Here is a 288,358-nt window from a genome sequence, read left to right as displayed (position 1 = left end):
TGACATTGTGCAGGAAACAGGCATCAAGACCATACCCAAGAAAAAGAAATGCAAAAAGCAAAATGGCTATCTGAGGAGGCCTTATAAATAGCTGTGAAATGAAGAGAAGCAAAAAACAAAAGAGAAAAGGCAAGATATAAGCATCTGAATGCAGAGTTCCAAAGAATAGAAAGGAGAGATAAGAAAGCCTTCCTCAGTGATCAATGCAAGAAAATTGAGGAAAACAACAGAATGGGAAAGACTAGAGATCTCTTCAAGAAAATTAGAGATACCAAGGGAACATTTCATGCAAAGATGGTCTCAATAAAGGACAAAAATGGTATGGATCTAACAGAAGCACAAGGTATTAAGAAGAGATGGCAAGAATACACAGAAGAACCGTACAAAAAGGATCTTCACAACCCAGATAATCACGATGCTGTGATCACTAACCTAGAGCCAGACATTCTGGAATGTGAAGTCAAGTGGGCCTTAGAAAGCACCACTACAAACAAAGCTAGTGGAGGTGATGGAATCTCAGTGGAGCTATTTCAAATCCTAAAAGATGATGCTGTGAAAGTGCTGCACTCAATATGCCAGCAAATGTGGAAAATTCAGCAGTGGCCTCAGGACTGGAAAAGTCAGTTTTCATTCCAATCCCAAAGAAAGACAATGCCAAAGAATGCTCAAACTACCACACAATTTCACTCATCTCACAAGCTAGTAAAATAATGCTCAAAATTCTCCAAGCCAGGTCTCAGCAATACACGAACCGTGAACTTCCAGATGTTCAAGCTGGTTTTAGAAAAGGCAGAGGAAGCAGAGATCACATTGCCAACATCCGCTGGATCATGGAAAAAGCAAGAGAGTTCCAGAAAAACATCTATTTCTTCTTTATTGACTATGCCAAGCCGTTGACTCTGTGGATCATAATAAACTGTGGAAAATTCTGAAAGAGATGGGAATATCAGACCACCTGACCTGTCCCTTGAGAAACCTATATACAGGTCAGGAAGCAACAGTTAGAACTGGACATGGAACAACAGACAGGTTCCAAATAGCAAAAGGAGTATGTCAAGGCTGTATATTGTCACCCTGCTTATTTAACTTCTGTGCAGAGTACATCATAAGAAATACTGGGCTGGAAGAAACACAAGCTGGAATCAAGATTGCCAGGAGAAATATCAATAACTTCAGATATGCAGAAGACACCACCCTTATGGCAGAAAGTGAAGAGGAGCTAAAAGCCTCTTGATGAAAGTGAAAGAGGAGAGTGAAATAGTTGGCCTAAAGCTCAACATTCAGAAAATGAAGATCATGGCATCTGGTCCCATCACTTCATGTGAAATAGACAGGGAAACAGTGGAAACAGTGTCAGACTTTATTTTGGGGGCCTCCCAAATCACTGCAGATGGTGACTGCAGCCGTGAAATTAAAAGACGCTTGCTCCTTGGAAGAAAACTTATGACCAACATAGATAGCATATTCAAAAGCAGAGACATTACTTTGCCAACTAATGTACGACTAGTAAAGGCTATGGTTTTCCAGTAGTCATGTATGGATGTGAGAGTTGGACTGTGAAGAAAGCTGAGTGCCAAAGAATTGATACATTTGAACTGTGGTGTTAGAGGACTCTTGAGAGTCTCTTGGACTGCAAGGAGATCCATCCAGTCCATCCTAAAGGAGATCAGTCCTGGGTGTACATTGGAAGGAATGATGCTAAAGCTGAAACTCCAATACTTTGGCTATCTCATGAGAAGAGTTGACTCATTGGAAAAGACTCTGAGGCTGGGAGGGATTGAGGGCAGGAGGAGAAGGGAACGACAGAGGATGGGATTGCTGGATGGCATCACCGACTGATGGACATGAGTTTGGGTGAACTCTGGGAGTTGGTGATGGACAGAGAGGCCTGGCGTGCTGCACTTCATGCGGTTGCAAAGAGTCGGACACCACTGAGCGGCTGAACTGAACTGAAGTGAACTAGATGGTAGACATAAAAGCAAAAAGGGATATGATCCTGCAGTCTCCAGAATGAAAGCCACAGTCACAGAAAGCTAATCAAAATGAAAAGGCATAGACTGATGGCCCAGATGAAGGAACAAGATAATTCTCCAGAAAAATAACTAAATGAAGTCAAGATAGGCAACATTTCAGAAGAAGAATCCAGAATAATGAAAATGAAGATGATCCAGGAATTTGGAATAAGAATGGAGAAGAGGTGAAAAAGGTTTACCAAAGACCTAGAAGAACTAAAGGACAAATGAACAGAGATGAACAACACACTAGAGGGAACCTACAACAGAGTTACTGAGGCTAGAAATGGACAAATGACTTGGAATACAGAATGGTGGAAATAACTTCTGCAAAGAAAAAAAAAGAAAGAAAAAAAAGAAAGACAGCATAAGAGACCTCTGGGATAACATTAAATGCACCAACATTCTCATTATAGTAGTCCCAGAAGGAGAAGAGAGAAAGGATGTAAGAAAATATTTGAAGAGATAATAGCTAAAAATTTGTCTAATGTGGAAAAGGAAATAGTCAACATAGTCCAGGAACTTAGAGTCCCAAGTAGGTTAAACCCAAGGAGGAACACCCTCCTCCAAGACACAAACTAATCAAACTGACAAAAATTAAAGGTAAAGATAAAATATTAAAACCAGCAAAGGAAAAATGACAAACAATATACAGGGGAACTCCTATAAGGTTATCATCTAATTTCTCAACATAAACTCTACAAGCCAGAAAAGAATAGCAAGATAAAGTCAAAGTGATTAAATGGAAAAACTTGCAACCAAAAATACCCTACCCAGCAAGACTCTTATTCAGATTTGACAAGGAAATCAAAAGTTTTTCAGAGAAGCATAAGTTAAGAGAATTCAGCACCACCAAACCAGCTTTACAAGTACTAAAGGAACTTCTCTTGGAAGAGACATACAAAAAATAAACCTCAAAAATTTAGGAAAATGGTAGTAGGATTATACATATCAATAATTACCTTAAAGGTAAACGGGTTAAATGCACCAACCAAAAGACATAGACTGGCTGGGTGAATACAAAAACATGACTGTTTTTATGCAGTCTATATGAGACCCACCCCAGACCTAGGAATACTTACAGACTGAAAGAAAGGGGATTGGAGAAGTATTTCACACAAATGGAAACCAAAACAAAGCTGGAGAAGCAATACTTATATCATACAAAATAGATTTTAAAAATAAAGATTGTTAATAAGCTTGTTTTGTCTCTACAAATAAGGACACTACATGATCTAGGATTCAATCCAAGAAGAAGATATAATGATTATAAATATATATCCATCCAACATAGAGTACCTCATACTAACACTCATAAAAAGGGAAGTTTACAGAAACACAATAAAATTAGGAACAAGGCTAGGATGTCCACTGTTACCACTTTTATTCAACATAGTTTTGGAAGTCTTAGCTACAGCAATTAGGGAAGAAAAATAAGTAAAAGGAATCCAAATTAGAAAAGAAAAAATTAATCTACCACTATTTCCAGATGACGTGATACTATACATAGAAGATCCTAAAGATGCTACCAGAAAAATACTGAACCTCATCAATGAATTTGGTAAAGTTGCAGGTTACAGAATTAATACACAGAAATTTGTTGCATATCTACACACTAAAAAAAAAATCAAAAAGAAAAATTCAAGAAAGAATTCCATTATTATTGCATCAAAAAGAATAAGATACCAAGGAATAAACATACTTATGGAGATGAAAGACCTATATTCCAAAAACTATAAGATCCTGATGAAATACATCAAAGAACACATAAACTGATGGAAAGATATACTATGTTCGTAGATTGGAAGAATCAATATTGTTAAAATCACTACATTACCCAAGGCAATCTACAGATTCAGTACAATGGCTATCAAATTACCAATTGTATTTTTCATGGAACTAGAACTAAAAAATCTCAGAATGTATATGGTGACACAAAAGACCCTGAATAGTCAAAGCAACCTTGAAAAAGAAAAGCAGGGCTGGAGGAATAAGGCTTCCTCAAAAATAGTATGGTATTGACAAAAAAAAAAAAAGGAATATAGATCAATGGAACATAATAAGCCTATGGACAATTAATATATAACAAAGGAGGCAAGTCTACATAATGTTGGAAAGATCATCTCCTCAACAAATGGTGCTGGGAAACCTGGCCAGCTACATGTTAAAAAATAAAATTAGATCCTTATTTAACTCCATATAAAAAACTAAGCTCCAAATGGGTTAAAGACCTCAAAGTGAGAACAGACTCTATAAAAACCTTAGAGGAGAACATAGGCAGAATATTCTCTGACATAAATCACAGCAATATCTTTTTCAATCCATCTACAGAATAATGGAAACATAATCAAAAATAAGCAAATGGGACCTATTTAAACTCAAAAGCTTTTGCACAGAAAAGAATACAATAAGCTCAACAAAAAATTCCACAGATTAGGAGAAAATATTTGCAAGTGATGTGACCGACAAAAGGGCAGTCTAAAAATTTACCAACAGCTCATGACACTTAGGGCTTCCCTTGTGGCTCAGCTGATAAAGAATCCATCTGCAATGTGGTAGGCCTGGGTTTGATCCCTGGGTTGGGAAAATCCCCTGGAGAAGAAAGGCTACCCACTCCAGTATTTGGGCCTGGATAATTCCATGGACTGTATATTCCACGGGATTGCAAACAGTCGGACACGACTGAGTGACATTCACTTTCACTTTCTTTCATGACACTTAACAGATCAAAACAAACAGCCCTCTCAAAAAGTGAGCAGAAGACCTAAATAGGCAATTTGCCAAAGGAGACATACAGATGGCCAATAGGCAGGTGAAAAGATGTTCAGTTCAGTTCAGTCGCTCAGTCGTGTCCGACTCTTTGCAACCCCATGAATCGCAGCACGCCAGGCCTCCCTGTCCATCACCAACTCCCAGAGTCCACTCTGACTCCATCAAGTCAGTGATGCCATCCAGCCATCTTATCCTCCGTCTTCCCCTTCTCCTCCTGCCCCCAATCCCTCCCAGCATCAGAGTCTTTTCCAATGAGTCAACTCTTCGCATGAGGTGGCCAAAGTGCTGGAGTTTCAGCTTTAGAATCATTCTTTCCAAAGAAATCCCAGGGCTGATCTCCTTCAGAATGGACTGGATGGATCTCCTTGCAGTCCAAGGGACTCTCAAGAATCTTCTCCAACACCACAGTTCAAAAGCATCAATTCTTCGGCACTCAGCCTTCTTCATAGTCCAACTCTCACATCTATACATGACTACTGGAAAAACCATAGCCTTGACTAGACAGACCTTTGTTAACAAAGTAACATCTCTGCTTTTCAATATGCTATCTAGGTTGGTCAGAAATTCAAATCAAAACTACAATGAAATATTACCTTACCCCAGTCAGAATGGCCTTACACCAGATGGTTATCATCAAAAAATCCACAAATAGTAAATCCTGGAGAGAGTGTGGAGAGAAGGGAACCCTCCTACACTGTTGATGGGAATGTAAACTGGTACAGCCACTATAGAGCATGTTATGGAGATTCCTTAAAAGACTAAAAATAGAGCTACCATGTGTGTGCATGAATGCTCAGTCAATCAGTCATGTCTGACTCTTTGCTATCCACTTTGTAGCCTGCCAGGCTCTTCCATAGGATTGTCCATGGGATTTTCCAGGTAAGAATACTAGAGGGGTTGTCATTTACTTCTCCAAGAGTTACCGTATGACCCTGTAATCCCATTCCTGCACATATATTTGGAGAAAAACATGGTCTGAAAAGATGCATGCATCCCAACATTCATTATAGCACTGTTTATAATGGCCAAGACATGGAAGCAACCTAAATCTGCAGGATTTAGGTTGATGAATGGATAAAGATGTGGTACACATATATAATGGAATATGCATATATACAGCCACTAAAAGGAATTAAATAATGCCATTTGCAGCAACATTTATGGAACTAGAGCGTGTCATACTGAGCAAAGTAAGTCAAACAAAGCAGGAGAAATATCATGACACACATTGTAGGTGGGATATAAAAGAAATGATACAAATGAACTTAGTTACAAAACAGAAACAGACACAGCTTTTGAGAAGGAGCTTAAGGTTACCAGGTGGAAGGATGGGGTAAGGAACAGTTAGGGAGTTTGGGATGGGCATGTACACATTGCTATATTTAAAATGAATAACCAATAAGGATTTGCTGTATAGCACATGGAACTCTGCTCAATGTTATGTTGCAGCCTGGATGTATTATGAGTACAGAATGGATTCATGTATGTGTATGACTTAATCCTTTTGCTATTCACCAGAAATTATCCCAAAATTGTTAACTGGCTATACCCCAATACAAAATTTAAAAGTTTAATATATGTATAATACAATATATATATATATATATATATATATATATATATATATATATATATATTATACAGATATGTTTGATTTTCAAGCCCTAGTATCTCAGAATGTTCTCTTATTTGGAGATAGATTCTTTACAGAGTAATGAAATTAAAATGAGTTCATTAGTGTGGATCCTAATCCTATATTGCTTGTGTCTTCATAAAAAGAAGAAATTTTCACACTGATTTGACTGAGGTGGACAAGGAGAAGAGCATCTGAAGACACCAAGAGATTGCTATCTACAAGCCAAAGGATGCCTGAGGCCACCAGAAACTGGGGAAGATATCTCGAGCAGATTTTATCCCACACCCCTCCCTCAGAAGGAATCGACCCTGCCAACACCCTGATTTCAGTCTTCTAGCTTCTGGGATTTTGAGATAGTACATTTCTGCTGTTTAAGCCACCCAATTTGTAGAACTTTGTTACAGCAGCTTTACCAAACAAATATGTACTATTAATTTACTAGTAGTTAAAAGGAAAGTGAACTCGTCCTCCCTACTCAATCATAAACTAGCCTTGAAAATAGAAAGCATAGAAAACTATGTAAATAAAATTCAATCAATCATGCTAATTGTAACTTCCCTTCCCATCAGTAGTTCTTAATCAGAGGAGATAAGACATCTAGGGGACATTTGGAGACATTGGGGAATATTTTGTCACAGCTGCTGGCATCTAGTGTGTCTGGAAGCAAAGGATGCTGCTAAACACCCTACAGTACACAGGCAGCCCTTCACAGTAAGATCCATCTTGTCCAAAAGGTCAAAACTACTAGTTGACAAATTCTGTTTCTTACGTTTTAGACTGAAGTTTTCTTTATACATAATATATTGTTATTTTCATTCAACAAATAGTTGAATGCTTTCTACATTTCATGTGAACATAAAAGGATATTTATTAAAACATATATTTGCTTAGTATTATAAACATTAAGCGCAATGTAGCACACCATACACAAAAAAAGTGGCTCTTCTTAAGCATCATGCCCATCTGCTTACAGCCACTAACTAACTAACTAACTAACTAACTTAACTAATGTAAGGTTCATTATTCTTTTTCCATTTTTCAATCTGCTTAAACCAATACATCACTCTCTCCGTATAGTGACTAAATCTTCTCTAATAAAATGGCACATGTCTCAAGAATGCACCTGCTCAGAAACGGGTTTAGCCTTCCTGTTTCTGTAAAACGTATGAGAAATAATCCAGACTGAAAGGAAAGTAACAGACAAGCTGCTACTAGTCTCTGATCTGATGGAACTGAGGCTACATACTCTGTGGTTTCTATTATAATGGTCTACACAATCTTTTTGGTATAGTATGTCTCCCTTCCTGGTCCACAAAAGGATTAAAACCCTTTTAACCATTTGAATTTCTGATTTTTTTCTTTAGAGAATGTGTAATGTGTTAATAGATTTTTTTCTTTGATGAGTCTGAACTCAAGTCTCAAATTGAGATAGCTAATGAAAAGATGTCTTGTAGTTTCACATAAATGTCTGGTGGTTTTTTATATACTTTAACCATTGTTTATTCAAATTTGCTTCGAGAATTTTGAGCATTACTTTACTAGCATGTGAGATGAGTGCAATTGTGTGGTAGTTTGAGCACTCTTTGGCATTGCCTTTCTTTGGGATTGGAATGAAAACTGACTTTTTCCAGTCCTGTGGCCACTGCTGAGTTTTCCAAACTTGCTGGCATATTGAGTGCAGCACTTTCACAGCATCATCTTTCAGGATTTGAAACAGCTCAACTGGAATTCCATCACCTCCACTAGCTTTGTTCTTAGTGATGCTTTCTAAGGCCCACTTGACTTCACATTCCAAGATGTCTGGCTCTGGATTAGTGATCACATCATCATGATTATCTGGGTCGTGAAGATCTTTTTTGTACAGTTCTTCCCTGTATTCTTGCCACCTCTTCTTAATATCCTCTGCTTCTGTTAGGTCCACACCATTTCTGTCCTTTATCTAGCCCATCTTTGCATGAAATGTTCCCTTGGTATCTCTAATTTTCTTGAAGAGATCTCTAGTCTTTCCCATTCACTGTTTTCCTCTATTTCTTTGCATTGATCGCTGAAGAAGGCTTTCTTATCTCTTCTTGCTATTCTTTGGAACTCTACATTCAAATGTTTATATCTTTCCTTTCCTCCTTTGCTTTTTGCCTCTCTTCTTTTCACAGCTATTTATAAGGCCTCCCAGACAGCCATTTTGCTTTTTTGCATTTCTTTTCCATGGGGATGGTCTTGATCCCTGTCTCCTGTACAATGTCACGAACCTCATTCCATAGTTTATCAGACACTCTATCTATCAGATCTAGGCCCTTAAATCTATTTCTCACTTTCACTGTATAATCATAAGGGATTTGATTTCGGTCATACCTGAATGGTCTAGCGGTTTTCCCTACTTTCTTCAATTTAAGTCTGAATTTGGCAATAGGAGTTCATGATCTGAGCCACAGTCAGCTTCTGGTCTTGTTTTTGTTGACTCTATAGAGCTTCTCCACCTTTGGCTGCAAAGAATATAATTAATCTGATTTTGGTTTTGACCATCTGGTGATGTCCATGTGTTGAGTCTTCTCTTGTGTTGTTGGAACAGGGTGTTTGCTCTGACCAGTGCATTTTCTTGGCAAAACTCTATTAGTCTTTGCCCTGCTTCATTCCGCATTCCAAGGCAAAATTTGCTTGTTACTCCAGGTGTTTCTTTACTTCCTACTTTTGCATTCCAGTCCCCTATAATGAAAAGGACATCTTTTGGGGGTGTTCATTCTAAAAGGTCTTGTAGGTCTTCATAAAACCGTTCAACTTCAGCTTCTTCAGAGTTACTGGTTGGGGCATAGACTTGGATAACTGTAATACTGAATGCTTTGCCTTGGAGACAAACAGAGATCATTCTGTCGTTTTTGAGATTGTATCCAAGTACTGCATTTTGGACTCTTTTGTTGACCATGATGGCTACTCCATTTCTTCTGAGAGATTCCTGCCCGCAGTAGTAGATATAATGGTCATCTGGGTTAAATTCACCCATTCCAGTCCATTTTAGTTTGCTGATTCCTAGAATGCCAATGTTCACCCTTGCCATCACTTGTTTGATCACTTCCAATTTGCCTTGATTCATGGACCTGACATTCCAGGTTCCTATGCAATATTGCTCTTTACAGCATCGGATCTTGCTTCTATCACCAGTCACATCGACAACTGGGTATTGTTTTTGCTCTGGCTCAATCCCTTCATTCTTTCTGGAGTTATTTCTCCACTGATCTCCAGTAGCATATTGGACTCCTAATGACACTTCATGGGAAATAGATGGGGAAACAGTGGAAACAGTGTCAGACTTTTTTTTTTGGGGGGGGGGGCGGGGGGGAGCTCCAAAATCACTGCAGAAGGTGATTGCAGCCATGAAATTAAAAGATGCTTACTCCTTGGAAGAAAAGTTATGACCAACCTAGACAGCATATTCAAAAGCAGAGACATTACTTTGCCGACTAAGGTCTGTCTAGTCAAGGCTATGGTTTTTCCTGTGGTCATGAATGGATGTGAGAGTTGGACTGTGAAGAAGGCTGAGCACCAAAGAATTGTTGCTTTTGAACTGTGGTGTTGGAGAAGACTCTTAAGAGTCCCTTGGACTGCAAGGAGATCCATCCAGTCCATTCTGAAGGAGATCAACCCTGGGATTTCTTTGGAAGGAATGATGCTAAAGCTGAAACTCCAGTACTTTGGACACCTCATGCGAAGAGTTGACTCATTGGAAAAGACTCTGATGCTTGGACGGATTGGGGGCAGGAGGAGAAGGGGAAGACCAAGGATGAGATGGCTGGATGGCATCACGGACTCAATGGATGTGAGTCTGAGTGAACCTGGGAGATGGTGATGAACAGGGAGGCCTGGAGCGCTGCGACTCATGGGGTTGCAAAGAGTAGGACACAGCTGAGCGACTGAACTGAACTGAACTAGTTGAATTTGAGGTACGTTTTTTATTAAAAGAAAAAAAATAAATTCTAAATTACTCCAAAGGTCAGAATGAAACACACTGACAGCTTTATTCCGTGTGTTTTAACATTTATTCATTTATTCACCATATCAGAGAAAAGTTTCAAATGGCCTTTGACCAGGAAGAATCTGAGTATTTCATGTTCCTGATAAAAAGGTACCATTTTTTTCCTACATAAATGTTGAAAGCCATTACTTGATTCACAATAACTCTAAATTGATAGGTCTAAATACAAAATGGAGAAGGCAATGATGGCCCACTCCAGTACTCTTGCCTGGAAAACCCCATGGATGGAGGAAGCTGGTAGTCTGCAGCCCATGGGGTCACTAAGAGTCGGACTCGGCTAAGCGACTTCACTCTCACGTTTCACTTTCATGCATTGGAGAAAGAAATGGCAACACACTCCAGTGTTCTTGCCTGGAAAATCCCAGGGACAGTGGAGCCTGATGGGCTGCTGTCTATGGGGTCACAGAGAGATGGACACAACTGAAGTGCCTTAGCAGCAGCAACTATAAAACTGCACAGGTGAATGGTTTGCTGAAAACAAAAGTTGTGTGCATTTTAAAACATTATCAAGGAATAAGTATTACCTATATTGTACACAACAAAATTGAGTGTAAATGATCTTACAACCTTATGTCACATTTTTACTTGAGTATTATGCTATTGGGAGAATATTATGATTCTTAAAGGGAACTTAAAGAGAAGAGCTTAAAAGGAAGCTTGCAAACTCCAGAGGCAGGAGCTCCACAGCTTTTTGTTGTATATGCTGATAAAGCTTTTGCTGAAAGCCTGGAGTGCTGCAATTAAAGGAAAAGAAGAAACTTTAAATGTTTGTATGTGCTCGTTGTTTATTTATTCATTTGTCTACCAGGAGCATTAAATCCTTGAGGCTTCTGTCAAATACCACTCTTGCTTCCCAAAAAACAGGGTTTCCTTGGGGAAAAGATGCAAATCTTTTCAACAGCAGAGAGTCAGGAATAAACTGAAGGATAATAGAGCTGTGTGGAGTATAAGCTTCCATGTGAATGCTGTCAGCATAAATTGTGTCGTTAGAAATACCATAATAATAATAATAATAATAATAATAATAATATCAGAAAGACAGAGTTTTGAGAAAATAAAAAGGCAACAGTGTGTAGTGCCAAGCTTAGGAAGGGGAGTCTCTAGGGAAGGAAATGTGCAGAGATTTTATTGTAATGCAGGAAACAGGGCATGACTGTAAAAAAGAGTGAATTCTAAAGAAGAAAAAAAAAAGTCAACCACAAATAAAGAATACAAGACAAAGGGGTCATGAATGTATGAGGAGTTAGTAAAGACAATGAAGACTTATTAAAGGAACTGATGTTGAATAGAAATTGAATAAACCTCCAAAAGAGCCTGAAAGCACTCTCTGACATGGAAGTAACAATAAATAAAGATGCACAGATCACAAAGGCAATTTTGAAATACTGATATAGCCATTGGGGTTTATTATTCCAATAATAGGAGGTAGAGAACTATGATAAATACCCTTATGAGAAGGGATTTGTGAATTAAAACTAAACTAACACTTCTATATTTGCTTCTAATTTATTCTTATACTTTATAAAATTTATTGTCAGTTTGATTATCAAATGATCACTTTTAATCAAAGTATCACAAAAAATCTCTAATCAATCTAGCATCTGAAATAAAAGTCCTTAGGTAGATTGTTGATGAAAATGATGCCAGCAGGTAACAACACCACTTCAATTAATTCAATTATTTCCTTTCCTAATAATTAGAGATAAAAGAACAGATACGATATAACCAGTAACCCAGAATGGATGGTTTCCTGACAGTATTTTTTTTTTCATTTGATAACCTCCCTTCTGTGGAAGGTAATGAATTCTCAAACACTCAGAGAGGTGGAACTCATTTGGTTATTCCTAGTTCACTCTGCACCAGATCTCCCTCATCTACTCTGTTTTAGATGGTCAGGAATTATTCAGCAGTAGCTGACAAATTATTTATTATTTCTGGCATAATGCTCAGAACCCAGTGGGAAAATTCCATACTGGGTTCTACACAGCCAATGGAAGAATTCTTGGGCTAATATTTTATACTCCTGCAGGGCTTCTTTCACAGCAGTTATTTATTCATTCTATCATCTCAAATTTACTAGTTAAAACCTGTAATCTGGCAGATAATAAGCAGTTTTCCCTGCCCATCTGGGATCTGGATTAAATTCTAAATGCAGAAGATTCTGAAGCTTTCTTTGTAGAAAGGAGTGGATATGCTGCAGTGTCTCTGTGGAAGGAGCCTGAGGTCCAGCAGCAGCCTAAGTGATGTTTTATCAATGGTGCTGTATAGAAGGAGAAGGCTTGAGACTACTGTAAAAATAAGACAGAAAACCAGAAGCAGGAGGCTTAAGTCCAAACCCTGAGAACACCAGAGAACTCCTGACTCCAGGGAATATAAATTGACAGGAGCTCATCAAACCCCTCCATACCTACACTGAAACCAAGCACCACCCAAGGGCCAACAAGATCCAGAGCAAGACATACCACGCAATTTCTCCAGTAACACAGGAACACAGCCCTGAGCTCCAATATACAGGCTGCACAAAGTTACTCCAAAACCATTGACATCTCATAACTCATTACTGGACACTTCATTGCCCTCCAAAGAGAAGAAATCCAGCTCCATCCGCCAGAACACTGACACAAGCTTCCCTGACCAAGAAACATTGACAAGCTACCTGTAGAACCCCACCCACAGCAAGGAAACTCCACAATAAAGAGAACTCCACAAACTGCCAGAATACAGAAAGGCCACCCCAAACGCAGCAATATAACCAAGATGAAGAGACAGAGGAATACCCAGCAGGTAAAGGAACAGGAGAAATGCCCGCCAAACCAAACAAAAGAGGAAGAGATAGGGAATCTACCTGAGAAAGAATTCCAAATAATGATGGTGAAAATGATGCAAAATCTTGAAATAAAAATGGAATCACAGATAAATAACCCAGAGACAAGGATTAAGAAGATGCAAGAAAGGTTTAACAAGGACTTAGAAGAAATAAGAAAGAGTCAATATATAATGAATAATGCAATAAGTGAGATCAAAAACACTCTGGAGGCAACAAATAGTAGAATAATGGAAGCAGAAGATAGGATCAGTGGAGTAGAAGATAGAATGGTAGAAATAAATGAATCAGAGAGCAAAAAATAACAATGAATTAAAAGAAATGAGGACAATCTCAGAGACCTTCAGGACAGTGTTAAATGCCCCAACATTCGAATCATAGTCCCAGAAGAAGAAGACAAAAAGAATGACCATGAGAAAATACTTGAGGAGATAATAGTTGAAAACTTCCCTAAAATGGGGAAGGAAATAATCACCCAAGTCCAAGAAACCCAGAGAGTCCCAAACGAGATAAACCCAAGGCAAAACACTCCAAGACACATATTAATCAAATTAACAAAGATTAAACACAAAGAACAAATATTAAAAGCAGCAAAGGAAGAACAACAAATAACACACAAGGGGATTCCCATAAGGATAACAGTGGATCTTTCAATAGAAACTCTCTAAGCCAGGAGGGAATGGCAAGATATACTAAAAGTGATGAAAGAAAATAACCTACAGCCCAGATTGCTGTACCCAGCAAGGATCTCATTCAAATATGAAGGAGAAATTGAAAGCTTTACAGACAAGCAAAAGCTGAGAGAATTTGGCACCACCAAACCAGCTCTCCAACAAATGCTAAAGTATGTTCTCTAGATAGGAAACACAAAAAGGGTGTATAAACTCGAACCCAAAACAATAAAGTAAATGGCAATGGGATCATCCTTATCAATAATTACCTTAAATATAAATGGGTTGAATGCCCCAACCAAAAGACAAAGACTGGATGAATGGATACAAAAACAAGATCCTTATATATGTTGTCTAACAAGAGACCCACCTCAAAACAAGAGACACATACAGACTGAAAGTGAAGGGCTGGAAAAAGATTTTCCATGCAAGTAGAGACCAAAGGAAAAGCAGCAGTAATTTGATACTCATATCAGATAAAATAGACTTTAAAACAAAGGCTGTGAAAAGAGACAAAAGGGACACTACATAATGATCAAAGGATCAATCCAAGAAGAAGATATAACAATTATAAATATAAATGCACCCAACATTGGAGCACGGCAATATGTAAGACAAATGCTAGCAAGTATGAAAGGGGAAATTAACAATAACACAATAATAGTGGGAGACTTTAATACCCCACTCACACCTATGGATAGATCAACTAAACAGAAAATTAACAAGGAAACACAAACTTTAAATGATACAATAGACCAGTTAGACCTAATTGATATCTATAGAACATTTCACTCCAAAACAATGAATTTCAACTTTTTCTCAAGTGCACACGGAACCTTCTGCAGTATAGGTCAAATCCTGGGCCATAAATCTAGCTTTGGTAAATTTAAAAAAAAAAATGAAATCATTCCAATCATCTTTTCTGACCACAATGCAGTAAGATTAGACCTCAATTACAGGAGAAAAACTATTAAAAATTCCAACATACGGAAGCTGAACAACACGCTGCTGAATAACCAACAAATCACAGGCGAAATCAAAAAAGAAATCAAAATATGCATAGAAAGGAATGAAAATGAAAACACAACAACCCAAAACCTGTGAGACACTGTAAAAGCAGTGCTAAGGGGAAAGTTCATAGCAATACAGGCATACTTCAAGAAACAAGAAAAAAGTCAAATAAATAACTCTACACCTAAAGCAACTAGAAAAGGAAGAAACGAAAAACCCCAGGGTTAGTAGAAAGAAAGAAATCTCAAAAATTAGGGCAGAAATAAATGCAAAAGAAACAAAAGAGACCATAGCAAAAATTAACAAAGCCAAAAGCTGGTTCTTTGAAAGGATAAAGAAAATAGACAAACCATTAGCCAGACTCATCAGGAAACAAAGGGAGGAAAATCAAATCAATAAAATTAGAAATGAAAATGGAGAGATCACAAGAAAAAAAAATCAGAAATTCAAAGGATCATAAGAGACTACTATCAGCAATTATATGCCAATAAAATGGACAACGTGGAAGAAATGGACAAATTCTTAGAAAAATACAACTTTCCAAGACTGAACCAGGAAGATATAGAAAATCTTAACAGACCCATCACAAGCACGGAAATTGAAACTGTAATCAGAAATCTTCCAGCAAAAAAAAAGGCCAGGTCCAGACGGCTTCACAGCTGAATTCTACCAAAAATTTAGAGAAGAGCTAACACCTATCCTACTCAAACTCTTCCAGAAAATTGCAGAGGAAGATAAACTTCCAAACTCATTCTATGAGGCCACCATCACCCTAATACCAAAACCCGAGAAAGATGCCACAAAGAAAGAAAACTACAGGCCAATATCACTGATGAACATAGATGGAAAAATCCTTAACAAAATTCTAGCAATCAGAATCTAACAAAACATTAAAAAGATCATACACCATGACGAAGTGGGCTTTATCCCAGGGATGCAAGGATTCTTCAATATCCGCAAATCAATCAATGTAATACACCACATTAACAAATTGAAAAATAAATACCATATGATTATCTCAATAGACGCAGAGAAAGCCTTTGACAAAATTCAACATCCATTTATGATAAAATCTCTCCAGAAAGCAGGAATAGAAGGAACATACCTCAACATAATAAAAGCTGTATATGACAAACCCACAGCAAACACTATCCTCAATGGTGAAAAATTGGAAGCATTTCCCCTAAAGTCAGGAACAAGACAAGGGTGCCCACTTTCACCACTACTATTCAACATAGTTCTAGAAGTTTTGGCCACAGAAATCAGAGCGGTAAAAGAAACAAATGGAATCCAAATTGAGAAAGAAGAAGAAAAACTCTCACTCTGCAGATGACATGATCCTCTACGTAGAAAACCCTAAAGACTCCATCAGAAAATTACTAGAGCTAATCAGTGAATATAGTAAAGTTGCAGGATATAAAATCAACACACAGAAATTCCTTGCATTCCTATACACTAATAATTAGAAAATAGAAAGATAAATTAAGTAAACAATTCCATTCACCATTGCAATGGAAAGAATAAAATACTTAGGAATATATCTACCTAAAGAAACTAAAGACCTATATAGAGAAACTATAAAACACTGGTGAAAGAAATCAAATAGGACACTAATAAATGGAGAAATATACCATGTTCATGGATCAGAAGAATCAATATAGTGAAAATGAGTATACTACCCTAAGTAATCTATAGATTCAATGCAACCCCTATCAAGCTACCAGTGGTATTTTTCACAGAGCTAGAACAAATAATTTCACAATTTGTATGGAAATACAAAAAGCCTCGAATAGCCAAAGCAATCTTGAGAAAGAAGAATGGAACTGGAGGAATCAACCTGCCTGACTTCAGGCTCTACTACAAAGCCGCAGTCATCAAGACAGTATGGTACTGGCACAAAGACAGAAATATAGATCAATGGAACAAAATAGAAAGCCCAGAGATAAATCCACACACCTATGGACACCTTATCTTTGACAAAGGAGGCAAAAATATACAATGGATTAAACACAATCTCTTTAACAAGTGGTGCTGGGAAAACTGGTCAACCACTTGCAAAAGAATGAAACTAGAACACTTTCTGACACCATACACAAAAATAAACTCAAAATGGATTAAAGATCTAAATGTAAGACCAGAAACTATAAAACTCCTAGAGGAGAACAAAAGCAAAACACTCTCTGACATACATCATAGCAGGATCCTCTATGATCCACCTCCCAGAATACTGGAAATAAAAGCAGAAATAAACAAATGGGACTTAATTAAACTTAAAAGCCTCTGCACAACAAAGGAAACTATAAGCAAGGTGAAAAGAGAGCCTTCAGAATGGGAGAAAATAATAGCAAATGAAGCAACTGACAAACAACTAATCTCAAAAATATACAAGCAACTTATGCAGCTCAATTCCAGGAAAATAAATGACCCAATCAAAAAATGAGCCAAAGAACTAAATAGCCATTTCTCCAAAAAGACATACAGATAGCTAACAAACACATGAAAAGATGCTCAACATCACTCATTATCAGAGAAATGCAAATCAAAACCACAATGAGGTACCATTTCACACCAGTCAGAATGGCTGCGATCAAAAACTCTACAAGCAATAAATGCTGGAGATGGTGTGGAGAAAAGGGAACCCTCTTACACTGTTGGTGGGAATCCAAACTAGTACAGCCACTATGGAAAACAATGTGGAGATTCCTTTAAAAACTGGAATTAGAACTGCCTTATGACCCAGCAACCTCACTGCTGGGCATACACACTGAGGAAACCAGAATTGAAAGTGGCACGTGTACCCCAATGTTCATTACAGCACTGTTTATAATAGCCAGGACATGGAAACAACCTAGATGTCCATCAGCAGATGAATGGATAAGAAAGCTGTGGTACATAAACACAATGGAGTATTACTCAGCCATTAAAAAGACTACATTTGAATCAGTTCTAATGAGGTGGATGAAACTGGAACCTATTATACAGAGTGAAGTAAGCCAAAAAAAATCTTCAATACAGTATCAATTCAGTTCACTTCAGTTCAGTAGCTCAGTCGTGTCCGACTCTTTGAGACCCCATGCATGCAGCACTTCAGGCCTCCCTGTCTATCACCAACTTCCGGGGTTCACTCAAATTCACATCCATTGAGTCAGTGATGCCATCTTGCATATATATGGAATTTAGAAAGATGGTAATGATAACCCTGTATGTGAGATAGCAAAAGAGACACAGATGTATAGAACAGTCTTTTGGACTCTGTGGGAGAGGGAGAGGGTGAGATGATTTTGGATAATGCCATGGAAACATGTATAATATCATATATGAAACGATAGCCAGTCCATGTTCGATGCATGATACTGGATGCTTGGGGCTGGTGCCCTGAGATGACCCAGAGGGATGGTACAGGGAGGGAGGATGGTGGGGGGTTCAGGATGGGAAACATGTGTATACCTGTGGTGGATTCATGTTGATTTATGGCAAAACAAATATAATATTGTAAAGTAATTAACCTCCAATTAAAATAAATAAATTTATATTTTTAAAAAAAATCCTAAATGAAACTCCTCTGAAAACTAAAGATTAGCATAACCTAAATCCTACTGACATTTAGAGGCAGGAGTAGCCACTTCTAAATGGGAAGTCCAGGAAGGCATCATGGAAGAACTTAGTTGAAATTGGTTGGAAGTGCCTCAAAAGGCAAAGTTGTGAAGGAAATTAATGAAGGCAAATGCCTTCTGTGAAGGCAGAATGAAGGCAAAAATCTTAAGTGTAATGTTACAGAAATAAGTGAGTAGGTAGGAGCCATTCAAGGTTGCCTAGAAAGCTGTATACTGCAAGGAAAGCAGAAGAGATTCCACTGTGAAAATAGGCAGGGCCTAGGCTGTATATTGTCACCCTGCTTATTTAACTTATATGCAGAGTACATCATGAAAAACGCTGGACTGGAAGAAACACAAGCTGGAATCAAGATTGCCGGGAGAAATATCAATAACTTCAGAAATGCAGATGACACCACCCTTATGGCAGAAAATGAAGAGGAGCTAAAAAGCCTCTTGATGAAAGTGAAAGAGGAGAGTGAAAAAGTTGGCTTAAAGTTCAACATTCAGAAAACTAAGATCATGGCATCTGGTCCCATCACTTCATGGGAAATAGATGGGAAAACAGTGGAAACAGTGTCAGACTTTATTTTTGGGGGCTCCAAAATCACTGCAGATGGTGACTGCAGCCATGAAATTAAAAGACGCTTACTCCTTGGAAGAAAAGTTATGAACAAACTAGATAGCATATTCAAAAGCAGAGACATTACTTTGCCGACTAAGGTCCGTCTAGTCAAAGCTATGGTTTTTCCTGTGGTCATGTATGGATGTGAGAGTTGGACTGTGAAGAAGGCTGAGCACCGAAGAATTGATGCTTTTGAACTGTGGTGTTGGAGAAGACTCTTGAGAGTCCCTTGGACTGCAAGAAGATCCAACCAGTCCGTTCTGAAGGAGATCAGCCCTGGGATTTCTTTGGAAGGAATGATGCTAAAGCTGAAACTCCAGTACTTTGGCCACCTCATGTGAAGAGTTGACTCATTGGAAAACCCTCTGATGCTGGGAGGTATTGGGGGCAGGAGGAGAAGGGGACGACCCAGGATGAGATGGATGGATGGTATCACGGACTCGATGGACGTGAGTCTGAGTGAACTCCGGGAGATGGTGATGGACAGGGAGGCCTGGCGTGCTGTGATTCATGGCGTCGCAAAGAGTTGGACACGACTGAGCGACTGAACTGAACTGAACTGAATAAAGAAGGTCAACTCTCCAAGGCAGTTGAATCATTAATCAAGGCAAGAGAAAGCTCCTAAGCAAAGGAGCAAATTTAGTATGATAAATTTTCAAGTGTTTTGAATTGACTAGTGAAGATAACTGCAGATACAAAATTCAGTTAATAGAATATTCTAACAATATAGGTATAAGTTTTGTTTGAAATGGGAAGTGAGCAACTGGTTTAAAAGCTCTGATGGCATCATCATTACTATTTTTATTCAAGGTACCCAGCACCTTATACTGTATAAAGACTAGAAAATGGTTTGCTAATAAGCAAAGATTTAGAAGTAAGTTAGGAACATATACAGAACAGTGAAAACCAAAGAAAAATCAATTCCAGAGGCTGTGGCATGGTTAAGAAGGACTAAATGACTGATAGCTTTTACATAGGGCAACGTGACAATGAAGAGAAAAATAAGGGCTTAATCAGTGGGTGGCAGAAAACAGAAGGCAGAGAGTCAAGTCCTATTTCAAGAAAATTGAAAGGGAAATTTTAAAAGAGAGACTGTTTGGTGAAAGGTGAATAATGAATTAAAAGCTACCTGAGAAAAATATACTTGATGAGACAAAGCCTAGTGTTCAGGAATCATGAGACCTCCAGCAAGAGATCAATTATATATAAAATTAAACATAAAATCCAGTCATTAATATTTGTTTAGCACTATTATGAACTGAAAACTATGCTAAGCAATGGAGATATGAAGATAAAAATACACTATTTCTGTCCCCACAGAATCTATATTCACAAGGGGAATCATCTAGGACTAACAGAAAATTATTATGCAGTAATGACTTTAATTAAGGCATGTACCAATTGTAATAAAAATAGGAGAGGAAGCAAAGGTTTCCTGGGAGAGTTATAGAAGATGCTGTACATCCATTTTACCTCTTCTCATTAAATGAACTTTTGTCATTCTTTTGCAGAATCTTCTCACTCGACAAAGTCCACATGGTTTAAAAGACTGACCAAGATTTCCAGCTGCAGGATAAGTATACAACCTTGGGCCAGCCAATCAGAATAACCTATCCTTCAGTGACTAGGGGATGGACATGTGACCCAGTCTAAGCCAAAATCCTTCACAGAATGTTATTTAACTGTTAAGTATCAAGACAGAGCCATTTTCTCTTTTTAAAATGCTACATAACAGAAGCAAGCAAGCTTTCAGCATAAGGTTTCTCTCTGCAGAAGAGAAAAGCCAGCCTGATAAGAAGTCAACCATGAGGAATAAAATCCAAGCAAAGAGGAAAATAAAGATAATAAAAAAGAGAAGAGCCAGCCTGATAATGAAGTCAACCATGAGGAATAAAATCCAAGCAAAGAGGAAAATAAAGATAATAAAAAAGAAAAAATTCCTAATATATTTTAAGACCCTTAAGACTTTATCCACATTAGTTCTTTGAAAAGAAAGATAAAATAGGCAAACTGTTAGCCAGACTCATCAAGAAAAAAAGGAGAGAAGAAGCAAATCAATAAAATTACCAACAAAAATGCAAAAATTACAATAAACAGCATAGAAATGCAAAAGATTATAAGAGACTACTAAAGTAATCACATGGCTAATAAAATGGACAACTTGGAAGAAATGGAAAAATTCTTAGAGAAGTATAAAATTCTTAGAAAGTATAACCTTTCAAAGGTTAACCAAGAAGAAATAGAAAGTTCTAACAAGACCCATCACAAGCACGGAAATTGAAACTGTAATTAAAAATTCCAACAAACAAAAGCCCAGGACCAGATGGCTTCACAGGTGAATTCTACCCAAAAGAATTAGCTCTTAGAGAAGAGCTAACGGCTATCCTACTCAAACTCTTCCAGAAAATTGCAGGGGAAGGTCAACTCCCAAATTCACTCTACGAGGCCACCATCACCCTAAAACCAAAACCAGACAAAAATGCAACAAAAAAAGAAAGCTACCAGCAAATATCACTGATAAATGTGGATGCAAAAATCCTCAACAAAATCCTAGCAAACAGAATCCAATAACATATTAAAAAGTTTATACATCATGACCAAGTGGGATATCCCAGGGATGCAAGGATTTTTCAATATTCACAAATCAATCAATGTGATACACCATATTAACAAATTGAAGGATAAAAACCATATGATTATCTCAATAGATGTAGAGAAAGCCTTAGGCAAAATTCAACACCCATTTATTATAAAAACTCTCCAGAAAGCAAGCATAGAAGCAACATACCTTAACTAAATAAAAGCCATATATATCAAACACATAGCAAACATTATCCCCAATGGAGAAAAATTAAAAGCCTTTCCTCTAAAGTCTGGAACAAGGCAAGGGTGCCCACTCTCACCACTATTGTTAACATAGTTATGGAAGGCCTAGCCACTACAATCTTTTTTTTTTTTTTTTTGGTACAGTTCTTCTATGTATTGATTGTGGACAGGGAGGCCTGGTGTGCTGCAATTCATGGGGTCGCAAAGAGTCGGACACAACTGAGCGACTGAACTGAACTGAACTGAGCCACTACAATCAGAGAAGAAAAAGAAATAAATGGAATCCAGATTGGAAAAGAAGAAGTAAAACTCACTGTTTGCAGATGACGTGATCCTCTGCATGGAAAACCCTAAAGACCAAAAAAAAAAAAAAAAAAATTACTAGAACTAATCAATGAATATAGCAAATTTGCAGGATACAAAATTAATACAGGAGTTGCTTATATATTTTTGAGATTAATTGTTTGTCAGTGCCTTCATTTGCTATTACTAATGGCATTGAAACATGTATAATATCATATATGAAACGAATCACCAGTCCAGGTTTGATGCATGATACTGGATGCTCGGGGTTGGTGCACTGAGATGACCCAGAGGGATGGTACAGGGAGGGAGGAGGGAGAGGGGTTCAAGATGGGGAACATGTGTATACCTGTGGCAGATTCATGCTGATGTATGGAAAAATCAATACAATATTGTAAATAATTAACCTCCAGTTAAAATAAATTTATATTAAAAATTAATACAGAAATCCCTTGCATTCCTACACACTAACAATGAAAAACAGAAAGAGACATTAAGGAAAAATCCCATTCAGCGTTTCAATGAAAAGGATAAAGTACTTAGGAATAAATGTACCTAAAGAAACAAAAGACCTATACAAAAAACTATAAAACACTGATGAAAGAAATCAAAGGTGACACAAATAAATCCTGAGAAATATACTATGTGCATGGATTGGAAGAATCAATATAGTGAAAATTAGTATTCTACATAAAGAAATCTATAGATTCAACACAACCCCTATCAAGCTACCAATGGTCTTTTTCACAGATCTAGACCAAATAATTTCACAATTTGTATGGAAACACACAAAAAAACTCAAATAGCCAAACCAATCTTGAGAAAGAAGAATGGACCTGGAGGAATCAAATTTCCTGATATCAGACTATACTATAAAGTTAAAGTCATCAAGACAGTATGGTACTGGCACAAAGATGAAATATAGATCAGTGGAACAAAATAGAAAGCCCAGAGATAAATCTATGGATGCCTTATCTTTGACAAAGGCAGGCAAAAATATACAGTGAAGAATAGACAAACTCTTTTACAAATGGTGCTGGAAAAACTGGTCAACAACATGTAAAAGAATGAAACTAGAACACTTTCTAACACCATACACAAAAATAAACTCAAAATGAATTAAAGATGTAATGTGAGACCAGAAACTATAAAACTCTTAGAGGAAAACAGGCAGAATACTCTCTGACTTAAATCACAGCAAGATCCTCTATGACCCACCTCCCAAAGTAATGGAAATAAAAATAAACAAATGGGACCTAATTAAACTTAAAAGCTTTTGCACAACAAAAGAAACTATAAGCAAGGTATAAAGGCAGCTTTTAGAATGGGGAAAGCTACTAACAAAGAATTAATCTCCAAAATATACAAGCAGTTTATACAGTTCAGTACTAGAAAAATAAACGACCCAATCTAAAAGTGGGACAAAGAGCTAAACAGATATTTCTCCAAAGAAGACATACAGATGGCTAATAAATACATGAAAAGATGTTTAACATCACTCATTATCAAAGAAATGCAAATCAAAACCACAATGAAATACCATCTCACACTGGCCAGAATGGCTGTCATCAAAAAGCCTACAAACAATAAATGCTGGAGAGGGTGTGGAGAAAGACAACCCTCTTACACTGCTGGTGGGATGCAAACTAGTACAGCCACTATGGAGAAGAGTGTGGAGATTCCTTAAAAACTGAAAATAGAACTGCCATACTACCCAGAAATTCCACTGCTGGGCAAACACACCAAGGAAACCAAAAATGAAAGAGATACATGTATCCCAATGTTCATTGCATCACCGTTTGCAATAGCTAGGACATGGAAGCAACTTAGATGTCCATCAGCAGACAAATGGATAAGAAAGTTGTGGTACATATACACAATGGAATATTACTCAGCTATAAAAAGAACACATTTAAGTCAGTTCTAATGAAGTGGATGAAACTAGAGCCTATTATACAGAGTGAAGTAAACCAGAAAAAGAAACACCAATACAGTATGTTAACATATATAAACGGAACTTAGAAAGGCGGTAACAACAACCCTATATGCAAGAAAACAAAAAAGACACAGAGGTAAAGAACAGAATTTTCGACTATGTGGGAGAAGGCAAGGGTGGGATGATATGAGAGAATAGCACTGAAACATGTATATTACCATATGTAAAATAGATGACCAGTGCAAGTTTGATGCATGAAGCAGGGCACTCAAAGCTGGTGCTCTGGGACACCCCAGAGGGATAGGTTGGGGAGGGAGGTGAGAGGGGGATTCAGGATGGGGGGAAACATGTACACCATGGCTTATTTATGTCAATGTATGGCAAAACTACTATAATAGTGTAAATGGTCACCTCCAATTAAAATAAAATAATTAATTATTTTTTAAAGATTTTGCCCAGCATAATTAGAAGTAACCATCCAAACTCATTTTGCACATTGGTTTGACAAAAGTGTTTTAACATACTGTTATGGACTGAAAGTCTGTGTCCTTCCCAACATTTGTTCTGAAACCTTAGCCCTAAGGTAATAGCATTACTAATCCTGCTCACAGTGCCAACTGTCTTGCCATTCACACTGTGCACACTCCATTGAACCCAGTGTAGCCAAAGCGTGAGCTAACAGGCTGGAAGAAGATGTGAGGATCCATAGAAACTGTAGACACATTGATTCTCTCCTGGCTGGTGCAGCAGCCATAGCCGCAAACATAACATCACAACATAACCACACACAACCCTTCAGGACTTTTCCAGGTGAAGCTCATACAGGCGTACCACACAAAGTAACCCATGATCAAATGGATAGCTCATGATGTGCATATGCAGTACTGTATTTGATCTCAGCTGTTACCTAGTCATTATTTAGGAAATGTGGGGGCAAGAGAGCCTGAACATGCCATCTTGGCTAATTTGCTCTCTCTCCATAAACAGTATTTGGAGATGGGGTCTTTGGGAAATAATCAGGGTGATCTGAGATCATGAGGGAGGGACCTGGTCTGATGGAGTTAGTGTTCTAATAGAGAGAGTGCTTTCTCTTTTTATTTTCACTTACATGCACTGAGGAAAGGCTGTGTGAGGATACAGCAACTCAAGGAAAGAGTTCTCACCAGACACAAATCCTGCTGGCAGTTTGAACTTTGACCTCCAATCTTCAGTACTATGAAAAATAAATTCCTGTTCTTTAAACAACCCAGTTTATGGTATTTTGTTATGGCAGCCCTAGCTGATTTGGTTAATAGTATCTAATGGTGATTTTTATCTATCTCCATTACTAGATCATGACCTATATTGGCAGTGCTCCTTTTACTACTAGATATATAGTCATCAATGCCTTTACGTCTAATAAGGTTAGAGAATCAATTCCTGAAGTCTGAGAACCAATTCAGAAAACTCATCCTTAAGATTCCACACCTCTATAACCTCTTTCAGTATCAAGAAAGGGAGAGATTTTAAGGAATTGTTTTATACAATTGTAGGAGCCAGAAAGTTTGAGATCTGTATGGCAGGATATCAGGCTAGAAATTCATGTAACAGTTGATGTTGTAGTCTAGGGTATGAATTTCATGGAGCATAGGCCTGGAAAATCAGGCAAGGTTTCTATGTTGCAAATTTGAGCATTCCTTCTTCTAGAAACCTGTCTTTGCTCTTGAGGCCTTCAACTGAATGGATGAGGCCCAGCACATTGGGGAATGTAATCCAGTTTACTTAAAAGCTATTGATTTAAATGTTAATTACATCTAAAAAATATTTTCACAGCTACATCTAAACTGGTGTTTGACTAAATAACTGGGCACCATAGCCAAGGGCACACAAAAAATTAACCATCGCCTCTACATAAAGATTTGTACACAAATGTTCGTATCAGCTTTATTCATAAGGATTCCAACATAGAAACAATTCAAAATGTCCATCATCAGATTAACAGACAGACAAATTATAATATGTCCATTCAATGAAATATCACTCCCTAATAAAATGTAAGCAACAATAAGGACTCTCAAAATCATTATGCTGAATGAAAAACCAAACCAGAATACACATTGTATGATTCCATTTAATCAAATTCCAGAAAATTCAATCTATAGTTACAGAAAAGGAAAAAAAAAAAAAAAAGAGGTGTATGTGCCAGGAAAAGAAGATGGGAGGATGAATGAATTACAAAGAGAGGTGAGAAAAGTTTTGGGGGTACGAGTGATGGAAATGGCTTTGTTTTGGATGTGTCAATAGTTTCATTGTGTACATATGTCATCATTCATATGGTAGACACTCCTAAGAAGGCCCCAACAATCCCCACTTCCTGGGAGTCATGCCCTTGTGGAATCCCCTTTGATTAAGAGTAAGTTTCATTTAGTAGCTCACTTCTTTGTAATCTAGGCATAGTTGACACATAACATATTATTTAGGTGGTGCCCGTGAAGAAAGCTGAGTGCTGAAGAATTAATGCTTTGAACTATGATGTTGGAGAAGTCCATTCTAAAGGAGATCAGTCCTGGGTGTTCATTGGAAGGACTGATGCTAAAGCTGAAACTTCAATACTTTGGCCACCTCATGCGAAGAGTTGACTCATTTGAAAAGACCCTGATTCTGGGAGGGGTTGGAGGCAGGAGGAGGAGGGGACGACAGAGGATGAGGTGGCTGGATGGTATCACTGACTTAATGGACATGAATATGAGTAAACTCCAGGAGTTGGTGATGGACAGGGAGGCCTGGCGGGCTGCAATTCATGGGGTCGCAAAGAGTCAGACAAGACTGAGAGACTGAACTGACTGAACTGAGTGATAAAGAGTCAGCCTGACAATGTAGGAGATGTAAGAGATGAGGTTTGATCCCTGGGTTGGAAAGACCCCCTGGTGGAGGGCACGGCAACCCACTCCAGTATTCTTGCCTGGAGAATCCCCATGGACAGAGGAGCCTCATCGGCTACAGTCCCTAGGGTATCAAAGAGTCAGACATGACTGAAGTGACTTAGCACAAATGCACAACTCACTTTTAGTGAATAAAATGTGATAGAAGTGATGCATTGTCACTTCAAGATTAGATTACAAAGAAACAACTATGGCTTCAGCCTGGGACACTTTCTCTCTCTCTCTCTCTCTCTCTCTCTCTCTCTCTCTCTCTCTCTCTCTCTCTCTCTCTCTCTCTCTCTCTCTCTCTCGATGTATATATACTTTGCTCTGAGGGGAACAAGCTGCCCTGAAGAGGTTCACAATAGCAAGAGTTGATATATCCAGCCAACAAGCCACATGAGTGAACTTGGAAATGGATCTCTTAGGCCTGCCAATAGTCATGGGAGTGAGTTTCAAAGAAGATTCACACTTTGTTCCACACTGAGATGAGTAACTCTGGCCAACACTTTCATTTCAGCCAGAGTACTCAACTCAGCAGTTTCCAGATTCCCAGTCCACAAAAATGAGGAAATAAGGAATTTTTGTTGTTTTAAATCACTAAGTTTTAAGGTAATTTATCATAAAGTAATAGATAACTCATACGCTTATCAGATTGTACCTTTTAAACATATGTGCAGTTATTAAACTGCCTATCAGTTAAACCTCAATAAAGCTGAAAAGAAAGAAAAAAGATAAAGGAAAGAGGGAAGAGGAAGAAAAAGGGAGCAATAAGGGGAAAGTGAGGGAGAGGGAGAGGAAAGTAGTGAGGGAGAAGGAGAGGATAATAGAGAGGGATAAGTAAAGGAAGAGAGAGAGATATGCAGGGAGGGGGACAGACAGGATGGAATAAAGAAACTATGAGGCCAGAACAATCATACATGGTCAGAATAAGGAATGGAAAGGAAGAACATGATGTGGATGCTTAATGTTCTTGATAAATTATTCAATGACTCATTTATTGGAAGGAAAAATAGAAGTTTATCTATTTGGAATACTCAAATCCTACAAAGGAGTAATTTAGAACAAGAGTTAAGTGTAATGTCTTAGAAACAGCACTAGGCAACTAAGAAAATGGCTGCTCCCACTTCCTGATTCATTACACGTTGAAATTAGGGACAAGAGAAGACTCTATCAAGAAGACTTCTTACGGAAATCAAAGGTAGACATCACTTATGAAATGAACTTAGAGTGTTGTGCAAAGCATCAAAGTGTCAAGGAGCATGGATTTTAATGGACACAGAGGAAATGGTATGGTGGAAGAATATCAATAGAAAGATATAATTAGGGGAAGATTTAGTCAGCAACATTTGAATTTGATTACAAGAAGGTCTTCTCTGGTGGCTCAGATGGTAAAGAATCCACCTACAATATGGGAGACGTGGGTTTGATCTCTGTATTGGGAAGATCCCCTGGAGGAAGGGAATGGCTATGCACTACAGTATTCTTGCCTGGAGAATTCCATGGACAGAAGAGCCTGGCAGGCTACAGTCCCTGGGTTTGCAAGGAGTCAGACACGACTGAGCGGCTTTCACTTTGCTTCCCTGGTAGCTCAGACAGTAAAGAATCCGCCTGCAATGCAGGAGACCTGGGTTTGATTCCTGGGTTGGGAAGATCCCCTAGAGGAGGGGATGGCAACCCACTCCATTATTCTTGCCTGGAGGATCCCCATGGGCAGAGGAGCCTGGTGGATGACAGTCCATGGGGTGACAAAGGGTTGGACATGACTGAGCAAGTAAACACACAGCACACACACAAGAAAGACTGTTGCCTGAAAGTCTAGTGCTTGGATCTGAAACAAAGACAAGTGGGAGGGTGAAATATCCAAACTGAACAACATGCAAAGCTGTTACAATTAGAGTGGAGTAGACTTAACAGTAGGAATTAAGAGAGACACATATTCCTCTAAAATAGAAGTAGATTCCTGATTGTATACACAAAGTGAACTTATATTCAAAGACATTTTTAATCCTTGAAAAGGAACTGAAGACAAATTGGAATTCAGAAACTGGAAACTGATCATTTAATATTCTACATGAGATTACTCATGTCTATTCCATGGTACAGCAGATATTTTGATTGTACACTCAACACCTGTTGTCCCCTCCTTCCTTTAAAACAGAACAGCTATTTTACTCACATTTCCACCCCTGAGAAAGGTATTCTTATCCCCAAACCACAGGTAAATTCTGGTTAGCCCAAACCAACTGTAGTTATCCCATTATTTCACAAATGGCAGGTTTATAGACAGATACGTAATCCAGTTTGGAATAATGAAACAGACTTAAAAGGAATCAGGAGAGAAGTTTTTAAAAGTTTTCAACTAACACACAAGAAAGCAACATTGCCTCCTCTGTTCAACTTGCTCTATCTGTTGCATTGACTAGAAAGGGATATCTTAAGACCCTTGTTGGGAGAAGCCTAAGGTCCCAACTAACTCGAACCTAACACAGTGGAAAGCTAGAAAACAAAGTGAATGCTTGATGACATGTTGGACCAGTGAATTAACCAAACCTAGAAATACCTATCTCCCAACAGTTGGTCATTGAGCTGATTTGCCTACATATAGCCAAATTGATTTACTCAGGATATTAACTGCATGGCATATTAAAGTGTGACATGAAAAAAGAATCCCCCACAGGCTACCATAACAAATACCACATATTGGGTGATTTAAAACAGAAATTTATTTTCTCACAGTTCTGGAGGCTAGAAATCTATGAGTAAGATGTTTTCTTTCAAGGTCTCTCTCCTTGGCCTGTAGATGTCATCTCCTTCTAGTGTGTCCGTCCACATGGTCTTCCTTCTATGTGCATACATGTCTGTGCCCAAGTTTCCTCTTCTTATCAAGACATCTGTCATATTGGATTAGAGCCCACCCATATGATTGCCATTTACCTTAATTGCCTCTTTAAAGGCCCTGTGTCCAAGTAGAGTCACTTTATGAGATACTTGGGATTAGGACTTCAACATATGCATCTTGAAAGGACACAAATTAGCCCATAACACTTAGTAATTGGCACTGTGCTCAATTCTGGGGATGAAAATTTAATAAGAATGGTCCCTTTTCTCATAGCACTTTCATTTTAGTAGGAAAATAGCAATTAAACATGATTCTTTAATTACAGGCACAACTTGGAGAATAAAAAGTATGACAGCATAGAGTTAGGATAATAAATCTAGTGCAAATGGAAGTAATTTTGCCTCCCAGGGGACATGTGACAACATCTGAAGACATGTTTTATTGTTGCAACTTGGGAGAACTACCAGCAGATGCTGCTAAACATCCTACAATGCACAAGGCAGCTCTCCCTCAACAATTATCTTTTCCACAATGTCATAGTGACACTGTTAGGAAACCCTGACCCCATCTACAGGATCATGGAAACGTCCTTTAAACTGACCTCTGAAGAATTTATACTAATTTACTGAAAGAGCAGAGTAGAAATGGAATTATAGGCAGAGATAACAGCAGATATGAATGCCTTGAGTTAGCAAGAAAAATGGCACATGTGAGAACTGAAAAAAGGCCAATTATGAAACACTACAGGGAGGGGAGATGAAATAGGAGGAGGTACAGCAGGAGCAGGAGGCAGCTCATGCAGTCCTGGGCCATATTTGGGACTCTGGTCTTTATTTTTAACTCGATTGAAGAATGATGGTGAAGCAAGGAGTATGAAGGATCAAGAAGATAAACCTACACTCTTTTAGTGATTTAGTGATATTTTGTGTGGTAAATCTTAAGAAGGTGATAAAAAAGGTGGGGATTCATTTGTGATCAATTATATTATTAATAGTTATACAAAGGAGAAAAAGAGCACTCATGAAAAATTGGATGTAGGAAAAGAATTGGAAGGTAAGACATACTACCTAGGTAGAACATTTTGTTTTGTGCTTGGAAAATCTAACAATTCTGTAGATTTTTTAAAAAAAAGTGCAAAGAAGGAATGGTAAGGGTGAAACAGAATCAGGAATGGCTTCGGTGTCTAGAATTTACACTGTAGGACAATGATTTTCAAGCTTTAGTTTGAGTAAAATCAACCCTGAAGAGCTTTTAAAAGGACAAATTCCTAAACTTGTGCTCAACCTCCAGTTTTCTAATCAGGGTCAAGCAATTTTCACTTCTAAAAGAAATCCTGGGTGATTTTAATGAAGGGATGAGGGCTTCTCTATATTTCCCTTCAGAAACTCCTCAGGAAAGTATGAGTTGATTTTCATTGTAGAAGGTATCTAGTGACAATGTGAAGGCTGATATGAAGGGAGGTAGGGTGACTCTGGAGGTAAAAGAACCAGATAGGGGAACATTATGGTAGATCTAATAACTGAGGAGAGAATGTGAGTTATACAACAGAAGGAAAGGTAGATAGAGCTGGGGTATCCTTGAAAGGTAGAATTGGCAGAGCTGAAGTAACTGATTGAATGTAGTCATGGCTGACTTCCAGGCTTTCAAGTTGGGTTACTGGGTAATGGTTGTACCATTAATTAGAATGGAAATCCAAGGCAGGGAGCAGCTTTAGAGGATAGGTGAAAAGTGGTAAGGTGACACTGCTATGCTGCTGCTGCTGCTGCTGCTAAGTCGCTTCAGTCGTGTCCAACTCTGTGCGACCCCATAGATGGCAGCCCACCAGGCTCCCCCGTCCCTGGGATTCTCCAGGCAAGAACACTGGAGTGGGTTGCCATTCCCTTCTCCAGTGATTAAAGTGAAAAGTGAAAGTGAAGATATTCAGTCGTGTCCGACTCTTAGCGACCCCATGGACTGCAGCCTACCAGGCTCCCCTGTCCATGGGATTTTCCAGGCAAGAGTACTGGAGTGGGGTGCCATTGCCTTCGCCAAGAGTGCCATAGTCTACCCAATATTTTCCATAGTTCAGTAGATGGTTGGAGATGGAGGTTAGTGATAAGAACGTAAGCCCAGACATTAGAAATCAAATTGGGATCAGTTGTATATGGCTTATTATACAAGCCTTGAGAATGGTAAGATTGCTCATAAACAATATTTAGAATGAGAAAAAATGACGACAGAAGAATGACAATTAGACACCGAGAACATGTAGAGGCATAGAACAAAGGAAAGGGATAGTCAAGTAGATGACGAAAGAAAAGAAAAAAGTCTAAGAAACTAGGGAAGGAGGAATTTTTATGACTTACTATTTCCAATATGTTGGTAATATAAGGGGAACGGGAAGCAACTTATGAAACACTATAATTTTGCAAATTTTCATATATATTTAATTATAAATAAAAGTTACACTTATAAAATGCTTACTACATGCTGGGTACAGTCCAAGTATATATCTATGACATAAGTACTACTAACATTCCTGTTTTATTAAGTAGGAAAATAAGGCACACAGAGGTTAAGTAACTTGCCCAATATCCTACATTAGTACCATGCAGTCTTGCTCCAAAGTTCACACCCTTAAACTTTGTAATATAAATCCCTTATTCTTCAGTTAAAAAATTTACCATACAAGGTCATATGTTTTCCTCCATAGTAGAACATGCACAATACCTAATTCTAAGTGCACAGTGGATACTTATTGAATTGAATTCTCTGTGTAGCTAAAACCGTGAAACAAAAGGAAGTCTCTCTTCAAAGAAGAGAGGAAATGATCATTACTGATTCCACCCATAGATGTTTCTGATTAGGAAAATTTAAGACAAAAATAAAAGGAAAGGAAAGGATGGAAAAAATAAAAGGACGGTATGGCAAGAGGGATAAGAGGAAGATAGGAAAGGAAGGGAAAATGATCCCTCAAAACGAATACACATTTTTAGCCATGGTTCCTTAGATTCTGAGATTTTTTTTTTTATTTAGCCTTTAATTCATGTTGGAACATTACAAAATTCATCCTATCTCTCAGGACCCCTATTCTTGTTTTGCACCAAATGGGGATCAGATATTTGTATTCCTAAAATAATTAGAGCTCTTTGGGGTAAAATTATTATCAAACCACAAAAGAACATTTGATTGGTGTACTTGTGGGCTGTTACCAAAGGAACAATCAAAAATTTGAAGCTGTGAATTTTCCATGCGGAAAGGAGCAATACATTTATATGAAAAACCTGTCAGTCAGTAAACAATTCTAGACAAGCTAAAGATTTCTCAGTTTCCATGTGAAATAGTATTCATTAATGAAGGTGTTCTTCAATCATAAGTAAAAAGTTAAAATTGCCTTACTATCCTAATATCACTACTTATAAATTATTATTTTAAAGATCTAAGACTTTAGTATTTGTCTTCATGGTTCTACGAGGTCAGCCTGGCACTAAACACATAAATATGAAAATAAGTGTCAGCTGACTCATCAGATATTAGAATATGTTGGGAGCATTCAATGACTGTTCTATTACAAAAACTGTAGAAGGAAAATATGTTCCTTAGTGATTCTGGTGATGGTCTGACCTGGTTAAAGCAAATGTTGTGTAGAGGTGTAGAGGAACCTGTGGAGGAGCAAAGGTAGTTTTTTTACAGCTGCCCAACATCCTGGAAGGTGGTTTTGCTTTCTCTTCCTAGAGGAATTAAAGAAGAGATTTTATGTCTTCCTTGAAAGTCAAATTCATTTCTTATTAACCTTGATTTTATTTGGTTGAACATACTCACGCTTCTTTATGTTTGTCTCTGTGCTCACTGATAAATACATAGTGTGTACTCTCTTCCTAGTGTCACTCCCTGAATCAGCTCCCACACACTCACCAATTTTAACGCCATCCTCTTGCTCACCCTCAGACTGCAATCCTGACCTCTGTCTCTTGCTTTAGAATTACATTCATGCTATTCGATATTTCTTCTTGGGTACTACTATCTCAAACTGAATATCTTCAAAAGAGTGCTCCTGCTTCCCTCCTATAGGATATGCTCCTTTTTAACCTCAGCATTACAGCACCAGTTGTCAGTTCATCTAAAAATTAGGAATAATAGTTAATTCTCTATTTTGCTTATACCCACACCAAATTCATTAGCAAGTTCTGTCAACTTCATTTTAAAATACACTCCAGGGAAGATCAAATCAGCATGGCAGAGTAGAAGGATGTACCCTCATCTCTCCCAGTGCGAGCACCAAAACCAAAACTAGCTGTCGAACAACCAGCTGGAAGACTCTGGAACACACTAAAAAGATACCCCAAGTCTGAAGACAAAGAAGAAGCCACAATGAGATGGTAGAAGAGGCATAATCACTTTGAAATGAAATCCCATACTGGATGAGTGACCTACAAACTGGAGAAGAATAATACCAAAGAAGTTCTCCCACTGTTCTGAAGGTTCTGAGCCCTATCTCAGTCTCCCTAGCCTGGGGATCCACCAAAGGGACCAGGAATTCCTGAGGAATCTGACTTTGAAGGCCAGTGAGATTTGATTATAGGACTTCCATTAGACTGGGGGAAACAGAGATTCCATTCTTGTAGGGCACAAACAAAATATTATTTGCACCAGGACTCAGGGGAAAGGAATCAGACCTAACTGTTAGTTTTGGAGGGTCTCCTGTGGAGGTATGGGTCAGCAGTGGCTCACTGTGTGGACAGGGGCACTGGCAGCAGAAGTTCTGGGAGGTGCTCCTTGGCAAGTGAGCCCTCTTGGAGGACAGCTTTACGCCTACCACAGAACGTCCACACTATGCAGAAAATACAAGAGAAAGAAGAGATCTACAAAAATTAAACCCTAAACAATTAAGAAAAAGGTAATACAATCATACCTATCGATAACTACTTTAAATGTAAATGGATTAAATGCACCAACAAAAAGACATAGACTATCTGGGTGGATGAAGACATGTGCATGTATACATTTCCACTTATCACATCACTCTACTTAAACCCCCAAATTGTATGTCATTATTTAATACTGTTAGGTTAATCATGTTTCCATTATGGCTTACAATTGTAATTATCTTTAATCTTTTTTCTGGCTATTAATTGTGAAAAAGGATAAACATATTTTACTATTGTGATTATGCAACTAGTATTCATTTTAATACCGCTGTACCATGATTGGTCAACAGAAAAATTAGAATCCTATATCACTAAAACTACCACTTAATAGAAAAACCTGTAATCACTTTTTAAAATCCAGATGCACATTGGAATTATCTTGGAATTTTTTGAAAAATACAGATGCCCCAATTTTTTTTTTCTCCAAAGCTGAAGATGTGATTCTAATGAGCAGCCATGTTTTTAAAAAACTTGAATATATGATGATCTTTGACTTTATCTAGTTTGTTCCACATTTCTATTTCATATTCAGGGCTCCCACTTCATTAATTTGTGTTTTTCAATTTCTCCATCTCCTTTTTTATTGTTCTTTATCAAGCCTTTATCAAGTGCAGTAGAAAAGTTTTTGTATACATACATACATATGTATAATGAGTATATTATATATATATTTTTTTAAACTTGTGAATTTTTGCTTAGCTTTTGTTTCTACTTGCTTGACTAAATATAAACAGAATGTTAGTTTCCTAATTTATATTCACTCAAAGCTTTGATATAGTTCTATTTATTCTGGCATCTAGTATTACTGCTAAAAGTCTAGAAAGTTTATTTTAGTGACTTTAAAAAATTTTATAATACCATATAAGAAACGAATCACCAGTCTAGGTTTGATGCAAAATACAGGATGCTTGGGGCTGGTGCACTGGGATGACCCAGAGGGATAGTATGGGGAGGGAGGTGGGAGGAGGGTTCAGGATTGGGAACACTTATACACCCGTGGCAGATTCATGTTGAAGTAGGGCAAAACAAATACAGTATTGTAAAGTAAAGAAAAAAAGTTTTTTGGTTGAGACTTAAATGTTCTAATCCAATTCTGAAAATATAAAGAAATACTTGTTGCAAAAAAAATAATAACAGAAAATTAACATGTGATAAGTATAAAGAATCCGCCTGCAATGCAGAAGACCCAGGTTTTGATCCCTGGGTCAGGAAGATCTCCTGGAGAGGAAAATGGCAACCCACTCCAGTATTCTTGCCTGGAAAACCTCATGGACAGAGGAGCCTGGGGGGCTACAGTCCATGGGGTGCAAAGAGTCAGACACAACTGAATGACTAAGCCACACAGTATTCATAACTAAAATACAGGTTTTTTTGTTTTCATACCTGTCTCAAAATTCCACATTTTATTTAGTTACTTTGAGCAGCTTCAGCTGCATACAACAAATTCTGATAAATTGTTATAAATATTTTTATTCTGTTACAAATATTTCTAATTTTTCTTGTTTATGGCTTCTTAGATGTAATCATCATTTGAAAATGGAAATTTAATTTCCAAATACATATTTTGTTTTTGGTTTTGGTTTTTTTTTAAGTAGGCATGCATGCATATGTGCTCAGTTACTTTAATCAGACCTGGCTCTTCGCAATCCCATGAACTACCAGGATCTTCTGTCCTTGGGATTCTCCAGGAAAGAATACCAGAGTGAGTTGCCTTGCCCTCCACCAGGGGCTCTTTCCAACCCAGGAATCGAACCTGTGACCCCTGAGACTCCTGCAATGAAGGTGTATTCTTTACCCACTGAGCCACCGGGGGAGCCTTTTATAAGTATCATTGATATTAATTTCTCATTTAAATTTAGAGAGAATAGCATTGAAACATGTATATTATCATATATAAAACAGATAGCCAGTCCAGGTTTGATGCATGAGACAGGGTGCTCAGGGCTGGTACACTGGGATGACCCAAAGGGATGGGATGGGGAGGGATGTGAGAGGGGGGTTCAGGATGGGGACACATGTACACCCATGGCTGATTCATATCAATGCATGGCAAAAACCACTACAATATTATAAAGCAATTAGCCTCCAACTAAAATAAATACATTTTTTTAATTTAAATACTTTCTTATCTGAAATCACCCTTTGTGTTTTGTTTTGTTTTGTTTTAGTCTTTTAACCTTCTTGAGGCTTTCAATTGCTAAGTCAATTGTCTCTTTGGGTAAATATTGCATTGCATTTGAAAATATGTGGTTATTTTCAAATATCTTTTGATAATGATTTCTAACACAATTCCACAGCAATGAGAACAAATTTTGTGTGATTTCAATACCTTTAGACTGTAAAGTTATATGTCTTTGTATATGTCCACGGATATGTTCCAGTATCTCCTGGTTTATAGTCTATGAGAACTTGAATAGAATTTGTACCCTGCTACTGTGTGAAAAATGCATAAATCTTAATTACATTGAATTGGTTCATAGTGATTTTCATGTCTACTATATCCTTCTATTTTTCTGTCTAGCCATTCTATTAATTTTTGAGAATTTGATGTTGAAATTCTAACTAGACATTTTAATTTATCTACTTAAGAATATAGCTATAATATATAGTGGAACTATATGTAACTTTGTTCTATATTTTAAAGTCTCCTATAAATTTTTATCATCCTTTCATAATTTAAATTGAAAAAAATACAATTTAAATGTCTCCAGCTTTCAATACTGTTTCTCATATTCTCCAGTCCCAACTATAACCCAGCCATTCTTCACAGAACAGCTAGGAGAAAGAGGAAAGGAAGAGGAGAAGATGGAATCAGATCTTGCCATTCCTCTTCTTTCTAGTTAATAACAAAGTCCAGAATCCTTAACCTGATATCCATATCAAGTATTTAAGTCACTGTTACTCTCTAATTCTTGCTGATGCCGTCTAGTTTCCAACTCTGCAACTTCTTGACCCGCCATAGTCTACAAAGCCAAAGACCCTATCATCTTTCACAGTCCTTCACCTCCATCATCTTCTCATCCACTTCTTTGAAAAATTGCACAATTGACCAATAATTATAACCAGTTTTTTGCATATAATCTTCTGTTGTCCTAGCAAAGCCCAAACACTCCATTTATGCTTAATATATTATTTCTTCTCATCCACGTGAACACATTGCCTCATACCTTTCACATTTCTTTCCAATATCTTAAAATTTTCCTTCTGCACTAAATCTTATCCAAAAGCACATAACAGTATACTTTCTCCCATGTTAAAAGTTTTGCTTTATTTCATATGCTCCTCTATTTCTGCTCTATTTCTACTTTTTCTTTCTACAATAAAACACCTCAGAAGAGTTCATTGTTGTCAGTATTCCTCTCCCCTTTCCTTGAGCCCACTCTAACTGTCCTTTAACTACTGAATTGGAAACATACACTCCTCCTGTGGGTCTCCTTTGCTTTCACACTGTACCACATTCACAACACTTCTGATGCCAGATATGTGGGGGTTTTCCCCAATCAAGCAATACTCTGATACCAGCTGAGTGTCCCAAATTTAACTCACTTCTGACACTATCTATCTGGAGATGGCATCAGATCCCATAGGACTCAGTCCCACAATAATCCCCCTCCTCCTTATAGATGTCAATTAGTCTTCACCCCTAATTCTGCCAACCAGCTATAAGTCAACTTTTCCATAGCCCTCTTTCTGGATTGGACCATTTTGTAGAAGGGCTTACAGAACTCAAGGAAACACCTATTTATGTTTACTAGTTTATTAAAGGATATAATAAAAGACAAAATACAAGTGAACAGTCAGAGAAGGCTTCCCTGGTGGCTCTATCATAAAGAATACACCTGCAAATGAAGGAGATGCAAATTCTATCCCTGGATTAGGAAGATTCCTTGGAGAAGGAAACGGCAGCCCACCCCAGTATTCTTGACTGGGAAATCCCATGAACCGAGGAATCTGTGGGATCACAAAAGAGTCAGACATGACTTAGCAACTAAACAACAACAAACAGCCAGATAAAGCAACACTGAGGGGGGAGGTCTAGAAGGACCTCAAATGCAGAAGCTCTGCCCCATGTAGTTGGAGTGCACCACTTCCCAGCATTTAGATGTTTTCACCAACTCAGAAGCTCTCTGAACCCTGTATTTGGGGGATTTATATGGGCACTTCATCATATAGGCATGATGAGCTATTAACTCCACTTCTAGCTCCTCTCCCCTCTCTAGAGGAGGTAGGCAGTGGCAGTACTGAAACTTTCAAGCTTCACCTCATAGCTTGGTCTTTCAGAGAACAGGGCCCCATCCAGAAGGAGCTCACCCAAAGTCACATCATTAGAACAAAGCCTCTCCTATCACCTAGGAAATTCCAAGAGATTTGGGGGCTCTGTGTCAGGAACCAGAATCAAAGAACAAGTATTAGAACAAAGGATGCTCCTAGTTCTCTTATCATTCATGAAATTACAGAACACTCAGGACCCCTGTACCAGGAACTGTAGCTGCTGCTGCTGCTAAGTCACTTCAGTCGTATCCAACTCTGTGCGACCCCATAGACCACAGCCCACCAGGCTCCACCATCCCTGGGATTCTCCAAGCAAGAACACTGAAGTGGGTTGCCACTTCCTTCTCCAATGAATGAAAGTGAAAAGTGAAAGTGAAGTCTCTCAGTCCTCTGGCTCTTCGTGACCCCATGGACTGCAGCCTACCAGGCTCCTTCATCCATGGGATTTTCCAGGCAAGAGTGCTAGAGTAGGTTGCCATTGCCTTCTCTGAGGAACTGTAGGCAGAGACCAATAGATACAGTTTCTGTTATTTCAAAACTACCACTCCCACAAAACTTCTTTTACCTAGTTCACCTCAAAGTTGTTGAAACCCAATGCACTATGTTTCCAAGCTATCTTTTATGTGACTTGCAACAGTATTTGAAACAGTTCTTTACCATTCTTTACTTTACTCCCCCTGCCTTGTTAGCACTTCATTCAATAATGTCTGGCATCCCATACTCACTTGCTTTACCTTCTATCTCATTAACCGTTCTTTCTCAGTCTACATTGCTGGCTCTTTATCTTTTCCCCAATCTATTACTGTTGATGTACTCGAAGGTTGAGTCCTCATACCATTTCTCCTCTCTTTCCAGTCTTCTTCCTTTGATGATCTCACCCAGATACATGGCTTTATATAGAATGTGGTGGTGGTTTAGTCACTAAGTCATGTCCAGATCACCCTATAGACTATAGCCTGCCATTACCCTATAGACTGTATCCCACCAGGCTCCTCTGTCATGGTATTCTCCAGACAAGAAAACTGGAGTGCGCTTCCATTTCCTTCTTCAGGGGATCTTCCCAACCCAGGGATCGAACCCATGTCTCCTGCATTTAAGGCAATTTCTTTACCACATATATCATGCATATACTAATAATTCCCTAATTTATAACCCTGAACTCCAGATTCACAAACCCAAGCACCTTCTCAATAACCTTAAATAACATCTAAATGTCTAAAAGCTATTTAAAACTGAAAATGTCCAAATTTGAGCTTTGATCTTCCTTCTCAAGCTTTCACCTCTAAAGTCTTCCCCATTTTAACTCCATTTTTCCAGGACCGTAGGCTGAAATCTTTCTTTCTCTCATACTGCACATCCAATTTGTCAGCACACTATGCAGGTACCACCTGAGTACAAACAACTAGGCTTCCTGTTTCTCTACAAATTACCTGTGTAGATTACTGCAGTAGCCACATAACAGGTCTCCTTGCCCTTATCTTTGCCACATTACAGGTTTTTCTCAATGCAGCAGCCAGAGTGACCCTGTTAAAACATAACAGATCCCATCAAAACCCTCCAATAGCATCCCATTTCAGTGTAGGGAAAAACCACAATCCTTAGAATAGCCTACAGGGATTTAAGGGACATGACCCTTTCTACCACTCTGATTTCATATCTTCCTATGTCCTCAGTCTATCTTGTTCACTTCATTCCAACATACTGGTCTCCTCATTGTTGCTGAAACTAGCCAGGCAGAAGCCTTGTATTTGCAATTCCTTTTCCCCAATGATTAACACAGCTTATCTCTTTTATCTTCTTCAGGAATTTTTCAAATGCCACTATTTAAAATGATAACCTCTCTTTTTCTACAATACTTCCTATTCCTCTTTACCACTTATCAATATTATTCATTTATGAATTCACTTCTCTGGAAATACTTTAACTTCTTTAATCCATGAAATATGCATGCCTGTGTGTGTGTGATAAGGGAACAGACCATATTGGACCCAGCCCTCTAATCTGAATGCAAACAGAATAGAGTGGAAGATTTTCTTCTGAATGTCTCATGATTCCCCCGTCAATGGTATAATTAAAATCTGAGTCTAAGCGATACTTCATAATAATCATTTTTTACCCCTATTTTTGCAGATAAGAGTGTCTCAGAAAGAATTTAAATGACTGCCTAAGATCACTCAGCCAGTAACAACTTGAAACATAATCTAAATCCAGGACTTTTTGACCCCAAAGTTCATGCACAAAATCACTTTTCTAGGCCACACTGTCCTAAAGCTGTGCTAATTATGTAATATATAACTTTCATGAAAAGAATGTACTTTCTTTTGCAATATACTATCTGCTTAATAGTTATTTTGCCTATGAATGTTATAATACAAGCTATGACTTCTTTGTCCTTTTTCCGTAATACGTTAATTCTTTGTAATTATAAACTGCAAATTCCATTCATTCTAAATAAAACACCTGCTTACACCTTCAGTACCACAAATATTCATTTTAACAACCTGTTTTATTCTTTCTACTTTGCTCACTATACTCATAATTGCCATAATTGAGGCTGAGATTCATTTTTCACAGTCAACCTAGGCCAAACAACAAACATAGACTTACACTTTGTGAAAATGAAATGTGATTCACACTGCCAGAAATTTCTCCAGGCTTTATTTAGGAAACAGCTAAAGATATCTAATGATATGTCCCCAAAATATCCCAACCCACTCACCTCCCTTCACTCACTGGTAGATTGATGACTTTGATTTCAGCTTCTCTGCAAGGAGGCAGCAATAGACAGCCTTGCCAATACCTTCTATGAAATGCACTGCAGACCTCTGTGATAAAGACCAGAGCTAGTTCTGCCTTCTGAGCAAATCTTTTCATTCCCCTTCTTCACATTTGGCACCTGTTCCTGGTCAGCTGGCAAAAACTGAGCTACTCCTGAGTACAAATGGCCAAATACCTTCCATTTTATGGAAAACTTTTGAATTAATGGGAATTCCTGGGGTTTAGAGTAGATAATAGTCATTTTGTAGGTACTTCATGGTCCATCTCAGTAAGTTCATGTATGCTGAGCCTTGAGAGAAAAATCAGTGTCTAAATTCTTCATTCAATCAACTCAAGAAGCCTGAAAGTTTCCTACTAGCTTCCATTCTTTGATTTTAGCATTAGACCTTTCCTGGATTTATTTTAAATATAAATATTTCTGAAAGAAGTAAAATATTGTTAGTATCACTTTACTGCTGACTAGTTTATCAAATGTTTTCATAGAACAGAAGTCATAGAAGCAGTATTAGATTTATGACTTAAAAAAAGGTGGAAGTGCTGGCCCAGAAAAGGGAAATCAGTAATGCATAGTATAAACCTGGCGCTTTTCCAAGGCCCCATAAGTGGTTGATGGGAGGAAAAAAGGAAGGAACAAGGAGCAAAAGAAAATTATGTAATATTTTCACAGAAATACAATAAACACAAAGATTTTTTTCTTAAGTCTTCTAAGAGTTAAGTTTCAACAAGGTTCAACATTACTTTTATAACTCACATTCAATATTTATATTCTCTAAAAATAATTTTAATCCAAAGTTTCTATTCAAGATTTTCTTCATCATTTCCTTACCAATCATACACACTTAAATATTATTGCTTATGCTCCAGAACTACCCCACCCTCCCATTTCAGATACCTAATATCTGAAAAGTAAAAATCAGTCATTAGTGTTGATCCTTCCTAAGACTAAACTACTCTACAGAATTTCTTAGATCTAGGATTGATCTGTGTGCTTCATACTTCTCCACTCTACAAAGCGTAGAGTAATACCTTCAATTCTAGAGAAATACTCAGATGCCCTGACATAAAGGGAATTAACTCAAACAGCTCTGCTAAAATCACACAAGCCTGATTATCCCCTACAGAACATTGGAAAATACTTCAACCATCTTAACTTCTATTTGCCTAGTCCCTATCAGCAGTTTACTCTACTCTCACTAAAATTATCTAAGGATTTGCAAGCAGTTGGTTGCAAGGATAAAAAAGCCTATAAAAATACCCACATTGTTTTTTCTACTTCCTTCTTCCAAGTACACTGGAAAGGACAGGATTTCACACAGGAAACACTTAATGATAATATTTGGAGGAAACTTGCTGACTTTGTAAGACACAACTGGCCAAAATTCAGGTCAGAAATACCCAGGGAAGTAAAAGTCTCCTAGAATTATGGATATGAGGTTTCTGCAGGCAAAGAAGCCTTCTGTAAAGGACAAAGGATAATATGCTTACAAATGAAAAGAGAGAAATATTAGCAAGGCTGCTAACAGCCCAGAGTGTGGTAAAAAGTAGCTAAAGTGTGACTTTGCAATGAGTGAAAGAAAAAAAAGGCCTTTGACTTAATGAATACAGAAGGAAAATGAGAAAGGGAAGGGAAAGAAGAAGATGAAGGCAAGAAAAGAAAAGAACTACCCAGGAACAGATTCAGCAAAATAAGATCCATGCTGTAGGACTGAGTGGATAATTCTCTGAGATGCCAATGGAGAGAATTATGTAAGAAAATCCTTTACTAAAGAACGTTTGAGAGTGTTCTTGCTATGTGCATGCACCCTAAGTCGCTTCAGTCCTGTCCAACTCTTTGCTACCCTATGGACTGTAGCCCACCAGGCTCCTCTGCCCATGGGGATTCTCCAGGCAGAAATACTGGAGTGGTTTGCCATGCCCTCTTCCAGGGGATCTTCTCAATCCAGGAATTGTACCCACATCTCTTATGTCTCCTGCATTGGCAAGCAGGTTCTTTACCGCTAGCACCACCTGGGAAGACCCTGGTTTTTGCTATAGTCATTAACTTTATTGATAACTATAAACTGCTGAGCCCATGAAGTAAAATTATCACTTCGTTTCCTAAAAACGTAAGTACTACAAAAGATGTTAATTTATTTCCTCCTAAAGCGCTATAAATCAAATCAAAACCACAATGAGATACCATTTCACACCAGTCAGAATGGCTGCAATCCAAAACTCTACAAGCAATAAATGCTGGACAGGGTGTGGAGAAAGGGAACCCTCTTACACTGTTGGTGGGAGTCCAAACTAGTACAGCCACTATGGAGAACAGTGTGGAGATTCCTTAAAAAACTGGAAATAGAACTGCCTTATGACCCAGCAATCCCACTGCTGGGCATACACATGAAAGAGACATGTGTACCCCAGTGTTCATCACAGCACTGTTTATGATAGCCAGGACATGGAAGCAACCTAGATGTCCATCAGCAGATGAATGGATAAGAAAGCTGTGGTACATAAACACAATGGATTATTACTCAGCCACTAAAAAGAATACATTTGAATCAGTTCTAATGAGGTGGATGAAACTGGAGCTGATTATACAGAGTGAAGTAAGCCAGAAAGAAAAACACCAATACAGTATACTAACACACATATATGGAATTTAGAAAGATGGCAATGATAACCCTGTATGCGAGACAGCAAAAGTGACACAGATATATAGAACAGTCTTCTGGACTCTGTGGGAGAGGAAGAGGGTGGGATGATATGGGAAGAATGTCATTGAAACATGTATAATATCATATAAGAAATAAATCTCCAGTCTAGGTTCGATGCAGGATACAGGATGCTTGGGGCTGGTGCACTGGGATGACCCAGAGAGATGGTATGGGGTGGGAGGTGGGAGGGGGGTTCAGGGTTGGGAACACATGTACACCCATGGCAGATTCATGTTGATGTATAGCAAAACAAATACAGTATTGTAAAGTAAAATTAAAAAAATAAATAATAATAAAGCACTATAAAGATAAATGTGTTTTGTCCTACTAAATTCACTGGGGACCAAGTTCCAATGCTAATATTGGAATATATGGAAGGACATGTTAGATGTTTAGAATGTTAAGCAATCAAAGTCAAAAGATATCTTAAATATTCTTATGAGTTAAGAAACTAAAGCTAAATGACACCCAAAGTCATATCCAGCTAGACAGAACTGGATATTAAACTTTCACCCAGTTTAATATCCAGTTCCCGTGAGCTGTGATAAAGAGTCATTTCCAAGAGTGTTAAGAAAAGGAAAAGCCCATTATCTTCTCAGCCACAAATGCATATGATGCCAGGAACTGGACTAGGGACTAGGGATATTAAGGTGACTCCTCCACGGAGTTCATGAGCTGAGGGAGAGAATGAGACAAACACTTATAAACAACTAAAATCTGTGAAGACACATATAGGATAATATCAGAATATACAGCTGGGGCACCATTCTGGAGTTCTGGGGGACAATTATAAGCGAATGGGCAGGCCAAAGACAAATAGGTACATTAGAAATGCAGTCTATAAAGATCAAAGTTTTGCTAACAACTAAACAAAAATGGTTTTGCCTCCCCAGCTTCTCAGAAAAGACTGAACAGAAAATGGATGAATGCCTTTGGGTTTGGAAGGTCCCTGTCTGGGCCCAGTAGATCTGTGATCCAGAATTTTAAACTGGCACAGAGCCTAGGTTTACAGCTGACAGGTGTATGTCCAGAAGGGCAAAAGGAAAGCCTGTTCTGCAGGACATTTCATGTGTTTCATTCCTAAATTCCTTTCCCTGAGGTGGATTTTGGCTGTAAGAACACTTCTGCTAATTCCTTGCCAGAAGAATTCATTATACTCATAAGTGCTGGTCATAGAACCAGGAAGTGATCTCAGAAGCTTCTGAAAATCGGACATTCTATAAAGCCCCTTTGAATTGGAGAATTTCATCTTTAATAATTTCATAAGTAAGCCTTTGGGCTTTGCTAAGTGGCTGGTCTTGGGCGTACTCTCTTCAGTACTATAGGCACTGGTGAAGATGGGCCTAAATAATGAAGAAATGATCCTTTATTCTTCTGAAGATGTGTCAAGAGCCTTGAATACTTGACATGATTGAGACAGAGGAACCAGAACAGAAATTAACACAGAGCATGAAGCTTCTGAGCTTCCTTTAGTTTAGTGTATAAGACAAGGAACACTTTTCTCCCTGGAGCTGCAGAGTTTGAGATCATTTGAGCACACACTGCTTAACAGGGACTAGAGTGATCATTAGAGCTGGGAGGAAGTAACAATGCAGGAATGTGATCTAGGAAATAATAGAACTACTAATTCCTATATAAAGAGTAGGAAGGAGAGAATGTTTTCCATATAGTTTTTCAGGTATACACTAATGATATCATATGTGGTAATTCTTGCTAATAGACAGCCCTCCCCTCAATAGGAATGTGATGTCCATCATCTGAGGAAAGCAGAACTCAGAAACAAAGGAGAAATGTTCATTTTTACACTTACAAAACAAGCTCTAAAAGTCCAGTTTGGAGACAAGGCTTTCACTTGGGAGAACTAAGCTATGCTCCAAAAGAAAAGAATTTGTGTAATACAAGGAGCCAAGGTAAAGGACCAGAATGTATATAAAAGTTAATCAGCACACATGGAAGGGTGCTGGGTAATGTAAAATTGCATTTTACCGCCCCCCCCCCCACTCCACCATGAAGGAGAAGAAGCCCTTCTTGGATCAGGTAAAGATGCTATAGAACAGCTAGAAAGGGTTAAGACATTAGTACAGGGTCTTCTCCCTTCTTCCAATTTTGGATTAAAGTTTCCAAGGGATGATGGAGACACCAAGGTAATGTTTATGATTCTGATGCCTAAAAGTCTGTGAGAAGACTACTCTGATGACTTCACCAAGCAGAGGGTAGGCTCAGAAAGGGGAGAACAGAGGAACTAGGTAAACCCTTGTCTGTTCCTCTGTTTGAATAAGCGCCCTACAGTGTATATGGTCGTAATATCTACTCTACCTGTGCTTCCTCTGCTCTGCTCTTAAGTGTTGGTTGTTGAAAGGGATGCTTGTTCAGGCCTCATGTTTCCTTGTGAGGGAATTTCACCTAGAGGGACACTTCTGGTTTATCTTCAGCCCCTCTCATAACTCCTGAAAGCAAGAAGCACAACTTATTTTATGGGACAAAGCTCTGTGACCTCTGACCTGTCTATCCAGAGCATCTGCCTCTGGGTCAGATTAGACAACTATGTGGGGTGGAAGGTGAAGGATTTATATGTAGATGCAAATGTCCTTCTGGACTTAGGAGCCAGAAGAAGGCCCATCATTATCATATGCCATCACAATGATTTTTTTTCTTACATTGGGTCTATTAAAACTTGAAATTATACTTTCTTAAGGAATCTTCATATTCAGAAACAATGTGTGTTTGTAAATATACATGTGATTGAGTACTATTGCTTGTTCATGAAAGCTATTGCATTTGGATTATATTGACTAATGGATGAACGCTCAATGATATTATATTTTAATGACAAATGAAATAGTATAAAATAAAAGCTAAGTACTCTATTGTGCTTTCTTGGGAACACAGAATGTTAGAAACCACATGAAACAAGTAAGTAAGAAATTTTTAATTCCGATTTTCTTACCACAGCCATCAATACTTTTACTAGCATTATAAAAGTTAAATTGTATACTGCTGCTAGATTTCTATATAGTCAGAGCATCTATTATCTTTGAATTAAAACCTGGCAGATGAAAGAAATTGCCAAAGTTTCAAAATTTACAGACATTTGTATCAAAGATTTTCAAAGACATGGGATGCTGTAAATTGTAAATACCCGCAAAACTGTTTTTGATTAGTCTGACAGATCAGAGCCTACTATATTTCAATTTGTCTGTCAATGGAAAATTAAGGAGATGCATACCATTTTGAAATTTCCAGGTGAGTGTAGCTGAGGAAACTGCAGATAGATGGTCCAGGTACAACACCCTAAAAAGCAGCACACACTGCATCTCTAGGAAGGAAATCATTACTTCACTGAGTATAATTTGAAACTGTGTTTTCAATAAGTCAAAGATTTCATCTTGTTTAGTTGAAACATGTTGTGTTTCAACTGTGTGTGTGGCACACAGTTCAGAGCAAACATATCTTATTCTTCCCTTGAAGCCTGTAATTTAAGCATCAAGGATCTTCAAAACAGATATTTCACATAAGGAATAAAACATCTGATTGATTTCCCAATTTCTGACAGCAGAAATATCCAAGAAACCTAGTTCATGAGATGGTGTTTTCACTGGCATCCCCAGCTGACAATGATAATAAAGAGATTCAGAGATCTTCCAAATGTGGTTCAAAGGTTCTTGATTCACAGCAGTGAATTCATATCACTGCAGGCATCATGTGAAAAGTATATATAATCTGCCCCATTATAGAACTAGGGGTTAGGAATGTTATTTAATTCTTTAAGGCAAAGACAGCACACAAAGCTCAACCTTTTGAAATCTAAGTCTCAATTCACATTATTAAATTGATTATAAAAAGTACAGTGGAAATATGGGTTATACAGCTAATTTGATCTCTGTGGACAACAAATTAGATTTGTTTACTTAAATGTCTTAATATCATCCAGGAAAAATTAAGTGTTAAATGTTAGGTCTGCACAGATGAATACACTATATTTGGACTTTAATAATAAAAACCTAAAACATAAGAAATTGAATGATTTTAGATCTCAAGGTGTTAACTGTAATACTCCAGTTAGCTTGTTCTTCATGTTGAAATCTTAGGATGAACAACTTTTATTAGCTTTGTTTTTTTCTTTATATTTTGAATCTTATAGTGTCAACAATATACAAATCACAGCTTGGAGCTGAATATATATAGTTAGATTCTTGCTGCAGTTTATGCTGACCACAAAACCCCTCCTGTTTCCATCTCACACCACCATGCTCTTCTACTAGTTATTCTCCTCCTGTGCTATCTCTGAATATTATTCAGGAGATTTCTGAACCAAATTGCCTGGATTCAAATCCTAGATTGGAAGCCTACAGGTGTCTCTGTTTCCTTACATGCACCTCATGCTTGTTGCAAGGATTAAATACATCAATGACTATAGCCCATAGAGGCCAAGATAACAGAGTAGAAAGAACTTGAACTCACCTGCATTACAGCCATTTGTACAGCAACTACCAATGAGAAAGTAATAAAGATTATCAGAAGAGATTTTCCACTTCTAAAGATATCAAGAAGGAACCTCAACAAGAAAGGGAAAAGAGGCAGAGACACAGTATATTCAAATCCACAACCCAGGTAGACACCCACAAATGACAAATACGGGGCAGAAATCTCTAATTGATATACATATTTAAAAAAGAAAGTAATACAAACATAACAGTAAAGACAATGATCAAATCACAAGGGAAGAGAACAAAAGAGGAGGAAGAAAAACAGAGCTATAAAACAATCAGAAAACAATCATCAAAATGGCAATAAGTACACACCAATAAATAATTAAGTGGTAATAGACTGAAACACTCAATCAAAAGAGAGTAGCTTAATGAATTTTTAATTTATTTCTTTTTTATTAAAGTATAGTTGATTTATAATGTTAGTTTCTGCTGTACAGCAAAGTGAGTCACTTATACATATGCATATATCCACTCTTTTTTTTTTTTGGATTCTATTTCCATATAGGACATTACAGAGTACTGAATACAATTCCCTGTGCAATAAGTAGGTTATTATTAATTATATAGCTTATATATAGTAGTGTGTATGTGTCAGCTCCAATCCCTAATTTATCCCCCCTGGTATCCATAAGTTTGTTTGCTACATCCATTGCTCAATTTCTGTTCAGTAAACAGGTTCATTTGTATCATTTGTTATATATCACATGATATTTGCATTTATCTGACTTACTTCACTAGGTATGACAATCTCTAGGTCCATCCATGTCACTGCATATACATTATATTGTACTTTTTATTGCCAAATAGTGTTCTATTGTATTTATGTACCATATCTTACTTATCCATTCCTCTGTTAATGAACATTTAACTGCTTCCATGTCTTGGCTATTATAAATTGTGCTGCAATGAACATTGGGGTGCATGTATGTCTTTACATTATGGTTTTCTCCAGATAAATGCCCAAGAGTGGGATTCCAAGGTCATATAGTAGTTCTATCTTTAGTTTTTAAGGAACCTCCATACTGTTCTCCACAGTGATTGTACCAGTCTACATTTCCATCACAAGAGTAAGAGGATCCCTTTTTTCCATACCTTCTCCAGGATGTATTGTTTATAGAATTTTTTGATGATGGCCATGCTCAGCAGTGTTAGGTGATAGCTCATTGTAGTTTTTATTTACATTTCTCTAATAATTATTGATGTTGAGCATCTTTTCATGTTTCTTTTTCTTTTTCCATCTTATTTGGAGTTCAGTTCAGTTCAGTTCAGTTGCTCAGTCGTGTTCGACTCTTTGCGACCCCATGAATCGCAGTATGCCAGGCCTCCCTGTCCATCACCAACTCCCAGAGTTCACTCAAACTCACGTCCATTGAGTCAGTGATGCCATCCAGCCATCTCATCCTCTGTCGTCCCCTTCTTCTCCTGCCCCGAATCCCTCCCAGCATCAAAGTCTTTTCCAATGAGTCAACTCTTCGCATGAGGTGGCCAAAGTACTGGAGTTTCAGCTTCAGCATCATTCCTTCCAAAGACCACCCAGGGCTGTTATCGTTTAGAATGGACTGGTTGGATCTCCTTGCAGTCCAAGGGATTCTCAAGAGTCTTCTCCAACACCACAGTTCAAAAGCATCAATTCTTCGGTGCTCAGCCTTCTTCACAGTCCAACTCTCACATCCATACATGACCACTGGAAAAACCATAGCCTTGACAAAACCGACCTTTGTTGGCAAAGTAATGTCTCTGCTTTTGAATATGCTCTCTAGGTTGGTCATAACTTTCCTTCCAAGGAGTAAGCATCTTTTAATTTCATGGTTGCAATCACCATCTGCAGTGATTTCGGAGCCCAAAAAGATAAACTCTGACACTGTTTCCACTGTTTCGCCATCTATTTCCCATGAAGTAATGGGACCAGATGTCATGATCTTCATTTTCTGAATATTGAGCTTTAAGCCAACTTTTTCACTCTCCTCTTTCACTTCCATCAAGAGGCTTTTTAGTTCCTCTTCACTTTCTGCCATAGGATGGTGTCATCTGCATATCTGAGGTTATTGATATTTCTCTTGGCAAACTTGATTCCAGATTGTGCTTCTTCCAGTCCAGCATTTCTCATGATGTACTCTGCATAGAAGTTAAATAAGCAGGGTGACAATATACAGCCTTGATATACTCCTTTTCTTATTTGGAACCAGTCTGTTGTTCCATGTCCAGTTCTAACTGTTTCTTTCTGACCTGCATATAGGTTTCTCAAGAGGCAGGTCAGGTGATCTGGTATTCCCATAACGCTTATTTATATCCTTCCCTCCGTTTTGTATTGGTTCTATTTTTGTTTTGTTGTTGTTGTTTTTTATTGAGCTGCATAAGCTATTTGTATATATTGGAGATTAATCCCCTGTTGGTCACTTCCTTGCAAATATTTTCTCTCAATATCAGGGTTGAGATTTTTTGTTTTGTTTTTTTTTTTTAAATGTTTAAAAGAAATATATTTTTTGAACAGATATACACCATGATAGCAAAAGTACAAGAAGGTATTAAATACAAATGCAAATATCCCTTCGACCTTGTTTATGATTTCTTTTGCTGTGCAAAATTTTTATGCTTACCTAGGTTCCATTTACTTTTGTTTTTATTTTCACTACTCTAGGAGGTGGATAAAAAAGATCTTGCTGTGATTTATATCAAAGAGTGTTCTACTTATGTTTTCTTCTAAGAGTTTTATAGTATCAGGCTTTACCCTTACATCTTTAATCCATTCTGAGTTTATATTTGTGTATGCTGTTATGAAGTGGTCTAATTTTATTCTTTTACATGGAGCTGCCCAGTTTTTCCAGCTCCACTTATGGAAAAGGTTGTCTTTTCTCTATTGTGCATCCTTTCCTCCTTTGCCATAGATTAGATGACCTTTACTTCTGGGGTGTCTATCCTGCTCCACTGATCTATATTTCTACTATTGCGCCAATGCCATACTATCTTGATTACTTGATTACTGTATCTTTGTAGTATAGTCTGAATTCAGGGAACCTGATCCCTCTAGCTCTCCTCTTCTTTCTCAAGATTGCCTTTTTTTTTTTTTTTGCTTCCATAAAAATTGCAAAATATTTGTTCTAATAGTGTGGGAAAATACAATTGGTAATTTGATAAGGAATGCTTTCAATCTGTAAATTACTTTGAATAATATAATTATTTTCACAATACTGATTCTTTCACAATACTGATAACATGGTATATCTCTACACCTATTTCTGTCAACTTTGATTTCCTTCATCAGTATCTTATATTTTTCTGAGTACATGTTTTTACCTTCCTAGGGAGTTGTATACCTAGGATTTTATTATTTTTGTTGTGATACTAAATGGGACTGTTTCTTTCTGATCTTTCATTGTTAGTGTACAGGAAATTTATGTGTGTTAATTTTGTATCCTGCAGCTATAACAAATTTACTGTTTAACTCCAGTGGTTTTCTCATAGCATGTTAAGGACTTTTAATGTATAGTATCATGTCATCTGCAAACAGTGGAAGTTTCGCTTCTGCTTTTCCAATTTGAGCTCATTTTATTTCGTTTCTTTTTCTAATTGTTGTGTTTAGGACTTTCAGAACTATGTTGAATGATAGCGGTGAGAGTGGACATCCTTTTTTTTATTCCTGGCCTTAAAGGAAATGCTTTCAGCTTTCTCCATCGAGAATGATCTTAGCTACGGATGTGTCATATATGGCCTTAATTATCTTGAGATATGTTTCCTCAGTGCTGACTTTTTGGACAGTTTCTATAATAAATAGGTGTTGAACTTTGTCAAAAGGTTTTTCTCCATCTAATAAGATGGTCATTTTTTTTTTCTGTTTGGTTTGTTACTGTGGTATATTATATTGAGTGATTTGCATATGTTGATGAATATTTGCATCCCTTGGATAAATCTCTCTTGTTCGTGGTGTTTGACCCTTTTAATGTGTTGGTAGATTCTGTTTGCTAGTATTTTGTTGAGGATTTTTGGATCTATGTTCATCAGTGATGTTGACCTGAAATTTTCTTTTCTGTGTGATATTTTTGTCTGATTTTGGTATCAGGGTGATTGTGGCCACATAGAATTACCTTGGGGGTGTTCCTTCCTATGCAATTTTTTTAAAATGGTTTGAGAAGAATAGATGTTAGTTCTTTTCTAAAAGTTAGGTGGAATTCACCTGTGAAGCTTTTGTCAGCAAAGTGATGTCTCCTTTTTAATATAGTGTCTAGGTTTGTCATAGCTTTTCCTCCAAGAGTAAGCATCTTTTAATTTATGGCTTCAGTCACTGTCCTCAGTGATTTTGGAGCCCCCAAAAATAAAGTCTGTCACTGTTTCCATGCCCTGTTTTCAAAGCAGAGACAAAGATCATATAGTCAGACAAAAATCATATAGTCAGACAAAGATCATATAGTCAGACAATGATCATATTTTCAGAGCTATGGTTTTTCCAGTAGCCACATACGGATGTGAGAGTTGGACCATAAAGATGGTTGTGGTGCTGGAGAAAACTCGAGTCCCTTGGATAGCAAATAGGTCAAACAATCAATCTTAAAGGAAATCAACCCTGAATATTCATTGGAAGGACTGATGCTGAAGCTAAAGCTTCAATACTGGGAGCTCCAATACTGGCCCCCTGTTGGGAACAACTGACTCATTGGAAAAGACCCTGATGTTGGGAAAGATTGACGGCAGAAGGATAAAAGAGTGACAGAGGATGAAATATTTGGATGGCATCACTAAGAACTTGGGCAAACTTGGAGATAATGAAAGACAGGGAGGCTTGGTGTGCTGCAGTCTGTGGGGTCACAGAGAGTTGGACACAACTGAGCGATTTAACAACAACAACCTGTGAAGCCATGTAGTTCTGCACTTTTGTGGAAGATTTTTAAACACTGCTTCAATTTCATTACTTGTGATTGGTCATTTCATATTTTCCATTTCTCCCTGGTTCAGTCTTGGAAGATTGTATATTTATTAGAATTAGTCCATTTCTTCCAGGTTGTCCTTTATTGACATGTAGTTGATCTTAGTAGTTTCTTATGATCCTGCTGTCAGTTCTAACTTCTTTTTCACCTCTAATTTTACTAATTTGAAACTTCTCCCTTTCTTTCTTGATTAATCTGGCAAAAGGTTTATCAATTTTGTTTAACTTCTCAAAGAACCAGCTTTTAGTTTCACTGATCTTTGCTGTTTTTCTTCATGTCAGTTTCATTTCTCCTCTGATCCTTACAATGTCTTCCATTCTGCAAATTTGGGTTTTGTTTCCCCTTCTTCCTCTAGTAACTTTAGGTGTAAAGTTAGGTTATTTCTTTATGATTTGACTTGTTTATTTTCTAATCTATTGTTATTTTTTAATGCCAAAAACATTTTTGTATTGCAGTACAGCTGATTAACAATGTTGTGATAGTTTCAGGTGAAGAGCAAAGAGACTCGCCTTACATATACATGTATCCATTCTCCTCCAAATATGATGTCATACATAGAAAACTTAAAAGATTCTATCAGAAAATTACTAGAGCTAATCAGTGAATTCAGTAATGTCACAGGACATAAAATCAATACACAGAAATCACTTGCATTCTTATTCACTAACAATGAAAAATCAGAAATAGACATTAAGGACTCAATCACATCTACCATTGTAAGAAAAGAATAAACTTTACCTAATAACACAAAAGAGCAATATACATAGAACTATAAAACACAGATAAAACAAATCAAAGACAACGTTCTTCAATGTTCTTGAGTTGCAAAATGAGTATATTACCAAATGCAATCTACAGATTCAATGTGATCCCCATCAAATTATCAATGGCATTTTCCATAGAACCAGAACATTTAAAAAAAACTCACAATTCATATGGATACACAAAGACCCCAAATAGCTAAAGCAATTTTGAGAAAAAAGTATGGTGCTGGATGGAATCTACCTTCCTGACTTCAGACTATACTACAAAGCTACAGTCATCAAAACAGTAATGTACTGGCACAAAAAGAGAAATATAGGCTAATGAAACAAGATAGAAAGTCCAGAGATAAACCCAAGCACATATGGGCATCTTATCCTGACAAAGAAGGCAAGAATATAGAGTGGAGAAAAGGTAGTCTCTTCAACAAGTGGTGTTGGGAAAACTGAACCAGTATGTGTAAAAGAATTAAATTAGAAGATTTCCTAACACCATGCTCAAAGGGAAACTTAAAATGGATTAAAGACCTAAATGTGAGACCAGAAACTATAACATCTTAGGAAAAAACATAGGCAGAACACTGACATAAATCACAGGAAGATCCTCTGTGACTTACCTCTTCAGTTCAGTTCAGTCTCTCAGTCGTGTCTGACTCTGCGACCCCATGAATCGCAGCACGCCAGGCCTCCCTGTCCATCACCAACCCCCGGGGTTCACTCAGACTCACGTCCACCGAGTCAGTGATGTCATCCAGCCATCTCATCCTCTGTCGTCCCCTTCTCCTCCTGCCCCCAATCCCTCCCAGCATCAGAGTCTTTTCCAATGAGCCAACTCTTCACATGAGGTGGCCAAAGTACTGGAGTTTCAGCTTCAGCATCATTCCCTCCAAAGAAATCCCAGGGCTGATCTCCTTCAGAACGGACTGGTTGGATCTCCTTGCAGTCCAAGGGACTCTCAAGAGCCTTCTCCAACACCACAGTTCAAAAGCATCAATTCTTCAGCGCTCAGCTTTCTTCACAGTTCAATTCTCACATCCATACATGACCACTGGAAAAACCATAGCCTAGCCTAGACTAGACAGAGCTTTGTTGGCAAAGTAATGTCTCTGCTTTTGAATATGCTATCTAGGTTGGTCATAACTTTCCTTCCAAGGAGTAAGCGTCTTTTAATTTCATGGCTGCAGTAACCATCTGCAATGATTTTGGAGCCCCCAAAAATAAAGTCTGACACTGTTTCCACTATTTTCCCATCTTTTTCCCATGAAGTGATGGGACCAGATGCCATGATCTTCGTTTTCTGAATGTTGAGCTTTAAGCCAACTTTTTCACTCTCCTCTTTCACTTTCATCAAGAAGCTTTTAGTTCCTCTTCACTTTCTGCCATAAGGGTGGTGTTACCTGCATATCTGAGGTTATTGATATTTCTCCCAGCAATCTTGATTCCAGCTTGTGCTTCTCCCAGCCCAGCATTTCTCATGATGTACTCTGCATAGAAGTTAAATAAGCAGAGTGACAATATACAGCCTTGACGTACTCCTTTTCTTATTTGGAACCAGTCTGTTGTTCCATGTCCAACTTACCTCTTAGAATAATGGAAATAAAATCAAATATAAACAAATGGGACCTAGTTAAACTTAAACACTTTTGCACAGCTTTAAGGAAACTATAAACAACTTGAAAAGGCAACTCTCAGAATGGGAAAATATAAGAGCAAATGAAACAACTGACAATGGGTTCATCTCCATAATATACAAGCAGTTCCTGCAGCTCATTGTGAGAAAAACAAACAACGCAATCAAAAATTGGGAGAAAGAAGACCAAAATAGACATTGTTTTTCAAAGAAGACTTACAGACGGCTAATAAACACAAGAAAAAATGCTCAAGAAAGCTCATTATTAGAGAAATGCAAATCAAAACTTCAATGAACGATCACCACTAATTAGAATCAGTTCAGTTCAGTTTCTCAGTCGTGTCCAATTCTTTGTGACCCCATAGACTGCAGCACGCCAGTTTTCCCTGTCCATCACCAACTCCCAGAGCTTGGTCAAACTCATATCCATCGAGTTGGTGATGCCCATCTGATCTGAATGGCCACCATCTATAAAATATACAAATGATAAACTCTGGAGAGGGTGTAGAGAAAAAGGAACCTTCTTGCACTGTTGATGGAATGTAAACTGATACAGACAACATGAAACACAGTATAGAGATTCCTTTAAAAATTAGAAATAAAACTATCATATGACCTAACAATCCCACTCCCAGGCATATACTCTGAGAAAACCATAATTGAAAACGACACATGTGACCCAATGTTTCATCGACGCATTATTTATAATAACTAGGACATGGAAGCAACCTAGATGTCCTTCAACAGATGAATGGATAAAAGATTATGGTACATGTATTCAGTGGAATTTACTCAGCCACAAAAAAGGAACGCATTTGTGTCAGTTCTAATGAGGTGGATGAACCTAGAGGCTAGAGTCAGAAAAAGAAAAACAAATGTTGTATATTAATACATATATGTGTAATCTGGGGCTTTCCCAGTGTTGCTGGTGGTAAAAAGCTGCCTGCCAATGAAGGAGACATAAGAGATGCAGATTCCATCCCTGGGTGGAGAAGATCATCTGGAGGAGGGCATAGCAACCCACTCTAGTATTCTTGCCTGGAGAATCCCATGGACAGAGAAGTCTGGCAGGCTACAGTGCATTGCATTGCAAAGAGTCTAACACAACTGAAATGACAGCTTGCACACATGCACATATGGAATCTAGAAAGATGATACTGATGAACTTATTTTAGGGCAGCAATGAACACTTAGACATACAGAACAACCTTGTGGACACAGTGGGGAGAAAAGAATGGGACAAATATATATATTTGTCAGTCAGTCAGTTCAGTCACTCAGTCATGTCCAACTCTTTGCGACCCCATGAATTGCAGCATGCCAGGCCTCCCTGTCCATCACCAACTCCCGAAGTTCACTCAAACTCACATCCATCGAGTCAGTGATGCCATCCAGCCATCTCATCCTCTGTCGTCCCCTTCTCCTCCTGCCCCCAATCCCTCCCAGCATCAGAGTCTTTTCCAATGAGTCAACTCTTCGCATGAGGTGGCCAAAGTACTGGATTTTAAGCTTCAGCATCATTCCTTCCAAAGAAATCCCAGGGCTGATCTCTTTCAGAATGGACTGGTTGGATCTCCTTGCAGTCCAAGGGACTCTCGAGTGTTTTCTCCAATACCACAGCTCAAAAGCATCAATTCTTCGGCACTCAGCCTTCTTCACAGTCCAACTCTCACATCCATACATGACCACTGGAAAACCATAGACTTGAATAGATGGATCTTTGTTGGCAAAGTAATGTCTCTGTTTTTCATATAATCGTAAAGATACCATCAAAACTGTAAAATTTAATAAATTAATTCCATAAAGTTTCAGGATACAAAATTAATATACAGAAATTTGGTTTTTTCTCTGCATTAACAATGAACTATCAGAAAGAGATATTAAGAATACAATCCCATTTATAATTGCAATGAGATATCACTTTACACCTGTCAGAATAATTGTCAAAAGGAGAATGAACAGCAAGGGTTGGCTAGGATGTGGAGAGATGAGAACACTTGGTCACCATTGGTGGGAATGTAAATTGATGCAGTCACTATGTAGAAAAATATGGAGGTTCCTCAAAAAGTTAAAAATAAATTTATCCAAAATCCAGCAATTCAACTTCTGGGTATTTTTCCAAATAAAACAAAAACACTGATTTGAAAAGGTATTGCAACTCTATGTTCTTTTTAACATACCTCACAATAGGTAAGATATGGGAGCAACCTAAGAGTGCTCACTGATAATAAATGGCTAACAATGCAGCATATGTGTATGTGTATACATGTATGTATGTATATGTATATATATTGAGTGGGGTTTCCCTGGTAGCTCAGTGATAAAGAATCCACTGTCAGTGTAGATGTGGGCTCGATCTTGGAATTGCGAACATACCTTGGAGAAGGAAATGGCAACCCACTCTAGTATTATTGGCTGGGAAATTGCATGGACAGAGGAGCCTGGTGGGCTACAGTCGATGGGATTACAAAAGAGTTGGACACGACTTAGTGACTAAATAGCAGCAACTAGTATATAATGAGAGGTTACATCACCATAAGAAAGAATGAAACCTTGGCATTTATTACAACATAGATGGGCATAGAGGGTACTATGATAAACGAAATGTCAGACAGAGAAAGACAAATGCTATATGATTTGGCTTTTATGTGGAAATTTTAAAATAAAACAAATGAGCAAACATAAAAACAAAAACAGAGTCACCGAACAGAGAACAAACAAGTGTTTTCCAAAAGAGAACAAGATAGGTGGATGAGTGAAATAGGTGAGATACAAGCTTCCAGTTATAAAATAAAAAAGTCATGGGTATAAGGTGTGTAATATGGGGAATATAGTCAAGAAAAAATGTAATATCTTTCTATGAGAATAGAGGGTAAGAGACATACTGGTGATAATTTTGCAATGCATAGAAATATCAAATCTTCATGTTATACACCAGTAACTAACTCTGTGTATGACAATTATACTTCAAAAAACAAAGAAATTCCTCATAGAAAAAGAGATTAGATTTGTGGTTACCAGAGGCAGGTGTAATGGAGGAAGGTGAATTGGATCAAGGTGGTCAAAAGGTAAAATTTTCTAGTCATAAGAAATAACTATTAAAGATATAATTTAAACATGATAAATATATTAACTTCTATATATTATTTATGAAGTTATTAAGAGAGTAAATCCTAAGAGTCCTCATCATGAGAAAGAAAATTAATAGTTTTTTTTTTTCTTTTTTCTCTCATTATTTTTTCTCATCATCTATATGAGATGGTGAATGGTCACTAAATTTATTGGGGTAATTATTTCATCATGTATGTAAGTCAAATCATAGTATACACCTTAAACTTATTACAGTGTTGTAAGTTAGTTTTGTTGTTGTTTTTCAGTCACTAAGTTATGTCTGACTCTTTAGAACTCCATGGACTGTAGCACAGCAGGCTCCTCTGTTCACTGTCTCCTGGAGTTTGCTCAAATTCATGTCCATTGAGTCAGTACATTAGTTATATTTCTATAAAACTGGAAGAATTTTTAAACTACCTCTAAATTAAATATCTCTAATTTAAATACCTCTAATTAAATATCATTTGAAATGCTTGATAAAGTAAGAAAATTCCATTTTTTTAAAAAAAAAGGTTAATGATTATAAAGAACTTGGAAGGGTGCCAGGCACATAAGAAGTACTCAATATATGTTAGCCATTTTAGTCAACATCATCATCATATTATTCTTTTATATTATGTTTCTCTGACCTCCTGTTAAATAAAGTCACTCCATTGTCCTTGCCTGGAGAATTCCAGGGACGGGGGAGCCTGGTGGGCTGCCGTCTATGGGGTCGCACAGAGTCAGACACGACTGAAGTGACTTAGCAGCAGCAGGAGACAATTCATTCTGACTTCAAGTCACATGAAGGAACTTCATCTATAACAACCCTTCCAGTCTCTTTCTTGTGCTTCTCAATGAAGAAGGAGTAGCTTATCAGGTTTCTGAGCTTCAGAAAGGGACGCTCATTTTTTTCAGTCTGCTTTCATGCAGAAACGTGTTTTCTGATTAACTCTCCTTTCCAAAGCTAAGGACAAGTAAAAATGTCTATTAGGTGAAATTCTAGCAATACTTTTTCACCTCAGAAATGTTCTCTAATCAATTTTTGTCAGTAATCAGGGTAATGTTTCCATTGTTAACTGTCTGCTTTTTGTGTCTAGCTCATGTTTGTTTGTTTGTTTTTTTTTTTTTAAACAGCAAAGGAAAAGGAATGTAACCTATTCGCTGGCTAAAGTCCCAGCATTAACCTGCACCCAAATTCTAGTCCTTGTCCTGCATTCTCAATCCACTCCTTTTAATTCCATCTCTCATCTAATGACACAACTGCAGACACATTTCTGGGATAGCTCTGCCCAACCACTGTCCAAAATGGAGTTCATATCTATACCCTGGCCATGATCTTTCTTATTGTTGCTGTTGTTCAGTCTCTCAGTGTGTCCTACTATTTGTGACCCCATAGACTGCAGGACACCAAACCTCCCTCCCCCTCATCATCTCCCAAAGTTTGCCCAAATTCATGTCCATTGCACTGGTGATGCCATTCAGCCATCTCATCCTCTGACACCCTCTTCTGCTTCTGTTACTCAGTCTTTCCCGGCATCAGGGACTTTTCCAATGAGCTGGCTATTTGCATCAGATGACGAAAATACTAGAGTTTTAGCTTCAACATCAGTCTTTCCAATGAGTATTCAGGGTTGATTTCCTTTAATTTTGATGGGTTTGATCTCCTCGATGTCCAGGGGACTCTCAGGAGTCTTCTATAGCACCACAGTTCAAAGGCATCAATTCTTTGGCGTTCTGCCTTCTCTACAGTTCACTCTCACAACCGTACATAACCACTGGGAAGACCATAAACTTGACTGTATGGACCTTGTCAGCAAAGTGATGTGTCTGCTTTTCAACACATTGTCCAGGTTTGTCATAGCTTTCCTGCCAAGAAGCAATCATATTCTGATTTTACAATCAACATCTTCAGGGATCTTAGAGCTCAAGAAATGAAAGTGTGCCACTGCTTCCACTTTTTCCCCTTCTATCTGCCATAAAGTAATGGGGTCAGATGCCATAATCTTAGTTTAATATTTATAATTAAGTTGGCTTTTCCATCCTCCTCTTTTAACCTCACCAAGAGGTTCTTTCTTCTTTGCTTTCTGCCATTAGAATGATATGATCCACATATCTGAGTTTGTTGATATTCTCCTGCCTATCTTAATTCCAGCTTGTAACTCATCTGGCCCAGCATTTCTCATGATGTGTTCAGTATATAAATTAAATAAATAGAGTGACAACAGACAGCCCTGTCATACTCCTTTCTCAATCCTGAACCAATCAGTTGTTCCATACAGGGTTCTGCTGCTTCTTGACCCAAATACAGGTTTCTCAGGACACAAGTAAGATGGCCTGGTATTCCCATCCCTTAAGAACTTTCCACAGTTTGTTATGATCCCCACAGTCAAAGGCTGTAGCATAATCAATGAAACAGAGGTTAGCTGTTTTTTCTGGAATTCCTTTTCATTCTCTACGACCCAGTGAATGTTGCCAATTTGATCTCTGGTTCCTCTACCTCTTCTAAACCCAGCTTGAATGTTTGGAAGTTCTTGGTTTGTGTAATTCTGAAGCCTAGCATGCAAGATATTAAGCATGACCTTACTAGCACAGGAGATGAGTGCAATTATCTGATTGTCTGAACATTCTTTAGTACTGCCCTTCTCTGGAATTGGGATGAGGATTGACCTTTTCCAGTCCTGTGGCACTGCTGGGTCTTCAGAATTTTTGACATATTGAGTGCAACACTTTGATAGCATCATCTTTTAGGGTTTTGAATAGCTCTACTAGAATTCCATCATATTCACTACCTTTATCAACAGCAGCCCTTCCTAAGACCCACCTGACTTCACACTCCAGAATGTCTGGCTCTGGGTGACTGATCACACCATTGAGGTTATCTAGTTCATTAAGATCTTTTTTTGTGCAGTTCTTCTGTTTCTTCTTTCCATCTCTTCTTGATCTCTTCTGCTTCTACCATTTCTGTCCTTTAGTCTGTCCTTCTTTGGATGAAATGTTCCCTTGATATTTCCAGTTTTCCTGAAGAGATCTCTAGTCTTTTCCCTTCTGTTGTTTTCCTCTATTTTTAAGCATTGTTCGTTGAAGAAAGCCTTCTTGTATCTCCTTCTTATTCTTTGAAACTCTGCATTTAGTTGGGTGTACCTTTCCCTTTCTCCCTTTCTTTTTGTTTCTCTTCTTTCTTCAGCTATTTGTAAAGCCTCCTCAGATAACCACTTTGCCTTCTTGCTTTTCTTTTTCTTTGGGATGGTTTTATTTGCTGCCTTCTGTACAATATTACAGACCTCTGTCCACTGTTTCCTATGTCTATTCTCTTGAATCTATTCATCACCTCCACCAAATTCACCGTAATTCATAAGGGATTTAAGTTGTACCTGGCTGGCCTAGTAGTTTTACCTGCTTTCTTTAGGTTAAGCCTGAATTTTGCTATATGAAGCTGATGATCTGAGACAGTCAGCTCCAGGTCTTGTTTTTGCTGACTCCATCTTTGACTACAAAGAATATAATCAATTTGATTTTGGTATTGATCATTCGGTGATGTCCACGTGTAAAGTCATCTCTTGTGTTGTGAAAAGGGGGTATTTTCTATGACCACTGCATTCTCTTGGCAGAATTCAGTTAGCCTTTTCCCTACTTTGTTTTGTACTCCAAGGCCAAACTTGCCTGTTACTCCAAGTATCTCTTGACTTCCTACTTTGCATTTCAATTCCCAGTGATGAATAGAACATCTCTTTTGGTGTTAGTTCTAGGTGGTCTTCTAGGTCTTCATAGAACTAATCAGCTTCTTCAGCATTGGTGGTAGGGGCATAGATTTGAATTCCTATGATGCTGAACGGCTTGCCTTGGAAATGAACCAAGATCATTCTTTCATTTTCGACAAGTGCTGCATTTGGGATGCATCCAAGTGCTGCATTTTGGATTCTTTCGTTGATTATGAGGGCTACTCCATTTCTTCTAAGGGATTCTTGCCCACAGTAACAGATATAACAGTTATCTGAATTAAATTCACCCATTCCCATCCATTTTAGTTCATTGATTCCAAAAATGTCAAAGTTTAGTCTTACCATCTCCTGCTTGAACACATCTAATTCACCTTGATTCATGCACCTAATACTCCATGTTCCTATGCAATACTGTTTTTGCAGCATCAGATTTTACTTTTGCCACTAGACACATCCACAATTGACCATCAATTCTACTTTGGCCCAGCTGCTTCATTCTTTCTGGAGCTATTAGCAGTTATCCTTCACTCTTTCCCAGTAGCATGTTGTACACCTACCAACATGGTAAGAGGAGGGGGCTCATCTTTCAGGGTCATATCTTTGTGTCTTTTTATACACAAAGACTTTTTATTCATGAAGTTCTCACGACAAGTAGACTGGGGTGGTTTGCCATTCCGTCCTCCTCCTCTTTATTCCAGCTTTAATGTCTTTGTTAGTCACTTGTCTCCCAGGTGAGAATCTCGAGTTTTAACTGACCCCTCTCTTTTGCTCACCTTACATGTTCAATTCTATCTGCCTGATAGATCTCCTGTTTTTCTTGTCCTCATTTCCCACCCTGACACCCTTAATTTGGACTTTCCTCATGTCTCATATATAACAATACCCTGCACTTTTCCTGCCACCAATCTTTCCCCCTCCTCTCCATTTTCCAACTGCTGCTAGGGTGATCTTTCTAAAACAACAACAAAAGAAATCAGTGTAACAATCTTCCTGAATAAGGTTTGAACTCTTCAAGGTAAAAGCTTGCATTATTTGTCTCCTATCTAACTCTCCAGCCTGATTCCTCATGATTAATCTCTTGTATTGATATGCCCTATAACTTGGTCATATTGTACCCTTTTAAAAATACTGAGATTTATTCACATGACTTAATTTGTAGGCTTAAGCACAAAAATAAAGTGTGCAGTCAAGATAAAATTTAATTTTACCATCACCAAAAATTCTATCCTACCAAATATGAGTAAAAATCCATGAGTACTTCAAATATGCATTCAAACTGTAATATTTTAAAGATAACAATGGTTAAATCAAATGAGCATGTTGAATGATACTTTCCTTTATGTCACATCAATGTTAACGTCGGTGTTTTCAGTGAAGAAAAATCCAACAAAGAACCTCTCATGTCTCATGTCATACTATTCTCAACATAGAACTCATTGGGCTCAAAATTCAGTCTCTCAAGCCTTTAGGCATTACATGCTGCTCCCTTTCCCCCAAATCTTCTTCACTACATGTCTTCTTAACCCTGTGACTTCAAGTTGGATATAATTTCCTTCAAAGAGTCTTTGCTAATCTCTTGCATACCCACTGTAATTCTCTCATCCCCACTCCTGAACCTTCGGTGCACACCACTATGGCTGCCTATTTTGCCTGCATGTTCTTCCAATCTTATTTAAGGCAGGCACCCTGTCCATCAATCATCGTGTTGCACACAGTAAGTGTTCAACGATTGCTTGTTAAAGAAATTAACAGGCAAAATGAAAGTATAAAGTAATATACCGCGCTTTATGGTAAATACAAAAGATAGAAAAGTGGATAGAGTAGAAAGGCACAAAATAGTAAATGGTACTATATTGACTTTACAATATACTTTGAAGAATAAAATTATGTGATACAGACCAGCTCTCTCAGTAGTTTATTCCCCTGTATTCTTCAAATAATAAATATCAATGACAATTTTTCAACTGCATTCTGATACAGCAAAAAAAATTCTGAAAAACTACATTAACTTATAACAGTCAATAATTGTGTTTTGACAGTGTATTTATGACCATTTATTGCCTTTAGTACCCCTAATAAGGAAGAACAGAATCCTCTGCCTCAGCACGCATAGCTGTCACTGCCTTTATTACCTGTGAGCAGTACATGCTTGCCAATGCTAGTTGTATATGAATTGGGGTTTACGTTTCATGAACTTAGACAATAGCAATTGATATTTTTTCCTGTGCTCTTAAAATCTCACTATTATAAATACCCATAAATAATGTCACTCTGTATTGGCACATGAACCTGCGAAACATGTCATCTTGAAGCTAATCATAGATCATGCTGCTGTCATTGATTCCAGACTTTAATTCCTAACAGCTTGATAAAGCCATGGCTGTGAGTCCTACTAGGTTAATATGCACTAGGACAATGTCTCTGATTTTATCCAGACAAAAAAATCGGCTTTGAGTCATTCCACTTTTTAAACAAAGCATCATGAGCATTTTCCACCAAAACTTGTTTTTAATTAGGGCCTTTTTACAACATGGATGCCAGACTCTTCTAGAAAAAGCAGTAGTCAACCAGCTAATAACACTCCTGGGTAAATCACTGACTGAGTTTGCTTCTTGCTGCAAGAAAACTAAAGCCAGACATTTATGGGTTCTTGAGCTTCCCTTGTGGCTCAGCTAGTAAAGAATCCGCCTGCAAATCGGGAGACCTGGATTCAGTCCCTGGGTTGGGAAGATTTCCTGCAGAAGGGAAAAGCTACCCACTCCAGTATTCTGGCTTAGAGAATTCCATGGACTACATAGTCCAAGGCGTTGCAGAGTCGGACACGACTGAGCGGCTTTCACTTTCACTTTTATGGATTCTTAGACATGAAATCCTGCAGGCACATCATAGATGACATACCAAGGACAACTGACACTTTTTTAAAGCCTATGTTTTAAAAATAAGCTGTAGGAATTAGGGGAAAACAGATATATCAGGTCGGTTTACCTGATGACAGTATAATTGCGTTGTGCCGGTTTTGACAGATCGGTCATGCACTACCAGAAATGCAGCCCATTGAGGTTTGTGCCAGCATTCACACCCAGCTCATATATTTTAAGAGTACTAAACATAATCAACTCAGAGAACAAAAGTCCTCAGTTCAGTCACTCAGTCATGTCCGACTCTTTGCGACTCCATGAATCACAGCACGCCAGGCCTCCCTGTCCATCACCAACTCCTGAAGTTTGCTCAAACTCATGTCCATCGTGGTGGTGATGCCATCCAGCCATCTCATCCTCTGTCGTCCCCTTCTCCTCCTGCCCCCAATCCCTCCCAGCTTCAGAGTCTTTTCCAATAAGTCAACTCTTCGCATGAGGTGGCCTAAGTACTGGAGTTTCAGCTTTAGCATCATTCCTTCCAAAGAACACCCAGGACTGATCTCCTTTAGAATGGGTTGGTTGGATCTCCTTGCAGTCTGAGGGATTCTCAAGAGTCTTCTCCAACACCACAGTTCAAGAACATCAATTCTTTGGCGCTCAGCTTTCTTCACAGTCTAACTCTCACATCCATACATGACCACTGGAAAAACCATAGCCTTGACTAGATGGACTTTTGTTGACAAAGTAATGTCTCTGCTTTTGAATATACTATCTAGGTTGGTCGTAACTTTCCTTCCAAGGAGTAAGTGTCTTTTAATTTTATGGCTGCAATCACCATCTGCAGTGATTTTGGAGCCCAAAACAAATAAAGTCTGACACTGTTTCCACTGTTTCCCCATCTATTTCCCATGAATTGATGGGATCAGATTTGCATGAAATGTTCCCTTGGTATCTCTAATTTTCTTGAAGAGAGCTCTAGCTTTTCCCATTCTGTTGTTTCCCTCTATTTCTTTGCATTGATCGCTGAAGAAGGCTTTCTTATCTCTTCTTGCTATTCTTTGGAACTCTGCATCCGGATGCTTATATCTTTCCTTTTCTCCTTTGCTTTTTGCTTCTCTTCTTTTCATAGCTATTTGTAAGGCCTTCCCAGACAGCCATTTTGCTTTTTTGCATTTCTTTTCCATAGGGATGGTCTTGATCCCTGTCTCTTGTACAATGTCACCAACCTCATTCCATAGTTCATCAGGCACTCTATCAGATCTAGTCCCTTAAATCTATTCCTCACTTCCACTGTATAATCATAAGGGATTTGATTTAGGTCATACCTGAATGGTCTAGTGGTTTTCCCTACTTTCTTCAATTGAAGTCTGAATTTGGCAATAAGGAGTTCATGATCTGAGCCACAGTCAGCTCCTGGTCTTGTTTTTGCTTACTGTATAGTGCTTCTCCATCTTTGGCTACAAAGAATATAATCAATCTGATTTTGGTGTTGACTATATAGTGATGTTCATGTGTAGAGTCTTCTCTTGTGTTGTTGGAAGAGGGTGTTTGCTATGACCAGTGCATTTTCTTGGCAAAACTATTAGTTTTTGCCCTGCTTCATTCCGTATTCCAAGGCCAAATTTGCCTGTTACTCCAGGTGTTTCTTTACTTCCTACTTTTGCATTCCAGTCCCCTATAATGAAAAGGAAGGAGAAATTGTCCTCAAACAGGATACATTGTTTTATATCATCCTTAGAACAGAGTTTAAACTAAGTTGTTTGTTGTGTAATCATCAGTTGACTAAAAAAAAAAAAGAAGTTTTATGTGACTAAGACTAAGGAATGTAAAGGCGAAGAAAAAGACATTTGTTCTTCCTTCCTCCTTGAGAATTCCAGACCCCTATCTCCTCTTCAGGAACCCCAGACCCCTCTCTCCTCCTCGGGAGCCCCAGACCCTTTTCTTCTCCCCAGGGACCCCGGACTTCTTATCAACCTGCCTAGAAATTGACTTTGTCATCCTCTACATAGAAAACCTTAAAGACTCCATGAGAAAATTACTAGAGCTTTTCAGTGAATATAATAAATTTGCAGGATGTAAAATTAATACACAGATATAACTTGCATTCCTACCCACTAACAATGAGAAAAGAGGAAACTATCCGATTCAGCATTAAAATGAAAAGAATAAAACACTTAGGAATAAATATACCCATAGAAACAAAAGACCCTTATACAGAAAACTATAAAACACTGATGGAATCAAATTGACACAAATAGATGGAGAAATATACCATGTTCTTTGATTGTAAGAATCAATATAAGGAAAATGAGTCTACTACCCAAAGCAACCTATAGATTCAATGCAATCCCTATCAAGTTACCAATGGTATTTTTCACAGAACTAGAATAAATAATTTCACAATTTGTATGGAAATACAAAAAGCCTCAAACAGCCAAATGATGTTGAGAAAGAAGAATGGAACTGGAAGAATCAACCTGCCTGACTTCAGACTATACTACAAAGCTACAGTCATCAAGACAGTATGGTACAGGCACAAAGACAGGAATATAGACCAAAGGAACAAAATAGAAAGCCCAGAGATAAATCCGCACATCTATGCATACCTCATCTTTGACAAAGGAGGCAGAAATATTCAATGGAGAATAGACAATCTCTTTAACAAGTGGTGCTGGGTAAACTGGTCAACCACCTGTAAAAGAATGAAACTAGAACACTTTCTAACACCATACACAAAAATAAATTCAAAATGGATTAAAGATCTAGATGTAAGACTAGAAACTGTAAAACTTTTATAGGAAAACATAGGCAGAACACTTTCTGACATAAATTACAGCACAATCCTCTACGATTCACCTCCCAGAGTAAAGGAAATAAAAAGAAAAATAAACAAATTGTACTTAATTAAACTTAAAGCTTTTGCACAATGAAGCAAACTATAAGCAAGATGAAAAGGTAGCCTTTGGAATGAGAGAAAATAATAGTGAATGAAGCAACTGACAAAGAATCACCAAAATATACAAGCAATACATGCAGCTCAACACCAGAAAAATAAATGACCCAATCAAGAAATTGACCAAAGACTTGGTGATCATTTTACAATACATACAAGGGTGGAGTCGTTGTATCATCTACCCAGATCTAATATAGTGCTAGAACTTATGCCTTAATAATAATGTGAATCAGTGAATTTGCATCAGATCAGTTCAGTTCAGTCACTCAATCATGTCCGACTCCTTGCAACCCCATGGACTGCAGGACACCAGGCTTCCCTGTTCATCACAAACTCCCAGAGCTTGCTCAAACTCATGTCCATTGATTCAGGGATGCCATCCAACCATTTCATTCTCTGTTATCCCCTTCTCCTCCTGCCTTCAATCTTTCCCAGCATGAGGGTCTTTTCCAATGAGTCAGTTCTTCACATCAGGTAACCAAAGTATTGGAGCTTCAGCTTTAGCATCAGTTTTTCAAATTAATATTCAGGACTGATTTGCTAAGATTGACTAGTTTGATCTCTTTGCAGTCCAAGGGACTCTCAAGATGTCTGTGATCCAGAAGTCTGCAAGCAATAAATGCTGGAGAGGGTGTGGAGAAAAGGGAACCCTCCTACACTGTTGGTGGGAATGCAAACTAGTACAGCCACTATGGAGAACAGCGTGGAGATTCCTTTAAAAAATTGCAAATAGAACTGCCTTATGACCCAGCAATCCCACTTCTGGGCATACACACTGAGGAAACCAGAATTGAAAGAGACACATGTACCCCAATGTTCATCGCAGCACTGTTTATAATAGCCAGGACATGGAAACAACCTAGATGTCCATCAGCAGATGAATGGATAAGAAAGCTGTGGTACGTATACACAATGGAGTATTACTCAGCCATTAAGAAGAATACATTTGAATCAGTTCTAATAAGATGGATGAAACTGGAGCCTATTATACAGAGTGAAGTAAGCCAGAAAGAAAAACACCAATACAGTATACTATCACATATATACGGAATTTAGAAAGATGGCAATGATGACCCTGTATGCAAGACAGCAAAAAAGACACAGATGTGTAGAGTGGACTTTTGGACTCAGAGGGAGAGGGAGAGGGTGGGATGATTTAGGAGAATGGCATTGAAACATGTATACTATCATGTAAGAAACGAATTGCCAGTCTATGTCCGATGCAGGATATAGGATGCTTGGGGCTGGTGCATGGGGATGACCCAGAGAGATGTTATGGGGAGGGAGGTGGGAGGGGGGTTCATGTTTGGGAATGCATGTACACCCATGGTGGATTCATGTCAATGTATGGCAAAACCAATACAGTATTATAAAGTAAAATAAAGTAAAAATTAAAAAAATTTTTTAAAAAGAATCTTCTCCAACACCACAGCTCAAAAGCATCAATTCTTCAGTACTCAGCTTTCTTTATCGTCCAACTCTCACATCCATACATGACTATTGGAAAAATCATAGCTTTCACTAGATGGGCACTTGTTGGCAAAGTAATGTCACTGCTTTTTAATATGCTGTCTAGGTTGGTCATAGCTTTTCTCTGCGGAGCAAGCATCTTTTAATTTCATGGCTGCAGTCACCATCTGCAGTGATTTTGGAGCCTCCCAAAACAAAGTCTCTCAATGTTTCCATTGTTTCCCATCTATTTGCCATGAAGTGATGGGATTGGATACCATGATCTTAGCTTTCTGAATGTTAAGATTTTGAGCCAAATTTTTCACTCTCCTCTTTCACTATCAAGAAGCTCGTTAGTTCTTCTTCACTGTCTGCCATAAGGGTGGTGTCATCTGCATATCTGAGTATCCACAATGCCCAGTTGTGGATGTGACTGGTGATGGAAATAAAGTCCAATGCTGTAAAGAACAATACTGCATTGGAACCTGGAATGTTACATCCATTAATCAAGGTAAATTTTTATCAAATATTGACACAGATTATGTGAATTGTATTTTGACACTAACTTTACTGTTCAAATTGTATTTTGCTTAAGCTTATTAAGAAATTAACTTGTCTTCTTGGAGTTTACATTGACATATATGAGGCAAAATGTACCAGCTCTTAAGTGAATTATCTTCTGAATGTAATTTTCAAATGTAAAAGTAACTGTAAGTCACACTTACTTTTTATAATTACAAAGTATGTGTAAGTCACACTTACTTCAGCCTTTCTTTGTCATTTTACTGCCCTAGCTTAGGTGTTTAGTTCCTCTCACTTGGACTTCAGCATGATAGGATGTCCTTATTTTTAGAATTCAGTGTTGGAATTTAGAAAGATGGCAATGATGACCCTGTATGCAAGACAGCAAAAGAGACACAGATGTGTAGAGTGGACTTTCGGACTCAGAGGGAGAGGGTGGGATGATTTGGGAGAATGGCTTTGAAACATGTATAAGATGCCTGAAACATACCTTCAAATAGATCAGGAGGAAAAACTACAGAAAGCAAATACAGTAAAATGTTAAGAATAGAACCTAGAGGTTTTCAATGTGCTTATCTTTCAGCTTTTCTGTGTTTGAAAATTTTATAGCAAAATAAGGAAAAATAACTCCTTAATGGATTCAACCTACTCATCCTCTAAGTTTTTGCAAAGCAACTATAATTGTCTTCTTTAAAACTAATGATAATGTCACTCTCTTGCTTAGAAAACTTCAGGAACTCCAAAATCACCTTGTAGCATTGGAGACACTGTTTATTAATAACACTGATGATATACATGGGCCCTGTGGTCAGACCACTTAAGTTCAAGTCCTAGAGTTATTACTTGTTATCTTGTGAAATGGACACATTTCTTAACCTCTCTGTGCCTCAAATTCCACATATGTGAAAAGAAAAGTGAAGTCACTCAGTCATGTCTGATTCTTTGCGACCTCATGGAGTGTAGCTTACCAGGCTCCTCCATCCATGGAATTTTTCAAGCAAGAATACTGAAGTGGGTTGCCATTTCCTTCTCCAATTTTTGAAAAGAAGATAAATAATAACAGTACCTACCGCACAAAGTGTCAAAAGGATTAAATGGGCAAATGCATGTATCTCACAAAAGACTGTGTGCCCAGCACATAGTTACGTATCACTGGTAGTTTTATGTAGGTTTAAGTTACTTCCTTTCATAATATTATTTTTTAATTATTATTATTTTACTTTACAGTATTGTATTGGTTTTGTCACACATCAACATGAATCCACCACAGGTGTATACCTGTTCCCAATCCTGAACCCCCCTCCCACTTCACAAGCCTTTAGAAAATGCCAGATTAAATTAAGTAAAGTGAGAATCTTGACTGTATGAATTCTAATTACAATTAAATATTTTAGTGTCAATGATGAATCTTCAGATATGTGAATCTCACATTCAGTGCATCTCCTTGGACAAGTACATTGCAGATGTGACTTAGGGAACTGCTGAAATAGGAAATACAATCTCAGTTCCTTCACTTGATTTTGAAGGGCTTCCAGGACAAAGCTGTACCCACCTGTCAGCCTCTCAGTCTTCTGCTTTCACGTACTTTGTTCTTCAGCCAAACTTCAATCCCTGCCACATCCCATGTGCCATTCATTTCTCCAAGAGTGCTTTCCTGTCTGCCTGTGGAAATTTTTCTCCCGTCTCCACCCATCAAAACCCAATCAAGTCGAGTTGCCTTTACAAAGACCACCCAAAATTAATTTTCTATCCTTACTCCAACTGCATATTTTGTTTGTTGTTGTTTAGTTAAGAAGCTATTTTCAACCCTTCTGCAACCCCAGGGACTGTAGCCTTCCAGGCTCCTCTGTTCATGGGATTTCCCAGACAAGAATATTAGAGTTGGTTGCCATTTCCTTCTCCAGGGGATCTCCCTAACCCAGGGATAGAACCCACATCTCTTACATTGGCAGGTGAATACTCTACCACTGAGCCACCAGAGAAACCTGAGTATTTTGTTCAAAATTCTATAAAATTCTATGAAAATATATGACATTTTATCATATATTATGGGTTTTTACTTTTATTTTTATGAAAAATTGTATTGGAATTATCTGTAACTGTGTAAGAAGCACATTCAAGATATAGAGGAAAACATTTGTTCACACTCATTTTAATCTCTTCCTTCAAATAATTTTTTAATTCTTTGTAACACACACTGGTAGTAGTATATTCTGAACTGAACATGTCTGCGTCCATACAAAGCTATACATTGCTAGAGGGTCAAATATAATCTGGTCATTTTCTACATCTCTCATAATACCTAACAGAGTTCAATCAGTTCAATTCAGTCACTCATTTGTGTCTGACTCCTTGTGACCCCATGGGCTGTAGCCAGCCAGACTTCCCTATTCATCATCAACTCCTGGAGCTTGCTCAAACTCATGTCCATTGAGTCGGTGATGCCATCCAACCATCTCATTCTCTGTCATCCCCTTCTATATTCCCCAGCATCAAGGTCTTTTCAATAAATACTCTGTACGCTACATAAATATGTGGAACATTATTGACTATCAAAATCTGTGCTCACACACTTTGACTCAGAATAAAAGAAAGAAGAGAAAGAATAACTTTTAAAATAATAGCTATTTTGGAGAGGTGGGCAAAATGGCAAAGTAAGAAGACCCTGACCTCACATCTTCCTTCTGTCACCAAAAAAAAATTACAACTATTTGCAGAGCAACTACCAATCAGAATGTCCTGAAAACTAATAGTAGAAAAGATTCTCTGCAACAAAATATATGAAGAAGGAACTACACTGAGATAAGTTGGAGGGGCAGAGTCCCAGTCTAGTCTAGACCCATATCCCTGGTCCATGACCCACAAAGAGGAAGATAATCAATCACAATTGCAGAGGTTCTCACCAAGGAGTGATGGATCCAAGCCCCACATCAGGACTGCAACCCAGAGGTTGTGCACCAGAACGTCAAGGCCCCAGGATGTCTGGTTTTGAAGGCCAGTGGGGCTTACATGGGGCAAAGATGTAGGGCTATAGTAAGCAGAGACTTTGCCCTTAACAGGCACACTCAAAATCTCACACACTCCAAGTCTCCCAGTGCAGAGGCAATAATTAAGAGTCTGTCAGACCCACTTGCTTGCTGATCTTTGAGAGCTTCCTGGAGAGACAACTGAAACTCTCTCTGGTGACAGAGACACATGTGGCAGGTATTTTGAGAATCTCATTCTACAATGAGGCCACTAGTGCTGGCAAGCACCATTTTGGTGTCCTTCTAACTATTAGCGTCAGAGGCGTATTCACACACAAGTAAGTTAACACTAGTCCTGGGACACCCTGGGCCAAACTGCCAGCCATACAGGGACCCAGTCCCACACACTGAAGAGCTAGGCTCCTGCCCACACAGCCAGCTGTGCTGAATCCAAGCCCCACCCACTAGTGGGCTAGTAGCCAACCAAGCCAAAGGTAAGTGCCCCATTACCATTCTCATAATAACCCCACCACAACAGGAAGGCCAACACAGGACACAGGGCGGCACCTCGAGCATATAGCTCTGGTGATAAGAGAGAGTGCTACTGGGCCACATAAGGCATCATATACATAAGACCATTTCTCCAAGATCTGCGAATTTGCCTGACCTGCCTAACACATATAAATAAATACAGATGATTAGGCAAAATAGGGAGACAAAGAAGTACATTCTAAATAAAGAAACAAAGCAACACTTTACAGGAAAAACTAAACAAAGTGGAGATAAGCAATCTACCTAGTAAAGAATTCAAGGTAATGATCATCAAGTTGCTCAATAAACTCAGGAGAACAGTAGATGAACACAGAGAGAACAAAGTGTTGGAAAATACAAAGAAGAACCAAACAGAGTTGAGGATTACAATAACTGAAATTTCAAAATACACTGGAAAGAATAAAAAGTAGATTAGGTGGTAACATAATCTATATATTCAATGCAACCTCTGTCTAAATTCCACTGGCATTTATCACAGAGCTAGAACAAAAAATGCTAAAATGTGTATGGAAATTTAAAAAAAGTTAAAATAATATTGAGAAAGAAGAACAAAGGAAGAGGTATTATGCTTTCAGATTTCAAACTTCAGTTTGAAATGTGCAAATCTACAGTAATCAAAATAGTACGGGAGGGGACATATGCATACCTATGGCTGATTCATGTTAAGTTTGGCAGAAACCAACACAACATTGTAGAGAAAATATCCTTCAATTAAAAATAAATAAATTTAATTATATTTACCAAAAAATGAAAAAACAAACAGTATGGTACTGGAACAAAGATAGATATATATAGATCAATAGAATAAACAACCTGGAAAGAAATATACACCTATATAGTCAATAGAGACAAGACTATACAATGGGGGAAAGACAGCTTCTTCAATAAACAATGGTGGGAAAACTGGACAGCTATGTGCAATAGATTATGTACAGTGGATTACTTTTACTTTCACACACCATACAAAAATAAATAAATAAACTCAAAATTGATTAAAGCTGTAAATGTCATATCTAAAACCATAAAACTCCTTAATTAATACATAGGTAGTAAAGGATTTTGACATCTGTCCTAGCAGTATTTTTTTTCAATCTATCTCTTCACACAAGTGTAACAAAAGCAAAAATAAACAAATCAAACTAAAAGTTTACTCAGAATTGCTTTGGTAATTCTGGATATTTTGTGGTTCTGTATAAAATTTAGGATTATTTGTTCTAGTTTTATGAAAACATCATGGGCATTTTCCTTGCATATTTTATGAAAATGTCATAGGTAATCTCCACAAAGAGACAGACATGACTGAACTAACATGGGTATTTTGACAGGGATTACAATCTGTAGATTGCTTTAGGTAATATGGCGATTTTAACAATATTAATTCTTCCTAACCCAAGAGCATGGGCTATCTTTCCATTTCTTTGAATCATCTTCAGTTTCCTTTATCAGTGTTTTATAGTTTTTAGTATATATGTCTTTCACTTCCTTGGTTTATTCCCAGATATTTTTTGATGCAATTTTAAATAAGATTTTATTTTACTCTCTCTTTCTCATATTTCATGGTAGTGTAAAAAAATGCAACAGATTTCTGTATGCAAATCTTGTATCCTGATACCTTGCTTAATTTATCAGTTCTAATAGTTTCATGTGTAGTTTTTAAAAAGAAAGTTCACACCAGTCATAAAGGTTATCCTCAAAAAGTCTTCAAATAATAAATGCTAGAGAGGGTGTAGACTCTGACACTCTTGATAGGAATGTAAAGTGGTACAGACACTATGGAAAATAGTATAAAGACTCCTTAAAAACTAAAATAGAGCTAACAAATGGTCCAGCAATTCAGCTCTTGGGCATATATCCAGAAAAGGTGAAATTCTAACTTGAGAAAGATATATGTACCCCAGTGTTCATAAAAGAACTATTTACAATAGCCAAGACATGGAGACAACCTCACTGTCCATCACTGGACAATTAATATAAGAAGCTATATATAATGGAGATTGCCTTTTGCAGTAAATCTATGGACCTAGAGAAAATCATACTAAGTGAAGTAAGTCAGACAGAGAAACTCAAGTATTATATCATTTATATGTGGAATCTAAAAAGTAATAAAAATGAATCTATAAAGAAAACAGAAATAGAATCACAGGCAGAAAACAAACTTATGGCTACCAAAGAGGAAAAGGGTGAGAGGAGGATAAATTAGGAGTATGGGATTAATAGATACTAGTTCAGTTCAGTTGCTCAGTCCTGTCCAACTCTTTCCAACCCATGGATTGCAGCTTGCCAAGCTTCCCTATCCATTACCAAATCCTGGAGCTTTCTCAAACTCATGTCTATCTATTCAGTGATGCCATTCAATCATTTCATCCTCTGTTGTCCCCTTCTCCTCCTGCCTTCAATCTTTCCCAACATCAGGGTCTTTTCCAATGAGTCAGTTCTTCACATTAGGTGGCAAAAGTATTGGAGTTTCAGCATCAGTCTTTTCAATGAATATTCAGGACTGATTTCCTTTAGGATGGACTAGTTTGATCTCCTTGCAGTCTAGAGGACTCACAACAGTCTTCTCCAACACCATAGTTCAAAAGCATCAATTTTTCAGTGCTCGGCTGTCTTTATGGTCCAACTCTTACATTTATACATGACTACTGGAAAAACCAAGCTTTAACTAGACTGACCTTTGTTGGCAAAGTAATGTCTCTGCTTTTTAATATTCTGTCTAGATTGGGTCAAAGCTTTTCCTCCAAGGAGCAAGCGTCTTTTAATTTCATGGCTGCAGTCACCATCTGCAGTGATTTTGGAGCCCAAGAAAATAAAGTCTGTCAATGTTTCCATTGTTTCCCCATCTATTTGCCATGAAGTGATGGGATCAGATGCCATGATCTTAGTTTCTTTTAGTAGATCAGATCATGAGCTCTTTGTTGCAAAATTCAGACTTAAATTGAAGAAAGCAGGGAAAACCACTAGACCATTCAGGTATGACTGAAATCAACTCTCTTATGATTATAAAGTGGAAGTGACAGATTAGGGGTTAGATCCAATAGACAGATTGCCTGAAGAACTATGGGCAGAGGTTTGTGACACTGTATAGGAGGCAGTGATCAAGACCATCCCCAAGGTGGAGGCAGGGGGATGTTAAAAGGCAAAATGGTTGTCTGAGGAGGCCTTACAAATAGCTGAGAAAAGAAGAAAGTGAAAGGCAAAGGAGAAAAGGAAAGCTATACCCATCTGAATGCAGAATTCCAAAGACTATCAAGGAGAGATAGGAAAACTTTACTCAGTGGTCAATGCAAAATAAATAGAGGAAAACAATAGAATGAAAAAGACTGGAGATTTCTTTAAGAAAATTAGAGATACCAAGGGAATATTTCATGCAAAGATAGGCACAATACAGGACTGAAATGGTATGGACCTAACAGAAGCAGAAGATATTAAGAAGAGGTGGCAAGAACATAAAGAAGAACTATACAAAAAAGACCTTCATGACTCAGATAACCACGATGGTGAGATCACTCACCTAGAGCCAGACATCCTGGAATGTGAAGTCAAGTAGGCCTTAGGAGGCATCACTACAAACAAAGCTAGTAGAAGTGATGGAATTCCAGTTGAGCTATTACAAATCCTTAAAGATGATGCTGTTAAAATGCTCCAATCAATATGCCAGCAAATTTGAAAACTCAGCAATGGTCACAAGACTGGAAAAAGTTTTCATTCCAATCCCAAAAAAAGGCAAGGCCAAATAGTGTTCAAACTACCACACAATTGCACTCATCTCACACACTAGGAAAATAATGCTCAAAATTCTCCAGGCCAGGCTTCAACAGTGCATGAAGCAAGAACTTCCAGATGTTTAACCTGGATTTAGAAAAGGCAGAGGAAACAGAGACTAAATTGCCAACATCCATTGGGTCATAAACAAAGCAAGAGAATTCCAGAAAAACATTTACTTCTTATTTACTCACTGTGTGCATCACATCAAACTGTGGAAAATTCTTCAAGAGATGGGACTACCAGACCACTTTACCTGCCTCCTGAGAAATCTGTATGAAGGTCAAGAAGCAACAGCTAGAACCAGATGGAACAATGTACTGGTTCAAAATTGGGAAAGGAGTACCTTAGGGCTCTATATTGTCACTCTGCTTATTTAACTTATTTGCAGAATAAAGCATGCAAAATGCTGGGCTAGATGAGTTGGAATCAAGCACAAGCTGGAATCAAGTTTGCCAGGAGAAACATCAATAACCTCAAATATGCAGATGACACCACCTTTATGGCAGAAACAAAGAAGAACTAAAGAGCCTCTTGATGAAAGTGAAAGAGGAGAGTGAAAAATTTGGCTTAAAACAGATACTAACAACTATATATAAAATAGATAAGCAACAAGATTTACTATATAATGCAGGGAATTATAGTCAATATTTTGTGATAACCTACAATGGATGTATATAAATTATGTGTGTGTGTATATATATATATATATATATATATATATATATATATATATACCACTTTTCTGTACACTGGAAACTAACACATTATTGTAAGTCAAATTTCTGTACTGTACTTTCTGTGCTAATTTTTAAAAATAAAGAACTTTTTCTGCTTCTCCATTTGAATGCTATAAACTAACTGAAGAAATGAACTCTGTAAACAAACTGAACATTTTGATTTCCCTTTAATAATGGCAATAGGCAAGGTGCAGAAACCAAAACTTACTACGGAGAAAGTAAATGTTATTTGGGCAGCATACCCCATTGACATGAAATCCAGTGGGAAATGGTAATTTAATATGTTCAGATTCTGATCATCTGGAAATACTGTTTTTGTTCATTTGCTCAGTCATGTTTGACTCTTTGCAACTCCATGGACTGCAACATGCCTGCCGTCCTCCCTGTCCTTCACTGTCTCTTGGAGTCTGCTCAAACTCATGTCCATTGAGCAGGTGATGTCATCCAACCATCTCATCCTCTGTGGTCCTCTTTTCCTTCTACCCTGAGTCTTTCCCAGCATTATGGTCTTTTCCAATGAGTCAGTTCTTCACATCCGGTGGTCAAAGTATTGGAGCTTCAGCTCCAGCATCAGTTCTTCCAATAAATATTCAGGGTTGATTTCCTTTAGGAAAAGAATGAATGATACACATCCAATGAATTGTTTTAGAACTTCCCTATAGGAAGCCTCTAAGTTTGATTTGTGTTGGAGAAATTTTGATCAAAAAAGGAACATGTGCATGGGATTTGAATATAGTCCAAAAAGTGGCCTTCTTGGACCCCAAATCATGTAATTCTAGAAGACAGCATAAGGAGAGTAATGTCTGGAGAACTCGTGGAGTTAACCAATAAATATCTACCTAGAATTTCTAATGTCTCAGGCAATAAGCAATTTGATATTTTATATGAGAACCTTTACATTAGAAACAAAATGCCCTACCAAAAATTGTTGCTGTAAATTCTGTAAGCTTTAAGCACTGGGAGTGATTCCAAAGCAAAAGGAAACAACTAAATGATGTACAGACAACATTTCACTCCCATGCAGTAGTGACATTAGCAGAGCTTATTTTAAGCCAGGCCAAGGAGGGCTGAGTGGTACAGATTTTGGCTATTTTCAGAAGGGGGCTAAAGGCATTTGTAGAAAATAAAAACATGAAAATTCTATGGACTTATATATAGATTAAATCACAAATGAGTTTCTCTGGAAACATAAAGGCAGTGAAAGGGTCATCTTGTTATTGTTCAAAGGTATTATGGTACTCAAATGACTGAACTAATAATAAGTGAAGCAGAGAAGGAAGAATGTGACTCTCTAGCTTTTCCAGGCATCACTGGGCTAACCATGACTTAGAGGTTTGACTCTGTTTGGAAATTTTAAGTGGATATGAAAGAATTGCCAAGTTTCAAAATATTCTTGGAAGCAAATTTAAAAACATAATTACCTTGGGTCCTTCAAAAAGCCGGGGTGGGGGTGTCAGGGAATGTATTTGTCTATATTATCATTTGAAATAACAAGCATGTTCTCATGTGGTTTTCTTCTTCCTACTCCTGAAATGTGAATTGCAATCTTAAAGCCTTCAGTTATGAGCAATATACTTCAGATGTGATCTCCTGAAGCAAATAGTTTCTGCAGAAGGAGAAAGCTGGAATAATGGTCTGAAGAGCTTGAAAGATGACTTCTTTCATATCATGGATTGGCCACTCACTAGGTTGTAACTTTAGTTAAGACTCCAAGCTTCAGTTTCCTAATTAAAAAATGGGATAAATTATACCTACCATACAGTATTGTAAAGATAAAATAAGATAATGCATGTACAGTGCTTTACTTGTAGTAAGTCTGACTTTATTTTTCAATCTTTTTATTTGAGAGTCTAGGTAAAACCATGCTGTTGTCCAGTCACTCAGTCGAGACCAACTCTTTGCAATCCCATGGACTGCTGCATGCCAGCTATGGGATTGATAGTATGTAATGATAGATAGTAAATACATATTTTAGTATCTAATACAGTCTATTTTTCTCAAGCAGAAATGTGTCTGACTGCTTCCATATTCATCATAAAATTTAATTCCCTGGTGATGCAAAGCAATAAAATCACTGTGTGATTACAACCATCAAAGTCTTGTGTGTGCTAAGTCATTTCAGTTGCTCTTTGTGAACCCATGGAATGCAGCCCACCAGGCTCTTCTCCAGGCACGAATACTGGAGTGGGTTGCAATGCCCTTCTCCAGGTAATCTTCCCAACCCACAGATCAAACCCATATGTCATGTTTCCGAAATTGGCACGCTTGTTCTTTACCACTGAGCCACCTGGAAGCCCTACCACTGAAGCCTTAACTATTTATCATGCAAGTCCTTTGAATAACTTTTCATATCCTCATCTGATTCTCATGGTAAAACTAGCTTTATGTCTCTTTTTGCTAAAGCAGGCAATAAAGCACAAAAACTTAAACAATCTGCTTATAGTTACACAGCTTATAAGTGGCGGCCCTGAAACTCAACCCCAAGTAGTCTGACTGAAGGGCCCATACTCTCAGAAACTATTACCTACAATGATGAATACACATTCAGTTCCCAGAATACTTTCGTTCCCAGTGAGAGAGACAGTGTGTGCTGCCATCACTTGATAGCAACTACCCTCAGATCTCTCCTGCTATCACACACACATGTACAAAGTCATTTTCAATGATAAAGCTCACACCTCATTTTCATATGAAATTCTTTAAGAACTATCAGGAAAAGTGCTAGGATTTCACCTGCTTCAATACTGCATTGAACGTTTATATGCCTATTAAAGGAAAGCTACCTTCTGACTCCAAGATTCTTGTCTGTGTGTTGTGTTAGCATATCCAACTTTTTGCAACCCCATAGACTTTAGCCCACCAGGCTCCTCTGTCCATGGAATTCTCCAAGCAAGAATATTGGAGTGCGTTGCCATTTCCTTCACCAGAATCTTGTCTGATATCTAACAAGGAAAGCCTATCATTAGTCTGTTTCTCCATTTTTCACTTCATTGGTGGATTAGTAGATTAGTGATGCCATTGAGGGGAGAGTTATTCCTATCACTGTCCACCAGCTAATTTCTTCATCCTTCAGATGCTCTCTGGAATGTCACTTCTTCAGAGGAAACTTCCATTCCCCTTCACAGACTTAAGCTACTCACTTATCCAGCTTGTAACTTTCAATACCATGAAACAGTAATGATGTCAATTCCTAAATTTATACCTCCAACTAAGACAAGGTATTGACCTCTGCATGATCAACACACACTTCAATCTTGACATGTCCTAAACTGAATTCCTGGTCCTTAACCTCAAAACCTGCCCCATCCTCAGTCTGTCTCATTTCAATTAGTGGCTTCTCTACTTTTAAGTTGGTCAAACCAAATGTCTGTCCAATAGACAAATGATTGTGCCTCCTCTCTTTATCTCCTCCTCTCTTTAAAAATGTCCATCCAAAACTAGAAAAAATGGCACTTGATGAACCTAGTAGAGAATGGGCTTATGGACACAGCAGGGTAAGGTGAGGATGGGGTGAATTGAGAAAGTAGTATTTACATATATGCTCTATCACTTAGAAATAGTTAGTGGGAAGTTGCTAAATAGCACAGGGAGCCCAGTCTGGTGCTCTGTGATGACTTAGAGGGATGGGATAAGGGGAAGGAATGGAGGCTCAGGAAGGAAGGGATATGCATATCATTATGACTGGATCACATTGCTGCATGGCAGAAACCAACACAAAATTGTAAAGCAATTTTCCACCAATTAAAAAAATTTTTTTTTTAATTTCCATCCAATCTTTCAGGAAATTCTATTAGCTGTACCTTCAAAGACTAGCCTGAATTTTACCAATTCTCAATACCATCAACATCCATACTACTATAATATTTCTCTGAATTTTGGGTATCTTGGCTTCCCTCTTTGATCCTTTAAAACTTTCATCACAACAGCCAGAGTGATCCTCTTATAAGTAAGATGATGTCTCTATTCAGAACATTCATAGCTCCTGGCTCTGGCTAAAATAGTGTTGCAAAGGCCTACAAGGCCCTAAGTGGTCTGCCACTCACTGCCTCTCTGACAAGTCCCCTAAATCTCTCTATTCCTTCCAGCCACATTGGCTTCCACGCAGCTCCTTGAACTCACCAGATGTGTTCCTGCTTGCTCCAGGAGTTTGAACTTGCTCCTCTCTGACCACAGCTCTTTCCCTCATTTCTTTCAAGTTTTCAGGCACACTTCACCCTCTCAAAAAGGCCCTTTCTCACTGCACCATTAAAAATTGCAGATTCTTGCTCTGTGCTGTTTTTCTCCTTTCACAGTTTTATACTTCTCCATAGCACTTATATTGGAAGCAATATACTACAAAATTAGCTTCTTTTGTTTGTCTGTATCACTAAAGAAATAAATCAAAAGAATTTAATATGGAAATCTTTCTTCAAAAGCTTGCTTGAATCTGGGAGGTATCTTCCAAGAATAAGAAATTTTTTCTGAGGATAAAAAAGAAGAATGTTATAGGATTATTTCAGCATATTCTAAACAGAAAAATCAAGTTACAAGCCTGAATTATCCGAAGCCTGAAAGAAAAGAGGTTAGAAAATTTTTTGCTCCTAAGAGCAAGCTGAATTTGCACTTAAAAAAAAAATCAATGTGCTTTTGACATGTTTCTGTGTTTTTGTTTTGTTTTTACTCCTAGTACACAATTACCCCTCTCAAGACAGTTGTCTTTTTTTTTTTTTTTTACTTTATTTTACTTTACAATACTGTATTGGTTTTGCCATACATTGACATGAATCCACCATGGGTGTACATGCGTTCCCAAACATGAACCCCCCTCCCACCTCCCTCCCCATAACATCTCTCTGGGTCCTCCCCGTGCACCAGCCCCAAGCATCCTGTATCCTGCATCAGACATAGACTGGCAATTCATTTCTTACATGATAGTATACATGTTTCAATGCCATTCTCCTAAATCATCCCACCCTCTCCCTCTCCCTCTGAGTCCAAAAGTCCACTCTACACATCTGTGTCTCTTTTGCTGTCTTGCATACAGGGTCATCATTACCATCTTTCTAAATTCCATATATATGTGTTAGTATACTGTACTGGTGTTTTTCTTTCTGGCTTACTTCACTCTGTATAATTGGCTCCAGTTTCATCCACCTCATTAGAACTGATTCAAATGAATTCTTTTTAATGGCTGAGTAATACTCCATTGTGTATATGTACCACAGCTTTCTTATCCATTCATCTGCTGATGGACATCTAGGTTGTTTCCATGTCCTGGCTATTATAAACAGTGCTATGATGAACATTGGGGTGCATGTGTCTCCTTCAATCCTGGTTTCCTCGGTGTGTATGCCCAGCAGTGGGATTGCTGGGTCATAAGGCAGTTCTATTTGCAATTTTTAAAGGAATCTCCACACTGTTCTCCATAGTGGCTGTACAGTTTGCATTCCCACCAACAGTGTAGGAGGGTTCCCTTTTCTCCACACCCTCTCCAGCATTTATTGCTTGTAGACTTTTGGATCGCAGACATTCTGACTGGTGTGACGTGGTACCTCATTGTGGTTTTGATTTGCATTTCTCTAATAATGAGTGATGCTGAGCATCTTTTCATGTGTTTGTTAGCCATCCATATATCTTCTTTGGAGAAATGTCTGTTTAGTTCTTTGGCCCATTTTTTTATTGGGTTGTTTATTTTTCTGGAATTGAGCTGCATAAGTTGCTTGTATATTTTTGAGATTAGTTGTTTGTCAGTTGCTTCGTCTTTAAACTGTGATAGTAGATGTTAAACTTGCTTTGAAATTGGGGAAAATAAATTTTGTTAGCTTTTTGTTGGTGTTATATTGCCATCTAGTGATGAAAAACTATATGACTAGCACACAGCTAAAAGGCAAAGTAAAATCTCCACATGGCTTTTCCTTTCCTTTACTCTCTAAAATTTTACTGGATTTTTTCTTTCTGGCTTACTTCACTCTATATACAGATGGTAATGATAACCCTATATGTGAGACAGCAAAAGAGACAGAGATGTAGACAACAGACTTTTGGACTCTGTGGGAGAGGGAGAGGGTGGGATGATTTGGGAGAATGACGTTGAAACATATATACTATCACGTAAGAAATGAATCGCTAGTCTATGTTCGATACAGGATACAGGATGCTTGGGGCTGGTGCACTGACTGGGATGACCCAGAGAGATGATATGGGGAGGATGGTGGGAGGGAGGTTCAGGGTTGGGAACTCATGTACACCTGTGGTGGATTCATGTCAATGTATGGCAAAACCAATACAGTATTATAAAGTAAAAATAAATAAATAAATAAAATAAAATAAAATAAAATTTTACTGGAGTGTGGCTGATTTACAATGTTATGTTAGTTTTATATGTACAGAAAAAATGAATTAGCTATACATATACATATATCCATTCATTTTTAGATTCTTTTCCCATACAAGTCATTATAGAGTGTTAAGCAGGGTTTCCTGTGCTATACAGTAGGTTCTTAATAGTTATCTATTTTATATATGGTATTGTGTACATATCATTCCCTCTCCCGTATCTCCTGGTATCCATAAGTGTTTTCTACATCTGTGATTCTGTTTTATAAATAAGTTCATTTGTCCCCTTTTATTAGATCCCGCATATAAGTGCACATATAGAGCTTCCAGGTGGTGCTGGTGGCAAAGAACCCACCTGCCAGCGCAGGAGACTTAAGAGACACAGCTTTGACCCCTGGGTTGGGAAGATCTCCTGGAGGAGGGCTGGCAACTCACTTCAGTATTCTTACCTGGAGAATTCCATGGACAGAGGACCCCAGTGGACTAAGTCTGAAACCATTGCACTGCACATAAGTGATATTGTATATTTTTCTTTGTCTGACTTGCTTCACTGACTTTACTTCAATCTCTAGGCTCATCCATATGTCACTGCAAATGGCATTATTTCATTCTTTTTTATGGCTGAGTAATATCCCATTGTACTTTATCCATTCCTCTGTTGATGGTCATTTAGGCTCCTTCCATGTCCTGGCTATTGTAAATAGTATTGCAACGAATATTGGGGTATATGTGTCTTTTCAAATTATGTTTTTTTCCAGACATATGGTCAAGAGTGGGATTGCTGGATCATATGGTAGTTCTAAAGCTAATATATACAAATGGTACCTAATTAAACTTAAAGATTTGCACGGCAAAGGAAACCATAAACAAAACAAAAAGACAATCACAGAATGGGAGAAAATGTTTGCAAATGAAGTTACTGACAAGGGCTTAATCTCAAAATAAGCAGCACATGTAGCTCACTATCAAAAGAAGAAAACAAAATCAAAATGGACAAAAGTTCTAAATAGCTATTTCTCCAAAGAAGATATACAAACGACCAAAAAGGCTCATGAAAAGATTCTCGACATTACTACTTATTAGAGAAATGCATATAGAATGAACACTCACACTGGTCAGAATGGCCATCATCGAAAAATCTACAAACAATTAATGCTGGGGAGGGTGTGGAGGAAAGGGAACCCTCTTACACCGCTTGTGGGAATGTAAATAAGTTCAAAAAGCTATGTGGAATGTAGAAAAGGATACAAATGGACTTACTTACAAGACAGAAATAGTCAGAGATGTAGAAAACAAATCTATGGTTACTGAGGGACAAAGCAGGGAGGGATAAATTAGGAGACTGCGATTGATGTATACACACTAGTGATAGAACAATGTCAGAAACCTGATCTCCAAAGAAGATTTAGCTTCAGGATCACTCAGAACCAGGCTTGATCACTCAGAACTTTTGGGTGGCGGAAGTTTTATTACAGTGAAAAAGGACAGACAGAGATTCTGACATAGACATCAGAAGGACAGAGAGTGCCCACTCACTAGTCTTAGCAAGGGAAGTATATGCTTTTTCAATTGGTTATTACTGTAAATCAAAAGAATATCTCTAGGTTGTACACTTCTTACCAGACCCACTCCCACAACTTACATTTTAAGATAACAGGATTAGAATTAACAATAGAAAGATCTTACCAGACCCAATCCCACAAAGTACACTTTAAAATGACAGGATTAGTCATAAGTTTCTTAAGGAGAAACATGTCCTCAAGCAGAATACATCGTTGTTATACAATCATTGATACAGTATGTGTGTTAGTCGCTCGGTCATGTCTTTGAGACCCCATGGACTGTAGCCCACCAGGCTCCTTTGTCTATGGGATTCTCCAGGCAAGAATACTGGAGTGGGTTGTCATTTCCTTCTCAGAGCTTAAGGAAAATCACCCTTGAGCAAGAGGAGTTGTTTTGTTGTGTCATTAACTCTGGAATTAAACAAAAAAGGTTTGTCATTTTCCCCTCCAGAGCCCCAGACCCCTTCTCCTCAGAGACCACAGACTACCTAAGAATTAACTCTGTCACTACTATATGTAAAATAGATAACTATCAATAATAAGGACCTACTCTATAGCACAGTAGGTCTATAATGATCTGTATGGTATCAAAACTCCATAATGATCTGTATGGGAAAAGAACCTAAAAAGGAGAGGGTATACATATAACTGAGTAACTTAACTGTACAGCACAAACTAATACAACATTGTAAATCAACTATACTTCAATAAAAATTAATTTTAAAAAAAACTACACATCCAGCTCATCAAGCTTTGCCTTGGACATCCCTTCCAGACAATCTGCTGAGTTAGAACCTCTTCCTGACTAAAGCTTGCCCCTGAAATGTCCAAGCATGGAAAATGATTTCTGTATTTGATAACTTCCCTGTACCAAATAAAAAAGGCTTCCCTGGTAGCTCAGCTGGTAAAGAATCCACCTGCAATACAGAAGACCCTGGTTCAATTCCTGGACTGGGAAGATCCTCTGGAGCAGGGATAGGCTTTACCCACTCCAGTATTCTTGGGCTTCCATGGTGGCTAAGCTGGTAAAGAATCTGCCTGCAATGGAGGAGACCTGGGTTCGATCCATGAGTTGGGAAGATCCCCTGGAGAAGGGAACAGCTAGCTACTCCAGTATTCTGGCCTGGAGAATCCCATGGACTATATGGTCTGAAAGAAACAGACGTGATTTTCACTTTCACTTTTTTCTGTACCAAGTTGACAGCTTTTGCATGATTCATAAATCACTTTAATGGTACTCATGAAGAAAACACCCTATTTGGGACATGTAATTCATTAATGTCTCTTCTGGCTTCATGGCAATCAAGGGATGCTTTGGTCAGGGACCTGAAACACTTTTCTATCCACTTCAAAGCAGAGAAACTTTAGAGACCAGTGTAGTTCCATTTAGATATATGTGAACACAAATATTTATGCATATTTTGGGGATCAATGATAATTACAAAATACTCATATTACATAAATTTATTCACCTTCTAATAAATTTACATTATTGCACTCAACTGACACTTAAGCCCCTGGAAATTACCAGCTTTTATGAATAATTTTTCTGGCTAATAAGCCTAAACTGCTAGTTTATTTGCCTTTCATCTCTCACCACACTTACTTTATATAACAAATGCATTTAATAATTTTATAATAATATTTTAGTTGGCTTATCTTTTTCTTAATAATGTCTACATTTCTAAACATAACATATAAAGAAAAATGTGATGCAGAAATTAGAATGCATTCACTTGGTTGCTCTTATATGAACAAAAATGGGTTGGTATACACTTATAAGATCATCTTGTCTGGTTAACATCTGGTATGGATATATTTAGAGTACAAGGACGTCCCCAGAGAGATGGAAGCATGTTTACAAAATGAAACAGAGGTGGTGGTACAGGCCTTGTAATCTATTGATTTATTGCCACTGTGAAAAACAAGGACATCCTTCATTTTTATTCAAGGGAGTTAAATGTGTTTCTCACGGGAAAGATTGTTACAGTTATGGATACTGCGTGCTACCTCAGTCCACTCAGTTACTATAACAAAATATCATAAACTTGCATTTATAAACAACAGACATTTATTTCTCAAAGTTCTGGGAGCTGGAGGTCAAGACACAAGCAGGTTCAGCATCTGGGCTCTTGCCCACTTTCTGGTTCATACATGGCTTTTTTCTTGCTGTGTTCTCACAATGCAGAAGAGATAAGGGAGCTATCTGGGGTCTCTTTATAAGGGCACCAATCCATTCATAACTGCTACATCCTTGTGACCTCATCACCCCACAAAGGCCCCACCTCCAAATACCATTACAATGGGCATTGGGATTTAACATATGAATTTTGTGGGGAGGGACACAAACATTAGGTCTATAGCTCATGTAAACAGCATATTCTTATAAGAAAGGACAGTAAGTTAAGGGGTTTATTGACACTCCCAAAGCAGAAACTGAATATTATCTACTTAAATAGCTCATTAGTAGATAATGAGTAATTAACTGATTTTATTTTGCCTTGTCTTGGTAGAAAAATTTTAAAATAAAGCTAAGAAAGGTGTCTGATATACCATAAACTACAGACAAGCTACAAACAAGATGGCTAAGTAGAAGGACATGTTCTTATCTGCTGCAAGAACTCCAAAATTACAACTCACTGCTGAACAACCATTGACAGGAGAATGTTGAATCCCACCAAAAAAGGATACCCCACATCTAAGGGCAAAGGAGAAGCCCCAGCAAGATGGTAGGAGGGGTAAAATCACATTTAGAATCAAACCCCATATCCACCAGAGAGCCTCAGAGGGTTCAAACAAAACCTAGTGCACACGAGGACCCAGACACCCTACAGAGACTGAGCCAGACCTGCCTGTGAGAGTTGGAGTGTCTCCTGAGGAGGTACGGGTCAGCAGTGGCCTGCCAGAGGGTCAGGGACTCTGGGTGCAACAGACCTGGGCCACACAGCATATGGCATAAGCCCTTTTGGAAGGGGTTGCCATTAACCCTACCATGGAACCACCAAGCAGACAACCGACAAACTGCAGGAAAATTATACCAAATAAATTCTTACACTGTTAAGAAAGTTCTAGGAACAACAACAGATTTTCCAACAGGGGGATCTGGAAAAGGTACTGAGAACTCCCAGGGAAACTGACTTTGGAGGCAAGTGGGATTTGATTACAGAACTTCCACAGGACTGGGGAAACAAGCTCTTGCAGGGCACAAACAAAACCTTGTGTGCACTAGGATCCAGGAGAAAGGAGCAGTGACCCTACAAGAAACTGACCCAGATTTGCCTGCGAGTGTCCAGGAGTCTCCGGCAGAGGCATGGGTCTGCCATGGCCTGCTGCAGGGTTGGGGGCACTGAAAGCAGCAGTGAGTGCATGGGACCTTTGGAAGGAGATCCCATTATCTTCATTGCCTCCACCACAGTTTGGTATCAGGTCAAACAACAGGGAGGGAAAACAGCCCTGCCCATCAGCAGAAAATTGAATTAAAGATTTACTGAGCATGCTGCTGCTACTGCTAAGTCTCTTCGGTAGTGTCCAACTCTGTGCGACCCCATAGACGCCAGCCCACCAGGCTCCCCCCGTCCCTGGGATTCTCCAGGCAAGAACACTGGAGTGGGTTGCCATTTCCTTCTCCAATGCATGAAAGTGAAAAGTGAAAGTGAAGTCACTGAGTCGTGTCCAACTCTCAGCGACCCCATGGACTGCAGCCTACCAGGCTCCTCTGTCCATGGGATTTTCCAGGCAAGAATGCTGGAGTGGGGTGCCATTGCATGGCCCTGCCCAACAGAGCAGGATCCAGTTTCCCCCAGAGTCAGTCTCTCCCAACAGGAAGCTTACCTAAGCCTCTTATCCTTATCCATCAGAGGGCAAACAGAATGAAAACTACAATCACAGAAAACTAACCAAACTAATCACACTGACCATGGCCTTGTCTAACTCAGTGAAACTGTGAGCCATGCCATGTATGGTCAACAAAGATAGACAGGCTATGGTGGAGAGTTCTGACAAAACGTGGTCCACTGGAGAAGGAAATGGCAAACCACTTCAATCTTCTTGCCTTGAGAACCCCATGAACAGTACAAAAATGTAAAAATGCATGACACTGAAAGAAGAACTCCCCAGGTTGGTAGGTAATTCCAGAAAGAATGAAGAGATAGAGCTAAAGTAAAAACAATGCCCAGGTGTAGATATGACTGGAGATTGAATTAAAGTCTGATGCTGTAAGAACAATGTTGCATAGGAACCCGGAATGTTAGGTCCATGAATCAAGGTAAACTAGAAGTGGCCAAACATGAGATGGCAAGAGTGAACATCAACATTTTAGGAATCAGTGAAATAAAATGGACTGGAATGGATGAATTTAATTCAAATGACTGAATGGAGGAGGGGTGAAATCACATTTATTTTATTTTTTTTTAATTTTTATTTTACTTTATTTTACTTTACAATACTGTATTGGTTTTGCCATACATTGACATGAATCCACCACGGGTGTACATGCGTTCCCAAACATGAACCCCCTCTCCCACCTGCGAAAAAAAGAAATCACATTTAGAATCAAACCCCATATCCACCAGAGAGCCTCAGAGGGTTCAAACAAAACCTAGTGCACACGAGGACCCAGACACCCTACAGAGACTGAGCCAGACCTGCCTGTGAGAGTTTGAGTGTCTCCTGGGGAGGTACAACTACTACTGTGGGCAAGAATTCCTTATAAGGAATGAAATAGCCATCATAGTCAACAAAGGAGTCCAAAATGCAGTACTTGGGTGCAGCCTCAAAAATGAGAGCATGATCTCTGTTCATTTCCAAGGCAAACCATTCAATATCACAGTAATCCAAGTCCATGTCCCAACCAGTAATGCTGAAGAAGCTGAAGTTGAATGGTTCTATGAAGACCTGCAAGACTTTCTAGAACTAACACCAAAAAAAAAAGATGTCCTTTTCATCATAGGGGACTGGAATGCAAAAGGAGGAAGTTAAGAGTTACATGGATAAACAGGCAAATTTGGCCTTGGAGTACAAAATGAATCAGGGAAAAGGCTACCAGAATTTTGCCAAGAGAACGCACTGGTCATAGCAAACACCCTCTTCTAACAACACAACAGAAAACTCTACACATGAACATCACCAATGACCAATACTGAATCAGATTAATTATTATTTTTCCAGCCAAAGATGGAGAAGGTCTATACAGTCAATTAAAGCAAGACCATGAGCTGACTGTGGCTCAGAACATGAACTCTTTATAGCAAAATTCAGACATAAATTGAAGAAAGTAGGGAAACCACTGGACCATACAGGTACGACCTAAATCAAATCCCTTATGATTATACAGGGGAAGTGAAAAATGGATTCAAGGGTTTAGATCTGATAGACAGAGTGTCTGAAGAACTATGGACAGAGGTTTGTGCCACTGTACCAGAGGCAGGGATCAAAACCATCCCCCCCAAAAAAGAAAAGCTAAAAGGCAAAATAGTTGTCTGAGGAGGCCTTAAAATGGCCAAGAAAAGAAGAGATGCTAAAGGCAAAGGGGAAAAGGAAAGATATACACATTTGAATGCAGAGTTCCAAAGAATAGCAAGGAGAGATTTAAAAAAAAAAAAAAAAGCCTTCCTCAGTGATCAGTGCAAAGCAATAGAGGAAAGCAGTAGAATGGGAAAGCCTAGAGATCTCTTCAAGAATATTAACGATCCCAAGGAAATATTTCATGCAAGGATGGGCACGATAAAGGAAAGAAATGGTATGGACCTAACAGAAGCAGGAGATGTTAAGAAGAGGTGGCAAGAATACACAGAAGAACTATACAAAAAAGATCTTCACGACCCAGATAATGACGATGGTGTGATGACTGACCTAGAGTCAGGCATCCTGGTATTTGAAGTCAAGTGAGCCTTAGCAAGCATCACTACAAACAAAACTAGTGGAGGTGATCAAATTCAAATTGAGCTATTACAAATCCTTAAAAATGATGCTGTGAAAGTGCTGTACTCAATATACCAGCAAATTTGGAAAACACATCCGTGGTCACAGGATTGGAAAAGGTCAGTTTTCATTTAAATACCAAAGAAAGGCACTGCCAAAGGATGCTCAAATACAACTGCACTCATCTCACATGCTAGCAAAGTAATGCTCATAATTCTCCAAGCCAGGTTTCAGCAGTATGTGAATCGAGAACTTTCAGATGTTCAAACTGGATGTAGAAAAGGCAAAAGAACCAGAGATCAAATTGCTAACATCTGTTGCATCACAGAAAAATATCTACTTCTGCTTTATTCATTATGACAAAGTCTTTGACTGTGTGCATCACATCAAACAGTAGAAAATTCTTCAAGAGATGAAAATGCCAGACCACCTTACTTGCCTCCTGAGAAATTTGAATGCAGGCCAAGAAGCAACAATTAGAACCAGACATGGTACAAACCGGTTCTAAATTGTGAAAGGAGTACGACAAGGCTGCATATTGTCACCCTGCTTATTTAGCTTATATACAGAGTACATCATGAGAAACACTGGGCTGGATGAAGCACAAGCTGGAATCAAAACTGTAAAGGAGAAATATCAATAACTTCAGATGACATCACCCTTATGGCAGAAGGTGAAGAAGAACTAGAGCACCTCTTGATAAAAGTGGGAGAGTGAAAAAGTTGGCTTAAAGCTCAACATTCAGAAAACTAAGATCATGGCATCTGGTCCCATCACTTCATGGCAAATAGATGGGGAAACAAAGGAAACAGTGAGAGACTTTTTTTTTCTTGGGCTCCAAAATCACTGCAGATCATGATTGCAGCCCTGAAATTAAAAGGCGCTTGCTCCATGGAAGAAAAGCTATGCCCAACCAAGACAGCATATTAAAAAGCAGAGACAATACTTTGCCAACAAAGGCCCTTCTAGTCAAAGCTCTGGTTTGTCTAGTAGTCATGTATAAACGTGAGAGTTGGACCATAAAGAAAGCTGAGTGCCAAAGAATTTATGCTTTTGAATTGTGGTGTTGGAGAAGACTCTTGAGAGTCCCTGGGACTGCAAGAAGATCAAACCAGTCCATTGTAAAGGAAATCGGTCCTGAATATTCATGGGAAGGACTGATGCTGAAGCTGAAGGTCCGATACTTTGGCCACCTGATTAAAAAACTGACTAATTGGAAAAGACTCTGATGCTGGGTAAGATTGAAGGCAAGAGAAGAAGGGGATGACAGAAGATGAGATGGATAAATGGCATCACCAACTTGATGCACATGAGTTTGAGAAAACTCCAGGAATTGGGGATCTACAGTGAAGCCTGGTGTACTGCAGTCCACGGGGTTGCAAAAAGTCGGATATGACTGAGCAACTGAACTGAACTGATACCATAAACATTTAGTAAATAATAGTGACTCACTAACTGAAGTTGTGCTATATATTTGAACTGATAGGGACAAAGTGGCTCAGACGATAAAGCGTCTGCCTACAGTGCGGGAGACGCGGGTTCGATCCTTGGGTCAGGAAGATCCTCTGGAGAAGGAAATGGCAACACAACCCAGTACTCTTGCCTGGAAAATCCCATGGAGAGAGGAGTGTGGTAGGCTACAGTCCATGGGGTCGCAAAGAGTCAGACACTACTGAGCGACTTCACTTTCCTTTTCTTTAGGGCAGAAAGTGAAAAGAAAGAGAAAGTGAAGATAGTATGGGGCTGGAATGCGACAGTAGGAAGTCAAGAGATATCTGGAGTAACAGGCAGATTTGGCCTTCCAATATAAAATGAGGCAGGCAAAGACTAACCGAGTTTTGCCAAGAGAATACACTGATATAGCAAACTTTGTCTCAGCAAGTGGCAAACTCATATTTTATATATCAGGTTTAAAAAAAAAATGCAAGACCAGCTAATGAATAAAGATCCAGAACCAACACTGAAGTCCCAAAGACTTGTGACTTCTAACTACTGCACTACTGCCTCCAGCAAATAATAATATACCATGCACATCAGTTAATCAAATATTTCTTGAGAAACTATTATGCTACATTTTTTCAATTAAAAAATGAGGGCATGGTGTCTGTATTAAGCTTACACTGGGCATAACAAAATAAACAAAAATTTAATGAAGTGTGATACATTCAATGAAAGAGTTACAAGATTGCGAGAGCACAAAAATGTTGAGTAATTCAGGAAGTAAAGAGGAAAAAAGTAGGGCTGGCCTCACAGAATTTCAAGACTGTGGACACTAACACGTGTTTCCACACATGAAAAATACATGTATTTAAGAGAAAGAACAGCTCAATGTAAATGTGTTGTTAGCCTTTCAGAGACCTCTTGGTGCCAACTTGCAAGGCAAGTTTGGCCTGCAGTTATTTTGGAAGCCAAGGGGGTGCCACGGTGAATCCAAAATCAGTGAGAATTGAAACTCAAAAGTTTTAGAACACATTTATTTTACTTTCTAAAAAGTATGCTTTTTCTTATCATTTATATGCCATATCTTATTAAGTGAATTAACAAAAAGGTAATGAATATAGCTTAAAATATGATAAAAATACTGACTTTGAAATTTTGCATATGAACTTACACCATGGGCAGGACAATAGACTCCCTTGAACAAAGTAGGCATGACACAGAAGCAAGAATGATGAGTTACGAAGATATTTCAATTTTATAAACAGATACAAGGGATTCTCTATTTATTATTTCTTCAGACTGATGTATACTTATTTCTCACCGAAAAATAGTGCTATAGATCTTATTACAAAAACCATACATACTGAGATGTACTTGAAAAGATACACAGTTATTTCATTCTTTCTCCAAGTTGTAGACCCTTGGTGAAATTTCCTCCCTAGAAAGAAAAACAGAACACACCTTTGCATCATTCATGAAAAAAACCATAACCCACAAGAGATAAACGATAGACCAGAAGTTAGTCTTTTAAGAGATCAGGCCAAAAATTTTAAGCAATCTTAAAATCTTAATTATGAATGCCCCAGAAATATGCAGGTGTGAGTTTGTCGGCATCAAATCCATCTGATCATGTGGTAAAGGCAGTTTTCTTATGTCATCCTAGCCATAAAAAGCTGCCATTGCCCTGCTAAGATACACCGAATTTTTTTCACCTTACTACCTCAGAATAACTGAGCACTGTACTTAGGGAAAAACAAACAAACAAACAAACAAAAAAAACCTTCTTTCCAACTTCATCCTAGCCTACAAATCTAACTTGAAAACTACTGCTACTGCTAAGTCACTTCAGTCGTGTCCGACTCTGTGCGACCCCGTAGATGGCAGCCCACAAGGCTCCCCCTTCCCTGGGATTCTCCAGGCAAGAACACTGGAGTGGGCTGCCATTTCCTTCTTCAGTGCATGAAAGTGAAAAGTTAAAGTGAAATCGCTCAGTCATGTCCTACTCTTAGCGACCCCATGGACTGCAGCCCACCAGACTCCTCCGTCCATGGGATTTTCTAAGCAATAGTACTGGAGTGGGTTGCCGTTGCCTTCTCCAAAACCTAGCCAGGCCTAATTCCGTGGCTCCAGCCCTTGCCCTTGGCAATGGTTCACACCCTGAAGAGTGGCTTCTCTCTGGATCCTAACAAATCCACCTCTTATCGCTTTGTCCTTCAGTGAATTTTTGCAATGAGACATCAGGGCCTGAATTTCATTAGTTTTGGCCAAGCTTGAGTCCCAGGAGAGAGCTGAAGGACAGGAGGAAAAAGCAGTGGGAGAAACGTACCAAGGAATCCCCTTCATAGCCCGCCAGAAAATTTGCTAAATATCTGACAGGTGCTCACAATTTCATTGGTCTGATCCTTGGCACAGAGAAGACAAAGAACAGAAGAACCCCCACCGGCTTATGTAACAGCTACTGGGGCTCCGCAGATAGCACCTTTGGGACATGCTGAGGAGTAGCCTCTCCAGAGTCCCTCAATTGTGCTCCCTGCCAACCGCTTGTTCACAGGAGGTTTGAGGGAACAAGAAATGAGAGATTGTAAAGGAATTAAGATTTCATTAGGCATGTTCCTCCAGCCATAGGAGCAAGGAAAAACATTAAATCAATTATTTTTTTTATTTTAAAGTAACATAACCTATCATGCCTCTCCAGGCTACCTATTATTAATACTTAACACATACATCATAAAATGTAAATCATTTTAAAATAAAGTATAATATATTTATATTCAAGAAATAGTACCAACACAATTCTGGGTATAAACCATATAACGAAGAAAATATAAGTGAACTAACCTGTTACTGCTATTTATAAATTGAAACTACTCATTCCTATGAAAAGAAGAAAATACAGTTGGACAAATTAATATTTAATAGATATGTGTTGAACTTATCCGAATTTTAACATTTGGGCAACATTGGGACAAGGAGATACATACACACAAACAAACCACGAATCAGGAAAATAATTCAGTTCGTACCTCAGAATTTCTTACTTAAAATCCTCAAAGAATTGTCCCCTGGGATGACCCATCAGTGCAATATATTTCTAAATTACATTTGTGTTTGTAACAAGTAGATACTGTGAAGTAATGGGAAGATCGAGACTTGGTAGTAAAGGATTATGTTTCAGCGCCATCTCTGCCATTTTTTCTAACCTTTGGCAAGTTACTGAGCCTTAGTTTGTCCTTTGTAAAACAGGGAAATTTACAAGTTTCAGCACCTCACTGTGAGGATAAAGTAGGGAACTTCAGGTCAGTTCAGTCCTCAGTCATGTCCCACTCTTTGCGATCTCATGCACTGCAGCATGCCAGTCTTCCCCGTCCATCACCAACTCCTGGATCTGGCTCAAACTCATGTCCATAGAGTTGGTGATGCCATCCAATCATCTCATCCTCTGTTGTCCTCTTCTCCTCCTGCCTTCAATCTTTCCCAACATCAGGGTCTTTTCCAGTGAGTCAGTTCTTTGCATAATGTGGCTGAAGTATTGGAGTTTCACCTTCAGCATCAGCCCTTCCAATGAATATTCAAGACTGATTTCCTTTATGATGGACTAGTTTGATCTTCTTGCAGTCCAAGGGTCAGGAGTCTTCTCTCAAGAGTCTTCTCCAACATCACAGTACAAAAGCATCAATTCTTTAGCACTCAGCTTTCTTTATGGTCCAACTCTCATGTCCATATATGACTACTCGAAAAACCATAGCTTTGACTAGATGGACATTTGTCAGCAAAGTAATGTCTCTGCTTTTTAATATGCTGTCTAGGTTGGGCATAGCTTTGCTTTCAAGGAACAAGTGTCTTTTAATTTCACAGCTGCAGTCACCATCTGCAGTGATTTTGGAGCCCAAGAAAAGAAAGTCTCTCACTGTTTCCATTGTTTCCTCATCTGTTTGCCATGAAATGATGGGACCAGATCCTATGATCTTAGTTTTTTGAAAGTTGAGTTTTAAGCCACTTTCATTCTCCTCTTTCACTTTCATCAAGAGGTTCTTTAGTTCCTCTTCACTTTCTGCCATATGGGTGGTGTCATCTGCATATTTGAGGTTATTGATATTTCTCCTAGCAATCTTGATTCCAGCTTGTGCTTCATCTAGCCCAACATTTCTCATGAAGTACTCTTCATATAAGCTAAATAAGCAGGGTGACAATATACAGCCTTGTCATACTCCTTTCCCAATTTGGAACCAGTCTGTTGTTCCATGTCCGGTTCTAACTGTTGCTTCTTGACCTGCACACATGTTTCTCAGGAGGCGGGTAAGGTGTTCTGGTACTCAGCACTTGCCACAGGACTGAAAAAGGTCAGTTTTCATTCCAACCCCAAAGAAAGGCAATGCCAAAGAATGTTCATACTACTGCACAATTGCAATCATCTCACACGCTAGCAAAGTAATGCTCAAAATTCTCTAATGAAGCTTCAACAGTACGTGAACAGAGAACTTCCAGATGTTCAAGCTGGATTTAGAAAGGGCAGAGGAACAAGAGACCAAATTGCCAACATCCACTGGATCATCAAAAAAGCAAGAGAGTTCCAGAAAAACATCTACTTCTTCTTTATTAACTACGCCAAAGCCTTTGACTGTGTGGATCATGACAAACTCTGGAAAAGTAGGGAAAGTGGCCAGTGAGTAGTGGATACCCAGCAATATATTTTTCTCTATCGTTTCCTTAATTCCCATGACTCCATACTCAGACCTTTTGATAAGTTTAAGATGCTCTCTACTTGATAATACAAGCAAATAACTCATTCAAATATTTGCTTTTATTTTTTTTCACTTTCTTTTTTTAATTTAAATTTACTTATTTTAATTGGAGGCTAATTACTTTACAATATTGTATTGGTTTTGCCATACACCAACATGAATCCGCCATGGGTACTTTTAGCATCTTTCTCCTATAGGAGAAATATCTTGAACGATACTAAGAGCACTCCTATAGGAGAAATAGGCAAGGGAAATAAAACCAAAATAAACTAATGGGACTCCATCAAACTAAAAAGCTTTTGCACAGCAAAGGAAACCGTCAATTTAAAAAAAAGACAGCCTACCAAATGGGAGAAGATATTTGCAAGTGATATATTTGATGTGTGAGTATATAAAATATATATTTATACATATAATATATATTACTATAGAAATTTATATAGAAAATACATAAAGAATTCATACAACCCCAGAACCCATACAACCAAAGAACAAAAAGTCATCAGAAGATCTGATAGACAACTTTCCAAAGAAGACATAAAGATGGCCAACTGGCACATGAAAAAGTGTTCTCACATCACTAACTATTAGGAAAATGCAAATTAAAACCACAATGAGATATCACCTTACACTTCTCAGAATAACTGTCACCAAAAAGATAAAAAATAGCAAGTGTTAATGAGGAGGTGGAGAAAAAGGAACACTTGTACACTATTAGTGGAAATGTAAATTGATGAGGCTGCTTTGGAAAATAGTACGGATGTTCCTCAAAAAGCTAAAAATAGAGTCGATGGGAAGATGGCAGAGGAACAAGATGGGGAGATAAACTTCCTCCACACAAATACATCAGAAATATATCTGCATGTGGAACAACTCCTACAGAACACCTTCTGAATGCTGAATTTCAATTAACCTCCAATTGAAATAAATAAATTTATATTAAAAAAAGAACTCCCCCTAATTTTTTTTAAGTACTCTTTTGTTATATTGCATTTTTTCCATGTTTTTGATTTTGTATTTTTGCTAATCTAGTTTTTAGTATTCATTTTCACTTATGGGTTAGTTTATTGACTTGATTGCTCTCTTTTTTTGATTCTTGTTTTTAATTCTTTCTTTTTCTCTTTTTACACTTTGTAAGTGTGTAAGTTTCTTTGGCTAATCTTGGCTGTTAAGTGTTGCTTTTACTATTAGTCTTGGAGTCTTGTCTTCTGTGCTGTGTGGCCTATGAAATGTTGGTGCTACAGTAAGGAGTTGGGCCTAAACTTCCAAAGAGGGAGACCTGAGTCAAGGTCTCTGTACCACCAGAGACCTCCTGCCCCATGGAGCATTAATCAGTGAGAGCTTTCACAAAGGCTTCCATCACAATTCTAAGACCAAGTTCAACCCAAAGAACAGCAAGCACCAGTGCTAGATGCCTCATGTCAAACCTTCAGTGAAACAAGCACAAAATCCTGTTAGACAGTCTACCCAAAAGCATACCAAGCCCCCAGAAACCCCCAAACACACTACCAGACATGGCACTGCCCTTCAGAAAGACAAGATATAGCTCCATCCACAAGAACACAGGCACAATTCCCCCCAACCAAGGAAGCTTAGCAAGGTCCAACTCCACACATGGGGGGAAGACACCACAAATAAGAGGAACTACAGTCTTTCAGCCAGCAGAAAGGAGATGACAAACATAGTAAATTAAACAAAATAAAAAGACAAAGAAACATGCAATAGATGAAGGAACATGGTAACACCCACAAGATAAACAAATGAAGAAGAAGCAGGCAGCCCACCTTAAAAATAATTCAGAGTAAAAGTAGGAAAGATGATCTAAAATCTTGGAAGTAAAAGAGAGACACAAAGGGAATGAAGGCATGGATCAAGAAGATACAAGAAATATTTAACAAGGACCTAGAATAAACAAAGAACAGACAGTCAGCAATAAACAACAGAATGAGACAAAGGATACACTGGAGGAAACCAGTAACATAATAACTGAAGCAGAAAAACAGATACATGAGCTGGGGTGGAAATAGCTGAAGCAAAGCAGAATAAAGAAAAAAGGGTGAAAAAAAAATGAGGACAGCCTCAGAGGCCCTTGGGACTACATTAAATGCACCAACATCTGGTCTCTGGTGGTACAAAGTCCTGGACTCAGGTCCCCCTCTTTGGAAGTTCAGGCCCAACTCCTTACTGTAGCACCAACATTTCATAGGCTACACAGCACAGAAGACAAGACTCCAAGACTAATGGTAAAAGCAACACTTAGCAGCCAAGATTAGCCAAAGAAACTTACACACTTACAAAGAGTGAAAGGGTTCCAGAAGAAGGGAAAAAGAAAGGGCTTGCAAAAATACTTGTTGAGATTATAGTCAAAAAATTCCCTAACATGGGAAAGGAAATAGCCACCCAAGTCCAGACAGACAAAGAGACCCATAGAAAATAAACCCAACAACAAATAAGCCCAATCAAACATATTAATTGAAACATATTATTCAGGAACATATTAATCAAACTAACAAAGATTAAACACAAAGAAAAATATTAAAAAGAGCAAAGAAAAAGAAACAAATAACATTCAGGGAGATCCACATAAGACTAACAGCTGATCTTTCAACAGAAATTTGTCAGGCCAGAAGGGGGTAACAGGGTATACTTAAAGTGATAAAAGGGGAAAAACCTGCAATCAAGATTGCTCTATCCAGCAAGGATCTCATTCAGATTCAAAGGAGAAATAAAAAATTTTACAGATAAACAAAAGTCAGGAGAATTCAGCACAATCAAACCAGCTTTATAACAAATACTAAAGAAACTTCTCTAGAAAAGGAAACATAAGAGAAAGAAAAGGCCTACAGAAACAAACCCAAAATAATAAAGTAAATGATAATACAATCATACATATCAATATATATCATTTACATAAATGTAAATGGATTAAAAGATCCAATCAAAAGAAGTAGATTGCGTGAAAGGACATGAAAACAAGACCCCTATATTTGCTGTCTACAAGAGACCTACTTCATAGCTATAAATATATACAGATTGAAAGTGAGGGGATGGATAAAGATATTCCATGCAAATTGAAATCAAAAGAAAGCAGGGGTAGCAATACTCATATCAGATAAAATAGACTCTAAAATAAAGACCATTACAAGACACAGTGAAGGACACTACATAACAATGAAGAGATCAATCCAAGAAGAAGATATAACAATTATAAATATATATGTGCCCAACATAGGAGCATCTCAATACATAAGGCAAATGTCAACAGTTCTTAAAGGTGACTCAGAAGTAGCACAATAATGGTGAGGGATTTAACACTCCACTCACATCAATGGACAGGTCATCCAGACAGACAGACAAATTAATAAGAAACACAACCTTAAAAGATATGCAAGAATAGTTGTACCTAACTGATATCTGCAGAGCATTTCATCCAAAGAGTTCATTTCACTTTTTTCCAAGTACACATGGAACATCCTCCAGGATTGGTCACATTTTGGGTCACAAATAAAGTCTTGGTAAATTTTTTTTTAATTGAAATTATTTCAATCATCTTTTCTGACCACATTGCTATAGAATTCGATGTCAAATACAAGAAAATGCCTGTAAAAAACACAAACACATGGAGGCTAAACAATATGCTCTGAATATCCAAAGGGTCACTGAAGAAATCAAAGAAGAAATTTTAAAAAAATACCTATAAACAATTGACAATGAAAACACAACTAAAAACCTATAGGATGTAATAAAAGTAGTGGTAAGAGGGAAGTTTATAGCAATGCAAGCCAACTTCAAGAAACAAAAGAAATATCAAATAAAAGCAAGTAGAAAAAGAAGAACCCAAAATTCCAAAATTAGTAGAAGGAAAGGAATCCTAAAGATCAGAGCAGAAGTAAATGAAATGAAGACAATAGCAAAGATCAATAAAACTAAAAGCTTATTCTTTGAGAAAATAAGCAAATTTGACAAACCATTAGCCAGACTCATCCAGAAAAAAACTGAGAAGACTCAAATCAACAAAATTAGAAAACAAAAAGGAGAAAAGACAACAGACAATTCAGAAATGCAAAGGATCATAAGAGACTCGGAGAAGGCAATGGCAACCCACTCCAGCACTCTTGCTTGGAAACTCCCATGGGCAGAGGAGCCTGGTAGGCTGCAGTCCATGGGGTCGCTAAGAGTCGGACATGACTGGGCGACTTCACTTTCACTTTACACTGTCCTTTTTTTTTCGGGGTGGGGGGGGGCAGTTAAAAGTCACCGGCTTTAAAGCAGACTCAGACGGGATGGTCCCAGCCTCGCAAGGGGACAGCCTGGCGGTCGTGGGAACACTCATCACAGAAGCCCTGTCCACAGGCCTGGTAGTGATGCTTCGAGAGCTTGACGCTGAACTCCTTCCAGCAGCTTTGGCAGTGCAGGATCTCGTGGTCCAGGACCCAGTACCCGGCCTGGCCGTATCCTTCACCAGACCTAGTGGTATATCAGTGGCTGTCACTACGGCTCCTAAAGTGTTCTGCACGGCCTCACCCACTTTCCGAGCGATCAGTGTTCCACTTTTGTCGTCCCCCTGTGCCTCAGTGACATCTAACTGGGAATTCCTGGCTTCATAGCAGTTGTCACACACCTGCATGGGCTCAGGGGCACAGCCCCACTCAGGCACCAGCCAGGTCTTGGATGAACAGCTGTCACAGAAGCCCTCCCCACAGGCCCGGCAGTGATGCTTGGTGTCATTATCTTTAAAGGATGTAGCACGTTTGCTGCAGCTCAGGATCTGGAAGTTGGGCTTCCAGTAGGGAGAGGTAATCTGGTCTGTCAGCCAGGATGTCACAGCCTTGGTGGGCCCAAGGCTAAGCTCAGACACCAACTGAGCCATGAAGTTCATTCTGTCCAAGAGGCGCTGGGCAGCGTTGTTATTGTCTTTCAGAAATCCATTGGTTCCAGGCCACATGTGCACAATCTCTGTCCCCACCACCGTATCCACAGGATCTTGGTCCCCAAACCAGTACTGCCGGCTACGATAGACCACACTGCAGTTGGGACATTCGATCAAGTACCCAGACCAGGCATATTTTGCAAGACCCATCCAGGGGGAGTCAGTGGAAGCAGCCCTCTTGGGCACCACACTGACTTCACTGCCTCTCTCGTAGCAGGCCTTGCAGGTGAAAACCCAGTTGTCATACTGGTGGGAATATCTGCAGTGGCTCTTGGCTTCATGAGGTACCCCTTCTTTCCCATGATTCATGCTATTCTTACATCCAGCCCTGCAGCTGAGACACAGGGAGGAGCAGGTGGAGTACTCGTCTGGAAAAAAGGAGCTGTGTGCCATCTGGTCATCAGGGATCTCACCACTGAAGCGGTCACTCAGAGCCTTCAGGTCTTTGAAGACGATGCCCAGGTGCCGGGGAGAACGGGTGGTATTGTTCTCCGGTTGCTTCTCCAGAGCACCCCCAAGCCCAGAAAAGTCAGTGGGAAAGTTGTAGGCCCTCGTCCCCATGTGGTGAATAGAACTGAAAGCTTCTGGGAAGCATCCCAGCTTTCAGAACCGGTCCTGGATGAGCTTCTCTGGCACCTCGGAGGGGTGATCAGAGCCCAGCAGCTGGGTGTGCACAGTCTCATGGAAAATGATAACAGTAGGGCCCAAGGTGGACAAGGGGATGTCCAGGCCACAGCGGGCAGTGGTAGCCTTGAGCCCCTTAGTGAAATGTTTCAAATAAGCTTCTGAGGCATCTCCAAGGAACTTGAAGAGGTCGTTGTGCAGTCAGTCTACATGAGTTCAATAGATGACGAGGTCTGAGATGGCCAGGACCTTAAGCAGCAGCCCTGTTCTCTGGCTTAGATTCACTGTAGCTCCCAAGAACCCTTCGATGTCTATCACAGCTACTCTGTGGTTGGGTCACATGCTGCCCACACTCCCGCAGTGCAGGACTCCTGGGTAGGGGAGGCTTTGAAGACTTCTTGGCCATAAAAGAAAGTGTGGTTGAGGGTATGAGACTTCCCATCCCCAGTATTTCCAAAGATGGAAACCACTTTCAGATACTGATCAGGTTTGCAGTCCAATTTCCTAATGAAGTCCTCTTCATTCATTACCTGAATTTCTTCATTTTCATCTACTAGCAGGAAACTCACAACCTTCTCAATCATCTTCTTCCTCTTGGTCTCCTCATCCATCCCTTCTTCTTTCAGCAACTCCTGGACCTTAGTGACATGGTACACAGTAACGGGGTGCCTCCTTTTGTTACCCCCAGAATGAGTCCTCTTCTGGCACTCCAGGCACAAACTGATTTTACAGGTCTGGCACCTCACCACTGCCCTCTGCTTCACACCTGGAGAGTGCCCATTGGGGCCCTTTCAGGGGTCACAGTAAGGGACATGGCCAGCTTTGAGTCTGATCCGCTCATGGTCTCTCAGGTGCTCCTGACGATGGAGTTCCTCCTCACAATGGAAACACTACAGGCTGCAATACTCATCACACTCGAAGACAGCTTTGTCAGTCCCACTGCAGGTGTAACTTTCCTGGCACAGCAGCCCTGGATTCAGGCCCTTCTCTGCTGGGGACGTCTGGGCACTCATATTCAGACTGGAAGGAAACCGCCTACCATGTAACGGTACCTGGGCTTTCCCCGGGGGAAGTGAAGACAGAGGTGTTGAGTCTGAAGACTGCACACAACTTCCACAGGGTTCTGAATACCCTAAAAAAAAAAAGTGTTTTGTTTAAAAAAAAAAAATCGATGTCCTATTAGAATTCTTCATACACTCACAAATGTTGCAATGTTTAATTTTCTGCTTCTAAGATTCTTGAATCAGCAGCAATGTTGATTTGGTTTGATATTTTCATCTTCCATAAAGTGCGGACAAATATGTGGTCAAAATCAACTCAAAAGGGTCTTTTATGGCTATCAGAGAGATCTGATGGATTTACTGAGGTGGGCTCATGGGTGTGGCCTCAGCCGCAAGGTTTTGGTAATGAAAGAGTGGTCAGGAGCCTTTCAATATTATCCAACCTCAAGTCAATATTTCTGGGGAAACCACTAAGCAGTTCTGTCATGGCGAGGCAGCATCTGGGAACTATGGGGCACTGGTGGAGGTGGGGGCTGTTCTTCAGCACACTGGTGGATCCATCCACATCTCCATTTCCACCACCCTCCACTTTACACTTTCATGCATTGAGGAAGGAAATGGCAATCCACTCCAGTGTTCTTGCCTTGAGAATCCCAGGGAAGGGGGAGCCTGGTGGGCTGCTGTTTATGGGATCGCACAGAGTTGGACATGAACTGAAGCAACTTAGCAGCAGCAGCAGCAGCATAAGAGACTACTAAGAGCAACTATGCCAATAAAATCGATGACCTGGAAGAACTGGAAAAATTCTTAGGAAAGCATAACCTTTTAAAACTGAATGAGAAAGAAATTGAAAATTTGAATCCAAACATGAACATCAAACCTGATCAAACCTGTGATCAAAAACCTTCCAACAAACAAAAGCCCACAGTCAGATGACTTCACAGATGATTTCTAGCAAAAGAGCTAATACCTATCTTTCTCAAACTCTTCCAGAAAATTGCAGAGGAAGGAATACTTCCAAACTCATTATATGAGGCCAACATCACCCTGACACAGAAATCAGACAAATATATCACACACAAAAAAAAAAATTACAGGCCAATGTCACTGATGAACATAGATGCAAAAATCTTCAACAAAATTCTAGCAAACAGAATCCATGATCAAGTGGGCTTTATCCCTAGGATGCAAGGATTCTTTGATATATGCAAATCAATCCCTGCGAAAAAACCATATTAACAAGTTGAAAGATAAAAACTATACAGTCCTCAATAAGAGATTGTCTTTACTCCATTGTATATTCTTGCCTCCTTTGTCAAAGATAAGGTGTCCATATGTGTGTGGATTTATCTCTGGGCTTTCTATTTTGTTCCATTGATCTATATGTCTGTCTTTGTGCCAGTACCATACTGTCTTGATGACTGTGGCTTTGTAGTAGAGCCTGAAGTCAGGCAAGTTGATTCCTCCAGTTCCATTCTTCTTTCTCAAGATTGCTTTGGCTATTCGAGGTTTTTTGTATTTCCATAAAAATCTTGAAATTATTTGTTCTAGTTCTGTGAAAAATGTGGCTGGTAGCTTGATAGGGATTGCATTGAATTTGTAAATTGCTTTGGGTAGTATACTCATTTTCACTATATTGATTCTTCCAATCCATGAACATGGTATATTTCTCCATCTATTAGTGTCCTCTTTGATTTCTTTCATCAGTGTTTTATAGTTTTCTATATATAGGTCTTTAGTTTCTTTAGGAAGATATATTCCTAAGTATTTTATTCTTTTCGTTGCAATGGTGAATGGAATTGTTTCCTTAATTTCTTTTTCTACTTTCTCATTATTAGTGTATAGGAATGCAAGGGATTTCTGTGTGTTGATTTTATATCCTGCAACTTTACTATATTCATTGATGAGCTCTAGTAATTTTCTGGTGGAGTCTTTAGGGTTTTCCATGTAGAGGATCATGTCATCTGCAAACAGTGAGAGTTTTACTTCTTCTTTTCCAATTTGGATTCCTTTTATTTCTTTTTCTGCTCTGATTGCTGTGGCCAAAACTTCCAGAACTATGTTGAATAGTAGCGGTGAAAGTGGACACCCTTGTCTTGTTCCTGACTTTAGGGGAAATGCTTTCAATTTTTCACCGTTGAGGATAATGTTTGCTGTGGGTTTGTCATAGATAGCTTTTATTATGTTGAGGTATGTTCCTTCTATTCCTGCTTTCTGGAGAGTTTTTATCATAAATGGATGTTGAATTTTGTCAAAGGCCTTCTCTGCATCTATTGAGATAATCATATGGTCAACCACTTGTAAAAGAATGAAACTAGATCACTTTCTAACACCGCACACAAAAATAAACTCAAAATGGATTAAAGATCTAAATGTAAGATCAGAAACTATAAAACTCCTAGAGGAGAACATAGGCAAAACACTCTCAGACATAAATCACAGCAGGATCCTCTATGATCCACCTCCCAGAATTCTGGAAATAAAAGCAAAAATAAACAAATGGGATCTAATTAAAATGAAAAGCTTCTGCACAACAAAGGAAAATATAAGCAAGGTGAAAAGACAGCCTTCTGAATGGGAGAAAATAATAGCAAATGAAGCAACTGACAAACAACTAATCTCAAAAATATACAAGCAACTTATGCAGCTCAACTCCAGAAAAATAAACGACCCTATCAAAAAATGGGCCAAAGAACTAAATAGACATTTCTCCAAAGAAGACATACGGATGGCTAACAAACACATGAAAAGATGCTCAACATCACTCATTATTAGAGAAATGCAAATCAAAACCACAATGAGGTACCACTTCACACCAGTCAGAATGGCTGCGATCCAAAAATCTGCAAGCAATAAATGCTGGAGAGGGTGTGGAGAAAGGGAACCCTCCTACACTGTTGGTGGGAATGCAAACTAGTACAGCCACTATGGAGAACAGTGTGGAGATTCCTTAAAAATTGCAAATAGAACTACCTTATGACCCAGCAATCCCACTTCTGGGCATACACACTGAGGAAACCAGAATTGAAAGAGACACATGTACCCCAATGTTCATCGCAGCACTGTTGATAATAGCCAGGACATGGAAACAACCTAGATGTCCATCAGCAGATGAATGGATAAGAAAGCTGTGGTACATATACACAATGGAGTATTACTCAGCCGTTAAAAGAATTCATTTGAATCAGTTCTGATGAGATGGATGAAACTGGAGCCGATTATACAGAGTGAAGTAAGCCAGAAAGAAAAACACCAATACAGTATACTAACACATATATATGGAATTTAGGAAGATGGCAATGACGACCCTGTATGCAAGACAGGGAAAGAGACACAGATGTGTATAACGGACTTTTGGACTCAGAGGGAGAGGGAGAGGGTGGGATGATTTGGGAGAATGCCATTCTAACATGTATACTATCATGTGAATTGAATCGCCAGTCTATGTCTGACGCAGGATGCAGCATGCTTGGGGCTGGTGCATGGGGATGACCCAGAAAGATGTTATGGGGAGGGAGGTGGGAGGGGGGTTCATGTTTGGGAATGCATGTAAGAATTAAAGATTTTAAAATTTTAAAAAAAATAAATAAAAATAAATAAATTAAAATAAATAAATAAATAAATAAAAGTGAAGCGGAAAAAAAAAAAAAACTATACAGTCCTCAATAGATGCAGAGAAAGGTTTTGACAAAATTTAATACCCATTTATTATAAAAGAAAAAAAAAAACTCTCCAGAAAGTAAGCATAGAAGGAACATACTTGAACATTGTGAAAGTGAAAGTTGCTCAGTTGTGTCTGACTCTTTGTGACCCCATGGACAACTCCGTGGAATTTTCCAGGCCAGAATACTGGAGTGGGTAGACTTTCCCTTCTCCTGGGGATCTTCCCAACCCAGGAATTGAGTCCAGGTCTTCCACATTGTAGGTGGATTCTTTACCAGCTGAGCCACAGGGGAAGCATAATACAGACCATATACCAAAAATCCACAGCAAACATTATCCTCAGTGGTCAAAAGCTGAAAACATTTCCTAAGATCAGGAACAAGACAAGGGTGCCCACTCTCATCACAATTATTCAACATAGTTTTGAAAGTCCTAGCCACAGCAAATCAGAAAAGAAAAAGAAATAAAAGAATACAGATTGAAAAAAAAGTAAAACTCTCACTGTTTGCAGATGACATAATAACATACATAGAAAATCCTGAAGATGCTATCAGAAAATTACTTAAAGCTAATCAGTGAATTTAGCAAAGTGGAAGGATATAAAATTAATATTCAGAAATCCCTTACATCCTATACACTAACAATTAAAATTCAGACAGAGAAATTATGGAAACAATCCTATTCACCACTGCAGCAACAAAATAAAATATCTAATAATAAACCTACCTAAAGAGACTGTATGCAGAAAACTAAATCACTAATGAAAGAAGTCAAAGGCAACACAAAAAGATGGAGAGATATACCTGTTCTTGGATTGGAAGAATCAATATTGTGAAAATAACTATACTATCCAAAGTACAGATTTAATGCAATTCCTTTCAAAATACTAGCAATATTTTTCACAGAACTAGAACAAAAATTTCACCAAAAGAAACAAAAAGACCCCAAATAGCCAAAGCAATCTTGAGAAAGAAGAATCACACTGGAGAAATCAACCTCCCTACCTTCAGACTATTCTACAAAGCTATAGTCATCAAGACGCATGGTGCTTGCCCCCCAAAAATGGAAATATAGATCAGTGGAATAGGATAGAAAGCCCAGAGATAAACCCACACACCTATGGGCACCTTATCTTTGACAAAGGAGGCAAGAATACACAATGGAGAAAACATAACCTCTTCAATCATTGGTGTTGGAAAACTGGATAGCTATAAGTAAAAGAATGAAATTAGAACACTTTCTAACACCATACACACCATACACAAAAATAAACTCAAAATGGATTAAAGACTTAAATGGACGGCCAGAAATATAAATTTCTTATAGCAAAATATAGGCAGTACATTCTTTGACATAAATCATGGCAAGATTCTCTTTGACCCACCTCCTAGAGGAATGGAAATAAAAAGAAAAATAAACAAATGATACCTAATTAAACTTAAAAGCTTTTTCACAGCAAAGGAAACAATAAATGATTAAAAGGCAACTCTTAGAATGGGAGATAATAATTACAAATGAAGCAACTGGCAAAGGATTCATCTCTAAAGTGTATAAGCAGTTCTTACAGCTCAATATTAGAAAAACAAAGTCCAATCAAAAAATGGGCAGAAGACCTAAACAGACACTTCTTCGAAGAAGACCTACAGGTGGCCAATAAATACCTGAAAAGATGCTCACTATCACTCATTATTAGAGAAATGCAAATCAAAACTATAATGAGGTATCACCTCACACTTATAAGAATGGCTTTCACAAAAAAATCTACAAAAAATAAATGCTGGAGAGAATACAGAGAAAAGGGAGCCCTCTTGAACTGTTGGTGGGAGTGCAAACTGCTACAGCCAGTATGGAGAGCAGCATTGGGATTCCTATAAAACTATAAGTAATACTACCATGCTGCTGCTAAGTCACTTCAGTCATGTCCAACTCTGTGGGACCCCATAGACGGCAGCCCATGAGGCTCCCCTGTCCCCGGGGTTCTCCAGGCAAGAACACTGGATTGGGTTACCATTTCCTTCTCCAATGCATGAAAGTGAAAAGTGAAAGTATTGTCACTCAGTCGTGTCCGACTCTTACCGACCCCATGGACTGCGGCCCACCAGGCTCCTCCGTCCATGGGATTTTCCAGGTAAGAGTGCTGCTATATGACCCAACAATTCCACTACAGGGCATATACCCTGAGAAAACCATGACTGAAAAAGACATTTGTACCCCAAAGTTCATTGCAACACTATTTACAATACCTAGGACATAGAAGCAACCTAGATGTCCATCAACAGATGATTAAAAAAGTCATGGTGCATATGTACCATGGGACATTACTCAACCATAAAAAAGAACAAATTTTTGTCCATTCTAGTGAGGTGGATGAACCTAGAGTCTGTTACACAGAGTGAAGTAAATCAGAAAAAGAAAGACAATTATTGCATATTAATGTGTATATATGGAAACCAGAAAGGTGATATTGATTAATCTATTTGCAGGGACGGAATGGAGATGCAGATAGAGAACAGCCTTGTGGACACAGTGAGGGAAGGAAAGATTGGGACAAATGGAAAAAGCAGCACTGACATATATACACCACCATATGGAAAACAAATAGTTGATGAGAAGCTACTGTACTACATGGGGAGCACAGCTTGGCACTCTGTAATTACCTGTAGAAGGTTCCCACTGCAGAGGGGTAGGATGGGTTGAAGGGTGAAAGATGTACCTGCTGATCTGCATTGTTGTATGGCAAACACCAACACAACATTGCAAAGCAATTTTCCTCCAATTAAAAAATAAAAAACAACTGAAATTGAATTACTATATGATTCAGCAACTTCACTCCTGGCTATATAACTTAAGAAAATGAAAACACTAATTTGAAAAGATGCACTCACACCAAAGTTCACAGCCCATTATTTACAGTAGCTAAGATATGGAATGAAGAAGGCAATGGCACCCCACTCCAGTTCTCTTGCCTGGAAAATCCCATGGATGGAGGAGCCTGGTAGGCTGCAGTCCATGCTAAGGGTCGGACATGACTGAGCGACTTCCCTTTCACTTTTCACTTTCATGCGTTGGAGAAGGAAATGGCAACCCACTCCAGTGTTCTTGACTGGAGAATCCCAGGGACAGGGGAGCCTGGTGGGCTGCCGTCTATGGGGTCGCACAGAGTCGGACACGACTGAAGTGACTTAGTGGCAAGATATGGAAGCAACCTAAGTGTCTGTCCATCAACAGATGAATAAAGATATGGACAATATGCATGTATAAAGTGGAATATGATTTAACCATAAAAAATGAAATTATGCCATTTACAATGACATAGATGGACATAGAGGCAATATGTCTGGTGACATAAGTCAGACAAAGGAAGATGAATATTTTATGTGAATCTAAAAAATAGAACAAGTGAATAAAAATGTAGCAGAAACAGACTCAGAGATACAGAGAATGAACTAGTGGTTACCAATGGGGATAAAGAAGTGGAGAGGTGGAGAGAAGGTAGGGGATTAATAGGAACAGCCAACTATGTAAAAATAAATAAGCTATAAGTATATATTGTATCCCTGGAGGAGGGCACAGCAACTCACTCCAGTGTTCTTGCCTGGAGAATCCCATGGACAGAGGAGCCTGGTGATATACAGTCCATAGGATCGCAGAGCATCAGACACAACTGAAGTGACTTAGCACGTTAGCATACATGTATGCATATATTGTATAGTGTAGGGAAATACAGACATTGTTTTGTAATAACCCTATTGTATAATCTATAACCATAACGTATTATATACCTGAAAATAATATAATATTGTAAATCAACTATTCTTCAGTCTTTAAAACTAGAAACATGTAGGTCCAGAGAAGAAAGTAGTGGTTACCAGAGCAAGGAGAGATGGGAATTAGGGCAAAATGGGTGGAGGACATTAACTGCATGAAAAGCAAATGTTTTGATGATGATGTAAAGTACACAGAAGTAGAAATACAGTGTTGTACATGTAAACTTATATAATGTTATAAATCACTGTTAACCTCAGTAAAATTAAACTATAAAGTTTGCTTTTAATAGAACCAGACCATTGGACTGAACTGTCTCATTTAGTCAAAATGTTAAACTGGTTGCTTTCTGGGGGAATAAATAAAAAGGCCTTAAAGTTAAGGCAAGTATTACAACAGACTTTTTGGAGGATTATGACTCTTTCTGCTTTATCTTTGAAGAGAAAGAGTGGGTGACTGACACCCTCAATCTCTGGTGCTGCTGGACACTTTTCAGTAGGAGACTTGTTGAGGGGACTGCTTTGCTGTGCTATAGTACAGCCAACATTAACTGCAAGGTGAGAACTCTGTAATTGCAGCTGTACTTCTCTGGAAATTTTGAAATTTCAGGAAACAGCAATAATTTAGGATCCATGGAGGAAAATGTATGTGTGATAATTTCATCTCATAACTCACTGCAAGGGCTTAGTATAGCCTAGAAGCCTGTAGCAATCAGACTTAAAATCTAAAACCAAAGTCTCTGACTACCATATCTGGGCCCATCAACTCTTGGGATGAAATGCTATAGAGGCTTAGCAACCTCTGCCTTTGATGGAAGGAAGCACTACATAGTACAGCTAGGAGTTTCCCAGAAAACCTATGAAGCGGTTAACTTGTTCACTGTACCTGCCGCCATGTGCCATTTGATCCAACTCCAAGATCTCTCAAACTACTCCCTTTGCGTGTTGTTTCATGCCCTGATGGACTGATTTTTCTGTATTCCTCCACTTTCTAGATACTCTGATTACAAGATGCTTTTGCAATTTCTGCCCTATTAGGGATATTCCTGGTAGGATACAATATAGTAAGTGATTAGCAGCATTTTGGCTTACATATGTAGTTATATGTACTTGTGGGGCTTCCCTGATGGCTCAGAGGCTAACGCGTCTGCCTGGAATATGGGAGACCCGGGTTCAATCCCTGGGTCAGGAATACCCCTGGAGAAGGAAATGGCAACCCACTCCAGTACTCTTGCCTGGAGAATCCCATGGAGGTAGGAGCATACTTGTATTATAAGTATCTGAGATCCATTTCTGGCTCTGGTGACTTTGAACAGGTCACTTACCTGGAGTTAGTAAAACTGCAAAGTTCAAGGACATAGTCCTCTAGGCTCCCAAGACCTCTGACACCATCTGCAAAGTTGGAGGGGAAAGTCCACAGAAAACCACCCTTACTTTTGACAGCAACTGCAAGTTCAGAGAATTCCCAAACCACCCTCAAGTATGATAGTCAGGAGAAGGACTCAGAAATGAAAGCTGTTATATTCATGATTATGGTTTATTACAAGACAAGGATGCATATTAAAATCAGAAAGTGAATTGATGCAAAGGACAGAGTCTGGAAGTATTACAAAAGTGAAGTTTCCATCACCCTCATGGCATTGCTCTCCTCTCAGTATCCATGTGTGATGATATACACAGAGTATTGCCAATCAGGGAGGCTCCGGCAAGTCTCCACTTCAGAGTTGTTATTGGGACTCTATTACTTAGCCAGGACTGATTGATTAATTGCCTTTGTGGCTGAACTCAGCATCCAGGTCAACTAATACTTTGCTCCCCACCCTAAATCACGTGGTTTGTCCCTTTGGTATTGGCAACTCCCATGTTAAGACCGTCAGGTGTGTTCAGCCACCACCATAAACAAAGACATTCTACCAGTGTAATATAGAGGCAACTCCCAGAAATCAGGGGCAAAGGTCAGTGCTCTCTCTGGGCAAGTCTAAAATCTTTACTACACATTACTTAATATCTCTGAGACTCAGTTTTCTCATCTAAATGAGAATAATCATGTTGACCTTATGATTTTTAGGCCTTAAGTCATAAAACATGAAACAATTTTCTAGATTCAAAAAGTCCCACTTTAGAGAATCCTTTGAGATTTCTGCTTAATTAGAGTAGTTTCTGTGTCTGGCTCAAATATTTTAAGTAGTTCCTGCCTCCAAACCCACATTCCAAAGAGTTCTTTGATAATTCTCATTGTACAACATCCTCAAGAGCAGACAGTCTCTATTGTCAGGAGAACTAGTCCACCACAGTAGAAAGCCCACTGGGTCAAGCACTGGTAGAAGAGCTGGCTCCAGCCCTCATCAGCTGCATGATCTAGGGCAAGTCATTTAACTTCTGTAAGCCTCAGGTTTCTCATCTGAAAAATGAAGATATCATGCCTGCAAGGTCTACCTCACAGGTAGATTTCATATATATGTGAAAATGTTTTTAAGCAAACTTTATCAAAAGTATGGTCAAGCTCTCAGATACTAGAACTCCATATGTTCCCTCCTTCTTGAACCTCCCTCCCACCTCCCACCCCATCTGACCTCTCTAGGTTGTCACGGAGCACTGGATTTGAGCTCTCTGCATCATACAGCCACCTTGCACTGGCTATCTAATTTTACATGTGGTTTGTGCTTATGTATGTTTCAATACCGCTCTCTCACTTCATCCCACTGCCTCTCCTCTCCAGCCTCACCCCCGCAGCACCCCAATCGTGCCCACAAGTCTGTTCTCAATGTCTGCCCGTATATGTGCATAGTATATTAATGTAATAATGTGTTTTTCTCTTTTTTACTTACTTCACTCTATATACCAGTCTCTAGGTTTATCTGCTTCATTAGAACTGAGTCAAATGCATTCCTTTTTATGGCTAAGTAATACTCCATTGTGTATATGTACCACAATTTGTTTATCCATTCATCTGTTGATGGACATTTAGGTTGCTTCCATATCCTAGCTCTTGTAAATAGTGCTGCAGTGAACATTGGGGAAAATGTCTTTTTCAGTTATGGTTTTCTCTGAGTATATGCCCAGTAGTGAGACTGCTAAATCATATAGTAGTTTTATTCCTAATTTTTAAAGGAATCTCCATGCTATTCTTATAGTGGCCGTATCAATTTGCATTCTCACCAATAATTCAACAGGGTTCCCTTTCCTCCACACCCTCTCCAGTATTTCTGTTTGTAGTTTTTTGGTGTTGGCCATTCTGATAGGTGTGAGATGATACCTCATGGTAGTTTTGATTTGTATTTCTGTAGTAATGAGCAATGAACAATAATGAGCAGTAAACATTTTTTCACATGTTTATTGGTAACCCATATGTCTTCTTTAAAGAAATGTCTGTTTAGGTATTCTGTCCACTCTTTGATTGGGTTGTTTATTTTTCTAATATTGAGCTGCATGAGCTGCTTGTATATTTTGGAGATTAATCCTTTGCTAGTTGTTTCATTTTTTCATTATTTTCTCTCATTTTGAGGACTGCCTTTTCACTTTATTTAGAGTTTCCTTTGGTGTGTAAATGCATTTCATTTAATTGGGCCCCATTTGTTTATTTTTGTTTTTATTTCCATTACTCTAGGAGGTGGGTCATAGAGTATGTTTCCCTCTAAGAGTTTTGTAGTTTCTGGTCTTACATTTAGGTCTTTAATCCATTTTGACCTTATTTTTGTGTACAGTGTTAGAAAGTGTTCTAATTTCATTATTTTACACATAGCTGTCCAGTTTTCCCAGCACCACTTATTGAAAAGACTGTCTTTTCTCCACCATATAGTATTGCCTCCTTTGTCAAAGAAAAGGTGTCTATAAGATGTTTCAGTTTATCTCAGGGCTTTCTATCTTGTTCCATTGCTCTATATTTCTATTTCTGGACCAGTACCATACTGTCTTGATGGCTGCAGCTTTGTAGTATAGTCTCAAGTCAGGCAGGTTGATTTCTCCAGCTCCATTCTCCTTTCTCAAGATTGCACAAAGCTTTTTCTGAACCATGGTACAATTTAACTAAAACATACTCAACACCAAAATGTAAAGATTTTAATAAGCCTTCCATTTTGATCTTCCCTTACTTTCTATAGAGAATTTCCTATTTGTAGGCATATGGGATTATCAAATAAAGAACTTTAATAAATATCTTAATAATAATCATCCTTTCTCCTAGTTAATAAGAGAAGACTGAGCTTCTGGAAGGTGCCAAGTCCACTGCAACTATCACTCAGCAAAGTCCTCTGAGCAGGGCCCAGGGCTTTCTCTGCAAAGCCATGATGCCTGATCTTTCAAGCTCATTTTTCTAATGTTAGAGTAGTTTTGCTGCAGTTTCTAATATTTGACAATATGAAAAGAAACTTAATTCTTTAATAAATTTGTTTTACTTGGGGACTTTAGATAGCTGGTCAGTCAGTTCAGTCACTCACATGTCCAACTCTTTGCAACCCCATGGACTGCAGCATGCCAGGCTTCCCTGTCCATGACCAAACGCAGAGCTTGCTCAAACCCATATCAATCAAGTCGATGATGCCATTCAACCATCTCATCCTCTGTCAACCCCTTCTCCTCCTACCTTCAATCTTTCCCAGCATCAGGGTCTTTTCTGGTGAGTCAGTTCTTCTCATCAGGTGGCCATAGTATTGGAGTTTCAGCTTCAGCATCAGTCCTTCCAATGAATATTCAGGACTGACTTCCTTTACGATGGACTGGCTTCATCTCCTTGCAGTCTAAAGGACTCTGAAGAGTCTTCTCCAACATCACAGTTCAAAAGTATTAAATAATCTGCACACAGCTTTCTTTATAGTCCAACTCTCATTCATTAATGACAACTGGAAAAACCATAGCTTTGACTAGATGGACCTTTTTTTGGAAAAGTCTCTGCTTTTTAGTATGCTCTCTGGGTTGATCAAAGCTTTTCTTCCAAGGAACAAGTATCTTTTAATTTCGTGGCTGCAGTCACCATCTGCAGTGATTTTGGAGCCCAAAAAAATAAAGTGTCAATGTTTCCATTATTTCCAGTCTATTTGCCATGAAGTGATGGGGCCAGATGCCATGATCTTAGTTTTCTGACTGTTGAGTTTTAAGCCAACTTTTTCACTCTCCTCTCTCTCTTTCATCAAGAGGCTCTTTAGTTTCTCTTCACTTTCTGCCATTAAGGTAGTGTCATCTGCATATTTGAAGCTATTGATATTTCTCTCAACAATCTTGATTCTAGCTTTTTCTTCATCCAGCCCCACATTTCACATGATGTACTCTGCATGTAATTTAAATAAGCAGGATGACAAGATACAGACTTCACGTGCTCCTTTCCCAATTTGGAACCAGTCCATTGTTCCATATCCAGTTCTAACTACTGATTCTTGACCTGCATACAGATTTCTCAGGAGGCAAGTAAGGTGGTCTGGTATTTCCTTCTCTCTAAGAATTTTCCACAGCTTGCTATCTATACAGTCAAATGCTTTGGCATAATCAATAAAGCAGAAGTAGATAATTTTCTGGAACTGTCTTGCTTTTCCTATGATGCAATGGATGTTGGCAATTTGATTTCCAGTTCCTCTGTGTTTTCTAAATCCATCTTGAACATCACAATGTTTCATGGTACATGTGCTGTTGAAGCCTGCATTGGAGAATTTTGAACATTACTTTGCTAGCATGTGAGATGACTACAATTGTGCGGTAATTTGAACATTCTTTGGCATTGCCCTTCTTTGGGATTGGAAGGAAAACTGACCTTTTCCAGTCCTGTCACCACTGTTGAGTTTTCCAAATTTGCTAGCATGTTGACTGCAGCACTTTAACAGCATCATATTTGAGAATTTCTAATAGCGTAACTGGAATTCCATCACCTCCACTAGCTTTGTTTGCAGTGATGCTACCTAAGACCCACTTGACTTCGCATTCCAAGATGTCTGGCTCTAGGATCTGGCTCAGAGTGATCACACCATCGTGGTTACCTGGGTTACGAAGATCTTTTTTGTATAGTTCTTCTGTGTATTCTTACCACCTTTTCTTAATATCTTCTGCCTCTGTTAGGTCCATAACATTTCTGTCCTTTATTGTGCCCATCTATGCATGAAGTGTTCCCTTAGTATCTCTAATTTTCTTGAAGAGATCTCTAGTCTTTCCTATTCTATTGTTTTCCTCTTTCTCTGCACTGATTACTGAGGAAGGCTTTCTTACCTATCTTTGCTATTCTTTGGAACTCTGAATTCAAATGAGTATATCTTTCCTCTGCTCCTTTTCCTTTAGCTTCTCTTCTTTTCTCAGCTATTTGTAAGGCCTCCTCAGACAACCTTTTTGCCTTTTTGTATTTATTTTTCTTCAGGATGGTCTTGATCCCTGCCTCCTGTACAATGTCACGAACCTCTGTCCAGAGTTCTTCAGATACTCTGTCTATCAGGTCTAATACCTTGAATCTATTTCTCACTTCCACTGTATAATCATAAGAGATTTTATTTCAGTCATACTGGAATGGTCTAGTGGTTTCCCCTACTTTCTTCAATTTAAGTCTGAATTTTGCAATAAGGAGTTCATGATCTGAGCCACAGTCAACTCCTGGTATTGGTTTTGCTGACTGTGTAGAGCTTCTCCTTCTTTGGCAGCAGAGAATATAATCAATCTGATTTTGGTGTTGGCCATCTGGTGATGTCCATGTGTAGAGTCTTCACTTGTGTTTTTGGAAGAGGGTGTTTGCTATGACCAGGGCATTCTCTTGACAGAATTCTTCTAGCTTTTACCTTGCTTCATTTTGTACTCCAGGGCCAATTTTGCCTGTTTCTCAAGGTATCCCTTGACTTTCTACTTTTGCATTCCAGTCCATTATTATGAAAATGACATCTTTTGGGGGTGTTAGTTCTAAAACGTCTTGTAGGTCTCCATAAAACCGTTCAGCTTCAGCTTCTTGAGCATTACTGGTAAACTTGAATTACTGTGATATTGAATGGTTTGCCTTGGAATTGAACAGAGACCATTCTGTCATTTTTTAGATTGCATCCAAGTACTGCATCTCAGACTCTTTTTGACTAAGAGGGCTATTCCATTTCTTCTATGGAATTCTTGCCCACAGTAGGAGATATAATGGTCATCTGAATTAAATTTGCTCATTCCAGTCCACTTTTGTCCATTGCTTCCTAAAATATTGATATTCACTCTTGCTAACTCCTGCTTGACCACTTCCAATTTGCCTTGATTCATGGACCTAACATTCCAGGTTCCTATGCAATTTTGCTCTTAACAGCATCGGACTATACTTCCATCACCAGTCGCATCCACAGCTGGTCATTGTTTTTGCTTTGGCTCTGTCTCTTCATTTTTTTCTGGAGTTATTTCTCCACTCACTCTTCTCCAGTAGCATATTGGGCACCTACCAACCTGGGGATTTCATCTTTTGGTGTCATATCCTTTTGGCTTTTCATGGGGTTCTCAAGGCAAGAATACTGAGGTGGTTTGCCATTCCCTTCTCCAGTGGACCATGTTTTATCAGAACGCTCCACCATGACCTGTCCATCTTGGGTGGCCCTACACAGCATGGCTCATAGTTTCATTGAGTTAGACAAGGCTGTGGTCCATGTAATCAGCTTGATTAGTTTTCTGTGATTGTGGTTTTCATCTCTCTGCCCTCTGACAGATAAAATAAGAAGCTTATGTAAGCTTCCTGATGGGAGAGACTGACTGTGGGGAAAACTGGGATTTTTTTTCTGATGTGTGGGGCCTTGTTCAGCAAATCTTTAATCCGACTTTCTGTTGATAGGTGGGACTTTCTTCTCTCCCTGTTGTTTGGCCTAAGACCAAACTATGGTGGAGGCAATGAAGAGAATGGCAATCTCCTTCAAAATGTCCCCTACAGGCATGCCACACTCCATGTCCCCAAGCTCTCAGCACACCACTGCCTACCCACCCCTCTACCAGAGACTCCTATGCTCTCACAGACAAATCTGGCTCAGTCTCTTGTGGTGCCACTGCTCCTTTCTCCTGGATCCTGGTGCACACAAGGTTTTGTTTGTGCCCTCCAAGAGTCTGTTTCCCCAGTCCTGTGGAAGTTCTGTAATCAAATCCCACTTGCCTCTAAAGTCAAATTCCCTGGGGGTTCTCAGTCCTTTTGCCAGATCCTCAGGTTGAAAAATCTGTTGTAAGCCATAGAATTTTCTTAACATTGCAAGAAATTCTTTTGTATAATTGTTCTGGAGTTTGTGGGTCATCTGCTCAGCAGCTCTGTGGTGGGGTTAGTGACGACTTCCTCCAAGGCTTATGCTGTGTGACCCAGGTATCTGCACCCTGAGCCCCTGACCCTGAAGCAGACTATTGCTGACCCATACCTCCACTGGAGACTCAAACACATATCTGGCTCAATCTCTGTGTGGTCTCTGAGTCCTGGTGCTCACAAGGTTTGGTTTAAGTCCTCTGAGTGTCTCCAGTGGGTATGGGGTTTAATTCTAAATGTGATGTCACCCCTCCTGCCATCTTGCTGGGGCTTCTCCTTTGCCCTTGGATGTGGGGTATTTTTTTGTGTGTTGGGGGGTGGGGATACAAGATTATCCTGCCAATGATTGTTCAGCAGTGAATTGTAATTTTGGAGTTCTCACAGGAGAAGATTTCAGATAAGCCAGACACTCCAAAATTAGGATCTGCACTTCCAAGGTCAGTGTTGGGCTAGGGTATGGCTAGAGGTTGTGGAGAAGGCCCAGGGGATCCTCTTGATGGCAAATTTCCAGAAAGAAAACTGAGGCTGAGGGAGGCCCCTTCTAGATGGAAGGTCCACAGTAATGAGGGGGAAGGAGTGCCTAGGCTGCTTGACCTCAGCCTCTTTTCTGACTAAATGTAGTCATGATGCAGAGAGGGTCAGAGGGACAGAGGGAGAGGGGAAGATGGGGGGGGGGTGAACGGGGTGGGGGGCTAGGGAATGTGGCACAGAAATGCCAGGGGATAGGGGAGGCAAAAGAGATGGAAAGACATGGGAGAAGGAAACTTATAGTTTCTGTCAGGAAAGTCCTGACAGATAAAATATGCCTGAGACAGAGGTGATCAGGAAAACAGAAAAGTAGAAAAGAAATGCAAGAGAAATGGGTAAATGTTTTCTGTTGTGAAAACTCAAAAATAATATCAGGTTTGAAGTGACTCCAAAGTGGGGGGAAAAATGACTTTCTGCTTTTCCATTTCTTCGTTTAGATACACCCTCAAAGAATTTGTCAGTGTCGGCCACATATAGCTTAAGGAGAATCGCAGGTTACCCAGACACAAAAAGCTAGAGTCTACGTTATCTCATTCTCTGATGGGCAAAGGGTCATATTCTTACATTTGTATGTGCATAGTAAAAGGCAGAAAAGATAATATGACCAAGTAGACTTTTCACTTACAAAGGACTCAGCCAAACTCTAGCACCTAATCCTTTTTCACATCTTCCTGTCAGTTCTGCCTGTTTGCTGCACAGGATCTTGACTGGATCCTGTGGCTGGATCTTGAAGTGGACACACACAGCTGGTGCTTTCTTACTTTATTTACATACTGTATCATTCTTCATCCTGTTCACAGTGCCAATTGTCTTGCTGTTCACACTGTCTGCACCGTTCACTGAACCCAGGTTAGGCAAGGTGTGAGCTAAGAGGCCGGAAGAAGATACAAGGAGCTGTAGGAACTCAGTCACATTTATTTTCTTCTGGCTGGCACAGCAGCCACAGCAGCAGACATAACATAACGCAACCTAACTGCACACAGCCTCTCTCCTGGCTGGCACAGCAGCCACAGCAGCAGACATAACATAACACAACCTAACTGCACACAGCCTCTCTTCTGGCTGACACAGCAGCCACAACAGTATCCTCTCCTGGTTGATGCAGCAGCCATAGCAGTAAATACACTATATTCTCTCCTCTCATGGCTGACCCAACAGACACAGCCATGACACAGCAAAAAAAAAAAAAAAAATGCCGCTTCTTTCTTGGGTGAAGTTCATATATCCCTACAGCACAAAGCAGCTCATGACCAAGCAAGTACCTCATGGCATGCATGTGCAGCACTATGTGATCTCAGCTGTTACATAGTCATTATTTACAAAACGTGGGGCGAGAGAGCCTGAACACACCATCTTGGCTACTTTGAACATACCAAGTACACACATATGTACTTGGCTTTAAAATACCTCTGTATATTTAGTGAACAGGGAAATATATTTTAGGTATGAGAGGGTAACAGGCAAGAAGGCCAGGGGTCTCCAAACGGAGGAAATAGGCTACAAGTGACAGACATTTTTATCTCTCTCTTAAGAGGCAGGAGGAAACAAACTAGTGATATATATATTTCCCCCTTCTCAAATTTTCCTCTTTTCCCCCTTCTACAAATTTAAAAGGAGGTTTCTTTTAAAATAGTGTGTTGCCATAATAACACCTAGTTCCACCTGAAGTTAACTATGCTCAAACCTTGAGTTAACCTATGTATTCTTCTTATGGAAATATTTGTCTTAAGCTATGTTAATGTATTATGCATTTACCCCAGACTCTGTCTTCAAGTAGGTTCCCCCTAATGACTCAGAACCTACTTGACAAACCATTATGTTATACTCAGATATTGTTCCCCTAATCTATGTAATTGAAACTATTTGTATGGTAACCTGCTCTTCTACAAGATTCAAGTCAATTGCTTTATGGCCGAGGATGAATCACTTGGTGCCAAGATTATCCCAAAATACATCTTATGGATGAGGGGCCTGGTGCCATTCTGAGTTTTAAGACATCCCTTTCTTTCATTAACAGACTGCTAATGACTATATAACATCCAGCTGAAGACTAGTGGGGGGGGGGTACTCTTTCTGCCCCCTTCTGATGCCTATGTCAGAAGCTTTCTCTATCTCCTTTATACTTTAATAAAACTTTATTACACAAAAGCTCTGAGTGTTCAAGCCTTGTCTCTGGACCTGATTGAATTCTTCTCCTCCAGAGGCCAAGAATCCTGGCATCCTTTCATGGGTCAGCAACAACCTTTCAGGTTTAAAGTGAAGAATGCCGAACCACCGCTGCTCTAATCTTCTCTGCATGCATGCCAGCATGCTAAGTCACTTCAGTCATATCTGACTCTTTGCAACCCTGTGGACTGCAATCTGCCAGGCTTCTCTGTCCATGGAATTCTCCAGGCAAGAATACTAGAGTAAGTTGCCATGCCTTTCGCCAGGGGCCAGACCCCAAATTCCACAGCCACATTTCACATGATCAGATGAGCCAGGGTAGTAACTGCACAGAGCCCTCCTGGTCAGGCTCAACGTTTTCCCTCACCATCTTGCTCTTCAAACTTAAAGTTTAAAATAAACACAGAGGAAAAGCTGCAGGTATGTTTCTGGAGTGAAGGATAGCTATGGGCAAATGACTGTGGCCAGCTGCTTGCAGACTGTTTCATTGCAAGGGCAGATGAGAAGGTAACAGGCAGGAAGGCTAGGGGTCCCCAAGTGGAGAAAACAGGCTGCAAGTGTCAGACTTTTTTTCTCTCTCTCTTAAGTGGCAGGAGAAAACAAACTACAAGTGTCAGATTTTTTTTTTTCCCCTTCGTGCCCAATATGCTACTGGAGATCAGTGGAGAAATAACTCCAGAAAGAATGAAGGGATAGAGCCAAAGCAAAAACAATATCCAGCTGTGGATGTGACTTGTGATAGAAGCAAGGTCCAATGCTGTAAAGAGCAATATTGCATAGGAACCTGGAATGTCAGGTCCATGAATCAAGGCAAATTGGAAGTGGTCAAACAAGAGATGGCAAGAGTGAACGTCAACATTCGAGGAATCAGTGAACTAAAATGGACTGGAATGGGTGAATTTAACTCAGATGACCATTACATCTACTACTGTGGGCAGGAATCCCTCAGAAGAAATGGAGTAGCCATCATGGTCAAAAAAAGAGTCCGAAATGCAGTACTTGGATGCAATCTCAAAAACCACAGAATGATCTCTGTTCATCTCCAAGGCAAACCATTCAATATCACAGTAATCCAAGTCTATGCCCCAACCAGTAATGCTGAAGAAGCTGAAGTTGAACGGTTCCATGAAGACCTAGAAGACCTTTTAGAACTAATATTCAAAAAGATGTCCTTTTCATTATAAGGGACTGGAATGCAAAAGTAGGAAGTCAAGAAACACCTGGAGTAACAGGCAAATTTGGCCTTGGAATGCAGAATGAAGCAGGGCAAAGACTAACAGAGTTTTGCCAAGAAAATGCACTGGTCATAGCAAACACCCTCTTCCAACAACACAAGAGAAGACTCTACACATGGACATCACCAGATGGTCAACACCGAAAGCAGATTGATTATATTCTTTGCAGTGAAAGATGGAGAAGCTCTATACAGTCAGCAAAAACAAGATTTCGACCTGACTGTGGCTCAGATCATGAACTCCTTATTGTAAAATTCAGACTTAAATAGAAGAAAGTAGGGGAAACCACTAGACCATTCAGGTATGACCTAAATCAAATCCCTTATGACTATACAGTGGAAGTGACAAATAGATTCAAGGTATTAGATCTGATAAACAGAGTGCCTGAAGAACTCTGGACAGAGGTTTGTGACATTGTACAGGAGGCAGGGATCAAGAACATCCCCAAGAAAAAGAAATGCAAAAGCAAAATGGTTGTCTGAGGAGGTCTTACAAACTGATATGAAAAGAAGATGGATGAAACTGGAGCCGATTATACAGAGTGAAGTAAGCCAGAAAGAAAAACACCAATACAGTATATTAACACATATATATGGAATTTAGAAAGATGGCAATGACGACCCTGTATGCAAGACAGGAAAAAAGACACAGCTGTGTATAACGGACTTTTGGACTCAGAGGGAGAGGGAGAGGGTGGGATGATTTGGGAGAATGGCATTCTAACATGTATACTATCATGTAAGAATTGAATCGCCAGTCTATGTCTGATGTAGGATACAGCATGCTTGGGGCTGGTGCATGGGGATGACCCACAGAGATGTTATGGGGAGGGAGGTGGGAGGGGGGTTCATGTTTGGGAACACATGTAAGAATTAAAGATTTTAAAATTAAAAAAATAAAAAACTAAAAAAAAAAACTGAAAGGAAGTGCATAGTAAAACAGGTTCACAAAGTATTACTTGTATTACATGACTATTTTACATGTAAAACTAAAAAGGAGTTTCCCATACCCCTCAGTGTGAACCACTTCTCTATATAACATGTTGAATAATAGATAGAATTAAATTGGTCATTAAAAGAAACAAAAAAGAGAGAAGTGAAAGGCAAAGGAAAAAAGGAAAGATATATCCATTGGAATGCAGAGTTCCAAAGAAGAGTAAGGAGATATAAGAAAGCCTTCCTCTGTTATCAATGCAAAGCAATAGAGGAAAACAATAGAATGGGAAAGACTAGAGATCTCTTCAAGAAAATTAGAGATACCAACGGAAATTTTCAAGCAATGATGGGCACATTAAAGGACAGAAATGGTATGGACTTAACAGAAGCAGCAAATATTGAGAAGAGGTGACAAGAATACACAGAACTACACAAAAAGATCTTCATGATCCAGATGATCACGATGGTGTGATCACTCACCTAAAGCCAGACATCCTGGAGATCAAGTGGGTCTTAAAAAGAATCACTACAAACAAAGCTAGTGGTGGTGATGGAATTCCAGTTAAGCTATTACAAATCGTCAAATATGATGCTGCACTCAATATGCTAGCAAATTTGGAAAACTCAGCAATGGCCACAGGACTGGAAAAGGTCAGTTTCATTCCAATCCCAAAGATAGGCAATGTCAAAGAATGCTGAAACTGCTGCATAATTGTATTCATCTCACATGCTAGCAGGAGAAGGCAATGGCAACCCACTCCAGTACTCTTTCCTGGAAAATCCCATGGACAAAGGAGCCTGGTAGGCTCTAGTCTATGGGGTCGCTAAGAGTCGGACATGAGTGAGCGACTTCTCTTTCACTTTTCACTTTCCTGCATTGGAGAAGGAAATGGTAACCCACTCCAGTGTTCTTGCCTGGAGAATCCCAGGGACGAGGGAGCCTGGCGGGCTGCCGTCTCTGGGGTCGCACAGAGTCAGACATGACTGAAGTGACTTAGCAGCAGCAGCAGCACATGCTAGAAAAGTAATGCTCAAAATTCTCCAAGCCAGGCTTCAGCAATACATGAACTGTAAATTTCCACATGTTCAAGCTGGATTTAGAAAAGGTAGAGGAACCAGAGATCAAATTGACATCTATTGGATCATCAAAAAAAGAGATTTCCAGAAAAACATCTACTCCTGCTTTATTGACTACACCAAAGCCTTTGATTGTTTGGATAACAACAAACTGTGGAACATTCTTAAAGAGATGGGAATACAGACCACCTGACCTGCCTCTTGAGAAATGTGTATGCAGGTCAGGAAGAAACAGTTAGAACTGGACATGGAACAACAGACAGGCTCCAAATAGGAAAAGAAATACGTCAATGCTGTATGTTGTCACCCTGCTTATTTAACTTATGTGCAGAGTACATCATGAGAAACGCTGGACTGGATGAATCAAGATTGCTGGGAGAAATATCAATAACCTCAGATATGCAGATGCTGCTGCTGCTAAGTCCCTTCAGTCGTGTCCTACTCTGTGAAACCCCATAGACAGCAGCCCACCAGGCCCCCCTGTCCCTGGGATCCTCCAGGCAAAAATACTGGAATGGGTTGCCATTTCCTTCTCCAATGCATGAAGGTGAAAAGTGAGTGAAGTTGCTCAGTCATGTCCAATTCCTAGCGACACCATGGACTACAGCCTACCAGGCTCTTCTGTCCATGGGATTCGCCAGGCAAGAGTACTGGAGTGGGTTGCCATTGCCTTCTCCAGATATGCAGATGACACCACTGTTATGACAGAAAGTGAAGAACTAAAGACCCTCTTGATGAAAGTGAAAGAGGAGAGTGAAAAAGCTGGGTTAAAACTCAACATTCAGAAAACTAAGATCATGACATCTGGTCCCATCACTTCATGGCAAATAGATGGGGAAACAGTGGAAACAGTGATGGACTTTATTTGGGGGGGCTCCAAAATCACTGCAGATGGTGACTACAACCATGAAATTAAAAGACACTTTCTCCTTGGAAGAAAAGTTATGACCAACCTAGACAGCATATTAAAAAGCAGAGTCATTACTTTGCCAACAAAGGTCCATCTAGTCAGAGCTATGGTTTTTCCTGTAGTTATGTATGGATGTGAGAGTTGGACTATAAAGAAAGCTGAGTGCCAAAGAACTGATGCTTTTGAATTGTGGTGTTGGAGAGGATTCTTGAGACTCCCTTGGTCTGCAAGGAGATCCAACCAGTCCATCCTAAAGGAAATCAGTCCTGAATATTCATTGGAAGGACTAATGCTGGAGCTGAAACTCCAGTACTTCGGCCATCTGATGTGAACAGCTGACTCATTTGAAAAGATCCTGATGCTGGGAAAGACTGAGTGCGGGAGGTAAAGGGGATGACAGAGGAGGAGATGGTTGGATGGTATCACCGACTCAATGGACTGACTTTGAGTAAACTCTGGGAGTTGGTGATGGACAGGGAGGCCTGGCATGCTGCAGTCCATGGGGTCGCAAAGAGTCAGACACGACTGAGAGTGAACTGACTGAACTGAACTCATAGTCTAAGTATGGGTTTAACTTGCATTAAGAGGCCATCCCCGAATCTAGTCTAAAGCAAGTTGCTCTGACATTTCTCTTTATCCACACACTAGTCCTTCCTATCACTTTACTCATCACAATGCTTAATTACATGTTCATTTTCGTGTATATGTATTTAAAGTTTATGTCCACACCTGATCCATGGAATCACATTTTGACCACCAAAATAATATACACAGTACATGCAGTGCTTGCACTGTGCTTGGCATACAGCAGTCACTTAACAAATTTAAAATTATAGAAGATGAATCAATGAGAGGCTGCTCTCAAGGGAATACATTTTTTATCACGTGATCAAAACTGTAGACCAAAAATAATACAGAATTAAATACATATCATAGGGATTTTTTAAAATTTTTATTCATTTAGAATGCAATTCTGGGACAATCTACAACCAAGAAAAACCCTACATTTTGAAGTAGTGTTAGCACACTGAATAATATAACACTATTGTGCCAATGTATACAAGCAAGAAATCAATTTCCACTCTTTTCATAAAACTTCTCACTAAACATTTACATTTTACTCCCATCAAGTAGACTTACCCTGGTGGCTCAGAGGGCAAAGCATCTGCCTACAGTGCAGAAGACCCGAGTTCAATCCCTGGGTTGGGAAGATCTCCTGGAGAAGGAAATGGCAACCCACTCCAGTACTCTTGCCTGGAGAATCCCATGGACAGAGGAGCCTGGTAGGCTACAGTCCATGGGGTCACAAAGAGTTGGACACAACTGAACGACTTCACTTTCACTTTCCCATCAAGAATGTGTTAACAAGATCATACTTCTATAGCTAGACAGCATACTACACAATGATGATTAATACAGGACTGTTTAAGTTTTGTAGTATAGTGCTGACAACTCAACCTGTAGCTGTTGACTTTTCCAATGGCTTCATTATGTGACACTGTCACCAGTTACATTAATTAAAAGGACTCTATTTTTTCTTTTTTTTTCACTTTTAGCTTTTATCCTGTCAAAGTACCCCTTGTTTACTCTCCCCTTCTATCCATTGCACAGATGCTTTTTCAAATACATTTTCCTTTCTTTTTTTAGGATTTAAAGAAATTTTTACTTTATATTAGAGTATAGCTGATCAACAATGTTGTGATAGTTTTGGGTGTATGGCAAAGGGACTCAATCGTGTGTGTATATATATATATATATATATATATATATATATATATCCATTCTCTCCCAAATATCCCTCCCCTCCAGGCTGCCAGATAACACTAAGCAGAGTTCTCTGTACTATACAGTAGGACCTTACTGGTTATCTATTTTAAATATAGCAGTGTCTACATGCTGATCCCAGACTCCCTATCTCTTCTTCCCCTATGGCAACCATAAGTGGATTCACTAATTTTTAAAACCTAGAATTACTCAAAAAGTTCTATATTGTAAATAACATATGGAATATTGTCTCTAAGCCTAAAATGGCAAAATCACTCAAATCTCTTCTACAGTCCTCTGTATCACATATATAGGAAAATGAATGCTATAGACCAAGTTCTTATATTTTAACCTAAGAGTCTATTTTAAGTAATATCTATTAATATTTAAATGATCAAAAATAAATCAATGTTAAATATTAACTGCACAAAATCTAAAAGAAAATGGCCACATTACATCATACTACATACATTATATAGATTAAAAGCAATTAATTAGAAGCTTTCTTAAAAGTTTAAAGTTTCTGACATCATCTTCCACCATTCCATTAATTCTTCCTTCTCTTCTTCTTTCCTTTCAGAAAATGACTCCAGTTCAAAATCAACCTAAAGGAGAAAATAAGAATATATTATTATCAAATTGATTATATACTTTTAAAAACTAAAATTAAAAATGAACAGGTTTAAAGTTTATTAGAATAATCTCAATCTAGCAATCTGAATTAAAGTAAACCCTAAAAAATGTCTCATGATAACCAAAAAGATACTTTTAGGGAAAAAGAATATCAAAAGTCATTATGTTTGAAATGTGCTTTGATCTAATAAGGTCTCAAAGAATCAGACATGACTGAAGCAGTTTAGCACATGCACATGCTCAGTATTATTGGAAAGCAGATTATTTATGGGCAGATTATTTAAAGGCAGTCTTTCCCTCCATAAAAAGATGTAACTTCTTTCAAATTAACCCACCCTCTCCTCCCTCACCGCATCCAAAAGTCAGTTCTTTATGCCTGTCTCCTTTGCTGCCCTGCAAGTAGGATCATCAGTTCTATCTTTCTAGATTCCACACTGCTGCTGCTAAGTCGCTTCAGTCATGTCTGACTCTGCGACGGCAGCCCACCAGGCTCCCCAGTCCCTGGGATTCTCCAGGCAAGAACACTGGAGTAGGTTGCCATTTCCTTCTCCAATGCATGAAAGTGAAAAGTGCGAGTGAAGTTGCTCAGTCGTGTCTGACTCTTAGTGACTCCATGGACTGCAGTCCACCAGGCTCCTCCATCCATAGGATTTTCCAGGCAAGAGTAGTGGAGTGGGGTGCTATTGCCTTCTCTGTTCTAGATTCCATGTATGTGCATTAGTATATATTGTCTTTCTCTTTTTAACTTACTTCACTCTGTCTATGGCTGATTAATACTGATGTATGGCAGAAACCATCACAATATTGTAAAGTAATTATCCTCTAATTAAAAATAAAAATTAAAAAAAAAACCACATAGCTTTTACAGGGATCTGTTTTCCAGAATCTTGCATCTGTGAAAGAACTGATGGAAATACATACACCTCCAACCACCATGAAGATCAGTAACCCAGGAACTCAATTCGCCTATAGACTGGGCATCCTCATCAGGTCTATGGAGAATTCATACATTTTTCCACAAAGGACTATTTAAAATATGCAAGCTATTTGGGCCCATGAGATAGCCATGCTCCATTCCACATGGAGCTAAGAGCTCTTTGATTTGGCTACTCAAGCCTATGGTTATTTAAGAATGTGACTACTCAAAACCTCTTTGAATTAACACATAGCAGAAAGGCCAAGGGTCAAAATAGTTGAAATCTTTTATAACCTGACTCTGAAACAAACATTTTTCCAGGATTTATTTGTTCAAATTTACCTCCTGATTTTAATACATATCCAGCCTAATAAACACATACAATCAAAACCAAAGGATCACTTGAAAACCCAAGATATTTGGCTTGCAAAACCAAGCATTTATACTCCAATCTTTGGGTATATAACCAAAAATACAACAGATTCTTTTCAAGTAAGGCTTTTAATTGGAAATCCTGTAGGCCATTCCATAGTAATATATTACAAGGATAATAGTAAAATCATGCTCTATGAGATTTTTGGTCTCATCACCATCACCCTTAGTAGTTAAATATCAAAAAATGTCATCTACTTAAATAAGTATCACTTTTTATAGTTCTTATCATAGAGGACCTGACTTTGCTAATAGTATGTGCTTAATAGATGTTTAGTTAGTACCTAAAATTACATTGCAGGCCTAATTTATTTTTCAAAATACTTATTGAGTAAGGTATGATACTAGCTGTTAGGGATAAAAAGATAAATCAAACAGAACATTATTTAGATACAAATCAAGATCAGCAAATAAAACTTTAATTTTTTCGTTTTATTTAATTTTTTGTGGATCTCTTCAGAAATTGAGAAATGGTAACAGAGTTTCACATTGAGTGGTATTAAATTAAACACTGAGCCTTTGGGCAAGTCACTTAACTTTTCAAGGCCTCAGTTTTCTCATCTTTTAACAGAGGGACAACAGGGTAATAGTAGAGTTATTATGAAAGCTAAATATAATGATTTAAATATGCTTGACCCATGGTAAGTGTTTAATAAATTTTAGCTATTATCATGATCACTTACCCTGACAGCAGGGCTATAAGGAACTGCCACTTTCTTTGCTATTGCCAGATAGCCTGGCGCTGAGGCTGTAAGTTTATAGTTTCCAGGAACGAGCAATCTCCAGTAATCACCATCCTTTGCTGTGGGGAACAGAATATCAAGTCACAGGCACATATGAGAAATTCATAGTTATGCCACCTAAATTCATTTTTTATTCTCTGTCTTTAGATATTTATAGAATTTAATGAAATTCCATTAAGAAGAGTATGACACTCTCTAGAAGGCATCATTTCTTATAGCAGTTTTACAGATAATAATGTTATTTAATGAATCTTCTAATATAATGAATCATCATATTCACATGAGAAATAACACAGATTAATGGATATTCTCAAGTCCCCAAGCTGCTGGCACCATAATTTGATTCTTGCTGTGAAGATCTGAAGATCTGAGAGTCTAGGTCAGTATCTCATGAAGTGTGACCTGATGGCACCTCTTTGGAAATCCTGAGGGATGTGTTAGAATTTAGATTTCAAAAGACAAAACAGCTGGCATGCTTTCTAGGATTGCATTTTCAACCAACTTTCCAGAGGATTTCTAAGCAGAGTTGTGTTCCTGTACCTCCATCCTCTTTTTGAGCAGCTTAGGTTCCCAGATCCCCTAGTCATCCACTCACATGTCTCCTTCAACTGATGTGCTGTTCCCCACCTGCTTATATGCCTGGCAAGCCGTCAGCACTGGAAAACACCCACCCCTCTACTCTCTGCCTGCCTCTGTGGCTGCAAGGGGCTGGGGAAACCACACACCGATGATGAGCTGTCCCCTGTCTATAAACACAAGGCCCTGGTCCTGCCCTGTTTTCCTCCCAAGTCCTTTCACTTTCCTGTTTCTTAGATTAGTGCACATCAATCACCTGAGAGACAGTAAGGAGCAAATCCTAATTCCCTAGATCTGGGATGAGGCCTGAGATTCTGCATTTCTAGCTAGTTCCAGGTGATTGCTGAATTCGGTCTTGGTAGGGGCCACACTGAATAGCAAGGTCCAAGTGGAATTTTCCCTTTTCCTAACACCTGTACTGCATCCCCTTCATCCTCACTCTTAGTTGATGCTTCACATTGTATTAATATTTCACTGTGAATATGGAAACCATCAGAAAAAAACAAACTCCCATCACCATCTCTTCTCCTTTATGAACTCTACATTTCCTTTAACCTAGTGTCTCATTTCTCTTCTTCACTTTACAGCAAAAGTTCTAGAAAGACTTGTCAATACTCTCCATTTCAGGCCCTTTCCTCCTCCTCCACAGTCCACTGAAATAGACCCATCAAGACTCCACACTGCCTCATTCAAAGGTGCATCTTTCCTTACACTTCACATTTCATCTCTCCTGAAATGCTTTCAGGTTTCCCAGACAAGGCACTACATTTTCTCTCCACCTTTGACTCCACTGCCCCATTGCTTGTTTCTCCTTACTACCCTATACTGCCCTTGAAAAACTGCTGTGTCAAGGGAGAACAAGATGGCAGAGGAGTAGATGGACTTGGAGTACATCTCTTTTCATGGATACATCAGGAATACACCTTCAGACACAGAAGTGCATCTAGAACACCAGCTGAGAGTGGACAGGAGTACCTGACCAGTGGAAAAGAATATATAGAACCACAAAACTCGAGAGGATGAAGGAACTAGGGGAGAAAACAGGAATGTTAGTAGGACTGGACCTGCTTTTGGTGGGTGGGGGAACTGAAGCAGGGGTCCAATCCCCACATTGGGGCAATTGTCTGAGTCAGAGGAGAAACATTTAAGGCTGAAGAGTGAAACCGCTGATCTGTGGCAGCCTAAATGGAATGAGAATCAGACAGTCCTTGCCACAGCCATTCATACCCCGGGCAGGAATGCTGGTCTCCTGGAAGGGGCAGCTGCTGGGAGCTGGAGTTTAGGGACTGTGGAGCAATCCCAGGGTAAGGGCTGCTGTTGACTGCAAAGAGATAGATTGAGGGGATGTGAGGGAGGAGATAGTGGTGGGAAATGCCAGTAGAAGAAAGCCAAGCAGCCATGGAAGCAAGGCGATACTGCTGAGTCATGCGTCCGGGGTGGAGCCATCATCATAGCCTCTCTCTCCCTGCATGCCAGGATTGGCAGCTAAACAACAGAGTGGCTGGCCCATCAAATGCCTGACCGCACTGAACTACAGAGTAGGACCCCACACAGGGTACTCCTTTCAGTGACTGATGCGCCAAACTACAGAGTAGGGACCCACCCAGGTGCCCCTTTAAGTGTCCCATGTGCCAGTCTACAGAGTACGACCCCAGTCGGGGGGGCCCTTCTATGTGCTTGACACGCCAAACAACAGAGAAGGGCCCCAGGCAAAGGAGCCCTCTAAGTGCTCGAATGGGTGGAGCTGTGAAGAAAGACTGGCCAAAGAGGCCTTCTGATCACCAGCTACAAGAGGCTCAAAAAAGACTCTGATAGGGCCATATCTCCTGCAGCGGAAGCAGTCTGTGTTCCTGCACACTTGGCGCTGCCAGGGTCCCCGAAACCCAAGCAACTGCACCATGTTCATGCTCAGCTCTCACAGGGGAAGAGATGCCACAGGCAAAAAAAATAGTCTTGCATTTATGTGCACAGGGTCACTTCGGTCATGTCCGACTCTTTGTGACCCTGTAGACTGTGGTCAAAATAGAGAGCCCAGAAAAAAACCTATGCACCTAAGGGTACCTTATTTTTGACAAAGGAAGCAAGAATATACAATGGGGCAAAGACAGCCTCTTCAATAAATGGTGCTGGGAAAACTGGACAGCTGCATATAAAAGAATGAAATTAGAACACTTCCAAACACCATACACAAAGATAAACTCAAAATGGATTTAAGACATTAATGTAAGACCAGAAACTATAGAACTCTTAGAGGAAAACATAGGCAGAATACTCAATGACATAAATCAAAGCAAGATCCTGTATGACCCACTTCCTAGAGTAACAGAAATAAAAACAATAGTAAACAAGTGGGACCTGATTAAACTTAAAAGCTTTTATACAGCAAAGGAAACTATAAGCAAGGTGAAAAGACAACACTCAGAATGGGAGAAAACAATAGCAAGTGAAACAACTGACAAAGGATTAATTTCCAAAATATACAAGCAGCTCATACAACTCAATGCCAGAAAAACAAACAACCCAATCAAAAAGTGGGAAAAAGACCTAAACAGACATTTCTCCAAAGAAGACATACAGATGGCTAACAAACACATGAAAAGATGCTCAATATTGCTTATTATTAGAGAAATGCAAATCAAAACTACAATGAGATATCACCTCACAAAAAGCCTACAAACAATAAATGCTGGAGAGAGTGTGGAGAAAAGGGAACGCTCTTGTACTTTTGCTGGGAATGTAAATTGATACAGCCACTATGGAAGATGGTATGGAGATTCCTTAAAATAAACTAGGAGTAAAACCACCATATGACCCAGCAATCCCACTTCTAGGCATATGTCCTGAGGAAACCAAAATTGAAAGAGAAACATGTATCTCATCATTCATTGCAGCACTATTTACAATAGCTAGAACATGGAAGCAACCTAGATGTCCATCAACAGATGAATGGATAAAGAAGTTGTGGTACATATACACAATGGAATATTACTCAGTCATAAAAAGGAATGCATTTGAGTCAGTTCTAATGAGGTGGATGAACCTAGAACATATACAGAATGAAGTGAGTTAGAAAGAGAAAGATGAATACCTTATATTAATGCATATATATGGAATCTAGAAAAATGGTACTGAAGAATTTATTTACAGGGCAACAATGGAGAAACAGACATAGAGAATAGACTTATGGACATGGGGACAGGGGAGAAGAGGGTGAGATGTATGTTAAGAGTAACATAGAACTTACATTACCATATGTAAAATAGTCTATGGGAATTTTCTGTATGGCTCAGGAAACTCAAACAGGGGCTCTGTATCATCCTCGAAGGGTGGGATGGGGAGGGAGGTGGGAGGGAGTTTCAAAACGGAGGGGATATATGTATTCCTATGGCTGATTCATGTTGAGGTTTGACAGAAAACAGCAAAATTCTGTAAAGCAATTATCCTTCAATAAAAAATAAATTAATTTTGAAAAAAAAGCTAAAGTCCCAGAACCTGCTCCTCAGATTTCATTCCTTTCTACCTATTTATACTGCCAACGTGAGATTTTCCTAAAATTTTCACATCTGGAATGCAGAGAAAATAATGTTTATATGTTACTAAGATTAACAAAAGCAGTTGCTTGTGGCCATAGGGTGCACGGCCTAGGTCCTTCAAGAAGTCCCGCCCCGGGGGTGAAAGGAGCAAAAATTTGGCACAGGTTCTGGCATATTGGTCCAGAAGGTAGGCTGGCGCTTCACCAGGTGTTGATAAGCATTGCTGTTTGAATAAATAAATGGATTTTTAGAAAACAAATATTCAAGATTAAAAAATACAAATTATAAATGTGAGGTTAAATAAGAGTTAATGGTATAGGATGTTTGGGAACTAATTTAAAGGTTAACTAATGCTAAGGTCTTGAAACATGTAGAGTTTATAGCTAAAAAGATATTGTTGTTTTTGATAAGATACAAACAAATGAGAATTACACTAAAATGAGTTGGAGAGATGTTTATTAACAGGAGTAGATAGGTTTGCCAGAAAAACACATCATTTCCCCCAAACTAGGAAAATGGAAAGAAGGCTTTAAACCTTGAAATAATTAACATCAACTTCAATCCTGTAAGGTCCTTTTCAGCCTTGGATATATCCAGCTTTATGGTACAGATTAAATGAAGAAATGGATGGGACATCCTGGACAAAAAAACACAGGCAGTTACCCTCCTTCCTACTCTTCTGCTCCTTCCTGAGTTTCACCAATTAACAGCCCTTTAGAATCTCTTCTTAGGAGAGATTATTAAGAGACAGCATTTCAATTCCAGCTGGTTCACCTTCCTTTGCCTTGACAACTGCAAAGAGTCTCACAGACAGCCCTGCCTCACAGCCCTCCTAAGTAACTGCCTGACTTGTTCCCCAGATAAAAATTTAACTAGATCAAAGCTGAAGAGAGACAGTGTAAAGAGACATGAGGCATTTAATTGCTTTGCATAGAACAGTATAAGAATGTATCTAGGCTAAGAAGTAGCCACGGTCTCATATGCAATACTAGAGCCTCTGATCACAGCGAAGAACACCCACCAGATGTGACATCATGGTCTATTCCTTCCACAGAGATGGTGGCGTTAGCAATTGGGTTACCCTGAAGATCTCGGACAAATCCTTTAACCCCTCGGTGTATCTGTGATGGTCAAGAATAACAACAACAAAAAAAATTGTATTAGAAACAACATAAAAACATGCTTCATATCAAACATCTCCTTATTTTCTAGCAAAATACTGCAGATTCCTATTGTTTAGGAATCAAAACAAGCTTAAAAAGTCACTGAATTTTGTGAACATTCTTTACTCTGCTTTTTCTCAAGTAGACAAATGAGAAGTAACCCCTGGAAAATTGATATCTTATTCTGAGTCAAATAAGACTTTGAAGTACCTTCCAAACCACCAAAACAAATAAACAAACAAAAACCTGTCAATGTGTAAAACAGTTCTGGTCTGAACATATTCCATTGCTTTCTATTTTAAATTTGGTTAATTATGTATACTTTATATGTCATGTATCAGTTAAAAAGTTATCACATTATAGCCCTTCAATACTTGTTCCTTATAGATAAAAGGATATATATACTGTGAATATTTTTGCATTAAACCCACTAATAATATTATTTTGGTTGAAAATCACTGCATGAAAAGTCAGTGAACTTACTAACTGAAAACTGGGTTTATTAATAAAAAAGATTTTATGTCGAGAACAAGCTATTGAATTAAGTTGCTGTCATCAAAACAACTTTATTTCTAAATGATAATTCAACTAAGTCAACATGTATTTGAAGTAAAGGAGGGTCACTTAAGGTCTTTGAGAAAGTACTGCTTCTGGAATATCAAATGATAATCTATCAATTTTGATAATTTAGCAAAACACCATCCACCCTACCCCAGTTGTTCTTCACTCATATGACCCCAGAAAATGAATTTTCTTTTGCTATTGATGGTATTTACATATTTTCCTACAGAAAGTAGAATAAATCTCATGTGTCCCTTTCTCATTGGAGAGTAAATATGGCAGTGGTACAATGTTTTATCAAAGAGATACCCTTTGTATACTAATAAAATTTTTTGAATTTGTTATTTAAAAAAATAACAATAAAACTCTTTATAACACATAATTCTTTTCTCCAAACGCAATTTACTCATGATAAAAAAGTGATACAGGGACTTTCTGGGTGGTTCAGTGGCTAAGACTGTGTGCTCTCAATGCAGGAGGCCTGAGTTTGATCCCTGGTCAGAGAACTAGATCCCACATGCCACAACTAAAAAATCCTGCATGCCGAAGATTGAAAATCCTATGTGCTAAAACTAAGATCCAATGCAGCCAAATAAATAAACATTTTTAAGTGATACATTTGCAGTAATAATAATAATTTTAATGGCAATCAGTAAAGTGAGAAGAGAGTAAACACATTTTTAAAACAAAAAGATATTTTTAATCTTTTCCCCAAGACTCACCTATGGATTAGCCAGCCAAATTGAATGAGACTGAAATTTAGCTACTGGAAACAAGAGAAGTTAGCTTTCTGAATGAAATTCACATGGTAAAAGTATTAGAAAAATTGTAAAGATCAATTTATTCATCTTGGGGCATTATAATCCTGATATATAAGTTTAAAATTTCCTTGTCATTGCAAAAATAAATCAATCACTTCAAAAACATATAATTCACCTACATTAGGTATAAATACACACATTAATATTCATAATTGTACGTTTTTCTGCCTCTGCAACCCAACACTTAAATTACAGTATGTGATTAACAAATAGTTAGGTTAGGTAGGAAATTAGGCATGAGCAACAAGCGGTGGCCTAGCTGAAAAGGATGCAAGCTGATCTCTAAACCCCAGCCTAAACACACCCAGGAGAGATCACAGATATGCTACAAAAATAACCGCAGTGATTTTTCCAACTTCTGCACATGCACCCTAGGCACACAGTGAATACAAACTAACCACAGGGGCTTCTTTGAGTAATCTTAAACAGCTAGGAGCCCATTAAGGACTCATAAATACTCATAATATGTATGGATTTATGGATTCTTACATAGTCATAAATATGTATGTGTTCATATATACATATATTTGATTGTACAAACTGAATGATGGGAAAGACATGCACAGCAGAGACTGTTGCTGTGTAACTTGCAAGTGTCAATTGGCCTTGACTGTATGCCCTTTCCTGATAGGTGGTGAGTACAGGTCCTATTTTGCACAGGACCGAACCAAGAGGAAGAGACAGGAAGTATAACAGGATAAGCCAAGAGGGATTGTTATGACTCCTTTGGGATTGGCCTACTGCCACGTCTCTTTAATAAAAGTTCTGTCTGCTTGAGCTATAACTGGACTGTAACTTGTCTGTTGTTTCAAACCCTTTAGTCCATCATTCTAAATCTTCGTTGCTATGAGACAAGAATCGAGGGTGACAAATAAACCAACTTCTTCAGTTCAGTTCAGTCACTCAGTCGTGTCCGATTCTTTGCGACCCCATGAATTGCAGCACGCCAGGCCTCCCTGTCCATCACCAACTCCCGGAGTACACTCAGACTCACGTCCATCGAGTCAGTGATGCCATCCAGTCATCTCATCCTCGGTCATCCCCTTCTCCTCCTGCCCCCAATCCCTCCCAGCATCAGAGTCTTTTCCAATGAGTCAACTCTTCGCATGAGGTGGCCAAAATATTGGAGTTTCAGCTTTAGCATCATTCTTTCCAAAGAAATCCCAGGGCTGATCTCCTTCAGAATGGACTGCTTGGATCTCCTTGCAGTCCAAGGGACTCTCAAGAGTCTTCTCCAACACCACAGTTCAAATGCATCAAATCTGTGGTGCTCAGCCTTCTTCACAGTCCAACGCTCACATCCATACATGACTACTGGAAAAACCATAGCCTTGACTAGATGGACATTTGCTGGCAAAGTAGTGTCTCTGCTTTTGAATATGCTGTCTAGGTTGGTCATAAGTTTTCTTCCAAGGAGCAAGCGTCTTTTAATTTATGGCTGCAGTCACCATCTGCAGTGATTTGGGAGCCCAAAAAAATAAAGTCTGACACTGTTTCCATTGTTTCCCCATCTATTTCACATGAAGTGATGGGATCAGATGCCATGATCTTTGTTTTCTGCATGTTGAGCTTTAAGCCAACTATTTCACTCTCCTCTTTCACTTTCATCAAGAGGCTTTTTAGTTCCTCTTCACTTTCTGCCATAAGGGTGGTGTCATCTGCATATCTGAGGTTATTGATATTTCTCCCAGCAATCTTGATTCCAGTTTGTGTTTCTTCCAGCCCAGCGTTTCTCATGATGTACTCTGCATAGAAGTTAAATAAGCAGGGTGACAATATACAGCCTTGACGTACTCCTTTTCCTATTTGAAACCAGTCTGTTGTTCCATGTCCAGTTCTAACTGTTGCTTCCTGACCTGCATACAGATTTCTCAAGAGGCAGGTCAGATGGTCTGGTATTCCCATCTCTTTCAGACTTTTCCATAGTTTATTGTGATCCACACAGTCAAAGGCTTTGGCATAGTCAATAAAGCAGAAAGAGATGTTTTTCTGGAACTCTCTTGCTTTTTCCATGATCTAGTAGATGTTGGCAATTTGATCTCTGGTTCCTCTGCCTTTTCTAAAATCAGCTTGAACATCAGGATGTTCACGGTTCACATATTGCTGAAGCCTGGCTTGGAGAATTTTGAGCATTACTTTACCAGCATGTAAGATGAGTGCAGTTGTGTAGTAGCTTGAGCATTCTTTGGCATTCCCTTTCTTTGGGATCGCAATGAAAACAGACCTTTTCCAGTCCTGTGGCCACTGCTGAGTTTTCCACATTTGCTGGTGTATTGCACTTTCACAGCATCATCTTTCAGGATTTGAAATAGCTCAGCTGGAATTCCATCACCTCCACTAGCTTTTTTCGTAGTGATGCTTTCTAAGGCCCACTTGACTTCACATTCCAGGATGTGTGGCTCTAGATAAGTGATCACACCATCGTGATTATCCAGGTCGTCAAGATCTTCTTTGTACAGTTCTTCTGTGTATTCTTGCCACCTCTTCTTAATATCTTCTGCTTCTGTTAGGTCCATACCATTTCTGTCCTTTATCGAGCCCATTTTTGCATGAAATGTTCCCTTGGTATCTCAAATTTTCTTAAAGAGATGATGGTTAAATAAATAAATGTCTGATATACCAATTATGGAGCATTATTTTTCTGTTTGAAATTTTCCACTATAGGAGTAAACCTCAATGGAAATGTTATGGGCTACCAGGACTCCACAGGAATGCAGACTGGAAAACACAGTCATTTTATGGTGTTTGCAAAAGAAATCCCAGAAGTTTGTTAATAAATTTCACTCATATCTGGGGAAGTTATTTTACTACACTGTTATTCCTATAATTCTCCCTCCCAAGATTCCAAACATTTCAGTCAAGCAAGGCTAAAAAACAAAAAAATTAAATCTTCATTGTTGCTAGAATTGTTTAATGTCAATAACCCTTAAATCTTCAAATACTCCTGCTCTTCAAGGGGACTGTGTTGGACTGAAAACTCATTTTTAACAATAATCTAGATGAGTCTGAGGCAAGTGCTCATGAACCATTCTTTGAAAAATTCTTTGGAAATTCTGAGAACTAGACAGTTCCATGGTTATTTCATAGGAGCTCCTTTTAGCAAACTATTTATGTTGATTAACTTTACAACTCCAGGTCCTAGAAACATCCTTTTAAGTTTCGGCAAGAGATTTCTTCTCAACCAATCATTGAATTGGATCTCCTAATTACCAATAGAGTTTTGCCAAGAGAACTCACTGGTCATAGCAAATACCCTCTTCCAACAAGAAAAGAAGACTACATATGGACATCACCAGATAGCCAACACCGAAATCAGATAGATTATATTCTTTGCAGCCAAAGATTGAGAAGCTCTATACAGTCAGCAAAAACAAGACCAGAGGTGACTGTGGTTCAGATCATGAACTCCTTATGCTGTATTCAAACTTAAATAGGAGAAAGTAGGGAAAACCACTAGACCATTCAGGTATGACCTAAATCAAATCCCTTACAATTATACAGTGGATGTTAGAAATAGATTTGAGGGACTAGATCTGATAGACAGAGTGCTGATGAACTATAGATGGAGGTTCGTGACATTGTACAGGAGACAGGGATCAAGACCATCCCCATGGAAAAGAAATGCAAAAAAACAAAATGGCTGCCTGAGGAGGCCTTATAAATAGCTGTGAAATGAAGAGAAGCAAAAAGCAAAGGGGAAAAGTAAAGATATACCCATTTGAATGCAGAGTTACAAAGAAGAGCAAGGAGAGATAAGAAAGCCTTCCTCAGTGATCAGTGCAAAGAAATAGAGGAAAACAACAAATGGGAAAGACTAGAGATCGCTTCAAGAAAATTAGAGATAACAAGGGAACGTTTCATGCAAAGATGGGCTCGTAAAAGGACAGAAATGGTATGGACCTAACAGAAGCAGAAGATATTAAGAAGAGGTGGCAAGAATACATAGAGGAACTGTACAAAAGAGATTTTCATGATTCAAATGATCACGATGGTGTGATCACTCACCTAGAGCCAGACATCCTGGAATGTGAAGTCAAGTGGGCCTTAGAAATCATCAATGGAATTCCAGGTGAGCTATTTCAAATCCTGAAAGATGATGCTGTGAAAGTGCTGCACTCAATATGCCAGCAAATGTGGAAAACTCAGCAGTGGCCACAGGACTGGAAAAGGTCAGTTTTCATCCCAATCCCAAAGAAAGGGAATGCCAAAGAATGCTCAAACTACTACACAACTGCACACATCTTACATGCTGGTAAAGTAATGCTCAAAATTCTCCAAGCCAGGCTTCAGCAATAGATGAACCGTGAACATTCACATGTTCAAGCTGGTTTTAGAAAAGGCAGAAGAACCAGAGATCAAATTGCCAACATCTGCTGGATCATGGAAAACGCAAGAGAGTTCCAGAAAAACATCTATTTCTGCTTTCTTGACTATGCCAAAGCCTTTGACTGTGTGGATGACAATAAACAGTGGAAAACAGTGGAAAATCAGGCACTACCTGATGTGCCTCTTGAGAAACCTGTATGCAGGTCAGGAAGCAACAGTTAGAACTGGACATGGAAAAACAGATTGGTTCCAAATAGGAAAAGGAGTATGTCAAGGCTGTATATTGTCACCCTGCTTATTTAACTTCTATGCAGAGTACATCATGAGAAACCCTGGGCTGGATGAAGCACAGGCTGTAACCAAGATTGCAGGGAGAAATACCAATAACCTGATATGCAGATGACGCCACCCTTATGGCAGAAAGTGAAGAAGAAGTAAAGTGCTTCTTGATGAAAGTGAAAGAAGATAGTGAAAAAGTTGGCTTAAAGCTCAACATTCAGAAAAGAAAGATCATGGCATCCGGTCCCATCACTTCATGCGAAATAGATGGGAAACAGTGGCTGACTTTATTTATTTTATTTTATTTTATTTTATTTTAGCTCCAAAATCATGCAGATGGTGATCGCAGCCATGAAATTAAAAGATGCTTGCTCCTTGGAAGGAAAGTTATGATCAACCTAGACAGCATATTAAAAAGCAGAGACATTACTTTGCCAACAAATGTCCATCTAGTCAAGGCTATGGTTTTTTCAGTAGTCAAGTATGGATGTGAGAGTTGGACTATAAAGAAAGCTGAGCACTGAAGAATTGATGCTTTTGAACTGTGGTGTTGGAGAAGACTCTTGAAAGTCCCTTGGACTGCAAGGAGATCCAACCAGTCCACCCTAAAGGAGATCAATCCTGAGTATACATTGGAAGGACTGATGCTGAAGCTGAAACTCCGATATTTTGGCCACCTGATGCAAAGAGCTGACTCGTTTGAAAAGACCCTGATGCTGGAAAAGATTGATAGCAGGAGGAGAAGGGGATGACAGAGGATGAGATGTTTGGATGGCATCACCAACTCAATGGACATGAGTTTGGGTAGCCCTCGGGAGTTGGTGGTGGACAGGGAGACCTGGCATGCTGCGGTCCCTGGGGTCACAAAGAGTCAGACACGACTGAGTGACTGAATGAAATGAATGGAATCACCTATTTTCCATCTGTTATAAAACTAGTCAATGATTAGATTTTAGGCCCAAGTGTTCAAGTATTAATCACCACCATATTGTTCCACTGTCATGAAACAATTTCAACACAGAACTTCTGGAAGCCTTCACCGATATTCCACCAGCCTTTGATTCCCTAATCTGGAGTGTCCTTTGAGGCAAGCTGGTGTGTGTTCACTGCAAATACCAATCTTACTGCTTCCATACATTCTGTACAATAATAGTGATGTTACACCAGGATGGGTCACAGGGATCTGTCGACAGATCAAATTTTCATTACAAGAGGCATAAAACAGGACTGTATCATCTGATCCCTCTTCTTTTGAGCTGATTCTTATGTAAACTGATACAGCTTTTAGATTAATTAATGCACCTGCCACCATAAATATGCCAATCACTCTACTCTTTCTGATGGCACACATTTGGGTTTTGTTTTATAGTGCATTTTTTCTCAAGCACTAAGATAGGACTTCCTTGGTAGTTTAGTGGTTAAGAATCCACCTGCCAATCCAGGGAACATAGGTTCAACCCCTGGTCCAGGAAGATTCCACATGCCATAACCATGCACCACAGCAACTGAGCCTGGGCAACACAACTACTAAGCCTGTGCTCTAGAGCCCATGAGCCACAACTACTGAGCTTGCACACTTTAGAACCCATGCTCTGCAACCAGAGAATACACCACAATAAGAAGTTTGCACACCACAACTAGAGAGTAGCCCCCACTCACTGCAACTAGAATAAGTTCATGTGAGGCAATGAAGGTTCATGTGCATCAATGAAGATTCAGCACAGTCAACAATAAATAAATTACAACTGAGAACTTAAATAGCAGCTGAACTTTTTCTTTTAATTCTTGACAGGATAATAATTTTACTGACATCAACTGTAGGGAATCCTAGAACATAGCTCCAAGAAGCCTTTTCTGAACTGGCAGCACTGGCTTAAGGACCCTTCTGTGTACTGCTATTGCTCTTTATGTTAACATTTATCATCCTCTCTTGTAGTTAGGTATTGATATCTGAACTTAAGATGAAACACACTCTCTCCAGAGTGCCTAGGACATAAAAGCTTAATAAATTTTTGCTGTAAAAATAAATAAATAAAATGAAAAGTATTGAATTAAGGAAGCATTCTTTGATATCTAAGCAAAGAACACACCAAATAGCCCCATCTTACTTACTCAGCCTACAACTTTACTTTTAAATTTTGCTCTTAAAATATCCATCCAAATATAGCTCTCCTCAAACGACATTCCACAAGGGTGCCCACTAAGATTTTTTCAGAATCAACATAGCTAATTATCTTTAGCTTTGTTGTTGAAAATATCTTTTTGTGTTAACATGCACTTTTATGTTAATTCCATTGACTGATACAAATCCTGTACAATGGATGTTTTTTAATCACTGTCATCACTGTATCTATTCCATGATAATACCTTTTGGTAAGGTACATGGATACTTGTGGAGAAGGCAATGGCAACCCACTCCAGTACTCTTGCCTGGAAAATCCCATGGACAGAGACGCTTGGTAGGCTGCAGTCCATGGGGTCGCCAAGAGTCGGACACAACTGAGCAACTTCACTTTGACTTTTCATTTTCATGCATTGGAGAAGGAAACGGCAACCCACTCCATTGTTCTTGCCTGGAGAATCCCAGTGATGGGGGAGCCTGGTGGGCTGCCATCTATGGGGTTGCACAGAGTCGGACACAACTGAAGCGACCTAACAGCAGCAGCATGGATACTTGACAAGTGTAAAAGAATTCTTAAGCTGATTTCACATTTTTAAGGCATTGGGTTCACGTGTATATGTCTCTATGTACCTGTGGGTGTGAGCTAAGTCACTTCAGTAGTGTCCTATTCTTTGCAACCCTGTGGACTGTAGCCCACCAGGTTCCTCTGTCCTTGGAATTTCCCAAGCAAGAACACTGGAGTGGGTCACCATTCCCTTCTCCAGAGAATCTTCCTGATCCAGGGATCAAACTTTCATTTCTTATGTCTCCTGCATTGGCGAGCAGGTTCTTTACCACTAATGCCACCTGGGAAGCCCTTTTATATGTACATGTATGTGCAAATAGCTACTTATCTATACAATAGCATTTGTTTATATCAAATTAGTTTAAAAATCAGTCTATACTACCTGCCAATATATGAAACTAACATTACTCTCCCTGACTTTGGATGTAAATGGCCACATACAGAATGGAAAGTGAAACTGTCAAGGCACTGCAAGCAAAGAACAGAGTCCTTAGGTCTTTCCCAACAGTACTGCCCCTGGTGTCGGTCTCTACCTAGTACAGAGGGATGCGGTTAACAGGGAACTGGCCTGGATCAAGTCTGAACAGGTAGATATTTTATTCTGACCCGTGGTGAGATTCTCCAAAATTCTGTACAGTGACTCTCTGCTAAAGATCTAAATTTATGTCATGAGAGGCAACACAGCATGGTGATTCTGGAACTAGACAGCCTGGATTCTGGCAGAATAACTCAGACAAGTTGTTTAACTTCTCTGTGCTTCTGATTTCTTATTTTTAGTTCATGGGTGATAATGGTGGTGGAATAAAAGATGATGTTGATGATGATATAACTTTCCTCATGGAGTTGTGACAATTAAATTAATCAATTACTACATTAAGGCATTTAGAATAATGCCTGGGAAAGAGTTAATGCCCAGTATATGTAACTTACCCATCATTGCCATTACCTCCTCTCCAGTTGAGTCTGGGCTGTGACAAGTGAGGCATAAGGAGACTTTCACTCCTAGGTGCTGATCCTACACCTGCATAACCCTGGGAGTGAATGGCTCATTAAATTTTGTATCCTGGGTGCCTCATTTACCTCATTCTAGTTTTGGTCCTGCCTGGAATGTCTGACAAACCCAAGGTGATCAGGGTAGAGGAGTATCCTAGGATTGCCCTTGATTAATGCAATATGAAAGAAGAGAGGGTGTCACTCTACCTTTCCATAATTTCAGTTTAATCAGTTCTCAGCGAATATTCATGAACTAAAAAAACAATTACAAATGAAAGACTATTTGAATCACGACTGATGCATTTTCCAAATGTAGCATTCTCACTCTGGGTCAGGTGGATTCATATAGTCTGGGATCCTCTTAGGAGACTATTGTGCACCAGGTTACTATTATGCACTTAGATCTCCCATTTTATGCTGGAGACTGGGTTTACCTGATGAATGTAGCTAATGAGGGAGTTTTTGTTATCCTCCCAGTAGTTCTTCAAAGTCTCTTCAGGTGGAAACTTTTCACAGCTAAGCTCCACAGTAATCTCAAAGCAGTTGCTGCTGAGGTAATTGAAATCTTGCATTCCTGCCAAAACACCAAATGAAAAGTTAAAATATGCATGTGGTGACTAGAACCCACACCAACTGTTCTGCTGACAGCTAGGTAAAAACTGTACCAATCCATGCATCTTGAGGAGACTGTGGAAAATTGCCAATGAAATCATCTACTATATGAGAAGGAACAACATACTTGGGGGATAGTTACCACTACACAAGCACAAATTCTCTCAGGTTCTTAAACAGTCATTTAGTGTAATACATTGCTGTTGTATAGTCCTAAAGCAAGTATCAGCCACATTCCACAGTGCTGGAATCAACTTCAAAGACAACAGGAGAGTGACATCATCAAAAAGGTGAAGCAGGAATTTTCTACTATCTTCCCTCCCCCCCCAAATACAAATTTTAACAATTACCCATGAATAGAATGTGTTTGTGGAAGTTCAGGAATCTAATGGAAAAGTTAAAGCACACTATTGGAGAAAAAGATTCAAGACTGGACACGTTGAAGTGAGGAAGAGGAACAGTTTCACTTTACCTGTATTACCTCCTTCCCTAAGGTGACATAGCTTAGTGCCAAAGAGACTTAATTAGTAATATGAAAACATATAAAAACATACAACACATTGGTAAAGGTAAGTATATAGTCAGATTCACAATATTCTAGTACTGTAATATGAAAGTGTATTATTCACTTTACTATAAAGTTTTTAAATATTAAAAATAAGTATAGCTACAATAATCTGTTCATAGATACACAAAATGGAAAGATGTAAATTGTGACATCAAAACATAAAATGTGGGATAAAGTTTTTGCTTGCAATCAAAGTTAAGTTGTTGACAGCCTAAAATGGACTATTACACTATAAGATGTTTTATGTAAGCCACATGGTAACCACAAAGCAAAAACCTATTCAGAAACAGTAAAGAGAAAAGAATCAAAGCATATCATTGTAGAAAATCATCAATTCACAAAGAAAGAGAGCAAGAGAAGAAGAAAGGAACAAGGTAACTTCAAAACAGAAAAACAATATGGCAAGGCCTTATCTATCAATAATTATTTTATGCATGGGGATGACCCAGAGAGATGTTATGGGGAGGAAGGTGGGAGGGGGGTTCATGTTTGGGAACACATGTAAGAATTAAAGATTTTAAAATTAAAAAAATAAAAATAATAATTATTTTAAATATAAATAAATTAAATTCTTTAATCAAAAGACATAGAGTAGCTGAATAGATTTAAAAAAACAAGACCCAACTATGTGGTGCCTACAAGAAACTCACTTCAGGTTTAAGAACACACATAAGCTCAAAGTGAAGAGATGACAAAAGATATTCAGTGCTTATGAAAACCAGAAGAGAGAAGAGGTAGCAGTACTTTTCTCAGACAAAATACAGTTAAAGCCAAAAACTGTAATAAGAGACAAATACCATTATATTTTGATAAATGGGTCAATTCATCAAAGGATGATACAACTATCAAAAATACACAAACACTCAACATTGGAGTATCTAAATATATTAAGCAAATACTAATAGGCCTGAAGAGAGGAATGATTATGGTACTATAACAGTAGGGGACTTCAGTATCCTACTTCCAATAATGGATAACTAGATCATCCATACAGTCTCAGCAAGGAAAAACTGGCCTTGAACTATACTTTATATTACTGTGAAGAAGGCTGAGCACCAAAGAATTGACGGTTTTGAACTGTGGTGTTGGAGAAGACTCTTGAGAGTCCCTTGGACTGCAAGGAGATTCAACCAGTCCATTCGGAAGGAGATCAACCCTGGGATTTCTTTGGAAGGAATGATGCTAAAGCTGAAGCTCCAGTACTTTGGCCACCTCATGCGAAGAGTTGACTCATTGGAAAAGACTCTGATGCTGGGAGGGATTGAGGGTGGGAGGAGAAGGGGACAACCGAGGATGAGATGGCTGGATGGCATCACTGACTCGATGGACGTGAGTCTGAGTGAACTCCGGGAGTTGGTGACGGACAGGGAGGCCTGGCGTGCTGCGATTCATGGGGTCGCAAAGAGTCGGACACGACTGAGTGACTGAACTGAACTGAACTGAACTGAATAGCCATACAGAACAAACCATTCAACAGCTGCAGAATAAACATTCTTCTCAAGCATACATGGAACATTCTCTAGGAGAGATCATATCATAGGTCACAAAACAAATCTCAGCAGACTAAAGTAGGCTGAAATTATGCCAACTATCTTTTCCAATCACAATGGTACAGAACTAGAAATCATAACAAGAGAAAAACTAGAAAATTCACAAACATGTAGAAAAGTAAACAACACACTCTTGAACAAGTCAAAGGGAAACCAAAATATCTTGAACAAATGAAAACAGTAACACAACCTACCAAAACTTATGAGATGTAGCAAAAGCAATCCTAAGAAAGAAGCTCATTATGACAAATGCTCACATTTAAAGAAAAAAGAAATATGTAAAATAAATTATTTGCTCTTACACTTTAAAAAACTAGAAAATGAACAAATCAAGCACAAAGTTGCAGGAGGATGGGAATAATAAGGATCAAAGCAGAAATAAACGAAATAGAGGCAGGGATAACAATAGAAAATATAAATCTAAGGACTGTTTTTTTTTCTTATGGTTTTATTTATTTTTAGATTTATTTATTTATTTTAATTGGAGAATAATTACTTTACAATATTGTGATTTTTTTTTGCCACACATCGACATGAATCAGCCATGGGTACACATGACTGGTTTTTGAAAAGATAAAACAGACAAAGCTTTAGTTAGACTTACCAAGAATAAAAGAAAGGGGAAAAATTTCAACTGATACTATAGAAATGCAAAGGATCATAAAAGACTGTGAACAATTATAAGCCAACAACTGGACAACCTAGAAGAAATGGATACATTCCCAGAATCATACAACTTACCAGACTGAACCAGGAAGAAACAGAAAATCAAAACAAATCAATTACTAGTAGGGAAATTGAATCAGTAATCAAAAACTTTCCAAAAAGAAAAGCCCAGAACCAGAAGGTTTCACTGGTGAATTCTACCAAACATTTAAAGAAGAATTCACATCAATCCTCATCAAAATTTTCCAAAAAAACTGAAGAGAAGGGAACACTCTCAAACTTTTTTTTACAAGTCCAGCATAATGCTGATTTCAAAGCTAGATAAGGATACTACAGAAAAAGAAATTACAGGCTGGCTAATTATCATGATGAATAAAGATGCAAAAATTCTCAACAAAAATTAGCAAATTGAATTCAACAGCACATAAAAAACATCATACACCATGACCAAGTGAAATTTATCCCTAGGATGCAAGGATGGTTCAACAAAGACTAATCAACAAATATACTGCATTAATAGAGTGAAAGATAAAAGTTAAATGATCATTTCAAAATATGAAGAAAAATCACCTGAAAAAATTCAGCATGTTTTAATGATAAAAACTCTTAACAGGTTGGGTAGAAAAGGAACATACCTTAACATAGTAAAGTCCATATATGACAATTCCACAACTAACATACTCAGTGTTGAAAGATTTAAAGCTTCTCCTTTAAGATCAAGAACAAGACAAGGAAGCCTACTCTCACCATTCCTATTCAATATAGTGTTAGAAGTCCTATCCAGAGAAATGAGGCAAAAATAATAAATAAGAGACACACGTTAGAAAGGAAGAAGTAAAATTATCTGTCTGTAATGATATGACTTTATATATAGAAAACCCTAGAGACTACCAAGCACACACACACACACACACACACACACACACACACACACACACACACACACAACTATTTGGACTAATAAAATAATTCATTAAAGTCTCAGGATACCAAATCAACATACAAAGATAAGTTACATTTCTATCTGCTAACAAAAAACTATCCAACATACATATAAAGAAATCAATCTCACTTACAATAGCAACAAAAACAATAAAATACTTAGGAACAACTTTAACCAAGGAGATGAAAGAGCTAAACAAAGAAAACTATAAGACAATGATTAAAAAAAAAGAAAGAAAGAAATGAAAGAACGTACAATGATAATGGAAAGATATCCCATGTTCGTAAATTTAATACTGTTAAAATCTCCATAGCACTCAAACTATCTATAGATTGAATACAATTCCTATCAAAATCCCAATGACGTTTTTCACAAAGCTAGTGGGAAAAAATCCTAAAATGCATATAGAAACACAAAAGATACTGAATAGCCAAAACAACCTTGAAAAAAAAAGAACAAATGAAAAATAAGAACTTCCTTATTTCAAGTGACAAGTGAAAGTGTTAGTCACTCAGTCATGTCCAACTCTACAACCCCATGGACTGTAGCCAACCAGGTTCCTCTGTCCATGGAATTCTCCAGGCAAGAATACTGGAGTGGGTAGCCATTTCCTACTCCAGGGGATCTTCCCAACCCAGTGATCGAACCCAGGCTGCCTGCACTGCAAAACATACTACCAAACTATAATAAACAAAGCAGTTTGGTATCAGCATAAAAACAGACACATATACTAAACAAAATCAAGACTGAGCCCAGAAATAAACCCTGATGTATACAGCCAACTAAGGAGATCAGTCCTGGGTGTTCTTTGGAAGGACTGATGCTAAAGCTGAAACTCCAATACTTTGGCCACCTCATGCGAAGAGTTGACTCATTGGAAAAGACTGATGCTGGGAGGGATTCAGGGCAGGAGGAGAAGGGGATGACAGAGGATGAGATGGCTGGATGGCATCACCGACTCCATGTACATGAGTTTGGGTGAACTCCGGGAGCTGGTGATTGACAGGGAGGCCTGGCGTGCCGCAATTCATGGGGTCGCAAACAGTCGGACATGACTGAGCGACCGAACTGAAATGAACTGAATATTTGACAACAGAGCCAAGAATGCTCAAGGAAATAAGATAGTCTCTTTAATAAAAAGTTTTGGGAAAACTTGATACATACCTATAAAAGCAACAAATGGGACTTTTATCTTATACAAAAATTAATTTAAAATGGGTTAAAGGATTAAATTCAAGACTTTGAACTGTAAAGCTCCTAGAAGGAAACAGAGAAAAAAGCTCCCAACATTGGTCTTAACTAAATTTGGGGGCCATGATACCAAAAGTATTAGATTAGTGCAAAAGTGTGGTTTTGCATTGTTGAACTTTGTTATTTGATACTGGAATACATTCTTAAATAAATGTGGTTGTGTTATACATCATTTTACTGCACAATATCTAGCTTTATGTTTTTTGCTAATGACATTACTTGCTCTTTATTTTATGTTTATTTTAGACTATAGAAATGATGTTAGACAAAAAGCAAATTCAAGTGAAAAAATAAAAGTTTGACACTGCTTCCACTGTTTCCCCATCTATTTCCCATGAAGTGATGTGACCAGATGCCATGAGCTTCATTTTCTGAATGTTGAGTTTTAAGCCAACTTTTTCACTCTCCTCTTTCACTTTCATCAAGAGGCTTTTTAGTCCCTCTTCACTTTCTGCCATAAGAGAGGTATTATCTGCATATATGAGGTTATTGATATTTCTCCTGGCAATCTTGATTCCAGCTTGTGCTTCTTCCAGTCCAGCATGTCTCATGATATACTCTGCATCATTGCTCAGAATTCTCCAACCCAGGCTTCAGTAATACATGAACCATGAACTTCCAGATGTTCAAGCTGATTTTTGAAATTGCAGAGGAACCAGAGATCAAATTGCCAACATCCACTGAATCATCAAAAAAGCAAGAGAGTTCTAGAAAAACATCTATTTCTGCTTTATTGACTATGCCAAAGCCTTTGAGTGTGTGGATCACAATAAACTGTGGAAAATTCTGAGAGAGATGGGAATACCAGACCACCTGACCTGCCTCTTGAGAAACCTATATGCTGGTCAGGAAGCAACAATTAGAACTGGACATGGGACAACAGACTGGTTCCAAATAGGAAAAGGAGTACGTCTAGGCTGTATATTGTCACCGTCATTATTTAACTTATTGAGTGCAGCAGAGGTACAAATTATTACATATAAAATAAATAAGCTACAAGGATATATAGCATAGGGAAGATAGCCAATATTTTATATGGCGACCCACTCCAATATCCCTGCCTGAAAAAATCATATGGATAGAAGAGCCTGGCGGGCTACAGTCCATGGTGTCACACATAGTTAGATATAACTGAGCAATTGAACACAAAGAAATTGAGTACAACCTTTAAAACTTCTGAATCACTATGTTGTACACCTGTAACTTACATAATACTTTAAATCAACTACCTCAATTTTAAATAAAACAAGATAAACACATATAAGAAAGAAAAATATCTGAAAGAATATATTTATCAGGGCATAATTCAACCCAAAAAAAAAGCATATTAAACAAACCAAGTCCTATAGTTAGCCACTACTGCTACTGTCCTAATTCTCTTTTCACTTTTCTTTTCAGGTGGGCCACAGAAAATTGTTCTTAGGCTGAGGAAAAAAGCAGTATCTTTACATTTCACTCTTTGTCCTTGGTAAAGGTGATGCTACACAACTGTGAGTGATCGAGGTAGCCAGAAAAGTGAGAGCTCTTCAAAGTTTACACTCGAGCAGAGAGCCATAAGAGCTGCCTTGATGTCTAGAACTGCTTCTTCCAGCTGTGCTGAGGTGAGTTTTTCCATGCCCAGACTCAATAAACTGTGTAGCGCTTTCTGAACTGATAATAGTACTTACTGCATTAATGAATACAAAATAAACATCCTATATGAAGTGGAACTTACTAAATAAAAACAAAAGGTATATGAACCAAGATATACTAAAGGCCAAAGCCAGCCCTCTAAAATATACATTTACATATGGCAAAGCATGACTAACATATAATCATGATGATATCTTGTTTAATAAGGCCAGAATTTGAAAACTAGGGTAATTAACAGTGTTCAATTTGAATTTTCCCAGTGGATATCTTCAGTTCCTTTCCTACATCTCTTCTACATCTCAAATTCAACAATCTCATCCTCTGTCGTTCCCTTCTCCTCCTGCCTTCAATCTTTCCCAGCATCAGGGTCTTTTCCAATGAGTCGGTTCTTCTCATCACGTGGCCAAATTATTGGAGTTTCAGCTTCAGTTTCCTTCTAATAAGTATTCAAGACTGATTTCCTTTAGGGTTGACTGGTTGGATCTCCTTGCAATCCAAGAGACTCTCAAGAGTCTTCTCCCACACCACAGTTCAAAAGCTAAATATAAATGGTAATTATTTTTTAAAAGTCACTATTCACATGAAGAGTGAAAGGGAAACTCACCTCCAGGCACGCTGTACCATGCAGCACCATTGGTCGTTCCTTCTACAAAGCTGCTGTCATCATCATTCTTGCGACATGGGGGCCGATCTGGGTCCGACATAGGGGGGTTGAAGGATGAGTATGCCCGAGCTAAGCTTTGGAAGACGTCATCATCTGGGCAGAAGCTGTATTCGTGAGCACTACCTGGAAAATAAAGCCACAACACTAAGGAAACTGACACAAACCAACTAGTACTGCATGTTTTCTGAAGACTGATTCAGTGTTGATCTCCTGCTGATGCATTTTTAGCTACATCACTATGGGAAAGGAGTGAAGGCTTAAGTACTCAACAGTTACACTTAGTTTTCTTTCAGGTTTTATAAGGCCCACTGCTGATACTGCAAAGTAAAAATTGAGTAGAATGTACTTTCTTCTAGTGAATTGAAAGCTTCACAAGAAAAGAGATAAGCACCTAGTAAAGTGGACTTGGGAAGACAGTAAGGAGATTCCATTGTTAAAATTTTTAATTTATAAATTGCACCTGTACAAATCCACTAGGCACTGTGAACCACTGTCATACATATTTTTCAGTATCTGAATTTACAGTTTTTAAACACCTCCTACTACTGAAATAAATAGCATCTATTTTGGTACACTGTATTCTTATTCTGTATTATCAAATATGCCAGTCGTTAAATTTCCCAGCTATTGACAAACCATTAAGTCTAAATTTCAAGTTTCCTGTGTTGGTGCTTTCAAATTGTGGTGCTGGAGAAGACTCTCAAGAGTTCCTTGGACAGCAAGAAGGTCAACCCAGTGAATCCTAAAGGAAATCAACACTAAATATTCATTGGAAACACTGATGCTGAAGCTGAAGCTCCAATACTTTGGCTACCTGATGCGAAGAGCTGACTCACTAGAAAAGACTCTGGTGCTAAGAAAGACTGAGGCCAGGAGGAGTAGGGGATGACACAGGATGAGATGGTTGGATGGTATCTCCAACTCAATGGATATGAATTTGAGCAAACTCCCGGGAAACAGTGAAGGACAGGGAAACCTGGCATGCTGCAGTCCATAGGGTCACAAAGAATCAGACATGACTTAGAGGCTGAACAACAATATCCTGTATTACAAAGACCTAACTCTTCAAAGTCTCCTGAAAATTGATTCAAAGTAGGTAATTTCTTGAAACAACAAAAATTAAGCTGAGAATATCTATCTGGCTAAAGTTTGCTGTGTCTAAAGATTAGCTATAACTAGTTCAGTTCAGTCCAGTCGCTCAGTAGTGTCCGACTCTTTGCGACCCCATGAATCGCAGCACACCAGGCCTCCCTGTCCATCACCAACTCCTGGAGTTGACTCAGATTCACATTCATCGAGTTAGTGATGCCATCCAGCCATCTCATCCTCAGTCGTCCCCTTCTCCGCCTGCCCCCAATCCCTCCCAGCATCAGAGTCTTTTCCAATGAGTCAACACTTCACATGAGGTGGTCAAAGTACTGGAGTTTCAGCTTTAGCATCATTCCTTCCAAAGAAATCCCAGGGTTGATCTCCTTCATAATGGACTGGTTGGATCTCCTTGCAGTCTCAAGAATCTTCTCCAACACCACAGTTCAAACACATCAAATCTTCGGTGTTCAGCCTTCTTCGCAGTCCAACTCTCACACCCATACATGACTACTGGAAAAACCATAGCCTTGACTAGATGGAACTTAGTTGGCAAAGTAATATCTTTGCTTTTGAATATGCTATCTAGGTTGGTCATAACTTTCATTCCAAGGAGTAAGCGTCTTTTAATTTCATGGCTGCAATCACCATCTGCAGTGATTTTGGAGCCCCCAAAAATAAAGTCTGACACTGTTTCCACTGTTTCCCCATCTATTTCCCATGAAGTGATGGGACCAGATGCCATGATCTTCATTTTCTGAATGTTGAGCTTTAAGCCAACTTTTCCACTCTCCTCTTTCACTTTCGTCAAGAGGCTTTTTAGTTCCTCTTCACTTTCTGCCATAAGACTGGTGTCATCTGCATATCTGAGGTTATTGATATTTCTCCCGACAATCTTGATTCCAGCTTGTGTTTCTTCCAGTCCAGCGTTTCTCATGATGTACTCTGCATATAAGTTAAATAAGCAGGGTGACAATATACAGCCTTGACGTACTCCTTTTCCTATTTGGAACCAGTCTGTTGTTCCATGTCCAGTTCTAACTGCATACAGATTTCTCAAGAGGCAGGTCAGGTGGTCTGGTATTCCCAATTCTTTCAGAATTTTCCACAGTTTATTGTGATCCACACAGTCAAAGGCTTTGGCATAGTCAATAAAGCATAAATAGATGTTTTTCTGGAATTCTCTTGCTTTTCCCATGATCCAGCAGATGATGGTAATTTGATCTCTGGTTCCTCTGCCTTTTCTAAAACCAGCTTGAACATCTGGAAGTTCACGGTTCACATATTGCTGAAGCCTGAGTTGGAGAATTTTGAGCATTACTTTACTAGCATGTGAGATGAGTGCAACTGTGGCAGTAGTTTGAGCATTCTTTGGCATTGCCTTTCTTTGGGATTGCAATGAAAGCTGACCTTTTCCGGTCTTGTGGCCACTGCTGAGTTTTCCAAATTTGCTGGCATATTGAGTGCAGCTAAAATTAGTTAAATAAAATCAAAGCATCACTTCTTCTCCCTGACACCACCAAGAAACACTTCCAATTGTAGAAGTGTGAATGCATAATAAGTGTGAATGCACACGCAGAGATATTCATGGGCCCCTGATGGAGTTCTAAAAGTTTGCCTTCAGTTTTAAGCTGTCTTGTACATAAAGCTACATAGATCCATTATTCCTCCATTTACTGGAATCCAAGAGTTACCCAAGTTCACAACTTCTGTTTTTTCCCTTTCTCTTACCTAAGTGATTATGTTTCTCTTCATTTAATTTTTTTAAATTACAGTCTTTTTTTGCCAGATATATGGCAGTGCCACATGAAACAGAGGATATTCCAGTTCAGCAGATGTATTTATATAGGCAAAATCACTGAACAATCAGTTCCTTAAAAGAATACCACAGAAATCATTCAATAAACCCTTGTAAAGTAATTGTAAACCTTGAATTAATTAGAGAAACAGGAAGAACACCTACCACTCCGCGTCTCATCATATGGATAATTGGCCACAAGATCTCCTCCATGAAGATTGGCAGAGAGCACAAAAGGAATATCCATAATCCAATGAATGACAGCCTTCGTCTCAGGAGCAAGCTGTATAAGATTAGAGGTTAAAAGGATTCTAAATGTGGCATTCATTGGTGGGTCACTTGACAGAAAAGACATAAAAGGTAAGAACAATATCAACTGAAATTTTGTCATATTCCAAGCACTCTGTGATTGTTTTCATAGAAAAAAGAAAAGAGGAGCATTCCCCATCTCTATCTTTCTCAGACTTACAATAAAAAATATTTCTATTTCCTTAAAAGTTCTATTTAAAAGCTACCAGTTTTCTTTCTTTGTATGACAGCATAGAAATCATTTACAAATATGGGTACATCTCCATCTGAACCTGTTAATAATAATGATAAGACAAGGAGAAAAGAAAATAGCTAAGCCGAACAAGGTTCTTCTTTATGGTGGTTCAATTCAAGAAAGGTGGTAGATTTTCTTTCCAAGTTTTGTTTACTATTTCTCCAATTCCCTTCAACCACTTCAACATTTTTCCTATAAAAAAAATTAAATTTGGTCTTTTTCAGATTTTACCACCAAATAATGTACTTCGGGATGATCATCTCAAATTTTAAAACAACAGCAAAAGTTTTAGGAATTCCTGTGGTCTTTTGAAAGATTCACAGCCCCTCTTACCGAAGCAAAACAAGGAGGAAAGAAATCTATACCAAAGAATTAATCTGAGCCAAAAGCTTGACACTTTCATGTGATGTGTTTTTAACAGCAACTAGGAAGACTCTCAAAATCCCAATTACCTTTCGATTTTAATTCCTCACCCCACCCCACCCCCACTGGAGATGTGGTTCACATTGTTCTTAGGGACAGAATATCTAAAAACCACTGGATTGTATTCTTCACATGGGTGAGTTCTATGTTATGTAAATCATATATTAATAAACCTGCTTTTTAAAAAGAGGAAAAGAAAAAATAATACAGTCCTGAGTACACAAAGTAGTATATGACTATTGGATTTTTGCCTACTGTTAGTTCCTATACAGAGTCTATTTCTTACATATATTGCATACACTGTTCATGCTACTAAATGTTCAAAAACAAGCAAACTCCACAATTTTATCACTTAAACTTAATTTCTCTTTGACTATTATAGAGTCTTCTAGGCTGACTAAATGCTGAAATATCCTCAGTACTGTAATCACATATTTAACTAACCCATAGAGGCGGCTTTGGAGCACCCCTAAATGGGGCTGGTTAAGCCAGTCCTTAACAGAATCTAGAGCCAAATATAACCTATTTTTTAAACTTTCATTGAGAGATTATAAGTATAGTTCAAATGTTATGCTCTATAATTATATAGCTTGGCTTTTAAAAATATCAAAGCCATGTTTATTCTATATTCTTCACAACTCTAGCCACTAAAGACAAGTATTTAATATAATTATTTGATGTAATCATTGTTTGGATTCAAGCCAAGGCCCATATACTGAGCCCAGACAATGGTGGACATAACCAGACTGAAGACCTCGAGAGCAGATGAGAAATGATTCAGCAGGAAGAACTCCAGGGAACAGAATGATCCTGTGCTCAGAGAGGTTCAGAAGAGCAAAGAGATCATCTGGAGGACTTGGTAAAAATGTATGTTCCTTTCCATCACTCAACCCCATTGCATACACACCCCAGACTTCCTGATTCAGCATTCACAGGAATCTGAATTTTTTAAATTGACATATAGTTGATGTACAACTCATGAGAAACGCTAGACTGGAGAGGAACTAAAAAGCCTCTTGATGAAAGTGAAAGAGGAGAGTGAAAAAGTTGGCTTAAAGCTCAACATTCAGAAAATGAAGATCATGGCATCTGGTCCCATCACTTCATGGGAAATAGATGGGGAAACAGTGGAAACAGTGTCAGACTTTATTTTGGGGGGCTCCAAAATCACTGCAGATGGTGACTGCAGCCATGAAATTAAAAGACGCTTACTCCTTGGAATGAAAGTTATGACCAACCTAGATAGCATATTCAAAAGCAGAGATATTACTTTGCCGACTAAGGTCCATCTAGTCAAGGCTGTGGTTTTTCCTGAGGTCATGTATGGATGTGACAGTTGGACTGTGAAGAAGGCTGAGCGCCAAAGAACTGATGTGTTCGAACTGTGGTGTTGGAGAAGACTTTTGAGAGTCCCTAGGACGGCAAGGAGATCCAACCAGTCCATTCTGAAGGAGATCAGCCCTGGGATTTCTTTGGAAGGAATGATGCTAAAGCTGAAGCTCCAGTACTTTGACCACCTCATGTGAAGAGTTAACTCATTGGAAAAGACTCTGATGCTGGGAGGGATTGGGGGCAGGAGGAGAAGGGGACAACCGAGGATGAGATGGCTGGATGGCATCACTGACTGGATGGACGTGAGTCTGAGTGAACTCCGGGAGTTGGTGATGGACAGGGAGGCCTGGTGTGCTGCGATTCATGGGGTCGCAAAGATTCAGACATGACTGATCAACTGAACTGAACTGAACTGAACTGATGTACAACATTACAGGAGTTTCAGGTATACAGCATAGTGATTTTCAATTTTTAAAGGTTATATTCCATTTATAGTTATTATAAAATACTGGCTATATTCCCTGTGATGTACAATATGTCCTTGCAGCTTATTTATTTTATTCATGGTAGTTTGACCCACTTAATCCCCAACCCCTATCTATCTCTTCCCTTTCCCCCTCCCCACTGTAACCACTAGTTCTCTATATCTGTGAGTCTGCTTCTTTTTTGTTATATTCACTACTCTGTTTTATATTTCAGATTTCACATATAGGTGATACCATACAGTATTTATCTATCTATGTCTGATTTAGTCCACTTAATACCCTCCATATCCATCCATGTTGTTGTAAATGGCAACATTTTACTCTTTTTTTATGGCTGAGTAGCTTTCCATTATGTGTGTATGTGTGTGTGCTTCTTTATCTAGTCATCTGTTGCTTCCATATCTTGCCTATTGTAAATAAGGAATCTGCCTTTTTAATCCTTCATTCCTATAACTCTATAGATTTTAAACCACACTAATGATACAGCATATTCCCTCATAGCTCAGTTGGCAAAGAATCCGCCTGAGACCATGGTTCAATTCATGGGTAGGGAAGATTTGCTGGAGAAGGGATAGGCTACCAACTGCAGTATTCTTGGGCCTCCTTTGTGGTTCAGCTGGTAAAGAATCTGCCTGCAATGTAGGAGATCTGGATTCAATCCCTGGGTTGAGACAATCCCCTGGGGAAAGGAAAGTCTACCCACTCCAGTATTCTGACCTGGAGAATTCCATGGGCTGTATAGTCCATGGGGTTGCAAATAGTGAGACACGACTAAGCAACTTTCACTTTCTAATGATACAGAGAAGAGATTGATGGTTGCCAGAGGCAAATTACAAACTTTGGATTATAAAATAAATCCTAGACATGTAATGTATAGCATAGAGACTATAGTTAATATAGTTAATAGATTTGGGAGAATGGCAATGAAACATACATAATATATATGAAACGAATTGCCAGTCTAGGTTCGATGCATGATACTGGATGCTTGGGGCTGGTGCACTGGGACGACCCAGAGGGATGGTACATGGAGGGAGGAGGGAGGGGGGTTCAGGATGGGGAACACGTGTATACCTGTGGCAGATTCATGTTGATGTATGGCAAAATCAATACAATATTGTAAAGTCATTAACATCCAATTAAAATAAATAAATTATATTTTAAAATAATAACAATACTGTATTGTATACTTGAAAGTTGCTAAGAGAAAATATCTTAAAAGTTCTCATCACAATCAAGAAAAAAAATGTAACTATGTATGCTGATAAATGTTAACTAGACTTATTATCCAATCATCTCACAATATATACAAATATCAAATCAATGTGTTGTATGCTTCAAATTAAATAACATTATAAATTAATTATATCTATAGGTATGTATCTGTCTATACCTATCTATATCTATAGATATATATAAACACAGTACCTACATACCTACATTTGAGCTATTTCAAATCCTAAAAGAGGATGCTGTGAAAGTGCTGACAAAGATGGAAAAAGGAGATGAGGCAGACATGGGCAATATCATCCATGATTTAAGCAGATTTACTGAAGATTTAGTAAAATGTAAACAAATCTTGCTTCTCTTCCTGAAAAGAGTTCAAAACTTAACTTTTATATATTTCTCTTTTTATTACCTTTATAATACCCAGGAAAGGTATTGGCATTGAGACTTTTTAAAATAAAAGCTCTATTTTTTTTTAAGTTTCATGACATGCATCTTTTTTAAAATATTGCTTAAACTAGATATATGAAAATATCTAATATAAAGCTTATAGAAATATTATATAGGTTCCATTGGGGAAAAGGATAGTAGTGCTGGCTGAAAATGACAGTATTTTCACTAAAACTGTTAATCTAATAGCCTGTCAACCTGAGTTTATTTCATGCTTTTTTCCATGATTGGTAACAAGAATTCTTTTTCTCGTTGCTTAGTTTCTTTTTTCCTACACAATACTATAAGATGTTTATCAGTTTTCATAAGTAATAGACAAAGAGTAAAAGATAATTACAATTGCAGCCCATAATAGTAACATGATTAACTTAACAATGTGAAATAATTACATACAAGTTGGGGGTCAAATAGAGTGATGTGGTAAGTGGAAGTGCATATATGCACATGTTTTCATCCACCCAGTCAATCTATGTTTTTTGATTGGTGCATTTAACCCATTTACATTTAAAGTAATTATTAATATGCATGATACTTTTACCATTTTACTAACTGTTTGGGGTTTATTCTCTGTAGGTCTTTTCCTTCTCTTGTGTTTCCTGCCTAAAGAAGTTCCTTTAGCATTTGTTTTCAAGCTGGTCTGGGGGTGCCTAATTCTCTTAACCTTTGCTTGTCTGGAAAGCTTTTGATTTCTCCATCAACTCTGAAGCAGAGTTTTGCTGGGTAGAGTATTCTTGGTTGTAGGAGTTCCCTTTCATCACTTTAAATGTATCATGCCATTCCCTCCGGCTTGTAGAGTTTCTGTTGAGAAATCAGCCTGATGTGAGTTCCTTTATGTTATTTGTTGTTTTTCCTTTGTTGCTTTCAATATTTTATCTTTGTCTTTAATTTTTGTCAATTTGATCACTATGTGCTTTGATGTGTTCCTCCATGGGTTTATCCTGCGTGGGACTCTCTGTGTTTCCTGGACTTGGTTGACTAGTTTCTTTCCTACGGTAGGGAAGTTTTCAGTTATTATTGTCTTCAAATATCTTCTCAGGACCTTTCTCTCTCTCTTCTCCTCTGGGACTTCTATAATGCAAATATTGCTGCATTTAATATTGTCCCAGAGGTCTCTCAGGCTGTCTTGATTTCTTTTCATTCTTTTTTCTATATTCTGTTCTGTGGCAGTGATGTCCACCATTTTGTCCTCCAGGTCATTTATCTTTCTGCCTCAGTTATTCTGCTATTGATTTCTTCACATCTTCTCCATTGTTTTCTCAAGATCCTAGATCATCTTCACTATTCATTACTCTGGATTGTTTTTCTGGAAGGTTGCCTGTCCCCACTTCATTTAGTTGTTTTTCTGGGGTTTTATCTTGTCCCTTCATCTGGGACATAACTTTCTGCTTTTTCGTCATGATTCAGTTCAGTTCAGTTCAGTTCAGTTGATCAGTCGTGTCCGACTCTTTGCGACCCCATGAATCGCAGCACACCAGGCCTCCCTGTCCATCAACTCCCAGAGTTCACTCAGACTCACGTCCATTGACTCAGTGATGCCATCCAGCTATCTCATCCTCTGTTGTCCCCTTCTCCTCCTGCCCCCAATCCCTCCCAGCATCAGAGTCTTTTCCAATGAGTCAACTCTTTGCATGGCCTAAGTACTGGAGTTTCAGCTTCAGCATCATTCCTTCCAAAGAAATCCCAGGGCTGATCTTCAGAATGGACTGGTTGGATATCCTTGCCGTCCAAGGGACTCTCAAGAGTCTTCTCCAACACCACAGTTCAAAAGCATCAATTATTCGGTGCTTAGCTTTCTTCAAAGTCCAACTCTCACATCCATACACCACTGGGAAAACCTTAGCCTTGACTAGACAGACCTTTGTTGGCAAAGTAATGTCTCTGCTTTTCAATATGCTACCTAGGTTGGTCATACCTTTTCTTCCAAGGAGTAAGTGTCTTTTAATTTCATGGCTGCAGTCACCATCTCCAGTGATTTTGGAGCCCAAAAAAATAGTCTGACACTCTTTCCACTGTTTCCCCATCTATTTCCCATGAAGCAATGGGACCAGATGTCATGATCTTCGTTTTCTGAATGTTGAGCTTTAAGCCAACTTTTTCACTCTCCTCTTTCACTTTCATCAAGAGGCTTTTGGTTCCTCTTCACTTTATGCCATAAGGGTGGTGTCACCTGCATATCTGAGGTTATTGATATTTCTCCTGGCAATCTTGATTCCAGCCTGTGCTTCTTCCAGCCCAGCATTTCTCATGATGTTCTCTGCATATAAGTTAAATGAGCAGGGTGACAATATACAGCCTTGACGTACTCCTTTTCCTATTTGGAACCAGTCTGTTGTTCCATGTCCAGTTCTAACTGTTGCTTCCTGACCTGCATATAGGTTTCTCAAGAGGCAGGTCAGGTGATCTGTATTCCCATCTCTTTCAGAATTTTCCACAGTTGATTGTGATCCACACAGTCAAAGCATTTGGCATAGTCAATAAAGCAGAAATAGATGTTTTTCTGGAACTCGCTTGGTTTTTTGATGATCCAGCGGATGTTGGCAATTTGATCTCTCGTTCCTCTTCCTTTTCTATCATATTAGCTTTCTGTAATGTGGTTTTTGTTTTAACTGCTATGGGACTGTGGTTCTTCTTGCTTCTTCTGTATGCCCTCTGATGTAAGAGGCTAAAAGGCTTGTGTATGCTTCCTGATGGGAGGAACTGCTAGTGGGAAAAACTGGACCTTGCTCTGGTGGGCAGGGCCTTGCTCAGTAAAGCTTTAATCCAATTATCTGCTTATAGATGTGGTTGCACTCCCTCCCTGGTAGTTGTTTGGCCTGAGCAACCCAGCCCTGGGGTCTGTGGGCTCTATGGTAGAGTTAATGGTGACCTCCAAGAGGGCTTTCATCAAGGATGACCATCCCAGACTGCTGCTTCCAGTGTCCCAGTCCCTGTGGTGAGCCCCTGCTGACCCACACCTCAACAGGAAACCCTTCATTTTGGTTCAGTCTTCTGTGGAGTCACTGTTCCTTTCCTCTGGGTCTTGGTGTACACAAGATTTTTGTTTGTGCCCTCCAAGACTGGATTCTCTGTTTCCCCCAGTCCTGTAGAAGTCCTATAGTCAAATCATACTGGTCCTCAAGGTCAAGTTCCTTGGGAATTCCTAGTCCCTTTCTTGGATCCCCAGGCAGGGAAGCCTGATGTGGGGTTCAGAATCTTCACAACAGTGAGAGAACGTATTTGGTATTATTGTTCTCCAGTTTGCAGGTCACCCACCAGCAAGTATGGAATTTTATTTTATCATGATTGCACCCCTCTTATCATTTCTCTGTGGTCTCTTCTTTGTCTTTAGATGTGGAGTATCTTTTTGTGGTGGGTTCCAGTGTCCTCCTATTGATGGTCATTCAACAGCTAGTTGTGATTTTGGTGCTCTCACAGAAGGAGATGCTCTCATTTCTTAATTGTAACAGACAGCATGGGCAATGGGGAAAATTTGGGAAGATAGCCACACTAAGCTTTCAGAACAATTTTTCATTTCTGTCTTATGCCACATCACACAGGACTATCCTCTTTTCCCTTTTGATTACCCCTGCCCTTTTCTTTTCTAGCCCTCCCTTCTCCCAGGAAAGATGATTTAGGAGCAGAAAAAATGAAGATCTGTGACTCAGAAACAAGTGTGTTTAATTCACCCATTTATCAAGTTCTGCCAAAATCCTTGGCCCCAGACAGCCCTTTCACAGACTGATCCCCATTTATAGACTCAGCCCAGGTTTCTGGGATGAATTCTAAATATAGACAGGAAAATTTTAAGAATTTTAGACCAATAATCTGAGACTCCCTTTCTCCTGGATCTTCTAACAAGTGTCTCAGCCATGTGCTGAGTGCATGTCTGGAGCTCCAGCAGCTGGTTTTCAGATGTTGTGATCTTCTTGGCAGGCTGGATTGAACTCATTTATAATAGGCTTCAAGCCTACTATATGTTAGATTCAAATAGGAATTCTAATTCCTGTAATCAGGGGACTGAAATCTAAAATCAAAAAGAAAAACAGCTGTATAAACAAATAGTAATATGACATATACAAAGTTCTATGCAACTATAAGCACCAGGCTGGAAGTATATATAAAGAACATAAAGGCAGGCTTAACAGAATGTCTGGAAGAGCAGAGAAAGGCTTCACAGAGGAGGTGATAGGGAAGGAAAGTGAAAAGCACTGTGAACAGCTGGAATAAGCACACATATAAAGATATAAAGTTATTAGAAGATGATACACTTAAGAAGTACATGGCATATCAAAGCCAGATTAAGGAGTGGCTGAGCTGGCAGCTGCTAGGGGCCAAGGGAAATTTGAATGGTCCTGGAGCTATAATAAAATGGAGACACTGTCCTTTCCAATCTCTCACTTAGAAAGGTAGTAGAAGAAGTTGATAAGTAAGAGTGGAAATGCCAGGAAAGACACAAGAGGCAGAGGAACCAGCAGTCCTCACCATTCCTCCATAATGGGCTCACCTCCCCTACATGGAACTAAAAACAACGTTCAAACAGTATAAGCTTCAAACTCAATGTTTAGTGGGTGGGTGTGTGTCCATTTGACCCTGTGGTCCATAATAAAGCACTGAGAAACAATGCCGACACAGTAGTAAGAATTCTAGACCCTGGCCTCAAGCTCTTTATATGTACTAACTCACTCAATCCTCACAACCACTCTATGTAATAGATACTACAATCATCTCCATATTTCAAATGAAGATAAAGAAGCACACAGTTGTTAAATAACTTTGCAAAACTCATACAGCAAGAACAGAACCAACATTTGAACCAAGGTGGCTGCCTCCAGAATCTTCACACTAAACTATCACAGTGGTTTCACATTTTGAGTTTTTACTTTATTCTTTGGAGCAGTGGAGACCTGACAAGTTTAGAGATTTTAAGCAATAGAGCATTTATTTCTGTATGAAGATCACTCTGGAGGAATTTGAGAAGACTAAAAGGAGTTGGAAGAGGCTGAACCCAAAACAAGGATGGCGGCTACCTTCCTCATGAGGACAGAAGACCATAGGGCCTGAGTTTTCAGAGGAGAGAGAGGCTGAGGGTGTCATCAAGATCTGGTAACATGTGTGGGGAGTAGTGACAGAGAGAAAATTCAAGGTCTTAATGATCGAGTAAATGAGAGAATAGTGTTTCTTAGGAAAAGATTTATTTCTGGCCATGCTAAGTTTGAGGCCCTAGATGTCACCACATAAAGGGACTGAGTGAGTTAGTAAAGAGATCTGGGAGAATCTGTATAATCAACAACATACTGAAGGTACAGAAGAGGATAGAAACCCAGGGAGAGAAATAAGGGTAGCAGATGGGACCTTAAAGGCCAGTGTTTAAGCCAAGGCAGAAGAAGCAGGGAAAGAAACTCAGAAGTGATTTAAAAGGTATTAGAAGAGGTAGAAGAAAGTAGAGTTGTGCAAAGCAGGAGAAAGTTCTGGAAAAGAAGAAAATGTCAACAGTGTAAAATCCTGTAGGAGAAGCAAATCAAACGTGCTGATAAAGGGCCCCTAAATAGGCCAAAAATACTTTCTAAACAACTGGGTTCCTCCCTCCTGCCCCTACTGTTACATTCAATGTCATAAATTCATGACCAATTCTAGTCGCAGGACTAGTTTCCAGGCCCCAGGCTCCCAGCCTTGACTTTCACAGCCACAGGGAAGTATCCCATAGAGGCATTCATGACACTTCTGCATACTTCATTGTTATGAAGATAGTAGATGTATTTCCTCAGACTGGAGGAACAGAACGCAAGAAAACCATACATGTTCTCTACCTTTGTGTTTTGATCCACAATTTTCTTCAGATTTTTCAATAGATGATTATTTGGACCACCTTCTTTCTCATTAACATAAACTATTCTGTCCAGGTCTGGAAAGTTCCGGTTCAGATCTATTCCCTGGGCATTGCTTCGACCCACGAACCAGTCCTTCAGCTCACCAAGCTGGAAAAAAAAATCAGAGGAAACTCATCAGTTATTTATTTAAAGTCTTCATTAACGGCTTTTAAAATAATTTTTAAGACTATTCATTTCAACAGTATCCTCCTACAGTGGCACTTCATTATCTAACTGATACACACATGAAAGTATCAGGTTTAAAGCATTTTTTATGGATATTTTCAAAACATTCTCAATGAACAATATTTTAAATGTTAATTATATATACAAGGTATTCAACATCAAACTGCATATATGTTAGCTGCTAATGTAGATGGCACGTCTCACAAACTGCATATATGTTAGCTATTAATGTAGATGGAATGTCTCACAGCACACTACTCTTTACTTGGTTTAAGTAAAATACTCACTCTCTGAAAACCACAGCAATCTATTTACAAATATTTGAAAGAATAAATTACTAAATAAGGTTGGGCACTTAAAATGAGTTTAATGTGAATTATTTACATGTTACCTCTCTCTTATATTCTTAATGAAAAAGTGTGAGCTCTGTAACTTCTGTTTCAACTTTGTAAATTGAAAATTTTCTGCTTAATTCTAAACACTTCATTTCGCTAATGATATAATCCAGAAACTTAATAAATTTCTAGAATATTCATTTATATTCCATTTTTTGTTTTACTATTAGTACTAAATCTCTAATACAGAGATAATGTCCATATTGTTAAAGTCATGTAAGTTCAGATAGCTTAGACTGTGAGGAATTGAAATCTATGAGGCAAAAAATAGCAATGACAGTTTTTTGTCCATCCTGATATTCCTGAATATCACTTTAAAATAGTCAATAATTTAATTCTCTATGTACTAGAATATACTAGAATTTTTCTCTTCATAACTTTAGAAATTATATCAACATTGTACTTACAGAAATTCACTGTTTGGGTTTTTTACAAGGTCAAATGGTAATTGGATCTTTTATTTTTAATGTACAAAACAAATTCTTAGCTATAGATAAATATACTAAATATATACTTCAATACGTTTCCATTAAACACAAAAATTATTTCAAACTGTAGAAAACAACAAATAAAATGTCCTGCATCCCTGTCCAAAAACTTAATTCTGAAAATGTAATTACTACTCAGTTTCTGTAACAGTTAAAATTTACTAAATTTGTTTTTTATTTATGTTACGAAGGTTTTGTTCTGTTTATTTGTTTCTTTTTTACTTTATGGATAATGTATATCAATAGATAAGACTAGGATTAAGCATCCATAAAATATTATCTAGCCAAATATCCTTATTTCTTGATTTCAGTAGATGGCAATATGATATCATCTCATTTAGAAACAGCAATGTCCTCACTCTTCAATACATGGGAGTAGATAGCTGTCAATCTTCTGGATTTTTAGAAAGAAAGTAACCTAGTGACAAACATGAATGAATAAATATGATTGATTAAGCAACAATAACCAAACAATTAAATATTGACTTATAAATTTTCTCATTTGGAATTTCTGTGGACGAAACCCTCACCCATCATTCCTTACCTTCTGAACTTTTTCATTACCCAGAAACTGAATACCATTTCACTTATACTCAGCCCTGCACTCACTCTCTGTAAGCTTCATGTGAGCATATATTCCTTGTCTATAAGTATATATGTACAAACCTTAAAAAAAAAATTCATGCTCTGCTGTGATCTGACCCACACCCACCTGAGATGCTGCCTTTTCAAAGCCATCAGGGTTCAGGGAAGGCATGATGTGGATTCGGGTGTTATGGATCAGCTGGACAATTGTCTCATTCCCTTTTTGGTACTCATTGCACAGGTACTGGGCCAGAAAAATGAGCAGCTCCCGTCCGACAGCTTCATTGCCATGCATATTCCCAATGTATTTAAATTCAGGCTCACCTAAAAGCCCAAAAATAAATAGTATAGAGACTTTTTCTATCATACCAGAGAGAAGGCAAATAACACACAGTGTAAAAAAAAGTTGTACAGTTACTAACTTATTACACAAAGGTTATAACTTCTTTGCCCTCCACAGTTGATGTCTAAGAAATCTAATGTAAGCATAAAATACTTAACATTTCCCTTCCATCTTTTGAGTTCTGTCTTCCAAGTCTCCCACTTACTGTACCCTGAATTTTGACCCCCAAAATCATAAGCCTAAATCCTAAGTTTGAATGTAATTGTATCTGGAGATATGACCCTTAATGAGGTAATTAAGGTTAAATGAGGTCATAACCCAGAAGGACTACTGCCCTTATAAGAAAATGAAGAGAGAGATAGCAGAAGCAAAAAGAGCTACAGTCCTTGAGCCTGCGAAATTAAAGCAACAATCACAGAAATTTAGAAAAAATGCAAATGCAGAGGATTATGTCCTAGATGAAGGAACAAGATAAAATCCCCAGAAAAAAGCAACTAAATGAAGTGGAGACAGGCAAACTTGTTAAAAAAAAATTTTTTTTTTCAGAATAATTATAGTGAACATGATCCAGGATCTCAGAAAAAGAATGGAGGCAAAGACTGAGAAGATGCAAGAAAAGGTTAACAGAGACCTAGAAGAACTAAAGAACAAACAGAGATGAACAATACAATAACTGAAATGAAAAATATACTAGAAGGAATCAATAGCAGAGTAACTGAGACAAATGAGCAGATAAGTGACCTGGAAGAAAGAATGGTGGAAATCACACTGAAGACCAGAATAAAGAAAAAAGAATGAAAAGAAATGAAGATAGCTTAAGAGACCTCTGGGACAACATTAAATGCACCAACATTCACATTATAGGGGTCCCAGAAGGAGAAAGAGAGAGGACATGAGAAAATATTTGAAGTCATGATAGCTGAAAACTTCCCTAATATGGAAAAGGAAGCAGTCAACCAAGTCCAGCAAGCACAGAGAATCCCACACAGGATAAACAAAAGGAGAAACATATTGACACATACTAATAAAATTGACAAAAACTAAGACAAAGAAAAAATATTAAAAGTAACAAGGGAAAATGAAAAATAACTCACGAGAGAACTCCCAGAAGACCATCAGATAATTTCTCAGCAGAAACAATGCAAGCTGAAAGGAGTGTCGTGATATATGTAAAGGTGTGAAAGGGAAGAATATATAACCAAGAAAACTCGACCCAGTGAGAATCTCATTCAGATTTGATGGAGACATAAAAAGCTTTACACATAACTAAAAGCTAAGAGAACTCAGCATCACCAGGCCAATTTTACAACAAATGCTAAAGGACTCATCTAGGCAGAAAAGAGAATAGCAATTCTAAGGAAAAATTATTCTACACATTCAGTTCAGCACAGTTCACTCTGTCATGTCCAATTCTTTGTGACTCCACAGACTGCAGAACACCAGGCTTCCTTGTCCTTCAGCACCTCCCAGAACATGCTCAAACTCATGTCCATCAAGTTGATGATGCCATCCAACCATCTCATCCTCTGTTGTCCCCTCCTCTTCCTGTCTTCAATCTTTTCCAGGATCAAGGTCTTTTCCATTGAGTCGGCTCTTCACATGAAGTGGTCAAAGTATTGGAGCTTCAGCTTCAGCATCAGTCTTTCTGATGAATATTCAGGGCTGATTCCCTTTACGTTTGACTGGTTTGATCTTCTTGTAGTCCAAGGGACTCTCAAGAGTCTTCTACAGTGTCACAGCTCAAAAGCATCAATTTTTTTGGCACTCATGCTTTCTTTATGGTCCAACTCTCACATCCATATGTGACTAACGGAAAAACCATAGCTTTGACTAGATGGACCTTTGTTGGAAGTAATGTCTTTGCTTTTTTAATATGCTGTCTAGGTTTGTCATAGCTTTTCTTTTTTTATTTTTATTTTTTAAATTTTAAAATCTTTAATTCTTACATGCGTTCCCAAACATGAACCCCCCTCCCACCTCCCTCCCCACAACATCTCTCTGGGTCATCCCCATGCACCAGCCCCAAGCATGCTGCACCCTACGTCAGACATGGACTGGCAATTCAATTCTTACATGATAATATACATGTTAGAATTCCCATTCTCCCAAATCATCCCACCCTCTCCCTCTCCCTCTGAGTCCAAAAGTCCGTTATACACATCTGTGTCTTTTTTCCTGTCTTGCATACAGGGTCATCATTGCCATCTTCCTAAATTCCATATATATGTTAGTATACTGTATTGGTGTTTTTCTTTCTGGCTTACTTCACTCTGTATAATTGGCTCCAGTTTCATCCATCTCATCAGAACTGATTCAAATGAATTCTTTTTAATGGCTGAGTAATACTCTATTGTGTATATGTACCACAGCTTTCTTATCCATTCATCTGCTGATGGACATCTAGGTTGTTTCCATGTCCTGGCTATTATAAACAGTGCTGCGATGAACATTGGGGTACATGTGTCTCTTTCAATTCCGGTTTCCTCGGTATGTATGCCCAGCAGTGGGATTGCTGGGTCATAAGGTAGTTCTATTTGCAATTTTTTAAGTAATCTCCACACTGTTCTCCATAGTGGCTGTACTAGTTCGCATTCCCACCAACAGTGTAGGAGGGTTCCCTTTTCTCCACAAAGGAGCAAGCATCTTTCAATTTCATCGCTGCAGTCACCATCTGCAGTGATTTTGGAGCCCAAGAAAATAAAGCCTCTCACTGTTTCCATTGTTTCCCTATTTGCCATAAAGTGATAGGACCAGATGACATGATGTTTGTTTTTGAATGTTGAGTTTTAAGCCAGCTTTTTTCACGCTCCTCTTTCATTTTCATCAAGAGGCTCTTTAGTTCCTCTTGCTTTCTACCATGAGATTGGTGTCATCTGCATATCTGAGGTTATTGATATTTCTCCCAGCAATTTTAATTCCAAGGTGTGCTTCATCCAGCCCAGTATTTCGCAGGATGCATTCTACATACAAGTTAAGTAAGCAGGATGATAATATACAGCCTCAAAATACTCCTTTCTCAATTTGGAACCAGTCTGTTGTTCCATGTCCCATTTTAACTGTTGCTTCTTGACTGGCATACAAATTTCTCAGGAGGCAGGTAAAATGGTCTGTATTCCCATCTCTTGAAGAATTTTCTACAGTTTGTCATAATCCACACAGTCAAAGGCTTTGATATAATCAATAAAGCAGAAGTATATGTTTTTCTGGAACTCTCTTGCTTTGTCTATGGTCCAAATGATGTTGGCAATTTGATCTCTGGTTCCTCTGTCTTTTCTAAATCCAGCTTCAACATCTGGAAGTTCTCAGCTCACATACTGTTGAACCCTAGCTTGGAGAATTTTGAGCATTACTTTGCTAGTGTGTGAGAAGAGTACATCTGTATGGTAGTTGGAACATTCTTTGGCATTACCTTTCTTTGGGATTGGAAGGAAAATTAACCTTTTCCAGTCCTGTGACCACTGCTGAGTTTTCCAAATTTGCTGGCATATTGAGTGTGGCACTTTCCCAGCATCATCTTTGAGGGTTTTAAATAGTTCAACTGGAATTCCATCACCTCCAGTAGCTTTGTTTGTAGTGATGCTTCCTAAGGCCCACTTGCTTGCATTCCAGGATGTCTGGCTCTAGGTGAGTAATCACACCATCATAGTTATCTGGGTCATGAAGATCTTTTTTGTATAGTTCTTTGGTGTATTCTTGCCACCTGTTCTTAATCTCTTCTGCTTCTATTAGGTCCATATAGTTTCTGTCCTTTATTGTGCCCATCTGTACATGAAATATTCCCTTGGTATCTCTAATTTTCTTGAAGAGATCTCTAGTCTTTCCCATTCTATCGTTTTCCTCTATTTCTTTGCACGGACCACTGAGGAAGGCTTTCTTATCTCTCCTTGCTATTTGGAAATCTGACTGTTTCCATGTTGATCAGTTCTATGATGACCTATAAGACCTTCTAGAACTAACACCAAGAAAAAAACATGTCTTTTTCATCATAGGGGACTAGAATACAAAAGTAAGAAATCAAGAAATACCTGGAGTAACAGGCAAGTTTGGCCTTGGAGTACTAAATGAAGCAGGGAAAAGGCTAACATAATTTTGACAAGAGAAAGCACTGGTCATAGCAAGAGATGACTTTATCATTGGACTTCACCAGACAGTCAATATTGAAATCAGATTGATTATATTCTTTGGAGCCAAAGATGGAGAAGCTCTATACAGTCAGCAAAAACAAGACTGGGTGCTGACTGTCGCTCAGATCATGAACTCCTTATTGCAAAATTCAAACTTAAATTGAAGAAAGTGGGGAAAACCATTAGGTCATTCAGGTATGACCTAAATCAAATCCCTTACAATTATACAGTGGAAGTAACAAATAGATTGAAGGGATTAGATTTTATATACAGAGTGCCTGAAGAACTATGGACAGAGGTTCTACACATTCAAACTATTATATCAAAACCTCATGGGAATAGAAAACCCCAAAGCTACAAAAGATATACGCACACAAAAGAAAAAGCAATGCAAACACAAAATAAAGATGGTAATCGAACCACAAGAGATGAGAACAAAAGGAGAAGAAAAAAAAAAGACCAACAAAAACAAATCCAAAATATTAAGCAAATGGCAATAAGAATACACATCTCAATAATTGCCTTAAATATAAATGTACTAAATGCACCAACCAGAAGACATAGACTGGTTGTGTGGATTTAAAAAACAATGTCTTTATATACGCTTTCTAAAAAAGACCTACCTCAAACCTAGGGACACATACAGACTGAACATGAGGGGATGGAAGAAGGTATTCCATGTAAATGGATATCAAATGAAAGCTGGAAAATCAATATTCATAGCAGAGAAAATAGACTTCAAAACAAAACTGTTACAAGAGACAAAAAGGGACACTACATAATGATCAAGGGATCAATCTAAGAAGATTTAACAATTGTAAGTATACATGCACACATCATAGGAGCACCTCGATATATAAGGCAAATAAGAACAGCCATAAAAGGAGAAATTAACAGTAACACAGTAATAGTGAGGGAAGTCAGCACCCAATTTTCAACAATGGGCAGATCATCCAAACAGAAAATCAATAAGAAAACACAGGCTTTAAATAACAAATTAGACCAGATGGACCTAATTGATATTTATAGAGCATTCCATCCAAAACCAGCAGATTACACATTATTTTCAAATGCACATGGAACATTCTCCAGGATTGACCACATGCTAGACCACAAAGCAAGCCTTAAAATTTAAGAAAACTGCAATCATATCAAGCATCTTTCCTGATCACAACACTATGAGATTAGAAATAAACTATAGGAAAAAAAAATTTAAAAAACACAAACAATAGGGGCTCAACAATATTCTACTAAACAACCAATGGATCACTGAATAAATAAAAAAAATACCTAAAGACAAATGAAGGTGAAAGCACACTGATTCAAAACCTATGGAATGCAGCAAAAGCAGTCCTAAGAGGGAAGTTTACTACAATACAATCTTACCTCTGGAAACAAGAAAAGTTTCAAGGAAACAACTAACGTACATCTAAAACAACTAGAGAAAGAAGAATAAGTAAAACTTTAAATTAGTAGAAGCAAATAAATCATAAAGATCAGAGCAGAAATAGATGAAACAGAGACCAAAAAAACAACAAAGATCGATGAAACTTGAAGCTGGTTCTTTGAGAAGATAAAAAAGATTGATAAACCTTTAGCCAGACTCTTCAAGAAAAAAGGGAGAGGGCTCATATCAATAAAGTTAGAAAAGAAAAAGAAGTTACAATTGACACCACAGAAATACAAAGGATCACAAGAGACTACTACCAGCAACTGTATGCCAATTAAATGGATAACCTGAAAGAAAGATGGACAAATTCTTAGAAAGATAAAGTCTCCCAAGACTGAATCAGGAAGAAACAGACTAATCACAATACTGAAATTGAAACTGTGTTTTAAAATTTTCCAGGACCAGCTGGCTTCATAGTTGAACTCTATCAAACATTTAGAGAAGACTTACTATGTATCCTTCTAAGAGGATTAACAGTCATGTAGGAAGGCCAGGGTTCCCCAAGAAGCAGGAGGAAATAAACTGCAAGTGGCAGACATTTTTTTCTCTTCTAATTCTGTGCTGTAATGATGTCATCTGGTTCTGCCTGAACTTAACTTTTCTCAAACCTTGAGCTAACCCATGTGTTTTTCTCATGGAAATGTTTTTCTTAAGGGATGTTAATGAACTATGTATTTGCTTGGAAATCTGCCTTTCTTCAAGATTCATGTCAATTGTTTTATGGCCCAGGACTACTCCCTTTGTGCCAGTGCTATCTCAAAATGCATGTTGTAGGTGAGGGGGCCATGTGCAACTCTCTCAGTCTTGAGATATTTCTTTTATCTGATTAGCAGCTGCAGTGTAGGAGACCTGGGTTCGATCCCTGGGTTGGGAAGATCCCTTGGAGAAAGAAATGGCAACCCACTCCAGTATCCTTGCTTGGAAAATCTCGTGGACAGAGGAACCTGGTGGGCTGCAGTCCATGGGGTCACAAAGAGTCGGACACGACTGAGCAACTAATGCTTAATGCTAACAGGTATACAATGCTTTGCTAAGAGCTCATCCAAAGAGTTGACTCATTGGAAAAGACTGTGATGCTGGGAGGGATTGGGGGCAGGAGGAAAAGGGGACGACAGAGGATGAGATGGCTGGATGGCATCACGGACTCAATGGACGTGAGTTTCAGTGAACTCCAGGAGTTGGTGATGGACAGAGAGGCCTGGAGTGCTGCAATTCATGGAGTCACTAAGAGTCGGACACGACTGAGCGACTGAACTGAACTGAACTGAAGAGCTCGCAAGGGGGCACTCTTTCTGTCCCTTTCTGATGTCTATGTCAGAAGCTTTCTCTATCTCTTTTATACCTTAATAAAACTTTGCTACACAAAAGTTCTGAGTGATTAAGCCTCATCACTGTCTGTGGATCAAAATCCTCTCCTCCAGAGGCCATGAATCCTGGTTTCATTCACAGCTTGCAGCCAGAGCCTTTCACTTCTGAAAATGTTCCAGAACAACTGCAAAGGCAGAACAATTCCCAAACTCATTCTGTGAGGCCACGGTCATGCTGACACCAAAACCAGATAAAAATATCACAAAAAAGAAAATTACAAGCCAATATCACTGTAAAGAATCTGCCTACAAGGTAAGAGACGTGGGTTTGATCCCTGGGTTGGGGATATCGCTTGAAGAAGGGCATGGCAACCCACTCCAGTATTCTCACCTGGAGAATCCCCAAGGACAGAGGAGTATGGCAAGCTAGAGTCCATGGGGTTGCAAAGGGTCAGACACAACTGAGCAACTAAGCATACATGCATATCACTGGTGAACATAGATGCAAAAATCCTTAACAAATATTAGAATTCTGAATCCACAATCAATTAAAAAGGATCATGTACCGTGATTAAGTAGAATTTATCCCAGAGATACAAGGATTTTTCAATATCAGCAAATCAATCAGTATGATATAGCACATCAACAAATTGAAGAATAAAAACCATATGATCATCTCAGTAGATGTGGGGGAAGTTTTTGATAAAATTCAACAGCTATTTATGATAAAATCTCTCCAGAAAGTTGTCATACAAGGAACATACCTCAACATAATAAAGCCCATATACAACAAACCTGCAGCTAACATCATACTCAGTTGTGAAAAGCTGAAAGCATTTCCTCTAAGATCAGGGGCAAGATAAGGATATCCACTCTCACAACCTTTATTCAACATAGTTTTGGAAGTCCTGGGTACAAAAATCAGAGAAGAAAAAGAAATAAAGGAATACAAGTTGGAAAAGAAGAAGTTAAACTGTCATTGTCTGCAGATAACATAATACTATACATAGAAAATCCTAAAAATGCTACCAGGAAACTACTGAAGCTCATCCAGGAACCTAGTAAAATTATAGATTACAAAATTCATACACAGAAATCTTTTGCATTTCTATACACTAACAATGAAAGTTCAGAAAGAAAAATTCAAGAAACAATCCCATTTACCACTGCACCAAAAAGAATAAGATACCTAGGAATACACCTATCTAATGAGAAAAAGACTGTACTCTGAAAACTATAAGATGCTGATGAAAGAAATTGAAGAATACACAAGCAAATGAAAGATATACCATGTTTGTGGATTGGAAGAATCAATATCATCAAAATGACTGTCATACCCAAGGCAATCTACAAGATTCAGTGCAATTCTTATCTAATTACCAATCACATTTTTTCACAGAACTAAAACAAAAATCTTAAAATTTGTATGGAGACATAAAAGACCTCTAATAGTCAAAGCAATTTTGAGAAAGAAAAATGGAGCTGGAAGAATCAAGCTCCCTGACTTCAGACTATAAAAGCTATAGCCATCAAAGCAGTAAGGTATCATGGAATAGGATAGAAAGCCCAGAGATAAACCCATGCACCTGTGGTCAATAAATCTATGACAAAGGAGGCAAAACTAAAGAATAGTGGAAAGACAGTCTCTTTAATAAATGGTGCTGGGAAAACTGGACAGCTACATGTAAGAAAATGAAACTAGATCATACTTTTAAGCCACACACACAAAAAATAAGTTCAAAATGGATAAAAGACCTAAATGTGAGACTTCAGTTCAGTTCAGTTTAGTTGCTCAGTCATGTCCGACTCTTTGCGACCCCAAGAATTGCAGCATGCCAGGCCTCCCTGTCCATCACCAACTCCCGGAGTTCACTCAAACTCGTGTCCATCAAGTCCGTGATGCCATCCAGCCATCTCATCCTCTGTCGTCCCCTTTTCCTCCTGCCCCCAATCCCTCGCAGCATCAGAGTCTAGACACTATTAAACTCCTAGAGGAAAACATAGGCAGAACACTCTCTAACATAAATCAGAGCAATATCTTTTTCAGTCTATCTCCCAGAATAATGGAAATAAAAGTAAAAATAAACAAATGGGACCTACTTAAACTCAAAAGCTTTTGCACAACAAGAAAACAATAAGCAAAATAAAAAGACCACCAATGGATTGGGAGAAAATATTGGCAAATGATGTGACCCACAATGCATTAGTCTCCAAAATTTACAAATAGCTCATAAAGCTTTATATCATCAAAACAACCAACCAATCAAAAACTGGGCAGAAGACCTAAATAGACATTTCTCCAAAGACATACTATGACCAAGAGCCACATGAAAATAGTTTCAACATCACTAATTATTAGAGAAATGCAAAACTACAATGAATATCACACAAGTCAGAATGGCTATCATAAAAAAATCCATAAACAATAAATGCTAGAGAGGTGTGGAGAGAAGGGAACCTTCCTAAACTCTTGGTGGGCATGGAAGTTGGTACAGCCACTATGGAGAACAGTATGGAGATTTTTTAACAAACTAAAAGTAGAGCTACACTATGACCCTGCAACTCTCCTCCTGGAATATATCCAGAGAAAAACATGGTTCTAAAGGATACAAGCTCCCCAAGCATCATCACAGCACTATTTACAATAGCCAAGAAAAAGAATGAAATAATGCTATTTGCAGCAACATGATGGACGCAGATATTGTCATACTGAGTGAAGTAAGTCAGACAGATAAAGAGAAACATCATGATATCCCTTATATGCAGAATCTAAAAAGAAATGAAACAAATGAACTTATCTACAAAATAGAAACAGGCTCACATACATAGAGAACAAAATTATGATTACCGGGGTTGGGGAGGAAAGATGGGGAAGGGATTGTTAGATAGTTTGGGATCAACATGTACACACTGCTATATATATATATCATAGATAACAAAATAAGGACCTAAGTATGGCACAGGGAACTGTACTCAGAGTTATGTGGCAGCCTAGATGAGAAGGGAGTTTGGGGAGACTGGATATACATATATATATATATGACTGAGTTCCTTTTGCTGTCCACATGAAACTACCACAACTTTGCTAATTGGCTATACTCCAATATAAAATTAAAAGCTTAAAAAAAAAGAAAAAAGAAGAAGAAGAAGAGGAAGAGACACCAAAGAATTCCTCCCTACCCACCCTCTCTCTTCAGATGCATGAAGAAAAGGCAGTGTGAAGACACTGCGGACAGGCAGCAACCTAAAAGTCAGGAAGAGGGGCCTCACTAGGAACCAACACTGCATATACCTTGACCTTGGAATCCCAGCTTCTAGAGCTGTGAGAAAACAAGCGTCCATTGTGTCCACAAGTGTCCGAGTGTCCATGTGACCCAGAGTCCTGGGTCATTTAAATATCATTATCATATCACATTATCTTGTCATTGTGAGAAGATTTACCTCACATAATCTAGTTTTCTCCCTGCAAAAGCTCAATAAAATACTGATGACACTCATTATCATTATCAAAAAAACGTGGGGAAAGAAGATAAGTTTTGTTGAAGGGCCCAGAATTCAAACATAAATCATGCTGCCCATTCCCTTGCATTTTATAAGGAGTAATAAAACTGCAGAGCATGGCTGCAAAATAATCTGAATTAATCTGTTGTTCTGATTCTTTCTGCTTCACCCATCTAACAGGCCCAATTTCTGCAATGGGAAAGCTCTTCCCATTAAAAAAAAAAGAAGAAGTTGGAATTATTCTTCTCTCAGAAATACATTATCTAAATATTTTCTGTGTGATTTGAGTGACCACTAACTTTAGAAACCCTGTCCCTTGTGACTTCTCAGCCTGAGCTGAAGCTAATCCTAACCTAGGGATCAGGAGGGAGCAGTCAGAGGTATATTTATAAAGTCTCCATAAAACTACACTCAGGGTCTCGTCCAGAAGGTATGTATGTGGGAAACAAGTTTTCTTTCCTTCTGATTTCATAGTCATAATATTATGACTATTGAAGTCATAATATTTCATAGTCATAATATTCAAATCATAATAATCTTGTATCTTTCCATCAAGCCCACCCTCTCAGTGTGTGTGTTGGTGGGACTGAGGTGCAGGGGAAGCTGCCACAGTCCACTGAGACTGGACCAAGAGAAAACAGAGACCAGGATGCCAGGGGGTCTTAGAAACCTGCCTCCCCAGAGTATTTGAGGAGATTGCAATGTTGGAGACTTTCTGGTCACGTTGCTTTACCCCAGTACAGCTTGAAGCTTCAGTCGCTCAAAAGAGCTTGGCCCACAACCCATAATGAACACATTGAAATTTTCTATTACTCTTCTGGATTAAAAAACAAAAATTCTTTAATGACTTAAAGGAGAAATAGCAAACTCAGTCACTTAGCCAAATTTGGCTGCCAGAGCCTAAACTTGTGTTTGAATTTGAATGCTCTGGCACGGAGCGTGCAGTTTCCAGTCTGCTACAGGTGGTGCCATACCATATCACTGCTTTATTTGTTTCCAGAGTCAAAAAATTTCCAGTGTGGTTTTGCTTCTTTAACTATGGAGAAAATCTCAGAAACAAATCTCTCCCAATATGCTTATTATATTTTTAAGAAGGTAGTAATGACAACAGCAATGCTTTAGGCTGACATAAAGGTAGGATTGTAAAGGTCATTTTATAGAAGATATTCATATATGGAAATAAAGTACAAGGCATATATGAGTTAGCAAATAAAATAAAGTGTATTTTTATATACTTCTTTGGTCTTCAGGAATAAAGTTGATTGCTAGATAATGCTACCACCAAAATATAGAAGGGCTATATCTTTTAGTGCTTCCCTTGTGGCTCAGACGGTAAAGGATTTGCCCACAATGTGGAAGACCTGGGTTCAATCCCTAGGTTGGAAAGATCCCCTGGAGAAGGGCATGGCAAGCCACTCTAGTATGCTTGCCTGGAGAATCCCCATGGACAGAGGAGCCTGGGGGGCTACACTCCATGTGGTCACAAAGAGTCAGACACAACTGAGCGAGTAAGCACAGCACAGCATGGCACATGATCTTTTAAGTCTACTGTCTTATGAGACAAGGAAGCGTCGCAGTTCAAATACAGCATTTGTTGAATGTATGCAAATATGCAAATCCCAGTTTCAGACAGTAAGGGGCACCCAAAGCAAGTAAAGCAGCACTCTTAAACTCAAGGAATGCAGGGTCTGGACGAGAGTGCAGACATGCAGACAGCAGTCAGGAGGGAGGAGGCAACCATGAAGAAAGAAATGTTGGATCCATAATCAACCAGCTTCAAGTCCCCAAGATGAAATGTTGCCACCACCGCTCTGGCCTCCCTCTAGCCCTTTTCCCTCCCAAGGCCAGATCTATTTTTTGAAAAATGAAATATTTTTCACCATATCAGTAAACAAAGATGTCGCTCAGCAGTGGTTACAGCCCTCCATTGTCAGCTGGTGAGCCCTAAGGGCTCTCAGGAAGAAGAAAAATACTTGTGATCTACCACTCATCAGACTGCAGCCACCCCATACGATGGACCCCAAGGGAGCTCAGGATGTGAAAAACATAATATACTGGCCCCAGATAGGTGAAGTACATTTGAAAGGAATGATTTCACTGAGCCCAGACTCTTGCACCTTCCCATATATAGAGAAGTGCTAAATTCTTTAATTGGGAATGCCTGGTTTTCTTTCAGTTCAGTTCAGTTCATTCACTCAGTTGTGTCCAGCTCTTTGCAACCCCATGGACTGCAGCATGCCAGGCCTCCCTGTTCATCACCAATTCCTGGAGTTTACTCAAACTCATGTCCTATGAATCGGTGACGCCATCCAACCATCTCATCCTCTGTCATTCCCTTCTCCTCTTTTCTTCAATCTTTCCCAGCATCAGGGTCTTTCCCAATGAGTCAGCTCTTATCATCAGGTGGCCAAAGTATTGGAGCTTCAGCTTTAACATCAGTCCTTTCAATGAACATTCAGGACTGATTTCCTTTAGGATGGACTGGTTGGATCTCCTTGCAGTCCAAAGGACTTTCAAGAGTCTTCTCCAACACCACAGTTCAAAAGTATCAATTCTTCTGCGCTCAGCTTTCTTTATAGTCCCACTCTTACATCCATACATGACTCCTAGAAAAACCATAGCCTTGACTAGACAGACGTTTGTTGGCAAAGTAATGTCTCTGCTTTTTAACATGCTGTCTAGGTTTTCTTCCAAGGAGTAAATGTCTTTTAATTTCATGGCTGCAGTCACCATCTGCAGTGATTTTGGAGCCCAAAAAAATAAAATCTGACACTATTTCCACTGTTTCCCCATCTATTTCCCATGAAGTGATGGGACTGCGTGCCATGATCTTTGTTTTCTGAATGTTGAGCTTTATGCCAACTTTTTCACTCTCCTCTTTCACTTTCATCAAGAGGCTCTTTAGTTTCTCTTCAATTTCTGCCATAAGGGTGGTATTATCTGCATATCTGAGGTTATTGATATTTCTCCTGGCTATCTTGATTCCAGCTTGTGCTTCATCCAGCCCAGCGTTTCTCATGATGTACTCTGCGTATAAGTTAAATAAACAGGGTGACAATATACAGCCTTGACGTACTCCTTTCCCAATTTGGAACCAATCTGTTGTTCCACGTTGAGTTCTAACTGTTGCTTCCTGGCCTGCATACAGATTTCTCAGGAGGCAGGTCAGGTGGTCTGGTATTCCCATTTCTTTCAGAATTTTCCACAGTTTATTGTGATCCACACAGTCAAAGGCTTTGGCATAGTCAATAAAGCAGAAATAGATGTTTTTTCTGGAACTCTCTTGCTTTTTTGGTGATCCACTGGATGTTGGCAATTTCATCTCTGGTTCCTCTGCCTTTTCTAAAACCAGGTTGAACATCTGGAATTTCATAGTTCACGTATGAACTTATTGAGCTTGTTGAAGCCTGGCTTGGAGAATTTTGAGCATTACTTTGCTAGCATGTGAGTAGAATACAATTTGCGGTAGCTTGAGCATTGTTTGGCATTGCCTTTCTTTGGGACTGCAACAAAAACTGACCTTTTCCAGTCCTGTGGCTACTGCTGAGTTTTCCAAATTTGTTGTTATATTAAGTGCAGCACTTTCACAGCATCATCTTCCAGGATTTCAAGTAGCTCAACTGGAATTCCATCACTTCCACTAGCTTTGTTCATAGTGATGCTTCCTAAGGCCCACTTGACTTCACATTCCAGGATGTCTGGCTCTAGGAGAGTGATCATACCATTGTGGTTATCTGGGTCATGAAGATCTTTTTTATATAGTTCTGTGTGTTCTTGCCACCTTCATAATATATTCTTTCTCTGTTAGGTGCATACCATTTCAGTTCTTTATTGTGCCCATCTTTGCATGAAATATCCCCTTGGTATCTCTAATTTTCTTGAAGACATCTCTAGTCTTTCCCATTCTATTGTTTTCCTCTATTTCTTTGCACTGATCACTGAGGAAGCCTTTCTTATCTCTCCTTTCTATTCTTTGGAACTCTGCATTCAAATGGGTACATCTTTTCTTTTCTCCTTTGCTTTTCACTTCTCTTCTTTCCTCAGCTATTTGTAAGGCCTCTTCAAATAGCTTTTTTGCATTTTTTTCCTTGGGGATGGTCTTGCTCCCTGTCTCCTGTACAATGTCAGAACATCCGTCCATGGTTTTCTTTAATTAACTATAATCTTTTGATGTTCAGACTACCTGCCCTTTGTTGCAAAACTTCTAAATAACCTGGTTCCTCCTTGTGCCTCCTTGGGGCAGTTCTCTCAGGGTTACTTAAGATGCCATCTTCTGGGCTTGGAGTTCTAAAAATTCACACTGAATAAAATATAACTCTCAACTTTTAAGTTGTGAGCATTTTTAAGTTGACACTTTTAAAAATACAGTCCTTATCTGGTTCCCTCTACATGAAAATCCATCAGTTAACTTCCCACTGGACTATACCATAAACACCAAAGTTCTCCATAGTGTTACAGTAGGCAGGTAGCTGGATATGAGCAGAAAAAGGGGAGCATGAGCCAGGTGGCAAGACATCATGCATCTTGTAAACAGTGTACATCCATGGACAGATAAAGAAAAGGAGGAACCTTCAGACTGATAGGAAACCATACATTTTGAGGCAGACAAAGAAAGGTAGGAAGAGGTGAGAATCCCCAATGTCCAAATGTAACCTGTTGCTCATTATGTTATTATTACAATAAAATTAGCCTAGAAGCTAAGAAGTACCCACCATGCATTGATGCCATAACAATTCTAATCTAAGCTAAATAAGGACAAAAATCACTCCTCCCCTTGGGAAGGTGGAGGTGGGATGAAAATCAAGGAAGAAGACCTTCCAAACTTCTTCCCTAATGAATATTCCACCCATTCATTTGTATGCCCCTCATAACCAGCTTGCCAAAGGAACCCAGCTACTCACTTGTCTGCCAGCTCTCCCTCTGAGAGCATATTCTTACTTAAATAAATCCTCACTTTACTTTCTTGATTTCCCTGTCTCATTTCTGAATGAGGGGTCTGGTCTGAGGACTCTGGTGTCTCCTGAGCACCATCTCCTCTCCCATCTTCCAGCCATACTTTCTTCAGCACAGGGCTCTTCCTGTGATGCTCTTTACTCCTCACACTCATTTTGCTCTCTCATCTCTATGATCATGGTAACTATGATTTCCTTAGAGCATTTTTGTCACAGTTCAGTTCCTTTGTTATCTTTAGTACCTCAGTTGAAAATGTACATTAATCAGAGTGGTTATATGTTTAATCCCCGCCCCATACTGTATGTAGTGGGATGGTGTCCATGTCAGCTTACATGTTTATCACCTGTGCCTGGCATTGAGTCTGAGACACAGTGAGAGAATAAATTCATTATTAAGTAAATAAAGGAATAGTGTTCTTCTAAATCCTATGATCCCAGCAACATGCTGCTGCTGCTAAGTTGCTTCAGTCATGTCCGACTCTGTGCAGCCCCAGAGATGGCAGCCCACCGGGCTTCCCCATCCCTGGGATTCTCCAGGCAAGAACACTGGAGTGGGTTGCCATTGCCTTCTAAACTTGCCCTTGAGATGTTCCTTTCTGGAATAGTGAGAGGAATAACTGAATAACTGAAGGGGCCTGAGGCAGTGTCAGGGAAGTCACACCTGAGGCCTCAGCACCTGTTGCCCTATCTCACATTCTCAGGCAGGAATGGAAATTCTTTGCAACTGAAGGCAACAGTGTTGTGAATAGCTGATCTCCTAGGAAGAAGATTAATCTCCATGATCACAGAGAAACACAAAAACTCTCCAGGCAAGCAGCTCCCTAAGGATGTTTTTGCTGTAAAGTCCAAACAAAGGATTCTGAAGAGACTTTGCCTTCATAATCTTTAATCCAGAAATAGAGATAAAATGGAAACATTTAGACTTGGAATAAACTTCTCTGTGTCAATTTACTTTCAATTTGTTTAACAAAAGAGTGACAGCTTTTCCTCAGCAGTTTTGTTTTCTGTTGCTATACAGATGGAGTTTACAACAGGATGACATATGCATTCCTGTTTACCAGATCCAAGGTTTAACATGGACGTCATTCCTCATGGATATAACTGGTGACGCATGTGTACCTGGGCGCGGGCTTCTCTCTCTCCTGGCAACAAGAAGAAAAGGCAGCAGCCACGCTTCCCAGTACACTTGGGGATGATTGTTTTTACTTTCATCTTGCTTTACTCAATATCTTTTTATGAAGTAGTTACCCTGTTAAGTGATTCTGCAGGTGAGGAATCACACTTGCACAGGCTGCATCACACTGGCTCAGGAAGCACAGTTTCCCTGTGGCATCAATTTTTCCTCAATTTTGTGTACTATCAGTTTTCCAGTTTTCCAGGCACACAATCCTCAATTAGGCCAGCATTAAAAGACAGTCAACTCACAAACCACATTCAGTCTGTGTCAGCTGTTTCTGTCTTTCTCATTTGCGTTTCAGAATGCACCTGAGTGGATCTGTATTTTCATCAGAAAAAGATAAGAATAACTTACAAGAATTTTTAAACCTAAGAGTCAAACTTTTATTGAAGTCAGAAATAATAAATACTAAACTGGAGCAAACAAATGATTTTAAACTCTTAATTTTTCCCACATGTATTGATATGATTTGAATAAATAAATCAGAAAGAAAGGAGAGGGGAAAGGGAGGAAGGAATTTCTATTGTTTTTAAAATAAAACGTAAGTATTTTCTACCCCAGAACCCCACATCTTTAGGCTCAGCATTTGAGTGAAGTTTGCAGCTGACAGCAGAATGTCAAATCCCCAAATAGGAGTAATTAATGGCCAGAGAGACCATGAAGCAGAATCCATATTCAATCAGCTAAGCCTGAAACAAAATCACCAAATAAATAGGTAAAAGTAAAAAATAATACTGCCTGCCTTTCCCACAAAAAATAAAAATAAAAACTTTCACCTCCTTATTTGACCCAATTAGTCCCTCTAATATGTTTTCCTCCTGGAAATAACTGATAGACAGGCCAACTATGGGTAGAATAATTGATCAAATATTTCCCCTTTAAATCTTAGAGTCAGTTATTTAATGACTTTATGGGAAGAAACCTGCAGAGGGAAAATATCTAGTGGAAAATGAGATAAATGTGAAAGTGGGTGGTAAATTGTGAAGTTCTATTTAAGAGGCATAGGGCAATGGCACCCCACTCCAGTACTCTTGCCTGGAAAATCCCATGGACAGAGGAGCCTGGTAGGCTTCAGTCCATGGGGTCGCTAAGAGTCGGACACGACTGAGCAAATTCACTTTCAATTTTCACTTTCGTGCACTGGAGAAGGAAATGGCAACCCAGTCCAGTGTTCTTGCCTGGAGAATCCCAGGGATGGGGGAGCCTGGTGGGCTGCCGTCTATGGGGTCGCACAGAGTCAGACACGACTGAAGCGACTTAGCAGCAGCAGCAGCAGCAGCAGCAGCAGCAGCAGCAGCAGCAGCAGCAGCAGCAGCAGCAGCAGCAGCAGCAGCATCACTATATAGAAAAAATATGCAGACTAAGGATACTTTAAGAAAGAACTTGATGATAGTAACAAACCCTTCTCTTTCATCCTGAAAATAGAAATGGAACTCATACCAAGATTAATCCTCCAACATCAAATTATTGCCAAAATATAATTTCACTAACTCATTTGAAGTAAATATACATGTTTAGTTGTGTCTGACTCTTTGGGACCCCATGAACTGTAGCCCCACGAGGCTCCTCTGTCCATGGGATTTTTCAGGCAAGAATACTGGAGTGAGTTGCCATGTTCTACTCCATATAAATTCTCTGGGCAAGAACATTGGAGTAGATAGCCATTCTCTTCTCCAGGGGATCTTCCTGACCCAGGGATCAATCTCAGGTCTCCTACACTGCATGAAGATTCTTTACCATCTGAGTCAGCAAGGAAGCCCCCACCAGGGGAACACTCAAATACCTCCATATACTTAACTCACTGATTACACAGTTCTTAGAGCTAGGGACAATTCCAAATACATGTTGCCTGGTACGTGTAATATATTAAACACACTGCTGAATACCTATAGCATCCAAAACTAAAACCCCATTTCTCAAAGATATCATGTTAAAATGAGAACATAATCAATGATTTTGAGAAACAGATAAACAGTTACACAAGCAGCACAGTCACTGAACTGACTTGATTCACTGCGTAAGCAAGTCAGACACACCTTTGGAACAGATGGCCTTTTAATCAATGACTTTCCTCCCTCAGTGGTAAACCTAAGATTAAGACATTAGTGTTAGTAATGATTTCCAATTGTTTGACATCCTAACATATTATAGCCTGTAAATCATTCTTACAGAATGAACCCTGCAAGTTTCCTAGAACTTGTGGACAAATAATAGTCATTAATTGTCTCCTGTGTTAGCACATCTTAGCAACCTAAAATGCTGAGCAAATTCCTAAAAGAAATGCAAATAAACAATGGAAGAGAATGACTATGGTTATAAAATTAGATTCCTCTTCTACAGAAGTGATGAGAAGCAAAGAAGGAAAGAAGGGAAAAAGAAATATTTTAATTAAAATATTTGTTTTCACATGAGAATGCTAGATTATAATGAGAAGCTGGTAAATATTTCATAGCCAGCTCTTATCTGTAACATTTGCTAACTTCCATGCTGTAAATACTCCCACCATAGCCAATTTGAAGCTATATATCTGAGATCAATTTGCCCACAAATTTACTGAATAGTAAAAAATAGCTCTCATAAACCAGTACAAACATATTCCAGCATACCACTGCATATGGAGAGCAATTATTTGGGATGTATGACTCTCAGTTTCTTCATAAGTTTTCCAGGGGGGAATCTGAGGCCTAGAAAATCTGAAGGCTTTTCAAATACATGATAAGAAATATAACCAGATTAGCTTCTACTCTACTGTCTTTATGTTTCATAAACAGGAAGAATTGAGAGAGGCTCAGATTCTTTTTTTCTTATATTGAAATAGACCTGTTTTCCAAAGCATTGCACCATTGTTCATTTATTCTAGGAGGAAGGAAAGGTAGAGAGAAGTGGGGAATATTTTGGGGCTGAGTTAATTATCCTAGCAGTTACTAATTCACTGGACCCTTTGCTCTAAATTTGGCCAAAATAAATTAATGAAAAAAATTTAACTTTAACCTAGATATTTATCAGCAATTTCATGTCTTCAAAGTTCCTCTGTTCTTCTTACAGTCTTGAACTACAAGGCTATCTTTACAATGGAAAAGGCAATATAATTTCTGTGCCCACTCACAGAAATCAGTATTTAAAATTAGTAATGTGAAACATTTTATAATTACTGAGGAGAGACTGCCCACAAAAACCTTTATATTCAGAAAAATCTTTGACTTAAAAACATCTTGAAGTGAACAAAGAGACTTTTAATACAGAAATGAGATAAGGCAGATATTGTTTTAATGATGTAGTCTCATGAAAGATAATCTTTCTATAATCAGAGAATTGCTTTAAAGCACCACAACAATTATGGATCTACTCAAAAGCTTGGTAGGATGTGTTTGTGCATTCATTTACTAAAAATGGCTTTTGGATCTTAAAGCATCCTTTAAAAGTATCAATTTCTAGTTATTTTAGATAATTCAGAAGATTCTGCTGTCTCACCAGTATTCTTATCAAATAAAATAAACTATAAGAAAAATTTCTCTAACAGGCCAGGAACAGAATAGAATTAAAAGAACTGGCACTAGAAGAGAAGAAAAGAAACAGGAAAGGACCTAGTTTCAGACAAGTGATTATGATTCAGTCTTTGCCTACTCTCTCTCTAACATATCTGGCTGTGATTGGTATGTCTATTGGAAAAACAAGGCTCATGAAGAATTCACTTTGTATCTTGAGAAGATTAGATGTAGCATCAAGTTTCTGAAGATTGAAATTTAAGTTTCCTAAAGTTGTTATGCAGGGAAGGATTTAATTGATCCTGCAAAAGTCCAGAGGACAAAACTAGAATTGAAATTAGAAGGTTCCAACAGGGAGCATTAACACAGGTGAAGAACAAATCTTTCAGCTAGAGCTGTTGGAAGATAGAATGGCTAGGATGAAGTCATTCATTCCTCTGGAAGGCACAAAGCTATCTCAAAGACATGGTATAGAGGTTGGACTGGATGGTCTCTGAAACATCATCCTATGATTCCATTGAAATAGGACCTTTGACAAGCTATTGGTATTCAAGCATCTAAACTTGTACTATACAAATCACAGCCCTCAATACATGATAGTTGACAATTTTGATAGTTCTCTGAAAGAGAAAATGATGAATCATCATAGTGAACTAAGACATGGTCACAAAACGTAAGGAAAAAACATGAGTCTATTTCCACCAATGCCCATGAATAAAGAGTTCATCTTATCTCAAAAATGATTATTATAAAGGGTGAATAAAATCTGTGTGGGTGGAAAATGCCAAGCATTTCTAGCAGACATGGATGAATGATGAAGAAAACCCTCAATTTGCTAATAAGCAGATAAAGTGGTAGCACAAGCATGTGCACTACCTAAAACAAAATCAGCAACGTAAAAGCTTAGTTGATCTGTCCCTCACCAGAAACTCCTTGGAAATTTCTTTTCAATTCTCTCAGGGAAAAAACCCTCAAAAGTCAAATTTAACTGTCAAAACATCTTTAAGATGCTGTTTTTTTTCAACATCATAACTAAAGACTTGCAATGCTGAACATATACTAGTCTCAGAAGAAATGAACAATACAGTAGAATCTTTAAAGATGAGTAAAGGATCAAATGGAGCCTGGGTCTCTCTGCTGTCTCAGCACTGAAGCCAGCACCTAGCCAGTTATGGCTCACCTGTGGGAGGGCTGGGTCTACTCCAGGTCTCCCTCCAGATTATTCCATATCAGGGCATGCATGAAGTATCTTCTTTTTTTTTCAAAGTCTTTAAAGAAAAGCATGCTGACATAACAGCTCTGTAGGTCAGAATCACTTATGGGCTTCCTATACAAACAGATTTCTGAGCTCCATTATCATAGATCATACTTCAAAAGATCTGAGGAAGAGGCTGAATACATGTATTTTTCGAAGGACCTAGAGGCGACTCTGATGCATTTCCAGGATTGAGAAGGAGTGGTTAAGGAGGCAGGTACAGGGAAAGTCTACAGGTGGGAGGAGGTCAATAATGACACCAAACAGGTGGGATTTCCAACAGCTAATTCCATCAGAATATAACCTGAGTAGGAAAAGGAGTACGTCACGGCTGTATATTGTCACCCTGCTTATTTAACTTATATGCAGAGTACATCATGAGACATGCTGGACTGGAAGAAACACAAGCTGGAATCAAGATTGCCGGGAGAAATATCAATAACCTCAGATATGCAGATGACACCACCCTTGTGGCAGAAAGTGAAGAGGAACTCAAAAGCCTCTTGATGAAAGTGAAAGAGGAGAGTGAAAAAGTTGGCTTAAAGCTCAACATTCAGAAAACGGAGATCATGGCATCTGGTCCCATCACTTCATGGGAAATAGATGGGGAAACAGTAGAAACAGTGTCAGACTTTATTTTGGGGGGCTCCAAAATCACTGGAGATGGTGACTGCAGCCATGAAATTAAAAGACACTTACTCCTTGGAAGAAAAGTTATGACCAACCTAGATAGTATATTGAAAAGCAGAGACATTACTTCGCCGACTAAGGTCCGCCTAGTCAAGGCTATGGTTTTCCTGTGGTCATCTATGGATGTGAGAGTTGGCTGAGCCCTGAAGAATTGATGTGTTTGAACTGCGGTGTTGGAGAAGACTTTTGAAGGTCCCTTGGACTTCAAGGAGATCCAACCAGTCCATTCTGAAGGAGATCAACCCTGTGATTTCTTTGGAAGGAATGATGCTAAAGCTGAAGCTCCAGTACTTTGGACACCTCATGAGAAGAGTTGACTCATTGGAAAAGACTCTGATGCTGGGAGGGACTGGGGGCAGGAGGAGAAGGGGACGACCGAGGATGAGATGGCTGCATGGCATCACAGACTCGATGGACGTGAGTCTGAGTGAACTCCAGGAGATGGTGATGGACAGGGAGGCCTGGCATGCTGCGATTCATGGGGCTGCAAAGAGTCAGACACGGCTGAGCGATTGAACTGAATTGAACTGAGGATGATAGTTCTTAACACTTTATGGATCATAAACTTTTTTTGAGAAGTTGATTTAAAACAACACTATGAATTCTTTTTCCTCACATTTGCAAGAAAGCAATCCACAAAACTATGTAAAGATCTTACACACATAAGGAATTGTATACTAAGCAATGTATGGAAAGAGGGAATTACATGTCAGGAAAGAGGGAAATGCATAGCCACCATAAATATTAATCTCTTACACAGGCTTGTTTTCCCTTCTAAACAAACAGGAGACTATTATGTATACTTCCTTCCTGCAAATAGAACACAGAACACATGTACACCCATGGCGGATTCATGTTGATGTATGGCAAAACCAATACAGTATTGTAAAGTAAAATAAAATAAAATAAGTTGGGAAAGTGGGGAGCATGCACTTGGGTAAGACAAACTTGGGTTTGAATTTCAGCTCTAACATATCTAAACTTCTGCACCTTCTCTGAGCCCTAGTGTTCTTTTCTGTAAATTGTATTAAAACCTCTTTCATTGACTCATTGAGAGGGTTAAATAAGAAAATATATAGATATTTTGCATCATCCCAAGTGAATAATAGGTAACTAATAAATGGAAGTAACATTACCCATTACAAACATTGCTATGATATGAGTAATCTTCCCTACCCAAAACATATAGAGGCTAGAAGCTTCCAACAGGAATAAGAGGTTGTGCTTGGATCTTTCAAAGAACTGTGGAACCAAAGTGGATTTGGAAAACTAACCAATCCTTCCAGGAATGTAGATAATTTCAGCCTACATCAACCTATCCCATATAGCAGGCTCTTTGAGCCTGGATATGCATTTTAATGGCCTGGAGATCATGTTAAAATGTAGATTCCAATTCAGTACTTATGCAGTGGGGCATGAGAGCCTGAAGCTCTAATAATCTCCCTGTTGATACCATGCTGTTAGTCTGTGGACCACTCTTTCAATGAGGAAAGACTATCTGAAACCTCTAAAATCAAGAATAGGGGAGAGAAGGAGATAATAAGAGAGACTGATTTTTAAATAATAATAACTCTTTAGAAACTTGAGTGCTTTCTCTTATTGTTGGCTTACTCCAATCAACCTGAGTGCCTACCACCCCAAAGGCATGCAGCATAATTCTGGAGGCCATGAGGCAGCCTTGGGTCTAAGATTCACTATAAATGCTAAACTGTGTGACTAAAAAACTATCTGTTGGTGTATTCTGAACCCAAGTTAGATGCAGAAAGGTGGTAGACTATTACAGGGTTTCCTGAAATAACCCTAAACACTCTGAAACTATTCAGATCATAGGAAAGCAGACAGCTCTTCTCAATTCTAAGTTCAATGTTTAACTTTTTTTTTCTTTTTTTTTCTTTTTTTTATATTTTTTATTTTTTTTTTAATTTTAAAATCTTTAATTCTTACATGCGTTCCCAAACATGACCCCCCCTCCCACCTCCCTCCCCACAACATCTCTCTGGGTCATCCCCATGCACCAGCCCCAAGCATGCTGCACCCTGTGTCAGACATGGACTGGTGATTCAATTCTTACATGATAGTATACATGTTAGAATTCCCATTCTCCCAAATCATCCCACCCTCTCCCTCTCCCTCTGAGTCCAAAAGTCCGTTATACACATCTGTGTCTTTTTTCCTGTCTTGCATACAGGGTCATCATTGCCATCTTCCTAAATTCCATATATATGTGTTAGTATACTGTATTGGTGTTTTTCTTTCTGGCTTACTTCACTCTGTATAATTGGCTCCAGTTTCATCCATCTCATCAGAACTGATTCAAATGAATTCTTTTTAACGGCTGAGTAATACTCCATTGTGTATATGTACCACAGCTTTCTTATCCATTCATCTGCTGATGGACATCTAGGTTGTTTCCATGTCCTGGCTATTATAAACAGTGCTGCGATGAACATTGGGGTACATGTGTCTCTTTCAATTCTGGTTTCCTCGGTGTGTATGCCCAGCAGGGGGATTGCTGGGTCATAAGGTAGTTCTATTTGCAATTTTTAAGGAATCTCCACACTGTTCTCCATAGTGGCTGTACTAGTTTGCATTCCCACCAACAGTGTAGGAGGGTTCCCTTTTCTCCACACCCTCTCCAGCATTTATTGCTTGCAGATTTTTGGATCGCAGCCATTCTGACTGGTGTGAAGTGGTACCTCATTGTGGTTTTGATTTGCATTTTTCTAATAATGAGTGATGTTGAGCATCTTTTCATGTGTTTGTTAGCCATCCGTATGTCTTCTTTGGAGAAATGTCTATTTAGTTCTTTGGCCCATTTTTTGATTGGGTCGTTTATTTTTCTGGAATTGAGCTGCATAAGTTGCTTGTATATTTTTGAGATTAGTTGTTTGTCAGTTGCTTCATTTGCTATTATTTTCTCCCATTCAGAAGGCTGTCTTTTCACCTTGCTTATATTTTCCTTTGTTGTGCAGAAGCTTTTCATTTTAATTAGATCCCATTTGTTTATTTTTGCTTTTATTTCCAGAATTCTGGGAGGTGGATCATAGAGGATCCTGCTGTGATTTATGTCTGAGAGTGTTTTGCCTATGTTCTCCTCTAGGAGTTTTATAGTTTCTGATCTTACATTTAGATCTTTAATCCATTTTGAGTTTATTTTTGTGTACAGTGTTAGAAAGTGATCTAGTTTCATTCTTTTACAAGTGGTTGCCCAGTTTTCCCAGCACCACTTGTTAAAGAGATTGTCTTTACTCCATTGTATATTCTTGCCTCCTTTGTCAAAGATAAGGTGTCCATATGTGTGTGGGTTTATCTCTGGGCTTTCTGTTTTGTTCCATTGATCTATGCGTCTGTCTTTGTACAGAGATATATTTTTAATAAAGTTGTGAATAAATTGTGAGTAGAGTCTTCAGGACATGTGCTATCATATTTTATTTTGTTTATAGTTTTCTCATTAAGTATTTTCATGATTTTCACTGATTGAAACTATTCTAATTTTACTTCCCATTCTATCTCACCCATTTTCTGTTACTCTTTGTATTTCCTCAGAGACTAAGACCTATAGAAAAAAAATTTTTTTGCAATGAAGAAAAAAGGTTAGTAAAATAAAGGACAAAATCATATAAGGACAAGTAGACAACTAAACAAATTCACATGCACCCCACCAAAGACTAGAGATTTCTGATCTTATATAATACTTCATATTATATGTTTGTGTTAGTACTTTACCTTTTCCTTCCCTTAGGGATTCTTTAATGTTAATTTAAATAATTGTTCTACAAGCATTCAAAAGTAAAATATATATATATATATTGAAATGTTTTTTATGAGTTACCTGGCTTCAGTTAAAAGATAATGAAGAAATAATGTCTTAAGTATTAGCTAATTACTTTTAATTTCATGTGATCACAAATAAACCATATCAAGAATCCCAAAATATCAACATAAAATTTTATATTGAACCTCGTCATTACTTTTGCTATCATTGGTTTTGTTCATGATTCTTTTAAAGCTATTTAAGATTGCATATTTGGATAGTTTGAGATATCTTGTCAAAACATTCTTATGGGAACATTTCTTAGTGAACAAAATAAACAGTTGTCTGTTTTCAAGTTTAATGATAAGAATCATCATGTGTATCAAAAGTTTCTATCTAAAAAGATTTTCTAACTGCTTAACAGCTCAGAAAAAGAAAAATAATTACATCCCAAGCCCAACAAGAGAAAAGAATGTGTTTTCTGGGAACAGAATTAAGTAACTAAAAACAAACAGAAAAAATGCTCATGAAACTGCACGAAATCAAAAACAACCAAAAACTTGTACAGCTCTATTCACATAGATAAATATGCATATTTCAATAGCTTCTTCCAAAGAGTTACAGTAATTCACACACCCATCAGCAATATATGACAGTATTTGTTTACCCATACCATTGCCAGCAATGGAGCTTATTGTCTATTTTTAATTTTAATAATACTTTTGATTAAATTTTAATTTCTTTTATTATAGAAGTTGAACCTCTTTTATGTATTTCATACATTTGTACTGGCCATCTGCCTTCCATCTTAAATACCTTGTTTAATTGCAGGCTTTGCCTATTTGTTAAATCATATTTCCATTTTTCTTATTGTTTTATAGGAGCTCATCACACATTAAGTACAAGTTGCTTGTTTATCATGCAGTCTTGCAAATATTTTCTCAGTTTAGACTTATCTTTTTTACTTTTTGTCATATATTTCCCACACAGAAATTCCTAATTTTGTTAGTCAAAAAATTTTCAACTCTTTTTAAGTGGCATCTGGATTTTTCCTCTCTTTTAAGGAAAATTAAATAATTGTAATTCTAAAGTTTCTTCTGTTTATCATTTTAATCTTTGAATTTAGATCTTTATTCTACCTCAAATATATATATATATATATATATATATGATGTGAAATAGCTTTTAACTTTATCTTATTCCAGATGGAGACCATAATTGGAGGCTTATAACATTTTCCCTCTGCATTTAAATTAGACATTTATCACAAATTCTATTTCCATATATAATTTAAATCTATTTCTGGATGTTTTTCTTTTCTACTAGTTTCTGGATTTCATATAATGCTGATTTGATCATATAATCTTAAAAGTATATTTTAACAGCTGGTAATACAGTATAATTTTCATTTTCTAAGACATTCTCTAGAACTGTGATACATTCATTCTTTCATATAAAAGTGAAAATAATTTCCTTCATTTTGGAAACATAAGACTGTAGTTGGAATTTCATTAAAAATGCACATTCATTTGGAAGAATTACTATTTTCATGATTTTAAGTCTTCCTGTGAATTCAGTTTTCATTTATCGAACTCTTATCAATAATGTTGTACATCCTTCCTCACATAGAAGCTGCACCCTTCTTGTTAAATATATTCCTGGATATATAATGATGAAAGGAGTATATTTTCCACTATTCTATCTAACTTATTATTGCTGCTATTTTTAAAAAACTGTTGCCTTTTTGTTATTCTCTTTATTTTTTCAAATGCAAAGAAAATACTAAAATCAACAAAAGAAGGTGGGAAATTTTCAAAGCTATAAGCAAAAATTAACCGATACAATAGGAAATATTAATTAAATAAGTTTTGTTGAGCCTGAAAAGAGAAAAAAAAAAGTAAAATAAATTTACATACTATTAAAAGAAAGGGAAAAAATAACACAAATGTAGACAAAGTTAAAATCACTTTTATTCTTACTAGCAAAAAAAAAAAAAAAAAGGCAACAAAAGAGAAAGGAAACAAGTGGGATTACATCAAACCTGTGAACTCTTTTCCCCACTTGGCCATCATCATCCCCAAACCTCCACCTCAATTAAAAGCTATTTCTTTGCCTAATACGTTTCAAACCCAAATGGACTGTCAACTTAAGAAGACAATGTCAAAATGCAAGTTCTGGAGGTTAACAGGCTAGATTTCTGTGTTTCATCATTTACCAGCTGGGAGACTTTGGGTAGGAGAAGGCAATGGCAACTCACTCCAGTACCCTTGCCTGGATAATTCCATGGACGGAGAAGCCTGGTAGGCTGCAGTCCATGGGGTCACTAAGAGTCGGGCACGAATGAACGACTTCACTTTCACTTTTCACCTTCATGCATTGCAGAAGGAAATGGCAACCCAGTCCGGTATTCTTGCCTGGAGAATCCCAGGGACAGAGGAACCTAGTGGGCTGCCATCTGTGGGGTGGCACAGAGTCAGACACGACTGAAGCGACTTAGCAGCAGCAGCAGCAACAGACTTTGGGTAAGGTATTTATCCTCTGTACCTCTGTTTCCTCAACTCAGACACTGAAATAACAATAAAACCTACTTCATAGCGTTATTGGGAGGATTAAATTTTAAAATCTATTAAAAGCACCTAGGATAGAGGCTTGCATGTAATAAATGCCTCAGAATATTAACTATTTGATAATGGTGATGATGGTGGAGAGGAGGGAGGAGAGAGGGGAGTAGGAGAGAGAGGAAGAGGAGAAAGCACTCAGAAAAATGCTGCTTGCTAAATTCTTTATCCTGACTTCTATGTGGAAGGCACTTCCAATGACTCTTAACATGCTCCTTCTCAGAATTCCTAGAGAAACTTCACAGTGATCCAAACCTCAAGAGATGCCCAAATCTTTGTACTTAGAACTGCTTTAATTGGTCTTTGCTAAGCATTTTGATTTTCTGCTATGAGCCAGGCCCTGGGGTCACAGTGGAAAACAAAGCAGATGTAGACCTTGCCGTCATGAAATTTCAAGTCTCTTAGACCTTGGGTTTTAAATTCTGGGATCACTCTTAGGTTTCATTGCTCTTCCTCAAAGTAACATAAAGGCTTCTCCTAGAGCTCTGACTCACTAGCACAGAATCAGATCTGAATATACAACTGTAGGTTGACTCAACTAAATTTTCACTGGAGAATAAAAGGAGTGTTTATACAAAATCTGCCTATTCCTCTGTTATCTCAGTCCAGTAGAACTTTCTGTACTGGTGACAATTTCCTATATCTGTGTTGTCCACTATAGTAACACGAGGGCACCCAAAATGTGGCTAGTGCAACTGAGAACTGAATTTTTAATTATACTTAATTTTAAAAGCTGTATGTGGCTACCATATTGAAGAACACAATATTGAACACATATGGAAGAATATTTTTGTTTGTTTATAACAATCTGGAAACTGAATTTGGCTTTTTTATTATTATTATTAATTCCCTGTATGCTGAGTTTATTTACATTGCAAAAAAATGTAAATGTTGCTTTCTGCCATAAGGGTGGTGTCATCTGCATATCTGAGGTTATTGATATTTCTCCCAGCAATCTTGATTCCAGCTTGTGCTTCATCCAGCCCAGCATTTCTCATGATGTACTCTGCATATAAGTGAAATAAGCAGGGTGACAATATACAGCCTTGACATACTCCTTTTCCTATTTGGAACCAGTCTGTTGTTCCATGTCCAGTTCTAACTGTTGCTTCCTGACCTGCATACAGGTTTCTCAAGAGGCACATCAGGTGGGCTGGTATTCCCATCTCTTGAAGAATTCTCCAGTTTCTTGCTATCCACACAGTCAAAGGCTTTGGTATAGTCAATAAAGCAGAAGTAGATGTTTTTCTGGAACTCTCTTCCTTTTTCAATAATCCAATGGCAATTACTAGACAGCCAGTTTTTACATTTTGTTATTTGGAGGTGGGGGATTTTTGGTGGTGGTTATTAATTGGGTTGGTTTCTTGGTTGGTTTTTTTAGAAATGTGAAACTAGACCCAAAAACATCTTTAGTGAAACAAGCAAATGAAATGCTTTCTCAATATTCTTTTTGTCTGTGTCAGAATTTTAGAGCCAGATTCTCTGAAGGTTTAAGTCTCTTCCTGGCTGCAAATCAGACACGTTTGAAAAATACACTTACTCTTTTAAAATACCAGGACACATTAGTCAGAACTGCTTTGTGCCAAATCACCCATTGTGAAAGGGACTAGTCTTCACAATGGAAGTCAGTCCAAGCATCTCTGCCTCTGCCCAGTCTTTGCACTAAAATAATAGTAAGCTTACTATTTTTTCATTTCCTTATATATTTCAGGAGTAAGAGTTTTTAAAGTTTTAACAAAAATTTTTAAAGATTGTAACTTTTCCCATTATTCATTAAGACTGCTCTTTATGGTCACTCATTTTTATGATCCTACATTGCTATGCAAAGTGAAAACTGCCTATGTACTTAGGTATCATTAGCACAAAAGTTCAATCTAAAGCTGTGACACTGTGAGAGACATACTTAAAAAAATGTTTTATCAACTGCAAGTTGTGACTCATAAGTCTGTACTGCAATGAATTTAGTGGATGTGAAGACAATGTTTAATGAATTAGAGAAGAGAAAAGAATACATCAAAGTGCATTGTGTTTGGAGAACGTTGACGAGGTGTGTGTGTGTTTGTGTGTGTGAGCGTGCATGCTCAGGAATATCATGAAATGTAACTTTTTTTACTACATATGAATCAAAATGAGTTTCAAAGTCACTGAACAAAGAAATGTATACAGAGAGAGGAAAAGGCTCAAGGACAAAGTCCCAGATACTCTAAATATTTGAGTTTGGGTAGTTGAAGGAACTATAAAGCAAATAGAGAAGAATCAGCCAATGAGAAAAGAGGAGAACTAAGAAACCAAGTCAAAAAGTATTTGTTTTAAGAAGGAAGAAATGACTAGCAAGAGTGGCTACTAATCCAATTACTACTGTATCAGCAACGTGGGTCCTGACAGTCTCACAGTCACAGAGATAGTAAACTTCAGTGGAGTTGAAGGAGAAAAAACTTAACTGTAATTTATTCAACGGGAAGGAAAGTGAAGACTCCAACACAAAGGTCTTCCAGTAAAATAGCATAGATTGATATCCAAAATATGTGAGGGGCATGACACCAATGAAGGGAAAAAATGTCAGTACACATGGCATCGATAATGGCATATACAATGTGTTCAAATGTATTATTATATATATTATTTTTCTCTCCCCTTCTATACATTTTATGAATCATAAAGCTAAGAGGGCACACAAGAGGTAACAGTACTCATATTTCCAAAACTTTAGGTAATTTTTAATATTTTGCATCATAGGTATAATCATTTTCTATGACTAAACAACCCATGACCTATTCCATTAATGAATTAACTATATATGTCTTTGTAAAAACCCAAGTTCAAGCTTTCATCCTTTCTTCCTTTGTATCTCTGAATTATTTTCCAAGTTGTATTCTCTTCTACAGCCCCAAAAGCATTAGCATTTCAATTCTCCCAGAGGTTGGGAAATTAAAATGGGGGCTTTTTTCAGGCTTCAGATGCAGAAGAGCAGGCCTCTGACCTGCCTGGACACTGCCTGGATTCCATGTCTGCCTGCAAGCACAACAAGTCAGGTGGCACTTTAGATAAGAAGAGAGTGAGTCCTGGAATTCTTAATCTCCTGAAGTTCTGACCAATACCCAAAGTCTAACAAAATCCTATGACTCACCAGGTGAAACAAACAGCCTCTTAAAAAGGTTAAAGTAAACCCAGAGCTGAAACTTCTGTGTGCAAACTGATGATAATATCAGTTTGAGGCTTAGGATTATAATCAGGAGTCCCCGAAACTGCAATTTGAAGTCTCACCCAGGGGGTGGATGCACTACCTGGGACCCTTTCCCAAGTGGGACTCCAGATTGTGGTTAAGGAAGGGACTTCTCAACACTGTTTTTGAGTCTGAAGATAAGCCCAATTTGATGATATGTACATTGTTACTTCTCTCTATTTTTTCTTTTCTTTTAATGATTGTATATTGAAATTAGGTCAAAAAAATCTTCTATAAAAAATTGAAATTGTTTATGTGTGTAACAAGTGGTTTCTTCTGCTCTGTTAACAAATTCTTCAAACCTAAAATGGAAGTAAAACTTTCAGCACAACACCCAGAAAGTCATAATGTGCAAAATCATGGTCCTTTTCATTTCACAGAGGCTATATAGATAGATTATTTGAGACTATAACTTTTCCATATTTTTTCCTACAGTTTTGACTAACTAGCTACAAAGATCTTTTGTTAGCACACATCAATTACCAAGTGTTGCTACAGCTCTTCTACCTGCTCACCCCCTACTAGCAGATTCCCTCATTCTTACTTCCAGAGCTTCATCTCCATCAGGAGCTCATTAAACCCAATGTTCATGGCAACATAGTCCAGGTGGGCACTGTGATCCCATGCTGGTGTTTGTTGGTTCCAATGAGATCTATAGGTGCTGAAAGTAGAGAACTATAAGAAAGAGGGCACATTAGGTTGAGACACAAGAAACTGCCTTTTTTGTAGGTCAAGAATAGTCACGTGTAGGCAGTTTCATACAGTTCAGCCTCTGCAAAAAAATGTTTTTGTTGTAAAAATCTGTGTGTCCTCATGGCTACATATCGTTTCATCTTCATACTAGAAACAGTTTTTCTAATATCAATTTTCACATTTACAGATAACAATTGTACATTTATTTATTTAGCAAATATTTGCTAACTGCCTAATCTAAAGGCACAAGATTTGATGCTGAGAATTCATAGCTGAAACTCCAGACATGTTTTATGACCCTCAGGTTTCACTATATAGTAAGAGGCTAAATGTTAGACAAACAATGACACAAGTGTTTGTTTCATTAAAGCTACAACTGAAAACCATTTTTTTAAAGTATTTTTAAAATAGCATAAAGAACCTACATTAGTCTGGGGGGATAGGGACAATTTCCCTAAGCTGAGAGCAGAAGGTTGAGTGGGAGTTAAGAAAGTGAAGTTTTCCATGGAAAGGAAAACAACTTGTAAAGACTGTAAATCAAATTGTAAAGATCACAAGTCAGGAAGGAGCTTGGAGCTTTCAAGGATCTCACTGACATAAGGCCAAAAGGACTGGCTTTAAATGATCAAGAAAGAAGGGGTCACAAGCAGATCAAAGACACAGGCATTTCCAGTTTACTTCCGTGAGCTGTGAAAGCATTAGGCAGGAGTCAGATACCATTCACTTAGCATTTAAGCATCATAAGCCAGAGGAGGATTGAGGAGGATTTTCTAATTGAGAAGGATTCTCAGCAAACTATAGCTAGGACACTAAACCCTGTTGCTGCTGCTGCTGCTAAGTCATTTCAGTCGTGTCTGACTCTGTGCAACACCATAGATGGCAGCCCACCAGGGTCCCCCGTCCCTAGGATTCTCCACGCAAGAACACTGGAGTGGGTTGCTATGGCCTTCTCCAATGCATGAAAGTGAAAAGTCAAAGTGAAGTTGCTCAGTCGTGTCCGACTCTTCGTGACACCATGGATGGCAGCCCACCACGCTCCTCCGCCCATGGGATTTTCCAGGCAAGAGTACTGGAGTGGGTTGCTATTGCCTTCTCTGAAACCCTGTTGCTATCTCTATGTAAATAAATTTTTATTAGAATACCAATACCATTTTGTTTATCCCTTCAATGACAGATTAAATAGCTGAGACAGAGATGGTATGGCTGGAAAGCTGGAAATTGTATCTATTATTGGACCTTTACAGAAAAGTTTATTGACTCCTGATGTGGGGAATGAATTGGAGGAGCCAATAATGTAAAAGGAAAGAAGTTAGGAAGCACTGTACTGGCCCAAGCAGGACTGGAACTAGACGGCGGCGGAAGTCATGAACAGCAGTGGACAGACTTGAGAAAGAACCAACAGGGATAGCTTATGGGCTTGGGAGGGCAGAGAGGCAGCTGGGGGTGGTGGTATCACTTATGCAATTAGGAAACAAAGAATAAATGGGTTCAAGAGAGCAGATTAGGAACTGTTCCTGAACTTCCAAGACAAACAAGAGTAATCCATCTGGCTTCCCTGATAGCTCAGTTGGTAAAGAATCTGCCTACAATGCTGGAGACCTGGGTTAGATCCCTGGGTTGGGAAGATCCCCTGGAGAAGGGAAAGGCTGGAGAATTCTTCTGGCCTGGAGAATTCCAAGGACTGTATAGTCCATTGGGTCGCAAAGAGTCGGACACAAATGAGTGACTTTCACTTCACTTCACATCTGGATGATGGAGTCACTGGTGAATGACAGTCACTGGTGAATCTATCATCTGCACCCAACACCATGGCTAGAATATAGCTGTACTCACAGAACATCAGGTGAAGGAAGGCAGGGCAAACAAATCTTCCCAAACCAATCACATTCTCATTTTTTGAGTATCCAGACCCTCTTTTCCCTTTGATAGTCTTACATTGTTTTACAATGGTTGTTTTTGTTTTGTTTGGGGGAGTGGATGGTGAGTAGGAGAGATGGAGTATATGTTTTGTTCTGTTTTTCTATCTACCACATTCTTCTCTCTTGCCTTTTTTACTTAGGTTCTCTATTGGCCCCTGCAATTGATGGGAATATCTATTCTGTGAAATCCTCAATATGTGCCCTTCCCTTTAGATCTTTTCTCATATATTTAACCATGCTTATTACTCTCTGGGATCTTTATTATCCTTTACCACACTTTAGTGCCTTCATATTCAAATAATCTAAAAATCAGCTTTCCCAAGTCTATGTCCAAAACTCCAAGTCCTTCAGGTACTTAATTTCAGCTATCACCATTGTATGTTATACAGAAAAAGCAGAAGATTTTCATTTTAAATGTTTCAAACTTGTAAGGCAGCAGCATGTTGTGGTGGGAAAAGTATGGTTTTTTGCCCTTATTATCAACTATGTGTCCTGATGTAATGGGGCTATGAACACCTACTTCATAGAGACCTAAGGGAATTAAACACAAAGATTCCATATAGAAAGCACCCCCAAGTTATCTTTCCCTTCTCCCCTTTCCCTTCCTTCTCTTACCCAGAAAGAATCAGTTCTGTTAGTCCTTTGCCCTTTTTAACAAGGGTAATTTGGTAGTATCAATATGCCTAAACCACAGCCAGAGTGGTATGGAGTTGATACAAAAACAAATGCTAATACTAACCTGGGTGATATAATGTAGGCATGGACAGTGAGCAACAGCAGTGCCCGTTCAGGATAAGAGAGCCCTACCAGAGAAGGATCTGATGGGTATGGAGCCCACTCAACATCAAAGCTCCTGAGATCACAGGAATATGGCCCATATATCAATACAAGAATATCTAAGGCAAAAAGAAAATAAAAAACTGGGAGGCTGGGGAAAGGCAGGAACATGCAGACTCACTAAGAAATGGGGCTGGAGCTCCATCTTTCCAGAGTGAGCAGCTGCAGTAGCGGGCTGAGGTCAAGAGCTGAAGGGATGGCTGTCTTTGGAGGTAAGTTTACTGGAAAAGGCCAGAGCACAGGGCTGCTCATGAGCAACCATCAAATCCAAAGTTTCCTCTGGTAGGGCAGGCTCTGCATCAGTAACAGGAGACTATGCCTCCTCCAGACTGTGCCAGCATCCTTCAACATAAATCCAAATATTCAACATAAATCATTTTCTGATTGTTCTTTTCACTTCTGAAGTACAACTTGCTCACTCTAAATTTCACTCTCCCTTAATAACCCTGAGAAGTTTATATCCTTAAATTCCTTTTTACATTTCTTTTATAAAGCATATAGATCTATGATTTTCACATAGATCTACATTTTTTTCAAACTCCAACATGAAATGAAAACTATATATTTTACTAGCACACAGTTTCAATTATCAATCATAATTTGAGTTCCAGAGAGCCCTTATCACCCTCCTTTTGGGACTTGTGCTAAAAATGATACTTAATATTAGTTGACAACAATTTTAGTCCGTTACCTTCAAAATGTCATTGCAATGGGATCCTGCAGAATATATCTATAAACATCATTCTGAAATCCCACACAAGCACTTAGGTTTAAAACCAGGCCCCCATGATAGTTTTTATGTTATTTTGTCAAACATTGTTTTGCACTGCTTTAAAAATTTTTGTGCAAACTTAGCAGTGTGACATTTTCTCAACAGAAGTCTTGTAGCAAATATAACTAAGATTACTTCTTCCCAAAATTGAAGTTAAATTTTCCAAAGTAAGTTTAAAAATTCCAAAAATAAGTTAAAAATTAACTTATTAAGCAGTTAATTTTTTAAATAAAAACTATCCCTCATATATATTTACATACACATATACATGGAAAGAGGGCAAAAAAAGACTAATGCCAAAAGCACTACTGTGATTATTTATATTTTTAATTTTCCCAGCTATGTCCATGTCTTTCTTTTATACACCAGAAATAGTCCATTTCAGATAGACAAAGGAGATTTTTACTTCCTCTTACTTCTAGAAGAATTTGAGGCAGCTTACACAATTTAACATTATATAAACTGTTGTTGTCCCTGTTTAGTTGCTAAGTCATATCCGACTCTTTTGTGACCTGATACAAAAATAAATAAAAAGACTAAAATCAATCCATTTTAAAAAGCATGGTATCAATAAATGATATTATTTCTATTTTTCTTTGATATTTGCAATCAGCTTGCAAACAGAAGAATCATTCCCAAGAGAATCCTGGATGAACTCATGCTAACTGAGGTTATGACTTCCCCAGGGATTAAAAGCTAAGCATTATCTTTTTTATCAGCCACTATACTCCAGTACTCTCTCGATAGCACCCCACTCCAGTACTCTTGCCTGGAAAATCCCATGGATGGAGGAGCCTGGTAGGCTGCCGTCTATGGGGTCGCACAGAGTCGGACACGACTGAAGAGACTTAGCAGCAGTAGCAGCAGCAGCAGTCATATATACAGCATGAAAAATAATCTAAAAACATAAGTCCAGCATAAACAAGAATTCATAATCCCTTACAGTTTGTCTTAGTGGTTTTATTTTTCTAATATTATATGTATGTATATTTAACCATTCTTATAAATTTTAAGTGTTGGTAATGTGACAGAAGCTTAATAATTTTTAAAGTGTGTGTAAAAGAACAAAGAATCTTCTCAATATGCTTACTTTGGGAATGCTTTCTTACAGGTTTGGATTTCTAAACATTTCAAATAGGGGAGATGCAGGGTATTACTAAAAACTGTTAAATCAGTGACCTTTAAAAAATCACAACTCTGAGTTCACATCCTCTGTCATCCCCTCTGGCCTGCTGTTAACCCACAGCCTGCACAGGCAGACATAAGTGTAGTTATGAATCCACCAGCTTCTATATGAAATCAGGCAAACTGAGAACTGCCCAGCTGAACCTAGCCCAAATTGCTGACCCACAGATTTATGAAGAAAATCAGATGACTGTTTTAAAGCCACTAAGTTTTGAGGGTGGTTTGTTATGTAGCAATAGATAACAAACTAATACAGGAGAGAAGCGTGACAGGACTGGTTAAGAGAAACAAAGAAGACTGATGTTATTAAAAGATAAATTGAAATACACTAAATTTTTTTAGAATTTATTTCAGCAAAATTTGATTCAAATCAGGTAGTATCCAATCTAGCAAATAGAAAGGAGCTTCATGAAGTGTACAAAATGGCAAACTTCTACAGGCAGAAGGGAGCACAAAAAGGAAGTTATACAAGGCCAAAAAAAAAAAAAAATGCAGGTCGCTTATTGCAAAATTACTTTCCTTCAGTGAATGGCAGAGATCTATTGGGCAGATTACCTACTAGTGCTGACAGGTGCTTCCTAATTGACTGGTGAAGATTTCATTTCCAAATTTGCTGTATGACCCAGGGTACTCAAACCAGAGCTCTGAAACAACCTAAAGGGGTGAGAAGGCGGTTCAAGAAGGAGGGTACGTATGTATACCTATGGCTGATTCATGTTGATGTTTGGCAGAAACCAACACAATACTGTAAAGCAATTATCCTTCAATTAAAAATTATTTTTAAAAAAGAGAATTAAAAAAGAGATTTCAAGAGACCTGAAACTATAATTAAGTCTGGTTTGGTGATGTGGGGCTCAGCATAAGTGATTCCATATGCTATAAGAAGAGATACCACATACAAAAGAGGAGAAAGCAATGTGACTACAGAGGCAGAGACTACAGTGAGGTGGCCACAGCCAAGGAATGCTGGCAGCAACCACATGCTGGAACAGAAAAGGAAGGGGCTCGCCCCTAGAGCTTCTGGAGGGAGCACTGGCCCTGCCAACACCTTTATTATGGCTCAATAATACTAATCTCAAAATTCTAGCCTCCAAAACTGTAGAGAAGAAATTTCTGTTGTTTTAAACCACCAAATTTGTTACATAACCCACAGGAAACTAATACAATGGGTAATGAATGTATATGGGAAACCAGCTGTCTTTATGTGTGATGTCAAAGAAAATATTATCTCCCATTACAGACAGACCTTTTTTTGTCGAGCAGTAGGTCATTCTTTGAGTGTTTTCACACTGGAATACTTCAAACTAGCCAACAAGTAAGAAAGTACAGCATAAAGCATAAAATCTGAAGGAAAGAGTTCATTTAACTAGTAGGCAATAAAAACACTATTTTTATTTATAGAATGCAATATAAATTCATATGAATTTTTGAAGAAAATTAAACCTAAAATAAATATCAAATTTATTGATATTTATATCAAGATATGGGTGCTTAAGAGTGTACCCTGAGACTGTTGGAGATTCTAAATCACTATCCCCTACTGCTAGAGGAAATTTCATGAACAATACCAAGATGACTTATATTCACGTGCATTCACATGACAGGGACAATGGACACTCCTGACAGAGTTTTAGAGAGATGAAGCATCATCAGTAGGGAGTTCTGTCCACATTGTAGAAGGCAGGGTCTACTTCAAAGGATCTAATATTCAGAAACAAAGAATCAAAAAATTTTGTAGGTTCTTACCCAATGTCCATATAATTTTTTTTAATTCAGAAAGTATTCTCCACAAAACAAATAAATTATTCTACATCCACAAAATGGAATATTATGCAACCATTAATATGTCTTCCAAATCCCTGTAGGAAATGGTTAAGGAGATGTTTCTGGTAAAATGCTTTAAAAAAGCAAGACAAAACTATAATATCTATATACACATATGCATGGAAAGAGGGCAAAAAAGGAGTAATGCCAAAGCACTGCTGTGATTATTTATGTTTTTCATTTTCCCAACTGTGTGCATGTTTCTTTTATAAACCAGAAATGGTCAACCTAAGATGGACACAGATTTTTACTTCTTCCTATATCTAAAAGTATTTGAGGCAGCTTACAGAAATTAAGAGGCTTCCATGGTGGCTCCAACAGTAAAGGATCCACCTGCAATGCAGGAGACCTGGATTCAATCCCTGGGTCGGGAAGATCTCCAGAGAAGGGAATCTTCACTCCAGTATTCTTGTCGGAAGAATTCCATGGACAAAGGAGTCTGGTGGGCTACAGTCCATGGGGTCGCAGAGTCAGACATGACTAAGTGACTAACATTTTCACTTTACACAACTTAACATTACATGACCTGCTGTTGTTTTTGTTTAGTTAAGTCATGCCTGACTCTTCTGCTACTCCATGGACTGCAGGCCACCAGGCTCCTGTGTCCATGGGATTTCCCAGGCAGAGTGATTGCCATTTCCTTCTCCAGGGGATCTTGCTTACCCAGGGATCAAACCCTCATCCTCTACATTTGCAGGCAGATTCTTTACCACCGAGCCACCAGGAAAGCCTCTGACATAAACCAGACAACTGAAATTGAAAATAGAACCAAAACCAACAAAAGAGGTGTCTCAAACTTTACTGTGCATAGAAATCACCTGGGACTTTGTTAACTCAGAGACATTGATCCAGTGAGTCTGTCTGGAACCTGAGAGACTGAACTTCTAAAGCAGGTGTTGCCAATGCTGCTGGTAGAGAGGGCGGAATGGGCACCACACTCCAGAGAGCAAGGAAAGAAACAGGGAGCAGGTGGCGTAGAGCACCTGAGATGACATACTCAGTATAACTGAATGCTGGATTTAGCATTTTTCCCACTTGTTTAAACAGAATGAATCACCATACATAACAAAGGCTCACTTTGGAAACTGTAGTTTAGTAAAAAAAAATTTCTCCAAAACCTGGCCTTAAATTAAAAAAAAAAAAAAATACAGGTTTGCTGCACATGCTTCTTGAAAAAACAGTATTTATGGATTTACAAGGCGGGCGCAGGAGGGCCGAAAGGAGCTACTCCACGTTCAAGGTCAGGAGGGGTGTCTGTGAGGAGATACCCCTCATCCAAGGTAAGGAGCAGCGGCTACGCTTTGCTGGAGTAGGCGTGAAGAGATACCCCACATCCAAGGTAAGATGGCAGGTGTTGTGAGAGGGCATCAGAGGGCAGACACACTGAAACCATAATCACAGAAAACTACTCAGTCTAATCACATGGACCACAGCCTTGTCTAACTCAATGAAACTAAGCCATGCTGTGTGGGGTCATCCAAGATGGGCAGGTCATGGTGGAGAGGTCTGACAGAATGTGACGGTCTACTGGAGAAGGGAATGGCAAACCATTTCAGTATTCTTGCCTTGAGAACTCCATGAACAGTATGAAAAGGCAAAATGATAGGATACTAAAAGCGGAACTTCCCAGGTCAGTAGGTGCCCAATATGCTACTGGAGATCAGTGGAGAAATAACTCCAAAAAGAATGAAGGGATGGAGCCAGAAAAAAACAATACCTAGTTGTGGATGTGACTGGTGATAGAAGCAAGGTCTGATGCTGTAAAGAGCAATACTGCATAGGAACCTGGAATGATAGGAATGCAAATTGGAAGTAGTCAAACAGGAGATGGCAAGACTGAACGTCAACATTCTAGAAATCAGCGAACTAAAATGGACTGGAATGGGTGAATTTAACTCGAATGACCATTATATCTACTACTGTAGGCAGGAATCCCTTAGAAGAAATGGAGTAGCCATCATGGTCAACAAAAGGGGCCAAAGTGCAGTACTTGGATGCAATCTCAAAAATGACAGAATGATCTCTCTTCGTTTCCAAAGCAAACCATTCAATATCGTAGTAAACTAAGTCTATGCACCAACCAGTAACGCTGAAGAAGCCGAAGTGGAATGGTTCTATGAAGAACTCCAAGACCTTTTAGAAATAACACCCAAATAAGATGTCCTCTTCATTATAGGGGACTGGAATGAAAAAGGAGAAAGTCAAGAAACACCTGGGGTAACAGGCAAACTTGGCATATGGACATCACCAGATGGTCAACACCAAAATCAGGTTGATTATCTTCTTTGCAGCCAAAGATGGAGAAGCTCTATACAATCAGCAAAAACAAGACCAGGAGCTGATTGTGGCTCAGATCATGAATACCTTATTGCCAAATTCAGACTTAAATTGAAGAAATAAGGGGAAACCACTAGGCCATTCAGGTATGACCTAAATCAAATTGCTTATGATTATACAGTGGAAGTGAGAAATAGATTTAAGGTGCTAGGTCTGATAGATACAGTGACTGATGAACTACGGACGGAGGTTTGTGACATTGTACAGGAGACAGGGATCAAGACCATCCCCATGGAAAAGAAATGCAAAAAAAGCAAAAGGGCTGTCTGCGGAGGCCTTACAAATAGCTGTGAAAAGAAGAGAAGCAAAAAGCAAAGGAGAAAAGGAAAGATATAAGCATCTGAATGCAGAGTTCCAAAGAATAGCAAGAAGAGATAAAGCCTTCCTCAGCGATCAATGCAAAGAAATAGAGGAAAACAACAGAATGGGAAGGACTAGAGATCTCTTCGAGAAAACTAAAGAAACCAAGGGAACATTTCATGCAAAGATGGGCTCAATAAAGGACAGAAATGGTAGGGACCTAACAGAAGCAGAAGATATTAAGAAAGGTGGCAAGAATACAAAGAAGAACTGTACAAAAAGATCTTCAGACCCAGATAATCACGATAGTGTGATCACTCATCTAGAGCCAGACATCCTGGAATGTGAAGTCAAGTGGGCCTTAGAAAGCATCACTACAAACAAAGCTAGTGGAGGCGATGGAGTTCCAGTTGAGCTGTTTCAAATCCTGAAAGATGATGCTGTGAAAGTGTTGCACTCAATATGCCAGCAAATGTGGAAAACTCAGCAGTGGCCACAGGACTGGAAAGGGTCAGTTTTCATTCCAATCCCAAAGAAAGGCAATGCCAAAGAATGCTCAAACTACTGCACAATTGCACTCATCTCACATGCTAGTAAAGTAATGCTCAAAATTCTCCAAGCCAGGCTTCAGCAATTGGTGAACCGTGAACTTCCAGATGTTCAAGCTGGTTTTAGAAGGCAGAGGAACCAGAGATAAAATTGCCAACATCTGCTGGATCATCAAAAAACCAAGAGAGTTCCAGAAAAACATCTATTTCTGCTTTCTTGACTATGCCAAACGCTTTGACTGTGTGAATCACAATAAACTGTGGAAAATTCTGAAAGACATGGGAATGCCAGACCACCTGGCCTCCCTCTTGAGAAGTCTGTATGCAGGTCAGGAAGCAACAGTTAGAACTGGACATGGAACAACAGACTGGTTCAAATAGGAAAAGGAGTACGTCAAGGCCGTATATTGTCACCCTGCTTATTTAACTTATATGCAGAGTACATCATGAGAAACGCTGGGCTGGAAGAAGCACAGGCTGGAATCAAGATCGCTGGGAGAAATATCAATAACCTCAGATATGCAGATGACACCACCCTTATGGCAGAAGTTGAAGAGGAACTAAATAGCCTCTTGAGGAAAGTGAAAGAGGAGAGTGAAAAAGTTGGCTTAAAGCTCAACATTCAGAAAACGAAGATCATGGCATCTGGTCCCATCACTTCATAGGAAATAGATGGGGAAACAGTGGAAACAGTGTCAGACTTTATTTTGGGGGGCTCCAAAATCACTGCAAATAGTGATGCAGCCATGAAATTAAAAGACGCTTACTCCTTGGAAGAAAAGTTATGATCAACCTAGATAGCATATTTAAAAGCAGAGACATTACTTTGCCAACTAAGGTCCATCTAGTCAAGGCTATGGTTTTTCCAGTGGTCATGTATGGATGTGAGAGCTGGACTGTGAAGAAAGCTGAGCGCCAAAGAATTGATGCTTTTGAGCTGTGGTGTTGGAGAAGACTCTTGAGAGTCCTTTTGACTGCAAGGAGATCCAACCAGTCCATTCTAAAGGAGATCAGTCCTGGGTGTTCTTTGGAAGGACTGACATTGAAGCTGAAACTCCAATACTTTGGCCACCTCATGCGAAGAGTTGACTCATGGGAAGACTTTGATGCTGGGAGGGATTGGGGGCAGGAGGAGAAGGGGACGACAGATGATGAGATGGCTGGATGGCATCACCGACTCGATGGACATGAGATGGGTGAACTCCGTGAGTTGGTGGTGGACAGGGAGGCCTGGCGTGCTGCAATTCATGGGTTGCAAAGGGTCGGACACGACTGAGTGACTGAAATGAACTGAACTGAACTGATGACCTCTGAACAACAGATGCCAGTAAAACTTCCCAGATTTGTGACAACCAAAAATATCTCCAGACATTCATAAACAATCCCTGGGGAGCAATCTCCCCTTGAAAACCACTAATTTAAAATATCTACTTGGACTTATTGGTATTAAGTAACTTTTTAGGAAAATATTTTACTTTTAAAAGTATCTGACTTTGAGCAATCTTTGCATTATTTTAAGTACATTGTCAATATCTTAACAACTCTGACAGATTATCTTTCAATTATGGCTCATCTTTATCCAAGAAACAGGCAGGTTGAATTTTCTACTAAAAATTTTCCTAAACAAGAATCAGGCAAAGTTTTCACCCTGTCTCTCTCTGTAGGCATATAAAGGGAGTATTAATTCAAACTATTGCTTGAACAGAGTTTTATAAATACCTTAGACTTGAAATTAACTCAAGAACCACAAAATACAGTAAGAAAAAAGAAACTGTAGCAGTTTCTTAACAAGATAAAAGTATGGACGCTGAAAAATCAAAGTAAAAACATAAGTTAAATACAAAGAACCAATAAATATTAAAAGAGAATTTATATTTTTATATTAATAAAAAGATTGTAAATCTATATTATCTTTATAGTCAGCAATAGTGGAATTAAAAGACATTTCTACTTTTTAAATCATTATAGAAATTAAAAGATGATGACCTTTGTTGCAAAATGCAGAATAGAAAGCAAAGAGTAATAGAAAATAAAAGAATGACAAGATTAAACATTATAATTATGACAATCAACATGAATCTCTTATATTTTAATATCAAAATGATAAAAAGCCTAATATGTGATGAGAAATAACTAACTCTACAACTTCTGATAAATATATCTAAAATAAAATGACATGGAAATACTTTTTTTAAAGATCAGTGCTTCATCTCCACCAACTGAGAACTATGTGCTAATTCAGACAATGTTTTCTGAGTCACCAGGAGTTTTACAAGAGCATTCCACCAAAGTAATTTTGTTCAATACATACATTTTTCTTCCTTCTGAAAAAAAAAGAATATGTATGATGCATATAAAACAAGTCAAAAAATAAAAAAGTAAGCTAATTTGCAGAGTTGCCTTTAACTTTTTCTAAAACGAAGACATATTTTGAAGTTACAATATTACTGAGTACATATAAGTCTGATTAATGCATCAAGAAAAGTACATACAAAAACACCTTTGGAGATATAAGCAGAAAACTGTCAAAGGACAATTACATAAGAGACCAACCAACTTTAATCAATTTTCAGTAGGTCAAGCAGACAAAAAGAAGAATAGCAGAGATTTTTAAAAAAGAAAGATAAACATTAATCAAAACATATTCAACTTGATAATCTAGAAATGAGGACTTCATCTTCTAAGCATACAAATGTAACATAATGACTAGTTACATACTGATCATAGACAAATTTCTGAGTAATTTTATCACAGGGATGCAAGCATTCTTCAATATCTGCAAATCAATCAATGTAATACACCACATTAACAAATTGAAAAATAAATACTATATGATTATCTCAATAGATGCAGAGAAAGCCTTTGACAAAACTTAACATCCATTTAATGATAAAAAACTCTCCAGAAAGCAGGAATAGAAGGAACATACTTCAATATAATAAAACCTATATATGACAAACCCACAGCAAACATTATCCTCAATGGTGAAAAATTGAAAGCATTTCCCTTAAAGTCAGGAACAAGACAAGGGTGCCCACTTTCACCACTACTATTCAACATAGTTTTGGAAGTTTTGGCCACAGCAATCAGAGTAGAAAAAGAAATAAAAAGAATCCAAATTAGAAAAGAAGAAGTAAAACTCTCACTGTTTGCAGATGACATGATCCTCTACATAGAAAACCCTAAAGACTCCACCAGAAAATTACTAGAGTTAATCAATGAATATAGTAAAGTTGCAGGATATAAAATCAACACACAGAAATCCCTTGCATTCCTATACACTAATAATGAGAAAATAGAAAGAGAAATTAAGGAAACAATTCCATTCACCATTGCAACAAAAAGAATAAAATACTTAGGAATATACCCACCTAAAGAAACTAAAGACCTATATATAGAAAACTATAAAACACTGGTGAAAGAAATCAAATAGGACACTAATAGATGGAGAAATATACCATGTCCATGGATCAGAAGAATCAATATAGTGAAAATGAGTATATTACACAAAGCAATCTATAGATTCAATGCAATCCCTATCAAGCTACCAGCGGTATTTTTCACAGAGCTAGAACAAATAATTTCACAATTTGTAGGGAAATACAAAAGACCTCAAATAGCCAAAGCAATCCTGAGAAAGAAGAATGGAACTGGAGGAATCAACCTGCCTGACTTCAGGCTCTACTACAAAGCCACAGTCATCAAGACAGAATGGTACTGGCACAAAGACAGAAATATAGATCAATGGAAGCAAATAGAAAGCACAGAGATAAATCCATGCACCTATGGACACCTTATCTTTGACAAAGGAGGCAAGAATATGCAATGGAGAAAAAGTCTCTGTAACAAGCGGTGCTGGGAAAACTGGTCAACCACTCGTAAAAGAATGAAACTAGAACACTTTTTAACACCATACACAAAAATAAACTCAAAATCGATTAAAGATCTAAATATAAGACCAGAAACTATAAAACTCCTAGAGGAGAACATAGGCAAAACACTCTCCGACATACATCACAGCAGGATCCTCTATGACCCACCTCCCAGAATACTGGAAATAAAAGCAGAAATAAACAAATGGGACCTAATTAAACTTAAAAGCTTCTGCACAACAAAGGAAACTATAAGCAAGGTGAAAAGACAGCCTTCTGAATGGGAGAAAACAATAGCAAATGAAGCCACTGACAAACAACTAATTTCAAAAATATACAAGCAACTCCTGCAGCTCCATTCCAGAAAAATAACCCAATCAAAAAAATGGGCCAAATAACTAAATAGACATTTCTCCAAAAAAGACATACAGATGGCTAACAAACACATGAAAATATGCTCAACATCACTCATTATCAGAGAAATGCAAAACAAAACACAATGAGGTACCACTTCACGCCAGTCAGAATGGCTGCAACCCAAAAGTGTACAAGCAATAAGTGCTGGAGAGGGTGTGGAGAAAAGGGAACCCTCTTATACTGTTGGTGGGAATGCAAACTAGTACAGCCACTATGGAGAACAGTGTGGAGATTCCTTAAAAAACTGCAAATAGAACTGCCTTATGACCCAGCAACCCCACTGCTGGGCATACACACCAAGGAAACCAGAATTGAAAGAGACACGTGTACCCCAATGTTCATCACAGCACTGTTTATAATAGCCAGGACATGGAAGCAACCTAGATGTCCATCAGCAGATGAATGCATAAGAAAGCTGTGGTACATACACACAATGGAGTATTACTCAGTCATTAAAAAGAATACACTTGAATCAGTTCTAATGAAGTGGATGAAACTGGAGCCAATTATACAGAGTGAAGTAAGCTAGAAAGAAAAACACCAATACAGTATACTAATGCATATATATGGAATTTAGAAAGATGGTAACGATAACCCTGTATGTGAGATAGCAAAAGAGACACAGATGTATAGAACAGTATTTTGGACTCTGTGGGAGAGGGAGAGGGTAGGATGATTTGGGAGAATGACATTGAAACATGAATAGTATCATATAAGAAACAAATCACCAGTCTAGGTTCGATGCAGGATACAGGATGTTTGGGGCTGGTGCACTGGGATGACCCAGAGAGATGGTATGGGGAATGAGGTGGGAGAGGGGTTCCGGACTGGGAACACATGTATACCTGTGGCAGATTCATATTGATGTATGGCAAAACCAAAACAGTATTTTAAAGTAAAATAAAGTAAAAAAAAAAAAAGCCTAGGAAAAAAATAAAATTAAATAAATAAATTTATATTTAAAAAAATAAATAAAAGGCAAAGTTGTATAAATAAAACTATAGATCACATTCTCTAATAACCATACAACAAAACTTGTAATTAATAAAAAGTTTGAAAAGAGGCTTGTCACCTGCTTATTTTTAACTTATATATAGAATACATCACTTGAAATAGACTGGATGAAGCTCAAGCTGGAATCAAGATTGCCAGGAGAAATATTAATAACCTCAGATATGCATATGACAACATCCTAATGACAGAAAGCAAAGATGAACTAAAGAGCCTCTTGCTGAAAGTGAAAGAAGAGAGTGAAAAAGCTGGCTTAAAATTCAACATTCAAAAATCTAAGATCATGGCATCCAGTCCCCTTGCCACTTCATGGCAAATAGGAAAAAAAAAAAATTAAAACAGTGACAGACTTTATTTTCTTGAGCTCCAAAATTACTGCGGATGGTGACTGCAACCATGAAATTAATAGACACTGCGCATTGGAAGAAAAGCTGTGACAAACCTAGACAGTGTATTAAGAAGCAGAGGCATCTCCTATGGCTGATTCATGTCAATATGGCAAAAACCACCACAATATTGTAAAGTCATTAGCCTCAAATTAAAATAAATAACAATTTTTTAAAAAAGAAAAACAGAAACATCACTTTGCTGACAAAGGTCTGTATAGTGAAAGCTACGTTTTTTTTCAGTAGTCATTCATGGATGTGAGAGCTGGACCATAACGAAGGCTGAGTGCTAAAGAACTGATGCTTTCAAATTATGGTGCTGGAGAAGACTCTTGAGAGTCCTTTGGACAGCAAGGATATCAAACCAGTCAATCCTAAAGGAAATCAACTCTGAATAGTCATTGAAAAGACCAAGGCTGAAGCTGAAACTCCAATACTTTGGCCACCTGATGCAAAGAGCTGATTCACTGGAAAAGACCCTGCTGGGAAAGATTGAGGGCAGGAAGAGAGGAGGACGCAGAGGATGAAATGGTTGGATGGCATCACAAACTCAATGGAGAAGTTTATGTAAACTCCAGGAGATAATGAAGGACAGGGAAGCCTGGCATGCTGCAGTCCATGGGGGTCACAAAGTCGGACAAGACTGAGCAACTGAACAACAACAAATAAAATTAGAAAGTTTAAAACTTTTTTCCTAAAAAATTATGCAATTTTTTAAAAGAAAAAAATAAAAATTAAATAGCAATAATGAGTTTGCTTTACCAAAACCTTTAGGATTTGTCCCTTTAGGGCTTCCCTGTTAGCTCAGCTGGTGAAAGAATCCACCCGCAATACAGGAGACCCCCAGTTCGATTCCTGGGCCAAGAAGTTCCCTGGAGAAGAGATAGGCTACCAACTCCAGTATTTTGGGGCTTCCCTGGTGGCTCAGATGGTTAAAAAATCCTCCTGCAATGTGGGAAATCTGGGTTCAATCCTTTGGTTGCGAAGATTCCCTGGAGAAGGGAACAGCTACCCAACTCCAGTATACTGGCCTGGAGAATTCCACGGACAGAGGAGCCTGACAGGCTAAAATCTATGAGATTGCAAAGAATCTGACAGGACAGAGCGACTTTCACTCAGGATTTAGTGAGTTAGGATTGGTCAAATGTATATGTATTCAGAGATATTATCATTATTTTTTCATATTTACATATTAAAATAAATGGAAAACCCTACTTAAAAATTTAAAAAGATGGAAATTTTCTTTAAAAATAAGTAAAAGTAAACAAATAAGATGGAAAAACTGAATTGAATAAACAAATTCCAAAGCCCCTTTTTTGAAGAAATAATAATGTTGATAAAATAGACTGTGTGTTAGTCGTTCAGCTGTGTCTGACTCTTTGTGACCCCATGGATTGGGGCCCACCAGGCTCTTCCGTCCATGGGATTTTTCAGGCAAGAATACTGGAGTAGGTTGCCATTCCCTTCTCAAGGGATAAAATAGACTAACGCTTTCCAAACTAGTGTTAAGAAAAAGTCAGTAACTGTGCCAAGAAACTCTTCCTCTACACAAATAAGTTCTTTATTTTTAAGTTCTTTAAAACATTAAATAGACCAGGAGTTTTCTCTTTTACTTTAAAACTTCTTAGATCTTTTCTTATGTTAATATGTACTTTGAATCCTCAAGGAGGGTATTTACTACAATTTACCAAGCTTATTTGCCCTCTTTTTTAATATTCTGAGGACAGCTTGCAAAATCCTGTACTAGACAAACTTGTAGCAAACCTGCTAATGAAAAAAGCAGAAATAATAAATTCAAAAAATAGAAATAATATATAGAGAAAAATGTGCTAAAATGGAATGCTATGCACAGTCACACATTAATTAAAATGGGAGAACACAATGAGAAAACACTACCTTTTCATTTTAACTTTTGTTTTAAATCAGGATGTGATATTAATTAGGATTATAAGATGGATGAAAATGTAAGCACAAAATATTTAGCCTAAATCAAATTTTAAGTGAGGATCTATAACTATAATTCAAATTGTCCTTTCTCCTGCTGAAAAGATAGGCTATTTGAAGGGAGACAAAGAAATTTCAAGTGTTTCTCTTTTAAAAGTGAGAAGGATAGGGGATTTGTTAGGCAAATGTTAGGGATTCTTTGGGCAAACTTGGAGAAGAAAAGGGAATTCACCCATTGGGAATGATCCCTACTTCAGTGAGACACAGGGACAGGAACTTTAAATTGCCAAGTCCAGGAAATGGAATGGGGCAGAGGTTATTTGCTGATCAGTCACACAAGGGACATAAACATTAAGATTCAGTCCCTTCTCTGCACACTGGAGGACAAGAAGTCAGTAATGCACATCCTGAAAGTAAACCCTTCAATATATCTATTATTTTCTTCCCCAAAGAAACCATTAGCCTACAGAGCACAGCAATGAAAAGTCTGCAGATCCAACTATGAGGGGAGCAGAAAAAAAAACAGATTTAGATGGTAAAATACTTTTTACTTTACTACAACACTTAAGTGTTTGCCATGCTTAATTTGGCCAGTCTTAGGCAATTAAAGGAAAAGAGCAGATAATCACACAGTGTTAAGAAATGTAATTTTCCTATGATACAGACCTAAATATATTTACTATTACATTAATAAATATGTTGATCTCCTTAAATGATTTTCTGAAAATAAATTACAACTCTAATTCCAAATCTGACAAAAATTATAAAAAATAGAAAAGCCAACTGAAAAAAATGCACAATCTAAAAGCTGAGAATTATTGGGGACAATATGAGTACTTAAGCCAGGGATACAGGCTCTCAGTAGCTCTGAGAGACAGCTCTGAAGAGGGAAGGGAGGAGCCAGGATACATAGGAGTTTTTGCAACCAAGACCAGGTAATCAGAACATCAAAAGATTACTATTAATTAAAGATAATCAGACATCTCAAGTTAATGAATTTAACACTTTTCTATGTTATCGTACTTATGCTCAGTCACTTAAGTCGTGTCCTTCTCTTTGCAACCCTATGGACTGTGGGCCGCCTGGCTCCCCTGTTGGTGGGGATTTCCAGATAAAAATACTGGAGTGGGTTGCCATTTCCTTACCCAGGGTATCTTCCCTACACAAGGATTGAACTTATGTCCCCTGTGTCTCCTGCCTTGGCAGGTGGATTCTTTACCACTGAGCCACCAGGGAAGACCTTTTTCTATGTATGGGAAGATGCAAGAATCAGGGTTTATTAAATTATTCCTTTGATACATATCTTAGCTCTCTAGGGTCAGTATCCTGCTTTTCTCCATCCCGAATCCCATCAGATACACAAGTGAGAAGGAGGATGACTCCAGTGTCTGACTGCTAGATGGTGGGGCATCTTGTTTCTATCCTGAGTTCTCTTAAGGCTCACTGTTAGGGCAGCTGTAATGTGATGGCTTGAAGGTTGCAACACCATTTGCAACTGATATGGCAGGCAACATTTTTCATTGATAAAGCCAATCTCCTTTATGAAAAGAGACATAAAAATCTAAGTGAAACATCAGAAAACAGAATATATTAGAACAATCTGCCCCAGAGTTTTTTGCAATATCTTTTAAATAAAAAATTATTTCAAGTCAAAACAACATTTGATAAAACTAATTAAAGGCTAATTAAGGCTTAACATATTGAATCTGCAAGTGTAGAATATAGTCATTTACATGCTCAAGTAGGCACATGGACCATCATGCAGTGATACAGAGCCATTCCCTTAAAAGTCAGAGGGAAGAGATACCTAATGGTATTGTTATGTAACAATATACTAGAAATTATTAACTTTTACTATACACGTGTGAATAAATTAAGATATGTAAACTCTGAAAAAGAAAATGCAAACATTATATACAAATTATATTGTATATTCAGAAAAAAATGAAAGGATCAACTGAACTGTTATTTGAGAGGTAAGCAAAATGGCCAAAAACAAGATACATATATAAAAACTGAACAGTTCTTATACTCCAGCAATAACAACTATAAAATACTATTGAAAGGCAATTCATCCACAGCAGCAATAAAAGCATTGTTTATATAGGAACGACTATAATAAAAGTATATTACCTATATTAATAAACTGTCAGAATTTTCTGAGAAACAAAAGAGATACATTATTTTCATTTTTCCCAGATTCATTCTTTGACACATTTTCAGTCGGTATAAAAGGGGATATTTTTGTTACATGATAAAATGATTCTATAGCCAACATCACAGTCAATGGTAAAAAGCTGAAAGCACTTCTTCAAAGATAAGGAACAAGAATACAGATGCCCATTCTTGCCATTTCTATTTAGTATAGTATTAGAAGTCATAATTCAGAGAAGAAAAAGAAATAAAAACAATCCAAATTGGAAAGAAGTAAAACTGTCACTGTTTGCACATGACCAATACTATATATAGAAAATCCTAAAAGCATTACCAAAAAACTTAGAACTTATCAGTAAATTCAGTAAAGTTGCAGGATATAGAATTAGAAGTACTAATATATATACTAATAATATATATACTGTATATAATATATATTCTGCTAAGTCACTTCAATTGTGTCCGACTCTGTGCGACCCCATAGATGGCAGCCCACCAGGCTTCCCCATCCCTGGGATTCTCCAGGCAAGAACATTGGAGTGGGTTGCCATTTCCTTCTCCAATGAATGAAAGTGAAAAGTGAAAGTGAAGTCGCTCAGTCGTGTCCGACTCTTAGCGACCCCATGGACTGCAGCCTACCAGGCTCCTCCATCCATGGGATTTTCCAGGCAAGGGTACTGGAGTGGGGTGCCATTGCCTTCTCCTATAATATATATAGTTTTATATATTATATAGTAATAATATATATACTATATAGTAATATATACACTGTATATATATTACAGTATATATTATATTATATATAATATTTACAGTATTATATTGTATATAATATAATAACAGTATTGTATTATATATAATATAATAATATATATACCATATATAGAAGTCTATTGCATTTTTATACATTAAGAATGAGCTATCAGAAAGAGAAATTAAGAAAACAATTACATTTACAATTACATAAAAAAGAATAAAATATCTAGGAATAAATTTAGCTGATGAGGTAAAAGACACATACTCAGAAAACTAAGACTAATGACAGAAACTTAAGACAACACAAACAAATTGAAAGATATACTGTGTTTGTAGATTGGGAGAATTAAAATAAAATGGTCATACTAATCAACACAATCTACAGATTGAATGCAATCCCTGTCTAAATACCTAAGTCATTTTTCACATAACTAGAACAAATAATTCTAAAATTTGTATGGAAATACAAAAGATCCCAAATGTCCAAGTAACCTTAGGAAATGAAAACAGGCTGAAGGTATTAAACTTCTGATTTCAAACTATACTACAGCGGTATTGTAATCAAGCCATTATGGTACTGGCACAAAAACAGACACATAGATCAATGGAATAGAATAGCCCAGAAACAAATCCACATGTATATGGTCAATTCATCTGTAAAAAAGCAAGCAAGAATGTACAAAAGGGAAAAGACAGCTTCTTCAATAAACAGTACTGGGAAAACTGGACAGCTAATTGTAAAAGAATCAAACCAGATTACTTCCTCACACCATGTACAAAAATAAACTCAAATATGGATTAAAGACTTAAATGTAAGACCTAAAATGATTAAAAATCCTAGAAGAAAACATAGGTAGTACACTCTTTGACACTGGTTTTAAAATATTCTTTTTGGATTTTTCTCCTGAGGCAAGGGAAACAAAAGCAAAAATAAACAAATGGAAACACAACAAACTAAAAAACTTCTACACAGTGAAGGAAAGTACCAACAGAATGAAAACTCAGCCTAGTATATGGGAGAAGATATTTGCCAATTATATGCCTGATAAAGGACTAGTATCCAAAACATACAAAGAACTTACAACTCGATGTCAAAAAACAACCAATCTGATTTGAAAATGGGCAGAGGATCCAAATAGACACTTTTCAAAGAAGACATACAGATCATCAACAGGCACATTAAAAAAACCTCAACATCACTAACCAACAAGGAAATACAAATCAAAACCACAAAATACCATCTCACACTTGTCAGAATGTCACTTGACATCTCTCTTCAAGGACAACAAATAACAAGCGCTGGTGAAAATGCAAAAAAAAAAAGGGGGGGCGGGAGGAACCCTAATAACTCCTGGTGGGAATGTAAACTGGTACAGCAGTTTACTATGGAAAATAGCATGGAGTTTCCTCAAAAAATTAAAAACTATTTTAACGAAAATTTTATTTAAAAATTAAAATTAAGAACTATGACACAATTTAGTAATTGCCCTTTTTCTGAAGAAAGCAAAAACATTAATTAATTCAGAGATATATGCACCCCTATGTAGAACGCAGCATTATTTATAATAGCCAAGATACAGAAGCAACCTAATTGTCCATCAATAGATAAAGATGTGGTATATATATATATACAATTAAATATTAATCAGTCATAAAAAATTAAATTTGCCATTTGTGACAACATGGATGGATTTAGAGAGTATTATGTTAAGTGAAATAAGTCAGAGAAAGACAGATACTGTATGATCTCACTTACATGTGAAATCTAGGAAACAAAACAACATGAAAACAGACTCATAGATCCAGAGAACAAATGTGGTTGCCAAACGGGAAGGCAGTGGGAGTGGGTGGAGGAAATTCATAAAGGGGATTAAGAGTATAAACCTCCAGTTACATAATAAATAAATCCTAAAATGGAATATAGAGCATAAGTAAATAGTCAATAACATTTTAATAAATTTGTATGAGGACAGATGGCTAATGAACTTATCACAGTGATCATTTCATAATGTACTTAGATGTCAAATCATTATGTAGTATACCTGAAATAATATTATACATCAACTACATTTCAATTTAAAACATTTAAGCACAGACAATTAAGTCCTTTACTTGAAACCTATTCCCAATTCTAAGTGTTTGACTGTATCTACCTTAAAACATTGAATGAATTTTTTTCAAATTCTCCCAATACCATTCCAAATGATCCATTCTCCCTGCTATATTTTCCCCTCAACTTTCTAATTAAACTTCTGTACCTTAAGCCTCAACATTTTTATTTCTCCTTTTCTATATACCATACCAAAGGTCTTTCTAATGGCCTTTGGTATGGGATATAGAAAAAAATCCAAAAATGTTTTGTACTTTCTTTTGGTTAAAAAATTAAAATTGCCATCCTATTGCCATTCTTAGGGGAATTGTTTATTACATCAAAATGTAAAAAACAAAACTTTTAAAATAATTTTGGTCACAGTCTCTAAGTAAACAAAACCTCTAATGGAATAACCCATATCACATTTCTGTTATCCTGACATAAATACACACTTAATCCTCTGTTTCAGCACTATTACTGTTTCTTTTAATAAACACTAGCCAAAGTTTTAATTTTTTCCCCAAACCTCAAAATATAGATGAATAATTTTATAGTCTGTGATTTTTAGCACAATTACCCCTCACTGAATACTTCCTGTCACCATATGCCTCTGTTAAGGCCAAATAGAACATTTCTTGGCTTGCTTCCTTTCTGCAATCTGTTGTCTGGCATTTTTCTCACCACCTCCTGGCCTTCTGTATTTTTGGAGAGCTGCTCCAATCTGATCGATTCTCAGCTCTTCCCACTCATGTGTTCCTGGTTTTACCAGTGGATTTTGAATGTCAATCAATGGGCGAAGTTCTCATTCACATAAAATGCGTTTGCCTTGCTGCCAGCTGATGATACTTGTGTTTTAAGCCAACATATTTATTACTTCCTGTATCTATTATTCTAAACAACTGTTGCATCTGTATCTTCTGTCTTAAAGATGTAGACAACAAGAAACTTAGTTCCCCTCAGAATTTTATTCAACAGTGAGTATAACAACGTGTGTGTATGCTAAGTCGCTCCAGTCATGTCTGACTCATTGCAAACCTGTAGACTGTAGCCTATCAGGCTCCTCTGTCCATGGGATTCTTCCAGCAAGAATAATGGAGTGGTTTTGCCATGCCCTCCTCTGGGGGATCATCCCAACCCAGGGATCAAACCCAAGTCTTATGTCCCCTGCATAAGAATAGGTGGGTTCTTTACCACTAACACCGCCTGGGAAACCCAAGTGTAACCGTATCATGAATTTGATCCTTAAAGTCCTTCATAACTTACATTCAGTGAAATACCTTACACAGAACCATGGGGGGAAATATCACACTTTGTTATTAATACTGAGTAAAAAATAATTTATGGGCCTGACTTGACTTTTCTCATCCACCATAAATTACTTATTAAGTGTCCACCATGTTCCAGGCATTATTCTAGGGGCTGAAGAATCAACATATTAAAGTTATTATTAAAGAGACAACACATTAAAGTTATAACAGAAGTTACAGAACTTACAGCCCTAGACACTTTTGAATGAGTTAAATGGTGACATTTCTCCCTTATACTGACATTATCTACTTATGTTAGTGCTCTTTTCTACATGGCTCTTTCTGGAATAAAATCTAGGAGGTTCTAAATTTAATGTACTTGTTGCCATTAAAAAACACAAAGCCAGTGATGAAAAACTCTAATTGCCAATAAATATTTTTTTATGACTGAATAAGTGAATAGCTCCCAGCTCTATTGTTCATAGTTTTGCAACTCTAAAGCTAATTAGTCCCTCTGAGCTTGTCTTCTTACCTCTAAAGTAAAATTCGCACCTCAATAGATTACTGTGTTAAAGAAGGTAATAATTCACATAAAGTCCCAGCCCGTAAATGTTGCTCAATAACATAGTTCTATATATACCTATCCCTGGTGGCTCAGATGGTAAAGCATCTGCCTACAGTGTGAGAGACCTGGGTTCAGTCCCTGGGTCGGTAAGATCTCCTGGAGAAGGAAATGCAGCCCACTCCAGTATTCTTGCCTGGAAAATCCCATGGACGGAGGAACCTAGTAGGCTACAGTCCATGGGATCGCAAAGAGTTGGACACAACTGAGCGACTTCACTTTCTTTTCTTTCATATATACCTATAGCTGATTCATGTTGATATATAGCAGAAACCAACACAATATTGTAAAGCAATTACCCTCCAATTAAAAATAAATTTTAAAAATAAGAAAAAAGATAATATAGCTGTCTCTAAATCAAATGTCATCCAATAATATCGAGAACCATATTTCACTGAGTCCAAACATTTTCCTATGGCTACGTATGCCTTTTAGGAAATTCACTCATTTTTTTAAAAGTTCAAATTAAACAGAATGGACAGTTTTCCAATTTCCATAATCATCAACACCACAACTGCCACTCAGCCTGTACCAGCTACCCCATTCCATATTATCTTCAAGTCTGAGAAAATGCCCTATCTCTCTGCCTCTTGAATTCAGTGGTCAATTTACACCTTTTACAAGAAACCTACCAGCTTTCCAAATAAAATCCAATCCCTATCCTGAAACATTACAATGAAGAAAGCATCATCCAATAAGGTCAAAGGAAACTGGATGGCAGAGTTTCAGCTCTTTTTTTCTGAACTCCCATTCGCTTTGACTCACTCAGACTTTTTTAAAAAAGTCAGACTTCGTTAATAATGAACAGAAAACGATTGACAGCTCTGACTTTTCTTGTCTACCATAAATTATTTATTAAGTGCCCACTGTGCATCAAGCACGGTTCTGGGTGCTGAGGACACAGTGCTGGAAAAGACAGACAAAATGCCTACCTCTGCAAGCAGAAGGCCTAACATGATGTGTGACTGCAAAACAGGGTGATGAACAGGCAGCTGTGGGTTTACTAGAGTCTATATGGCCAATCTAAACCAGACCTTGGGAACTGGGGGAATCTTACCTACTCTGAAATCTAAAGAGTAAGAAGAAGCTAGTCAGACACAGATTGGAAGAGTAGACTGAGAAGAGGGAAATAGCATGTGCAAAGCCTGGAACTGGAGTGTTTGGGGGCTGTGCAGATAAAGTTATATGGAAGGGCTTAAACTGCCTATTGCATTTCCTTCCCTTGCTGGTTTCCAATCTGTTACCCCAAAGCCTCTAACTTCCCATGTGTGAGTGCTTCACCATGCCATGAGCTGTGCTAATGAAAACTGGAAAAAGTTTTCTGTGTCCTCACGTGGAAGCGAGCGCGAGGAGAGCAAGCCCCCAGAACCAGGCCTGTGATGGCAGCTGGACTGCAGACAGCCGCGAGGGGAGGAAAGTGGAGGGAGGCAGGCAGAGTCAGGACCAGGCTTGGTTACACCTTCCATGGATACACTTCTCCCTCCATCATCCAGCATGGAAGATCAGGCTGAGTTGTACTAAAAAGGCCAGAGTTTCCCTGCACTGAACCGGAAGGCACTGACTTGGTCTCAATTAAAGTCATAGCTGAGCTAACACAGGAGTATGGATGGTGGCCAAGCTGGAAGGAAATGCAGATGAGAATGTGCTTACCTGGACCCGCACCTAAGTCCCCAAAAGAGCACGAATGCCGTGCATAGAACTAGAGAACTCAAGCCAAGTTCATATTCTCTCTATTTTACATCTACTGTTTAAATCTAGTGGATCTAGATCCTTAAAAAAAAAAAAAAACTAAACTACACACTCAACCAAAGAGCCTGTCTTCTTTGAGGGCTTATATATGATAGCGTGGTGAAATTTATCTAGTCTTCCCTGATAGCTCAGTTGGTAAAGAATCTGGCTACAATGCAGGAGACCCTGGTTCAATTCCTGGGCGGGGAAGATCTGCTGGAGAAGGGATAGGCTACCCACTCCTATTCACTCCAGTATTCTAGGGCTTCCTTTGTAGCTCAGCTGGTAAAGAATCCACCCACAAAGCAGGAGACCTAGGTTTGATCCCCAGGTTGAGAAGATCCCCTGGCAAAGGGAACAGCTAACCACTCCAGTATTCTGGCCTGGAGAATTTCATGGACTATATAGTCTATGGGGTTGCAAAGAGTTGTACACCACTGAGCAACTCTCACTTTCATTTTCACTTTTTAATGAAATTTAGTTCATTTCTCCCATTCTACTTACCAGACAAAGGACTTATTCATGACAATTTTGATCTATGCAACATTATTATCTACAAAACTGAAATTATGCACTTTCAAGTTATGAAATAATTAGATGATGCTGGGGGACCAGAAGGCTTCCCTGGAGGCTCAGATGGTAAAAACTCTGCAGTGCAATGCAGAAGACCTGGGCTCAGTCCCTTGATTGGGAAGATCCCCTGGAGGAAGACATGGCAACACACTACAGTATTTTTCCCTGGAGAATCCCCATGGAAAGAGGAGCCTGGTGGGCTACAGTCCATGGGGTCACAAAGAGTTGGATATGACTGAGCAAGTAAACACAGCACAGGGCAGGGGACCAGAGACAGACACAGAATATAAATGTTCACCCAAAAGTTTGTACTTCTGAAAATTTAAGTATTATTATTGTTAATTACCTCAAAACATATCTTCAAGGAAAATAACGCTGAGAAAATATTAAAGACTGTGGTGACAGCTACCCTAAATAATGATGCTTTCATTTTGCTATATTTAATTCATGCAGTAAAATAATTTATTAAAATTACCTTCCGGGTAGCAGGGTAGTTTTAAAAGACAACTCAAGCCAGTGATGGACAGGGAGGCCTGGCGTGCTGCAGTTCATGGGGTCACAAAGAGTCGGACACAACTAAGCGACTGAACTGAACTGAACAAGTCAGTTCTTACATAATCATTCCCTAAAGAACAACTTGGAGAAGGCAATGGCACCTCACTCCAATACTCTTGACTGGAAAATCCCATGGATGGAGGAGCCTGGTAGGCTGCAGTCCATGAGGTCGCTAAGAGTTGGGCACGACTGAGCGACTTCACTTTCACTTTTCACTTTGATGCATTGGAGAAGGAAATGGCAACCCACTCCAGTATTCTTTCCTGGAGAATCCCAGGGATGGGGGAGCCTGGTGGGCTGCCGTCTATGGGGTCGCACAGAGTCAGACATGACTGTAGCGACTTAGCAGCAGCAGCAGCGGAGAACAACTTATACAATCCTATCTGTTACCCCCACATCAGAAGAAGCAGATTAGCTCACCACCACAGAAACCTGTTAAAAACTTTCTACGAAGGTTTTCCCAGTCAGGAAGTCAATGATGCAGAAAAACTTTCAGGTTTGGCACTATTAACTTTTTCACTGATTTTAGCTGATAAAGATTTGTGATCAGTAAGGCTAAGGATGTAACAAAGATTCTAGACCAATGTTTTCTTCAAACATATTAATTTGGAGTTAACTTATAACACGAAGGTAATAACTGGAAAACTCATCTTAGTGTTAACATTGCTACAAAAATTGGCTTCCTGTCCTTCCAATCTGGCACTTACTCTTTGCAACCCCATGGACTGAAGATTGGAGAGTTAAACAAAAGGATTTGTATTTTGTATTGATATGTTCTAGCAACTCTAAGTACTGAAAGCTTTTGTAAAAGGATGGGAGAAAAAGACCATATAGTAGTTACTCGACTTTTTGACAAGACATAGTATTACACGATAACCTTGGAAAAGGGCAAAAATGCTCTTTTGGTTTTCCCCCTACCTGATTCATGTTCCATTCCTTCACAACTTCTTATATTGTCTCTTCTTGATTTTCTTGACCTCTAAATGTGAGGGTCCCAGATAGAATACACAGAAGAACTATACAAAAAAGACCTTCACAATCCAGATAATCACTATGGTATGATCACTCACCTAGAGCCAGACATCCTGGAATGCAAAGTCAAGTGGGAAGCATCACTACAAACAAAGCTAGTGGAGTGATGGAATTCCAGTTGAGCTATTTCAAATCCTAAAAGATGATGCTGTCAAAGTGCTGCACTCAATATGTCAGCAAATTTGGAAAACTCAGCAGTGGCCACAGGACTGGAAAGGGTCAGTTTTCATTCCAATCCCCAAGAAGGGCAATGCCAAAGAATGCTCAAACTACCACACAATTGCACCCATTTCACACGCTAGTAAAGTAATGTTCAAAATTCTCCAAGCCAGGCTTCAACAATACATGAACCGTGAACTTCCAGATGTTCAAGCTGGATTTAGAAAAGGCAGAGGAACCAGAGATCAAATTGCTAACATCTGCTGGATCATGGAAAAAGCAAGAGAGTTCCAGAAAAACATCTATTTCTGCTTTATTGAGTATGCCAAAGCCTTTGACTATGTGGATCACCACAAACTGTGGAAAATTCTTAAAAAGATGGGAATACCAGACCACCTGACCTGCCTCTTGAGAAATCTGTATGCAGGTCAAGGAGCAACATTAGAACTGGACATGGAACAATAGACTGGTTCCAAATTAGGAAAGGAGTACCTCAAGGCTCTATATTGTCACCCTGCTTATTTAACTTATACGCAGAGTACATCATGAGAAATGCTGGACTGGATGAAGCACAAGCTGGAATCAAAATTGCTGGGAGAAATATCAATAACCTCAGATATGCAGATGATACCATCCTTATGGCAGAAAGCAAAGAAGAACTAAAGAGCCTCTTGATGAAAGTGAAAAAAGAGAGTGAAAAAGTTGGCTTAAAACTCAACATTCAGAAAACTAAGATCGTGGCATCTGGTCCCATCACTTTTGGCAAATAGATGGGGAAACAGTAGAAACAGTGACAGATTTTATTTTGGGGTTCCAAAATCACTGCAGATGGTGACTGCAGCCATGAAATTAAAAGACGCTTGCTACTTGGAAGAAATTTTATCACCAAACTAGACAGCATATTAAAAAACAGAGACATTACAGTATATTAAAAAACAGAGACATTACTTTGCCAACAAAGGTCCATCTAGTCAAAGCTATGTTTTTTCCAGTAGTCATGTATGGATGTGAGATTTGGACTATAAAGAAAGCTGAGAGTTGAAGAAATGATGCTTTTGAACTGAGATGTTGGAGAAGACTCTTGAGAGTCCGTTAGACAGCAAAGAGTTCCAACCAGTCCATCCTAAAGGAAATCAGTTCTGAATATTCACTGGAAGGACTGATGCTGAAGCTGAAACACCAATATTTTGGCCACCTGATTCAAAAAACTGACTCATTTGAAAAGACTCTCATGCTGGGAAATATTGAAGGTGGGAGGAGAAGGGGACAACAGGGTCATCCCTGTAACGATGGAGCCAGGCAGCCTTCAAAGGAACACTGTTCAGCTCTTTAATACACACACAACTTATTCAGAAAAAGTATTCTTACCTTCCTGACTGCATTACTGTTGTTATTTTTCTTACATAAAAGCTATTCTTAGAAGCCTAACAAATTTTGGTTTTCAAATAAGAACATCTGGCTTTAGGTTGTGTACAGCTACACTTAATATTTTTCACCTTTCTTTAAGGCAGGTCATCCTATTCACTACAAGACTCTTTAAAATTTATAACTTTGCTTTTATTTATAATAAAAAAACTTTCTTTGGAATAAAATATATATTACCCAAAAAGGCAGAACTATTTTCAAAATATGTTCATCTGACCAATTTGATACATAAAGCCTCTTCAAGGAAAAATTCCTCAAGTTATTTTAGGAGGACCAATGAAAGAGTAAAAGCTTAAAATAAAAATTACATACTTTTAAAAATTCTAAATCCTTCATTGATTTTACTATTCTATTCTAGGAAAAGTAAACAAATCTTCCAAGAAATAATAAAGCTAAGACTTTTTTTCCCAGTAAGCTATAAGCAAGTTCAGAAAATGTTTCAAACTGAGCATTCTTCCTACCCATATTAGAAACAGTATTCTCCAAGTGCTATTAATAATTTAACTTAGAATCATAAATATGCATGAGTGGAAGATCACTTGCCCTATCCCAATGCTCAGAAAGACCTTGGACTGCACTTTTCAGAAAAATAAATGTTTAGTATCTCTAGGCATGTCTATGCCAGATGCTCTAAGGAAGATGAAGACTTTAGTGGCAGCTTCCTGGACTCTGGGCTGCACTGGTTGCTGCTCCTCTGTGTTCCCACAGCAGTATCCCATAATATGCATTATGTGCCATAATTATCTGTTAACAAGTCAGTTTCCCACAGAAAAGTTTCCAAGCCATTTTTGTCATCCTTGCTTTTTCATTTGAGAAAACAAGCTCAGAAAGGTTAAGTAACTGGCTTAAAGTCTCAAAAGTAGTAAGTGATAAAGCCAGGATTCAATTAAGAGACATCTGATTACAAAGTCCCTCAGACTCTTCATTATATGTTATATGTCAATTAAATTTCAATTAAAAGAGAGATTGAGAAATAGAGAGCCTGCTAAGAAGTTTGAGTCTGACCAGAGTACAGGCAGATCACTGGAGGGTTTTGAGCAGAGGAGGTTGAGATCTATGTTTGGCAGAAAACACTCTTCAACAGTGGGGAGAATGGGGAAGGAGGACATGCTGATTGGAGGCTGATAAGCCAACAAGGAGCCTGGGGCATTAACCAAGCTAGAGATAGAGGAGCAGGCCCCAGAACTTCTCCTTGATGTAGCAATTCAAATACAGCACTTTCCAATTTTTTTATCTTTTCATATGTTTTCAATGTGAAGAAAAATACTTGCCCTGCTTGCCTCATGGGCTATTGTTATGGCTAAGACAGCACACAGTGCCAGAGCTGACTGCATGACCTGGGTATGGGGCACATGGGAGCACAGACTTTGGGGTAAGAAAGTCTGGGTGCCAACACAGTCTTCTCTGCTTCCTCTGTGAAACTTTGGGCAAGTTATGTCACCTCTCTGTGCCTCTGTTTCCTAATATGTGAAATAAAGGTAATACTGGTGCCTAATTCACAGTTTGTTGAGAGGATTTAATGAAAGAATATCTGTTTTATTTATGGCCTTATTTCTAGCATCTATAATTGTGCCTGGTATTTAGTAAGTGCTCATTAATGTTAAAATTAATTTGAAAATTATAAAGGACTATGTAATTGTAATGAGTTCCTCTTCTTTTACAAGATAATTTTGGCTGAGAGCTTCCCAGATGGCTCAGTGGTAAAGAATCTGCCTGTCAATTCAGGAAACACAGGTGAGATCCACTGGTCAGGAATAGCCCCTGGAGGAGGAAATGGAAACCCATTCCAGTATTCTTACCTGGAGAATCCCATGGACCGAGGAGCCTGGCAGGCTGCAGTCCATAGGGTCACAAAGAGTCAGACACAACTGAATCACTGAGCACTCATATGTAATTGTGAGGAATCACTGTAACTACAAAATGTATTTAATGTCTCCAATTTCCCCCACTAACACTATACTAAAAAAAAAAAAAAATCCACAATCTTTGTTAATAGCACATCTATTCTGTTAAACATAAAAAGGAAGTTTACATCCTTCTCTTGTTTCTTTCTTAACTTTTCCATTATGTGCTCTATTCTTTCAAACAAAACCCCATCTGTTGAATGTATTTGTAAACCCTCAGTTTCAGGCTGGCTCAGACCCAAATGCCCTCCAGCATCACCTACACCTGCTGTGCTCGTGGACAGATATTGTTTCACCAGAACAGCTGTCCCTTGGGTGAGACATACTAGCTCACATGATGGCAGCTGCTTGCTGTGCCAAAAGTTGTGAATGAGTACAAAAAAGATGGTTCCATCGTAGACAGAAAATACTTTCATATTTGAAGAGAGGGATTCATTCTCATGGAGGAATTTAGACACTCAGACCCTACTGTTCTGCACACTTGCTTTCTGCACTCCTTCCAGTAAAGAAAGGTTTTCTCCTTCAATCATCAGTAACAGGTGTAGTGCTTCATCCAGCAGGGCCAGAATCCACGGAACAACTCATAAGACACTACTAAGAGCAAATTCTTCACTATGAATACAATTATTGAAAAAATCATTTGATCATTAAACAAAATGTGTTTGCCATGTACCCTATCCCCTGACAGGCCCTACCCATGAGAAAGTGGCTTCAAGCACATTACAAGGTTTCCACTGTGTACCATAAAGAGTTAGAATTCAAGTGGCCATACCTAAACAAGAGGAGAACACTGGTGTTCATCTTCATTCAAAAGAGACTAAGGAAGCCACTGTTGCCCAATCATTTAGCAATTTCTGTGGTACTGACTGGCCAACTGTATGGAATGTCAAGTGGATTCTACTAGAGGGTTGACTGTGAACTCCAGAATGAGATAAACAATGAAATAAGGGGTCACAGGAAGTTGAGGGGGAAAAGTAGCAAGGAGTTAGGAGGAAGCGAGAGGGAAAGGAGGAAAGGGAGGGAGAAAGTGGGAAAGGAGAGGAAGATGGGAAAGATGGAGGAAAAGAAGCAGAGTTGGCAAAGTCATTTTTTAAATAAACAAGCACTGGCAGTGCCTCTCTTATGTGGCTGAAAAAGCTTCCTTTCTAATAACAGTTGTTTTAATTTATTTTCACAGAAGACAGAAAAAAGGGGCGGGGGGTAATATTTCCTCCAGAGAAGAAAAAGGCCAATTCTCAGAAACAATGAGTTAGATTTTTATCTTAAGTGATAGTGTGGTCAAGATCCTGTACAATAATACTGAAATAATCACTTCCCTATATCTTTCACGTCTGAAAGACTATAATGGCTTCCATTCACATACTCTTTGGTCCTGGATTCATCTCCTTGTACAGTCAGGAAATTACCTTTGACATCCCCCAAACCAGACTTCCTGCTGAACTGTTGTTCTTTAGCCTCAAATCCAGTAGCATCCACAGAAAGAGAATGCCAACACACACACACACAATGTACCTAAGAGGCAAGGTAGCACCATGAATGAAAAAAAATTTAGAGCAAGATTTTCTCATTCTCTAAAGTAATCCCAGGTTAATTTTGTGTGTTAGTCGCTCAGTCTTGTCCAACTCTTTGCAGTCCCATGGACTGTAGCCCACCAGGCTCCTCTGTCCATGGAATTCTCCAGGCAAGAATACTGGAGTGGGCTGCAATTTCCTATTCCAGGGGATCTTCCCAACCCGGGTATCAAACCATTGCAAGTAAATGGTTTACTATCTGAGCTACTAGGGAAGCCCAGGTTTTTAGTTAAGCCTTTCAAATACCTGCTAATAAATTATTCCACCCTTCATCTGGGGAAGGAATAAATGTGAAAACAAATTTGATTCACTTCCTTTAGTTATCTTTTCTTTTCTTTCAATAGCTACCAACTTATAAAACTTCTGCCTCTTAAATAGTACTGAGATTCTATTTCAGCACTTTTTGGGATGACAAAAATCCATTCAAATGTATACTAAAAAAATGAATTCCATTAATAGCGGGGTCTTTGGCAGCTGACAGAGTTACTGGTCTCTTTAATTAACTCCCCAGAAAGGCTGTGATTTCTTTGGGCACAACTGTGAATAGGACCATTAATAATCAGCCTGCATCAAAAAGGAATCAGTTCAAAGCTCTTGGCTTCAATGATCATTTTTTTGATCAAATTGTCCTTCTCAGTAGATCATTCATACAGCTCAAGACTGATCTACTAAGATCCCTGATTTTTTTAATTAATTAATTTTAAAAAGCCTTGTATGGTTGATAGATACAGAGGCGATCAGTACACAATCCTGAGATTATATGAATTCCATTAATATTGCTTCTGCAATGAATTTACAGAACTCAGCAATACAAAGATTACTAGGTGAGCATAAAATCTAAATAAACTATAGTGTAAAGCAATAAAGACTAGTCCATTCATGTTTACTGCAGGATGAGGTTATCATAGTATTTCAAAGTTTCTTAGAAAAGGAACACATTTGAGTCAGTCCTGATGGGGTGGATGAACCTAGAACCTATTATACAGAGTGAAGTGAGTCAGAAAGAGAAAGATAAATATTGTATTTAACGCATATATATGGAATCTAGAAAAGTGGTCCTGAAGAATTTATTTACAGGGCAGCAGAGGAGAAACAGACATAGAGAATAGACTTACGGACATGGGGAGAGGGGAGGAGAGGGTGAGATGTGTGGAAAGAGTAACATGGAAACTTGCATTACCATTTGTAAAATATAGCCAATGGGAATTTGTTGTATGGCTCAGGAAACTCAAATAGAGGCTCTGTATCAATCTAGAGGGGTGGGATAGGGTGGGAGATGGTAGGGAGGTTCAAAAGGGAGGGGATACATGTATACCTATGGCTGATTCATGTTGAGGTTTGACAGAAAACAACAAAATTCTATAAAGCAATTATCCTTCAATAAAAAACAATAAATTTAAAAAAAAAAGAATAACCCCCCCCCCAAAAAAAAACACAACTTCTTAGAAAAGCTTCTTTTTTTATATTTTCTTTATCAAGATTTCATTTGTACTTTGAAGGACTTAAAGCCAAAGAGAATCATCAAATTAAGTCCATTATTTAATTTTAGTGTCTCATACAAATGGCATCAATTCACTGAAACTGACTGTGGGTTAGAAGATTCTAACCAGCCTCACTCACATTACTTTCCTGAATCAGATTCACAGTCTAGCTGCTCTCTCTACACTTCTTCCACCAACTGCTCCTGAACCACCACCCACTCCACAATGAGACTGCCTATGCACTCAGCAGCTCAGCTGCTGTAGGAAAAGTTGTGACAAAACAAATGTAAGAAAATACATTTCTGCTCTGTGACTTCAGCAGTTGGAAGCAAAGACTTGAGGTAGGTTTCTTTTTTACTTTTTTTTTTTTAATTTATTGCTATATAGTTGATTTACAATGCTGCATCCATTTCAGGTGTACAGTAAAGTGATTCAGTTATACATATGTATATATATATATTTTTTAATACTCTGCCATTGTAGATTATTATAAGATATTTAGTAGACTTCCTTAGTTATCTATTTTATATATAGCAGTGAAGTGAACTCACTCAGTTGCTCTTTGCAACCCCATGGACTGTAGCCCACCAGGCTCCTCTGTCCATGCAATTTTCCAGGGTACTAGAGTGGGTTGCCATATGTATATTTTAATCCCAAACTCCTAATTTATCCTACTCCTATGTAACCATAAGTTTGTTTTCTATGTACTTGAGTCTATTTCTATTTTGTAAATAATTTCATCAGTATTCTTTCTAGAGTCCACATATAGACCATATCATATGATATGTCTTTCCCTAACTTACTTCACTTATTATAATCTGTAGGTCCATCAATGTTGCTGTAAATGGCATTATTTGATTGTTTTCATGGCTGAGTAATAATTCCTTGTATTTGTACACCACATCCTTTTATCCATTCAGTGCTGCAATTAACACTGGGGTGCATGTATATTTTTTAATTACAGTTATCTCTGATTATGTGCCCAAGAATGGAATTGCAGAGTCAAGGAGGCAAGAAAATACAATGGAGAAAGAGTCTCTTCAATAAGTGGGCTTCCCTGGAGGCTCAGACAGTAAAGAGTCAGCCTGCAACGCAGAAGACCCAGGTTCAATCCCAGGGTTGGGAAGATCGCCTGGCAAAGGAAACAGCTACCCACTGCAGTATGCTTGCCTGAATATAAGTGGTGCTGAGAAAACCGGACAGCTACGTGTGAAAGAATGAAATGAGAACACTTTCTAACACCATGTTATCATTGTTCAGTCACTAAATCACGTCCAACTCTTTCTGACTCCATGGACTGCAGCATGCCAGGCTTTCTTGTCCTTCACTATCTCCCCGAGTTTGCTCAAAACTCATGTCCATTGAGTCGGTGAAGTGAAGTGAAGTTGCTCAGTCGTGTCCAACTCTTTGCGACAGCATGGACTGTAGCTTACCAGGCTCCTCCGTCCATGGGATTTTCCAGGCAAGAATACAGAAGTGGGTTGCCATTTCCTTCTCTAGGAGATGTTCCCGACCCAGGAATTGAACCGGGGTCTCCCACACTGTAGGCAGACGCTTTACTGTCTGAGCTACCAGGGAAGTCAGTGATGCCATCCAAGCATCTCATCATCTGTTCCCCCCCTTCTCCTGTCCTCAATCTCTCCCAGCATCAGGGTCTTTTCCAATGAGTCAGCTCTTCCCATCAGGTGGCCAAAGTACTGGAACTTCAGCTTCAGCATCAGTCCTTCCAATGAATATTCAGGCTTGATTTCCCTTAGGATTGACTAGTTTGATCTCCTTGCAATCTAAGGACCACTCAAGAGTCTTCTCCAGCACCACAATTCAAAAGTACCAATTCTTCAGCACTCAGTCTTCTTTATGGTCCAACTTTCACATCAGTTCATGACTACTGGAAAAACCAAAGCTTTGACTATACAGATCTTTGTCAGCAAAGTGATGTCTCTGCTTTTTATTAATAATTATTAATACATTAATTAGTAAACCTAGACAAACCATCTAGATTTGTCATAGCTTTCCTTCCAAGGAGCAAGTGTCTCTTAATTTCATGGCTGCACTCACCATGTGCAGTGGTTTATAAAATAAAATCTGGAGCCCATGAAAAAAAAATCTGTCATTGCTTCTACCACTTCCCCATCCTTCTGCCATGACGTGATGGAACAAATGTCATGATCCTAGTTTTCATAATGTTGAATTTCAACTCAGCCTTTTCATTCTCATCAAGAGGCTCTTTAGTTCCTTTTTGCACATGTGTGCATGCTCAGTCATGCTCAGTAGCTTCAGTCATGTCTGACTCTCTGCGACCCCATGGACTGCAGCTCGCCAGGCTCTTCTGTTCATGGGATTCTCTAGGGAAGAATACTGGAGTGAATTGCCATGCACTGCTCCAGGGGATCTTCCCGACCCAGGAATCGAACTCAAGTTTCCTGCATCTCCTGCACTGCAAGCAGATTCTTTACCGATGACCGACCCATCAGGTAAGCGCAGTTCCTCTTCACTTCCTGCCATTAGAGCAGTATCATCTGCATATCTGAGATTATTGATATTTCTCCTGGCAATCTTGATTCCAGATTGTGACTCATCCAGCCTTCACATGGTGTACTCTGCATATGTTAAATAAGCAGGGTGACAATATATACCCTTGTCATATTCCTTTCCCAATGTTGAACCGATTCCTGTCCCATTCTAACTGTTGCTTCTTGACCCTCATACATTTCTCAAGAGACTGGTAAGGCCATCTGGTATTCCAGAATTTTCCACAATTTGTTGTGATCCACACCGTCGAAAGCTTTAGCATAGACAGTGAAGCAGAAGTAGATGTTTTCCTGGAACTCCCTTGATTTCTACATAATCCAATGAATATTGACAATTTAAATCCAGCTTGCATATCTGGAAGTTCACATTTCACATACTGTTAAAGCCTAGCTTGAAGGATTTTGAATCTTATCTTGCTAGCGTGTGAAATGACTACAACTGTATGGTAATTTGAACCTTCTTTGGTATTGCCTTTCTTTGGGACTGGAATGCAAACTGACTGTTTCTAATCCTGTGACCACTGCTGAGTGGCCACAAATTTGCTGACATACTGACTGCAGCTTGTTAACAGCATCATCTTTTAAGATTTTAAATAGTTTAACTGGAATTCCACCACCTTCACTAGCTTTGTTCGTAGTAATGCTTCCTAAGGCTCACTTGACTTCACACTCCAGGATGTCCAGCTCTAGGTTTGTGACCACACCATCGTAGTTATCCAGGTCATTAATACTCTTTTGTATAGTTTTTCTGTGTATTCTTGCCACTTCTTCTTAATCTCTTCTATATCTGTTAGGTCCTTACAGTTCTGTCCTTTATCATGCCCATCCTTGCATGAAATGTTCCCTTGATATCTCCAATTTTCTTGAAGAGATCTCTCATCGTTCCCATTCTATTGTTTTCCTCTGTTTCTTTACATTGTTCATTTAAGGCTTTCTTATCTCTCCTTGCTGTTCTCTAAAACTCTGATTCAGTTGAGTATATCTTTCCCTTTCTCTCTTGCCTTTCACTCTTCTTTCCTCAGCTCTTTGTAAAACTTCCTCAGACAACCACTTTGCCTTCTTTCATTTCCTTTTCTTTGGGATGGTTTTGGTCACTGCCCCCTATATAATGTTATAGACCTCTGTCCATAGTTCTTCAGGCACTCTCTCTACCAAATCTAATCTCATGAATCTAGTCATCACCTCCACTGTATAATCATAAGGGATTTGATTTAAGTTAAACCTGAAAGGTCTAGTTGTTTTCGCTACTTTCTTCACTTTAAGGATGAATTTTGCAATAAGAAGCTCCCTCATTTGAGCATAAGAATCATTTTAGCAGGTAGCATTAGGTTTGCCCTGAAATATACTCTCCCATCTTTAATATTCCCAGTATTTGAATGAAGCAAAGATGAAAGTGTGAATTAAGAGTTGCTTTCAAGGGTGGAATGAAAGCTGGTTTGCGTGGCAGTCTCTAGGAAGACTCAGCCAAGTGCTATCCTCTCCTGCCGATCAGATGTGCTCAGGTAAGGATCACAGTGAGGGAGATAGTCATTAATGCATCCTGACAGGTTCCTGAGAAAAAAAAGAGTAAGGCTTTCTCACTTTTTACAAACTGCTGTACAATATGAAAGAGGTACTAAATGTGATGCAGTTAGCTCCTGGGAAAAGTGATGCCATGGCAGTGAGGGATGAAATTCTCAGCTAGTTCAGGTCATTTTGTGAATAGCATGTGTCACTTCCTGGAAATATACTGGTTGGCCCAAAAGTTCATTTGAGTTTCCATAAAATGTTATGAAAACCCCAAACATTGCGGCCAACTTTATAGTAAATAAACCCTGGAGCAGGAAATGGCAACCCATTACAGTATTCTTGCCTGGGAAATTCCATGGACAGAGGAGTCTGGTGGGCTACAGTCCATAGCGTCTCACAGAGTCAGACATGACTGAAGCAACGGCATGCACATGCACTTCCCCAGAAGCATATTGTACGCCTTCCAACCTGGGCAGGGCTCATCATCTGGTGTTGAATCTTATGCCTTTTCATACTGTACGAGGTTCTCTAGGCAAGAATACTGGAGTGGGTTGCCATTTCTATGTCTAGTGGATCACATTTTGTCATAACTCTTCACTAAGAACTATTTGGGTGCCCCTGCTTGTGAAGGACCTAAGCTACTCCATTTTGTTAACAAAAAAACTCCATTTTGTAAGGGTCCAGGAAAAGAGCCTTTAAAAATCCAAGAGCCTTTGAAAATCCCCTGACCTCACCCCACCACCCTCGAGCTAATCAGACCCCAGACCAAAATCTCCTGACTTAACGTAGTCTACCTAGGTAATGGGAACCAATCAGAACCCGGGGCCAGCCCGGGGAAAATAAGAATCAATCAGAAACCAACACCTAACCCTTCCACAGAAGGTAACCAATTAGATGTCTCCCAACCCAGAAACTCCCGTTTTTCAAATTTCTCGTGCGAGAATACCCTATATAAGCAATGTAACCCAGAACTCGTGGCTCCTCCCTATAGCCGCTACATCAGTATCAGGTGGGAGCCCCAGCTCGAGCTTGGTAATAAAAACTCTCTTGCTTTTGCATAGGATATCGGCTCCCTGGTGGTCATTGGGAGATTTCACGACTTGGGCATAACACTTGGCATGGCTCAAAGCTTTATTGAGTTGCTCAAGCCCCTTCGCCACAACAAGGCTGTGATCCATGAAGGGAAAAAGAGACATACAAAAGGCACATGAAAAGATGCTTAGCATCATTAATTGTTAGAGAAATGCAAATCAAGTAACAATGAGATACTACTTCACACCTAGTAGAATGACTATGTCAAAATGACATAAAATAACCAGGTATTGATATAGGAAAATCAGAACCTTCATGTATTGATGGGAGGAATGTAAAATGGTGCAGCCACTTTAGAAAACAGTCAGGCATTTCCTAAACATGTTAAACTAAAAGTTACAATATGACCCAGCAATTTCATTGCTAGGACTGTATCTTAAAAAATGACAACATATGTCCCCACAAAAACTTGTACATGAATGTTCATAGCAGCATTGTTTATATCATCAAAAAGTAGAAAGCAATCCAAATATCTATCAGCTGGTGAATGGCTAAACTGTGGAATATTCATAGATAAATATTATTTGGCAGTAAAAATGAATTAGGTACTAATACATGCTACAACATGGATGAATCTTAAAAATATTATGCTAAATGAAAGAAGCCGATTAACAAAAGACCACACATTGTATGATTCTATATATATGAAATACTTAGAAAAGGCAAATCCATAGAGACAAAAAGTAGATTAGTGATTGCCAAGGGCTACAGGAAATGAGGAAATGGAGAATGATTGCTAATGGGTACAGGGTTCCTCATTAGGGAAATAAAAATGCTCTAAAATTGCCTGTGGTGATGGCTGCACAGAACTGTGAATACACTGTGTGAATTGTTTGGTGTGTGATATCTTTCTCAATAAACAAAACTTACTGTAATAAGTATACTATAGTAAAAATAATAATAACAGTAAGGCTTCAGCCATTAAAATAAAAGAAGCAAGTTTTAGCATAGAGCTTGAGAACAGTATGACTGAAATCTCAGGGACAAAATCTGTGATGTCAGTTCAATTGTATTCTTCTTAATTACAGTGTATCAAAGGAAATTTTTAAAAAGATGAAAATAAGATTAGAAATGTGAGTTTAAGGGACCATTGACTTTATCTTTTTATGTCATTAGCAAGTCAGAAAATACATCCCTGTGGTATATATGCAATTTAAATTTTCAAAAATTAAATCATTGTCACATTAATAATAATGACAACATTTCAGAGCTGGAGCCCTAGTGATTGTCTATTTCAACTTGTGCTTTTTACAAAAATAAACTTCTCTAACATTTTTCATATCACTCCACACTGCCTCCTCACCAATATACAAACATTAGCTTTTACTTAATGCAGTTCTAATAAGTTGTCTTCTGGAACATGTGTTTCAATGGTCTCAAGTTTGAAGTTTCTTTTGTCTTAAATTTTTCATATTACCTTCTTTTCAAGCTTAGTTCACTTGAATATTTGCTATAATGGTAGGTGGTGATGGTTTCCTTTGGTGATATACATACATCATAAACCTTTCAGCTTTTTTCCTTTTAATACATTTTCTAGGTAGTTATACAGAGCTAGAAAAGAATCAAGTGGCCATCTAAGCGCTCTTCATAATTGCCATTAATTTTTAGTTCTTTCCCAGTGCTGGACTTCTAAAAAATTTAATGTCTGAGCTTTAACAACTCACATTTAAAATCTGAGCTCAAATTTGGTGTGTCTACACTTCAAGACCAACTATTTCCCAATATTTGTTCCAATCTTGAAAAAAGGAGGAAGTCTTGCAATTTACATTCCATAGTTCAAAGTATAAATTATTCCGAAAATTTACAAGTATTTAAAGACATAGATAGTTTTCCCCTTTCCATTTTCAACTTGCCAAATTTATTCTAATTCCATATCTAATCTTTTCTCTTCAGTGGAAATAAATCTTTTTGTGATATATTTTTGAAAGTCTGTATCTTACTTCATGTGGTATCGTATAACAAGCTAGAATCACCTGAGGTACAAACATCCTTCGACAGTGAATTATGTATTAGGAGAAGTTTCCATGTGCTGTGCTTAGTCACTCAGTCATGTCTGACTCTTGGCGACCCCATGGAATGTAGCCCTCCAGGCTCCTCTGTTCATGGGATTCTCCAGGCAAGAATACTACAGTGGGTTGCCATTTCCTTTTCCAAAAGTCTCCATAACTATGAGAATAATAAAGGCATCACAACTGGGGCCAGTCATTTACAAAAATCATGCAAAATCTGAAGAGGTAAATTAATATCTAAGTAAACAGTGGGTGGGAGAAGGCAATGGCAACCCACTCCAGTACTCTTGCCTGGAAAATCCCATGGACGGAGGAGCCTGGTAGGCTGCAGTCCATGGGGTCACGAAGGGTCGGACACGACTGAGTGACTTCACTTTCACTTTTTACTTTCATGCACTGGAGAAGGAAATGGTAACCCAGTCCAGTATTCTTGCCTGGAGAATCCCAGGGACGGGGGAGCCTGGTGGGCTGCCGTCTATGGGGTCGCACAGAGTCGGACACGACTGAAGCGACTTAGCAGCAGCAGCAGCAAACAGTGGGTGAATCAAGCTGAAGATGTTTTCCATCATTATTATACATTCTCCTTTCTCACATACAGAATGGCTCAAAATAGTCGTGATAAAGTTTTACTAAATCTTTAATAAATATATCTTATCAATGAAAATGAAGTTATAGTCTTCTGAAGAACAGATATGAAAAACAATCTACAGATTTACCACCTCGCCCTACCTATCTTTTCCTCTTTATCCCACTGTCACCACCCTCTTCTAAGTCCTCATCAAATTATGCCACTATTATTTCAATGGCTTCTTGGCTATTTTCCCTGCCTTCATTTTTAATACATCTGGCTTGATAATAAAATAACGAATTTTACTGAAACACCACTTTTCATAGAGTCACCCTTATACTTAAAAAGCTTACAGATGCCCCTGTTACCCACCATCATCTCTAAGGTTCTCTGCTCAGCTCTGGGTTCCCCTGAATATGAACCTGCCTCCACTTAGGCAGGTGTTCTGCATCTCATCAAGATGGGAAATATGGGAGGAGAATAAGGTTTGAGGAATAATAGTAATTCCCATTACTTATTAAAGATTATCGTGTGCCATGAGCCATTATTAGTATATTACATGTGCTATCTCATTCTCTCCCCACATAAATCATGCTTGAGAGGTTTGTTGGTTTTACAGAATGAACACTGAGTCACATAGAGTTTAAATATCTTCGGCAAGGTTTCTAAACTATTAAATGAGACAGCTGGCAATCTATGTCTCCCTTACTCCAACACTCAAATTCTCTACCATGTGTTGAATTTCACTTACAGTGAAAGTGTCCATTAGGCAGATGAATATATAAATCTTAAATTTTAAGAAGAGAAGTCAGATCAATATCTTGCAGTCATTGACTTAGGTTAGCTGTACCTATCTCTAAGAATGAGCATATCCACAGAGAAAGTGTATAATAGAAAGAAGGAAAAAACAAGAACAGAACTCTGAGAAATAGTACCACTTGAAGGCTGAAGAGAAGAAGGGGGGACCTGGGAAGTGACTGAGAATATATGAGGAGAACCAGGAGAGTTACTCAGCACAAGTCAAAGAAAAGAAATTTCAAGTCACAGTAAAAGATCATGATCAACTCATAAAGCAAAAAAATTAAATAAGGTCAAGTAAGATAAAAAATGAAAACTGCTCACTGAAATTTTTAGTTAAGACCTAGGGTGACTCAAAACTTGTCATCCAAACCTGGACAGTTTTGAGAGTGAAAGAGAGTTCCAGTAGCAAATACCTCAGGAATATTGTCCCGTGCAAGCCAGGACATAAGGACACCCTGTTAAGGGGTCACCAGTCCCCTTCATGCAAACAGTTTCAATAGAGAGAAGCAGTGCAAGCCACACTGTTGTACGTTCAGAAGGAAAGTGTGATGAAGACTAGCCTTTCAAGAACTTCGGTTTGATTGATGGGTAACAAAAAGGTTAGTGTTGTAGTGGAATACTTCCTCCACTTCCAACTATTCATGCTCTAACCTATTAATCATCCTAAGCAATCATTATTTTAAAAAACACAGTGTGAGAGGATGTTTTATTGAATAGGTACATTTTTAGGTACATAAAAATTAATGTGACCACGTGAAGGTGTGTATTTAGGGAATTAAATTTATGTAACATATGTTATTTATGTAGTATATGTAAAGCTCAAAAATAAAGCTTTTTAATTTCTAGTCTCATAGCCAAGAATTATGAATTACTAATTGGCTATAATAGGCAGTGATTTGAAGGAGAATTTCTTAGTCACTTATTTCTTAAAACAACTAATGCCAACAAAACCTGTTTCTAACACCTCAGTGTGTCATCCCATATTCATTATCCAACAGAACTGTACCTTTTGAAACAGCTAATGCCAGATGGTCTCCTCAATAAAAAACAGCAGGAGGCAACATATTAATGCTACTCAGCAAACAAGTCTGCAGACACTCAACCAATGAAATTAGTCTTCAGTTGCTAAGCCACCCTGTCACCATGGCAACCTCTAGTTCAGAAAAAAATATTGGATTTTTAAGTTTAAAGGGCCACCCATCTTAAAATTTCAGTATCCTTCAAGCTTATGATGATCATACTTCAGCTAAAAGAACTGCCTAGATTTTCTCACTCATCTCAAATCAGACCTACTCATTTGCCCTTTCACTTAAAAATATTTATTTACACTCAGTTTCTAACTTTATTGACTTCCTAGATAAACACATCCCATTTAAAGATGTTTTTGTTTATATATATTTATGTGCACATACTTGCAGGCTAATAGTTGTAAATATAATGACAAATGTTACTGCCTTAGAAAATTTTCACTGGTACATACTCTTATCAGTCTATTATATCTGATTAAAGAGAATAAGCAAAGAAATAAATAATGTGGTAAGACTGAATGATATTCTTATTATTACTTAAGATAACTAATATGAACATTCAAAGTAACAATTAAATCTTATTTTTAAAACAGCTTTATATTTAAGTTGAAATGATAATTTGCCCAAGGAAAATGATCTTATTTTACCTCATGAAAATGCAGAGAATCTGAAATAATGTTTGGAAATATATTGTAGAATCAAGATACGATGATGAGGTGGAGAGGAGCCTTATTTTGGAAGCAAGGACACAGAGTATCTTAGAACATGGCAGCAACTCCCACTCAAAGCACATGGTAAGAAGAATTCTCCAAAAGGAAAGAAAGGCGAGAAGAAAGGAGATAATTCAGAAGGAAAGGGGAAGAAGCAAATGGTGTCTAATGTACTTATTTTTATATTTAGCTAACAATGTAGTTATATATAAATATATTTTTCATATCTTGTTTTGCCACTTATAAGCCTGTGATCTCTCAGGTAAGGGAATAAATCACTTATCTCCCTGTGCTTTAGCTTCCTAATTTATAGAATAGGGATAATAATAGTACCAACTCCACAGGGGTTGAGGATTAGATGAGTTAAGCTTTTAAATAGTACTTGATATGTACTGAGCATTACTTAACTATGAGGGGGGAAAAGTATATTCAATTGTACATTTTTCAACATTTAAATTTTCTGTTTAATCTTTCTATTTCATCTTTAAATTTGATTTTTTTCTTACTTTTACTGTTTCCTAATTTTTTTTTCTATGTTTGCCTCATATTTCAGTCTGTCTTAATCTTTTTAGCCATCTTTTACTATCTTAACTTCCTATCTGAGATTTCCTGTATTTGATGGCTCACTTCCTAGGAGATACCTCAAAGCCAAGTTGTAGGAGTTACAACAGACAGACTGACACCAGGCCACAAACCATGGTTGTGACACTGATAGCTCCTACATCACCTCTGTCACCTCCCCCTAATTAAAGATGACTTCAGGAACTCATCCCAGGAAACAAAAACCTCACCATGCAAAAAAAATACAGCTGCTGGTCTGAAAAGTTTCTTTCATGAAGCCTGTTGTATTTGAAATTTCTGCATAAGAGCACATATGTATGCGCACACACACGCACACACACACACACACTTTCCCTCTGAAGGGAGGAGAAAAGAGCAAAGGCAATGGAACATCTTTGAGGTGCCTCCTTTTTGTGGGGAGAAAAACATTGCAATGGTCTTAGAACAACTGACTGGATAGAGGTCAATATAATTTTTTATTTATCATACTTAAGAGAAGGCCAGAATTCCACATCTCAGAATTAGCCAGGCCCTCTGGCCCATGCATGCATGACTGGGTCACCCCATCCTGCTTCTGAAGTACTCCAGGCACCCATGGGTCCTGCACGTAATGGATTAGCACCTTCTAGAATTAACATTTCCCAAGAGTCCTGTACAATTCCCTACATAGGAAACAATAGCTAATACCTTTGAACTACATAGAATGCACAGCATTTATGATTTCAAGGTGTATCCTAAGTGTCTATTTAGCCTCTAAACTGAATATATACTTAACAGAAAGCAAGAAAAAAACGAAAGCTGATTGACAGTCTTCTCTTTATTCTAATCCATTTACAGAAAAGGACTTGAAAATGATGGTAATAAGTCACTGTTTATTAGTCTGACAAAAAGAAATGGCTGCTAATAAAACTGCCCAAAGGATCCCAGCATTACTTACTGACCCCTACTACACACAGAACTCTCGCTCCCCAACCTTCTTCCTGGCCTTGCACCTGATTAGGTTCTGGGCTCCCACTCTCCTAATGCCCAACAGCTATGACTGTACACAGACCAAAAGAAGATTTAAGTAATTAACTGCATCATTCAGACCAAACACTTTCACCTGAAATAACATGGTCATCAAAAGGTAAGTTATTTACCCCAAATTAACTGAAACTACCTTGTCATTTCACTGTGTTATTAGCCCCCTTCCTGCTCATGAAAATACAACCTCTCATACAAACATCAGCCTGAAGATATAGGCATGTTTTTTGTTTGTCCATGTCCTGATTACAAATTACCAACAGAATTTTTATCATCTACTCATCTCGGTAGAGTTTCTCAAATGGTAAGAAACAAAACAAAAAATTTCAACTATATTTTATATTCTTAAATTCCTGCAATAATGAATTCCACTATTCCCTGAATAATAATTTAAGGACACACTTTACTCCAAGCATAGTTCTTATATATATTTATTCTTTTACTATAGGCTATTTGTTAGATATGCAACATAATATCAATAATTCTTACACCATTGTAATATGTTATAAAAGATTCACAAATATGGATATAAAGTTATTTTTATTTTTAATTGGACTATAATTGCTTTACAATGTTGCGTTAGTTTCTGCTGTACAACAATGTGAATCATCTATATGTCTACATAAATCCCCTTCCTCTTAGGCCTCCCTTCCACCCTTCCCCATCCAACCCATCTAGGTCATCACAGAGAACTGAGCTTACTTCCCTGTGCTACACAACAGTTTTCCAATAGCTATCTAATGCCAAAAAGAAAAGAAAACCCTCTTGCACTGTTGGTGGGAATGTAAATTGATGCAACCAGTATGAACAGAATAGATGTTCCTTAAAAAACTATAAATAAAACTACCATATGACCCAGAAATCCCACTACTGGGCATATACTCTGAGAAAAGCATAATGCAAAAAGACATATGTATCTGAATATTCACTGCAGCACTATTTACAACAGCCAGGACATGGAAGCAACTTAATCGTCCATCAACAGATGAATGAATAAAGAAGATGTGGTACAAATATACAATAGACTATTACTCAGCCATAAAAGGAACAAAATTGGGTTATTTGTAGTGATGTGGATGAACATAGAGTCTGTCATACAGAGTGAAGTAAGTCCGAAAGAGAAAAATAAATATCATCAGTTCAGTTCAGTTTAGTCACTCAGTCGTGTCCGACTCTTTGCGACCCCATGAATCGCAGCACGCCAGGCCTCCCTGTCCATCTCCAACTCCTGGAGTTTACTCAGACTCATATCCATCGAGTCGGTGATGCCATCCAACCATCTCATCCTCTGTTGCCCCCTTCTCCTCCTGCCCCCAATCCCCCCCAGCATCAGAGTCTTTTCCAATGAGTCAACTCTTCGCATGAGGTAGCCAAAGTATTGGAGTTTAGCTTTAGCATCGGTCCTTCCAATGAACACCCAGGACTGATCTTTAGGATGGACTGGTTGGATCTCCTTGCAGTCCATATTAATGCATATATATGAAATCTAGAAAAATGATACTGGAGATGCAGACATAGGGGATAGACTTATAGGCACCATGGGGGAAAGAGAAGGAGGGGCAAATTGAAATACTGGAAATAAAGGAACTCTCAAGAGTCTTCTCCAGTGCCACAATTTAAAAGCATCAATTCTTTGGCACTCAGCTTTCTTCACAGTCCAACTCTCACATCCATACATGACCACTGGAAAAACCATAGCCTTGACTAGACGGACATTTGTTGGCAAAGTAATGTCTCTGCTTTTCAATATGCTATCTAGGTTGGTCATAACTTTCCTTCCAAGGAGTAAGCATCTTTTAATTTCATGACTACAATCACCATCTGCAGTGATTTTGGAGCCCCAAAAAATAAAGTCTGACACTGTTTCCACTGTTTCCTCATCTATTTCCCATGAAGTGATCGGACCCAATGCCATGATCTTCATTTTCTGAATGCTGCTGTTGCTGCTGCTGCTGCTGCTAAGTCGCTTCAGTCGTGCCCGACTCTGTGCGACCCCATAGACAGCAGCCAACCAGGCTCCCTCGTCCCCGGGATTCTCCAGGCAAGAACACTGGAGTGGGTTGCCATTTCCTTTTCCAATGCATGAAAGTGAAAAGTGAAAGTAAAGTCACTCAGTCGTGTCCGACTCCTAGCGACCCCATGGACTGCAGCCCACCAGGCTCCTCCATCCATGGGATTTTCCAGGCAAGAGTACTTGAGTGGGGTGCCATTGCCTTCTCCTATTTTCTGAAAGTTGAGCTTTAAGCCAACTTTTTAACTCTCTTCTTTCCCTTTCATCAAGAGGCTTTTTAGTTCCTCTTTACTTTCTGCCATGAGGGTGGTGTCATCTGCATATCTGAGGTTATTGAGATTTCTCCCAGCAATCTTGATTCCAGCTTGTGCTTCTTCCAGTCCAGCATTTCTCATGATGTACTGTGCACTTAAGTTAAATAAGCAGGGTGACACTATACAGTATGCCAAAGTGATTTAACCTCAATCCTTTCTGGATTTCTTGCCTCTCAACATACTTTCCCACCGCCCATGTCCTATTATTCTACCTGGAAACACAGACCCATTTACAGATTATAGATCAGGAAACTGCACTAAAGAATTGAAAATACACTGTTATATTACCGTACACACCAGCACAGACTGCAGTCCACATAAATAATTCATAACTCTTGGCATTGAAACATGTGTAATACCATATATGAAATGAATCACCAGTACAGGTTTGACACATGATACTGGATGCCTGGGGCTGCTGCACTGAGACGACCCAGAGGGATGGTACAGGGAGGGAGGAGGGAGGGGGGTTCAGGATGGGGAACACGTGTATACCTGTGGTGGATTCATGTTGATGTATGGCAAAACCAATACAATATTGTAAAGTAATTAACCTCCAATTAAAATAAATAAATTCATATTTAAAAATAATAATAATGATTCATGACCCTTATTGGCCACAGAATAAATAGTTATATTTATCCCCCATCTGTATACATTGCTGTGGGGAATATTTTGACAATAATGCCCAACCTCCTATATCAGGAAATGGGTTCTAGCTTTCAAGGCTATATAATAAACTTGAGCACATTGTTTAAAAATCTCTCTGAAACAATTTATTCATTTTTAAAATGAGTATTCCTTTCAGCTAAGGGAAAAACCTATAATTCAGTGTTTCACAATTCTACGTAACATTAATGAAGATTGGGATTAACATAAGGAGTAATTAAAAATAAATTTAACCTAATCAAAAATGTATAATTATAAATTGTAAATAATAAATCTTAATAGTGAAATTTTCTCCCCAAAAGCATTCAACAAACTACAAAATCATATTTAAGTGTTAGAAAAGAGTAGCTAGATGATGTTCTAGAGGGGCTGCAGTACATGAAGAAAAACTGGGTTGCATCTTCCTTCAATAACTCAGACTATAGCACTTTTCTTGTTGTGGTTCTTATTTTGTTGTTAAATAGTTTGTGAAATGCATAAATGGGTTGTATGTACCTGCTGGAAACTGGCCTAATAAAACCAAAATTACTTGACATCTTTTTACTCTGTGCCTTTAAGAGAGTGTTCAGTAATAGCTACCTTGAGGGAAAATAATAGATACCTTGAGGGGCTTCCCTGGTGGCTCAGATGGTAAGGAATCTGCCTGCAATGCAGGAGACCCAGGTTTGATCCCTGGGTTGGGAAGATCCCCTGGAAATGGCAACCCTCTCTAGTATTCTTGCCTAGAGAATCCCATGGACAGGGGGGCCTGGCAGGCTACAGTCTGTGGGGTTGAAAAGAGGCAGACATAACTGAGCAACTAACCCTGAGGGGAAAGGAATTGTTTCTCTATCTTGAGGCAAAAGGAATCATGACCTACTACAATGTAATACATATCATATGCTTAATATAATTATACTTACATGATAACCATATCATTATACATATATATATACATATCTGTTGTTGTTGTTCAGTCACCAAGTCATGTCTGACTCTTTGCGACCCCTTGGACTGCAAGGGATCCCTGTCCCTCACCATCTCCTGGAGTTTGCCCAAGATCATGTCTATTGAATCAGTGATGTCATCCAACCACCGCATCCTCTGTTACCCTCTTCTCCTTCTGCCTTCAATCTTTCCCAGAATTAGAGTCTTTTTCAATGAGTTGGCTCTTCACATCAGGTGGGCAAAGCTTCAGTCATCGGTTGTTCCAACAAGTATTGGAACAGCTAAGGGCTGATTTCCTCTAAAACTGACTGGCTTGATCTCCTTGCTGTCCAAGGTACTCTTAAGAGTCTTCTCCAACACCACAGTTCAAAAGCATCAATTCTTCAGTGCTCTGCCTTCCTTATGGTCTAGCTCTCACATGCATACGTGACTACTAGAAAGACCATAGCCTTGACTATATGACCTTTCTTGGCAAAGTGATGTCTTTGCTTTTTAATACACTGTCTAGGTTTGTCATAGCTTTCTTTCCAAGAAGCAATCATCTTCTAATTTCATGGCTGCAGTCAACATCTGTAGTGATTTTAGAGTTCAAGAAGAGGAAATCCGTCACTGTTTCCACCTTATCCCCTTCTATTTGCCATGGGTGTTCACTGGAAGGACTGATGCTAAAGCTGAAACTCCAATACTTTGGCTACCTCATGCGAAGAGCTGACTCCCTGGAAAAGACTCTGATGCTGGGAGGGATTGGAGGCAGGAGGAGAAGGGGACGACAGAGGATGAGATGGCTGGATGGCATCACTGAGTTGATGGACATGAATCTGAGTGAACTCCAGGAGTTGGTGATCGACAGGGAGGCCTGGCGTGCTGAGATTCATGGGGTTGCAAAGAGTCGGACACGACTGAGCAACTGAACTGAACTGAACTGAATGGGACCAGATGCCATGATTTTAGTTTTTTTAAATATTGAGTTTCAAACCAACTGTTTCACTCTCCTCTTTCACCCTTATCCCTTTCATGAATCACTGCCTTGTCATGGTGAAGGGTTACATAACTCAATGAAGCTGTGAGCCATGCCATGCAGGGCTCCCCAAGACAGATAAGACATAGTTCAGACAAAATGCGATCCACTGGAGAAGGGAACGGCAAACCACTCTAGTATACTTGCCATGAGAACCCCATGAACTGTATAAAAAGGCAAAAAGATATATACGTATCTGTCCAAAGGACTCTCAAGAGTCTGCTCTAACACCATAGTTCAAAAGCATATATATATCATAACCTCCATCTCAAATAGTTTTACCCTCATGATGAGAGAAATCAACTCTAAAGGACAACATCCCAAAAACTATGTTATCTCTAACAAGGTGGAAATTTCAATTTAATGGAATGTGTCATTATTTCACAATAATGGAATATAATTATATGTCACAATGCTAACTGAATATAGCTATGACACCACCATTGGGATAGTGGAGAAAGAGACAAAAGATGCATCAATGATCTTATACTGGCACAGAATGAAGTCCTCTAATCTTCTTTCCAGATGTGATTCGTCCTTTAAGACCTGCTCAAATCCCCACCTCCTTCTGAACCCCTTCCTTTGATGATCTGTCAACTTTACCATAGAAATTGAATTATACCTTCATATTAAGTACCCTGTAAAACTGCTGTGTGCTGTTCCTTTTGTAAGTATCTCTTCAATGTTCAGAATGTCACTAAAACAGCAGGCACTTGGCTATTCTTGTGAAGTACATTACAGATACAAATATAATAGCACACACAGTAATGAAAGATGTGCTTCATTCTGCCCTGCGCTATTCAAGAGTTTGAGATGGTTTAAAAGCATTTCTATCTGGTATTTCCAAATGTCTAGTGAATGAATGCCTTCAGTTTTCTTGGTAATTTGTACAATTAGGGTGATTTATACCTGCAACATTAAGAAAACTAAGATCATGGCATCTGGTCCCATCACTTCATGGGAAATAGATGGGGAAACAGTGGAAACAGTGTCAGACTTTATTTTGAGGGGGTTCCAAAATCACTGCAGATGGTGACTGCAGCCATGAAATTGAAAGACGCTTACTCCTTGGAAGAAAAGTTATGAACAAACTAGATAGCATAATCAAAAGCAGAGAGACATTACTTTGCCAACAAATGTCCGTCTAGTCAAGGCTATGGTTTTCCAGTGGTCATGTATGGATGTGAGAGTTGGACTGTGAAGAAAACTGAACGCCGAAGAATTGATGCTTTTGAATTGTAGTGTTGGAGAAGACTCTTGAGAGTCCCATGGACTGCAAGGAGATCCAACCAGTCCATTCTAAAGGAGATCAGGCCTGGGTGTTCATTGGAAGGACTGATGTTAAAGCTCAAACTCCAATACTTTGGCCACCTCATGCAAAGAGTTGACTCATTAGAAAAGACTCTGATGCTGGGAGGGATTGAGGGCAAGAGGAAAAGGGGACGACAGAGGATGAGATGGCTGGATGGCATCATCACTGACTTGATGGACGTGAGTCTGAGTGAACTCCGGGAGTTGGTGATGGACAGGGAGGCCTGGCATGCTGCGATTCATGGGGTCACAAAGAGTCGGACATGACTGAGGGACTGAACTGAACTGAACTGATACCTGCAAGGTTAATATGATATAAAAATACTAAAGTGTTACTACCTTGTTCTGCAAACAGGACATCATGGAAAGTCTGGTATGAACTAGCTACAAAGGAAAGCCTTTTTGGCCTCTTCAAAATGCTGGTAAGGGTATGAATGTTTTACTTATGCTACTGTCTTTATAGAAGCTATAAACACATCATCTTTATTCTATAAATTTTGGGGGAAATACCATTCAGCCTCACCCTCTGTAGATTCATTTCAGAAACACGTTTTCATTCATTCCCTCACCTTGTGCAAACATGGCATAGAATTACTGCAGCCAACGATTCAGCCTCAATGTTAGAAAAACAACAGCAACAATACAAGTTTTAAAACTATTCAGGAAAAATGCTTGATGTTCCTGAAAGTTATGTGTTATTTTTAAAAATATACTTTTTGCAAACTAAAACAGAGTCCAAAGAGAAGAGAAAATATTTGTTAGAATAATACAAGGTGCCATCCAGCCATTTGAATCAACTATGAAAAGCACACCAAAAGATCTAGAAATAATGTAAAAGATGTCTCAGAAATATTAAAGACATTTATCACATATTTCATGGCTTTTATCATTAGTTCAAGACCTAGAGCTGTCCTCAACATACAGCACCTCATGTAGACACCAGAGTGAAATTAATTCTGTCAATGAGATTTCTCCAGGTCGTCCACAGGTAACAGTGAAGAATGACAAATTAGGCACTAAGGTGGGTTTGAAAAGTACGTGAGAATGTGTAAAATACACATATGAACCAATTCCCCATGGATACTGAAGGATGACTGCACAGACTTAACAAAATGTGCAATATTTTAAGATTCAAACTGTTCCTTCTACAGCTGTTTAAAATAACTTCCTTAAAAACTGAACACCTGAAGTTACCTGTCTTTTTTACAGTGTAACTGTTCTTAATATATTCACTAAGATTTTTCAAAAGTAACAGCAATTTATGTGCCTTTTAACACGGAATTAAGATCATTGTGACAAGGTCTCTAAAAAACAAGATAGTCCACATTTCTAATTTTTCTCTTAAATACCTCTTTTCAACAACAGGCAAACCATCCTTGGATCTTTCAGTTCAGTTCAGTTCAGTTCAGTCGCTCAGTCGTGTCTGACTCTTTGCGACTCCATGAATTGCAGCACGACAGGCTTCCCTGTCCATCACCATCTCCCTGAGTTCACTCGACTCACGTCCATCGAGTCCATGATGCCATCCAGCCATCTCATCCTCGGTCATCCCCTTCTCCGCCTGCCCCCAATCCCTCCCAGCATCAGGGTTTTTCCAATGAGTCAACACTTCACATGAGGTGGCCAAAGTACTGGAGCTTCAGCTTTAGCATCATTCCTTCCAAAGAAATCCCAGGATTGATCTTCAGAATGGACTGGATGAATCTCCTTGCAGTCCGAGGGACTCTCAAGAGTCTTCTCCAACACCACAATTCAAAAGCATCAATACTTCGGCACTCAGCCTTCTTCACAATCCAACTCTCACATCCATAAATGACCACAGGAAAAACCATAGCCTTGACTAGATAGACCTTAGTTGGCAAAGTAATGTCTCTGCTTTTGAATATACTATCTAGGTTGGTCATAAGTTTTCTTCCAAGGAGTAAGCGTCTTTTAATTTCATGGTTGCAGTCACCATCTGCAGTGATTTTGGAGCCTAAAAAGATAAAGTCTGACATTGTTTCCACTGTTTCCCAATCTATTTCCCATGAAGTGATGGGACCGGATGCCATGATCTTCGTTTTCTGAATGTTGAGCTTTAAGCCAATTTTTTCGCTCTCTACTTTCACTTTCATCAAGAGGCTTTTTAGCTCCTCTTCATTTTCTGCCATAAGGGTGGTGTCATCTGCATATCTGAGGTTATTGATATTTCTCCCAGCAATCTTGATTCCAGCTTGTGTTTCTTCCAGTCCAGCGTTTCTCATGATGTACTCTGCATATAAGTTAAATAAGCAGAGTGAAAATATACGGCCTTGATGTACTCCTTTTCCTATTTGGAATCAGTCTGTTGTTCCACGTCCAGTTCTAACTGTTGCTTCCTGACCTGCATACAGATTTCTCAAGAGGCAGGTCAGGTGGTCTGGTATTCCCATCTATCAGAATTTTCCACAGTTTCTTGTGATCCTCACAGTCAAAGGCTTTGGCATAGTCAATAAAGCAGAAATCAATGTTTTTCTGGAACTCTCTTGCTTTTTCCATGATCCAGCAGATATTGGCAATTTGATCTCTGGTTCCTCTGCCTTTTCTAAAACCAGCTTGAACGTCAGGGAGTCCACGGGTCACGTATTGCTGAAGCCTGGCTTGGAGAATTTTGAGCATTACTTTACTAGCGTGTGAGATGAGTGCAATTGTGTGGTACTTTGAGCATTCTTTGGCATTGCCTGTCTTTGGGATTGGAATGAAAACTGACCTTTTCCAGTCCTGTGGCCACTGTTGAGTTTTCCACATTTGCTGGCATATTGAGTGCAGCACTTTCATAGCATCATCTTTCAGGATTTGAAATAGCTCACCTGGAATTCCATCACCTCCACTAGCTTTGTTCGTAGTGATGCTTTCTAAGGCCCACTTGACTTCACATTCCAGGATGTCTGGCTCTAGATTAGTGATCACATCATCGTGATTATCTGGGTCGTGAAGATCTTTTTTGTACAGTTCTTCTGTGCATTCTTGCCACCTCTTCTTAATATCTTCGGCTTCTGTTAGGTCCACACCATTTCTATCCTTTATCGAGCCCATCTTTGCACGAAATGTTCCCTTGGTATCTCTAATTTTCTCAAAGAGATCTCTACTCCTTCCCATTCTGTTGTTTTCCTCTATTTCTTTGCATTGATCGCTGAGGAAGGCTTTCTTATCTCTTCTTGCTGTTCTTGGAACTCTGCATTCAGATGCTTATATATTTGCTTTTCTCCTTTGCTTTTCACCTCTCTTCTTTTCACAGCTATTTGTAAGGCCTCCCCAAACAGCCATTGTGCTTTTTTGCATTTCTTTTCCATGGGGATGGTCTTGATCCCTGTCTCCTGTACAATGTCACGAACTTCATTCCATAGTTCATCAGGCACTCTATCTATCAGATCTAGGCCCTTAAATCTATTTCTCACTTCCACTGTGTAATCATAAGGGATTTGATTTAGGTCATACCTGAATGGTCTAGAGGTTTTCCCTATTTTCTTCAATTTGAGTCTGAATTTGGTAATAAGGAGTTCATGATCTGAGCCACAGTCAGCTCCTGGTCTTGTTTTTGTTGACTCTATAGAGCTTCTCCATCTTTGGCTGCAAAGAATATAATCAATCTGATTTCGGTGTTGACCAGCTGGTGATGTCCATGTGTAGAGTCTTCTCTTGAGTTGTTGGAAGAGAGTGTTTGCTATGACCAGTGCATTTTCTTGGCAAAACTCTATTAGTCTTTGCCCTGCTTCATTCTGCATTCCAAGGCCAAATTTGCCTGTTACTCCAGGTGTTTCTTGACTTCCTACTTTTGCATTCCAGTCCCATAGAATGAAAAGAACATCTTTTTTGAGTGTTAGTTCTAAAAGTTCTTGTAGGTCTTCATAAATCCGTTCAACTTCAGCTTCTTCAGCGTTACTCGTTGGGGCATAGACTTGGATAACTGTGATATTGAATGGTTTGCCTTGGAAATGAACAGAGATCATTCTGTCGTTTCTGAGATTGCATCCAAGTACTGCATTTCGGACTCTTTTGTTGACCATGATGGCTACGCCATTTCTTCTGGGGGATTCCTGCCCGCAGTAGTAGATATAATTGTCATCTGAGTTAAATTCACCCATTCCAGTCCATTTTAGTTCAGTGATTCCTACAATGTCGACGTTCACCCTTGCCATCTCTTGTTTGACCACTTCCAATTTGCCTTGATTCATGGACCTGACATTCCAGGTTCCTATGCAATATTGCTCTTTACAGCATCAGATCTTGCATCTATCACTAGTCACATCCACAACTAGGTATTGTTTTTGCTTTGGATCTATCCCTTCATTCTTTCTAGAGTTATTTCTCCACTGATCTCCAGTAGCATATTGGGCACCTAATGACCTGGGGAGTTCCTCTTTCGGTATCCTATCATTTTGCCTTTTCCTACTGTTCATGGGGTTCTCAAGGCAAGAATACTGAAGTGGCTTGCCATTCCCTTCTCCAGTGGACCACATTCTGTCAGACATCTCCACCACGACCCACCCGTCTTGGGTTGCCCCACAGGCATGGCTCTTTAAGTCCCCATAAAGATAAATATTATCTAATTCCTCACTTGTGATAGGTATGAAAAAGCTGTTTATTTAAGACCAAACTAGAGACTATTTATGGGGAGCCATGAAGTAAATGAGCCAGGACAACGTGGGTTTGTGCATGCTAGGTCGCTTCAGTTGTGTCCAACTGTGTGACCCTGTGGACTGCAGCCCATCAGGCCCCTCTGTCCCTGAGACTCTCCAGGCAAGAACACTGGAGTGGGTTTTCAGGCCCTCCCCCAGAAGGATCCTGACCCAGGGATCAAACCCAGGTCTCTCACATTTGCAGGCAGGTTCTTTACCATCTGTGCCACCAAGGAAGTCCCACATTTATCAGAGGAAGCCTTTCAGATGACATCCAGATGATGACCCTTTCTTATTCTAATACCCACAGAAGAGGAGGAAGCAGAGGGTGAGGAGTAGAACAGGAAAGGCTACATCCATCTATTATGGTCTCCAAACTCATCTCAGAGGGTACTTAGGCAGAATCCTCATGAAAGGACAGACAATGTGGCCAAATATTTAAAATCCTGGTGGAATATATGACCATATTTAAAGAGAAAAATAATAGCCCAAGAAAATTTTTGAGAAAAAAATTTTGAGAAATGATTTTTCATATAAGCCACTTAGATAAAAGAGAAAATTCTTTAATTTCTGATAAAAGCTACAGATAAAGTAAAAACAATTAAAATGAAGGCATTCTATAGATGCAAGTGAAATTTAAAATAATGCAAAATGACTGCCACACTCATGATTATCCCGCCGTCATCAAGACTTAGACAAAACCTACATGTCTATATGATATTTTAGTCTACGTGTCAATAAAGCATTAGTCACTGCTGCTAATGCTGATGCTAAGTCGCTTCAGTCGTGTCCGACTCTGTGCAACTCCGTAGACTGCAGCCCACCAGGCTCCCCCATCCCTGGGGTTCTCCAAGCAAGAACGCTGGAGTGGGTTGCCATTTCCTGTTCCAGTCCATGAAAGTGAAAGTGAAGTCGTTCAGTTGTGTCTGACTCTTCGCGACCCCATCCATGGGGTCCTCTGTCCATGGGATTTTCCAGGCAGGAGTACTGGAGTGGGGTGCCATTGCCTTCTCCGATTAGTCACTATACATCTATAAAATAGTTACATGAGAAATATCCATATTTTGCACTGCATTAGCATCTTCCAAAAACTGAATTTGACTCTTGAGAGAATATATTTAACAAGCAGAATTGTCTCTGTATACTTCATTATATAGGTCCTGCTGATTTTGTAGAGTTAGTGCTGTTTCCCAAAGTAGGTTAACTTAATTTTCATGATACTGATTATGTGCCGAATATGGCCTAACATAATATACTGAGATCCACAGTGAATAAGACTGGTTTTCTCTAATAAAATTTTTAAAATTGTGCTGAACAACATCACAACTTGAGACAAATGGAGCTATTTCAATAGAACTATCATACTTTAAAAGCAGATGTCCAGTGCCACACCTAACACAAAAGGGCAAAAACCATTTTATTTTGTAAATGTCTAAGATTTCCAGTAGTTTCACTTGCAGATACTGTCTTTATATCCACTGCATTAAGAATAGTATAAGGAACTATTTGACCCTTGAATCTATGTGCAGAATACATTTTGCAGAATTAAGGGATGTGTCCACTAGTTATATACATGTGACATTGTACAGGAGACAGGGATCAAGACCATCCACATGGATAAGTAATGCAAAAAAAGCAAAATACTGTCTGGGGAGGCCTTAAAAATAGCTGTGGAAAGAAGAGAGGTGAAAAGCAAAGGAGAAAAGCAAAGATATAAGCATCTGAATGCAGAGTTCCAAGAACAGCAAGAAGAGATAAGAAAGCCTTCCTCAGCGATCAATGCAAAGAAATAGAGGAAAACAACAGAATGGGAAAGACTAGAGATCTCTATGAGAAAATTAGAGATACCAAGGGAACATTTCATGCAAAGATGGGCTCAATAAAGGACAGAAATGATCTGGACCTAACAGTAGCAGAAGATATTAAGAAGAGGTGGCAGGAATACACGGAAGAACTGTACAAAAAAGATCTTCACGACCCGGATAATCACGATGGTGTGATCACTAATCTAGAGCCAGACATCCTGGAATGTGAAGTCAAGTGGGCCTTAGAAAGCATCACTACAAATAAAGCTAGTGGAGGTGATGGAATTCCAGGTGAGCTATTTCAAATCCTGAAAGATGATGCTATGAAAGTGCTGCACTCAATATGCCAGCAAATGTGGAAAACTCAACAGTGGCCACAGGACTGGAAAAGGTCAGTTTTCATTCCAATCCCAAAGACAGGCAATGCCAAAGAATGCTCAAAGTACCACACAATTGCACTCATCTCACACGCTAGTAAAGTAATGCTCAAAATTCTCCAAGCCAGGCTTCAGCAATACGTGACCCGTGGACTCCCTGACGTTCAAGCTGGTTTTAGAAAAGGCAGAGGAACCAGAGATCAAATTGCCAACATCTGCTGGATCATGGAAAAAGCAAGAGAGTTCCAGAAAAACATCAATTTCTGCTTTATTGACTATGCCAAAGCCTTTGACTATGTGGATCACAAGAAACTGTGGAAAATTCTGAGAGAGATGGGAATACCAGACCACCTGGCCTGCCTCTTGAGAAATCTGTATGCAGGTCAGGAAGCAACAGTTAGAACTGTACATGGAACAACAGACTGGTTCCAAATAGGAAAAGGAGTACGTCAAGGCTGTATATTGTCACCCTGCTTATTTAACTTATATGCAGAGTACATCATGAGAAATGCTGGACTGGAAGAAACACAAGCTGGAATCAAGATTGCTGGGAGAAATATCAATAACCTCAGATATGCAGATGACACCACCCTTATGGCAGAAAATGAAGAGGAGCTAAAAAGCCTCTTGATGAAAGTGAAAGTAGAGAGTGGAAAAGTTGGCTTAAAGCTCAACATTCAGAAAACGAAGATCATAGCATCTGGTCCCATCACTTCATGTGAAATAGATGGGGAAACAGTGGAAACAGTGTCAGACTTTATTTTTGGGGGCTCCGAAATCACTGCAGATGGTGACTGCAGCCATGAAATTAAAAGACGCTTGCTCCTTGGAAGAAAACTTATGACCAACCTAGATAGTATATTCAAAAGCAGAGACATTACTTTGCCAGCAAAGGTCCATCTAGTCAAGGCTATCGTTTTCCAGTGGTCATGTATAAATATGAGAGTTGGACTGTGAAGAAGGCTGAGCACTGAAGAATTGATGCTTTTGAATTGTGGTGTTGGAGAAGACTCTTGAGAGTCCCTTGGACTGCAAGGAGATCCAACCAGTCCATTCTGAAGGAGATCAACCCTGGGATTTCTTTGGAAGGAATGATGCTAAAGCTGAAGCTCCAGTACTTTGGCCACCTCATGCGAAGAGTTGACTCATTGGAAAAGACCCTGATGCTGGGAGAGATTGGGGGCAGGAGGAGAAGGGGACGACCCAGGATGAGATGGCTAGATGGCATTACGGACTCGATGGACATGAGTCTGAGTGAACTCCAGGAGTTGGTGATGGACAGGGAGCCTGTCGTGCTGCAATTCATGGGGTCACAAAGAGTCGGACACGACTGAGCAAGTGAACTGACTGACTGACTGACTGACTGTGCATACTAAGTCGCTTCAATCATTTCCAATTATTTGCGACCCTATGGACTATAGCCCACCAGGCTCCTCGATCCATGGGATTCTCCAGGCCATGCCCTCCTCCAGGGGGGGGATTTTCCCTACCCAGGGCTTGAACCGATGTCTCTTACGTCTCCTGCGTTGGCAGGTGGGTTCTTTACCACTAGCGTCACCTCGGGAGTCCATCCACTGGCTATACAACATGTCCATTAAGCTCAACATTCGTGAAAGAGTGAATCCAAGACCAATACCCAAATACACATTTCAGTACACTAAGGAACTGCCTGAAAGGGTGACTGGCAGATAGAGGAAAATAGCATGTACATCATGAATATTCAGTAACTATTCCCGAAATTAAATTGACAGTACAAACTATATTAACAAAAGCCTATAGTTTCTTTTCATCTTGCAAAGTTGATTCCAGCTTAGAATGCTACATAGAAATTTTTATAATGGTTATGAGAAAAGGTTGTTTTAAAAATCACCCCTTGGCCAGGAAGGGAAACATACGAAGTATTTAGGACACTGATCAGGGAGGTGACGGTTCAACCTGTATATTCAAGTTATCCTACTCTGAACTCATGGTCAAAGCTTATGATTTGTTCAATCTGCTGAACTGAGCACTAGAAACAAGACATTTCTTGGGGGACAAAAATTACAGCATGGCAATGAAGGGAAATTTTCTGTTTTTTTTAATACTTTAGGCTATAGAGGAGGGAAGTCAGGCAGGTCCACTCTGGCAGCATCACATGTAGGACTTACACATTTGAGTAGCTGCCTGCATGTGCAAATACATGAGATAATTGTTGTCTTTCCTAATTACCTTGACATGAATTACCACAGCAAGGGATTTTTTTTAGAATCCATAGAAGTCCTATTTAAATAATAAGTAATCTGTATCCACTTTTTAAATATTAAAATTTCTATTTGAAATCAAGTACCTTTAATATCAGCAGCATTATTATTATTGAACTATGGTGTCAGAGTGATTTCATAGGTAAACAGATCTCTATTTAAAAAACAAAATATTTACTGGTAGTAGAAAGTTGTTTCGGGGTTTACTATCATAATTAAGTTACTTATTTTTGTTTTGTTTAAGAATCAACTCTGTAACTCTGTACAAAAGCTACCCTCAAATTTACTAACTGTGAACAAAGTCGAAGATAAATCATTTGACTTATTAAGAGACACTGACAACACAAACAGTCCCTTCTTCAAGGCCATATTGTATTAGAAAGAACTGGCTGCTAGAAGGCCTAGGAAAACTTCACCCTGAATTTCAAAAGAAACAGAAACATTCAGACAGCAAAGGATTAGCAGCAATTCTCATAAGTAACATGCTTAGTTGCTTCAGTCGTGTCTAACTCTGTGCAATCTATAGCCATATGGACTGTAGCCTGCCAGGCTCCTCTGTCCATGGGCTTCTCCAGGCAGGAATACTGGAGTGGGTTGCCAGGCCCTCCTTCAGGGGATCTTCCTGAGCCATGGATCAAACCTGGTTCTCCTGCATTGTACGCAGATTCTTTACCACTGAGCCACCAGGGAAGCTCCAAATCTTTATGCTATCGCTCTTCAAAGAATTGTGGAAACACAAAGAAAAGATCCCGGTGCGGGTAAGAAAATTAGGCAGGGGTGAGAAAGGATTCGAAGATCTTCCACTTATACTGAGTCAGTAAAGGAATAAAGCAATCAGGACCTGAGCATTTTCATTATAAATTCTTCAGAAAAATAAGTTAGTTTGCCAAAGTAAATCCTGGAGTTGCCCTAGGTTTATTTAGCTACCTGAAGATACAGTCCTAAAGACATTCTCAAATAATGATGAACACTTTCACTGTTTCTAATTAATGAAGCAAAATAAGATGTCAAACTGAAGCAAAGAAGAAATGGCCTACATTTTAAAAATTGAGAGAAGACAAACACTTGTTAACAAGGATACCCAGATAACGGGAAGAAGTCCCTCAGAGTCTCCTGCTGGGCTTATGCAGATGGGCTTCCACTGTAACATCCAAGGGCCCCTGTGATGACAAGCCAAGGAGGCCCCTTCCAATGGGGAAAGCCAATGAACAAAGGCTAGACCAATTTGCAATCATGAAGACACATTTTAACAAATGAGCCCATGTTCTTAATAACTCCATGAAAACAAATTCATTAAATTATTTTCTATATTACTCTGGTCTCACAGCAGCCCTGTGAAGTTTGAGTTCTTAAAGTATTTCTATGGCAACCCATGTCAGTATTCTTGTCTGGGAAATCCCATGGACAGAGGGAGCCTAGCAGGCTATAGTCCACGGAATCGCAAAAGAGTCAGACATGACTTAGCAAATAAACAACAACGATTTTATTGACAAGAAAAGGAGGTAAACAGAAGTTAAAGCATGAAGCTACTTAACAATAAAAGAATTGGAATGCATTTGTCACTTTAATCTTTCCAGTCAAAAGTATGTGTCCTCAAAATCATGTTCTCAATTCAATAAGCACATCTTAAGAGATTATATAAGTCATTAAGTTAGCTATTTATGGGCAAAAAAAAAAAAAAATGGAAAACTTATGCTCCACATCCCTGAGGAACTCCTTATTTGAGTGTCTCTGCTAAAGAATTACCAAATAAATCCCTCAAAATACAAAAATGAATAATAATAAGGACTGCAAGGAGATCCAACCAGTCCATCATAAAGGAAATCAGTCCTGGGTGTTCACTGAAAGGAGTGATGTTGAAGCTGTAACTCCAATATTTTGGCTACCTGATGCGAAGAGCTGACTCACTTAAAAAGACCCTGATGTTGGGAAAGATTGAAAGCAGGAGGAGAAGGAAATGACAGAGGGTGAGATGGTTGGATGGCATCACTGACTCAATGGACATGAGTTTGGGTGGACTCCAGGCTGGGGAGGCCTGGCGGGCTGCAGTTCATAGGGTCACAAAGAGTCAGACACGACTGAGGGACTGAACTGACTGACTGACTGAGTGCTACACTTTTCAAACTAGTGAAATACCAGGAACAAGATAAGCTCCTTGGGGACAAAAAGAAGTTCCATGGTGAAAATGCTGTAGGGTATACAGCTGGAGGTTTGAAACACACATTATCATATTTCAAGTCTTGCCACACCCAAACCTATTAATCTTTGTTTACCTAATCCTTTTCAAACCAAGCTAACTAATATTCCATTAAGTACACTTTGGGAAAAGCCTGTCATGTGTCACTTCTTCTTCTGGAGCTGTTTTTGTATTTGTCAAAAATAGCTTTTCTAAAGAACTATAAAGGTGAGTATTGGAATATCCTCTGTGCTACACAATGAGGGAGATGCTGGCAGATGATTCCTTTGCTGCCTCTCAAGTCAGTTTCACAGAAAGACACTTATTTTATCTGATACAAGGTTAGGGGCCAGCTCAATTTCCTCTCTTCCTTTAGCCAATCACAAATCAATCAAATACATTATTTCCAACAAGAGCTACATTGACTCACTTGGGTCTAAAAAATAACTCTTGGCCACATGTAGTACATTTAGATCCCTCTCCAGAATCTAACATCAATATTCACTAGTTGTAAGGTGTTACTCAGCTGTGAGCATTTCCCACTAATTCACACTAATCTAGTATTAAAAGAGGCCATACAAAATAACCAAAATCCCCACTTCTTTTTTTTTTTTTTGAGTTGTATAGAAATTTTGCCAGCATTTAATATTCCATCACAATATTTGGCAAATGCACACTGGCATTCATACACTTTAAATCTGAACAGATTTGGGAAGGAACAAGTCCAAAATAATCATTCCAAACTTTGAGAGGGGAAAGTCTATGCCCTAAAGAACATTTCTAAGATAACATTTTAGCTATAAATCAGATTTACTCCCCAAGAGCAATTTTAAACTACATGTAAAAGAATTAAGAGCTTTAAACAAACTAATCTTAACTCATGTTTAGCCCTGAGAGAAGTAGTCTGGGAAAACAGATTCCATTGCTTAGACATAAATTGATAATGGTTTCTTTTATAAGTACTGCAATGATGAATATATATGCCTAGGAAAGCATATGTTTGGGTTCAAGCATATGAGCCCCATATGTAGAAATATTTTAAATGTATAAAATATAAGCAAACAGAAGGAAAAATGGGAAACAAGAACAGGTTTGGCAGGAATATCTCAAGGGAACACATCTGAGTGCAGAGTCTAAATCTTAGCTGAGCCTAAATCTTAGCTGAGCCTCTATCCCAGTCCTAGATCTGGAGTCCAGATTCACGACGTGTGAGGAGATGAGACTGGGGCCAAGACCATGCACAGGTCTTCTGAGAATGGCTAGACCCATCACCCTCCTCCAGCAGATTTGTTCAGTCCTCCAAAGTAATAAAAACGATAACTGAGATCCAGCATCCAGCTGGGCAGAATAGATGTTGATATTCCTCCCTCACCAGTTCCAAATAGAATTTTCTTTCCCTTTTGATGAATTCAAATGCAGAATACCTGAGAGAATAGATCATTTTCAGGAGATCAGTTCAAATTCAGCCCATGGTCTGGTGCCAAACAAGTCTGATGATCATTTTTTTCCACTTAGGAAGGGAGGTGGTGGGATCAAGGAACACCTTTTGTCCATAACTGCAAATCTAATCACGTCAACTTCTACCACAAAGAAAGGCTTGATGTTGTCTTGTTCGGGGAGAGTTTTTCTATGATGATAGTAAATATTTGGTCATGATCTACAATTTTTTAAAGTTCAGAAAAATAATTTAGATTAAGAAGACATGTGACACCTTGCTCATTTTGGAAGATAAAATGAATATGGGCAACTTCATCAATGTTTAAGTCAAGTAAACAAATTTGTTAAGCTAAACATTATTTCTGGGTAGCTTCATCAGAAACATTATTTCATCTCTCCCCAAAACACTTATAATATGAAAAGAGTTGAGGTACATTGGAATTGGTAAATTTCAGTAATCAGTATATCCCTGCCTTCTCATCATCCATTCTTCAATAACCAAATGCCCCTGACCTAATGTCCATAGTCTCCTTTCTCTGGGCCTCCCACTCCCTTCTTACAGCCCTGACGACCTTTAAACTGTCCTGCAACCTCCCAACTCTCAATCTCCCACAGGGCGAGGACCATCCTGTGTATTACTATACAACCCATGTAAGTTTGCTCACTTAGTGTATGGTGTTCAAAACACACTAAATTAACCCATTTCTATCTCAAAATAAGTATGAAAATTCCTTTTCATTCCTTAAAATATTTTAATCTAAAAAGGAATATGATGGCCGTTTAAGAATGGTGACTACATCCCTTCATTCAAAACTTCCTAAAAGTTAATTCCCTCAAGCGCTGTTAAGCTCATATACTGATCAGATCTCCGCACCCAAAGCCAGTGCTCTAGGACAACCCAGAGTGGTAGGGGGCATGGTGGGGAGGGAAATGTGGTAACTCAGGATAGGGGGACACATGTACACCTGTGGCCAATTTATGTTGATGCATGGCAAAAACTATCATGATATTGTAAAGTAATTATCCTCCAATTAAATAACTGAAAACCAACAAAAAAAAAGACAGGGCTTTCCTGGTGGCCCAGTTTTTAAGAATTTGCCTTGCAATGCAGGGGACATGGGTGAAACCCTTGTCGGGAAACTAAAATCCCCCATGCCATGGGGTAACTGAGCTCACGTGCCTCAACTAAAGAACTTGCGTGCTGCAGCTACTGGAGCCCACACACAACAACTGGAAAGTCCGTGTGCCAAAGCAAAAACTCACACCTGACCAACTAAGACCAGATGCAGCCAAATATATAAATAATTTTTTAAGAAAAGACAATAGGCGCTACATGGAGTTGCTCATGCTAAAGCCTCACAAAACCAAACCAAGACTAACTTACAGTTTTGGCTCTTTCAGAAATGAAATCTTAACCCAACCAATTAGGAATCCTGTGATCAGTACAACATCCTGTAAAAGGGAGTAACTGCAATAAGCAATCCATTTTTTGCCTAGTGTAACTTCCTTGTTCCAGCTCCCATCTACCTATAAGCCTTTCATTTTGTATAAATCTTAGGAACATCTTTCTATCTGCTAGATTGAATGATGTTCAATTAGTGAATAACCAAACAGTCAACAAGATCTTTACAATTTACTCAGTTGATTTTTTTTTTAAATTAGTTCCCTGAAGATTTCCAACCTGTTCATCTCTTCTTAAAAGATGGTAGAGGGGGAAATCACCCCGTGTTTTTCATGCTGGCACATAACAGTTTATTGCAACCTTTAAAAATACAATTGGTAGACATTTTGTATTCTATTTATTAAGCAATACCATGAACTTAGTTTCCTTCATTTAACAAGCAGTAAAGCAGGTAATGTAAATATTTCTTTCTTTGCCTTCTTAAAATGAGTTAAGTTGCTGTATTTTGTGTTTAAAAGGAACAAAACATAGAAGGCATTGTGTTATTCAGCAAATGACTGACTCATCTTTTTCCCTAATGTGACCTGAGTGCCTGCTGTGTGCAAGACCTGCCCTGGGTGCTGGAGACACAGCTCTACCCCAAGGAGCCTAAAGCTGGAGAAAGAGACCTGCAGATCTTGACAGACTATACATTTCAGATATTTAAACAAAAGAATTATGGTTTTCATTTTCAAAAGCATATCACATTTTAACAGTAATATCACTTTACAATTTTGTTTCTAAACTTGAAGACAACAAATAGTTAACATTTGCTTTCATATGATGTCTTTGAAGAAATAACAAAATCTGAGGAGCAGTCTATGATAGAATAACTAAAGGTTCCAATTAAATAGGCAGGAGAATCACAAATATTTAGATTCTCCTTAAACCTAAGATGTCTTGACTTCAATTATCTAAAATAACTGAAGATGAGTTTTCACATATAAAATTTTTCTTTATCTTCAGATACAAATATGAAACTAACTTTCTAAATTTCTGATTCTACATGCTGAATCCTGCTAGAAAGCATTCAGTTCAGTTAAGTCACTCAGTCATGTCCGACTCTTTGCAACCCCATGGACTGCAGCATGCCAGGCCTCCCTGTCCATCACCAACTCCTGAAACCTACTCAAACTCATGTCCATCGCATTGGTGATGCCATCCAACCGTCTCATCCTCTGTCCTCCCCTTCTTCTCCCACCTTCAATCGTTCCTAGCATCAGACAGCATTACTGAAAATGTTTTCCAGGATCTAGTTTTAGGGTTTTGATGGCAAAATTATACAAACCTTTCCATTTACATTATTTGAAGGTAAGAAATGTTTCCCATTTTACTAAAAATTTACTATTGATCAGACCATACTCCTTCCACTTGAAGATCAAAGTGTCTCCATGGATCACATATTTTAATCCCATCCCAATTTGGTCCTTAAATATCATTATAAAACTATTCTGGCCCTACATTTCAGAGTTTTTACCTGTTTTCTTGCTTTCTTTGTCATTAAAAAAGAAAAAAAAAAAAGCATACCATGCTGATGCAATTAGCCCAGATTAACCTTTATAGTCAGAAGACCAGGCCTTAAAACTTGTTATTTTCAAAGAGCAAAGAAAAAGAAGAACCAAAAACATTTTTCAAGATATCTCTTTATTAATACCAATTGCGTAACATTTAACATAAATTAAAACGTGCCCTAACACACTCAAGAGGAAGATGAATAAGATGGTCATATGGAAACATCCGTTGTAATAAAATCCTGATCGCAAACTACTCATCTCCAAGGCTAGAACAGAAAAAAAAAAAAAAAAGGAATATTCCTTTTTCCTCAGAAAGACTGTGTGCAGTTTTGAGATCCGAATGCCTGCCATAGGCGGCTTTATCACCCTCTACCCGCCAGCGTTACCAAGATCCTTAACATCCCAGCAGTGCGCGTTACCTAATACGCACATACAGGTAGAGATGGACACCTAGAGCCTCCAAGGCCAATAAACTGGTCCTCTGGAAATCAGGAAACAAATGATAAATGACTTTTCCTCATTTCCTCAGACCCTGCCTTCTGCACCTTATCGTTCTACTCCAGCTTGCAAGGAAGGACGACCTCCTTCCTGAGGCCTCACAGTTATTCCCTACGGTCTTAGGCACAGCGAAGTGGGGGGTGACAGCGGGTTTGCGGGGGCGCAGATTTGCTTGCCGCGCTCCCACCTCCATCCGCCGCAGCCCCTCGGGCCTGGGCTTACCCAGGGGGAGGGGTGTGCAAGGCTGGGGAGGACAGCCAGCCGACAGGGCTTGGCAAATCCCAGCCCCAGCCCTCCCCCCACGTACACTTTCCACCCCGGGTGCCTCTCGCCCTCCTCTCCCACCGCCGGGCCACCCCGCGCGGCTCCCTTACCCGGCTCGTGGACGCCGGGGCTGTCGGACAGCTCGAGCACCAGCAGCTCGCGGCCCTCGAAGCTGCGCCCCACCGTGTAGATCCTGCTGACCGCGGCGCACTGCAGCCACACGGACACGAGCGCCTCACGAAGCTCTGGGTAGCGGTGGTACTCAAAGGAGATGCCGTCCTCCTGCGGCCGCCGGCGCCGCCTCGCGCCCGCCACAGGGCCCCCAGCCCCCCGGGCCTCGGCGCCCAGGAGCCAGGCACAGGCGGCCAGCGAGCCGCACAGCGCCAGCAGCGCGCAGCCCCCTCGCCGGGCCATCGCGTCCCGCGTCTTCTGTGCGGCCTCCTCTGGGCCCGCAACCTCGGGGTGCACGGCCTGTGGGTCCCCTCGACTCGCCTCCCGGCGGCCTGGAGCGGGGAGGGCAGCGAAGATCTAAGCAGGGACCGCGAAGCAGGAGAGGAGCGCAGGACGCACCGCCGCCGAGTGTGGGACGCAAGGGAGGCGGCGCGGAGCCCGGCGAGGCGCAAGGGCGGGGCGGGGAGGACGGCGCCGCCCGCCGGATTCGCGGCTAACCGGGGGCCGCTATGCTATTTGCGGACTTGGAGCCACGTCAGAATCAAATGGCGCCGCTAGGACCCAGGTGAGATGACAGCTAAGGTCGGATGTGGGCACTTTGCTGTCATCATTGAGAGACCTGTGACAGTGCCTGTTGGGAGGTGGGGGAAAACACTCTGAGATTGTTAGTCTTTTAAACGTGCCATCTGTTCCAAGCGGACCAGGTTTTCATCTTGATGCTCCCAAGACTAGATAATATTCCAGAAAAAAAAAGAGAAAGAAACACAAAGGCAGTCACTTGCCTTCTGCCCGTGATGTGTCTTTAATAATTGTATTGATAGTTCAAACACAAACCCACCAGTTGGCTGTTAATTGATTGCATGGTCTGTCTGAAAAACAGAACACTGGGCACTTGGATTTAGAGGTTTAAGAAACTGAAAATGCGTTCTATCGATTTGCAGATAGTGTCTTTAATTGTGTTTATGCACATACCTGGGTTCTTCCCGAGGGGAAGGAAAAGAGTAAGACAATGTCATCTGCCAGTGCCTGTGCCAACCCCCTTCTGTAATTCCTATGGAGAAAGCAGAGTACAGCTCAAGCGCTGGTCAAGGGATTTAGTTGGGTATTAAGGTTAAATCTTTCCAAAACCGCTTTTCCGGGAGGTTCAGGCTCAGTCTCTTACCTGGTTGTAACTAAGATGCTGCCAGGACTGCAGTCATCTGAAGGCTTGACTGGGGCTAGAGAATCTTCTTCCAAGAAAAAAAAAGTTAAAGATCAAAACTGTTACAGAAAGAAAACTCTGATCATGAAAGATACTATCTCCATTCCCCTCCCATAATTATTGCAAAAATATAAAATCATTTATAGCTTTAGATACCCAGCCTTTACACAGAATTTGTAGTAGAGCAAATGTTATTCTGAAGAGGTTGCCTTTTGGATTCAATAATAGCACAAATCTAAGTAAGTAATCCACTGGGTATTTCAACCAAGCAGGAAAAATACACATCATATGGGTAATTTTTTATGTTAGACATTTGTTTGTTTTAACTCATTCCTTTTCCCCCTAACAGTGCAGTGCACTGAATAAAAACTCTCTCCTGGGAATGGATTCATTAAAAAAAAAGAAAAAATGGTGCTGGTTTCAAAACTTTCTGAAAGCAGCATGGATCTTTTTTGAATTTTGGGGGATGAACTGCCACTGTAAAGACATGCCACTCAGTTGAATTTGGACCTGGCCATGTACCTTGTCAATTTAGGCAAAGCTAAGAACCCTGTATTTTTCTCAGTGACCAATCTCAGTTTGATTACATGGTTCAAAAGTTTGCAACCAGAGTTATAATTAGCTTTCTAAAATCATGCCCAAAAGAACAACCTTGTAAATCTAGAAAAAGAAAACAGTGTAGCTAAAACCAATCACTTCAGCAGTGGAAGGTTAAGATTTTCAGGTTAGCAATTTATGGTAACCACACTAATTTGTGGCAAGATGGGTCATATACTAGTGACAACACATGTAAACAGCATATGGTTTGGTGAAGTCCTGTGTTGCCCTTAAGTTTCTCTTCAAAAAAGGGTGTGTTTTCTATTTTCTCCCAAATTTCAGTTTTATGGTGTTTTTGGTTTTTGTTTTTTTGTTTTTTGTGTTTGTTTTTTTTTTTTTTTTTGCTTTTTTGTAAACAGGCGAGATCCTGCCAGCAATGTGGTCTCACTTGAAAGGAATCTCTTGGAAGAACCTTAGAAGTTTGTTTTCTTTATCTATTAAAATGAAGTATTTTGATTCATTCAAGTGCAGCAGGGTCATCTAGAGAATTTGTAAAATGCGCAGATTCCTAAACACCCACCAATACAGAGATGGGATTCAGGAATTAACAAGGTTCCAGGTTTTAATAAGAACCCAGGTATTTTTTATTTTGCTGTTTGATTGATGAACATGCTTCAAAAATCTCAAATACTGCAACTCTGGAAGTTTTCTTTTTGAGAAAAGTTCCTGTTCACCAGAACACAGAGGCACACCACAAACCAATAAATCAATTCACAGGAATTAAAACTTTGTTTTTGAATTTCTGGGCAATTTTAGGTGTAGGTCAGCTTCACTGGAGTGTAATTATTTTTTGTAGTTTCATAGGCAATTATGTAAAAGGTTATATACCCATCCTGATTGCTAGATAGAAAATCTTGCATGCTAAACATTTAATATATTTGACCTTGTGCATTCATAGGTAAATCTAGTATGAAGGCACATTTTAAATTATTCATATATATGCACACACACACAAGGAAGAAAGATCTGTTTTTTGTGTCACTTCTGAACATCTATATGAGCATATTTAAGCCCCCTGAAGCTTCACTTCCTGCATCACTTCTATTATTTTCAAATCCAGAAGCTGTTTCTTCCTATATCCCAAACCTTGTATTCAGTTCAGTTCAGTCGTTCAGTCATGTCTAACTCTTTGCGACCCCATGAACTGCAGCATGCCAGGCCTCCCTGTCCATCACCAACTCCCAGAGTTTACTCAAACAGGTGTCCATTGAGTGGGTGATGCCATCCAACCATCTCATCCTCTGTTGTCCCCTTCTCCTCCTGCCTTCAATCTTTCTCATCATCAGGGTCTTTTCAAATGAGTCAGCTCTTCACATCAGGTGGCCAAAGTATTGGAGTTTCAGCTTCAACATCAGTCCTTCCAATGAACACCCAGGACTGATCTCCTTTAGGATGGACTGGTTGGATCTCCTTGCAGTCCAAGGGACTCTCAAGAGTCTTCTCCAACACCACAGTTCAAAAGCATCAATTCTTCTGCACTCAGCTTTATTTATAGTCCAACTCTCACATCCACACATTACTACTGGAAAAACCATAGCTTTGACTAGATGGACCTTTGTGAACAACGTAATGTCTCTGCTGTTTAATATGCTGTCTAGGTTGGTCATAACTTTCCTTCGAAGGAGTAAGCGTCTTTTAATTTCATGGCTGCAATCACCATCTGCAGTGATTTTGGAGTCCAATAAAATAGTCAGCCACCCTTTCCACTGTTTCCCCATCTATTTCCCATGAAGTGATGGGACCCGATGCCATGATCTTAGTTTTCTGAATGTTGAGCTTTAAGCCAACTTTTTCACTCTCTTCTTTCACCTTCATCAAGAGGCTCTTTAGTTCCTCTTCACTTTCTGCCATAAGACTGTCATCTGCATGTCTGAGGTTATTGATATTTCTCCCGGCAATCTTGATTCCAGCTTGTGCTTCCTCCAGCCCAGCGTTTCTCATGATGTACTCTGCATATAAGTTAAATAAGCAGGGTGACAATATACAGCCTTGACGTTCTCCTTTTCCTATTTGGAACCAGTCTGTTGTTCCATGTATTACTTCTTTCCAAAGCCCTGTCTAGTCATCTACTCCAGAAAGGTTCTGTAAACGCATAGCTTTATATCTATCCGGTGGTAAATGTTGACACTCAACTTTCCTTGGGATATAAAACCTGATTTAGAGTGTTTCCTGATTTCCATCGTGTAAATATTCCTCCATGGCTGATTTCAAGTTGCCGATGTGACATGACTGGACACAGCCTTGAGAAGAGGTATGTAGTACCATACTTTCATGCAAGTTCTTTATCTCCTCCCTTTCAAGAGGGAGGGCTTAATTCCTTTCTACTTGAGTGTAGGAAGTAGTGACTTGCTTCTGATGAATGTGATATAGCAGAAGTGATAGGATATATCTACAGGTGGTGCTAGTGGTAAAGAACACGCCTGCCCCAGCAGGAGACATAAGAGACAAGGGTTTGATATCTGGATCAGGAAGATCCCATGGAGAAGGGAATGGCAACCCCCTCCAGTATTCTTGCCTGAAAACTCCCATGGACAGAGAAGCCTGTTGGGCTACAGTCCAGGAGGCTCACAAAGAGTGGGACATGACGGAGCGACTGAGCACACACGTGCAATACATAAACAGTATCCCCCATGTTGATACAAGAGACATAAACAACCTTGAGCACACAGAGGATAATAAAATATGGCAGAATATGAAGAAGTGATGGATTTTCATTACGTATTGCCTTTGTTCTTCATTGTTGTTCAGTCACTGTCATGTCCAACTCCTTGTGACCCCATGGACCACAGCACACCAGGCTTCCCTTGTCCTTCAGTATCTCCCAGAGTTTGCTCAAACTCATGTCCATTGAGTCAGTGATGCCATCCAGCCATCTCATTCTCTGTTGTCCCCTTCTCCTCCTGCCCTCAATCTTTCCCAGCATCAGGGTCTTTTCCAATGAGCCAGCTCTTTGCATCGGGTGGCCAAAATATTAGAGCTTCAGCTTCAACATCAGTCCTTCCAATGAATATTCAGGGTTGATTTCCTTTAGGATTGACTGGTTTGATCTCCTTGAAGTCCAAGGGACTCTCAAGAGTCTTCTCCAACACTACAATTCGAAAGCATCAGTTCTTCGGTGCTCAGCTTTCTTTATGGTCCAACTCTCACATCCATACATGACTACTGGAACAACCATAGATTTGATTATAGAGACCTTTGTTGGCAAAGTAACATCTCTGCTGCTTAATATGCTGTCTAGGTTGGTCATAGTTTTTCTTCCAAGGAGCAAGCATCTTTTGATTTTATGGCTGCAGTCACCATCTGCAGTGATCTTGGAGCCCAAGCAAAGTATGTCACTGTTTCCATTGTTTCCCCATCTATTTTCTGTGAAGTGATGGGACCAGATGCCATGACCTAATTTTTTTGAATGTTGAGTTTTAAGCCAGCTTTTTCACTGTCCTCTTTCACCTTCATCAAGAAGCTCTTTAGTAGTTCCTTTTCACTTTCTGTCATAAGGATGGTATCATCTGCATATCTAAGGTTACTGATATTTCTCCCAACAATCTTGATTCCAGCTTGTGCTTTATCCAGCCTGGCATTTCACATGATGTACTCTGCATGTAAGTTAAATAAGCACGGTGACAATATACAGCTTTGAAGTACTCCTTTCCCAATTTGGAACCAGTCCATTGTTCCATGTCCAGTTCTAACTGTTGCTTCTTGACCTGCATACAGATTTCTCAGGAGGCAGGTAATGTGGTCTCATATTCCCATCACGTTAAGAATTTTCCACAGTTTGTTATGGTTCACACAGTCAAAAGGCTTTAGCATAATCAACGAAGTTGAAGTAGATGTTTTTCTGGAGTTTCCTTGTTTTTTCTATGATCCCACTGATATTGGCAATTTGATCTCTGGTTCCTTTGCCTTTCCTAAAGCCAGCTTGTACATCTGTAAGTTTTTCATATAATTTATTTAATTGTAACTTTATATAATTTACTTTTTAATAAATAATGACTGTATTTAACAAGTGAGTCATAAGATTCCTTCAGTTTTACCATCGCCTCTTGCAGGTGTCAACCAAGAAACCCAGGAGTTGCAAATAAGTAAAGCGTTATTTGGAGGTCCTAGAAAATGCAATACTGGAGACACAGATTCAGGTAAAACCGAGAGTTCAAAGGAAGAGAAGGAGTCAGGGGCGTATAAAGGCAAAAGCCACAAGGTTGTTAAAGTTCTGGCAAAAATCATGATGGACTTTGATGCAAGAAGGAGATATTTTTCCTTAAAGGATAGGATGTCTGCATCATTTAGGGTAAGGGTCCAATAAGCATCTTGAGTTTCTGGGACATTGGGCAGATGCTCTGGATGCTCAAGTTAAGACAGTAAGTGGTTAAAATGTCAGATTCCATCCAGAATCACTTGCTTGGTGGCCTTGAGGCTTTGTTTCAGAGCACCTCTAGCAGTGCCTACTGTGTTTGATTTTCCCTCCACACAGGATGGCTCCACTCTTCCCTCTCCAGCCCCACTCCTCACTCAACAGGACGCCTTTCAGCCTGGCCCTCCTCTGTGGTTCCCCATAGAGGCAAGGTTGTATTGAACTTCAGGGTTCATGAACTTTCCACATCAGAATCACCTGGTGAGCATGGCCACATTCTGGACCAGTTGAATACAATTTTCTGGGGCTGGTGCTTAGAAGTCAGCACTTGAGCAAGCTCACCCCACCCCCATTCTCTCAGGGGAACTTTGGTGCATAATAGGATTAGAGGAATACTGTCCGGTTAAGGAGACTAGTGTTGAGGTTTGACAGACAGCATTCTAATCCCAGGTCTGCTTATTCCTAGAAGCTGCTCCATGACTTCACCCTAAAATAAGGGACACAGCATTCCATGAACTCATAATAATGCAAGCAGAGGGAGGCAGAGTCAAAGAGAGAAGAGGCTATGCTGCTGGCTTGGAAGATGGAGGAAAAGGCCACCAAACCAAGGAATGTGGGCAGGCACTAGAAGATGGAAAAGGAACTAAGCCTTTTTCTCCCCCAGCTTCCATGATGAATAAATAAGAATTTATCTCCATGTAAACTCACTTCATTTTCTGTAAAAAATCTCAACAACCACACCGTTCTCTTTCTGAAACAGAATGCATGTGGATGCCCCATGGATGGGCATGAATCAGGAGGGCAGCAGGTTTCAGGTCCCCACACTCATCCTCATGCAGCTCGACAGCGCCCAGACCAGACAGTGCCTCAGGGAAGGTCCTCTGGGCCAGCAGAGACTGCAGTGAGCTCAGCTTCTGGTCCACAGAGCTGAGCTCCATCTTTATAGCCATCCTCCGTAGCTCAGATGTTAAAACATGTGCCTGCAGTGCAGGAGAGCTGGGTTCGATCCCTGGGTTGGGAAGATCCCCTGGAGAAGGAAATGGAAACCCACTCCATTATTCTTGCCTGGAAAGTCACATGGACAGAGGAGCCTGGAGGGCTATACTCCAGGAGTAGCAAAGAGTCAGACACGACTGAGTAACTTCACTTCACTCCCCTGCCTCCCAGCTGGTGGGCACAAGAGGAGTGCTCAGTAAAGAAGCCTTCTGAGCTCCTTCCCTCCCTGCTAGGACAGCCTCCAGTAATGGTCAGTGGCCAGTACTCTCACTGGCCTGGCAGCACCATTCAGTCATCCTGCTTCAGAATCCTTGCTCCTTCCTGTGAACTCCCAACACACTGCAGGGCTTTCCTGGCAAGCCCTGGAGAAATTCTCTGATCAAACGCTGCTTGACTTTCTCTCCATCCACACCATGAAGCCTGTGTCCCTGACTTGACCAGGGCTGCAGCTGGTCTCATAGTTCTCCCATTTTTCCCATTTCTCATTTCTCTCATTATTGGGTTGTGTGCAAACCAAGCATCAGTCACCAAAATATTCATGCCACTTTTACTTGTCACTGTGTAATTAATAAAATAAAACAAAACTGAGTAAACTGATAAATACAAGAGTAGAAAAAAGTTGAATGCCTTGGAAGCACTTGAAGTTTAAAAATGGAATTTAAATGTATGAAAAGGTATGAATAAGAAAACAGTGAAGGACTGAGGAAAAGATAAAAAAATATCAAAAGATACTGCTTTTAGATTTGTTCAAAAATCTAACACCAAAACTATAGTGGTAGAAAACACATTATGGGAAGGAGTTCTCATCCCAACAAACAAAACCAACAGGTGAGTAACTGGATACTTATGTTTTAAGCTCAAATAAGTTAAAGTGTGCTTTCTTTTTAAAAAAATGACTCTCCTCTTTAACTGATTCTTTCATTAAATACCCACTGCATATTCCAGTTGTATCACCTTAGTGGGTGGATGCACTACCCATACAGGTAACAGCCAGGGCACTCTGAACCCACCACGTGAATCAGCAAGATAAAACTCCTGTTTACAGATATCACAGCCTAAAACCTAATAACCAGCTTAAATTAAATATAATCCAAAGGGTTTATCAGTGTTATTGTACAGATCTATGTGCGGGCACTAAGTTGCTTCAGTCCTGTCTGACTCTTGGAGATCTTATGGACTGTAGCCTGCCAGGCTCCTCTATCCATGGAATTCTCCAGGCAAGAATACTGGAGTGGGTTGCCATGCCCTCCTCCAGGGGATCTTCCAGACCAGAGATCAAGCTCTTGTCTCTTGCATCTCCTGCTTTGGCAGGCACCACCTGGGAAGCATTCTACAGCTCTAGTGCTCAGTCGCTTCAGTCGTGTCAGACTCTTTACAACCCCATGCACTGTAGCCCATCAGGCTCCTCTGTCCGTAGGATTCTCCAGGCAAGAATGCTGGAGTGAGTTGCCATGTCCTTCTCCAGGGGTTCTTCCTGACTCAGGGATCGAACCTGCATCTCATATGTCTCCTGCATTGGCAGGTGGATTCTTTACAACTGACCCACCAGAGAAGCCCCTTCTACAGCTCTACCTATACCAATTTCTCTGTATCCCAGAGGCCACCCCAGTATTTTTGATTTCCCAGCAGCACAACTCAACACAAACATATTATGAGTCATATATGTAATTTTGAACTTGTTAGTAGCCATATTTCTTAAAAAGGAAAGAGGGGAAATTAATTTTAACCCAATATATTCCAAATACTATCATTTCAACTTGAAAATAGCATAAATTATTAATGAATTTTTTTATTCTAAGTCTTCAAAATCGCTTGTGTAATTCACATTATAGCACCTCAGCACAATTTAGACTACCCATATTTCCTGAGCTCACAGCTCACAAGTGGCTGGTGACAGCTATGTTGGACAGGTGATCTATCCTGCTGTTCTTATATTCCTATCTTCTAAAATTATTCCTTCTGCTTTATCTTCCCAGATAATGCCTTAGCACAGGCTCTGGTTATTCCTTGCCTGGACTATGGCAACATCCTCCCCTGAAGATTATTCCTCTCATCAGCTATTAACCCCAGTTTCTAATCTTGCTGCCAAAACCACCTTTTTTCCTCATTCACCTGGATTATGCCATCCACCATCCTGTCCTGTCCATCACCCAGTTGATCAATGCCAAAGCTGTGATCCTCTTCCTCAGAGAATTTCCTTAGAGAGCTCACTTTTTGTGCCTCCTCCTGCTTCTTTCACTAGCACATTTTCTCTCTCAAATTCCTGCACCATCACCCTTCAAGCCACAACACATTTACGTCTACTCTCCTTACCCCTGTGCTGTCCCTTTCTCCTCCCTAGTCCAGCCTCAATCCACTAATCTATGCCTGCCCTCACTTCCCCACCAAGCACTCTTCCTCTCTCCTGAAATTGCAGCTGTCTGCTATCCTTGCAAAGAGAGAGCAACTCTCTTCTCTCCTCTAGAAAGCACTGAAATTCTCACTTTTTACTTTCCCCATTAGTTATCCAAACACCTCAACTTTCTCACAGCACATCCTCTCTCCCACGTGAATTCTCCTCTGTGGGTTCTGCCCCTCACCCAGACTGAACATCCCCTGGCCTTGCCTGGGCTTCCTCAGGCCCGCACTTGGGAGCACTGTCCTGCTCCCTCTTCGCATGCTCCATCTGGGTGACCTTATCCTTGCTCATGGTATCAGTTTGTCCGTTTGTCACTCCTAAGGTTGAGTCCTTTACCCATTCCCTCCCACTGAGAGACAGAGACTGGCCTGGCTTGCGCATTTGCCTCCACAGCCCAGCACAGAGAGAGCCACGGCCAACGGGACAAAACACGGTTGCAGGCAGTGGATAAACTGCTAACTTGCTTCCAGGTGCCTTCTACTTTTGGCAATGAGACTAATACCTGGGTTTTTAACGTTCTGATTACTCAGTGAATTCCTGGGCTCTTTCATTCTTCTACAGGTTCCCTTCCTTGGTTTGACACAACCAGTTTCCTCTTCACTCATCAACCACATGCACTAAGTTGCTTGCAAGTAACAAGACATTTGCCAGTGATCTCATTTTATCTGTCTAATTCTTCAATGTAGTTCCTATCTCCATCAACATTGTTGTTCATGTGGTCAGTTTAAGTCAACCGCATCACACATATAATATGCAGAAGAGAAAGGTGGATTTTTCTATGATGTTCTTACCTTTGGAAACCGAATTACTGAAATGAAAATCAAATTGTCATTTTCCATCATGTAAACCTCTCAAAGAATGATTGGTTTTCCCTTCAACTGCTGGAAGCCAATCAACATGAATAATTCATGACAACTTCATACACAAGATACCAACTTTATGGAGTTCAGAAATATTAAACATTATGTAGATCATGAAACTGAAACTCCTCATTACAAACAATAAACATGCCTTATCTACTACATAATATTTCTTGTACCTTTTTAAATCTCAAATGTCCAAGAAAGAAAGTTGTTCACCTCTTAGTTTTACCACCCCATGGACTATAGCCCACCAGACTCCTCTGTTCATGGAATTTTCCAGGCAAGAATACAGGAGTGGGCAGTCATTCCCTTCTCCAGGGGATCTTCCTGACACCGGGATCGAATCTGGATCTCCTGCATCACAGGTGGAGTCTTTACCTTCTGAACCACAAGGGAAATACCCTTATAGAACATATGAAATGTCAAAGTGAAACAGTCTCTTCTATGTGGAAGCTGCCCATTTTCCTGTAAACTCAAAATTATTAATATAAGTAAATATATGTTGCACTCACACATATAAGTTAAGGTGTCTTCTGCCTTGGCCAACATTTGGAAGCTTCTGCTTCTAGAGGGACAGACCAAGGTGCTAATGAGATTGAAATTGAGGCTGACTGATGACTCTGATACAGAGAGGAAAACAAGAAAGTCAACAAGCAAACTTCTCACTCATAACCAGGACTGTACCTTTAATTTCAAAGAAGCTTTGTGGATGACAACAAACCCACTGAAGGAATGACTTACGTCATCCTGTGGGTTGGTGAGCAGTCAGTCACATCATTATTTGGGAAAGAAAAAAAGCATAGCACATTTGTCAAGTGGATGCTCAGACACTGTTCATAGACATCTATGACTTTAACACGGTACGGTTGCAGTCACTGTTATTGTGCACCTCAGTGTGGACTGATTAGTCTTTGAAGTTAAGTCAGACTTCTCCTACACCCCATACATAGGACTGGGGTTGGCCTTTTTGTTGAAAAGTAACTCATAAGTTGAGCCTTGCTCCAAGTTAAAGAAGAAAACGGTTTGGCTTGTTCCTCTCTCAGTTGCATGATTTACTCCATGACTCTGCATCCAGAGAGGAAGAGGGCAGACTAATACACTAGGAGATGAGAGGCCAAGAAGTCTGGAGTGGTGGCTGCCCAGAAGGCTCTGCTGGCCAGTCATGCCTTCTTATGAGTGCCTTAGTAGACTGCCCCCTTTAGGGGAAATCCCATGGAGAAAGGAAAAGAGTGTAGCTGAGAACCTAGATGGGATCTGTGTAAGAGAGAAAGATTGGGGTCGGAGGAGAGAAACAGTGAGAGAGAGAGGAGGGTAAGGGGGAGAATGAAAAAATAAGAGGAAGGGGGGATGAAAACAAGAAAAAGTAAGGCAGTTGAAAATCTGGTAATTTCTCTATTCAAGGGTCTTAGAAGTTTAATAAACTTCATCTACTTTGTGATAAGTGTGGGAAATTTGGAAGATTAATCCTAAATCAAACTGAAGAATCTCTTCATATATCTTATTTGAGATACACAGTTGCATAACAACAACAACAAATAAAATCTGTAACATTTACAAAGTGTTTCCCCTGCATTTTCTAACTTGCTAATTCTCACAATGACCTCATTTCATTATCAACATTTTAGCGACCAGTCACCTAAATTTATGGAGGATAAATTCCAAAGCAAGGGGACACTGGGTCAAACAGAATTATTATAACTCAAAGATATATTTTACAGTTACTCCTTCATTTAGTCTTTTGGATCTGAATTATTATATTTTAGAAAAACATACTATAAATCTAGAGGCTTAATATGTTACTGGAGCTAAGAATGAATTTTCTTTCTGCCTACTCCTCTCCATCCATGAAGAAATTGTTCCTTGGTCTTTGTCAACAATAAATTGTGATATGTCTTTAATAACTATAAAATGTGGTAATGGTGTTCACCACCACCACCTTTAACTTAAAATGATATACTCTGCTATTTTAAACAGCATTCCAAAAATACACTAAAAAAGATAACAAAAACATAAAATATTATGCTAGACTCTAGTAGCTAGAGGAATGCTTTGCTCTATAGGTCTTAATTTTTCCACTAATTTTTTACATCCATTATGTTTGAGAATGACATTACTAAAAAAAAAAGATCAAATGCCACATTCTCATCAGACAAGTATCATAAAAGATGACTGGTTTTCTCTTTAGCTATGAGAAGTTGACCATATTCAGTTCAGTCTCTCACTCATGTCCAGCTCTTTGCAGCCCCATGGATTGCAGCATGCCAGACCTCCCCGTCCATCACCAACTCCTGGAGTTTACTCAAATTCATGTCCATTGAGTCGGTGATGCCATCCAGCATCTCATCCTCTGTCATCCCCTTCTCTTGCCTTCAATCTTTCCAAGCATCAGGATCTTTTCAAGTAAGTCAGTTCTTCGCATGTGGTGGCCAAAGTACTGGAGTTTCAGCTTCAGCATCAGTCCTTCCAATGAATATTCAGGACTGATTTCCTTTAGGATGGACTGGTTGGATCTCCTTGCAGTCCAAGGGACTCTCAAAAGTCTTCTGCAGCACTACAGTTAAGAAGCATCAATTCTTTGGTGCTCAGCTTTCTTTATAGTCCAACTCTCACATCCATACATGACTACTGGAAAAACCATAGATTGACTAAACAAACTTTTGTTGGCAAAGTAATGTCTCTGCTTTTGAATATGCTGTCTAGGTTAGTCATAACTTTTCTTCTAAGGAGTAAGCACCCTTTAATTTCATGGCTGCAGTCACCATCTGCAGTGATTTTGGAGCCCCCAAAAATAAAGTATGACACTGTTTCCACTGTTTCTCCATCTACTTCCCATGAAGTGATGGGACCAGAAGCCATGATCTTTGTTTTCTCAATGTTGAGTTTTAAGTCAGCTTTTTCACTCTCCTCTTTCACTTTCATGAAGAGGCTTTTAGTTCCTCTTCACTTTCTGCCATAAGGGTGGTGTCATATGCATATCTGAGGTTACTGATGTTTCTCCTGGCAATCTTGATTCCATCTTGTGCTTCATCCAGCCCAGTGTTTCTCATGATGTACTCTGCATATAGGTTAAATAAGCAGAGTGACAATATACAGCCTTGACATACTCCTTTCCCAATTTGGAACCATTCCATCATTCCATATCCAGTTCTAACTGTTGCTTCTTGACCTGCATACAGATTTCTCAAGAGGCAGGTCAGGTGGTCTGGTATTTCCATCTCTTTAAGAGTTTTCCAGAGTTTGTTGTGATCCACATCGCCAAAGGCCTTGGCATAGTCAGTAAAGCAGAAATAGATGTTTTCCTGGAACTCTCTTGCTTTTTCAATGATCCAATGGATGCTGGCAATTTGATCTCTGGTTCCTCTGCCTTTTTAAAATCTAGCTTGAATATCTGGAAGTTCTTGATTCACATATTGCTGAAGCCTGGCTTGGAGAATTTTGAGCATTACTTTGCTAGCATGTGAGATGGGTGCAATTGTGTGGTAGTTTGAGCATTCCTTGGCATTGCCTTTCTTTGGGATTGGAATGAAAACTGACCTTTTCCAGTCCTGTGGCCACTGCTGAGTTTTCCAAACTTGCTGGCATATTGAGTGCAGCACTTATAAGTTGGCCATCTTATAAATTTTTGAATATTTTTAATTAATCAGTCTTGTAAATAAATAAGATCTTTATGGTGTGAGCTAAGTTGCTCAGAAATCAAAAATGCACAGATGTGGACAGCACATCCCTCCTGTGTCTTCCCTCCCCCATTACCTCTCCCTCCCCTCTCTCCTTTCCTTCCCCTATCTTCTCCCTACAATCTCCTCTCCTAGATCTCCCAGGCACCCCTATTACCACTTGTCAGGCTTTGGGCTCATTTCTCTCTTCACACTCAGCAAAAGTTGACGTTTTTTACTTGAGTTGCTTCTTTGCCCTTGAGAAGGTGAGCGTCTTGATGGCAGGCTAAAATCTAATCCATAAAGAAGATGATAAATATTTACTGAAAAGTGAGACATGTCCTAACATTTTAAATTAATTCTACAAAAACTTTATGTCTTTTAGACTTTAAAGATTTCAGGGAAATAACCAATTTACCTGTAAAAGAAGAATATCATTTCTAGTAGTCTCAATATATAAAATCTTTGAACTAAACACTGTACTAATTGTTGGCTTTAATCTTTCATCATTTTATTGCATTTTACAAATAAGAAGACTAAGGTTTGCTGCTGACAAGTGCTCAGTCGTGTCCGACTCTTTGTGACTCAGGGACTGTAGCCCACCAGGCTCCTTTGTCCATGGAATTTTCCAGGCAAGAATACTGGAGTGGGTTGCCATTTCCTTCTCCAAAGGTGTAGAGAACATAAATAATTAGTACAAGTTTATATGTATAGGAAGTGATAAAAGCAGGATGGTAAAGAAACATGGCTTTATTTCCATGCAGTACTGTAGGGCTTTAAATTCATTTATTCACTGGACAAAATTTTATTTAGAACCATGTGCTTGGTAGTTACTTGGTGGAATGTGGTCAGTGAAGAATACAAAACTGATTAACACAGAGCTCATAGAAGCTATTTTTTATCTCCTTATGTTGTTCAGGCTGCCTCCCAGTCTCTGCTATTTAGTTAACCATTTAACATCTACCCCTGGATGTCTACGACTGGCCCAGGCTCAGCTGGGCAAGCCAATGGGCTCTGGGCAACAGCACCAAATAAATGGTACCTTGAACTGATGGGATTACATAGGAGAGAAAAGAGGGAATCAGTGATGGTAACAGGTGCTCTGATGAAACATGAACTGCACATCCCTTGATTATCTTTCCACTCAACTGACTTCTAGTTACTGGCTTCAGGGACGGGCAAGCTCCTTTGCCTAAAACACCTCGCAAGCACAAACGAGGTTTTTCTCTCTGACCTTCACCTACTACTTCCATCCTTCTCACAGTGGATGGCAATGTAATCCACAGTCTCACCACCAGATCTTAGCACAAGGCCCCCTGATTTGGATGACTCATCCCCTCCTGCCCTGCCTCCCCACTCTTCCTGGGTAACTTGCCATCATTCATTCAGGTCTCAGGTAAACATGACTTTCTATGGAAACCTTTTCTAACAGCCTTCATCAGGCAAGAAAGATCCTGCTACTCTGTGTCCCCAAAGTTCCCTGTGCCTCTCTTCCTTTTCAGAGCTCTTTCATAACTATTAAAACTTGTTTAATCAACCTTAATCTTCCTTTTACTATACATTTTATGAAGACAGGAATCACTCTCTCATGCCTCCTAGAGTATCCTAGTGCCTAGCAGAGTTTGATATATAATTAAAACTAAGTAAAAATTTCCTGAAAGAATATATAAATTCTTAAACATCAAGCTCTGTGTCTTAGTTGATAACAGATACCACCAGTGAAGTTAAGCCTTATCAATTTAAAATCAACTTGCTCAAAATCTATGTTCACTAAGCTGTAACACATTACCACAGGAAGAAGCTCATGGTTATAAATGGATGCAGATCCAAGAGGAATAGTGTTCTGAGCTTGAGAAAGGACCCCTTTCTCACTATTACTTCAGTCAGTTTGTGTAGAAATACACCTGAAACCAAAGGGAATCTGGAATGTAGTCCACTGACTAGAAGGTCCTGAGTAGGTGAACTGATCAGTTCCCCCTTTGTTGCAACTTAAATATGCTGAATTAAAAGCAGCAAAAGTAAATAGAAAGGAAGGGAAAGAAGAAAGGAGGGAGGGAAGGTAAAAATAAAGTGGAATAGAATGAACACAATTTAAGAAGACTATTCATTTTTGTCAGCATAATCATCTGGGGGAATAGCCACCTAGACCATTTAGTTCCAGACTTATTTTATGCCTTCAATTCAGCAAAGAAGGAACATCACTTTCATTTT

At 38.8% G+C, this 288,358-nt stretch overlaps 1 protein-coding gene, 1 long non-coding RNA gene and 1 pseudogene across 2 annotated transcripts; 1 reads left to right on the top strand and 2 right to left on the bottom strand.

The window, feature by feature from the left end:
* Positions 1–103,270: 103,270 nt before the first annotated feature.
* On the bottom strand, positions 103,271–105,707 carry LOC101121629 (zinc finger FYVE domain-containing protein 1-like; annotated as a pseudogene).
* Positions 105,708–128,998: 23,291 nt separating this feature from the next.
* On the bottom strand, positions 128,999–272,500 carry CPE (carboxypeptidase E). The gene is made up of 9 exons (XM_004017176.5): positions 272,028–272,500; positions 170,351–170,547; positions 168,510–168,677; positions 158,428–158,545; positions 155,319–155,501; positions 147,927–148,066; positions 137,684–137,783; positions 132,494–132,612; positions 128,999–130,434 (listed from the first exon to the last, which is right to left on the bottom strand). The coding sequence occupies exons 1-9, from the start codon at positions 272,329–272,331 to the stop codon at positions 130,336–130,338; spliced, it is 1,428 nt and encodes a 475-aa protein (XP_004017225.2). The 5' UTR covers positions 272,332–272,500; the 3' UTR covers positions 128,999–130,335.
* Positions 272,477–278,923, top strand: LOC105602686 (uncharacterized). The gene is made up of 3 exons (XR_001021411.5): positions 272,477–272,653; positions 277,936–278,022; positions 278,704–278,923. It is a non-coding gene; the product is annotated as an uncharacterized LOC105602686 (long non-coding RNA).
* The last annotated feature ends 9,435 nt before the right edge of the window (positions 278,924–288,358 follow it).

The sequence above is a fragment of the Ovis aries genome, chromosome 17, assembly GCF_016772045.2.
Source record: "Ovis aries strain OAR_USU_Benz2616 breed Rambouillet chromosome 17, ARS-UI_Ramb_v3.0, whole genome shotgun sequence".
NCBI classification, from domain to species: Eukaryota; Metazoa; Chordata; class Mammalia; order Artiodactyla; family Bovidae; genus Ovis; species Ovis aries.
Note: the sequence above shows the minus strand (reverse complement) of the source record. Positions and strands in the feature narration are given on the sequence as shown.

What these genes read in the sequence shown, in the direction of transcription:
- CPE (XM_004017176.5), bottom strand. Translation starts at nt 272,331, where the DNA reads ATGGCCCGGCGAGGGGGCTGCGCGCTGCTGGCGCTGTGCGGCTCGCTG. An exon ending in CCCCGGCGTCCACGAGCCGG is followed by an intron (nt 170,548 to 272,027) that starts GTAAGGGAGCCG and finishes TTGGGCTTTTAG; the next exon opens with GTGAGCCTGAATTTAAATAC. An exon ending in TCATTAGCTACATTCATCAG is followed by an intron (nt 137,784 to 147,926) that starts GTAAACCCAGTC and finishes TGACCATCACAG; the next exon opens with ATACACCGAGGGGTTAAAGG.